The 244696-nt window shown below is 46.2% G+C and overlaps 95 protein-coding genes across 95 annotated transcripts; 45 read left to right on the top strand and 50 right to left on the bottom strand.

The window, feature by feature from the left end:
• Positions 1–14213: 14213 nt before the first annotated feature.
• Positions 14214–14759, bottom strand: N7495_000306 (uncharacterized protein; the record flags this gene model as incomplete). Its single annotated transcript, XM_057202976.1, has 2 exons — positions 14214–14583; positions 14659–14759. 2 exons carry the CDS (start codon positions 14757–14759, stop codon positions 14214–14216), a joined length of 471 nt encoding a protein of 156 aa, XP_057067049.1.
• A 1161-nt stretch (positions 14760–15920) lies between these two features.
• N7495_000305 (uncharacterized protein) lies at positions 15921–17489 on the top strand (the record flags this gene model as incomplete). Its single annotated transcript, XM_057202975.1, has 1 exon — positions 15921–17489. The coding sequence occupies one exon, from the start codon at positions 15921–15923 to the stop codon at positions 17487–17489; it is 1569 nt and encodes a 522-aa protein (XP_057067048.1).
• A 511-nt stretch (positions 17490–18000) lies between these two features.
• N7495_000304 (uncharacterized protein) lies at positions 18001–19684 on the top strand (the record flags this gene model as incomplete). The annotated part of the gene is made up of 3 exons (XM_057202974.1): positions 18001–18660; positions 18715–19275; positions 19325–19684. The coding sequence occupies 3 exons, from the start codon at positions 18001–18003 to the stop codon at positions 19682–19684; spliced, it is 1581 nt and encodes a 526-aa protein (XP_057067047.1).
• Positions 19685–20581: 897 nt separating this feature from the next.
• N7495_000303 (FAD-binding type 2) lies at positions 20582–22536 on the top strand (the record flags this gene model as incomplete). The annotated part of the gene is made up of 4 exons (XM_057202973.1): positions 20582–20644; positions 20706–21094; positions 21154–21358; positions 21418–22536. 4 exons carry the CDS (start codon positions 20582–20584, stop codon positions 22534–22536), a joined length of 1776 nt encoding a protein of 591 aa, XP_057067046.1.
• A 3799-nt stretch (positions 22537–26335) lies between these two features.
• On the bottom strand, positions 26336–28652 carry N7495_000302 (putative chromatin remodeling complex subunit (Arp8); the record flags this gene model as incomplete). Its single annotated transcript, XM_057202972.1, has 4 exons — positions 26336–27934; positions 27995–28412; positions 28474–28552; positions 28613–28652. 4 exons carry the CDS (start codon positions 28650–28652, stop codon positions 26336–26338), a joined length of 2136 nt encoding a protein of 711 aa, XP_057067045.1.
• Positions 28653–29185: 533 nt separating this feature from the next.
• On the top strand, positions 29186–30010 carry N7495_000301 (ADP-ribosylation factor family protein; the record flags this gene model as incomplete). Its single annotated transcript, XM_057202971.1, has 5 exons — positions 29186–29260; positions 29344–29382; positions 29463–29546; positions 29604–29927; positions 29984–30010. The coding sequence occupies 5 exons, from the start codon at positions 29186–29188 to the stop codon at positions 30008–30010; spliced, it is 549 nt and encodes a 182-aa protein (XP_057067044.1).
• A 677-nt stretch (positions 30011–30687) lies between these two features.
• N7495_000300 (alcohol dehydrogenase) lies at positions 30688–32067 on the top strand (the record flags this gene model as incomplete). The annotated part of the gene is made up of 9 exons (XM_057202970.1): positions 30688–30736; positions 30787–30838; positions 30892–30973; positions 31046–31067; positions 31124–31204; positions 31267–31360; positions 31427–31477; positions 31700–31818; positions 31883–32067. The coding sequence occupies 9 exons, from the start codon at positions 30688–30690 to the stop codon at positions 32065–32067; spliced, it is 735 nt and encodes a 244-aa protein (XP_057067043.1).
• Positions 32068–33030: 963 nt separating this feature from the next.
• On the bottom strand, positions 33031–33958 carry N7495_000299 (uncharacterized protein; the record flags this gene model as incomplete). The annotated part of the gene is made up of 2 exons (XM_057202969.1): positions 33031–33463; positions 33531–33958. 2 exons carry the CDS (start codon positions 33956–33958, stop codon positions 33031–33033), a joined length of 861 nt encoding a protein of 286 aa, XP_057067042.1.
• A 659-nt stretch (positions 33959–34617) lies between these two features.
• N7495_000298 (tetratricopeptide repeat protein) lies at positions 34618–37805 on the top strand (the record flags this gene model as incomplete). Its single annotated transcript, XM_057202968.1, has 2 exons — positions 34618–34736; positions 34868–37805. 2 exons carry the CDS (start codon positions 34618–34620, stop codon positions 37803–37805), a joined length of 3057 nt encoding a protein of 1018 aa, XP_057067041.1.
• Positions 37806–38782: 977 nt separating this feature from the next.
• N7495_000297 (dihydroorotate dehydrogenase 2) lies at positions 38783–40361 on the top strand (the record flags this gene model as incomplete). The annotated part of the gene is made up of 2 exons (XM_057202967.1): positions 38783–39226; positions 39285–40361. The coding sequence occupies 2 exons, from the start codon at positions 38783–38785 to the stop codon at positions 40359–40361; spliced, it is 1521 nt and encodes a 506-aa protein (XP_057067040.1).
• A 427-nt stretch (positions 40362–40788) lies between these two features.
• Positions 40789–41604, bottom strand: N7495_000296 (triose-phosphate isomerase; the record flags this gene model as incomplete). Its single annotated transcript, XM_057202966.1, has 1 exon — positions 40789–41604. The coding sequence occupies one exon, from the start codon at positions 41602–41604 to the stop codon at positions 40789–40791; it is 816 nt and encodes a 271-aa protein (XP_057067039.1).
• Positions 41605–42780: 1176 nt separating this feature from the next.
• Positions 42781–43269, top strand: N7495_000295 (RpiB/LacA/LacB family sugar-phosphate isomerase; the record flags this gene model as incomplete). The annotated part of the gene is made up of 1 exon (XM_057202965.1): positions 42781–43269. One exon carries the CDS (start codon positions 42781–42783, stop codon positions 43267–43269), a length of 489 nt encoding a protein of 162 aa, XP_057067038.1.
• A 762-nt stretch (positions 43270–44031) lies between these two features.
• N7495_000294 (putative U-box domain protein) lies at positions 44032–45049 on the top strand (the record flags this gene model as incomplete). The annotated part of the gene is made up of 3 exons (XM_057202964.1): positions 44032–44114; positions 44222–44759; positions 44816–45049. 3 exons carry the CDS (start codon positions 44032–44034, stop codon positions 45047–45049), a joined length of 855 nt encoding a protein of 284 aa, XP_057067037.1.
• Positions 45050–45210: 161 nt separating this feature from the next.
• N7495_000293 (tyrosyl-DNA phosphodiesterase 1) lies at positions 45211–47121 on the bottom strand (the record flags this gene model as incomplete). Its single annotated transcript, XM_057202963.1, has 4 exons — positions 45211–45948; positions 46002–46401; positions 46451–46563; positions 46666–47121. The coding sequence occupies 4 exons, from the start codon at positions 47119–47121 to the stop codon at positions 45211–45213; spliced, it is 1707 nt and encodes a 568-aa protein (XP_057067036.1).
• A 347-nt stretch (positions 47122–47468) lies between these two features.
• On the bottom strand, positions 47469–49366 carry alg10 (dolichyl-P-Glc:Glc(2)Man(9)GlcNAc(2)-PP-dolichol alpha-1,2- glucosyltransferase; the record flags this gene model as incomplete). Its single annotated transcript, XM_057202962.1, has 2 exons — positions 47469–48415; positions 48475–49366. The coding sequence occupies 2 exons, from the start codon at positions 49364–49366 to the stop codon at positions 47469–47471; spliced, it is 1839 nt and encodes a 612-aa protein (XP_057067035.1).
• Positions 49367–49616: 250 nt separating this feature from the next.
• Positions 49617–50542, top strand: psf2 (DNA replication protein PSF2; the record flags this gene model as incomplete). Its single annotated transcript, XM_057202961.1, has 3 exons — positions 49617–49730; positions 49785–50371; positions 50431–50542. The coding sequence occupies 3 exons, from the start codon at positions 49617–49619 to the stop codon at positions 50540–50542; spliced, it is 813 nt and encodes a 270-aa protein (XP_057067034.1).
• Positions 50543–50892: 350 nt separating this feature from the next.
• N7495_000290 (CUE domain-containing protein) lies at positions 50893–51508 on the bottom strand (the record flags this gene model as incomplete). Its single annotated transcript, XM_057202960.1, has 2 exons — positions 50893–51174; positions 51236–51508. 2 exons carry the CDS (start codon positions 51506–51508, stop codon positions 50893–50895), a joined length of 555 nt encoding a protein of 184 aa, XP_057067033.1.
• Positions 51509–52242: 734 nt separating this feature from the next.
• Positions 52243–56085, bottom strand: N7495_000289 (condensin subunit SMC2; the record flags this gene model as incomplete). The annotated part of the gene is made up of 6 exons (XM_057202959.1): positions 52243–52507; positions 52567–53240; positions 53294–53668; positions 53720–55877; positions 55925–55959; positions 56017–56085. 6 exons carry the CDS (start codon positions 56083–56085, stop codon positions 52243–52245), a joined length of 3576 nt encoding a protein of 1191 aa, XP_057067032.1.
• Positions 56086–56774: 689 nt separating this feature from the next.
• gtmA (gliotoxin thiomethyltransferase) lies at positions 56775–57875 on the top strand (the record flags this gene model as incomplete). The annotated part of the gene is made up of 4 exons (XM_057202958.1): positions 56775–57165; positions 57230–57268; positions 57340–57396; positions 57478–57875. 4 exons carry the CDS (start codon positions 56775–56777, stop codon positions 57873–57875), a joined length of 885 nt encoding a protein of 294 aa, XP_057067031.1.
• An 825-nt stretch (positions 57876–58700) lies between these two features.
• On the top strand, positions 58701–60539 carry N7495_000287 (putative MFS alpha-glucoside transporter; the record flags this gene model as incomplete). The annotated part of the gene is made up of 2 exons (XM_057202957.1): positions 58701–59093; positions 59148–60539. The coding sequence occupies 2 exons, from the start codon at positions 58701–58703 to the stop codon at positions 60537–60539; spliced, it is 1785 nt and encodes a 594-aa protein (XP_057067030.1).
• Positions 60540–60991: 452 nt separating this feature from the next.
• N7495_000286 (PAS domain-containing protein) lies at positions 60992–62560 on the top strand (the record flags this gene model as incomplete). Its single annotated transcript, XM_057202956.1, has 3 exons — positions 60992–61037; positions 61146–61442; positions 61503–62560. 3 exons carry the CDS (start codon positions 60992–60994, stop codon positions 62558–62560), a joined length of 1401 nt encoding a protein of 466 aa, XP_057067029.1.
• Positions 62561–62716: 156 nt separating this feature from the next.
• On the bottom strand, positions 62717–63776 carry echA (enoyl-CoA hydratase echA; the record flags this gene model as incomplete). Its single annotated transcript, XM_057202955.1, has 4 exons — positions 62717–62766; positions 62834–63379; positions 63439–63576; positions 63632–63776. 4 exons carry the CDS (start codon positions 63774–63776, stop codon positions 62717–62719), a joined length of 879 nt encoding a protein of 292 aa, XP_057067028.1.
• Positions 63777–64225: 449 nt separating this feature from the next.
• N7495_000284 (HNH endonuclease signature motif containing protein) lies at positions 64226–65187 on the bottom strand (the record flags this gene model as incomplete). Its single annotated transcript, XM_057202954.1, has 3 exons — positions 64226–64607; positions 64710–64963; positions 65035–65187. 3 exons carry the CDS (start codon positions 65185–65187, stop codon positions 64226–64228), a joined length of 789 nt encoding a protein of 262 aa, XP_057067027.1.
• Positions 65188–65593: 406 nt separating this feature from the next.
• Positions 65594–66481, top strand: N7495_000283 (Rer1 family protein; the record flags this gene model as incomplete). The annotated part of the gene is made up of 4 exons (XM_057202953.1): positions 65594–65662; positions 65761–65878; positions 66022–66321; positions 66402–66481. 4 exons carry the CDS (start codon positions 65594–65596, stop codon positions 66479–66481), a joined length of 567 nt encoding a protein of 188 aa, XP_057067026.1.
• An 890-nt stretch (positions 66482–67371) lies between these two features.
• N7495_000282 (uncharacterized protein) lies at positions 67372–67575 on the bottom strand (the record flags this gene model as incomplete). Its single annotated transcript, XM_057202952.1, has 1 exon — positions 67372–67575. The coding sequence occupies one exon, from the start codon at positions 67573–67575 to the stop codon at positions 67372–67374; it is 204 nt and encodes a 67-aa protein (XP_057067025.1).
• A 543-nt stretch (positions 67576–68118) lies between these two features.
• On the bottom strand, positions 68119–71062 carry N7495_000281 (class I SAM-dependent methyltransferase; the record flags this gene model as incomplete). Its single annotated transcript, XM_057202951.1, has 9 exons — positions 68119–68266; positions 68320–68522; positions 68586–68724; positions 68786–70067; positions 70121–70195; positions 70252–70514; positions 70573–70589; positions 70661–70792; positions 70850–71062. 9 exons carry the CDS (start codon positions 71060–71062, stop codon positions 68119–68121), a joined length of 2472 nt encoding a protein of 823 aa, XP_057067024.1.
• Positions 71063–72253: 1191 nt separating this feature from the next.
• Positions 72254–73903, bottom strand: N7495_000280 (transferase family protein; the record flags this gene model as incomplete). Its single annotated transcript, XM_057202950.1, has 1 exon — positions 72254–73903. The coding sequence occupies one exon, from the start codon at positions 73901–73903 to the stop codon at positions 72254–72256; it is 1650 nt and encodes a 549-aa protein (XP_057067023.1).
• Positions 73904–75010: 1107 nt separating this feature from the next.
• Positions 75011–76874, bottom strand: atg15 (triglyceride lipase ATG15; the record flags this gene model as incomplete). Its single annotated transcript, XM_057202949.1, has 2 exons — positions 75011–76621; positions 76677–76874. The coding sequence occupies 2 exons, from the start codon at positions 76872–76874 to the stop codon at positions 75011–75013; spliced, it is 1809 nt and encodes a 602-aa protein (XP_057067022.1).
• A 404-nt stretch (positions 76875–77278) lies between these two features.
• Positions 77279–79491, top strand: N7495_000278 (VPS9 domain-containing protein; the record flags this gene model as incomplete). The annotated part of the gene is made up of 2 exons (XM_057202948.1): positions 77279–77589; positions 77646–79491. The coding sequence occupies 2 exons, from the start codon at positions 77279–77281 to the stop codon at positions 79489–79491; spliced, it is 2157 nt and encodes a 718-aa protein (XP_057067021.1).
• Positions 79492–79956: 465 nt separating this feature from the next.
• On the bottom strand, positions 79957–81534 carry N7495_000277 (uncharacterized protein; the record flags this gene model as incomplete). The annotated part of the gene is made up of 1 exon (XM_057202947.1): positions 79957–81534. The coding sequence occupies one exon, from the start codon at positions 81532–81534 to the stop codon at positions 79957–79959; it is 1578 nt and encodes a 525-aa protein (XP_057067020.1).
• A 372-nt stretch (positions 81535–81906) lies between these two features.
• Positions 81907–83202, bottom strand: N7495_000276 (uncharacterized protein; the record flags this gene model as incomplete). Its single annotated transcript, XM_057202946.1, has 1 exon — positions 81907–83202. One exon carries the CDS (start codon positions 83200–83202, stop codon positions 81907–81909), a length of 1296 nt encoding a protein of 431 aa, XP_057067019.1.
• Positions 83203–83975: 773 nt separating this feature from the next.
• Positions 83976–86549, top strand: N7495_000275 (RING-H2 finger protein; the record flags this gene model as incomplete). Its single annotated transcript, XM_057202945.1, has 4 exons — positions 83976–84851; positions 84878–86038; positions 86094–86369; positions 86430–86549. The coding sequence occupies 4 exons, from the start codon at positions 83976–83978 to the stop codon at positions 86547–86549; spliced, it is 2433 nt and encodes an 810-aa protein (XP_057067018.1).
• A 1726-nt stretch (positions 86550–88275) lies between these two features.
• On the top strand, positions 88276–89019 carry N7495_000274 (phosphoribosylglycinamide formyltransferase; the record flags this gene model as incomplete). Its single annotated transcript, XM_057202944.1, has 2 exons — positions 88276–88686; positions 88762–89019. The coding sequence occupies 2 exons, from the start codon at positions 88276–88278 to the stop codon at positions 89017–89019; spliced, it is 669 nt and encodes a 222-aa protein (XP_057067017.1).
• A 2786-nt stretch (positions 89020–91805) lies between these two features.
• N7495_000273 (Zn(II)2Cys6 transcription factor) lies at positions 91806–94059 on the top strand (the record flags this gene model as incomplete). Its single annotated transcript, XM_057202943.1, has 3 exons — positions 91806–92846; positions 92920–93716; positions 93795–94059. 3 exons carry the CDS (start codon positions 91806–91808, stop codon positions 94057–94059), a joined length of 2103 nt encoding a protein of 700 aa, XP_057067016.1.
• Positions 94060–94442: 383 nt separating this feature from the next.
• Positions 94443–97979, bottom strand: N7495_000272 (ATP-dependent 3'-5' DNA helicase; the record flags this gene model as incomplete). The annotated part of the gene is made up of 1 exon (XM_057202942.1): positions 94443–97979. The coding sequence occupies one exon, from the start codon at positions 97977–97979 to the stop codon at positions 94443–94445; it is 3537 nt and encodes a 1178-aa protein (XP_057067015.1).
• Positions 97980–98597: 618 nt separating this feature from the next.
• On the top strand, positions 98598–99395 carry N7495_000271 (S-adenosyl-L-methionine-dependent methyltransferase; the record flags this gene model as incomplete). The annotated part of the gene is made up of 1 exon (XM_057202941.1): positions 98598–99395. The coding sequence occupies one exon, from the start codon at positions 98598–98600 to the stop codon at positions 99393–99395; it is 798 nt and encodes a 265-aa protein (XP_057067014.1).
• Positions 99396–99803: 408 nt separating this feature from the next.
• On the bottom strand, positions 99804–102381 carry N7495_000270 (DEAD-box ATP-dependent RNA helicase DBP2; the record flags this gene model as incomplete). Its single annotated transcript, XM_057202940.1, has 6 exons — positions 99804–100061; positions 100120–100217; positions 100743–100850; positions 100905–101115; positions 101158–102109; positions 102335–102381. 6 exons carry the CDS (start codon positions 102379–102381, stop codon positions 99804–99806), a joined length of 1674 nt encoding a protein of 557 aa, XP_057067013.1.
• A 312-nt stretch (positions 102382–102693) lies between these two features.
• N7495_000269 (uncharacterized protein) lies at positions 102694–104764 on the bottom strand (the record flags this gene model as incomplete). The annotated part of the gene is made up of 9 exons (XM_057202939.1): positions 102694–102818; positions 102886–103101; positions 103167–103275; positions 103327–103392; positions 103448–103598; positions 103668–104218; positions 104267–104349; positions 104396–104577; positions 104712–104764. The coding sequence occupies 9 exons, from the start codon at positions 104762–104764 to the stop codon at positions 102694–102696; spliced, it is 1536 nt and encodes a 511-aa protein (XP_057067012.1).
• A 234-nt stretch (positions 104765–104998) lies between these two features.
• Positions 104999–107292, bottom strand: N7495_000268 (DNA polymerase alpha catalytic subunit; the record flags this gene model as incomplete). Its single annotated transcript, XM_057202938.1, has 2 exons — positions 104999–105979; positions 106033–107292. The coding sequence occupies 2 exons, from the start codon at positions 107290–107292 to the stop codon at positions 104999–105001; spliced, it is 2241 nt and encodes a 746-aa protein (XP_057067011.1).
• Positions 107293–107364: 72 nt separating this feature from the next.
• Positions 107365–109550, bottom strand: N7495_000267 (uncharacterized protein; the record flags this gene model as incomplete). The annotated part of the gene is made up of 2 exons (XM_057202937.1): positions 107365–109110; positions 109164–109550. 2 exons carry the CDS (start codon positions 109548–109550, stop codon positions 107365–107367), a joined length of 2133 nt encoding a protein of 710 aa, XP_057067010.1.
• A 2153-nt stretch (positions 109551–111703) lies between these two features.
• On the bottom strand, positions 111704–112806 carry N7495_000266 (SGNH/GDSL hydrolase family protein; the record flags this gene model as incomplete). The annotated part of the gene is made up of 3 exons (XM_057202936.1): positions 111704–112337; positions 112395–112534; positions 112594–112806. The coding sequence occupies 3 exons, from the start codon at positions 112804–112806 to the stop codon at positions 111704–111706; spliced, it is 987 nt and encodes a 328-aa protein (XP_057067009.1).
• A 4762-nt stretch (positions 112807–117568) lies between these two features.
• N7495_000265 (putative C2H2 transcription factor (Con7)) lies at positions 117569–119045 on the top strand (the record flags this gene model as incomplete). The annotated part of the gene is made up of 3 exons (XM_057202935.1): positions 117569–118114; positions 118307–118487; positions 118720–119045. 3 exons carry the CDS (start codon positions 117569–117571, stop codon positions 119043–119045), a joined length of 1053 nt encoding a protein of 350 aa, XP_057067008.1.
• Positions 119046–122036: 2991 nt separating this feature from the next.
• On the top strand, positions 122037–123082 carry N7495_000264 (bZIP transcription factor; the record flags this gene model as incomplete). Its single annotated transcript, XM_057202934.1, has 2 exons — positions 122037–122521; positions 122590–123082. The coding sequence occupies 2 exons, from the start codon at positions 122037–122039 to the stop codon at positions 123080–123082; spliced, it is 978 nt and encodes a 325-aa protein (XP_057067007.1).
• A 348-nt stretch (positions 123083–123430) lies between these two features.
• On the bottom strand, positions 123431–124958 carry N7495_000263 (uncharacterized protein; the record flags this gene model as incomplete). Its single annotated transcript, XM_057202933.1, has 3 exons — positions 123431–123854; positions 123989–124509; positions 124602–124958. The coding sequence occupies 3 exons, from the start codon at positions 124956–124958 to the stop codon at positions 123431–123433; spliced, it is 1302 nt and encodes a 433-aa protein (XP_057067006.1).
• Positions 124959–125762: 804 nt separating this feature from the next.
• N7495_000262 (pentatricopeptide repeat-containing protein) lies at positions 125763–127895 on the top strand (the record flags this gene model as incomplete). Its single annotated transcript, XM_057202932.1, has 2 exons — positions 125763–126101; positions 126168–127895. 2 exons carry the CDS (start codon positions 125763–125765, stop codon positions 127893–127895), a joined length of 2067 nt encoding a protein of 688 aa, XP_057067005.1.
• Positions 127896–128588: 693 nt separating this feature from the next.
• N7495_000261 (uncharacterized protein) lies at positions 128589–128834 on the bottom strand (the record flags this gene model as incomplete). The annotated part of the gene is made up of 1 exon (XM_057202931.1): positions 128589–128834. The coding sequence occupies one exon, from the start codon at positions 128832–128834 to the stop codon at positions 128589–128591; it is 246 nt and encodes an 81-aa protein (XP_057067004.1).
• A 942-nt stretch (positions 128835–129776) lies between these two features.
• On the top strand, positions 129777–130484 carry N7495_000260 (uncharacterized protein; the record flags this gene model as incomplete). The annotated part of the gene is made up of 1 exon (XM_057202930.1): positions 129777–130484. The coding sequence occupies one exon, from the start codon at positions 129777–129779 to the stop codon at positions 130482–130484; it is 708 nt and encodes a 235-aa protein (XP_057067003.1).
• A 133-nt stretch (positions 130485–130617) lies between these two features.
• On the top strand, positions 130618–130851 carry N7495_000259 (uncharacterized protein; the record flags this gene model as incomplete). Its single annotated transcript, XM_057202929.1, has 1 exon — positions 130618–130851. One exon carries the CDS (start codon positions 130618–130620, stop codon positions 130849–130851), a length of 234 nt encoding a protein of 77 aa, XP_057067002.1.
• Positions 130852–132086: 1235 nt separating this feature from the next.
• N7495_000258 (HNH endonuclease signature motif containing protein) lies at positions 132087–133173 on the bottom strand (the record flags this gene model as incomplete). The annotated part of the gene is made up of 3 exons (XM_057202928.1): positions 132087–132420; positions 132488–132894; positions 132949–133173. The coding sequence occupies 3 exons, from the start codon at positions 133171–133173 to the stop codon at positions 132087–132089; spliced, it is 966 nt and encodes a 321-aa protein (XP_057067001.1).
• A 1221-nt stretch (positions 133174–134394) lies between these two features.
• Positions 134395–135138, top strand: N7495_000257 (uncharacterized protein; the record flags this gene model as incomplete). The annotated part of the gene is given in 4 exon segments (XM_057202927.1): positions 134395–134508; positions 134519–134711; positions 134759–135009; positions 135118–135138. The coding sequence occupies 4 exon segments, from the start codon at positions 134395–134397 to the stop codon at positions 135136–135138; spliced, it is 579 nt and encodes a 192-aa protein (XP_057067000.1).
• An 81-nt stretch (positions 135139–135219) lies between these two features.
• On the top strand, positions 135220–136071 carry N7495_000256 (putative MFS transporter Seo1; the record flags this gene model as incomplete). The annotated part of the gene is made up of 1 exon (XM_057202926.1): positions 135220–136071. One exon carries the CDS (start codon positions 135220–135222, stop codon positions 136069–136071), a length of 852 nt encoding a protein of 283 aa, XP_057066999.1.
• Positions 136072–136896: 825 nt separating this feature from the next.
• N7495_000255 (xenobiotic compound monooxygenase, DszA family) lies at positions 136897–138533 on the top strand (the record flags this gene model as incomplete). Its single annotated transcript, XM_057202925.1, has 4 exons — positions 136897–137004; positions 137052–137240; positions 137290–137537; positions 137600–138533. 4 exons carry the CDS (start codon positions 136897–136899, stop codon positions 138531–138533), a joined length of 1479 nt encoding a protein of 492 aa, XP_057066998.1.
• Positions 138534–138891: 358 nt separating this feature from the next.
• On the top strand, positions 138892–140001 carry N7495_000254 (Yip1 domain protein; the record flags this gene model as incomplete). The annotated part of the gene is made up of 4 exons (XM_057202924.1): positions 138892–138979; positions 139059–139473; positions 139537–139686; positions 139752–140001. The coding sequence occupies 4 exons, from the start codon at positions 138892–138894 to the stop codon at positions 139999–140001; spliced, it is 903 nt and encodes a 300-aa protein (XP_057066997.1).
• Positions 140002–140576: 575 nt separating this feature from the next.
• Positions 140577–142357, top strand: N7495_000253 (Ran-binding domain-containing protein; the record flags this gene model as incomplete). Its single annotated transcript, XM_057202923.1, has 3 exons — positions 140577–140616; positions 140698–142244; positions 142301–142357. 3 exons carry the CDS (start codon positions 140577–140579, stop codon positions 142355–142357), a joined length of 1644 nt encoding a protein of 547 aa, XP_057066996.1.
• Positions 142358–145342: 2985 nt separating this feature from the next.
• Positions 145343–146469, bottom strand: N7495_000252 (uncharacterized protein; the record flags this gene model as incomplete). The annotated part of the gene is made up of 2 exons (XM_057202922.1): positions 145343–145688; positions 146222–146469. 2 exons carry the CDS (start codon positions 146467–146469, stop codon positions 145343–145345), a joined length of 594 nt encoding a protein of 197 aa, XP_057066995.1.
• A 1813-nt stretch (positions 146470–148282) lies between these two features.
• Positions 148283–149138, bottom strand: N7495_000251 (40S ribosomal protein uS9; the record flags this gene model as incomplete). The annotated part of the gene is made up of 4 exons (XM_057202921.1): positions 148283–148573; positions 148702–148773; positions 149001–149023; positions 149093–149138. The coding sequence occupies 4 exons, from the start codon at positions 149136–149138 to the stop codon at positions 148283–148285; spliced, it is 432 nt and encodes a 143-aa protein (XP_057066994.1).
• A 315-nt stretch (positions 149139–149453) lies between these two features.
• Positions 149454–150105, top strand: N7495_000250 (mitochondrial 54S ribosomal protein uL13m; the record flags this gene model as incomplete). Its single annotated transcript, XM_057202920.1, has 3 exons — positions 149454–149474; positions 149534–149915; positions 149981–150105. The coding sequence occupies 3 exons, from the start codon at positions 149454–149456 to the stop codon at positions 150103–150105; spliced, it is 528 nt and encodes a 175-aa protein (XP_057066993.1).
• A 369-nt stretch (positions 150106–150474) lies between these two features.
• N7495_000249 (urate oxidase) lies at positions 150475–151448 on the bottom strand (the record flags this gene model as incomplete). The annotated part of the gene is made up of 2 exons (XM_057202919.1): positions 150475–151246; positions 151312–151448. 2 exons carry the CDS (start codon positions 151446–151448, stop codon positions 150475–150477), a joined length of 909 nt encoding a protein of 302 aa, XP_057066992.1.
• A 2700-nt stretch (positions 151449–154148) lies between these two features.
• On the top strand, positions 154149–154387 carry N7495_000248 (uncharacterized protein; the record flags this gene model as incomplete). The annotated part of the gene is made up of 2 exons (XM_057202918.1): positions 154149–154251; positions 154284–154387. 2 exons carry the CDS (start codon positions 154149–154151, stop codon positions 154385–154387), a joined length of 207 nt encoding a protein of 68 aa, XP_057066991.1.
• Positions 154388–155709: 1322 nt separating this feature from the next.
• Positions 155710–157375, top strand: N7495_000247 (MFS transporter; the record flags this gene model as incomplete). Its single annotated transcript, XM_057202917.1, has 6 exons — positions 155710–155820; positions 155872–155892; positions 155946–155975; positions 156023–156715; positions 156763–156865; positions 156918–157375. 6 exons carry the CDS (start codon positions 155710–155712, stop codon positions 157373–157375), a joined length of 1416 nt encoding a protein of 471 aa, XP_057066990.1.
• Positions 157376–157808: 433 nt separating this feature from the next.
• On the top strand, positions 157809–158966 carry N7495_000246 (agmatine deiminase family protein; the record flags this gene model as incomplete). The annotated part of the gene is made up of 1 exon (XM_057202916.1): positions 157809–158966. The coding sequence occupies one exon, from the start codon at positions 157809–157811 to the stop codon at positions 158964–158966; it is 1158 nt and encodes a 385-aa protein (XP_057066989.1).
• Positions 158967–159715: 749 nt separating this feature from the next.
• Positions 159716–160249, bottom strand: N7495_000245 (uncharacterized protein; the record flags this gene model as incomplete). The annotated part of the gene is made up of 1 exon (XM_057202915.1): positions 159716–160249. One exon carries the CDS (start codon positions 160247–160249, stop codon positions 159716–159718), a length of 534 nt encoding a protein of 177 aa, XP_057066988.1.
• A 1177-nt stretch (positions 160250–161426) lies between these two features.
• N7495_000244 (C2H2-type zinc finger protein) lies at positions 161427–163105 on the bottom strand (the record flags this gene model as incomplete). The annotated part of the gene is made up of 3 exons (XM_057202914.1): positions 161427–161452; positions 161507–162250; positions 162349–163105. The coding sequence occupies 3 exons, from the start codon at positions 163103–163105 to the stop codon at positions 161427–161429; spliced, it is 1527 nt and encodes a 508-aa protein (XP_057066987.1).
• Positions 163106–168699: 5594 nt separating this feature from the next.
• Positions 168700–169002, bottom strand: N7495_000243 (uncharacterized protein; the record flags this gene model as incomplete). Its single annotated transcript, XM_057202913.1, has 1 exon — positions 168700–169002. The coding sequence occupies one exon, from the start codon at positions 169000–169002 to the stop codon at positions 168700–168702; it is 303 nt and encodes a 100-aa protein (XP_057066986.1).
• A 449-nt stretch (positions 169003–169451) lies between these two features.
• N7495_000242 (amino acid permease) lies at positions 169452–171087 on the bottom strand (the record flags this gene model as incomplete). The annotated part of the gene is made up of 2 exons (XM_057202912.1): positions 169452–170893; positions 170949–171087. The coding sequence occupies 2 exons, from the start codon at positions 171085–171087 to the stop codon at positions 169452–169454; spliced, it is 1581 nt and encodes a 526-aa protein (XP_057066985.1).
• Positions 171088–174433: 3346 nt separating this feature from the next.
• On the bottom strand, positions 174434–175765 carry N7495_000241 (uncharacterized protein; the record flags this gene model as incomplete). Its single annotated transcript, XM_057202911.1, has 4 exons — positions 174434–174735; positions 174793–175222; positions 175293–175585; positions 175657–175765. 4 exons carry the CDS (start codon positions 175763–175765, stop codon positions 174434–174436), a joined length of 1134 nt encoding a protein of 377 aa, XP_057066984.1.
• A 742-nt stretch (positions 175766–176507) lies between these two features.
• On the top strand, positions 176508–178916 carry N7495_000240 (uncharacterized protein; the record flags this gene model as incomplete). Its single annotated transcript, XM_057202910.1, has 14 exons — positions 176508–176690; positions 176754–176801; positions 176865–176957; positions 177020–177073; positions 177141–177235; positions 177302–177327; positions 177408–177558; positions 177622–177805; positions 177866–178031; positions 178090–178205; positions 178267–178353; positions 178421–178537; positions 178599–178683; positions 178747–178916. The coding sequence occupies 14 exons, from the start codon at positions 176508–176510 to the stop codon at positions 178914–178916; spliced, it is 1575 nt and encodes a 524-aa protein (XP_057066983.1).
• Positions 178917–180507: 1591 nt separating this feature from the next.
• Positions 180508–181501, bottom strand: N7495_000239 (uncharacterized protein; the record flags this gene model as incomplete). Its single annotated transcript, XM_057202909.1, has 4 exons — positions 180508–180616; positions 180687–181075; positions 181132–181198; positions 181299–181501. The coding sequence occupies 4 exons, from the start codon at positions 181499–181501 to the stop codon at positions 180508–180510; spliced, it is 768 nt and encodes a 255-aa protein (XP_057066982.1).
• A 3300-nt stretch (positions 181502–184801) lies between these two features.
• Positions 184802–187016, bottom strand: N7495_000238 (putative MFS phosphate transporter; the record flags this gene model as incomplete). Its single annotated transcript, XM_057202908.1, has 2 exons — positions 184802–186464; positions 186532–187016. 2 exons carry the CDS (start codon positions 187014–187016, stop codon positions 184802–184804), a joined length of 2148 nt encoding a protein of 715 aa, XP_057066981.1.
• A 3239-nt stretch (positions 187017–190255) lies between these two features.
• On the top strand, positions 190256–191122 carry N7495_000237 (uncharacterized protein; the record flags this gene model as incomplete). The annotated part of the gene is made up of 3 exons (XM_057202907.1): positions 190256–190375; positions 190436–190819; positions 190880–191122. 3 exons carry the CDS (start codon positions 190256–190258, stop codon positions 191120–191122), a joined length of 747 nt encoding a protein of 248 aa, XP_057066980.1.
• Positions 191123–192716: 1594 nt separating this feature from the next.
• N7495_000236 (mannitol-1-phosphate 5-dehydrogenase) lies at positions 192717–193974 on the top strand (the record flags this gene model as incomplete). Its single annotated transcript, XM_057202906.1, has 2 exons — positions 192717–193879; positions 193947–193974. The coding sequence occupies 2 exons, from the start codon at positions 192717–192719 to the stop codon at positions 193972–193974; spliced, it is 1191 nt and encodes a 396-aa protein (XP_057066979.1).
• Positions 193975–194204: 230 nt separating this feature from the next.
• Positions 194205–195134, bottom strand: N7495_000235 (enoyl-CoA hydratase/isomerase family protein; the record flags this gene model as incomplete). The annotated part of the gene is made up of 1 exon (XM_057202905.1): positions 194205–195134. One exon carries the CDS (start codon positions 195132–195134, stop codon positions 194205–194207), a length of 930 nt encoding a protein of 309 aa, XP_057066978.1.
• A 341-nt stretch (positions 195135–195475) lies between these two features.
• adaB (chromatin-binding transcription regulator ADA2) lies at positions 195476–197072 on the bottom strand (the record flags this gene model as incomplete). The annotated part of the gene is made up of 2 exons (XM_057202904.1): positions 195476–196918; positions 196980–197072. 2 exons carry the CDS (start codon positions 197070–197072, stop codon positions 195476–195478), a joined length of 1536 nt encoding a protein of 511 aa, XP_057066977.1.
• An 803-nt stretch (positions 197073–197875) lies between these two features.
• Positions 197876–198784, top strand: N7495_000233 (uncharacterized protein; the record flags this gene model as incomplete). Its single annotated transcript, XM_057202903.1, has 4 exons — positions 197876–197897; positions 198043–198198; positions 198262–198738; positions 198768–198784. The coding sequence occupies 4 exons, from the start codon at positions 197876–197878 to the stop codon at positions 198782–198784; spliced, it is 672 nt and encodes a 223-aa protein (XP_057066976.1).
• Positions 198785–200934: 2150 nt separating this feature from the next.
• On the bottom strand, positions 200935–201126 carry N7495_000232 (uncharacterized protein; the record flags this gene model as incomplete). The annotated part of the gene is made up of 1 exon (XM_057202902.1): positions 200935–201126. One exon carries the CDS (start codon positions 201124–201126, stop codon positions 200935–200937), a length of 192 nt encoding a protein of 63 aa, XP_057066975.1.
• A 217-nt stretch (positions 201127–201343) lies between these two features.
• Positions 201344–201667, bottom strand: N7495_000231 (uncharacterized protein; the record flags this gene model as incomplete). Its single annotated transcript, XM_057202901.1, has 1 exon — positions 201344–201667. The coding sequence occupies one exon, from the start codon at positions 201665–201667 to the stop codon at positions 201344–201346; it is 324 nt and encodes a 107-aa protein (XP_057066974.1).
• Positions 201668–203288: 1621 nt separating this feature from the next.
• Positions 203289–204347, top strand: N7495_000230 (uncharacterized protein; the record flags this gene model as incomplete). The annotated part of the gene is made up of 3 exons (XM_057202900.1): positions 203289–203361; positions 203444–204079; positions 204127–204347. 3 exons carry the CDS (start codon positions 203289–203291, stop codon positions 204345–204347), a joined length of 930 nt encoding a protein of 309 aa, XP_057066973.1.
• Positions 204348–205100: 753 nt separating this feature from the next.
• Positions 205101–206933, top strand: N7495_000229 (amidase signature enzyme; the record flags this gene model as incomplete). The annotated part of the gene is made up of 7 exons (XM_057202899.1): positions 205101–205493; positions 205548–205664; positions 205717–206088; positions 206139–206253; positions 206304–206426; positions 206490–206678; positions 206719–206933. The coding sequence occupies 7 exons, from the start codon at positions 205101–205103 to the stop codon at positions 206931–206933; spliced, it is 1524 nt and encodes a 507-aa protein (XP_057066972.1).
• Positions 206934–207109: 176 nt separating this feature from the next.
• Positions 207110–207614, bottom strand: N7495_000228 (uncharacterized protein; the record flags this gene model as incomplete). The annotated part of the gene is made up of 2 exons (XM_057202898.1): positions 207110–207474; positions 207524–207614. 2 exons carry the CDS (start codon positions 207612–207614, stop codon positions 207110–207112), a joined length of 456 nt encoding a protein of 151 aa, XP_057066971.1.
• A 673-nt stretch (positions 207615–208287) lies between these two features.
• Positions 208288–211266, bottom strand: N7495_000227 (coatomer subunit beta'; the record flags this gene model as incomplete). Its single annotated transcript, XM_057202897.1, has 6 exons — positions 208288–209517; positions 209574–210842; positions 210903–210934; positions 210996–211017; positions 211073–211135; positions 211249–211266. 6 exons carry the CDS (start codon positions 211264–211266, stop codon positions 208288–208290), a joined length of 2634 nt encoding a protein of 877 aa, XP_057066970.1.
• A 563-nt stretch (positions 211267–211829) lies between these two features.
• On the bottom strand, positions 211830–212663 carry N7495_000226 (complex I NDUFA5 subunit family protein; the record flags this gene model as incomplete). Its single annotated transcript, XM_057202896.1, has 3 exons — positions 211830–211893; positions 211958–212062; positions 212116–212663. 3 exons carry the CDS (start codon positions 212661–212663, stop codon positions 211830–211832), a joined length of 717 nt encoding a protein of 238 aa, XP_057066969.1.
• Positions 212664–212678: 15 nt separating this feature from the next.
• Positions 212679–213023, top strand: N7495_000225 (uncharacterized protein; the record flags this gene model as incomplete). Its single annotated transcript, XM_057202895.1, has 1 exon — positions 212679–213023. One exon carries the CDS (start codon positions 212679–212681, stop codon positions 213021–213023), a length of 345 nt encoding a protein of 114 aa, XP_057066968.1.
• Positions 213024–213079: 56 nt separating this feature from the next.
• Positions 213080–215447, top strand: N7495_000224 (putative disulfide isomerase; the record flags this gene model as incomplete). Its single annotated transcript, XM_057202894.1, has 4 exons — positions 213080–213276; positions 213325–213406; positions 213463–215019; positions 215076–215447. The coding sequence occupies 4 exons, from the start codon at positions 213080–213082 to the stop codon at positions 215445–215447; spliced, it is 2208 nt and encodes a 735-aa protein (XP_057066967.1).
• A 464-nt stretch (positions 215448–215911) lies between these two features.
• Positions 215912–216184, bottom strand: N7495_000223 (uncharacterized protein; the record flags this gene model as incomplete). The annotated part of the gene is made up of 2 exons (XM_057202893.1): positions 215912–216038; positions 216078–216184. 2 exons carry the CDS (start codon positions 216182–216184, stop codon positions 215912–215914), a joined length of 234 nt encoding a protein of 77 aa, XP_057066966.1.
• A 36-nt stretch (positions 216185–216220) lies between these two features.
• Positions 216221–216752, top strand: N7495_000222 (cytochrome b-c1 complex subunit 10; the record flags this gene model as incomplete). Its single annotated transcript, XM_057202892.1, has 5 exons — positions 216221–216333; positions 216381–216434; positions 216490–216553; positions 216604–216687; positions 216744–216752. 5 exons carry the CDS (start codon positions 216221–216223, stop codon positions 216750–216752), a joined length of 324 nt encoding a protein of 107 aa, XP_057066965.1.
• A 2347-nt stretch (positions 216753–219099) lies between these two features.
• Positions 219100–219522, bottom strand: N7495_000221 (uncharacterized protein; the record flags this gene model as incomplete). The annotated part of the gene is made up of 1 exon (XM_057202891.1): positions 219100–219522. One exon carries the CDS (start codon positions 219520–219522, stop codon positions 219100–219102), a length of 423 nt encoding a protein of 140 aa, XP_057066964.1.
• Positions 219523–219966: 444 nt separating this feature from the next.
• On the top strand, positions 219967–221178 carry N7495_000220 (RCC1 domain-containing protein; the record flags this gene model as incomplete). The annotated part of the gene is made up of 1 exon (XM_057202890.1): positions 219967–221178. One exon carries the CDS (start codon positions 219967–219969, stop codon positions 221176–221178), a length of 1212 nt encoding a protein of 403 aa, XP_057066963.1.
• A 41-nt stretch (positions 221179–221219) lies between these two features.
• N7495_000219 (uncharacterized protein) lies at positions 221220–222849 on the bottom strand (the record flags this gene model as incomplete). Its single annotated transcript, XM_057202889.1, has 6 exons — positions 221220–221246; positions 221304–221998; positions 222052–222267; positions 222323–222455; positions 222519–222677; positions 222736–222849. 6 exons carry the CDS (start codon positions 222847–222849, stop codon positions 221220–221222), a joined length of 1344 nt encoding a protein of 447 aa, XP_057066962.1.
• Positions 222850–223635: 786 nt separating this feature from the next.
• Positions 223636–225285, bottom strand: N7495_000218 (uncharacterized protein; the record flags this gene model as incomplete). Its single annotated transcript, XM_057202888.1, has 1 exon — positions 223636–225285. The coding sequence occupies one exon, from the start codon at positions 225283–225285 to the stop codon at positions 223636–223638; it is 1650 nt and encodes a 549-aa protein (XP_057066961.1).
• Positions 225286–226333: 1048 nt separating this feature from the next.
• N7495_000217 (putative cytosolic regulator Pianissimo) lies at positions 226334–230426 on the bottom strand (the record flags this gene model as incomplete). Its single annotated transcript, XM_057202887.1, has 4 exons — positions 226334–226526; positions 226586–226746; positions 226797–228635; positions 228687–230426. The coding sequence occupies 4 exons, from the start codon at positions 230424–230426 to the stop codon at positions 226334–226336; spliced, it is 3933 nt and encodes a 1310-aa protein (XP_057066960.1).
• Positions 230427–231258: 832 nt separating this feature from the next.
• On the bottom strand, positions 231259–233258 carry N7495_000216 (prephenate dehydrogenase (NADP(+)); the record flags this gene model as incomplete). Its single annotated transcript, XM_057202886.1, has 7 exons — positions 231259–231414; positions 231488–231619; positions 231671–232270; positions 232337–232485; positions 232546–232657; positions 232705–232765; positions 233164–233258. The coding sequence occupies 7 exons, from the start codon at positions 233256–233258 to the stop codon at positions 231259–231261; spliced, it is 1305 nt and encodes a 434-aa protein (XP_057066959.1).
• A 401-nt stretch (positions 233259–233659) lies between these two features.
• On the top strand, positions 233660–234324 carry N7495_000215 (40S ribosomal protein uS11; the record flags this gene model as incomplete). The annotated part of the gene is made up of 4 exons (XM_057202885.1): positions 233660–233729; positions 233780–233852; positions 233911–234208; positions 234310–234324. The coding sequence occupies 4 exons, from the start codon at positions 233660–233662 to the stop codon at positions 234322–234324; spliced, it is 456 nt and encodes a 151-aa protein (XP_057066958.1).
• Positions 234325–234824: 500 nt separating this feature from the next.
• N7495_000214 (branched-chain amino acid aminotransferase, cytosolic) lies at positions 234825–236124 on the bottom strand (the record flags this gene model as incomplete). Its single annotated transcript, XM_057202884.1, has 3 exons — positions 234825–234995; positions 235055–235659; positions 235710–236124. The coding sequence occupies 3 exons, from the start codon at positions 236122–236124 to the stop codon at positions 234825–234827; spliced, it is 1191 nt and encodes a 396-aa protein (XP_057066957.1).
• Positions 236125–238001: 1877 nt separating this feature from the next.
• N7495_000213 (uncharacterized protein) lies at positions 238002–238284 on the bottom strand (the record flags this gene model as incomplete). Its single annotated transcript, XM_057202883.1, has 2 exons — positions 238002–238189; positions 238248–238284. 2 exons carry the CDS (start codon positions 238282–238284, stop codon positions 238002–238004), a joined length of 225 nt encoding a protein of 74 aa, XP_057066956.1.
• Positions 238285–238642: 358 nt separating this feature from the next.
• On the top strand, positions 238643–239152 carry N7495_000212 (uncharacterized protein; the record flags this gene model as incomplete). Its single annotated transcript, XM_057202882.1, has 1 exon — positions 238643–239152. The coding sequence occupies one exon, from the start codon at positions 238643–238645 to the stop codon at positions 239150–239152; it is 510 nt and encodes a 169-aa protein (XP_057066955.1).
• Positions 239153–244696: the final 5544 nt, after the last annotated feature.

Genomic DNA, 244696 nt, shown 5'->3' with positions numbered 1-244696 from the left:
TCCAAATCGTGTTTCGTCCGCAAATGGTGCAATTCCTTAAGAATCTCCGTACATCGTTCGTCATTCCTGGCCAAAAGAATCTACGGGCCAGTATCGTATAGGTTGCGTCCCGTCCTGGATGTCCAGTCGTGTAGGAATCATGGACCTTCTGGATCAAGGTTGTGCGTAGTGGTTCGTTGTCTGGAATCCATGTCCTTTTCCTAAAGCGTAGAAGATTTCGTTCATCTAAGTCACACTCGGATAGGCTTATTTTCAGGTTCGATTCGGCAGGGATTCGTCGGTCTCCCTTTTCAAGTGCGAGTGCGAACTGCTGGTATATTTGATCTTCCTTCCGCGCGTTATTCCATGCTTCCTGCGTTTCTGCTTCTTCAAACATCGCCACTGGTATATCAAAGTCTAAAGGTGGACTTGGTTCAGTGCTATTGTTACGGATTGTTACTGATTCGAAGAGTTTCCGGAAACGATTCGTGAGCCTCTCATCAGAGATTCCTTTAGGTTCGTCTTGTCCTCGCCGGGATAGAGCATCTGGTTGGATCGCCTGTTTCCCGGGTCGATATCGTAGCTCAAAGTCGAATTCGGCCAGGATGTCTGCCCATCTCATTTGTCGTTCGCTTAGATCCTGCGCCTTATGAAAGTATCGTAGATTTTTGTGGTCCGTTAAGACCACGAATCGCGGGACCATCTTCAGCTCTGGCTTCCATTCCCGTAGCGCATGGATGATAGCGAGTAATTCCTTATCGTGTATCATATAATTGGTCTCTGCAGGTGAGAACTTACGCGAGAGATAGGCGCATGGTCTTAGTGTCCCATCTTCTTGTCTTTGTGATAAGACTGCTCCTGTCGCCCATCCAGATGCGTCTGTTTCCACTATTGTTTCGGTGTCTTCTCGGAAATGAGCCAATATTGGTGCAGAGATAAAGAGGTCCTTTAGGGTCTCGAATGATTCTTGTTTCTCCTTGTCCCATTTAAATATCGTATCTTTCTTTGTCAACTGCACCAATGGTGCAGAGACATCTGCGAATCGTGGTATAAACGTCCGGTAGAAGTTAGCGAATCCAACAAAACCACGTACTTCTCGGATATTAGTAGGTGCTTCCCATAGCTTAATGGCTTCAACTTTCTTCGGGTCTACACATAGACCTTCTCCAGCTCGTATGATGAACCCTAGGTATTTCACAGAGCTCTGTTCAAATTCAGATTTCTCGATATCGCATTGAAGTCCAGCATCTCTTAGCTTCTGGAGCACCTCGCGTACTTTTCGTCTATGATCCGTGATCGATCCGTCGGAGTAAATAATGATATCGTCCACATATGCTGACACAAACTCGTCGAGAAATTCGCGTAGAACTTCATTGATATACCGTTGGAAGGTTGCGGGAGCGCCAGTCAGGCCAAAAGGTGTAACTAGCCACTCATAGAGCCCGTATCGTGTTCGAAACGCTGTCTTCCATTCTTCGCCTTCCTGCATTCTGATCTTATGGAAAGCCGCTATGATATCGAGTTTGGTAAACCAGCGAGCCTTCGACATGTTTCGTAGTGTTTCTTGAATCAGAGGTAGGGGGTAACGGTCCTTGATGGTTATGGAGTTTAACCCTCTATAATCGACACAGAATCGGATGCCTCCACCAGGTTTTCGTACTAATAACACCGGTGAAGCTGCTGGCGATTTGCTGACTCGTATGAATCCTTTTCCCAGTAGATCGGTAAGAGTTTTTCGTAGAACTAATAGCTCTTCTCTATTCATTCCATATAATGGCCCATGAGGTGGTGTCGATTCGTTACCATTTCCATCGCGTGTCAAGGGTATCTTATGATCGATCCCTGGGCGATGGCTCGGAAGCTTGTCTGCTTTCTCCTGGCTAAAAACATCTAACCAAGGGAGATATTGTGGGGGAAGTTTAGCTCTCGGATCGGTGAATTTCTTAGGTTGCAGCGCCTTGTCGATATCGTCCATAGTCACTTTGGCTATTCGGAGGTGGTCCGGCGACGAAACGCTATCGAATAGTTCTTTGATTTCTCCCGCAGATGATTGCTGTACTTTCAATCTCTTTACTTTTATTGGACCGATTGACGGGTCGATACGGTTCCAACAACGAATGCGCTCTCCATTTCTCGAATGGATATCTAAATACCCTCGTTTCGCAGCGTAAACTCCGTCGACATCTTTTAACCAAGGCGTCCCAAGTATCATTTCGTCTGACTGTCTTGGAATGATGTAGGCAAAGACTTTCTGCTGTTGTAGTCCATTAACATCAAGATCGAAGTATGTGGCCTGAGTGATCCGTCCTTGATTCTTGATGACTCCGTTCAGGATTCGCGGTGGAATCGGGATACGCGGAAGGTTAAGAGATTGCGCTAGGTGTCCGCTGATAGATGCATAGCTATCGCTTCCGTTGTCTACTAAAGTCTTCGCGAATTGAATTCCATTAACTCTAGCATCGACATAGAATGACGCCTCTTTCTTTAGCAGCTTCTCAACCCCCTTCTGCTCCTGCTCGCGGTTTAGTGCAGGAGCTAATCTTTTCCCGAATCATTCTCCGCTTCATCTTCTTCGATCGCTGGCGAATACTCCCTTCTTCGGGGGTGGCTCGATCTTGGTTCTTCGACTACTGCATTCCGTACCACTACTTGGTTCGGATTCCGTGCGGGCAGTAAAGGGCATATACTTTGCCAACAGTTATCTCGACCACATCGTAGACATCTCTTTTCTGTACGGCGACGTTGGAGTTCTTCTTTCTCGACCCATTTTGCACGTTTTCCCACGAGATGTTGATCCTCTTTACGAACCTGTCCCTTTTCGTTCACGAATCGGGACGAATTCGTCTGTGTGGTGTTCGTGTTTACTGTTGGAGTCCAGTCCATCCTATCCTCTGTGGCTATGGTTGATTGATCTCTTTGGATTCGCTGGCGAGTGGATAACTGGCGTCTGCCTAATGCGATATTCAGTGTCTCGCTATCAGTGTCGATTTCGTGGAGCCGTGTGATAAGACCTATAAAATCATAGGGAACACCACGATTCATAAGCGAATTCGTCATATCTTCGTTAAGAGCGTTTAGTAAGAGTTGTCGTTTTGCTTCGTCGTGCCATTCGGTTGCACCAGCATCTGCGAGCTCTCTTTCTAACTGGGGAAGGAATCGTGAAAAAGGCTGGTCGGGCTTCTGTTTAAGCTGATGTAGACGCCGAGCTGCTCGTGATCGAGCGTTAGGGTCTCCATACATCCTCTCAAGATATTCCAGAAGCATATACGGGTTGCCTTCGCTTCGTTGTGTCTTCACAAACGTTCCGGTGTTCTTGGCGGCCATTTTCTCTAGGCGGGAAAATGTATAGAGGAATTGCTCTTGTGGGGTACCGATGGCAGCTCCGTCTACTAGCAATTTGTTCTCTATCGAGATTCTCCAGGTTGGCCAATCAGAGATGTTTCCTGCATACATCGCGGGGTCGGGGAGACGAGGGCGAGGTCGTCGACTCTGGTTATTATCGCTGGTTGATTCGATTGGTATCCCTTGTGGTTCCGTGGGTGGTTCGGGAGCGGCCCGCTCCTGGGACCGAACCACTAATTCTTCGAGTCTTCTAATTCTCTCATCGGTACTAATACTTGTCTGACTGATGTGCTGCATCAACGTCCTGGCCCACTCGGGTGGGCTCGACGGTTCGCTTGCAGCCATGATGATGAAGATATTCGTTTTCTTCTCGTGTTTGAATCGGATGCTTTCCGTCTTCAATTCGTTTGTAGGATGCTCAACTAGATACTTTCTAAGAGCTTTTCGTATTCGTTGGTATGCTCGATCGGATTCTTTCCGAGAGCGATTCGTTCGTCTGTCGTATGTGGCTCGATCAGATACTTTCTGAGAGCGCTTTTCTTATCGTCGGTCGTGGGTTTTACTCTCGTTAGAGGAAGGATTTTGTATGTGAAGGGCTAAAGCTAATCTTAAATTCAGAACTAGCTAGGCACATGCTGTTTACAAAATCCTTGAAGAACGTGAACAATTCGGGGTGGAATCGTGAGGTATGCGGTTGGTGGGTCACGTGGTACAACCACGTGATAGTTCACCAGGATTCAACCTGTTACAATGGGGACCCTAACGCTCGATCACGAGCAGCTCGGCGTCTACATCAGCTTAAACAGAAGCCCGACCAGCCTTTTTCACGATTCCTTCCCTAGTTAGAAAGAGAGCTCGCAGATGCTGGTGCAACCGAATGGCACGACGAAGCAAAACGACAACTCTTACTAAATGCTCTTAACGAAGATATGACGAATTCGCTTATGAATCGTGGTGTTCCCTATGATTTTATAGGTCTTATCACACGGCTCCACGAAATCGATACTGATAGCGAGATACTGAATATCGCATTAGGCAGACGCCAGTTATCCACTCGCCAGCGAATCCAAAGAGATCAATCAACCATAGCCATAGAGGATAGGATGGACTGGACTCCAACAATAAACACGAACACCATATAGACGAATTCGTCCCGATTCGTGAACGAAAAGGGACAGGTTCGTAAAGAGGATCAACATCTTGTGGGAAAACATGTAAAATGGGTCGAGAAAGAAGAACTCTAACGTCGCCGTATAGAAAAGAGATGTCTACGATGTGGTCGAGATAACTATTAGCAAAGTATATGCCCTTTACTGCCCGCACGGAATCCGAACCAAGTAGTGGTACGGAATATAGTAGTCGAAGAACCAAGATCGAGCCACCCCCGAAGAAGGGAGTATTCGCCAGCGATCGAAGAAGATGAAGCGGAGAATGATTCGGGAAAAGATTAGCTCCTGCACTAAACCGCGAGTAGGAGCAGAAGGGGGTTAAGAAGCTGCTAAAGAAAGAGGTGTTATTCTATATCGATGCTAGAGTTAATGGAATTCAATTCGCGAAGACTTTAGTAGATAACGGAAGCGATAGCTATGTATCTATCAGCGGACACCTAGCGTAATCTCTTAACCTTCTGTGTATCCCGATTCCACCACGAATCCTGAACAGAGTCATCAAGAATCAAGGACGGATCACTTAGGCCATATACTTCGATCTTGATGTTAATGGACTATAACAGCAGAAAGTCTTTGCCTATATCATTCCAAGATAGTTAGACGAAATGATACTTAGGACGCCTTGGTTAAAAGATGTCGACGGAGTTTACGCTGCGAAACGAGGGTATTTAGATATCCATTCGAGAAATAGAGAGCGTATTCGTTGTTGGAACCGTATCGACCCATCAATCGGTCTAATAAAAGTAAAGAGATTGAAAGTATAGTAATCATCTGCGGGAGAAATCAAAGAACTATTCGATAGCGTTTCGTCGCCGGACCACCTCCGAATAGCCAAAGTGACTATGGACGATATTGATAAGGCGCTATAACCTAAGAAATTCACCGATCCGAGAGCTAAACTTCCCTTATAATATCTCCCTTGGTTAGATGTTTTTAGCCAGGAGAAAGCAGACAAGCTTCCGAGCCATCGCCTAGGGATCGATCATAAGATACCTGTAACAGGTTGAATCCTGGTGAACTATCACGTGGTTGTACCACGTGACCCACCAACCGCATACCTCACGATTCCACCCCGAATTGTTCACGTTCTTCAAGGATTTTGTAAACAGCATGTGCCTAGCTAGTTCTGAATTTAAGATTAGCTTTAGCCCTTCACATACAAAATCCTTCCTCTAACGAGAGTAAAACCCACGACCGACGATAAGAAAAGCGCTCTCAGAAAGTATCTGATCGAGCCACATACGACAGACGAACGAATCGCTCTCGGAAAGAATCCGATCGAGCATACCAACGAATACGAAAAGCTCTTAGAAAGTATCTAGTTGAGCATCCTACAAACGAATTGAAGACGGAAAGCATCCGATTCAAACACGAGAAGAAAACGAATATCTTCATCATCATGGCTGCAAGCGAACCGTCGAGCCCACCCGAGTGGGCCAGGACGTTGATGCAGCACATCAGTCAGACAAGTATTAGTACCGATGAGAGAATTAGAAGACTCGAAGAATTAGTGGTTCGGTCCCAGGAGCGGGCCGCTCCCGAACCACCCACGGAACCACAAGGGATACCAATCGAATCAACCAGCGATAATAACCAGAGTCGACGACCTCGCCCTCGTCTCCCCGACCCCGCGATGTATGCAGGAAACATCTCTGATTGGCCAACCTGGAGAATCTCGATAGAGAACAAATTGCTAGTAGACGGAGCTGCCATCGGTACCCCACAAGAGCAATTCCTCTATACATTTTCCCGCCTAGAGAAAATGGCCGCCAAGAACACCGGAACGTTTGTGAAGACACAACGAAGCGAAGGCAACCCGTATATGCTTCTGGAATATCTTGAGAGGATGTATGGAGACCCTAACGCTCGATCACGAGCAGCTCGGCGTCTACATCAGCTTAAACAGAAGCCCGACCAGCCTTTTTCACGATTCCTTCCCCAGTTAGAAAGAGAGCTCGCAGATGCTGGTGCAACCGAATGGCACGACGAAGCAAAACGACAACTCTTACTAAACGCTCTTAACGAAGATATGACGAATTCGCTTATGAATCGTGGTGTTCCCTATGATTTTATAGGTCTTATCACACGGCTCCACGAAATCGACACTGATAGCGAGACACTGAATATCGCATTAGGCAGACGCCAGTTATCCACTCGCCAGCGAATCCAAAGAGATCAATCAACCATAGCCACAGAGGATAGGATGGACTGGACTCCAACAGTAAACACGAACACCACACAGACGAATTCGTCCCGATTCGTGAACGAAAAGGGACAGGTTCGTAAAGAGGATCAACATCTCGTGGGAAAACGTGCAAAATGGGTCGAGAAAGAAGAACTCCAACGTCGCCGTACAGAAAAGAGATGTCTACGATGTGGTCGAGATAACTGTTGGCAAAGTATATGCCCTTTACTGCCCGCACGGAATCCGAACCAAGTAGTGGTACGGAATGCAGTAGTCGAAGAACCAAGATCGAGCCACCCCCGAAGAAGGGAGTATTCGCCAGCGATCGAAGAAGATGAAGCGGAGAATGATTCGGGAAAAGATTAGCTCCTGCACTAAACCGCGAGCAGGAGCAGAAGGGGGTTTGAGAAGCTGCTAAAGAAAGAGGCGTCATTCTATGTCGATGCTAGAGTTAATGGAATTCAATTCGCGAAGACTTTAGTAGACAACGGAAGCGATAGCTATGCATCTATCAGCGGACACCTAGCGCAATCTCTTAACCTTCCGCGTATCCCGATTCCACCGCGAATCCTGAACGGAGTCATCAAGAATCAAGGACGGATCACTCAGGCCACATACTTCGATCTTGATGTTAATGGACTACAACAGCAGAAAGTCTTTGCCTACATCATTCCAAGACAGTCAGACGAAATGATACTTGGGACGCCTTGGTTAAAAGATGTCGACGGAGTTTACGCTGCGAAACGAGGGTATTTAGATATCCATTCGAGAAATGGAGAGCGCATTCGTTGTTGGAACCGTATCGACCCGTCAATCGGTCCAATAAAAGTAAAGAGATTGAAAGTACAGCAATCATCTGCGGGAGAAATCAAAGAACTATTCGATAGCGTTTCGTCGCCGGACCACCTCCGAATAGCCAAAGTGACTATGGACGATATCGACAAGGCGCTGCAACCTAAGAAATTCACCGATCCGAGAGCTAAACTTCCCCCACAATATCTCCCTTGGTTAGATGTTTTTAGCCAGGAGAAAGCAGACAAGCTTCCGAGCCATCGCCCAGGGATCGATCATAAGATACCCTTGACACGCGATGGAAATGGTAACGAATCGACACCACCTCATGGGCCATTATATGGAATGAATAGAGAAGAGCTATTAGTTCTACGAAAAACTCTTACCGATCTACTGGGAAAAGGATTCATACGAGTCAGCAAATCGCCAGCAGCTTCACCGGTGTTATTAGTACGAAAACCTGGTGGAGGCATCCGATTCTGTGTCGATTATAGAGGGTTAAACTCCATAACCATCAAGGACCGTTACCCCCTACCTCTGATTCAAGAAACACTACGAAACATGTCGAAGGCTCGCTGGTTTACCAAACTCGATATCATAGCGGCTTTCCATAAGATCAGAATGCAGGAAGGCGAAGAATGGAAGACAGCGTTTCGAACACGATACGGGCTCTATGAGTGGCTAGTTACACCTTTTGGCCTGACTGGCGCTCCCGCAACCTTCCAACGGTATATCAATGAAGTTCTACGCGAATTTCTCGACGAGTTTGTGTCAGCATATGTGGACGATATCATTATTTACTCCGACGGATCGATCACGGATCATAGACGAAAAGTACGCGAGGTGCTCCAGAAGCTAAGAGATGCTGGACTTCAATGCGATATCGAGAAATCTGAATTTGAACAGAGCTCTGTGAAATACCTAGGGTTCATCATACGAGCTGGAGAAGGTCTATGTGTAGACCCGAAGAAAGTTGAAGCCATTAAGCTATGGGAAGCACCTACTAATATCCGAGAAGTACGTGGTTTTGTTGGATTCGCTAACTTCTACCGGACGTTTATACCACGATTCGCAGATGTCTCTGCACCATTGGTGCAGTTGACAAAGAAAGATACGATATTTAAATGGGACAAGGAGAAACAAGAATCATTCGAGACCCTAAAGGACCTCTTTATCTCTGCACCAATATTGGCTCATTTCCGAGAAGACACCGAAACAATAGTGGAAACAGACGCATCTGGATGGGCGACAGGAGCAGTCTTATCACAAAGACAAGAAGATGGGACACTAAGACCATGCGCCTATCTCTCGCGTAAGTTCTCACCTGCAGAGACCAATTATATGATACACGATAAGGAATTACTCGCTATCATCCATGCGCTACGGGAATGGAAGCCAGAGCTGAAGATGGTCCCGCGATTCGTGGTCTTAACGGACCACAAAAATCTACGATACTTTCATAAGGCGCAGGATCTAAGCGAACGACAAATGAGATGGGCAGACATCCTGGCCGAATTCGACTTTGAGCTACGATATCGACCCGGGAAACAGGCGATCCAACCAGATGCTCTATCCCGGCGAGGACAAGACGAACCTAAAGGAATCTCTGATGAGAGGCTCACGAATCGTTTCCGGAAACTCTTCGAATCAGTAACAATCCGTAACAATAGCACTGAACCAAGTCCACCTTTAGACTTTGATATACCAGTGGCGATGTTTGAAGAAGCAGAAACGCAGGAAGCATGGAATAACGCGCGGAAGGAAGATCAAATATACCAGCAGTTCGCACTCGCACTTGAAAAGGGAGACCGACGAATCCCTGCCGAATCGAACCTGAAAATAAGCCTATCCGAGTGTGACTTAGATGAACGAAATCTTCTACGCTTTAGGAAAAGGACATGGATTCCAGACAACGAACCACTACGCACAACCTTGATCCAGAAGGTCCATGATTCCTACACGACTGGACATCCAGGACGGGACGCAACCTATACGATACTGGCCCGTAGATTCTTTTGGCCAGGAATGACGAACGATGTACGGAGATTCTTAAGGAATTGCACCATTTGCGGACGAAACACGATTTGGAGAGATTCGAAGCAAGGCCTACTTAAACCGTTACCGATTCCACAACGAATCTGGGCCGAACTATCCATGGATTTCATCACAGAACTTCCACCCACTGGGAAAGAAAGAGCGACGAATTGTCTAGTAATTACTGATCGGCTATCTAAAGGAGTGATCCTAATAGATATGCATAGTATTACTGCGGAAAGCGTCGCAGATGTCTTTATGAAGCATATTTATATGCATCATGGTTTACCGATAGCGATCACTAGTGACCGCGGCCCACAGTTCGTAGGGGGGTTCTGGCGAATCGTGTGCGAAAAGCTAAAGATTCGACGCCGATTATCTACCGCATTCCACCCCCAAACTGATGGAGCTACGGAACGCGCAAATCAAGAAGTCGAACGAATTCTACGCGCCTTTACTACGTACGCACAGGACGACTGGGCAAGTTTACTACCTATCGTAGCCATGGCGATCAATAACCGAGACGCAACCTCTACTGGACTATCTCCATTCTTCTTCACACACGGATACCATGTCGATCCAGTCGAAGTGATAGAAGTCCAAGCAGAGAAAGGACCAGAGATCGCAGCGGAAACGTTCACGAACCGGCTACAAGACGCCACCGATTGGGCAAATGCAGCGATGGCTATCGCCCAAGAACGCCAACAGGAACAAGCGAATCGTTCAAGACGAGCCGCTCCAGTCTATAATATCAACGATAAAGTATGGCTAAACCTACGGAATGTACGCACGATACGGCCTTCAAAGAAACTAGACTGGCTTCACGCCAAATACACAGTTCTAGAAGTGCCATCCTCTCATACAGTGAAGCTGGATGTGCCAAGCGGCATACATCCTGTCTTCCATGTTGAGTTAATAAGACCCGCGGCAACGGACCCGTTACCGTCACAAATCGTGGACGATTCGCAACCGCCTCCGCTGTTAGTCGAAGGAGATCTGGAATACGAAATTGAAGAGATCCTACAAGCAAGGACGCGAAAAATTGGACGTGGATCGCGGAGGGAAGCATTAGTGAAATGGCGAGGATACGCAGAACTGACATGGGAACCTATCGACGCAATGGAAAACTGCACAGCTCTCGACACCTTTGAACTACGATACGGACCAATTACGACTTCGAATGGACCCCGGAAAACAGGAGAATAGGAGGGGGGTATTGTAACAGGTTGAATCCTGGTGAACTATCACGTGGTTGTACCACGTGACCCACCAACCGCATACCTCACGATTCCACCCCGAATTGTTCACGTTCTTCAAGGATTTTGTAAACAGCATGTGCCTAGCTAGTTCTGAATTTAAGATTAGCTTTAGCCCTTCACAATACCCTTGATACATAATAGAAATAGTAACGAATTGACACCACCTTATGGGCCATTATATAGAATGAATAGAGAAGAGCTATTAGTTCTACGAAAAACTCTTACCGATCTACTAGGAAAAGGATTTATACAAGTCAGCAAATCGCCAGCAGCTTCACCGGTGTTATTAGTACGAAAACCTGGTGGAGGCATCCGATTCTGTGTCGATTATAGAGGGTTAAACTCTATAACCATTAAGGACCGTTACCCCCTACCTCTGATTCAAGAAACACTACGAAACATGTCGAAGGCTCGCTGGTTTACCAAACTCGATATTATAGCGGCTTTCCATAAGATCAGAATATAGGAAGGCGAAGAATGGAAGATAGTGTTTCGAACACGATACGGGCTCTATAAGTGGCTAGTTACACCTTTTGGCCTGACTAGCGCTCCCGCAACCTTCCAACAGTATATTAATGAAGTTCTACGCGAATTTCTCGACGAGTTTGTGTCAGCATATATAGATGATATCATTATTTACTCCGACGGATCGATCACGGATCATAGACGAAAAGTACGCGAGGTGCTCTAAAAGCTAAGAGATGCTGGACTTTAATGCAATATCGAGAAATCTGAATTTGAACAGAGCTCTATGAAATACCTAGGGTTCATCATACGAGCTAGAGAAGGTCTATGTATAGACCCAAAGAAAGTTGAAGCTATTAAGCTATGGGAAGCACCTACTAATGTCCGAGAAGTATATGGTTTTGTTGGATTCGCTAACTTCTACCGGACGTTTATACCACGATTCGCAGACGTCTCTACACCATTGGTGCAGTTGATAAAGAAAGATACGATATTCAAATAGGACAAGGAGAAACAAGAATCATTCGAGACCCTAAAGGACCTCTTTATCTCTGCACCAATATTGGCTCATTTCCGAGAAGACACCAAAACAATAATGGAAACAGACGCATCTGGATGGGCGACAGGAGCAGTCTTATCCTAAAGATAAGAAGATAGGACGCTAAGACCATGCGCCTATCTCTCGCGTAAGTTCTCACCTATAGAGACCAATTATATGATACACGATAAGGAATTACTTGCTATCATCTATGCGCTATAGGAATGGAAGCTAGAGCTGAAGATGGTCCCGCGATTTGTGGTCTTAACGGACCACAAAAATCTACGATATTTTCATAAGGCGCAGGATCTAAGCGAACGACAAATGAGATAGGTAGACATCCTGGCCGAATTCGACTTTGAGCTACGATATCGACCCGGGAAATAGGCGATCCAACCAGATGCTCTATCCCGGCGAGGATAAAACGAACCTAAAGGAATCTCTGATAAGAGGCTCACGAATCGTTTCCGGAAACTCTTCGAATCAGTAACGATCCGTAACAATAGCACTAAACCAAGTCCACCTTTAGACTTTGATATACTAGTGGCGATGTTTAAAGAAGCAGAAACGTAGGAAGCATGGAATAACGCGCGGAAGGAAGATCAAATATACCAGCAGTTCGCACTCGCACTTGAAAAGGGAGACCGACGAATCCCTACCGAATCGAACCTGAAAATAAGCCTATCCGAGTGTGACTTAGATAAACGAAATCTTCTACGCTTTAGGAAAAGGACATGGATTCTAGACAACGAACTACTACGCACAACCTTGATCCAGAAGGTCCACAATTCCTATACAACTGGACATCTAGGACGGGACGCAACCTATACGATACTAGCCTGTAGATTCTTTTGGCCAGGAATGACGAATGATGTACGGAGATTCTTAAGGAATTGCACTATTTACGGACGAAACACGATTTAGAGAGATTCGAAGCAAGGCCTACTTAAACCGTTACCGATTCCATAACGAATCTGGGCCGAACTATCCATGGATTTCATCACAGAACTTCCACCTACTAGGAAAGAAAGAGCGACGAATTGTCTAGTAATTACTGATCGGCTATCTAAAGGAGTGATCCTAATAGATATGCATAGTATTACTGCGGAAAGCGTCGCAGATGTCTTTATGAAGCATATTTATATATATCATGGTTTACCGATAGCGATCACTAGTGACCGCGGCCCATAGTTCGTAGGGGGGTTCTAGCGAATTGTGTGCGAAAAGCTAAAGATTCGACGCCGATTATCTACCGCATTCCACCCCCAAACTGATGGAGCTACGGAACACGCAAATCAAGAAGTCGAACGAATTCTACGCGCCTTTACTACGTATATACAGGACGACTGGGCAAGTTTACTACCTATCGTAGCCATGGCGATCAATAACCGAGACGCAACCTCTACTAGACTATCTCCATTCTTCTTCACACACGGATACCATGTCGATCCAGTCGAAGTGATAGAAGTCCAAGCAGAGAGAGGACCAGAGATCGCAGCGGAAACGTTCACGAACCGGCTACGAGACGCCACCGATTAGGCAAATGCAGCGATGGCTATCGCCCAAGAACGCCAACAGGAACAAGCGAATCGTTCAAGACGAGCCGCTCCAGTCTATAATATCAACGATAAAGTATGGCTAAACCTACGGAATGTACGCACGATACGGCCTTCAAAGAAACTAGACTGGCTCCACGCCAAATACACAGTTCTAGAAGTGCCATCCTCTCATACAGTGAAGCTGGATGTGCCAAGCGGCATACATCCTGTCTTCCATGTTGAGTTAATAAGACCCGCGGCAACGGACCCGTTACCGTCACAAATCGTGGACGATTCGCAACCGCCTCCGCTGTTAGTCGAAGGAGATCTGGAATACGAAATTGAAGAGATCCTACAAGCAAGGACACGAAAAATTGGACGTGGATCGCGGAGGGAAGCATTAGTGAAATGGCGAGGATACGCAGAACTGACATGGGAACCTATCGACGCAATGGAAAACTGCACAGCTCTCGACACCTTTGAACTACGATACGGACCAATTACGACTTCGAATGGACCCCGGAAAACAGGAGAATAGGAGGGGGGTATTGTAACAGGTTGAATCCTGGTGAACTATCACGTGGTTGTACCACGTGACCCACCAACCGCATACCTCACGATTCCACCCCGAATTGTTCACGTTCTTCAAGGATTTTGTAAATAGCATGTGCCTAGCTAGTTCTGAATTTAAGATTAGCTTTAGCCCTTCACAAAGTCCACGACGGGCGAGCCTGCGGTGGACTCTACCAGCGGCAAGCCTACCACCCAAGCCAAATCCTCCGCCAAAACCATCGTAATAAGTGGGCGTCTGAGCTGGGACAACTACAACAGTTTGGGAGGGTTGCTGTGGCTGGGTATAGTGTTGTTTGCTGGAAAAAATCAGCCTTCACCTCGGGTTAACGAATTAAGGGATCAGGAGGTCTCTACATACAGCTTGTTGCTTACCATATTCATACCGACAGCTCCCAGGAGCGCACCTCCAGCAGTAGCCAACTTTCCACCGCCCATCTGATGAGCTGTATAACCTCCAGCAGCGCCGCCGGAAATTGTAGAGCCGAGACCCCTATCGCCCACTGTCTGCTCAGGAATCTGGCTCGCTTCTTCATCGCCAGCTGGAATGTTATGCTGGTAATAAGAGGCATTCTCGCCATACTGCTGCTGCTGCTGCTGCTGCAACTGGTATGGCGGAGGTGAAGGATCTGGAGTAAAAGATGATGTTTGTACATCTTTTGACCCATAGTGACACGAGCATGTCTCCCCGTTAGCAGAGAAAATTTCATGACTACATATTGGTTCAGTAGCATGATTGTGCTGCTATACAGTTTCGTGGTTAGAATTTCCCTCTTTTGAAGCAGACTAGGATGCCATTGGCAGAAAAAGACTAACCTGGAGATGATAGGAGGCCTGTGGCTGGCCTTGGGTGCCCTGCTGGTTATATTGACTGGTACTCCACGACATATTGATAAAAGAGTTCAATGTTTTAATTTTAAAGGCAGACAAAGGATATAATGATATAGACGAGATAGTGGAGAATTTTGAGATCTTTATATCGAGAACTTCGATGAAACCAAATCGTGTATTTCAAGAAGCCAGAAGGGGGGGGGGGGGGGGGGTAAACATCTTAAATATTGTGCAGAGAAACGCTGTGGCGAAAATTCTCATTGAATCAGAGGACCAGAAACGGTGTTGTATTTTGTGCTACGTACAATAGAGCGCAAATTTTCGTGTTGTCAGCGCGCAAATTCTTGAGTTGGCGCTATCGGAATGGAACTAGGTATGTGCGGGGTGGCGAGAACAAAAATAGTATAGCGCGTAGACGCGGGTCTGAACCAAGCTGTGATAATCACGCGGAGTACCCCAATAAACCGCAAATTGCTCTTTAGTCCATGTCTAGTTCTCAGCTACATCCCTTGTGCTCTTATTTGCCACTGTGAATATACGAGTATGCAAGAATCAAAGACTGAACGAGGCCCGAGGGGAAAATATGCTCGCACTATATGCCGCGGGTGTAGATCAAGGAAGATTAAATGCGTTATGCAGAGCCCTGGTGACCTGAGTCCTCTGGGTATCCCCCGGCCAAAAGAAATGTCTTGTGCCCGATGCCTTCATCTAGGCCTGGAATGTATAGTTGAGCGTACCTGTTTGGGACGTCCCGCATCTAAACGTCTTCATCGCCCGAATGTTCAAGAAAGTGGCTCCGTGCGCTCGGTAGAGTCGAAAGGTCGCAATGAAACTAGTACTTCTACTCTCTCGGAACTTTATATCAAGCCTCATCTCTTTTCTGATTTATCAGACCAAGAGACGCCGGTGTTTCAGAAACCAACTACAGAACAGCTTTTTCAATGTATGATAGAACCCCACTATTTTCTTTCGTCGATTTTGGCGAAAGATCAAGCATTTGGGGCAGACATGGCTCCAATACCATCACATTGGACTTTATCTCTGCCAAATCTTATTGACAGTGATTTGGCTCATGTTCTTGACAAAAAGTGAGCTCCATCGATCTAATATTTCATATCCTGTCTAACATAGTCCAAAAGCTTGACTTGGCACCGCTTTTTCCTAGTACCCTTGTCCTCACTGACTGACCTAAGAAACCGTTTAATATCAAATAAATTCATGTCAGCCAACTCCGCTACCAGCTTGCTCTTTGCGCTGCTCTGTTTGATCGCTTTGGAAATCGATGAGGGCCTTAATAAGAAAAATCCCGATTTGAAGGCCACTTTACGGCTTGCTGTCACCTTCCTCGGTCAAGATTTTATATTTTCTCCACCTATAAATCATGATTCGATCACAGTTTGCCTTGTATTAGCCGACTACAAACCAACAGCCCTGGCTACGACTCGAGCAGCCCTGCATCGAGCAATAAAATCCGAACTTTTTGTCAATTTAGCATACAGAATGGCTGAAAAATTGGGTGAAGTGTCTGGAAAGTACGCAGCACTTGCCAAAGAGTTAGATATTGCAGACAACGTTCAATTTGACGACCGTTTGTGCCAAACGATACGGTATCTACAGATTGTGTATTATGATATCTTTCTGGATGGTTACTTTGCAAAATCACACCAGGCTCTACGACAAGTTCTTGCAAAAACAAATCCAATTGTTGAAGCGTACCAGAGTATCTCAAATCGTCGTCGGTGTTCCCCAAGAACTATTTTTCATATATTTTGGGCCACATCGACCTGTATCCTACTAAAAGCTTTAGCAGATATCAAAGAATACTGGGTCAACCCCGGCAGTCTGTTTGCATTCATTGAGGAGACCGAGAAGAAATGTCTTGATGAAATCAAAACTAGCAAGACTTTGTTAAAGGCAGCATCAGGCCTTTTTGAAGCGGAAGAGGTAGTAGGTGTTCAATGCCTGCTAGAGCTAAGATTCAATTCTATCATAGTTAGAGTATGGGGACTTGGCCTGTTACATGCTGCGGTGCTAAGAGCAAGGTCGCAAGAAGGCATAATATCACGGGAACGCGATATAGGGAGTCATGAAGCCATTCACATCAGTGCACAGGTCACACACAGCAAAGAAAATGTATTAGCAGATGCAGCTGAACCCTTTGCGATGGTTCTACGCTGGCTAGGAGCAAAGTATCCTGAAAAGTTAGGAAGTCTTCTGAATCTTTTCATTGAGTGCACAAACTTGAAAATGGGTGGCATCTCTTTCCGCCCGCCGTTTCAACATCTTGCTTTCGAGGTTCTCATACATTGCAAAAATCTTCTTGAAAACAATATTGTTCAATGGAGGTGTTTTGGACGGTTGAACGTGGAGTTTGAGAAGCAGCTTGAGCTCTTTACCATTTGTGCACAGCGATTTGACTCGATGGTTTCTGGAGCTTGGACTTCCACAGATACTGCCTTTTCTCACGGCTGTATATTTGCTGCAAATAGCAAATTGATCACCGGGTTTTGTGTATTGATGAGAGAACTCAAAGAAAAAAGTCTCGAGAAAAAAGGAGAGGAAAGCGAAGGTACGCGTGAAGGACCAGTGGAATCAGAAGTATTCAATACATTTACGAATCTGAGTGACCCATATATTGGTGGATCCAATACATCCACCGGGGCATCAAACTTGTGGCCTTATATTGGAGAATTTGACCCTCTTGCCAACCCGCAGGAGCTCTTTGGCTGGATCGAAACTATGAACACTAGTACTGAGCTTGGCACAGAATGGTGTTTCCCAGATTAGAAAGGCATAATTTCTTACTGCTTAATTGAATTTTACAATTAGACAGAACCGTTTTATTACTCACGGCGACGTGTTCTAATTAACGAACTTGGTCATCTTGAAATCCAAGTGAAACAGGGTTTTATAGTTAAGATATACATCAATAGCACGGATCGCCGCTCAGCCGAAAAATCAAGGCGCAACGAGTGCGCAACGAGTGCGCAATTTTTAAATATCTCTTTGCGTGTGGAGATTAGTAATGAAGACCAATTAACTCACATTACTATCTCTCTGGGCCCACCTGCAAGCCAGCGATCCCCCTTTGGCGTTCACAGTCGAATTGAAAGTACATTATATCTGACCCAGTAAAATTACACGGTAAGACGATTTGATTTGAAATCCTCTCGAGGAATTAGTTAACTAAATCAAACTGCGGAAAAAGGAATTTTTCCATTTAGAATAAATAAAAGTCCCAGTGCTGTAATGATTCAGGCCTGTTTTATTCAACTGATCTCAAAACAATATTCTTAAGATGGTTTTTATCGTCAAAATCCTTAGGACAGGCCTAGGACTGGCATCAGAAGCAATACATGCCATCCGAGATCCACCTTCGTCAAATGACTACTCTTGTGCCAGCTTTCCTGATCACTCTTCCTCAGAGGACTCATCAAAGAACTCCGAGTGCGTTGAGCTCACTGAGACAGCTGCTGTAGATATTATTGACCGGCGTCATCTGTCTGAATACATCAATGATGAGAATTCTGAGCAGAATAAGACGAGAGCCCTTTTCGTCGAATCAGATGCCTCGTCAGAAAATTTGGCGACTACTGATCAGGACGAGGTGGCGTGGCAGCTTGATGATTTGGCCGAACTGCTGAGACGTTCAAGCTGCGATAATCAATCACAACCACGTCTCTGTGAATATGATTTAATCAACTCAGGCGAAAATGCGGAGGAAGATGCCCAAGAAAAAGTTAAACAGAGGGAAAGGTTGGTTCGGGAGCTCGTTGCTATGGCAGGACACCGTCCCGAAGATCTACAGCGACTTTCGTGTCCCGTCATAATTCCTCAACGCCGGCCTAGAAATAAAGACCGCGGATTTGTTCGTGCATACGCACCTATTCTCGAAGGTTGTGGGATCAGTGATGAGGTCTTCTTAAAATTCTTGGAATATCTGGATATAAGCAACCATGTTCGTGAAAATACCCTGTGTCTTGAATTCGATATATACTAACCTTTGACGAAGGCTTCAGCCTGGATTGAAGTAATCTTCATCGCTGCTCAAATAACTTCATCTATCCCATTTACAACAGCCATGATAGTTGGTATGGTTGTCTCGATTGTTGCTGGCACAGCTCGAGAGTTACAGAAGCGTACTCGTGCAAATACTTTTCTTGAGATGGTTAATCGCGATTTGTTTATGCCGCGCGGATTGTTTGCTATGGTGATTGCATTCAGACCAGACGATAGCGCACATCAAGGACCGCTAGACAAGATAAACAACTCAATGGAAACTCCACTTTTCAAAAAGGAGAAGGTCGATATAGCCCAGGCAGCTAAAACGTGGAGCAATCTTGATCCAGAGAGATCTAAATTCCGAAAAAAAGTTGAAAAAATCCGGGTGAAGAGTGGGGAGACAAATTCCGTGCTAGAATTGCCCGAAGTTGCACCTCTAGTTTATCCTGATTTGGATCGGATCGCACTAGATGGCTGTAAGTCTGAAAAAACACAAAAAATTGTGGAAAAATTCAAAGGCGCCGGAAAATGGGTCAGCGACTACATGGATAGAAGAGCCATGGTCTTCTTTGTGAGCTCTACTCTTATGCCTCTTTCTTACCTCGCTAATGATGAAACAGGAAGCAAAACATCCAGAAACCCCACTAGTTGTTCCTACTCACCAGCGAAAACCCATGAAATCCAGGTTCAACGATCCAGATCACCCTGCGAACAGTGGTTCGATTATTTCCCTAGTTACCGGTGGCTTAGTCCCGGTACCCGGACCTGGTAAAATACTTGCTCAGAGAAATGAATTACTAGGGATAAATCGACTTCTTGGTCAGCATTCTAACCCAGACGATGGTCGACTGATTCCCAGCACTGGAAAACATTATGTCAAGAAGATCTTCCAAAAGGATGTGCTATATCTTACAATAGTAAATTTACCCACCGACGAACAAATGGAGGGGACAAACATTCCACTTGAAAACGCGACTTAGGAAAGAAGCATTGTTCTTTTTATCACAAAGCCACCAATTACGCTTAAATTATCATTCTTTTTTTGGTTTCGGATTTGAGACTCATAGATATCTTCAGAAGTTTTGATTATAAATTTCAGAGTCAAATTTCCAATATATTTATGAATAGTATGGCCCTAAAATAAGGCACCAATGTAGCTCCTTCTTCCCTTAACTAAAACGATTGATAAATGGAACCTCACCGAGCTGTTGAAATAAGAAAAAGTGATTTGACAATGCCTAAGCCTTTCGTTGTGGATGACAACGAATTCGCCTCACAAAGGAGTCATGTAGTATCTGTAGTGATATGATTGTAAGTTTTGACGAAAGTCTGTATCTGCACTATTTCTGCCACGGGAAATGGAAATTCATTACTACATATTCCAATGTTATCAATGGAAGCGAACGATGATCCACTTGTAATTTTTCCCTCTGCCGCCTGGAAAATACTCATAAGAGTAAAGATAGAAGAAAATCCGTGCTGTTTGAATGGATACAAATCAACTTTGAAATTTTCTGTACACATCCAAAAATTATGACGTGCCTTCTTCATTGCGCGTTCGTTGCGCGCACGTTGCGCATTCCCATCGCCCTAGCTTTGATCTATTCTGACTTCATACACCCAGCAATTAGAAAAGAAAAACCTAAAAAACTTTAGAAACCAATGAGATTCTGTCATCTCATGTAGTTTTGTCGATCTGCTTGGTTCAGCTAAATCCTTTACGCACCACAATGATAAGCGGGAAAATGAATTATGCTGTGCATTCAGGCAGCATCCAAGCAGTTGAAATGCCAAATGGGACGGTGAATATTAGGTACAAGCAAAAATACTATTTAAGTCATTTGATTCCAAGTAGTCGTAAATTAAACGCTGTCAAAATGATTTTTCTTGCAAGTCTCTTCTTTGCTGCGACACAGTCCGCTTTTCACCAATGTAAATGTGTATGTATAATCGAATGTTGACTCATAACACCCTCGAGACTAACTGATATAATTTCAATAGACCCCAGCTGACCTTTGCTGGCCTTCTATTCCCACATGGAGTGCCCTCAATGCGTCTGTTGATGGGCAACTCATCGCTAATCAACCCATTGCCCAGCCATGTTACCCCGGTCCTGGTCAGGACGTTCAGCTATGTCAGGAAATAAGTCAACAGTGGACTAATTCCTCATTCCAAGAGACTTCGCCAATAGGATATACCTATCCAGTGACTGAGGAATGTCCCCCAATCAATGGCTCTGTAGCCGCCTACCCCCTGTGCCAGCTGGGTGCTGCTCCAGTGTACACTATCAATGCAACAAAGGCAGAACACGTTGCAGCAGGAGTGATATTTTCCAAAATGAATAACGTGCGACTCGTGGTCAAAAATACAGGCCATGATATTGTACAAAGGTATCAAATCTTTTTCCCGAGAACTTGTAAGGTCTTATTTGCTGACATTAAAGCCATAGATCCCAAGGATACGGCAGCCTCTCGATATGGGTCAAATATGTTCAGGATGGGCTTCAGTATTATGAGAATTATTCATCACCTAACAACTCTTGTCCAAGCAATTGGACAGGAGGAGCAATTACGGTTGGTGGTGGATATATTTGGAAGGACGTATATGCCTTTGCAAGCGAACATAACTCTATTGTTGTTGGTGGCGATGATCGTGTAAGACTCATATCCCTGAGAACAATTTAACTGATAGCAAGAAACTAATATGACTCTAGACCGTTGGAGCTATCGGAGGCTTCCTCCAGGGTGGTGGTCACGGCCCCGTGAGCCACGAATTCGGATTGGCAGCCGATCAAGTCCTCGAGTACAAAGTTGTTTTAGCGTCAGGGCAGCTTGTCAAGGCAAACGCATGTCAATATACAGACCTTTTTATTGCCCTACGTGGAGGCGGTGGTGGTACCTTTGGTGTTGTCGTATCGGCCACAATTAAAGCACACCCAACCCGTCCGACCCTCGCGCATACCTTAGCCATGACTCCATTATATGGCAACATAACTGATTTGCTCAATGCCACCGGAGATCTATTATCGAAGTATCCTATTATCTCTGACCGTGGATTCGGAGGCAATGGAGAGTTACTTCATATGGATGGAGAGACCCTATACACCCATACTTTTATAATGTTGCTTGAAAACAGCTCTTCTATTTCCATTGAGAGTGCAAAGCAGTTCATGAATACGCAAATTCTAAAAAGCCTCCTTCCACTTAATGGAAGCAAGCTTTCTATCACCTCGTCCTTCAACTATTATTCGACTTTTCAAGAATACATGCTCACGGGGAAACATCAAGCTGAGGCTGAAGACAGTCTCCTGATGGTATCACGCCTGTTCAACAAGGACTCCCTTAATATGAAGGAGGAAAACCTTATCAAAATGCTTGAGGTCCTATTTATCGAGACAGGCCAGGGTGCTCGGCCAGCCGGATCTGGGCTTTCCCTGTGTCTCGTCGGGGGTGGAAAGGTCCTACAGCCAGATCCATATACTTCCGTCAACCCTGCATGGCGGAAGGCTTATACTCTCCTAGCTCATGTTGATCTGTATCCTTTGAATGCAGGATTAGAAGGAGTTCAGCAAGTGAGGGACAAGGCTACCTCCAAGAAGCTGAAAGTAATGGAGGAATTGACGCCTGGCATGGGAACATATTTGAACGAGGCCGATGGATTTGATCCACAGTGGAAGGAAAGCTGGTTTGGACACAAGTACGATTGGCTCAAAACAGTGAAACAGCGATATGACCCAGAAGGTGTGTTTTGGTGTTGGAGATGCGTCGGAAACGAAGATTGGGAAGAGGTGAAAGGCGGCGCAACCTACGGACCACTATGTACTATTAAATAAAATTTCTGGAGTAGCCAATGTTGATAGTCAAGTTTGGTTGCACAAGCCACAAAGTCATATCGTGTCTATCGGGCTTTCTAGAAACTATTGTAGGCCTTGTATATGTTGATGTCATACTTCCTCAGACTTTCTCACATAAAATCTTCTTTGTTCCGCCTGTAGTCCTATTTCAGAAACTGTAATGTTATTGAAGTATTCTTTAAAAGTGGAATACGAAAAGACTCCAAATAATTTCATAATTTGGCATCTTGATTAATCATACAGCCCCATCTTTCATATTGGTAGAGCGTTAAATAAATTTGAAAAATGAAGTATACGATGGTCTCTTAAAACAGCTTAGACAAGGTCATAGAAACCAGAACAAAATGTCCTACCAAGAATACATTGAGTTACAGCATGAACAAACTAAATAAGGCAATAGTTCAGGTGACTCGCCAAATAAATTGAAGCCATGAAACCTTGGAATAAGAGCAGATAGTTTCAAAATCATTTCTTGTTCAATAATTAATAGGCAAGAAGCAGGAATGAAAATTTATATACTCGAAACTATGTCAAAAAGATTAGGAAGAAATAATGAATTTTAAAGCACTTGGGCAACATACTTCCATAGATGGGACTTGAGCGAAATCCCACGCGGCCAACATACATATGTACTCCTGATTCCTTTCAAGGGCCAATGAATAGAATGGAAATTTCTACCATTCCCAGTTTAATGTCCAGAAGTTGAATTTTGATATGTCGGCAAAGCATTTTGATGACTTTGAGGGGTCATCGCTGGATGTGGGCGTACTGCAGGTCCCGCAGGAGGTTTTGAGCTCGTGTTCTTATCCTTGAAGAGGAATCCGAGGGCAAGACACATGGCTAGATCTTTTTTAAGAAGAATGATCTGGTGAAGACAGATCTATTCCAAATCATCTTGTTTAACCTGGCATGCTCCTGTGGAAGATTGATCAATGAACTCACATAGGAAGTTGGTGCTTATATTATTATGTCTGTCTTGAGCTGTAGGAAATATCTCAGAGCCACTATTTTCAAATGTAGTTCAGGAGCAAATATTATGTATCATGTGTCTTGTCGGCGCTGATATGAAGATATAGGAATTTGAATGTATGGGAATTATGCACCCAGAAGCAAACACTTGTACCTTTATATATCAATTCTCAAGATAAATCCACATACAACCATTTTTACTGCTTCATGGCTAACCCCGATCAGCCCTGAGTCAGGCCAACACGGTACTTACCTCAATTCCCCACATCCTGTAGATCATGAGGTTTAATTTGAGCGCGCAATTAATTGCGCACTTTCCGCGTAGTCCGAGTGTACTCAGGGGCTCAATGCGGCTCTTCGCCTGATGATTGGCCCGTCGTGCAGTAAGATCACGTGACTCGAAGGTCCTTCATCCTCGACTCCATCGACCTTCTTACAACCCTTAAGGATTTTGTACACAGTTTGTGACCTAGCTAGTTCTGAATCTAAGTTTAGCTTTAGCCCTTCACAATTTAAGCACCTTCGAAATCAGGGTATTGGTGCAGTTGGGACAACACGACCTTATACACCAAGAGGGTGTTTCCCGAAAGCGCTACAGAAAATCAAGGACGGCAGTAATAAGGTTACAAAACTAAAGTGGAATGACCTTTATGCTGCGCCAGTTGATAAGGTCCTATGCTTTATGTGGCAAGATAATAATATTGTTACTGGTTTAACGACCGTACATACTATTAATAAAGCTTCAGACTGGATCACACACCTTCGAAAGCACCCTGGAAAGACCTCTACTAGTGCCAAAATCGCTAGGACAGCCTTTAATGGTGAACCTATAGCAGAGTTTGATATCCCTGTTATTATTATTGATGATCATAATCATAAGACGGGGGGTGTCGATATCGTGAATCAACTCCGTGTGAGCTATGAGACAGCAGAGGTGCCTTCGCTCATGGTGGCCACTGTTTTTCTGGCTTCGTGATGCGTCTATTGTTAACTCTTATGAGCTGATGAAGACTGAGCAATTGAAGATAGGTATACCAGCTAAGAAGCTGATTACCCAGAAGGAGTTTCGCAAGCAGCTCTATTTACAGCTTTTTAAACTTGGTGCAGAAGAGCTGAACCCACCACAACCTACACCCAATGCAGTACATAAGGTAGTGAGACTTCCAGGGATGAAATACTGTATCGTCTGTTCAGAAGAAAAGAGATCACTCAAAAAGCTAGGAGGTCCAGGAGGGAAGCGAAAACCAGCTCAGACTCAATGGGCGTGTCAGCTATGTGAGGAGCCCTTATGTAGAGATGACCATAAAACGCGTAAATGTTGGAAAAGCTTTCATGGGTTTTAATTGGCTAGCATAGGTATTAATCTATTCCTTTTTCGGGTGTAATTATGGAGACTGTATTGGCAGAAAAAAGGCGCTAAAACACTTCCCTCCGACAGGACATAGTACAAGATAATTACCTAGGTACAGCCCATGCACTTTTCATTGAAATAGCAGTGCCATAATTATTGAATACATTTCTTGAAAAGAAGTAACACGGGGAGAATACCCAGGTAATAATGACCGAAGACAGAACTCGTTGATTTATTGATAGTTACATAGGTAGCTTTACTTACCGTTTTTTCTATGACGGGGCTTTCATACTTCATGCGACCACTCCACTCAGCACTCAGTGATTGGGATTGGCTGTTCACTGATCGCTCACTTGTCCAAGGCCCTGATTGTAACTATTTCAAAGCATCAGCCGGTACCCCCAAACAGACAGCTATTTTCTTATGTCTACTGACATTGAAGATGACTGAAACACTCTAGAGGCTAGTGCTGAAGCAAGGGTGGCAGCTTACGAGCCAACAGGCCGAGCCTCTGATAGTCGATTGCAATCCGGCTTAAATGCCTTGATCAAATGGCTGCCCCAAGGCGGCAGAGATTCTCCGGCCCGCGATATTCTTGACGCGGAGACGGATGAGGAGCTACACGCTGTATTTTTCAATATACTCACTGGACTCGTAGCACCGAGTAAATCCTGGATATCACATAGAGTAAACTATATACCGCTAATCATTATCTGGGAATAGTGAAAGCCAGAACTTGGGCCCCTTCTGTTGCGGCATCACCGACGATAGATGGAAGTCTCGTGAAGCAATTCCAGATTGAAGCATTCCGAGAGGCTTGCTTCTGCCGTGACGGGTATCGCTGTGTTTCATCTGGGTACATGGAAACCGATCACTGGAATGCTATCAAGGAGGACCCAGAGGCGGACCCAGATACTGAGGATGCGCGGTGCGTAGGCGCTCATATCATCCCATATTCATATGCATCATGGAAGACTACCCCCTGGATAGGAGTGAGGCTCCCAGGATGAACGGCCATTCTAGTGAAATCCGACATTCATTGATAAGATAATGTAAACAACCTACATAGGAAGGGACGGGACTAGTGTGTTGCATTTTATTAAGTACTTAGTGAGCAAAAGCGGCGAGGGGATACGGAAGGGAAACGCCAAGAACTGGCATTAAAAATCCAGTACATAGGGATCCTAGTACCTAGGTAGTCCAAAACTCCCATCAGCTTAAAGTTTTAAACATAAAATAACAATACACTAGCCTAGGTTTTGGAATAATAGTGCAAGAATTGAGCGGGCTGCCTCTATGCCTTCAGTCAGTTCATTGATACAGACTTGAAACGAGTTAAATGAGACTTAATTGCTAGAACAACCAAGTCAGTAAAGGTGATCAGGGAAACAGCCATTCAAGACCAGATGGACCCATACCGAGGATAGTCCGCTATCTAACCAGCAATTTGTACACTGGCTAGTAGGCCCACATGCATTTGTAGGCCATCAACCTATGACCCAGCCGATCATACTCTAGTTTTCCAATCCAGCTGTCATTAGTCCCGCTAAGTTTGCCAAAAATGCTAGCACCCTTCCATACAACAACTTGGGGATCCAAGTCTCGTGGTGGCACTCCAATCATGATATCTTTCGCAAAACCAGGACGGAGTGCTTGGAGTCTCTCCTCCAAGAACAGGTGGAATCCACTAGTCAGGGTGCCGCCACCAACAACCATGATACCACCAATAAAATCACGCATCTTCTTCTCATCTGAGCGGGCAGCATGGGCAATTGAGGTCAGAATTGCGCTGTCGAGGGAGAACACGGGCAAGATATCATCCCGATAATCCACAGAAGGAGGAGGTTGACTTGTCGGTGCGGAGACAGCAGCTGTAGCTCCGCCAGCCTGAGCACCTGGAACCTCTGGTACCGGAGACCCGGCAACGGACGATTGTGGTGTACCTTCTTGTTCCTGTACCCGTCCTAGAGCATTGGGTGGCTGAGGGCGACTAGATGCATCCACGGATTGTTGGGCGTCTAAGTTGACCTTGGGAAGTGGGGGAGCAAGGGCAGTGAGAATTTCAGACTGAGCGGCGGAGATGGGGTCATTCGGCTGACCATCGTAAATGTCAATAGACTTTTTGATAAGCTTCCGTCGTCCATCAAGCTTATGAGTGTTATCAAAAATAGTTGTCTCGAAGAAACCCATTGGGGCCAGGTGAACTTCATCGAAGGCTTTGAAGGTGTACTTCTGGGTGTCTTGGCCCGCCACTCGAAGATGAAAGTCAAACACCTGCGGCGAAACGCTAGCTTCGTTCATAGTGCAGATACTTCTCTTAAGTTCTTCGGCCAACAAGAAATCGTACCTGCGGAACAGGTTGATGTCTGCGTATGGAAAATGGTCATACAACATCATTTGGATAAAGGCCTCAGTCACATCCCGGCCACCCATTTTCAGATTCACCCGCGAGTTTTCCACGCACATGCCTTCTTCAACGCAGCAGATTGATGTTTTCTGTGCTCCAATATCGACCACACAAGCGGAAGTCAATCCTGCGCCAAAGGTTGCCGCCAGACTCTCTTGTATGAAACATACACGAGCGAATGAGAACTCCCGCATCAAAATCTCCAGGACCTGTGTGACATAGGACTTATCATAGAGATCTGGAATGACGAACACGCAAGAGTACTGGGTCCAGTTTTTCTTGCTAGTCAGACCCAATTGATTTTTGATCGCTTCTTCCAGGATTAGTGCAATATCCAAGAATATCATCTGTTTGCTCTGATAGTCATTTTCATTACACCATCCATTTTTGATTGGCCAATATAACTTGTAACGCGGGGTTGAGGCGTCCGGTACTCTTAAAGCATCATGACCAACGATATACTCCGGCGAGGGATTTGAAAGCTCGGTCCATTCCATACGCATGGGGTCATTGTGTTCTGAAATGGGGTCTGGCACCACTTTCCGGTTGTAATTGACGACCATTTCCTTTGAGTTAGGCAGCATTCTTCGCTTGTTGAGGCGCATCCGGACCTTGAGTTCTGCCGACATCTTGTTGAACTGAGACGACCACTATTCTCCATGATTAGCAAGCTCTCAGACTTCCTTCGCATAATGCTGGATTCATTGTACCTCTTCTCCAAACATCTTTTCCGGCTCATCCTCGGTGGTACCATCGTCTCGCTTCACACGCTTGGGCTTTGGTTCCTCTTGGTCTTCGCTCTCACTCGTAGTCGACTTTCTGGCAATTACCATCGGTACTGTCTTTGGCAAGGCATCGCTAGCTAGCCCAATCCGTAGGTTTTGGCTGCCAACATGAACAACAATGACCTTTGATCCAGCGGTCTCCGCAGGGGTCTCTTCTTCTGCATCATCCATGTTGACATCTTCATCTTCTCCCTCAACCTCAGCCTCTCCTTCGGCTGCTTCATTACTGTTGGCCATCGCGAGGGCGCGGTCCTTGTCCTTGGCCTTCTTTGTCATTTTCGTCCTTGCCTCTTCGTTTTGCAGTCTGAAGGCTAGACTCTGATCGTCTCTCTTCAGATAGTCACTAGAATAGACGAATTGAAATCAGCGTTGAAATTCGTCGAGGGAAATTGGGTATGACAAACGTGTAGTAGTTCTTCTGATTAATTGCCGCTACTTGCGGCCAGCTCGAGAGGTCCATATTATTGTCCGTCCGCTCCAAGCCTAACAGTTCATTATATCGTCAGGCAATTATCTGCAGGTGGATGTATATGAGAAATTTACCTTCATCCCGAAGGGCTTTGCCCGACTTCTTACCAACCATGATGAATATTTCTGTGCGACAGCTCTTTGTTTCGTTCGATTGGAGTTAAGTGGGATTATGCACAGCTCAAACTAGGGCGCAAACAGATGGGATTAGTTGTTCCCTGGTCGCGTACTCGATAACGGTAAAGCGTTCGTGAAAAATATTGTAGACAGGTAAAGTACAAGAAGGAGGGGGAAGAAAAAAGGCTGAAGCATGAACGTAAGGGACTTTGAACGGGAAAGCTCGCCCCGTCTAGAAGAACGAGACCATCAACCAATTCCCCGATTGACCGCCCACACGCACAGGCCGAGTGCCAATCCATCGAATGTGATTGCCACCAAAGAACATCTCCTTTCACTATTCATTGACTTCCAACTTCCTCTATTTGTTTGCACCATACCCTATATTCTTACTTACCGCCAATTCTGTCCTCCCACAAACGCGCTATCACATCGTTCTCCCAAGTTGTCCATACTCCGTACTCCCGCTCAATACCCATCCTTACGAGACCAAGAACTACGACCACCTTAGCCACAGTATCATACGCAATCATGGGAGGGTCATTATCACGCCTTTGGTCCCTGGTTTGGAGCAAGAAGGAAATTCGCATTCTCATCCTCGGACTTGTATGTGACACTCTCCCAAAGCGCGGGGGAATTATCGCACCCCGAAGCCATAGCTTGAGCTATACTAAATGGTTCCATGATAGGATAACGCCGGAAAGACCACTCTTCTCTACAGACTTAAGGTAGGATTATCAATTGCTATCAACAAACCCGGGGGTCGGGCGCACTTGTTTATGTGGATACTAACACTTCGTGTCTTCAGATCGGTGAAGTGGTCACTACAATCCCTACCATCGGATTCAACGTCGAGTCGGTGACATATAAGAATCTAAATCTCAATGTCTGGGTATGTAGCTCAAAGCTCCATCTCCGCTCAATTCCCCGCTGATCGCAATCACTCTAGGATCTCGGTGGCCAAACATCTATCCGTCCGTACTGGCGGTGTTACTACGCTAACACTGCAGCCGTCATCTTCGTCATTGACTCTACAGATATTGAGCGACTGGGTACTGCCGCAGATGAACTAGCAGCCATGTTGAACGAAGATGAGCTCCGCGATTCTGCTCTCCTAGTGTTTGCCAACAAGCAGGATCAGCCTGGAGCCAAGGGAGCAGGCGAGATTTCCGAGGCATTGAAACTGGGCGAGCTTCGTGACCGAAACTGGAGTATTGTTGCTTGTTCTGCCATCGACGGCAAGGGTATTGATGAAGGAATGGACTGGTTGGTGGTTCGTCTCTCTATTCATTGTTGCGTCCACATTATACTAATCATTCACATCTATAGCAAACCATCCAGACTGAAACCGCATGATAAACCAATTTAGTGGCTGGGCGATAGACCTGGATCTTTGATATACCTTGCGCCTCGAGTATCCCACACGACTCGGGGGCTTTCTGCTGCATTCGGCGGTGTTGTTCATTCTCTTCTGTTCACTCTCTTCGGCTCAGTTCAGAGCCGGCGGAGTCCTTGTCTTATATTGCTACATGTTTGATGTATGCGCCTTGCGGCTGTTAGAGATAATAGTTTAATGCAGCCGTTCCGGCTTGAATACTTAGGGTATTCCCTCGAAGGGATTCAAGTGAAAGGTGAATCCAATGCTTATCAATATATGGAAGTAGATATTGAACGTTAAAATGGTAAAACACGGATCCATATGATTAATTACCCTGCGACTATCTATTGACATTCGAGATAAGGTGCATTAACCCCCGCTTTCCAAATCCACCCTAATCTATTTAAGTATCTAGCCTGTGCCCCCTCCTGAATCTTACAACGCTCGATTAAAGAACCCTTGAAAGGCTTGCAGTATGGCGATTCCATCCACGCAAGTCGCAGCTGTTGTTCCCTCTGGGGCACAAGACGTTTCGGATGTACAAATCGTCAAGACTTACCCTGTACCGGTCCCAGGTGATGGCGATATCTTGATAAAGCTGGAATTCTCTGGAGTTTGTCATTCAGACGTTCATAGCATCCGAGGAGATACACCGATGCTGACAGATGTTGCGGGCCATGAAGGTGTGGGAAAGGTGATCGGAGGTAGGAGATATCACCAAGTATAAAGCTTTGATAAGTATTGACCCTGTTAGTTGGTCCGAATGTGGACGAACAACAGTGGATAGGCCAGAGAGTAGGTGTCAGGTGAGTATTCCCGCCTACTATTAGAGCTGATTCTGGATTTTAACACTTTTTAGATGGCTTTATAGCTCTTGCTTGGAATGCGAAATCTGTGCAGTCAACCATACTGCTTGCCCTAAGCAGAAGAACGCAGGTGCGGTATGTTGCCATACATTTTCATGACGCCATATTAGACCTGGATCTTATAATGTTTCTTTCGATGATTTTTAGAACGTCCCAGGTACTTTTCAGCGTGAGTATACATATCCCATGCCGACTTGTGCTTGTGCGATGGCTTAGTCGATATAGAATACATTGTCAGTCCGGCGATTCATGCCACAATGATTCCACAGGGGCTATCTCCAGATGTAGCTGCTCCTTTGTTATGTGGTATGCTATACCAAGGCTGCAGTTCTCTCAGATGTCTTCAGCTTATCACTGATTCTCTATAGCTGGTATTGCAATGTACTCGTCAATCCAGAAAACGAAGACGCGTCCAGGTGATTGGATTGCCATCCTTGGCGCAGGCGGAGGTCTAGGACATATGTATATATACAACCTTGCAATCACCCTCATTAATATCTGATCTTGAGTTCTAATCTAACTATACAGGGGCATACAGATCGCAGCCAAAAAAGGGATACGGGTCCTCGCAATTGACAAGTGAGTGAAACTCCAGAGCTCCCACCTGCAGGTGCTCAAGAAGTTCTCCCTTCAAAATTTCCATTTAAATGCTTACTTTCTACAGGGGCAACAAAAAGGAGAACTCTGCCTTTCCCTTGGTGCCACAGAATATCTAGACTTTGGAAAGGTAAATATCGTCGAAGCCGTTAAGACCATCACCTCTGGGCTCGGTGCACACGCTGTGATCTGTACTGCCAATAGCGAGAGATCGTATGAGCAGAGTATGCAGATGCTTCGTCCTCTTGGAACATTGGTCTGTGTCGGTATACCAAATACGCCATTCAAACTACCGGCTTCACCATTCGATATGATTGTGAAAGGTAAACAAATATATAATTCACTCGTACAATCTTGGAAGGCTGAGTGTGCTGATAATTTTTGTAGGCCATACCATCGTGGGAAACTCAGCGGGTACTGCAAAAGAAATGGAAGAGCTGATAGAGATGGCAGTGGCTGGTGATGTTGAGGCTCATGTCCAGGTTTTCGAGTTTGATGAAATTGCCCAGGTCCTTCGACGACTCGAACAAGCCAGTATTGAGGGGAGGGCAGTCCTGCGTATTCCTGAATAAGGTATCTATTAGATTACGAAATTTCAGGTTTATTCAGATGCTTTTAGTTTTGTCCTGAATTGAAGATTTACAATTTGGAAAAAAGTAAATAAGAAGTAATAAAGAGGACGTGAATATAGTCAGAAAAAATATCGATTCTGATAAAATAAGAAAAAAGCAAAAAAGTTATTAGGAATGGTCCCAGAGGGGGTCGAACCCTCGACTTTGGCGTTATTAGCACCACACTCTAACCAACTGAGTTATGGAACCGTAATTGATGAAGAGGATTCGGCATTATGGATTCATAATGGAAAGGAAGAAAATTCAGTGGCCCACATTGGCTTACCTAAGTGACAATGACAGGAATCTACCCAGGTATGCTCTATGTAGCAGATTTCCTTCCTCTAGCGGGGCTTTCCAAAATAAGTAAGTCAAAGTAACCGCCGCTTTAATGAGGGCGCTCATTGTCAGGCTTAGTGAGTAAATTTCAGTCCGAGTTATGTGTTCGATTCATCTAGCTACTCGAGTTTAATATAGTCATTCCCGTGACTCGGGGGTCTGTTTGTTCCGTTCCGGGTTGTGGTATTGTAGGATTGCAATATCCATGTTCCGACAATTGTAAATTACACCATCGAAATAACATCTGTATCAAACTTGTATGGTTTTAAATTTGAACTTTGATCCTGCAAACTAGGCAAAAAGAAGGGGACATGTTGTCAAAGGACTGATTCCTAATTTAGTTTAGTGCATTATTAATCGTCTGTCGTAACTAGAAGTACTCCTATTTTATTACTTAGTGAATTACATACACAACATTCTTGAATAGTTACTCTGTTTCTATTTGTCCGTTCAAATCTACCTTATTAAGCAAAGTTGATACATTCTGGCGCTAAAACCCGGGGTCCTCACTTCTGCATGTATATAGTAATGCTACCATTTTTTGTAATTTCCTAGTTGATAGTAAGTCAGGCCTTTATGCTGTGATTAGCTGTTGAAAAATGCATTAACATCGAGGCCTTTGATGGCTCCCACAACACCCTTGCCATTGTTTGTGGCCTTGACATCGTGAACATCCAGGTGAATATCTCCATGTGCCTGATCGTAGTTGATGAGACCGACAAGCAGTTTTCCGCCATCACTCATATCGATCTTAGAGATCGTTAGTCCTGTGTGTACTTCGTGAGTCTTCGAAAGCAGTTCTTCCAAGAGCCTTCGAGAATCATCCAGTTCAGCAAGTTGATCTTCGAGTTGCTCAATCGCCTGGGTACGGTTTTGATGGCTATCTTCTCTCAGTTCGAGCTCCGTGAACTTCTGGAGGGCCTTTTGTGTGAACGCCTTCTGGTTATCAACCTCGATGATATCCTTGGCGATATTTATCTCTTTAGTGCGAAGCTCACTCTGCGTTGCTGTCGAAATCCTGGAATTTGGTTAGCCCACTTCCTTTACTTAGACAACAATATAATTAGTCTAAAAGATAAACCCACAAAACTGCTGTGCCAACTGCTGCAATGATGCTGGACTTGTTGCGCCCGAGTTGCTTATTCAAAGACTCGACCGTCGCCTCAGCGAATAAACCAACGCGAACTCGATCCCACCATTGCATTTTTTCGTCTGAGTGCTTGGTCCACTGCGTCAACTTCACGCCAAATTTGTCGCACGCTTTTTGACAATTCTTAATAGCTAGCTGTAATGCCATATTTGCCTGTGGCGAGAGATTTTTAAGCTCATTTTTCATTTCTGAACTTTCCAAACTCTTCATGATAGCGTCCATAGCCAAAAGATCATTTTTTAGATCAGCGATAACCTCTGGTGCGTCTTTAACTGCATTGATATCGTGAATAAGCGTATTGATGCTGTGTACCGCTGTCCCAGCAATACCTATAGTACCAGCAATGATGCTGAGTGGATCCATTACCGTGAAGATCAGAATTGTAAGTCTTATGAAAAGGATGAGGGGTGGACTATATAGAGTTGAGAAGTTAAATTTTAGCGCCTTATCTTGCCTAATTCCCACGTCATGGCCTATCAGGAGTATCAAACCATCCCCGATATGTAGTTTTAGCTTAATATGGTAAATTACAATGGGCGAAATCAGCGAATAACCCGTGTCCGATAGGAGCTACCAGCGCGATGTAAGCAGCCACATATAATTGCGGACCATGACAAGGCGAACTATGACAAGGCAGTATGTCTTGGCAAACAGCATAGTGTCATCTGTCACATTCCCTTAAGATTCTTTATCATTAGGCAGGCCCGAAGAAATCCTTTGACTTCATACTCTCAAATTCGCGACTATGTCGACTTTACCGACTAGTTCGTCTTCGATGGCTATGCTAGGACAAGAAGCTACAAGAAATCCTATCAAGCAAATTCACATTCAGATATCCAACATCAGTGCTGAGTCCCATGGAAGAGCGTCAGCAGTGTATGCAGACAACAGTACCAGTCATAACTTTTATGGGGGCACTCATAATCATCAACACCTAGGTAAGTGTCATTAGAGGTCGTGAAAATTAGTTTAACGAATATGCTTTAATAGAGCGACCGGAAACTCCACCTAGCCCATTATCAATGGTCCCATTCCCGCGCGATCCAGATTTTGTTAGACGCAATGCTCTCCTTGATCAGATCCGAGAGAAAAACCTAGTTCCGGGGTCGAGAATAGCACTAATTGGTCTGGGTGGTACTGGGTAAGTGTAAATCGGCTCTTGTGCGATCTATTACTTATAAATTATAAAAGAAAATCGCAACTTGTAATCGAATACTCCTACCAAGTCCGATCTGAGTCGCCGGCAACATGGGTCTTCTGGGTGCATGCGAGTAACGAAGCCCGGTTCGAGCAAAGTTTCCGGGATATTGCGGACCAGGTCAAAATCCCGGGTCGCCAGGATCCTAAAAACAACATCTTCAAACTAGTCGAAAACTGGCTCCGAGATGAGAAGATAGGGAGATGGGTTTGCATCCTTGATAATGTCGACGATGATAAGTTCCTTTGCTCGATTCCAGTGGTAGATAAGAGAGATCAGACGGAAGGCCTAGCAAGGTACTCGACAAAACCACTGTTAGAACACATTCCAAGAAGTCGAAATGGGTCTATTATTATCACAAGCCGAGCGAGAGAAATAGCGTTAAAAATGGTCGAGCATAAAGACCTGATTCAGGTTCAACCCATGGAAAGTTCTGAAGCACTAGATCTTCTCCAAAGAAAGCTTAATAACCTGGAAGAAAACCAAGACATTCAAAGCCAAGAGAATCGACAGTTAGTGGACGCACTCGAGTATATGCCTCTAGCAATCGTACAAGCAGCCAGCTTTATTCGGAATCGGGCGCCTCGCTATTCAGTATCACAATACCTCAGAGATTTCCAAGAGAGTGACCGCGAAGCAATCAAGCTTCTAAAGAAAGAGGCTGGTTACCTCCACCGGGACTGGGAAGCAAAGAATTCGATTCTGGTGACCTGGCAAATATCCTTCGACTTTATACGAAAAAAAACCCCATCTGCAGCAGATCTACTTTCCTTTATGAGTTTTTTCGATCGGCAAGAGATACCAGAAGAACTTATCCGGCATCAATCTCGGGCTGAATACACATCAAGCTTAGAGCTTTCCAACAACTTAAGTGATGGAGAGACGTCTGATTCCGATACGGGAGCTGATTTTGAGGATGATATCACAACACTAAGAGATTATTCATTTATATCTTCTAGTACGAACAATACTTTCTTTACGATGCATCGGCTAGTGCAGCTAACAACACACGCGTGGTTAAAATCTCATGGCAAAAGAGACCAGTGGAGAGATAGATTTATTAACACCCTTTATAAGGAGTTTCTAACTGGTGAGCACCAAACCTGGGAGAGATGCAAGGCACTCTTCCCTCATGTGAAATCCGCAATATCGCAACGGCCATCATCAACTATGTATCAGCAAAAATGGGCTACATTACTTTATAGGGGGGCATGGTATGCGTCAGAAATGGGTAATATCACAGATACAAGAGAAATGGCATTAAAATCGAGAGATCAAAGAGTGAGATTATTTCATAATGAGAATGAAGATGTCCTTGCTAGTTCAAGTATGCTAGCAGCAGCATTTAGGCTTGAGGGCCGGTGGGGGGAGGCCGAGCAGCTCGAGGTGCAGGTCCTAGAGACTCGCAAGACGAAGCTCGGTGCGGATCATCCCGACACGTTGACGAGCATGGCCAATCTGGCGTTGACATACTGGAACCAGGGCCGATGGGAAGAGGCCGAACAGCTTAACGTGCAGGTGTTAGAGACTCGCAAGACAAATCTTAGCGCGGATCATCCCGACACACTTACGAGCATGGCCAATCTAGCGAGGACATACGCAGACCAGGGCCGATTGGAGGAGGCCGAGCAGCTCGAGGTGCAGGTGTTGGAGATAAGCAAGATGAGGCTTGGCGCGGATCATCCCTCCACACTGACGAGCGCAGCCAATCTAGCGAGAACATACGCGAACCAGGGCCGATTAGAGGAAGCCGAGCAACTCGAGGTGCAGGTATTAGAGACTCGTAAGATGAAGCTCGGCGCGGATCATCCCGACACACTGACGAGCACGGCCAATCTGGCGTCAACATACGCGGATCAGGGCCGATGGGAGGAGGCCGAGCAGCTCGAGGTGCAGGTGTTAGAGACAAGTAAGACGAAGCTCGGCGCAGATCATCCCTCCACACTGACGAGCATGGCCAATCTGGCGAGGACGTATGCGAACCAGGGCCGGTGGGAGGAGGCCGAGCAGCTCAACGTGCAGGTCCTAGAGACTCGCAAGACGAAGCTCGGCGCGGATCATCCCTCCACACTGACGAGCATGGACAATCTGGCGTCGACATACGCGGATCAGGGCCGATTGGAGGAGGCTGAGCAGCTCGGAATGCAGGTGTTAGAGATAAGCAGTACGAAGCTCGGTGCGGATCATCCCGACACACTGACCAGCATGGCTAATCTGGCGTCGACATACTGGAACCAGGGCCGATGGGAAGAGGCCGAGCAGCTCTTTGTGCAGGTGTTAGAGACAAGTAAGACGAAGCTCGGCGCAGATCATCCCTCCACACTGACGAGCATGGCCAATCTGGCATCGACGTATCAAATTCAGGGCCGATGGGAGGAGGCCGAGCAGCTCGAGGTGCAGGTGTTAGAGACTCGCAAGACGAAGCTCGGTGCGGATCATCCCTCCACACTGACGAGCATGGACAATCTGGCGTCGACATACGCGGATCAGGGCCGATTGGAGGAGGCTGAGCAGCTCGGGATGCAGGTGTTAGAGATAAGCAATACGAAGCTCGGTGCGGATCATCCCTCCACACTGACCAGCATGGCTAATCTGGCGTCGACATACTGGAACCAGGGCCGATGGGAAGAGGCCGAACAGCTTAACGTGCAGGTTTTAGAGACTCGCAAGACAAATCTTGGCGCGGATCATCCCTCCACACTGACGAGCATGGCTAATCTAGCGAGGACATACGCGGACCAGGGCCGATGGGAGGAGACCGAGCAACTCGAGGTGCAGGTGTTAGAGACTCGCAAGACGAAGCTCGGCGCGGATCATCCCGACACACTGATGAGCATGGCCAATCTCGCTTTCACCTGGAAAACTTCAGGTCACATTGCCAAAGCCATCATTTTGCTAAGAAACTGCGCAGCTAAGCAGAAACAAGTACTCGGTCCGAACCATCCACAGACTTTATCTAGTTCTGAGACACTGCTTGAATGGGAAATTGAGACCTCAAATTTGAATACTTAAACAAGCTGAATAATTGAATATCATACGTTGATTATTTTCAGCTTTAAATGGTTACATCTTGAAACACATTGAAATCATGCTTTGATATAGTATCGTGCAAACGTTATCAACCTTACAAATCAAGTGAAATTCTTGCCAAAAGATAGATAGAGCACGCATAAGGCAAGGCAAGTCATCAAACGAGCAAGATGTGAGTTTGGCTTTCGGTTTTTTTTTGGTAAAAATAGGGGATCGCTTACTTCTCCCGTGGATTTATTTTTGTAGTGGCGGGCTGTTTAAATGAAGCAGGAAACGAACTAGGAGTATCGATGACATCCATGGGCGTGGACCCCGGGAGAAGCTTCCAAGGCTGCCCAGGTATGAAGGTATTTGAAGTTGAAAAGGATTCACTCAGAGTGATTTCTTGAAAGAGAATTAATGAGAGACTTTCAATGTTCTTTATTTTCGTTTTCTTTGCTTGACTAGAGCTAGCTGCTAGTACTTCAAGGTGTCTATAGGGATTTAGTGGTCCACCTTCCCTCGTTTTATCCTTCTCTGCTCTTCTATACTCGAGTTTCGACGATTTCTGACTCGACTGAGTGCATACGACTACATACCCACTCATCTCTAAATTTAATCTCAATCAAAAACTTCATTTATCTGGGTCAGGTGAGATATCATGGCCTGATCTACTAAGTACTTAGGGCTAAATCCATCACCGGCGACCGCCTTCGTCCTTCACCGCCCTGGCAAAGAGCCTCGATTTCGCCGAGTATCTTAGATCTGCAAGGGCGCGAACCTTGGATCAATCAATTGAAGTAAGTTTTCCCCGACTGTCAGGACTTAGACTGATGAGTTTAGACTAAAGTCATTCCCTACCCAAACTCATTATCAAAGAATACAAAACTCATCAATTGTGTTTAGATCCAACTTATCCCGGCTCTCGCCGAGCTCCCTCCAAGGCCAATTTCAAGTGCAAATTCCATCACTTCGCTCAGATGACGTCCGCTTCTGCCTCAATGGCTTGGAGGGCAGGTCTCCGCGCTCGCTCACTCCCTACATCTCGCTGGTCGCAGCGACCAGCTACTTTACTGAAGCGCGAGGGCGTAATTGGCGCGCGATATGCCTCGGATTCGGCCCCCGCTGCCGCCGAGGCCGTGAAGGAGGCCTCGAAGGAAGTCCCGAAGCGGGCTGCTCGTGGTTCCCGGAAGACCCTTTACGGTACCTCGCTGGCTGTGGTGCTGTTGGTTGGATATATCTACGGAACTGATACCAGGGCTAGTTTCCACCGGTACGGCGTTGTGCCTATTGTTCGGAATATCTATCCAGATGCCGAGGATGCACACCACGAGGGTGTGTATTGGTTGAAGTTGCTTCATCAATTTGGATTGCATCCCAGGGAGAGAGGCGATCCTGATCGGGATGGAGCTCTAGCTACCGAGGTAACCAGCCGTTTTACATCAATTGAATATTAACGCTAATGGTTTTATTTTCTTTCAGGTCTTTGGCCACACCATTTCGAACCCAATTGCTATTTCTGCCGGTCTGGACAAACATGCCGATATTCCTGACGTTCTATTCGACATTGGATCCGGCATTGTCGAGGTCGGTGGCACAACGCCTCTGCCACAAGAAGGAAACCCGAAGCCACGGGTGTTTCGTATCGTCTCGCAACGTGCTATGATCAACCGGTACGGCCTCAATTCCAAGGGCGCTGATCACATGGCCGATGTGCTGCAGCAGCGCGTTCGTGACTTTGCATACGCCGCCGGCTTCGGCGACCATGAGGATGCTGAGCAACTTGTTCTGGATGGTGCCGCCAACGTGCCTCCGGGAAGTCTGGTCCCTGGGAAGCTACTTGCCGTGCAGGTGGCCAAGAACAAGTTGACCCCAGATGGTGATATCGATGCGATCAAGCAGGACTACGTGTACTGCGTCGACCGGGTAGCCCGCTACGCAGATATTCTGGTTGTGAACGTGTCCAGCCCTAACACACCAGGTCTGCGCGACCTGCAAGCCGCCGCACCTCTGACAGCCATCTTGACAGCGGTTGTGGGGGCAGCGAAGAACGTCGATCGCAAGACAAAGCCCTATGTCATGGTGAAAGTGAGTCCCGACGAGGACTCCGACGAACAGATCTCAGGCATTGCAGAGGCCGTTTGGAACTCCGGCGTTGACGGCGTTATCGTCGGCAACACCACCAACTGCCGACCCGATGCCCTTCCTAGGGGCTTCGAGCTCCCTGAAAAGGAGCAGAAGGTTCTCAAGGAGACTGGCGGCTACTCTGGCCCGCAGCTCTTTGACAACTGTGTTTCTCTGGTCGCTCGCTACCGTGCCCTGCTTGACAAGGGTCCCCCATCCCAGACCGCAGTTGAAGGCGAAGAAGCCTCTGTCCCCTCTGAGCAGCCACGCAAGGTCATCTTTGCATCGGGTGGTATCACGACTGGGGAGCAGGCGCGCAAGGTGCTAGATGCTGGAGCCTCGGTTGCCATGATGTACACTGGTGTGGTATTTGGTGGTATTGGAACCGTGACACGAGTCAAGCAGGAGCTGCGCGAGGAACTACAGAAGAAATGAAGCAGCGTTCAGATTCAATAATAAAAGGTGATAAATCGATTTCAAAACAATTTGTACATATCATAAGATAGGACTTTTTAGCATCCCTGAATTTCATTTGTCTTTTTTACCTCGAAAGGTATCCCGTTCAATCGCATCGCAGGAAGCTCAATTACAAGGTCCTCGGATTACTTGATTTGGTCACGTATCCACAAAAGCCACCTTTATAGCAGTGGAGCATCAAGAAAACCACACCTACTTAGGTAGGCGTAGAGGAACTCCATGAAAATTAGACAAAATCTCTGATGAGCCTCGTGATGAAATAAGAATAGTGGAGCTTCAACCCCGGATTTCCTAGATAGGCGTCCCGGCCCAGATCCACTTTATGGATCCAACCTAGAATCTGGTTCGTACGGTATTGCCCATACAGCATGCGTTTTTTATACAGTCAGATACCCAGACTCTCTTCCACTTCACGGACGACCTTGTGCACACCGTCAATCTCATGCGCAAATCGACCTAGAAACATGCCATCAACAGCTTTGCCGAGTCCACCAGCTCCCCAAAGACCAGGCCCCGCACTGCCTCCATATAGCACCCGCGTAGCACCAGGTCTTGAACCGATCATGCGACGAAGTCCTTCTACAACTGCAGCGACGTGGTCCACTCCCGCAGGCTTGGGCTTCCCAATTGCCCACACAGGCTCGTAGGCAAAAATTATAGGTGCATCGGTAGGTATAGCAGCCAGCACAGCTCGTATCAGAACAGAGCACTCAGTCACAGCCTGACCAACAGCCTGGGAAGCAATGGGCCCAGGGGCAGTGATCTCGCCTATACAGACAAGAGGCACCATTCCCTGTGCACAGGTCGCAGCTGCCTTGCGCGCGGTCTGGTCATCCGTCTCGCCGAATAAGGCACGGCGCTCAGCGTGGCCTAGTTCGACAATCGAACATCCTAGCGACCGGATAGACGCTGGTGACACTTCGCCTGTGTAAGCGCCGCTATCCTCCCACATGCAGTCTTGGGCACCAAGGAAGAAAGCGTTTGATCCAAGCTTGCTTTTGTGTTCTTGGATGATTTCGGCACATGGCCAGATTGTTAGGAAGTCTGGAATTAACGCTAAGGCTAGCTTTTCGCTATTCTCTGGCTTGACGAGGTCTAGTAGACTGCGCAGGTAGTTGAGTGTACGATCTGGGGCGAAGTACATCTTCAATGAGATGAGAAGAAGTTTCTCGGGGAGAACGGGGTATACTGGAGTGGCCATAGGGGGCAAATGATTGTAACGATTGCGCAATTGAATGAAGATGCTCCGATTATTTGTTGGATGATGCTCGAGCTTAGGAGTAGTAGAATCACCCGGGCCAGGAATGATGTCAGAAGTACTATGACAGAGTAGACAAGCTAGAGAATTGACACAAGGAAATCTGATAGGTAGAAGCAGGATATCAGGTACCAGAGATTAGCGATTTGATGAGAGGTTAGAACGGAGCAAAAAAAGAAAGAAAAAAAAAACAGGTTGCTGATATTCCCGATCTTATTGTTTGCATACTCTTGAGAGCATTGGCCCCTTCTCTTTCTACCTCGGTTTTACAAGTTATCCTTGCCAGTACAGTTGTAATTTTCTGTCTTTGATACAGTCACATGCATTCAAAATAACAGATATGTAGCTCTAGTTCGCGTATGTAAAGTGGAGTTTGGCGGGGAAAAATACAAAACTGGAGAAGGGGGAAAGATCGTCCAGACTGCCGAGCCCCATTTTGATGTATTTTTATATTGATTATTGGCTAGTGTTTCTGCCTGAATCCATACATTGGGACATCCTACTATTAGAAATCAAATCTTGAATTGAACAGATCATGTTGAAATGGTGCTAGTGGAACCGGAATAATCCCATTGGCGCATATATGGCACTTTGATTGATACAATGCCCTCATTTGCGTTAAGGTGACATAGATGGCTTTAAGGTGAGCATTCCAGGGTTTTTTATTTTGAAACATGAGGGCTGGATATGTTCCCTGACCTACTTGCTACCTGGATGGTACTTGATCTATACTTGTATTGCCTCTCAAGTAAGAGAACTACCTAGGTATATAGGAAATCAATGCCAGGTATTACCGTATACCAATACGGACTTGTCAGTCTGGCTCCCGCCTATCACAACCCACTTCACCAATAGCATGACGCTATGGCCCAAAGACCGGCATCCCCAGTCCCAATTGATACTATTTCCCTTGGGACGAGTGGAGCCTGATGTATTTCAGATTGGTTCTAGTCCGTGCTCTGGGGATATGGAATGTGATGAGGACAAAGGTATAAAGGGAGAAGCCCCCATTATATCCAGGAACTACCAATAGTCACCATTCCTCAATCCTCAATCCTTAATAAAGCACCATATTCCTCTCACAAAGCACTTATCTGGACACCAAGGTTCCCTGCGGTCATGTCTACCGACCTGAAACCCCTGCGCATCGTCATGGCCTGCGACGAGGCCGGTGTACCTTACAAAGATGCTATCAAGGCTATTCTGGAGAAAAACCCTCTGGTCGAGTCCATAGTCGATGTCGGTGTTAACTCTGTTTCTGACAAGACTGCCTATCCTCATCCAGCAGTTGAAGGGGCAAGGCTGATCAAGGAAGGCAAAGCAGAACGTGGTCTTTTCATCTGTGGCACCGGTCTTGGTGTTGCCATTGCCGCCAATAAAGTCCCTGGTATTCGAGCTGTCACTGCTCACGATCCATTCTCCGTCGAGCGCTCCATCCTGAGTAATGATGCTCAAGTCCTCTGCATGGGACAACGAGTTATCGGTGTTGAGTTGGCGAAGAAGCTCGCTACTGACTGGCTCAACTACCGCTTTGACCCTAAGAGCGCCTCTGCTGCTAAGGTGCAGGCTATCTGTGACTATGAGACTCAGTTCTCTGTGGTCGCTTAATTGGTGCTACGACTTATCAATGGCTGATTCGGAGATTATCTGGCTTTCTTTCCTCTACTTTCACAAATCATCATGGCTTACCGCATACTCCGCACTCTTGCTTCCCTGGGGATTCCTATACTACTCGTTGTTATACCAAGCGCATTATGATACCACGAATACTTCTATCACCTCCATGGATCCATAACTATGTAGCTCAAAAATAATCAGATGGAGATTTTAATGTACTACCTACCACCATATCCACCCGCCTGTGATCAAGCAAGCCTTTATATTGACTTACTATTCACACAAGATGATACTTCAGTTGGTAAGTAACTAATAGCTACATAGTTAGGCAGTTCAACAAGGGAGAATTACCCCCCAAAACTATAAAGAATCAATGATTGAAAGCCCTTTTTGACCTGAAGAATATGGATCATGTTGCTGAGTCAGCTATCATTCTATGAGCTTCTATAGTTCTAAAGGCATTCAACCCATCTTCATTGCCATGAGAAGACTAATGACCTTTCATTTATTTAAGAGAGTGTAGTGAACATAGAGTTCAGAATAATATCCAGCACTTCTCTGAGTTTCCCTAACATTTTCATGCTTCCTTGCAAGGTTGCTACTTCTATATACCGTGTACAGACCTCCCTGATCGCCACTGCATAGTGCCCCACCTGTACTTCTCGATCTGCTCAAGGCACTGTTCTTTTTACAACCGCACATCTCCGACTCCATTTCACACCCTCCTATTCCTGGGGTAGTGTGACGGGCAAAATGGACCAAGAGCTTAAAGCAAAAGGCAACGAGCTCTTCAAAGCTGGTGACTACACCGGTGCCGAGGAATTCTTCTCCCAAGCGTAAGAATGCCGGTTCTCTTCTCCCCGCACGCGCATATCCCACCATAAACAATAGAAAAACAACCGATTGAATTGGTCAGGAAAGATCTGATCTTGGATTGATTTAGCATTCTCAAAAACCCCACCGACCCGACCTTTTTCACCAACCGCGCTATCACGCGCATCAAACTCGAGAAATGGGCCGAGGTCGAACATGATGCACGCGCTGCAATTGATATCTACGGCTTGAAAAGTCCAGCAGCTCTCAAGAGCTCTTTCTATCTTGCACAGGCTCTGCTGGGTCTGAAGCGCCCTCAGGAAGCTTATGATGTCGCCTCCGACGCCTATCAGTTGAGTCTGGCTGCTAAGAATGTGCAGACGGAGAACCTGTCGCGTACGCTGTTGCGCGCGAAACAACAGCTCTGGGATGCAAGAGAGACTGCAAGATTGCGCGAGATGAACGAGACTTTGAAGGGTGTCGAGTTGCTTATTGAGGCAGATCTGGCGCGTAGCGTTGCTGAGCTGCAGGCGCAATTGGAGCGTGGGGAGATTGGAGAGATTGGATTTGGACAAGATGAACGGGCATTGCGCGAGGATGCGCAGAAGAAGGTGACGGATGTGCGGGAGGCCTTTCGTATTTCTTCCAAGGGGGAGATTCAGGAGCGAGTGAGTTTTATTATTGGGACTTGGAATGATTTCTGTGCTAATTTCTAATCTAATAGATTGTGCCTGACTACCTCATTGATGGTATCACTTTTGAGATCATGCATGATCCTGTTATGACCCCCTCTGGTAGTAGCTTTGATCGTCTTAGTCTGTCGAAATATGTGGAGAAAGCCGGTGTTGATCCTATCACTCGTGCTCCTCTGACTGTCAACGACCTACGACCCAACTACGCCCTCAAGGCTGCTTGTGAGGAATTCCTCACTAAAAATGGATGGGCTGTTGACTGGTGAGGTTCTTCAAAAGGCTTGTATTATTCTTTTCTTATTTATACATCTTGGCGAGCGACATGTGTGATCTGCATGGGTTGGCGTTAGAATTGATTATGGTTCCTTTCGTCATAGACCAGATACTTTGATATTGAAACTCCATTGAATTCTTGATTGTCTCATAATCATATAACCCAGCTCCGCCCTTGCCAGTCTGGCAATTCATGCGGGGCCGAGGCGCACCATGGCTCATCGGTGTCGCCGTAGGGGGTGAGTGGCAGGTCATACGGCATTCGCAAACCGACCACTGTAGTAACTGGTGTTGTGTCACTGTCGTTCAAGGAGCGAATAGGGGTATCCCGTTTGAAGCATGGGACCATCAGTATGGAAGGGGGATCAATCGCATTTCCTTTGGTATTCTCTGTAAACAAGTCCGGCCAAACGACAACGCCAACCTCAAAACTTGAGATTCGGACTTCACCAGCTGTATTTGCTCCCGCGCCCCAGGCTTGGGTTGACAAGTTTGCAGAAGTCACAATTGCCCAATCAATTGTATCCATCTTCGGGTCCGAAAACCGGATATATGTCTTGATATGGGGGGCCGCGCGGCTGCGACCTGCTTCTCGCGTTGTGCTCTTCTCAGACAAGTCGATGGATTTGGACTGGGAAGACCCTTGCTGGCTATCCCAATGGCATAGATGAGAACGCATGTAGTTCAATTGCCTCTTCTGACGATCACTCTGAATCTTCATGTGGATCGATCCGCCGGATCCATACCCGTCGAGAGAGTGGCGGATTTCCTCCGGTGTGGGGAATATTATTGAATAGTTGGGCTCAAGATTGATGGATCCTGGTGAAAGTGCTTTGAAAAAAACGTCCTTGAGCCACTTATCTGTCACTCCAAGGGAAGCTACGGAGGAAACCTAGGAATTGTCAGAGAAGAAATGTCATGAAGGGAGGGAGAGTTTAAGCATACCTGTATCACAATTTGTGCCTTGTTCGAGTGGTTCATTGGCTGGCGAAGTGGGAGATTTCCCATAATATCGTTTAACGCTGGCCATCCCCATAGAGTTGTAGTGTTTGAGTCTAAGCCGTTGAGTTGTTGCTTCGAAGGAATGCTTGCAAGAAAGGCCGCACGCACTACACTGAAATCGTATTCACTCAACTGCTTGACCAGGGTCCCAGTCTTCTTAGATCCATATGCTTTCAGATAGCTCATGATATCTCTCTTGAACCTTCTGCCAGTGCCAAAAGCTGGTTGTCCTGCAGAAGTGGATGTGTTGGGTTTTTCCAGAGGAAGGAGAGGAGACTTCCATACTGCTTGGGTCATATTCTGCCAGTCTCCCTGTATCATATTGGCAGTATGAATGATAACCCTAATAAAACTTTTTAATAATCGATCATGATAGGGCTAAGGGAACTTACTGAGCTAAATCATCATGACGAAAAAGGATCATCATTTTTGTATGATGAGTGCCAAAGGGTTCGGGCATATAAGCGATAATGGGCTCAACATTCGACCACCGAGAGCATGCTTCCTAGTCCTTGGTCAATATATTTCTAAGGACACCTCGTTTCCCCAGACATCTCAAGACATGCTTCAAGGGGATGATGGTGAATTTATCAAGAAGAGTACTCACCTCGACAATAATTCTATTCTGAGATTCCCTCTGCCAAGACCCATGAACAACTTTCACTTTCACGAGGTGCTGCACATCACTGTCGAACTGTGACATGAGAAAGTCTACATCGAAGAGGAAGTTGAATTGCCAGCATTCACTGATCATAGGATCTCCGAGGATGTCGCGCAGCTGCACTGTGTCGACATTGAAGCCCTGCCGATCTGACAAATCCTTGATGTGGGTGAGCTGGATTGGAGAAGGAATTAGATGAGATGATGATGCACAGGGTCTTGTGACCGGTTCATTCTTTTCACCCCTAGTGTTGACTGGATGAGATGGTCGTGACAAGCGCGATCTCTTTGAGCACCCGGAAGTCGGGGGTGAGATAGATCTATGAAGAGAGATCAATGACTTTATATGATCATCCCCCTTGCTGGAGCCTGATGAGACTCGTGCCCGTTTTGAGGGTTCCATTCAGCGACTCCGAGATTGGAGGTGAAGCAAAGGAAGTGCACGTGTTTTATGAATTGTCGACAACACAAAGGTGAACTGTACTCTAGAGAAAACAAGAATTTGGGATGTCTATCTATTCATTCGCAGCTGTGGCGGTGATGATGGTGTAGGGTAAAATGATAACAAGAGTGGAAACTGCAATTCGCACTCATATTTCTACCGCCCGCATCAGTGTTCAGCTCTATCTACGTCTTATAATATTAAACACCGCAACAATGTTGAAAATGATTGATAATCTACAATTAATACATCTAATTACGATAATATACAAGAAAATCACATCCTTCATGAGGGACGGTCCAAATTGATCACCACATGAACCGCTGAATCTTGCCCGGCTCCTGGGGCCATTCAAAGCCCTTGTACAAGAATACATAGCCTGTCACGACATTAATGAGTAAGAACCACGCAGTCTCTAAGAACTTGGGGGCATTAGTTGCCATATCAGCCGATTCTCGCTCTCTCTCGCCATCAGGGCGCCGTTTCCGGAACACAGCCAAGGATGGAGATGGAGGCAGATGTAGACGCCACATTACCCAAGGAATAATGAAGTAGCGTGGTTCTACAAGAGGTGCTGTCACGAGAGATAAAGCGGTCGCAGCAAGCCAAACAAGAACAAAGCTAGCCCGAGTTCCTTCGGGTTGCTGATTTTGACGCTGGATGAGAGCCTGCTGAATCCTGGCAAATGCTTCAGCTGTCACTGGTGGGGGTTGCGTCGGTTGCACTGGCTGAGTTTTCTTGGATGTGGTCTTGCGAGTGGGCTTTCTGGTCTCTTTGGGCTGCTCTTTGACAGCAGGTTTGGATGCAGGAGATGCAGGCTTTGGGGCAACTGGCATCTGGAAGACGCGAGGGGCCTTCCGAAGAACAGAAAATCCAAAGGCAGAAATCACAGCCCATCCGCAAAGGAAGTAAACTAGCACCGCAGCATACTTGACAGCGGGGTGATAACCTAGCAAGATGCGGAACACGTAGAAGACATAGTGTCGGTTGTCAGCCAGGGTGAAGGGATGCACAATTGTGTTGAAATGAACAATAGCAGCCATAACTGGCATGATAACCAAAGCCGCAATGATACTAGGCAGTTTCTTTTGTTTTTCCGGGAAGCCGTAGTTGAGATACTTTGGTAAAAACTTCGTTGGCAGAATAACATTGATCACAGGAACAACGAGCAACGGCCAAGAGAAGAATACGAAATAGGGCCAAATATAAAGCATCTGCGCTAGATGCACTCCAGCAGTGTGGAATTCTTTATGACCTAGTTTTAGAGAGATGTTAGTATGCCATTTTGTTGCGAAACAATATCACAGAACCCACCGAGGACAACACCACCATTCCATAGGATGAATGCACCGAATGCCCCAAGGATAATGAGATGAGGGAAGACCGAGGCAAGGAAAGAAAAAGGGCTGGCAAGACCGGCAGTTGCAAATGAGATGGCAGTCTTGACATAGTCCGCCAAAGAGGCCTCGGAGACAAGAGGGTCGTAGACCTCATTGTTCAAACCAGCCTTAACAATTTCAGATACATCAGATGATTTGCACGACTTGGAAGATTTGCGGATTTCCTTAACGGCCTGTAGTCCGCCTAGAAACACAGAGACCCAAAAGATGTTCGTTTGACGACAAGCTAGCGCAGCCAATCCAAACACCAAGAATCCAAGAGTGGACAGGAGAGATGAGCCAGTTCCCGATATACGCTTAAGATCCCAGTTGTATGCCTCGATGACCACAAGCAAAGCCAGGATGTCGGTGTAGTATAGACCGGAGAAGAAGAACAGCGGTGGGAACAGGCAAATGTTCAAGATAGAGTGACTGAGTCGCGCATTCAGAGGCCGGGTGTTCCGAACTTTGTGCACAATATCAGAGACCGTCTGGAGTCTCCATGGAAGAAACAACCCAGCTGTAGCAGCATTGGTCATGCGCAGAACTTCGGTGGTGAGCTGTGTCGGAGAGCCGCGGAGAGTATACAGAGCTGCACAGAGGATATACGACCAAAGGTACAGGCCAGGTGGAGTGGTTATTTTCGGATCCCAGGATGTCCACTTGTGCGCCCAATACTCCTGCGCCTGTGGAACGTGAAATACCTCATCTAGATATGGCTCGGGGACTTCGGTGGTGACCTTGGCTCTCCAGATCCCAATTGCGGTCAGAGCAAAGGGGACGGCGTAGCGTGCCGCTCGACTAAGATCAGACTCTGTGGCACTCATTGTGATCCAAGTCCAAGAAACGAAATAAACTTGGAGAAGGTCGAGAGTTGAGCTTGAGCTTTGAGAAAGGGACAAGGTGGGATCTACTAAATAGTGGTGCAAACACGACAAACACAAGTATTTGGCGTTCAGTTTGCGATTTGATCACTACCACAAATTAAACATGGTGTATTGACGAAGAAACCACATCATTGACGTCTGAATTATCGTACTAATATTTTATTCCATTTTATTGTTCACTTGAAGTTCAATGGCATTCCCTCTGCCGCGGGGCATTACGCCCTCGGAGATCGCCTTCTTGGCCGAGATGGAATTGGTGTCCGTCGTGCCTCGTCAACGCTTAGAAGGCCTAGAACTGCTCGGGGTAAAAATCCATCGCATTCAATACGCTTATATTAAAATTAATTGACATCCACAGGGTCCTATTGAACCTCTCGTACCTCCTCGACGCGCCTCACTCCCCCTATGGCTTGCTCTACTTTTAAAACGCCAACGGCGCGCCAATATCATGCCGCCGCCATGGTTGCACCCTGAGCCGCTCAAGCTCATCCTCGAGGTCGAATCCCATCACGAAGATTACAAAAATGCTTTCTCTCCTCCACCCCCTCTACCAGGTCAGCCTAGTGTGCGTGACCATGGCCTCGAATCTAAAGCTCGGCCACAGTACACTCGCGACGGCGAGAGGTACCTTGCTGCACCGCCATTCTTACCACAGAATGTTGCACAAACGAATATATCCTCTAGGGATATACCTTCATTGCCGTTTCATTGGATCGAGGTCGCGAATATGCTGTTGGATGCTGCTAGTGATGATCTAGTTGACCCGGACCAAATCCGACGGCTCTTGAAAGACCTGCGCGAAGTGCGCATGGCTAAGATACGGTCTGGAGTTGATGCGCTGGACGCTGCTGCCAGTGGTGGTGGAGGAGTCGCACTAACGGGTGTTGGTGCCATGGAGATGGGTGAAGAGCGTGGTTTCTTGGCTGGCGTGGTGGATAACCTTCGGTATGCGACGATTTGTATTGTCAGCAGCGAAATTATGTGTTGCTAACTCTAATTGTCAGGAAAATCGGTGCCTCCAAAGAACAAGCACGACGAGAACAGCTGGCAGAGCAACGGGCTAATGGGGGTTATGATGAAGCTCAAGATGACGAGGACGATGACATGGAGTTTTAGATTGCATTTGGCGATAATTATTATTATTTCGATTTTATTGGCGTACAAGGTGCGTATGCGACGGAACACCTCCTGTCGAACGATATTTATGTATAGAGACTTTATATACCCGAGATTTCAAACTGGTAACAACCAAGGCTTTTCCAATTTACCTGACACGATGTGTTATGCGGATGCTTGAATAGAAAAAGAAAGTATGGAAAGTATTCCTTCAGATCAGAATGAGTAATGGATAATGCTGAGGAATGACTGATGACTCCAAAGGATCGTCATGATGCATCGCGCGAACACGGACCACAGCATAGAAACCTCAAATAGATCGCAATTATTAAATGGGGAATCGTTTTAACTCATTGCTTGTTCTTCTGCGCCATCTTCCTCCGCGCTTCCAAAATCATTTCGTCTCGTCGTTTCTGCAGTAGTCGTTGTCGTTCTTCTTTGTTCTGGGCCCATGCGCTTGAAGAGAGTGCTGCCTGAGCAGATTCTGAGCTATCACTTGTAATCTTTTCGCTCAGATTATATCTAGAAATCAGGTCTTGCCCGTCCCGCTTTGTCGCAGCTGAGGATGTAGCTGGAACAACCGGACGATTCGTGGAGGCAGTTGGGAGGGGAGGTTGGAATGATGGAGGAGGCTAAAAGTAAATGAATTTGAGTCAATGTTTGTTAAGAGGTTATGTAAACTGGGAGACCTACCGTGTCCAAGCCCCGCCCACTTAAGATGCGCTCTGTTGTCGCCCCGACGCTACCACCGTTGCGCTGGAGATCCCACATGATGGTGCGACTACTCAACTGAGGGAACATCTGGGAGATCTGCTCCACTTGAGCAGGGTCGACGGCATTCCCACGTCGGGGCCGGTTGGCGCTGGAGCTATCGTCACGGTTAAAGAACCATCGCAGAACAAAAAACGATACAACGGCTAACGTAAGAAGGGAAGGAATGTTAAGTGTGGGCTCTTCGTCGGTCATTGTGATGGAAGTGCGATCGTGCGCGATATGGGAGTTGCTGAGTCAATTCCGTTAGATGTGGAATGACAGTGTCGAGGCGGAACAGTTCCGGCTTGGGTAGGAGGTCGTGTGAGATGACAGGAGTTGTCACAACCACGAGGCGACCAATATAAAGCTAGAAAGAAGTTGGAGAAGTGTTTGCGCGTCGTGAGAATCAAAGCAGTGCACAAGTGGAGGATTGAAAGGAGATTCGGGATTTGGGTGTCCTGGCACGTGCAACTTAACCCGACCGTTGAGCCACAAACAGAATATAAAGTAGTTAGACTGAGATAATATGGAATATTACCGATAAATGAGTAATAATCACGTTCTAGACAGATCACTTATTACCCAAAAATACCTTAATTATAAGACGGCATTTGTAGACTCCGTATAGTGGCGTGTCCGGCCCCATAAACTAGCTATCTTTTATGATATCAGATTGCTACACATACACACCACGGTAGAGATTAAAAAATAATTCTCACTATCTGGATTCTACTATACAGAGAACAGCTGGAATCTTTCGCAGAATCGAAAAATCATCATCATGCATAGATCATGAGCCAAAATCCGTTCCCATCCAGCAAATGTATACAGTACCACAAACACCGACTACCGACCAACTGCTCCACTAATTCAAAAATCAAAGGACATCAAAAATCAAAGGACATGAGGGCCGTCAAAAACATTAAACTGAAAGCTCAGTTGCAGGCTTATCTCATGTCAGCCGGGGTTAGCGCCTGGACAATACTAGTACCCTCGCTGAACCGCGTACGGAAGATGCGGTTGGCGTTCTGGAACATGCCGTCCTTGAGTGAGACCACGATGAACTGAGATCCCTTGAAGCGGGTCTTGATCAATCGTCCAATGTTTTGGGTGTGTGAAAGATCCAGCGCGGCGTCAACCTCATCGAGAATGTACATGGGCGCGGGCTTGAATTGCAAGAGTGCCATGATCAAAGAGAGTGCAATAAGAGATCTATAGATGGGGGATTTAGTCATGTTGACTCAAGAGACAAAAATCAGGTAGGAACATACCTTTGTCCACCACTCAGTTCTGTCAGGCTCTGCTTCCAAACCTTGCCCAGAGACACCTTGACCTCGAGACCGTCTGTGATCTCCTTGCCCTCCGGCGGATCAAGCTTCGCAAAGCTGCCTGGCAGGAGCTCAGCAAAGATATTACCAAAATCAGTATTGACCTTAGTCCAAGTCTTGTGCAGCGCCTCCTTCTTGTACTCGTTGAGGTTGAGAATGGTCTCCTCGATCTTGCTTTTATCACGGATGACAGTTCGCATCATGTTCTTGAGCGCAGACTCCTTCTTTTCCACGCTATCAATCATGTTCATGACCTTCGGGTTGATCTTTTTCTTCATCCCTTGCGACCGTTCCGTCAAGTTGCGTAGTGTTGATTTGCATTCGGCAATATTCTGACCCTGGAAGTAGTATGGGGTATTCGGACGACCAAACTGTTCTTTCTCATCCGCGATCCACTCATGCTCTTTCTCCATATGAGAGAAAGAGTGTTGGGCAGTTTCTTGGTCCTTCTGTAACTTCTCAAGTTGATGGCCCAGTTTTTGCATCTCAAGACTTTCTTCAGTGATTTGTGAAGATTTGGATTTTATAGCTCGCTCTAGTTCGCGCGTTTCTTCGTCGAAGCCGGTCAGCTTGGCCCTCTCATCATCAAGCTGGGCCTGCGCAATATCGTGTGCATCCTTTAAGTCGTTAGCGCTGGGTTTGTATAGTAAACTGTTGGCGTTTTAGTTACCTTGACTCGTGCCTGCTCCCGCTTCATAGACTCAATCTCCTTCACCTGTGCCTTCAGCGTACTACCCGACTCGGTAAGCTGCTCTTCAGCTGCTGAAAGGTCACTTCCGACTTGCTCAGAATCAAGACGGGACGACTGCAGCTCCTTCTGAAGCTCCTTGACTGAAGCAGAGTTTTTTGTAAGGGTCTTCTTCAAGCTGTTGAGTGAAGTTTGTAGCTCTTCCAGCTTGCTATCTTTATTATTGCTGAATTCACTCATATCTTTCTCGATGCGCTTGATATCCTTGGATGCTTCTGCGTGGCGACTTTTGGCGTCGACAATATCTTTCTTCAATTGCTCGATGTTGACTTTCATCTCTTCGACGGCAGCAATGATCTAATGTTATGTTAGAAGCAGGTTCAGTCTCGGCTAAAACTAAATACATACTGATGAAGAGGAGTTGTTGTTGATTTGCTCCTCAGTAAGTTTGATTTCATGGGTTTTGAGGTCAAGATCTTGTTTAATCGACCGGACCGCATCGAGCTTCTTCTTCTCTTTCTTCATATTGTCCTCCAAAGTGGCAAGTTGTCGCTCCTTGGTTTTCAGTTCCTTGGTAATATCGTGGAGCTTCTGTAGGGTTACAAGTACACCACTGGAGTTAGGGGAGCTACCACCAGATAGTGTTCCGGAGGGATCGTAGACATCGCCTTCATAGGTCACGCTCTTCATCCGAACTGAAGGGTCAAATGTGACATTCTTAGCCGTGGCAGCATCCTTGCAAATAAGTGTGTTACCAAACACGTAGTTCATCGCCGCAAGCACCTCATCTTCGTGTCCGATCAAACTCAAAGCCAGATCCACCTTTCCAGGAGCAAGGTTTTGGGCGGCTCCAATCTTTTCAGCTGAGGCCCTGAAGTTCGAGATCTTGTTAAGAGGAATGATAGTCACACGCTTTCGCAGCTTGCCACCCTGTAGCAGCTGCTTTCCTGTTTCCGATGAATCGACCACTACATTGTAAAGTCGGCCGCCTGCACAGATTTCCAAAGCAGTTGCAGCTTCGACCTGATCTCTATTCAAAGTGAAGAGCTGGGCAACCAAGCCTTTAACCTTCGACCGGTCGAAGTTAGGTTGTGGATCAGCGTAGGTGAAGTCGATATTGGACGCCTGCCTGCGGAGACCATCGGCTCTTTGACGAAGTTCCCGGATATCTCTCTCGAGCCCGGTTTTCTCTTGATAAATCTGCTCCTCTTTGCCAGGCTCAAAGCCAAGCCGAGTGAGTTCCGACTCCAGCTTCTTCGCCTGGGATTTTAGGCCTTCCAAGTCCCGCAGCAGGCCCAAGTTCTGTTCCTTAGCCTTCTTTGCCCGCGGCTCCTCTTCCTTGATCCTCTTCTCTGAATGGGCAATCTTGAGTTTCGCTTGTTCTTGCTCTGTGGTGGCGGTGCTGGCTCGGTTTCGTGCGTCCTGCAGCTGTCCTTGGTAGCCACTCTCCTGTCCTTCCTTCGATGCGACACCTGTTTGCAAAGTCTGGAGCAACTCTTCCTTTTGCTCCACTTCGACGTTCTGCGCATCAAGCTCTGATTTGGCGGCGTCATACTGCGCCTGAAGCCTTTCATAGACCGCTCGCTTCTCCTTCAGCATCTTTTCAAGGTCACTCACTGCGTTCTGCATTGTCTTCCGTTTCTCCTTCTCTTCATCCAAGCTGGAGTTTTTGAGGTCAAATACGGTGGTCAACCGAACTAACTCGTGAGAGTGATTCTTGACTTCATCTTCCAGAGCCTGGAACTTGCCGCCCTTTCGCAATTCCTTGTCACGAGCTGCTTTGACACGCTTGACATCCTCCTCCAAGTACGCAATCTCGCTCTTCAGCCTGGTTGCATTGGCCTCCAGATTCTGAACCTTGTCCTTTTTCTTGTCACACTCCTCGGCTGCAACTCGCAAGCGCTCTCCACCACGAACATAGTCGTGGGCAATGACAAGCCGTGTCAAACGCTCCAAGTCGTTTTGTGTCTGTTGGAAGTCGAGGAAAGCACGTTTTTCGGACCGAAGCTTCTCAAGTTTAGGCTCAATTTCCTCCTTCAAGAGACCTTCAATTTCCCTCAGCTTCAATTCCTTCTTTCCCATTGTCTTATTAGCTTTTTCACGTCTATCCTCAAACATGCGGGTACCCGCCGCCTCCTCGATCATCGACAAAATTTCGACGGCCTTCATGTTCAAGACCTTGGTGATGCGACCCTGCATGATGAGGAAATTGGGGTTGTTAATATTGAGCTGAACGCTCTGGAACAGGTTCTGGACGGTTTGCTGCTGCGCGCGGTGGCCGTTGATCAAGTATTTGCTAGTACCGCCCAGCACAATTTGTCGGGTAACGGAGATATTAGCGTATTCCTCAAAGCCGATCGGGGATTTTGCGGTGTCGCGATTATCAAAGACGATTGTGACGCTGGCCTTGGTCACACCTGCTTGACCGCGCTTATAGATCAGGTCTTGGAGATTTTGCGCTCGGACAGTCGACATGTTGGTGATACCGAGAACGAAGCAGATGGCATCGAGGATGTTGGATTTGCCACTACCGTTAAGACCGGTAATGGAGTTGAACGCTTCATCCCTACATGACAAGCGATCAGTAATTTTTCACTGTGAGGGGCTCTTCACTTCAAGTTGGTGTAAGGGAAGGGAAAGCGCACGCACTAAAATTCATAAATTCATCAGTTTGGATCTCATCAGAGACACTAGGGAGAACATACCCATCCACTGATCACAGTTCGAACTGCGTATGATTTGAAGCCGTCTATCACAATTTCTGTAATCCTCATGGTTGCGGTTGCGATTGCGAGTCAGCTCGCGGGGCGGAGTACATCTGAAGATGGAGAGGGGCGCGAGCGGTTGTTTTGCTGTTGATAGTTTGCCCGTTTTGCACTAGCGCCACAGGTGATGTAATCAGCCACGTGATATAAATCCATCTATTCTGTAACTAATCTTTCTGTTCATGGAAGATGCCAACAAGGCACTGAATCCATCAAGCTGACTACAGTATGATAATTTCCCCAGGAAATAGAACATGGAAAATCATGTAAAAAATGACATGATATCCGATCCTACCAGTCAGAATCTTCAAATCTTCCAAGGTCCCCAATACTCAGGGCCACTGAATGCTAGCGTGAAAAGTCAGTCAAATTCAACCAATAGTTAATTCTAGTCTATTGCTGGATTGGTCATGACTCAGTGACCCAAACGAGAAATATGACAGCCTTTTTCCCGGAAGAGATGCCGTTTCTCAAGTTCTGGATTCGCGGAGACATTGTCGGAAACTTTTCGCTGCTTTAGGTTCAATAGTTACAGAATGCCCAGATGTCCAATGGCAGGAAGACCACAGGTACTATCTAGGCCTGCTATGTATAAAAAGACCAATTCCCACGTCAAATTGCGTTTCTCGGACTTCCATCTATCATTTAATATCCAATATTTCAAGACAATACATCGCATCACCAAGGGACTTTGCACCATGACGGGCCAAAATTGGGACACTCTATTCAAGAGCGACTCCTTCGTGAACCAATACAAAACGGGCGGCAAGATAACTGGGCAGTATGCACTTTCACTGATAGAGCAGAGCAATATCATTGCCAATTCTAAGTTGAATCCGAACCAGCCTCTGGTGGTGCTTGATAACGCTTGTGGTACCGGAGTTGTTTCCAGTATCCTCCATCATGAGCTGGGTGACAAGGTCAAAAAAAACTGGAAACTGACCTGTGGAGATATTTCCCCAGGCATGATAGAGTCCACTCGGCGTAGAGCGGAGGAGGAGCAGTGGTCCAATGCAACCACCCAAGTGCTGGACGCACAGAAAATGAGTTTGCCCACTGCTCATTTCACTCATGCCTTCACTGCATTTGGTATATAAATTCCATAAATTCCCACCATTTTAGAAGCCTTTGACTAACCTGACTTCTTTGAAAGCCTTCATGGCTATGCCACAGCCCCTGGAGGCACTTGATGGTAAGTTCGATCAGTTTGGCTTGATCGATGCCATGCTTCAAGGCCATTTATAACCTCTAATTCGTCGATAGAAGCCTGTCGAGTTCTGCAACCAGGAGGCACGATTGCGTTCTCCACATGGATTCAGCGTAAGTCTCTGCGATTTAACCCATTGCCCTTTGGAGTTTCCAATGATCGAATGGTGAAATAAGACGCTGATAAATGAACAGCTGGCTGGATCTCTATCGTTGGAAATGCAGTCAAAATGATGCCCAATGAGCTTCCTTGGCCGACACCCCAGGAGTTTTTGCACGTCACCCAGAAGGGAGAATGGGATTCGATGGCCTGGATCGAGTCGCAGCTTCATCAGCGCAAATTTCAAAATATCGACGTCAGGGCTGTTAGCAAGAGCATATCGTTGAAGGTTCCCGAGCTATCTGCAATGACTATGGTCATGATTCCTTTGGTGTTTCAACACTTTTGGTCAGAGAAGCAGCTAGAGGAGACCAGAGAGGATTTCTCCGGAGCATTGGAAAAGTATTTGACCGACACGTATGGGAAGGAAGGCGAAGTGGCCATGGAATGGGTGGCTATTCTATCTACCGCATGCAAGCCAAGCACTAGCTAGACCTACACTATGGCGTTAGTCTTCATAGCCCATAGAGCTTCCACGTCAATGAGCTAAAATGACAATATACATAATTCTGGAATCTACTTAGAATGCGTCGCAGATAATACATTAATTTAGGGCAAAATAATGGAAAGAACAAAACTTCAAATGTTCGAGATAAAAGCGGTGCAGTTGAGCCGCCAAGAATCAGAGTGTGCCTGGAGGGTTAGAGGCTTTAGATTCCGCATGAGCCCGCATTCCCCCCGCAACTTTCTTTATCGTGAAAGAATCAAAATTTGATAATCTGATTGTTGATTTCAACCCCTGAGTGGATATCGAACACTCCATCCCTCTCCGCCTTGATTTCCAAGTATCTCTCGGCCGCAGACCGCTTCTTCTATCTCTCATTCCTCCATATCCTTCTTCCCACCAATTCCAATTCCATCTCTCTTTCCCCTTCCATTGCCACTATATCTTACCTCACTTCCTCGTGAAATCCCTCATTTTATTTGACCCGATACATCGATTCTGTCTGTCAGTTCGATCGCATCTCTCCAGAGACGTGATCACTTACAACCGCCACCATTTTCGGCACGCAGCTTAACTCGTGAGATCCCCCCCCCCCCCCCCCCCCTATTCTGTACTCTGGCAATGGTCATTAACATTCACCCACTCAGGCGCCACCACCCGTTCAACGGTCGACGCTCATCCAGCCGTGGAGGGGCGCCTGAGAACGCGCTTTGGGTTCTCTAAATCAATCGCAAGATCCGAACGCGTTTATCTACCTTACCTACTTAACCTACAACTACCCCTCCAATTTTTTGATTTCTTTGCTGCTTGAGCATGGCCGATCCTAGAGTGGGAGATGCGGTCGTGCCGGTGGGAGGGCCATTGGCTTCTCACTCCAGTGACGGTGAAAAGATCGGGACTCATGCAATTGAGCCCGTGAATGGGACTCTCCACCACTATTCCTCCGCCGATCAGTCGCAATCGGACTCGTCTATGACCAACGTCATTCGAAATGCGAAGGCGGCTACAGATAAAGAGCAGAAGATGGGTCTGTTGCAGGGTATCCGTCTGTACCCTAAGGCGGTCTTTTGGAGTATTCTCATCTCCACGTGCATTGCGATGGAGGGATATGATATCTCCCTGGTCAACAATTTTTACGCTTTCCCGCAATTCAACCGCAAATACGGAACGCTGTCGACTGACGGTACCTATCAAGTATCGGCAGCGGTATGTTTACCTGACATCCGCTATTGAGAAACTAAAACTAATTCAAAATTATAGTGGCAAGCTGGTTTGAGTAATGGTGCATATGTCGGCGAGATTATCGGATTACTTATCAACGGTTGGGCTTCCGAGCGCTTTGGATATCGATACACCATCATGGCTTGCCTAGTCCTTGTCAGTGCATGGACGGCAATTTTCTTCACTGCTCAGAGTGTGCATGCTCTGCTGGCCGCAGAGATATTGTGTGGTCTTCCTTGGGGTGTTTTCCAGACCCTGACCATCACCTATGCATCCGAGGTGTGCCCGGTGGCCCTGCGTGGTTACCTGACAACCTATGTCAATTTCTGCTGGGGTCTGGGTCAGCTCATCGGAGTCGGTGTCATCAAGGCAATGTTGAAACGTGCTGATGAGTGGGCGTACCGAATCCCCTACGGCCTGCAGTGGATGTGGCCGTTGCCTCTCTTTGTTGGAATCATGCTTGCCCCCGAGTCTCCCTGGTGGTTGGTCCGAAAGGGCCGAACCCAGGACGCAAAGCATTCACTGGAGCGGTTGACTAACAAGAAAGCTGACTCCGATTTCGATGCAGATGAAACCATCGCCATGATGGTTCACACGACTGCACTGGAGGCCAAGATCACGGCAGGTGCCAGTTACTTGGACTGCTTCAAGGGTACCGACCTCCGCCGGACCGAGATTGTCTGCGTAACCTGGGCAATCCAGAATCTTAGCGGTAATTCGTTCTCCAACTACTCAACCTACTTTTTGGAGCAGGCCGGCCTGTCATCGTCCAACTCCTACAACTTTGCCATGGGTCAGTACGGCATTAACATGGTTGGCGTTTTCGGAGCATGGTTCCTCATGAGTATCGGCATAGGCCGTCGAACACTCTGTCTGTACGGCTTGTGCGGTCTCTTCCTCATGCTTTTGATCATGGGATTCCTCGGGCTTGTCCCGGAGTCGCATATCGAACAGGCTTCGATGGCTACCGGGTCCCTCATGCTGGCCTGGGCCCTTTTCTACCAGCTTACCGTCGGCACGGTCTGCTACTCGCTCGTCGCTGAGATCTCTACCCGTCGTCTTCAAATCAAGACTGTCGTCCTCGGTCGCTGCCTGTTCAACGTGGTCGGCATCGTCTGTGGCGTCCTCACCCCATACATGCTGAACCCCACTGCATGGAACTGGGGCAACTACACCGGCTTCTTCTGGAGTGGTATCTGCTTCATGTGCATTGTTTACGCTTACTTCCGCATCCCTGAGCCTCGCGGTCGTTCGTTTGCAGAACTTGATCTGCTGTTCGAGCGCAAAGTCAGTGCTCGTAAATTTGCGACCACGCGTGTTGATGTATTCGATGAGACCATCGAAACCAATGTCATCGACTGCTATCGCCATGAGAAGCATAGCTCAGTGGCTGAACCGAGTCAAGTCGAGAAGGCTGATCTCTCGTCTTGATCTAGCTTGATGGTCATCATTCTCAACCAAGACCATGCAAGGCAAAACCTATCTTCAGGGAGGTATAGTGGGTCGTTAACCGACCTACGTGACTATTCCGATCGATCAAAAAGTCGAACGCTGGTAGATTTGGCTACTTGAGTTTTGGCTCTTTGATCTTTCTGATTTTCCGATTTTCAATTCTTGATATTTCCTACATGTACCTAATAACCTGCTGCGTTTAACCCTAAATTGAAGTATTTTGTTTTTCATCTGAATCATAAATTCCGATCTCATCAATAATTGGATCCATCGTAGCGAGATCGGAGATCAGAGATCGGCAGCCGTGGTTCTAAGGTTGACAGCTGTTAAAGCATACGTCAGAAACCTTTTCTTTTACTCCTCTTGAGGTCCGATATCTTTTTTACTTCTTCCTTTGCTTTTCTGTCCACTACTGCGCTTGCAGGGGACGCATGCAGTTGTACAATAATTCTCCGAGTCCTACATTCATCTTGCGGGGTACTCCGTAGGTTCCACTTTTCTTCAGCATGGATACAACATTTATCACGATACATGGCAGGTCCATTGACTCTTCCTGATCTAATTGCCAGCTCTAACACCATCTAGATCTCTCATATGACGCCTCGATTCTCTATGCCTCTGACAGTATCCGGGTGGTGCTGGGCTATGAGCCAAACGAGGTATTAGAACGCTCGTGCTGGGAATATTTCCATCCTGAGGAACTAGCCTTTGCGCGGAGCGTGCATGGCCGAGGCGTATATCTCGATAAGGCTGCCGTTCTTAATTATTGCTCTATCCTTCACAAGAATGGGTATTGGGTTGGTTGCGAATGTGTTTTCACAGTCGTGTACGATGTGTTGATCGCAAGCACCACCGTCTATGGACGCGGAAATAGTAGTCAAAGTAAGATCACCTCATGGCAGTTTGAGTCCGGATGTTTTGCTGATATTTTTTATTTCATAGAACGTGCTGTGGACGCTCCGATTGTTCGGAGGCTCTTTGACTCGTCTCCAAATGACCCGCGCTACCATATGCTCACATTCATATCAAATAAGTTTTCGCGCCGTCTAACAGAACCGCTTCACGAGACGCGCGCTGCGTTGTTCGTCAATCGCTTCACTCGTACAGCGACTATCATGTACGCAACTAGCGGCGTGGCAGAGATTCTAGGACTAAGCCCAGCCCAGTTGACATCGAAAAGTTTTTTCTACTGTATCCAAGAGTCATGCCTGCGCGACGCGGTGCGTTGTATTGAAAGCGCAAAGAGTAATGACTCCATTGCGTATCTGCGCTTCTGGTCCCGGGATCCTCGAGAGGACGAAAATACTGGCGCGCCTGGACATGGCAGCGGCCTACCAGCAGAGTTGATACACCCCGTTGAACTAGAAGCTGTTGTTTCCTGTACGTCTGACGGGCTGGTTGTTATTCTTCGTCGTGCCCGTTCTCCAATCCCAATCAGTGGGTCCCTTCCGCCACAGCCTGTTCCCGTCTATTCAAACGGTCTCTTTGCAGCTCCTTGGGCGGTTGAACCGATCTTCTCATATGGCACTGCGCCTTATCCACATGCGCACAATGGATCAACTCCTCGCGCAGATTACCCAGAAGAGCGGGGCACACTTTGTAGAGAGACATCCTTTTCTACGGGTCTGCCAACGCCGAGTTCAAGCGCAAGTGCCAGTGCAAGCACAAGTAAGAGTGCAAGTGTTGGGGCAAGTACGAAAACAAATTCAAGTACTTACATGTCTGAAATGCCTCCATTACAGGCAGATGCAAAGACAAGCGGGACTAGTGGCCCTGAGGCATATAGACTCATGGACACGATCCGCGAGGTGGCCGTCTTTGCATGGGGTATTGTCGGTATCAACCGATCACTTGAACAGTACAAATGCGGAACACCGTCGGGTGAAGCACAGCCTGAGGCTGAAGTTAAGCAAGAAGCTGAAGTTAAGCAAGAGGCCGGAGTTAAGCAAGAGGCTGAGGTTAAGCAGGAGGTTGAAATTAAGCAAGAGGCGTGGGATTAAAGCTCCGGCTGGCCGTAGCTAAGAGGACATGATTGAGACTATAGTGAGACAGATTGCTAGCCTTGGATTTGTTACAATTTCATTCGATGATAGACTCAGTATCTGTGTTGCACTTAATTAAGTTGTGCACATGAAATTTCACTTCTGTGGGTGCCTCTACTTGTGCGACCACTCGGCTTTCTTCTTCTCTGCAAAAGCAGTCATGCCTATGAAGGAGCATCAGTAATTCAAACCTCATAGATCAGTATCGTAATCGACTTAGAGAATACTCACCAATTTTCTGATCTGCACTGCCAAAAAGCCCATGGAACAATCGCCGCTCATACTCAACACCCTCGCGCAGAGACAATTCCTGACTCTTATTCACAACCTCCTTTGCTGCAACAGTCACCACACGACTATACCCAGCAATAGTCTCAGCTGTCTTGAACGCAACCTCCAGCAACTCGTCCTTGCCGCCATCAACCACCTGCGCGGCAACTCCCCACTCTCCCGCCTCCTTGCCACTAAAGATTTTTCCTGTAAGAATAAGTTCCATAGCTTTGCTCTTACCAACGGCACGAGTGAGACGCTGGGACCCGCCAGCACCAGGGATCACACCTAGCTTGATCTCAGGCTGGCCAAAATTCGCACTGGCTGTGCAGTACAAGATGTCGCACATTAGCGCCAGTTCGCATCCGCCACCAAGAGCATATCCAGACACTGCAGCTATAACAGGCTTGCGGATTGTATTGGCCAGGTGGGACCAGGGCTCAATGAAGTTGTTACCGTAGGCAGCGGAGAATGTAAGAGGTGCCATTTCCTTGATATCGGCCCCGGCTTGAGAAATGTTAGTTCTGTATGTGTATATTCGATAAGATATTAATGCGATAGCATACCAGCAAATGCCTTCTCGCTACCAGTGATGACAATGGCACCGATGTCTTTATCATTTTCGTACTTGCTCAAGGCATCGTTCAGCTCAACAAAAAGCGCGCTGTTGAGGGCATTCAAAGCCTTGGGCCGGTTAAGGGTGACTAGACTCATATGTCAATCTCATCTTTCGCTGGGCCTACAGTGTGGACTACTTACTCAGACCTACGCCGGGCTTTGGCGTCGAAGCGAGTATGTTCTCATACATTGCAGCGGACGAATACGGTCGCAGGCGGGCTATGTAGGAGGCCAAAGGGACTGATGTCCGGGATGAAACTAGGCGAGAGCAGCGACGAGCGAACATTTTGAATTTTGCTTGAATTGAAGCATCAACTTTGAAGCATTTAGTTTGAGGAGAAGGAAGCCCTCGGTTATGATATAGCCATAGTTTATCCCCGCAATTTAACTCCGAAAAAGGGCCGAACTAACCCAAGGAGGCAATGACTAAGCTTACAAACATACAGCCATATATCACGTGATGTGATAGTAGTTAGGAAATGTAGTTTCATTCACTTGTGGCATTTGAGTGATTGTCAGGTTGAATTTCCAAGTTGACAAGAATAGCGATTAGGGGTATTTAAAAACATGGCAGGCGGAAGCGGTTAAAAGAATGAAAAAAGGAAAACTGAATGCCATTAACTGCACCGTTCAGACGGCAGTAGCACTTTCGCAAAAGAAAAGAAAAGTAAAGAATAGAAGACAAACAGCAAAAAAAAAAAAAAAAAGGAGCAAGAAGGAACTAATCTCAGCACTTCAAAACATGTAGCCCCATCTCTCGACAGCGTCTACGGCTGTTGAGTCTGGTCCCAGGACCCAACCCTGGTATTCCTGGCTGCAGCTCAGAACAAGATTTTCCGGGTAATTCACATTGCTTAGGCCGTCCTCGTTTCCCTTCTTCATTCTCTTCCTTGATGGAGAATCCTCCTCATGGTTCGCGGGTCGCTTCTTGTCCATACACTCGCTGTTCGAGGGACGCTGGTCGCTACTGTTTCCATCCTTCGGTAGCCGCAGCCTAGCTTCCTGGATGTTGATTTGGTTTAACAAAATGCCGTTGACAGTTCGTTCTTCGAAATAGAGGGTTTGGATTTCAGCCAGCTGATGACTGGTGTCCCGGTCCAAGATAGATACACGCGCGCTACCCAAGGCCATTATGCAACGTCTCAACATCGCCACTGAAGCCCCATGCCATGGTTTTGAATAATTCGCATAATCGTAGTCAAATAATGGGCCAAGTTACTGCTTCAAGAAGACGGGCTTGAACCGCCCGCCCTGGTCATGGTATACGACATTGGTAGGAACTTTGCGGCCTGAGCCAATCTCCGTCGTCGTCCGTCTTTCCTGGTCCTCGAGCTCATGACGAATGAAGAACTCCAGATCTGTCGGCACTATTATGAGGCCTTGATCTCCATCACAGTCAAATTGATTGTGGCACAGGCCGCATAGAGGGATTCCATTGAAGATGGACGTGAGTTCGAAGGTGAGGAGCCCGGTCTGAGATCAGAGGTCAGTCTGTCCAACTAAGTTAGTCTAATTCTATTGAAATCAGCCGCGGAAATACAGACCTGTCGGTCCTTCTTCCCAATCACATGGGCGATCTCAGGGTTCATCGCCCCACAGACCCAGCAATAGGGTCCCGATTTGTGTTTCACCTCATTCTGGACGGTGTTTGAAAAGTCACCTGACTTATTGCTATCGGAGGCGGCGGTGTCAGACATGATAGACTGACGTATAAATTTTTTATTGGGTGTTAAGACTTGGAAGATGTGTAAGATGTGGAAGATGCGAAAAAACACTTACCAGAAAGCGTAGACTGGTCAGTTATCTATGTCAGTGAGCTCCTTCCTACGGATCAGTTACTTGTATGTGAGCTCTTTCCTCCAAAGCAATACTATCTAATGACAGCTTGATTTTTATCGGGCAATTAATAATACCGCCTTCCTAATACAACTCACCGCTTAAAGAAACTAATCTCAAGTAGATTCTGACGTAATCTTATCTCTGATTGGTCCCACTCCAGGGGACACTTTGCTCTTGTTTTCCAGAACAGTCTGCATTCAGCACTGCGAATTGCGATTCCTCCGGTTGTCAACTTGTTTCTCTTTTTTCTGCAAATCTCTCGCCATGGATGTCCCAGAGCCTGATCAGTCGCCTTTCACTGCCGTGTCAGTGCACACCTCGAAACTGACCAGAGTGAGTTTCCGCCAGAGGGGCTGCCAATGTCGCAATGCGATGCCTCCGGACTTGGAGAGCTAGACGCGCCTGTTCGAAGTGTTAACCGTTAGGTGCAGCAATACCAAGCTTATCTCGATGCGTCTACTCCTTACACCACCTACCGTTGGGTTGGATCCGCTGTTCTTCTCGTCCTTCTCTTCCTGCGTATTATTTTGGCGCAAGGATGGTACATCGGTACGTCTTATCCGGTGCTGTCGCAGCAGTCTTCGGCAATTTCAACAGAAAGAACCAAGAACCCAGGACTCCTAAGCATTGAATTGCACAGCAAAACATCGCAGGCATCGTTTATCCAGTTCTAAAAGCTAACTCGCTCGCAGTGGCCTACACTGTCGGCATCTACCTCCTGAACTTGTTCCTAGCCTTCCTCACTCCCAAATTTGACCCATCTATGAGCCAGGACGAAGGTCTAGAAGATGGTGATGCGGATTCCAGCCTCCCCACCAAGCAGGACGACGAGTTTAAACCATTCATCCGCCGTCTGCCCGAGTTCAAGTTCTGGCACTCTGCCACCCGCGCCATCTTCATCGGCTTCGTGTGCTGCTGGCTGCCCTTCTTTGATATTCCCGTATTCTGGCCCGTTCTAGTTGTCTATTGGATCATTTTGTTTGTCTTGACAAGTACGCAATCCCCCAGATCTGAAATTGAGCTCTTATTTTTCCGAGGAGTACCAAACTAACAGATATACTTCTTCCTGCAGTGCGACGACAAATCCAGCATATGATCAAGTACCGCTATGTTCCCTTCTCCTTTGGAAAGACACGTTACGGCCGCTCATGAGCAATAAGCCAAAGTTCCCCTCTCTGCATCTCATGGCTGTACCTTTAAATTTTATTAATTTTTGTGCTGCGATAAGCTCGTATGATTAATGCAGAGCAACGGTGCAATTAATACAATGTGTCTGTGTTGAATCCAGCTCCCGCGGCGCCATGGAAGTTTCCCCGGATATTGCGAGTGATTAGGCCAACGTTCAGGTCAAAAAGAGAAAGAAAGTTGAGGTGTTTTTGTTGCTGGCTTCATGATGTCCCCCATTTCTAACGAAATTCACCCTTGTTGGGTTTGTAATCATGTCTCTTGAGGGCTTTTCTTTACGCCTCTATGATGTCTATTTCCTTTCTGTCTTGGTTAGCTACTGTGAGATATTATTAGACATGGGATTGGTTGATACCTCGGTATACTTATAACGTTTTTCTCTTTCGTGGCGAGTTCCTTTTCATCTGAATATCTAGATTGTAGATTAATACATTTCTTATAGACTTGAAGTCCACAGGTACATCATATCTCTCCAGGGTTTCACTTTGAACTTACTTTCACTATCAATCTCATTCTCACTTTCACTTTCCTGTCTTCCTTGTAGGTAGGGACTGCTATATAAGTAAAATATCTGTTTCTTCCCTCCATATTCTTCCTCCATCTTCATCTTCTTCCCTCCACTCATCTCTTTTACCATCGTCTCTCATTACGCCTCCTGATCAATACAGAAAAGTGGGTTACACTGCTATGAAGACTGAAAGAGAACACTTCAATATTCCAATTCTGATGCTATAATGAGTATCACGATTGGGAAAAAATGGATCAAGGGTATGCGCACAGGTGATAGGTTTCCACCTTTCATAACTTGCCATGTCATACCAGACCATACTACATACTAAACACGATTTGCCCGGTACTCACCTCACAAATGACCAAGTTTCGCCACCAGGCACAGACTGTTGTGGCTGTGTCCATTGACCGTCACCAATTCTTGCCATGCGACGAATAGGTACGACTATAACCACCAAAGATTCTTCTTTGCCTGGATCGCCAACATAATTCCCAAGGCCAAGCAACAAGACGGTAACGAGCTTTATCCCCAAGACCTGTGTGAAAGACATCATGTACCTTGAAGTGCTGCGAATTTCAGCTCAGGACGCTTCTGGTTCTTGGCTGATTTCAAGAAGCTTAGCAGCATCACATTCAATGGTTGCAGCTTTTTCAAGGCCATAACTTTATGGTTTAGAAACTCTTCTGTTCATAGGCACGTAGATGCTGGTCCTAGAAAAACAGGGGTTCAAAAGGCTTCGTTTGATAAGTTTTCCTTCGAAATTTGATCGAAGTGCTCAAATCGTCGTGGGTAATTGGTTTCGTGTCTGGATAGAAAAAGGGGGGAAAAATGATTTTTCTGCTTTTTATTATTCTCAGACTAACTAACTAGCCTGGTCTTTACCTAACTGGGTACATCTAGAGGTTATAGTTGAAAACAAAAAGTAAATATTCACATGTAGGTAGTCCGTCCAGGTAGCAGTAGCTGGACAGGAGTGACATACTGATTTTCCATAAAATCTACCAATAATCATAAATATTCATTGCTCCAGGGTTATCATTAAAATAGAAAAAAAGACGCATGAGAAATGTAAAGGGGAAAAAACACCTCATATTCAAATCTGCAAGTCTTCAAGACTGGCTGATTTTGAGACCGCAACCGCACTGTCAGGGAGAGACAGGAGAGAAATAGTACGGTCTTTCTGAGGACGGACAATATCTTCAGTTTTGGTGCAGATCCAGGTCGAAGCGTACATGTTAACCCTAAATTGTATAAGCATTTGAATTTTCATCGTCTGAGGTTTGTTGTCACTTACCGGTCAATGCAGGTTCCTGGGAACCGGGCGCCAACACGACGTGCTGTGAATCCGTTCTCTTCAAAGTGCTTGATGTACCAAGGCTCAATGCTGGCGGAGCGGAGGAGGACGCGACCATCCTTCTTCAGGGCCTGGTTGAAGCGACGGGCTTGAGCTATTGCCTCCTCGCCACTAGGGTCAAACCAATCCATTGAGTCCATGACCTAGATGTGGTATATGAGTAAATGTAGTCAACCGGAAATATTTTTGAAGCAGGTCCAACTTACCACGGCGATAGTCAGTGTACCAGGGGTAATACGGTTGATCACTTCGTTAATCTCGTCGGTGTGGATACGAAGGCCATCAAAAGCGCCTGGTGTTGAGAGCTTAACGTGTGCCTGAGGTGACAGGTAGGTCGGGTGGCAACTGTGATGCGATGAAAATTAGTGGAATGTCTTCGAATTATATGAGAGTAGTTAGAACAAACCGTCGTGAGAATTGACCGTTGATGCACAGGTAGTAAAAGTAGTTGTCGGTGCCAATAAGTGTATCGTTGATGACAGGATCAAGAGTGTTGACAACATACTCCCAGATCGATTGCCCACTAACATCCTTGGCATTCTTCATTTGAGAGTCCAATCCATTGCGGCGGAAGTAGTCATGGACGATCATATTGCGCTGGTTGCGCGGCACACCGGCAGCCTTCCAAGCGAACCACTCAGTGCTGACAATAGCCCAATTCAAGGGCTTACTCAGAAGCACACTGCGGAGACGAGGCCAGATCTTACGTTGTTCAACCAAAGTCTGCGCATCGCACAGCTTTTGCAGTGCACCATGCAATCCAAAAATATTAGCCAAATACCGTACCATCTTGATAGCATGGCGCGAACCACCGGTCTCATATAAGCCACGACCGGATTTGGCACTGAAAACCTGCGAGTGTTCGAGCCAGTACTGGAAAGCTTGACTGGAGAGGTGCGGGCTCAGCTTGGAGATGAGTAGTTGACGGAATTCCGCGTGCTTGCCCTCGCCAAATATTTTCCACATGTCACGGTGGCCCAGGGCAGAGTAGCTGGCAACCTTGAGCTCGAGGAGATGGTTTTGGTTAGGATTCAAGTCTACTGCGTGCACTCTGCGAGGTTTCTTCTGGAGGTAGTCCAGGATGTTGTCGCCAGCGCTGGTAATGGCCAGAATAACATCATCGGGTCCGATGTTGAGAAGGCGGTGGTCCACGCGGGGATCCTCCCAGGTGAAAGCGTAGATGTATTCGTTCTGGAACTGTGTGTGCTTCTCCAGCATATCATTGTAGTGGATCCGGTAGTGATTGTTCTGGTAAAAGGCGGATGGCAGGGGCAAGTTGGCGCTCAGGTTGACAACAGCTGTCTCATATGCCTTGGAGCGAATCTCGTGGCTGCTCTGCTCCACAGCTTGATTGCGTTCCTGTTTGTAGTTGGCTGGGGCGAGGTAAGGAGACTCAGTGAAGCTGGCATCCAGCTTCTCGATAGTGGATCGGCTTGATGGAGTTGAGGCAATGTCTTTAGTGCAGCCAACGAAAATGTAATAAGGAATACCACCAAGGAAGTAATTGCGCTCACTGGCCGACAGTACGGTGCCGAACTTATACTCCAAATAGTCACGACGAGCGGCCTCTAGGTTGACTCGGTCAAAGTCAAACCACGCACGCCAGAAAAGACGACTGAGCCAGTTGACATGGCGGTTGAAGGCGCCACCAGTGTAATTGCGAGCGGAGACATCGACGATATTTTGAACTATGAAGGTTGTCAGCATTCTGATCTTTTGCTCTACCGAAAAGAATGTATACCATAGAAATCGCAGACACCCAGGAGACCATGTGATTTGAGGCGCGAGGTAAGCGAGTCCACGACGCTGTAATAATCTAAACACTAGGTGAGCAATGGTTTTCGATCGAGAGTTACAGTATTTTCTACTCACCTGGGATCATTGAAAGACTATAGCTCATAGTGATCAGATCGGCTTGACCAGCTGTAGCATTTTGTTTTGACAAAGGATCAATTTGTCTCTCAGGCAGACGGAAGGACCGAGCATCCTGGCACAGAACAGTGACATTTTTCCACCCAAGGCGCTCAAAGCGCTGACGAGCCACTTCGCAAAGAGACGGAGAAAGGTCAACAAGGTACACCTGGTCGAAGAACTTGTCAACGGGGAGGAAAGCTGCCATGGCCTCGATGTTGAAGCTATGAAATCGATCAGTCATGAATTCCTGGAGCAGCTTATTGTAACTTAAGGGCTTACCCAGTGCCACCGCCAACCTAAATAAGTCAGTATCAGTCTCAAAATTGTATGTATGAAGTTGAAATAGTTCCATGCTGCCAGAACTTACATCAACCCAGATGGGCTTTCCAGATTTGATTTCTTTGCTCTCCACCTTGTGCTTCAGCTGCGCGGCAACCAGACCCAACATATCTTCGCGTCCATGAAGAAGGCGACTGCGCGTGGCATCGTAGAAGCTAGCCTAGGTAGTATAAGCACTCAAATACACCTCGTCCACACTATGTCATATTTCACGCACCTGAGTCCTGTAAAAGCTCTCCAACGCATCTTGCTGCCCACCGACCTTCTTGTCGTGAGGTTTTAAGAAGTTGACGTAAATGAATTTGAGGTAAGTAAAGACAGACTTATTGGTGTTCACTTTGACCTTCTGGAATGCAGTGAGAAGTACCAATGCCACGATGGCAATGACCGCAAATGCGGCTCCAGCGATATAAAAATGTACCAAATCCATAATTTGCAGTCGAGGACACCAAAAGAGTGAAATTGGAGAAGTATTAGAAGGCACTAGGGAGAGGTTCATATACAGCACATGTGCATTCAACTCCTACGGGACGGGCTCCATAGATACGAACAGGGAGCATCGTCCACATCCTATCACCGCGACACATGGGTGGGGGAGGCGATAAGCTCAAGGTTTGGAGGTAATGGAGGGGCAGATGAAAACAGATAGGATGTAGAAGGAACATAGCTCCGAGGACAAATTATAGTGGTAGATGAAAGTCAATGCTACATTTAGAAGGAATCGGCCTAGTAGATATCAACCCGATTTCCTCCTAGTGACCCTTAGAAATCGATCACCGGGGCAGAAAGTAATCCGTGCTGTGATACTAGTTATTCAAATATAGTTACTACAGAGTATGAAGTTAACTTTAAAACGGTTTGGCTTATCCACCTGCAGTAGTGTCGATACTGGAGCCAGTTAGAGCCCATGTTGCCCGCATGTGTTTATAGAGGCTCCACTCAACAACCCATAATTTCCCCGTGGAGGCACACTGTCCCTTTATAGGTCGATCTTGGATGTATAAGTACACCAATTAGATCTTTCAATTTGTGCACATTGAAGATTCCCCACGTTTGATGGGAGCGTCGATAAGGCGGCCAAGTACCTATTGGGTTCATAGCTTTGGCCCCCTTAGTCGCCTCCACGGCTATATAGCCCTAAGATGAGCCGCCATTTACTTCGATCAACTGATCATTGTTTTCAATATACATTCCGACTCAAGAGACCTTCCATGATAGAATTCTACCTACATTTAGGTAGTATCTACATTTTTGAGATTTGGAGGCCCGATAGTACCGGATGTCCTCTCTTTGCCGTTTCATACCTAGGCTCCCCTCCAGGGCTTTAGCGCTTACCTCTTGCCGCTTTGTCCCCGGCCATTGCACCATCTTCAAGTACTTCGTAACTTTTTCTACATATAAGCCACTTGTAATTGCCCATAGCCTATACTAGCCCTGTAGTGTAGTAGGTAGCCTTGTGGGGTATGTTTCCAAGTCACTTGGGTACACTAGCCATAGTGTCTCAAGAATGAGGTGACTAACAACTGAGTACCTATGTATTGGAGATTAAACATGAATCAATAGACTGCCATGCACTGAACTCGATGGGGAAAAAAGCTTTAAGTCGCTGATAGAGCACATGCTAGTCACATTTAGGAAGAAGCAGTGGATCCGCTATCATGCGCTCCATATCCTGAGCTCGAGTATGGATTGATACATCTACTCCATTCTCGATCCAAGAATTGATATCAGATGCTGAATCCTTCGCCGGCGGGCCCTCTTTAATAAGAACAAGTCCATCCAAATCTGCAACAACACCTTCTACATAACGAATGCTATTTGGCGGACTCAATCCAAAATCGATATCATAAATACCTGCACGAGCCCAGCTTGTGACCAGAATGTGCCGCTGACCGAGAAATGCCTGCCAGATGCGCTGGGGACTAGTTTCATAGGCGATACTATGTATGTGGGCAGCAACTGATGAGGGCCTATTGATCTGGTTGAGTGTCTTGCGGATGTTTTGCGCGATGGATGAAATTCTCTTGGCCTGTGAAATATCTGAAGAAGCTAACTCGCAGCCAGTCATCTCGATGTTTACCATCATGCTTGGAGAGCCGACAAAGGCCTGCCCTAGGTGAAATGCAGCGCGTGAGCCGTAAGTTAAATCACAATAGAAGGGGCCGGTATCTTCGTGGATATTTCGTGCACGCGCAATGCAGGCCCAGATATGGGCTAAGACAGCATCGTGCCGACTGATTCGGATGACACCCCTCTCATGGGGGCTGTCCTTGACGGCGTCTCTCCAGAGAATCTCCACTTGATCTCGAGTCAAATGGATCACGTAGTGTGAGACGGGGGAGGCAGAATCCCATTCAGCCCAGGGCATCGACTTTCCTGCAGGAGTAATATCCTGAATCTTGTATTCATCGGGTACGACTGCTTCCCAAGGACAACCGACAGTTGAGATCCACCAATCGTAGCGATGCATGGGAAGCCGATCAACTTGTTTCATAACCTTTGGGTCTGGACTTTCTGCATTGATATCTCCTGCAGCCAGATTATCCAGCTTCTCTGGGACAAATATTGGCTCTAGAACAGGTGCAGGATCTTTTGCACCCGAAATAATCCAGCGACTGACGCTTGCCAAGTCTTTGATGAAGTAAGTCAGCGATTGGATATCGGCCAGTGGATGTCCAATTTTAGCCGCCAGTGCGAAGCCGCCACAGGCTAATTGCGTTATTTGGACTGCCACCAAAGGTGGAAGAAGACTGGTTTCATCTGAGCTTGACCGTATGGCATTGGCAATGCGAACAGAGGGAACAAGATTGTTCAAAGGAACCTTTTGACGGTCGTATATAGGTTCTTCCGTCTGCCGGAGGACCGGAGATAAGTCGTCAAGGGTAGCAGTAGTTTTCGCAGTCACAAACTCGACACCGGGATCTTGAGGAGTCCCAAAATGAACATATACCCGACCATAACGTCGCGCATGTGGTGCAAAATGGTGAGTTTCACTTGGGGCTTTTGCAGGATCAAGTGTAGAGATACCTTTCAAAAGACCGCACCATTGTGGATAGGCGTTAAAAGTGATCTTTAAAGACTGGCGAAAATGATCAAAAAGGTTGAATTGGTCGCCTTGGTGCGCAGGTTTTTCACACAGCCATATCGCACAGCTTGTTGAAAAGTCCACTGTTGTCGCATCTATCAACGAAAGTGCGATAGCCTGTTCTTCCAGTTGAGCATTAGGAAAAACTCGCTCGGCTTCAATGTGATCTACTTCGATGGGGCTCATGTTAATACCAATAGTCGTTTGAATTCTTGAGATGAAATTCGGTCAGTTGATGCTCTCGTCCATGGATATAAATACTCAACCCTCGCAGGGAGTGGCGGCAAAGTAACCTCGTGAAATTAGCAGTGAAGTCCCGAGTGCGTATCTAGGGGATACTATCATATTCAAGTGGCAAATCCTAACCTTGTTGAATATAATACCTAGTTTATGTGGTAGTAGTGTTGACAGCTAGTCTTAATGTGGTTAGTGCATCACGACGCGCTTACTCCCCGCAGCGACACTTTACCTTCCAAAGCATCAGCGCTTGGACGATTTGTCTATCACCGGTGACGGTTTTCGTCTCTCGCACCGGCGAAAAGCCGAGTTCATCGATGTGTGGTTGTTCAAGATTTTGGTAAACCGATTTTGGAAGCAAGTAGTCACCAGGCCCTACTGCCGATGGCAAGTCGTATCGACACCGTTCATTGCATGAGAAGGGCATTTTGCACCGTGATATATCCATTCACAATCTTCTCATTCATAGAGAGGTAGGGAATGCAAATGTTTCCAGTACGACCAAAAGAATTGGATGGAAGAAATTAGATTGGCTCTTTCTAAACTAGGCCTTGTTCACGGCGGCGTCTTCTAGAGCATCGCGGGGTGACTTCACTGCTATCTTAAACCAATAATCCCACGCATGGGTTTGCTCCGAAATGCAGTCCCCCCTGCTACACTTACAAAAGGGGCAGGTGAATTTGAAGGGTTGTACCAGAAAAAAATGGGCATCCTAAAAGATACTGAAGAAACTCTTATTGACGTATTATAAATGATCAACGAATAGAGGCTGTTATGCTCTTTCTTCTTACACTGAAACCTTGGAAGCTCAATTCTGGCCTGATGACTCCGTACTCCGCACATAGTAGTGGCTGTAACTGTGACCTTGACCGTGACGGTATGTGATGTATGCCAGCATCCCCACAGGGGAAGGGCCGGTGGCGATGCATGCAGAGTTTGGTCTCGCATGGTGAGTAAGTGCAGATGGCATAGATGATGGAATCGCTATATTCAAAGCGCTGGTGGTCTCATCCCAGAATCCTCAGCCTAATATTAGACTCTGCATATTCATGTGGCTTATTTCGCATTGTGTGTGGCTATGATAGTCGTTGACGGGGGCGGGGTTATTGTAGGTGACGTTATTGTAGGTGATGTTATTATAGGTGGGAGTGTCGTTGTACTTGTCGGGTCATTACAACCGAACCAGCCAGGCGTCGCACATGTTGAAGTTGAGGTTGAAGTTGAGGTTGAAGTTGGAGTTGCAGAAGTAGATGTCGATACTAAAGTTGCTGTCGTGGTAGTAGTTGGATCGTTGCAGCCAAACCAACCAGGTGTTTTACATGTCGTAGTACTGGTTGTAGCTGAAGTTGTCGTGGTGGTGGCAGTAGTGGTCGACGAATCCAGGCATCCCCACCATCCTGGGGTGCTGCAGGTTGCTGTTCTTGTAAAAGTAGGAGATGTAGTGGTTGTCGTCGTCGTCGTAGTGATTTCAGAGCCATTGCTTTTGAAGAATTTCCATAGAATGCAATCATAGCATTCTTCTTCGGCAGAACATTCTGGTACAGTATCGTACTTCTCTATGACGTCGGATATGACACTCTTGATCTTATGAGTGCCGAGACCAACACGCCAGCCTTTATCCGCCACAGTGTCATAGACACACATCTGGCCGGTGTGGCATGCCGACTCCATGGCGTAGCCGCCCCATGTGCATATGGAGTCGATTCCGTTACAAGTTCCCATATAGACCGGATCAGCTGTATGTCCAAAATGGAACGATCCAGTCCATTTCCGCGTCTGTGGAAGTCTTGAATCATGACCAGGCGGACTTGGAAGACCGAGTCGAGCCGCAGGCAGCGCTTCAGGAACTGCCTCAAAAGTCACAGCGGGTATTCCAAAAGTCAACCCAAGCAGACTGCTCATAGCACCACCCAGAGAATGACCTGTCAGCCAGACGTTTGCTCCGGGGTAGATTGCTGTAACATTGGAATACAGATCGATCGCGGCTCTATAGTAGCGATTCTCGTCATAGAGAGACTCTGTAATGCAGGTCAAGTTTGCAGTGTATGCAGTAGTTTGGCAGTCGCAAACTTGTCTCCACAAGTACGATCCTCCCTGACCACAGCAGCAACTAAAGAACAAGTTATCGTTCTCTTTATCCTTGGTGGTTGTCCCTACACCGTCGAAGAGGGCCGGGGATGTTCCTTTTATGGATATAACGATGGTGCTGTTCTTCTTATCGGCATATATATGTCCTCGAAGTCCGTCCTTTTGCCATCCAAAACTTGACGAGTAGTTGAAATCGCCGTTGATTGTTTTCCAGTCTTCTGTATCAGGCAGTTGAATATAGTCATTCGCAGTCATTTTTGCGAACGTCAATACAGTTTCCTTGTCTGTAACATTAGGACCGTCAACCAGGTCCATAACCCAATCTAACGGCGACAATATACTTGGAGCACCTGACAGCTGCGCTGTCGTCAAGTGATCCTCGATCACCGATAGACGTCGGTCTGCAAGCCGCTGTATGGTGATCGGATTTGAAGATGCCACTAAAAATGGGAGAGTTCTCACATCCTCCTCGATTCCGTCGTCTGACAAAGTTCGGAGTTGAGTATCGGGTCTGATATCTAGCCTTGCGTGGAGGCTGGGGTGTTCGTAGGCACCTCGCTGGAATATGTGTCGTAGAGACTATAGATATATTAGTATGACAGGAATGGGAACATATTTGAGATTGATGAATCACAAATTCAAGTGGTTCGGATGATAGCTCTGGTTCATCCATAGGCACCTGTGGCGGTAGTATGGGTATCTGGAGGTTGGGATCATAGTAGGCGGAGACCGCTCCTGGAAGTAGTATAATAGTTGACAAGAAGGCACCAAAAAGCCCTGACCCCTGCCAAATCCTCCCCTGAGACCTCTGGGATCTTTGAAAACGAGACATGATGTGAGTAAGTAAGTAGATGATGAGAGATTGGGAGGGAGGTATGACGACGGGGCGAGAGTTATCAGCTTATCGGGTGGATATTCACGTGATGGGGTCCCGTGGACGCGCGGATAAGGAGATTCAGACATTATTGATTGTGGATTGATATGACTATTTGGGGAATTGCTTCTTATTGGGATCTGGTCTCATCTTTCAGATTTAGCTAATAGCTATTGAAGATCCCTTCAATTTGTCTAGCCCATAATATATCGATATAACTCTGCAGCCTGCAGTTTGCAGGACTCAACACACCAACAGAGAGGGGAGCTTTAACATAGGATCTGCATGAGCCTATCAGCTGAGCCTAGCGGAGTCACTTGCGACTTAGTGTCCCATAAGCAGTTGGGGCTGCTTGACTGAACATGTCTAGCCTCTCCGACGATGGCTCTGGCTCACTCAACCTGCATTCGACTCGTTCATTTACCAGAATGGACACCTTCGACACACAATCTCCAACTTCCAATAAGCAGGCAACAGCCGAGCTGCTAGATCAATCACTGCCAACTGCCGATGATGGTGGACAAGGAAATAGCCCCGATTTATTCGAGAGACGAGGTTCGGCTGATTCTGCTGGCACAGGGGATTTGCAGAGAAATGAAGGATTCGTGCTGTCACAGAGTGTTGATGATCCATCCGAAGAGCTCCCAATCGAGCTCATCAGCTTATCAGATCGGTAGGTTCGCTGATCAACTATGAATCTGAATCTTGTCTAATGGGCTTTATATCCAGATTTGTCAACTCTTTGAGCGCCAAAGTTCACTCCTCTCCCCCCACCATCGAGAAAGTCTCCTCCCTATTCCAGGTTTTCTACAGCCGTGCCGAGTCTCATATCGCGACCCATATTTCCACGCTTGCATCTCGTATTAACCGTGATCCGTCTCCTCAAGCTCCCTCAAAGTCACCAGGAAACCCTTTATCGAAATTGAGCGGCAAGATCTCCCATGATGATGTACGAAGTACATCTGCTCGACAGATGTTAACCGTTGAAGAAGTATCTGAAAAACGGAGAGCGCGCAAGGCTCTAGAATACAAACGAGGTGCATTGGAAGAAGCTGCAGAGCGAAGAATTTGCGAAACAGTCTACGATAAGATCTGGAGGCACAGTAGCACTTTGGATGATGTTCGGGATGAAAAACTACGTTCTAAGACTGCAGCTTTGTTGCTAGTTGGCATTAACCTCAAGGACCTTGGTATCGAGCTTGACATGACGACAATCGACGAAAAGAAGCAGCAAGAGGCGAACGACTGCATTGCCCAAGCACGTGAGCATCTTGAGAAGATGAACGACTACAAATACCCGCTTGGCAAGCTCCAGCAATTAGCAGCTGCCCACAAAGCCATTGTTGATGCTCTTACCAAACTTCTCCCCTCTTCCTCTTCCGCAGACGAGATTCTGCCCACTTTGATCTATTCACTCATTACATGTCCACCAGAAGGCATTCATATAATCAGCAACTTTCTCTTCATCCAACGATTTAGGTCATCCACCAAAATCGACGGCGAGACTGCGTACTGTTTGACCAACCTGGAAGCTGCTATCTGCTTCCTCGAAAATGTAGAACTATCAAGTCTACGTGCAGACGAGCTGCAGGAAGGTCCCCCAAAGACTGCGAGCGCATCAGCAACTCCATCCTCGGAGCGGCCGGATCCTTTCCGACCAGCAAAAGAAACCACAACTTCATCTGTCACAACGGTTTCGGCATCTCCAGAGCTTTTGAAACCAGAGATCAAGCCAACATCTGCAACTTTACCGAGGCCGCAACCCTCACCACAGCAAAGGCGCCTAAGCAATCTCTTCCAACCTCCCACGAAAGTCCTCGAAGCTGCAAACGATGCGGTTCGCAGCACTGCAGATCAGGGACTGAAGAATATTGGCGCATCTCTAGACAACAGCTTCAATTTTCTGTTCGGTCGTCTCAAGGAACTCCAGACCCAAGCTCCCAATTCACAAGGAAACGGTTCAGTGTTGCCAAAGACGCTTGCCGAAGCTCGTCGTCTAGTTGCCATGCCACCAGCCAATCAGCCATCTCTTAGCCCAGAAGACCTAGCCTCAATTAACGCCACTCACTCCGAAGGCGGAACACCAATCCGCAACTCAAGAGCTACGAGTCTCGCCAGTGAAGGCCACACACCCCGTGATCGAAGCATCGATAGTGCGAGACTACGAGCCAAAGCAAGTGTCCATTCGTTACGAGAGGAAGCGGTGTCAACGCCATCTTCAGTCACCACACCCAATCCCATCGAATCTATGCGATATTTTGGTAACACCCTTAACCCTCTTAACCATATTCCAGGGATGATCAAGAACTTTGGACGTCAAGTGCCAGAAACACCAGGCACGAGATCATTGTCCCCAGCGCCCTTAGACCGCCGGAAGACTTCACCTCCTTCAATGGAGGCTCCTACTATCACCCGAAGTCCAGTTCCACCACCACAGATAATTGATCCTCCCATTCAGCGATTCCTTCAGATGAAGGACGCCCGTGATCTCCGCATTGGAGACGTTGCTTCTCTACTTGATGATTATAAGCGTCTAGCTGCCGCTCTTTCTAAAATTGGAGCTGGATCTCGATGAATGTGTCAAATGCAACATAAATTCATCGAGTATCTTTTATCCCATATACTTTTACTTTGTTTACAACCCCATTTTCGGGATAAATTCGCGGATAGAAACCTGTGCATGAGGATTCTCTTAAACTACTCATTACTCATAGCAATCAACAACATTTGAAGATTTTAATATTCTTATAGCTGAATAAAGGCTTGGAGACTAAGCCATTTGAATTTTGGATTATGCATTCTGTAGCCAGTAATATCATTTTCATGAGACCAATTTTCCATCTCAATAAAAAAAGGGCAAAGACACTATCAGCCCAGACGTACAAGATAGGGTATTAAACATGAAGAAAGGAACAATATCTTGACTCGTAATAATGACGTTGAAAGATACTGAACCATGGATATCGAAGATAATATCAGGTGAGCAATGGAAAGTAAGCATGGCGTGATAGAGTTGAAAGCAAAAAGTGACCTTCAAGAGCTAAGTCTTGCGTCCGCGCAAGACTTCTGCACCACCAGTTCGCATCTCATCAAGCTTCTGGGAGAGATCCGAGTTCTGTGCCTCTACTAGTTCATGACGACGTCGGATCTCGGATTCAAATACCGCAGCCGTTTGGCGACGGGCACGGCGCAGCTTCTTCATTTCTGTGAGAAGTTTGCTGAATTGGTCGATGAGTTGATCTCCACAATCTTCCCATTCATCCACCGAAATGCGAGAAAGGTATGCTTGGCGATCCTTCTCGCCGATGCTCATAATATGAGATGCGGCATCGTTGGGAGACAGAGCAGCTATATTTAGGGAGGGCTGGGGCGACAAGGAGGGTGATTTGACAGGAGTGGGAGCCCGTGTGGGGATCTTCTCGAAAGGCTCAGCTTGTAGCTCAGCAAATGATTTTTGGTATAGTTGGTTGGGAGGGTAATCTGCTTCAAAATTTCGTTTCTTTGTATTGATGACTGTGTTGCGACGATAGTGTTTGTTAGAGGTAGAGGTTGAGATAGAGTGAGAAAGAAATGGACCTTGAGTCTCGACCTCGCCGTGATTGTCAGTCACGTTGGTGATATCATAAGTGTTGAATGACTTTCCACTTGCCCGTCGACTGCTGAGACGTATCGTCTCATCATTACCTGTATCATCCTCGTCATCACTGTGATCGTGGAAAGCTGTGATGCTTATAGTTCGGCCGGTTTGAGATGGTGGCGCGGAGCCATATCTAGGAGGAGACAAGTCCAATTGATCAAGAAGAGAAGGTTTGGGAGGACTGAAGCGTGTCCTTGGAGTTGATGTCATGCTAGGGGGAAGTGTGATCTTCCTAGCTGCGGTAGGAGGCAGCATATGGCCTAGTTTCCGCGGCTGGCTCTGCAATTCAGGAACAACAATCTCCACTGGGGATTGAGGCTGTGACATCGTCTGCAGTTGATCTACAGGCTTTGATTGTCTTTTTCGCGCGGACCAAAAATTCTCTAGGCGTTTGCTCAACGGCTCTTCGGCCGAGCGATTCCTATGAGCCATGAACCAGCTGCCCTGTTCGACAGCTTGGTCCTCAATCTTTTCATCATCTGCTGCCCCAACAGACGAGGTAGCCTGGCTGGAAGAATCTTCGAGGTCTGTGTCAAAGCCAGCTTTTTTCATGGCGTTGTCGCTATAACCCTCAAACCAAGTTGATCGGCCACGATTACTAGGTCGAGGTAAGTAAGATGGCGGTGGTACAAAGTCAACATAGTGTTTGATGGCCGATGGCTCCTGGGAACGGCCATCGTCAAATGCGTGAACACTCGTCGCTGCAATAGTTGAATCATCCACCCCTTCAACGTCAGTATCAAACATATCTCGCTGTCCTCCACTTTCGGTAGGGGGGCGAGCTTGCTGATCCGGGATGTTCCTCTGCTCTTGGAAAGCCAGAGAGACAACTCGACCACTCGACTGTAGATCACCCAGGCGAGTAACAGGAACTTCAACTTTGCTTTGAGCAGCCCGTAGTTGGCGTTGTGATGGACCCATATCGGTGTGCGCACGAGGTTGCCCGGCCTCCTTAGAGTGGACATAGTCACCCACTCCCATTGTGAATAGACAGACTCGCTAGCTTCTACCTATCCTAGATCCTCATAAGAGAATAATCTTTGTAGAGCATCAGCTTGTAATTGACTTTTCCACAGAAGGCAATGGAGATACAAGATCCTTTTTTTTTTGGCCAGATCAACGCGAAGGAGGCGCGTGGTCACGTGTACTTTCACATGTACTTTCTACTGGGAATCCGAGATAGACATCTGAAGGACTTGTGCTTGTCACTTTGAATATTTTTTGTATGACTCCAAGGTTGTGTATTGGAACTGAAAACAACATTCGAAACTTTTCATGTTGGCCCACTATCTTACATCCAGGGCTATTAAGGCCACCTTAATTAAATGTAGCATTAAAGATATATCTATGAAGCTAATTAAAAGGCGATGGTGATCCATCGCCAATGTGAAGATGCTTTAAGTTTTCAGCAACACTTTTTCCACGTTGCCTGGCCTTTTCCAAAAATTCCCTTGCTTTTTCCAACTCTGCCTGCCTTCGCTCTATAGCGACCTGTTGTTGACGCCGTGTCTCCATTGAACCTTGATTGCTATCAATTAGCATAGCCTCAGGGTCATACTCTTCCCCATCCTCTGGTGATGTGACCAAGGAACTTATCAGTAAATCTCCAATCCAAAGTGACACCATGCCTTGGAGTTCCAGTAACTCAGAGGAGTCTGAATATGGAGGTGATGCAAGGAGAGAGCCAAGGCGCGCAGCAATTTGCTGTGCCTGCTCCAATTCCTTCGCACGAACAGCAGAAGTCATCGTCTGTCTCTTTTCCGCTTCGCGACGTTCAAAATCGATCGATGAGTTTCCGTCGTCAGAGAAGACATCAGATAAATCATCGGAATTTAGAGCTATTTTCTCCCTTGCTAAATCACTCTCCTCCTGTGAAGTATAGATCCACAGACCAAACATCGCTGGGTAGAAGTGTAGAGCAGATATGGAGTTCGGTGAAGATTTCGCGAAGGGGTGATTTAGAATCAATCTCTCGTAGTACTCTTGCGCATCCGCAAATCCCTTTGAAGTAAATGGAGATTGTGTGTTATCAAACAATGAATGATCCGCCTCTGCTGGCACTTTCTGTTGGCCTTTTCGCAGCAGGATCTCTGCTCCGATGCCCCACCTGCCTTCACTGCGCACATCTAGCGGAATGCCTCTGAATTCTTCTCGTAAAAGGAGACCCCATGCCCTTCCAGCTCGGATGTAGTCTCTTTGGAGGAGACAGCGATGGAGAATGGCAGTCAAAACTGCAAGGTGCTGGAGACGAACATTACCTTGGTGCGCAGCGGCCTGTGGGGGGTAGACAGGCGATGTCAGAGACGCTAGGGCACCGGGAAGATGACCTGGAAGATTCTGCTTGTTTGGTTGTTCTTTCTTGGGAGGCGCATGGGGAAATTGACCGCCTGGTAATTCTTGGTCAAAAGAGAGACCAGCGGTTCTATACTGATGAGCTTCATTGGGTGTCAAAATCAGAGATTGTCTAGCAGGAACCGACTCTGCCACTGAAGCGGCATCTGTCGTATCTGCACCATCCCCATTATCATCCGTATACTCAATACTCTTCTTGCGTTTTTGGCGATCGTATTGGGCGACTCGAGTGCTTGTTGGCTGCAGCCAGGGAGGTAGCGGCAAAGAGAAGGTAGATGCCGACAGAACAGGCGCCATCTACTTAACGTAGCGTGAATTCCATTCAGGGCCGTTCAATTTTAGACTAAACAATTGGGGGCCAAAGGATGGGTGGGAAGATAGTAGAACGGAATCATTAAGAGTTGATAACCTAACTTTCGTCAGTCGTTGACTAAGAAAGTCCGAAACAACCGAGGGGAGCAAAGCAGGCAAACATCACTTATCGCTATCATCTACCACATCATCGTTCTGTCCCCTTTCTTTCTTTATCCCCTCCTCGTCTATTAGACGTCTCCTTTCCCATTTCTGTTGATTATTCGACTCTGCTTCCCGCATCTTTTCCAAGGAATCCCCATCTAGCCGATCTCTCCCACACTCTCAAACATCGGCGGGTATCTCGCCTTGTACCTGGCGCCTGTCAGACTGGTTGAGACTCTACTTACTGTACTCTCGCGTCGGACAACTGGTTTCACCTTACCCCCAAGGTGTTCATTGAATATCGACTACTCTCTTCACTTGTTCTCCATTCCTCTATCACGGTCCCTCTTTATCCCCCCTCTATCTTAAACATCACGTCACCACTCAACTTGGGGCTAGCTCCATCTCATCGGTAGAGTCAGAAAAGGCGTGCATTTCAGATTGAGAGTCATTAGAAATCAATCATTCGGTTAGTTTCTTCGAACTTCCCCCAGATAATCGGGTAGAATCTGGGCACTGACACGGTCGCTTTTAGCTATTTCGGGAATTCCTTATGGCAGTAGGCGGTCTCTAATATTCTTTGTACTAAGATCTCATTGCTGGCACCTGCTACTATGGGACAGTCGTCTTCCACGGCCCGACAATCTCGCATCACGAACTACCCCACAACACCTTCTCTAACGGAGCGCGACTCTAGAACGAGGAATGAAGAGATGAACAACACACAAAGAAGTCTCCAAGATGAAGAGGCAGGTTCATCAGAGGTGAACTCACACTCGCAGAACGGTCATGATACACTATCGAGCCAACCAACTCCGTCGGCCACTCAACAACAGTCAACCACTCGGTTCTCAGGAATGCGTTCTTCGAGACAAATGCAAACTATTGAAGAGGCGATTCGTGAACAAGATCGCGAGGGTGTAAATACCAGGCCAGGATCAGCTAGAATGACCAGAAGGCATTCTACTATGACGCGGCTGGGCTCTCGATTACTCCCTGACTCAGTAATTCGTGGTCTCCTGAATAGCGAAGAGGAAACACCGGCAGAGGGTCACGCACACCGCCATGGACTAGTATCACGAACCACTCCACGATCTGAGGCTATACATAGCAGTCGCTTTAGTCCCTTCAGTGTACTTGGACAACGGGGTATCACACGTCGACGTTCCAATCGAAGCCCATACATTCCGCGTACCGACTCTCCTACGACATCTGATTCAGCAACTTCCCAATCATTCCTTGGTGCGGATACAGAGCAGGTTGCTGACGCAAATCGGTCTTCCTGGCGTCGCAGCGCCCGCTTGCATCGCATGCGACATTCGATCTCAACACCGATTTCTCACATGTTCGGATCGACCTCTTCAGTCCCTCGTGATGACTCTGATTACAGTGTTGACCAAGGGATTGGATCCGCACCCAGACCCTATCTTCCCGTCGACGCCATGGACACTCGATATGACTCTGGGGACCTTTTGCATGAACTCGATTCGGTAGAGTCGAGCGTACAAGCTGGCAGACCGCTTTCTTCTACTCAAGCAAGCCCCCTTTGATGCGCCGCCTTCCAGATCTTCTAAGAGCACGGTCTGCACGACCCCTGCGACGAGAAGAGCAAACACCTCTTTCCCGAGTGCTCCAGCTTGCTGCCACTGCAATAGCTGCCCAGCTTTCCGGGACCACCGGGCCTCCTCTACCGAATATCCAAGCTTTAGGAAATGATGGAATAGAAAATTCCTTGGAGACCTTTATTCAGAGTTTGCAGAATGCCTCAACTACACCGCCCCAGCCAGCAGCAACAGGCGAAGGTCCAAGCAACACTGGAAATGAGGGGCCTTCGACGCCAGTGAATTTCTTACGAGTTTTCCGATTTGTCAATTCTGATACTCCAGGAGGCACCAATCCTTTCACTCCAAACGCGGGCAGCTCTGAGAATGCTGGATCACAGCCTGACACAATGTCAATCGACGAGCCTGCGGAAGCAACTGAGGGACGGACAGTCACACTCGTTGTGGTTGGTGTTCGATCTGTCCCTGCGAGCAATAGTCTACCCAGTGAACAAGGACCGGGGGCTATCACAGGTCCAGGACTGGATGCTCTTCTTGGATTGCCACTCATTCCACACATTGGCAATCCCTCACGGCGGCGCGACGCATCGGGCAACCCCAGAATGGCTTTTACCCGACCATCAGGTAACTCGGAATTGTTGGGTCATCCTGGTATCCAACCATCGCGACAGCCCTCGCGAAGATTATCTGATTCCGGAGTCCGCGCGGCACATACATCTTACCCCCCTTCTGCATTTTCTGATAGTCCCCCTGGACCTCACCCTCCCCCATCAACACCTGCCGAACACGGTTTATCAGCCGTATCCTCCGGTACTTCCACTCCCCGTCGCCGGCCATCCTCAGCCTCGGCTTTATCACCAAGTCTTCTTCCACAGGTACACGAGGAACGAGCTATGCCGCCCCCGCCGTCTGTAGATGAACCGCAGCAGCGAAGACGAAGCGACTCTGAGTATTCACGTAATCGGTCTCTCGGCTCAGGGAATATTCGCCGCAATGGCATGGTTGAGCCTGATCAACCCACACCGAGAGAAGGTCGAAGCTGGTTGATCTACGTTGTTGGAACCAATCTCTCTGAAAATCATCCGGCTCTGACTACCCCGAGTCTTTTTACTGATGTATGGACTGTGACCAACTGCCTTTTCACTTGGAATTCGCTAACCTCCCCTTTAGAACCCTACTTATGAGGATATGATTTTACTCCAATCTCTTTTGGGCCCTGTCAAACCTCCAGTTGCCACCCAGGAAGATATCAATACTGCAGGCGGAGTGTTCCGGCTTATTGAGCGAGGGGGCTCGTTAGTCGCAGAATCTCTTGCTGATGGTAGTATCATAGAAATCCAGAATGGAGAACGCTGTCTGATCTGCCTGTGTGACTATGAGGCGGCCGAGGAAGTTCGGAAACTTTCCAAATGCAAACATGTTTATCACAAAGATTGCATCGACCAGGTAACAAGTGGACCTTATCGTCTCCCTAGCGGATATTTTCTAATTTTTAATGTTTAATAGTGGCTTACTACCGGACGGAACTCCTGCCCTCTCTGCCGAGGACAAGGTGTGGGCGAAACATCTAACAGTGATGGCCCGGCATCTGGCCCATCTCTGGCACCTGAAGCCCCAGTCGTGTAAAATGCAAAGTTGTTTATCAACAAAGATTACATCTACCAGGTAGACAATTCATCCAACCCATCCCCTGACTGATAGTTTCTAATGTTTAATGTTTAATAGTCGAACTCATTCCATGCCAAGACTTGGGCGAAACATCTAACAAGGATGATTTGGCATCTGGTTCATTTTCTCGCAATCCGTTCCTAGATCTGATTTAATAGGGGCCCCCTCCCAATCCCCTTTCCCATTATCACCCCTCTATCGTTGGACCCTCGCGGTCTGCACTTCGCTCATTGAAATTAGCATTCAGCATCGGCTTGAAGCCCTAACGAATATCTTTTATACGAATATCCCCCCAATCCGCTCCATTTGTCGCGCTAGTTTCAGCGCATATCTTTACAGCATATCTCATTCAACTACCTGTCAACATTCATCTACTCTTTACTAGTGTAGGGGCGGCGTCATTCTTTTGTCCTTTTGAACAGTCATACGTTATTGTTTGGCTGCCTTCAAATTTCTCACTGTGTACTATTTTTTGGATACGGTTCATCATCGGTGTGCTTCGGGTCAATTTTATTTTCAAGCGATATCTTTTTCTGTCAAGGCAAGTTCCACTTGTTCGATCCTTTTCTGTCGTTGGATTTTGAAAGCAAAAAATGAAGACGTTTCTACGGAATAAATCAAGTCAATTCCTTCTACAGCTGTAATAGTCATTAACGTGAACCCCGCTATGCTCAGAGATATGGCCAATCTTTTACTTCGGTCGCGTTTTTCAACCACCAATACCCCTTCTATCGGCAAAAACTGGGTAACAGGCTTTGTTAAGCGTCGCAAAAACCAGTTTCACGCCTCTCAAAAACATGGTTATAAGAGAACTGAAGCTTAAGACTCTAGAATCATTGTACCATGGTTTAAACTGGTTCAAAACACTATCCAAGAATATGGTAATATGTTATAGATTGGTACGACATCTTTAACAGTGACCCATTCGCGATTCCCGGGCTATAAAACAGTTCTCTGACCATGATATTTAGAAGATGTAATGACTTTTTGGGTCGTATTCATTCCCATCGCGAAGCCAGATTCGTCAATGTTTAAGTTGTCGTGCGAATCTATTATCTATAACATATTACCATGTTCTTTAATAGTGTTTTGAACCAGTTTAAACCATGGTACAATGATTCTAGAGTTTTGAGCTTCAGCTCTCTTATAACTAATCGTTATCATGTTTCTGAGTCAAACCTCTTGAGTATTAGTCATCATGATTCTGCCGGCCAAAATCTTTCTTGACGAGGGCGGTGTGAGCTTGCTTTCATTTACAGCAGGCGACACCAAAGTCCAGTTGTAAAAAAGGCGAAGTAGGATGGATCTTGAGACAAGCTTATAGGTCAGCAGACTTGCCTCGACTATTGAAGTTTCTTAAATTTCCAGTATAATCAGACTTAACCGTTGTAGTAAAGCGGTACCCCAAGCGGTGTGTTTTCGTCCTGCTTTTTGCCCCACCGGCCCCGCGAATGGGTCACGTGCAAGAAAACTTTCGAGCGGAGCTCAACATCAGTTTGAAGTATTAACACTTTGCTTAAAGGGATTCTTCTGTCTTTGATTGAGAGTAGGTTGAAGATTGAGGTTGGAATTTAACCTTTTTACTAATCTCCACGCAGTCAATTCTCGCCAATTGTAAAAAGAAAGCTCCTCTCAATTCAACTGCCCGAGTTCTCAAAAAGTTTTGTATATCAACTACGACAACATGGCCTCCCCAATTCGCACCACCGTCCTGATTTCAGGAAACGGCTCCAACCTCCAAGCCGTGATCGATCAAATTTCTGCTGGAAAACTGAACGCGACAATCGTGCGCGTGCTTTCCAACCGCAAAGACGCATATGGCCTCGAGCGCGCGAAGAAAGCCAACATCCCCACACAATACCACAATCTAGTCAAGTACAAGAAGCAGCACCCAGCAACTCCTGAAGGTGTTAAGGCTGCACGTGAGGAGTACGACGCTGAGCTGGCACGCCTTATCCTGGCCGACTCTCCTGATCTGGTCGTGTGTCTCGGATTTATGCATATCCTATCACCGCAGTTCTTGGAGCCATTGGAGGCTGCTAAAGTGCGCATAATCAACCTGCACCCGGCTCTGCCTGGTGCGTTCAATGGCGTAGTAAGTTAGCTCATTTTCGTCTATATCTAAGACTTTCCCGCACAGAAGGGTCAGTGACTAATATGTTTCTTATAGAGTGCAATTGAGCGGGCCCATGCTGCTTGGTTGGAGGGAAAGATTGACAAGACTGGCGTCATGATCCACGACGTTATCTCAGAAGTGGATATGGGAAATCCGATTCTGGTGAAAGAGATTCCATTCCGGAAGGGCCAGGATGAGGACTTGCATGCTTTCGAGAAGCGGGTACATGAGACAGAATGGGGCACTGTTATTGAAGGTGTGGATACAGTTTTGAAGGAACTTGCTGCTCAGAAGCAGGCATCGAGTGCATGAACTGAACGCGGTCTGTCCATCCTTTCTCACTCAGTTGACGAATTATGAAATCTTGTCTTATATATCACATTCCATACGTGAAAGACCATCATTTTGCATGTCATTGCATATGCTACTGTTTCTAGAAGCGTCACATCTACATTATAGTGTAGATCAGACAAGCGTGTTGCCGAATATCGCCACAGCAGGCAGATTGGAAGTGAGCGGGGCTCAGAAAAGTCAAATGGTAACTATCGATCAACTGCGATTCAGCAGGACTTGGCCTGCAGCCCGCCTGAACATTTTAGCGGGCCAGAACTGGGTCGATGGAGAGCTGGAAGTAGATACATGCAATCTGTATCATACAGCTGGATAGAAGTATCCACCTTGACGAAACAGGCTAACGTAAGAAGGAAGAGAACCAGATACATGGCTTTGATTGAGGGGTTCGTAGACTTGTGATCTGGGCTGCGTGACATATACGCGTACCTAGGTATGGAGTCGGAAAAGCCGGTGTTCCTCGTTTCTTGGGTTCATGGCTCGTCTCCATTCGATAAGAAAGGCGATGGTCAAGGTATATTTGGCCCCGCTTGACGCGGCTCAGGCAACGCGCAGGAATGTGGGTTTGTAGAATTGGAGATGCAGTACTTTTGCGCACGCCACGAGTTACTTCCTCGGCCAGGCTCGGCAGTCTTTCAAGGTTGGTTACTAACAACCCTAATAGAATAAAGCCCATATTAATTTCAGTCTTATTCTAGGTTAGAATTAAAAAAGTATTTGATAATAAATTGATAATCTAATTTGTAGGGCTGAGCTTCAGAAGGATGTATGTGGAGAGCATACTTTTTTATCTCGCACATAATCTCCGTTGCTCACCCGTTTTTCGGCCGAACTACACTAGATTCCCAAAGCCCTGTTTTTATTATAGGAGTCCATGTTTATTTATGACACTCGATGTACTACAGTGCTCCGTACGAGATTGTACCTCCTGGAATGGGGCCTATTTACCCACTAAACTAGGCATAGTTAGCAGCAGCAGCAGCAACAGAGTGGATCCTCGAATCCCCGAATCCAGGACATTGGGGAACATGGAATGAAGGAGAATGGGGAATCAGATCGGATCGGAGATGATGCCAATTCAGGCCCAGCGTAGACAATGAAAAGGCTAAAGCAGAGACTAAGAGACAAACTAGGAACATGATCGACAGTTTTCAAGGAGATTATTGGAATAAGGAATAAGATGTACTGCCCCACAGTCTGTCCAGGTGTCAAAATGAACCGAGAACTAACTTGGATCCGGGTCACCTTTCATCCATGAGCCATGAGATAGTATTCAGTTAAGCTAGTGTTTTAGTGCTTTGGGACAATTGACATCGCTGTTCCGCCACATGCTGATCTTCCATTGTTATTAGTAACCACTGTCCATAGGTAGCTTAGCTCCAACCAGAAAGCTCTCAGGTCCTTGTTCTTGGGCCCGATTGGGTCGACCCCAATAAAAATCCTGCTCTAGATCTAGGCACTCGGCCCACAGTATTTCGAGCTATGATGCATATGTGGAAAACAAAAATCACATGCAGCTTTTCAAGATTGACAATGATGAATTTAGGAAAAAAAAAGAGTAAATAAGAAAACTAGAAAATCAGAAAAGAAGGATGTGAAGTGTTTAGTATAGTTGGTCGTGAAGCATTAGTCATCCGAGAACATCACCCGAGAACTTCATCCGAGAACTTCACCCGGAGAACCTTGGAACGTTCAACGTCCTAACTTTTTCGGCACTTCAACATTGCACCTCCATATGTTTTAATAGCATTGCCGTTGAGCGGGCCCATCCTGTTCACGATATCTCATACTTCGACTATCTGGTCCAAATAGGATAGTCTGTGCCATGAACTGATCGAAGGTTCGGTTCCATTATGTCATTTTACCAACATTTTCGGACGAGTTCGGCACATGTTCCAATTCCAGTTCCATTTCCTTCTTTTCTTCTTCCCATTAAGCATTTTTTTGGTTGGCAAATCGGCCATTGAGAGAACATCAATTCAGGGGAAGGGGTGGAGCAAGAGTACATACATAGTTCTTGGACGGAGTTAGGGTGCTCCGTGTGGAGCCCTGGAGCTCCGTGCAGTATTGACGTATAACTGATTCAGCGCTATGATCATTACGAGGATCGTCCCCTTTCCCATACACTCACGGAAGGGTGGATATTTAATCTTCTTGGATCACTGGGGTTTGTCTTCCTCGAAATCACTGAGATCCGAAGCAATCCGGAGATCTACCATCTCCGGAAGATATAAAGCGTGGTGGAGTTTCGAAATGGGAAAAGGGGCATCTGTTATTGGACTTCCACCTAGGATGGACCTAGTACGAATTGACCAGATCTAGGAACAGTAGTATCCTCTAGGCCTAGATTAAGGAGTTAGTGTTATTATTGAATACGGCCCAAGAATAAGGATAGTAAAAATGATAGAAGCAGCATAAGCAGAAGCATCAAGTGGGGACGAAATCAAGTTGAAAAGAAAAAAGGGAAAAAGGCAAGAAAAGCAAAAAGACTCTTTTGACACCAAAAAACAGAGTTTCCCTAGCACATTTGTTAATCTCCGCTTTTAACATCCTGGTTCACTTAGTCTGGGTCGAACTCGACTTCAACCCCACCCCTTCTCTTACAGCTTCTATTTACCTTACCGCATCCCCTATTTCTTTTTGTATTTCCTTTCCTTTCCTGTATATTACTATGTCAGCTTCTTAATACTGATTATAATCGCTGGGGGAAACATCTACAAGCTAATATTCTAGCTTGCTTGGCCACTATGGCGTCGTATCAACAATCACAAGCTGCCATGGCAGGATTTTTCGGTTCAATGCAACAAGATACAGACATGTCTGCATACTCGTTCTTCGGCCCAACAGAGTATCCGGAGAGCGTGGCTTTCTGGCATGATCCCTCAGCAGTTCCGTTGCCATCATTCGCTCCTTCATACCCGTCCAAGCAACCCATATCACACCAGCCTGCCTCCGACCACAAGAAACATAAGCGCACCCGTAGTGGATGCTTCACATGTCGTTCTCGCCGGATAAAGTGTGACGAGTCCCGTCCTATCTGTGAGCGTTGTCGAAGAGGAAACCGGGATTGCACATATCCCTTACCCAATAGCACCAAGGCAGCATCCAGGGCTGCGGCAAAGTCGCGCAGTTCTCATGCTTCTGCACTGGCAAGTGACTCACCCAAAAGGCCAGAAATTGACGAGAGTAGCCCCCTTGAGCCCATCATCGACGAAGAAGAACCCGACAATGCCGGGCCAATATCTCGCTCTTCGCCAATGAGTATCGGTGCAGGCCCACCACAGCCGTATCTACACAAGACGCAGAGTTCGCAATCTCTTCATAAGCCGAGCATGAAGCAAGTCTTCGAGTCTGGATCTTTTAAAATGGAGCCGGGCAGCTCACCATCATCTGAATCGTCTCGTTTTGAGTCGGTCAGTGTGCGGTCGGCCAGTGTCAGCCAGACCACGACCGACTTGCTCAACTCGGCTCGATTATCAGAGGATGTGCGATTTTATCTGAACTTCCATGTGGACTTCCTCACCAATGAACATTTTTTCTTGAGGCGAAGAAGTTCTCCGTTCATTCATCTCGGCATAATTGAACTTGCTTTAGGGTATGAGCCTTTGCTTTATGCTCTTGTGGGCTTTTCTGCATATCATCACTCATTGAATGTACCTGGAGGAAAGCTTTACAATTTCCTCAAGTACTATAATAAGGCTTTGGTTCTTTTACGGAAATCACTTGGCTCTGGAGAGGAACATACCGAGGCAACATTGTGCACAGTTCTTGTCTTGACGACTTTTGAGGTATCCATCCTAATCTTGTTTATATTTCATCCATGTACATCTTTTCTGACAGCTTTTTCTTTGTCAAATACAGGAATATATTGGAGATTGGGTGAACTTAGTCGAACACCACCAAGCCGCTCACGCATTAATGCAAGAATTACTGACACCCGAGTCTTCCAATTATGACGAACTTCATACGAACATATTCCTATGGTACGCCCGTTTCGACGTCGTAGTAGGAATCTTGGCTGGTACCGAGGTGATACTTGGTCGGAACTGGTATCTTGCCAAAGAGGAGTACGACGCTGAACAAGCTGCGCTCAATCCAGGCGACCCAAGTAAGCAACTCGCACTGGTTGCATCAATCAACCGGCGTTTCGGTCTGGATATGGCCTCTTTATACGCCAAGCTCTCACGCGGCATGATCCCCTATCAAGATTTCATTGAACAGAATGATCAATTAGGGGAAACCATCGAGCGGGCGAAGGACATCATGAGAAAATTCGACGACTCCGAATACAGCGTCCGGTCTTATCCCAACAAACAACCTGTGACAGAAGATGACATCGTGGATCCTTATTTGCCTGGTCGAATTCATCAGGGTCCCTTGTGGGATGCTAACTATACCTGGATCGACTTATTAGCTACTGAAGCGATGCACAAGTATCAGACCATGCTCGCTGTCAAGAGACCATTGATGCCGGAAATTTCAAAGCTGGCCTTTGAGCAGTGTCAGTTGATTGAGACCATCGACCGCTGGCCAGAGAAGGTCAACGGAGCATTCATCGGTTTCAAAAATAGTATTGGCATGGCTAGCATGTTTCTTCCAAGAGATATGAAGCACGAGATGTGGGCTCGGCGGAAAATGGCTAAGATGGAACAAACTGGGTAGGTGGACAGCGCTTTCAAAATTACTCTTCAGTACTCTTGAGAAGTAAAAACTAATAACTCTACTTTCTTATTCAGATACATTATCGCTCCTCGCTTTAGAGGTGCCCTGGCAGCTATTTGGCAATGTCCAGAATTGCACCACTGGTGGCTTCCAAATGATGAGGGATACACAGATATCGTCCGCGAAATCCGAGCTATGTCCGATGAACGTATGAAACAGCCTCGAGACGATGACTTTCGTGAAAACGTACGGGATATGAAATCTCTTTTCTGGAAGCTGAACGTGAATGATGAGGAAGATGAGCAGAGTCCTTCTAGCAGCCATCATAGCTTGGGTTGAAGGCTTCCATTCATTGATGATACCCCCACCACAAGGGAAAACAAAAAAGCAAGTTGCGACTAAAGCGCGCAAGCTTGGCTATATCCAGGTCTACTATGACCTCCCCAAAAGTTTGATTCCAGTATTATTGTATTCTATACCCCCAACTCGATTCACTCGATGCCAACCTTGATATTACATACCCTCTCTTTTGACTATTCTGTACCTACATATACTTTTATACCCTACTTACAAGATCGTACATCGGAAATCACAATCATGTCTAAGATATGGCATTCACTAGTTATCGAACATTGCAGCTGGGGCATCGATTGCACTAGAAGAATATCTAAAAAACTTCTTAAGCTTACGTTCTATTAATACTTTAGGTAATTTCTATGTCTTCACTGGTCAGCCCAGTTTCTTAGGTTTCGCCAGGATTCATCCCCAGTCTTCCATGGGACAAACCCAATCCGCAACGATTCTTTCAAATAGTTCCACTCGTCGGCTTCTTTTCCTAGGGTTCCCCAGGATTCCTCAGTCTTCCATGGGACACGCTCGGCTGGAACGATTGTCTCCAATCCACCTACCAGTTCACCCCCATTTTCGACGTTGACCTCCTCACCCCACGGCAAGTTATCCACGTCAACATCCCATCCAAGAATGCATCGTAAGATAACGCCCGCGCCAGCTTTGCTCATCACCAAATTCGACTCCTTGCACCGATCATCGCATACACACTCCACACATCCCTGCGGATTAACACATGGACAATCGTCAATGCGCGCTACGGCACGACGAAGAAGTAGTTCTATGAACTCAAATGCCTTTTTTGCGATTCCAGAACCACAGGCTCCGCCCTTTGCATCGTAGAATGTCAGACGAGCTGGGCGTTGGCGGGAGGGTGGCTGGAGTAGTTTTGCCGGATTCGCCCGCTCACTGGCTGAGAGGTTGTTGGCGGCACTGAGTCGGCGCCCGAGTTCTTTCTTGGCTACTTTGCATTCTGTGCAGACGTCGCCGGGCGATGAGATCACGAACGTTGGTAGGAGAGATAGCACTGCGTGTTCGGCTGAGTGAATTGCCGCGGCAATGTTGAGATTGTGAGACTTCAGGATATTCAAGGCGGAGGTTGGGACATCGAGCCACATTCCCTTGGTCAGGCGGGTGATGGGTGGGTTATTGACTTCGACGGCGTCAAGGATAGCGCCGCGCTTGTCGATCTTGAAGAAGCCGTAGACGACAGAGTGAATCTGAATAGATCCCCAAAAGGCTCGAGATTCATCTACACCGACGGCGTGCATGAACTCGAGTTCGATGGGATCGATGTTTGTGAAATCGCGTTGCATCGTGCTCCATTCGACTTGCACGCGCACTACTCGCGCAAAGTAACGTTCTGTGTTCAATTCTTGGACTAGGTAGCTCTGACCTTGGTGAAGGAAGATGCCGCCTTCGTAGATTGTGAAGAATGCGCGTGAGGCTTCTACTTCCTCTAGCACTATGTTTCGATTGTTGGTTGCGTCAATGACGGCGAATTTCTGATCTTCGGAGTCGCGAATTGCGACGCATTTGGACGGACTGGGATGAAATCTATTATGGCAATGGAAGAAACCCAAGTTATCCTCAACCAGGCGGGTTGCAGCGAGCGCAAATAGTTGCTTGCCAAAGTAGATGTAGTCTCTATCTGGTCGAATGGCCATCTCGTTAGCTGCACATTGTACATGCCCTTCCAATATGAGCTCGTTTTCCAGATCAATTTGGAGCTCACAGTTCGGCTTGGTAAAGATCTCGTCTGGGTTCCGCATGTAGTGTTGATCCGTTGGGTATCTATCTCCCACTAGCACAGAAAGGGAATCCTTGTTGCGCCGCCCGGCTCTGCCGCTTTGCTGGCGAAGATTAGAGATTGAATATGGAAAGCCAAGAGTGATGACTGCGTCTAAAGACCCAATATCAACACCCAGCTCCAAAGCATTCGTAGCCACAATTCCCAACAATTGCCCTTCGAACATTTCCTTCTCGATTCGACGTCGGTCTTGAGGACTGTAACCACCTCGGTAGCCCATGATCATATTACCAATTTCAGGGTGATTGAGAGCTTTTAATTCGCTCCGTACAGCCTGCAGAAGAATCTCACATATTTTTCTGATCCGGCAGAAGGCAATTGCACGCACTCCGCGGAGGATAAGTTGGCAGAATAGTCGTGCGGCTTCAGCAATGCTGTCACCACGGCCAGAAGATGGATCGGTGGGGTCTTTGAATGGAGTGTTCCAACATAAGAATTCTTTTCGGCCGGAAGGAGAGCCATCGAAATCAATCAACTTCACATCATCGATGCCAAATATCGACTTCATATGCTCTTCGGGGTTCGCTACAGTAGCAGAGCAGGATATGAACTTGATATGGTGGTTCCCCAAGGCAAAGCAAAGTCTTCGAAGACGTCGCATCACAAAGGCGACGTGGGAACCAAATAGGCCATTGTAGACATGAAGTTCATCGACGACCACAAACTTCAAATTTCTCAGAAAAGTCCGCCAGGAGCTTTCTTGGGGCAAGATGGTAATGTGTAGCATGTCCGGGTTGGTGAAAATGATTCGTGCCTGATCTCGGATGTGGTTTCGACTTTCCATGGGGGTATCACCGTCGAATGTCTCAACCATGCTGTGCTGCAGACCATTCATGTATTGTAGAAGATCCATCATGCTGCGCTTTTGGTCTTGGGCTAAGGCTTTGGTGGGGAAAATGTAGAGACCCCTGCTCTCAGAATCCTGCTCGAGTTCGTGCAGCATCGGGATTTGATAGATGAGCGATTTCCCAGAGCTTGTGGAGGTAGACACAATCACATTGTGGCCTTCGTACAGGTAATTGATCGCTTCCGCTTGATGAGAGTAAAGTTCAGTAATGCCTCTAGAGTTGTATAGGGCATTGACCAGGTCCTGTGATAGCAGAAATGTTAAATCATCATAAACGGGTGTTTTAGCGGGGAGAACTCGATGACCGTCCGGCACAATCTGGGAATGGTACCAATCCATCGCGCGAATTTCCTCAATGATTTCTGCAACGGACTTGCGCTCCCTGGGAATTGTCGGCGGTGCTTTCCCTTTATTGGCAATTGTTTCAGGTTCAGGAATCTTAGGCAGAAAAGCCTCTTTCTCATGCTCCAATTCCATCCACGGGTCGACGCCCTGATCTTTACAGCGAACTAAAAATGCATCAACGGCGTCTGAAAACTTCGCATTGCGCTTGTCGATCAGCTTGGACATCTGTTGTTGACTGTAAACGGGCATTTTCAGGTCCTCATATCTCAACCGACGGTAAGCATTCAATGGCTCTCCAGTCTTTGGATCAACTACTTCTCGCTTGAGATCTCCGCCCACGAATTCGAACAGAAGGACATGTGTCCCACTACCCGAGTCATGATTCCATGCCGCGTTGCCACTTGTCAACTCCTCTGCAGTCCATGCAACTCGTTGTTTGGTTAAACCGTCATCATCAGTCATTACGTCGAGACTTGCTTCGTCCACATATTCGAAGCGTACAGCCCATGGAATCAAAACCTTCATTCGTGCCACATCTTCAACTGTAAATTCTCGATTTGGGCCGAGTTGGGCCTGCACCGATTTCTTGAGGTTGTTAAACGTGGTTGCAAAGTGTTTACGTGCCTGACAAAATGTATACACGATGTTCAGGGCACGGTGAATTTGCACTAAGCGTTTGAAAGTATCAGGCCATGGTGCAGACGGCTTGGTATTCTTAGTGAGACTGTTTTCCTTGTCAGTTTTTTTCTTCTTCGGCGGATTGTTATCGGAGTCTGTTGAATCACTCGAACCAGCATCTAGTGAAGCGTTCAAGCTCGAAGCTGTAGCGACGGCGGAAGCTTGCTCATCATCGCTCTTTTTACGTTTCAGTGAATCAAAATTATCTGTAGTAGATGAGGAGTCCGGCATGTTGATGTGGCATTGTGATTTGCAAAAGATGAAAGTTGTAGGATCTAGATAATACAAATCAAAACACGTCGAAATACGCGAAGTCACGTGCTCTAATATGATCTTAATCCAACTCACATTGCAGTTGCGTCATGGCTCAGCGGACTAACTACTATAGGTTCGATTTCCAGACTTATGTTCAATGAGAACCATTCCGAAGGTGGTTCGATGCTAAGTCTACATCATTCCGATTATCGGCACTTATCCCGAGCTGTATCAAGGGGAGGCGACTTCGCTTTTTAATTTTGATGAAGCCGCTTATCCATTATCGAAGGACTTGCATGAGATTTGAAGATGTTTGGCCGATCTAGGATAAATGAAATCATACGGTGTACTTTAAACGATCTGTAATATGATCATTTAAATGCTCAACTTCCGATATCGCAACGTTTGGTCTTATATCTACCTCTAAACATTCAAAGCTTCCAAAGTTCAAACTCACCACCTTCAGATCTTGAACTTTGAATCTTGGAAGTGTACCCAGGTATTCTTTCCAACGTTCTCTCTTCAATGTTTTGCATCAAATCCACAGCCCAAAGATTGCTTTCGCCAAAAGCTTTCCCCGCATCAATCAGAAACATGTCAACAACAAGAGCCATACCAGCTCACGACTGGAGTGCGGCACAATATCTCAAATTTGAAGATGAGCGCACTCAACCAGCTCGTGATTTACTCGCCCGCGTTCCTCTCCAGTCACCTAAGACAGTGGTCGACCTAGGCTGCGGACCTGGAAATTCTACCACCGTATTGGAGACTCGTTATCCCAATGCGCAAATAATAGGCATGGACTCATCACCGGACATGATACGCAAAGCCAAAGCCACCCACCCACATCTAGAATTCTCAGTTGGAGACTTGAATTCGTATTCGCCGCCAAAATCAGTTGATCTCTTCTTTTCCAATGCCGTCTTCCAGTGGCTTGGTAAAGAGGAGCGGATTAATATCATCAGGCGACTGATGGAAACACAGCAGTCTGGTGGTGTGTTTGCTTTCCAGGTACCAGATAATCTTACTGAACCAGTGCATGCTCTCATGCGGGAAGTCGCTCAGGATGGACCTTGGGCCGCGACTTTGGCCACTGTCGGACGGGATTCTATCCAGACACCACAGGAAATCTATGATCAGCTTAAGCCTATCTCATCAGCGGTTCATCTATTCCATACAAGCTACTATCATTCGCTTGAGAGCCATGAGGCTATTATTGAGTGGGTCAAGGGTACTGCCCTTAGGCCATACGTTAACCCATTGCAACCACTAGAGAAAGAGGAGTATTTGCAGGAGTATTTGGAACGTCTGAGAAAGGCATATCCGAAACTAGTCGACGGTCGAGTCTTGCTTCGCTATCCAAGGTTGTTCATGGTCGCCGTGAAAAAATAATGTATGAGAGATATTGATATTGGGCCTAAGAATTGATGTACAAGAACAAACCTCACGCGGAAAAACCTAGAATATACTACAAGAGTAAAAGTAATTACGATTTGAAATTAAAATTAAGGGCCATTGATGGCAAGATCACTAATATGAAATGATAAGGAACTTTTTGCGAAGAAAATAAACATAAAGTGGCCACTTGAGACCATGCTCTAAAATCGTCGTGAGAGCTGCATGTTGAGCTCATCGATGAAGACATGAAACTAAAAGATCATGCTCCTGGGTAAGACTGTCTATGACACCCAAAAACGCCGTATTACGCACCGGGAGTGAAGAAAGCAAAAAAAAAAAAAAAACCAGGGCAACCATCTACCGTTAAGGTGTTCCCAACATACTAGACACTGGCGAAATGGATCACCAACGGCTGTTGCCAAGTGGAGCGGAGTTACCAGCTGAACCGCCTCCGTAACCGCCACCACCACCACCTCGGCGGCCCCAGCCTCCACGTCCACGGCCACCTCCGCGACCATATCGGCCACCGCCGCCGCCGCCGCCAAAGCGAACCATCTCCGAGAGACGGGGATCAATCTGCTGCTTAGCCTCGGTGAGGATGGTAACCAGGTCACGAGCTTGCTTAGAGTCAGCGGTAGTGAAGAAGGTAATTGCAGTTCCCTATGGTAATAAAAGAGGTTAGTATATATATAAAAAAATAAGCAGACTTGTGACCCACAGTGTTTCCGGCACGACCAGTACGACCAATACGGTGAACGTAATCCTCCGAGTTGTTGGGGTAGTCATAGTTCAGCACGTGAGTAATATCGCGCACATCTTTTTACAGAAATCTTGTTAGCAAATCGAGCATTCCGGGGGGATGAGATTAGTAAAAGAGAGCCCTTTCTCGGCTGTGGACTTGATGCATCACTGCTCTCTGCACCTGGAGTTCATTGAAAAAGAAAAATTCTTCAACAAAATTCGAGTGAGGGAAGCGAGTCCATGGATTGACGGTAAGATCACGGCCCTAGAGAAACCTTGGAAAATGCAGCTTTTCAACAGTTCAAGAACAACTTTTCTGAGACGTCATGATCCAACTCGCTGGAGAGTTGGCAAACAAAAGAGAAATTCCTGTGAGGACTGCTGTCTGTTATGCTGCATCGTGAGTCCAAGGCCTTCCTGGTAAAAGATAACCATTTGAGATGACCTGACGTTCCACATGGACGCGTCGTGTGTAAAGACAACACGCTTCAAGAGAGTTAAGCATCGTGCCGTTGTATCACACAACATTTCAACACGAGTGAGTTTTGTCAAGGGTCCCTTTATGGGGGAAAGGGAGGGGGAGATGGATAGGGTACATACCAATACCACGGGAAGCCACGTCAGTGGCCACCATGATGGGGCTCTTGCCCTGCTTGAATTCATTGAGAACCCAGTCACGCTCCTGCTGCTGCTTGTCTCCGTGGATGGCTAAGAAATAGGATCAGTTATAATGAACATCAAGAGGAAACAGAAGGTACATACAAAGAGCAGGCCAGCCATCCTGGCGGAGGAATCGAGTAATGTCGTCAGCGACGCGCTTGGTACCGGTGAAGATGATAATCTTGTTGGAGCGGTCTTCCATAATCTTTTCCATGTGCTTGATCATGCGATCACGCTTCTCGAAGTCGGAAACAACCTCAACGATTTGGGTGATGCGGTGGTTAGCCGACAATTCAGGCGAACCGACGTTCACCTGGATGAAGTCGTTAAGGAAATCAGAGGCCAGCTGGCGCACATCCTTGGGCCAAGTGGCGGACCACATGCAAGTTTGACGGTCAGGGCGAATCTGACTGATGATCTTGCGAATCTGGGGCTCGAAACCCATGTCGAGCATGCGATCAGCCTCGTCAAGAACGAGATAAGTGACACGGCGCAGATTAGTGCGACCGGCCTCCAGCATGTCGATCAGACGACCAGGAGTAGCGATACAGACCTCAACACCGCGGGTCAAATCACGGATCTGGGGACCCTTGGGCACACCACCGTAAACACAGGTGTTGCGAATGCGGGAAGACTTGCCGAACTTGGTAATCTCGGCCTGAATCTGAACAGCAAGCTCACGAGTGGGAGCAAGAACAAGAACGATAGGACCATCACCCTGAGCCAAGAGTGGCTGGGCGTTAATGTGAACAATGGCGGGAAGACAGTAGGTGAGAGTCTTTCCGGAACCGGTCTCGGCAACACCGACAACGTCACGACCGGAGAGGGCCATGGGCCAACCCTGAGCCTGAATAGCGGTAGGGTTGGGGAAACCCTGGGCCTTGACCTCGGAAAGAACGTACTGGGGGAAGCCAGCCTCATCGAAGTTCTCAACGGGGCGAGGGACGTTCACACCCTGAACAACCATCTGCTTCTCTTTGCGGAAAGCATCAATTTCCTCCTGGGAACGAGCAGTGACATCCGGGTGCTCGCTATAGAAAGACTTTTCGAACTTGGGCATGGTGTCAAGATCTGCAAAGTTATTGTTAGAACCATCGGATTCAAACCCAGGGATGATACTATGTTGAGATTGAAACTTACCCCAGTCTTGCTTCTTCAAGCCGGAGCCCAGGTTTGACATGCGATCACCACCCTGGCCACCCTGGAAGCCTCCTCGGCCACCACCTCCGTAGCCGCCCTGGCCACCACCATGGCCACCACCATAGCCACCGCCGTTGGAGTATCCATTGTTCCCACCATCGCGTGAGCTGGATAGAGAATCCGGTTAGCCAGTGAAATAATTTTGGATTCAAAAATAATAATAAAAATTGTAGGAGACGCGAAGCCCAACCATCAGCCCAATGCCGCCCTAAACGCCATAGAGCAATGACGTATATTGAATGGGCTAAGCCAGAAGAATACACGACTTATAGACATTCGAACGAAGACGTTGTGGAAGATTTTTTTGGATACAACAAAGTGAAGAGACTTACCGGTAGGAATCACCGCCGCGAGAATAACCACCACCACCGTAAGACATGTTGGCAATGGTTTGAAGAAGTTTTGAGTAATGGAAAGGGATTACTCAAGGGATTATGAAGGGGGGAAAGGAAAAGAGAAAAGGAAGGGATGAAGAAAGTGAATTCTAGGATGAAGGAAAGAACAACTTATCAGGGGAGAAAGAGGAGGCAAATTTGGCGGGAAGAAAATTTTTGGTAGTTTCAAGACCCACTTTTATTTACTGCCGGCAAAAACAGCTTTGCCGGGCGGTGTATACGAAGAAAATGAGATTTTTGTTTAGTTGTACATTCCAAGGTTAAATCTGATCAGGTAAATAGTAGTTAATTTCTACTCAAATCTTTTCACTCAATCCCATAGCCCAGAAGCTAATCTCAAGCTCCGTCGCTCGAATAAAGATCTTGATCAATTCCTCCATGCGGCTAGGCGATACCTTGTGCACATGATCCTCCAGTAGAGCTTTTATATAAAAATGAGCGATTAGCTTTGCTTAGAGTAGAATCTTGAGATTGGGGCTTGAGATTACCTGATCCAATCTCGACAGCCTCCACATAGTCATCGGCGACGTAGTTCTCAATCCATTTCCAGTAGTGGTTCCCTTCCCGAAGACTACCTTTATCTTCGTATAGTCGTTTTGCAATTGCGCCGTATCCAATCAAACAGGGAGCGAGAGCCATCTGAAGTGCAAGCCAATCCTCTGATTGACCGATATCGAGAATGTATCGGCTGTATGCAGTACATGCTATTGAAAATTCGGGTTAGAACAGATTCAACGCACATGCACGAATATAGATACAGGCATCATACCGAGGGTTTCTGGATGGGACTCAATTTCCTCTTTGGAAAGGCCGAAAGAGGCGCAATAATCAAGGTGTAAAGACATTTCACGCTGAATATGCAGTATAATGCGAGCAGACTGGATCAAAGTTAGAATTGGAAACCCTGTACACGAAACATTGACACTCACAGCCGCTATTGACTCCATGTTGTGGGACTTATAAGAAGCCAGCGCATTGGAACGAGCAAATTGAACCTGTGTTGACTGATGAGAGGCTACCCTGAGATTCATAGTGAAAAAAAACATTTACCAAGTAGAGATAATCCTGTACAAGGTACTCCTTGAAACGCTCCAAGGGGAGCGTGCCTTTGCCTAGGCCTTTGACAAAGTCATGATGGGTGAACCGCTCCCATAATTTCTGGACATCTGGGCGATCCAGCATATATTCAATGAACCGACCTCTAGAGGAGAGCCAGATTAGTAAATATTGACGTCAGTAAATTCAACTTTGGTTGGAGTTGATCACATACGGCGCAAATGGCATGGTGTAGATCGAGTGAAAATGGTTGATCGGACCACTTCCCTTACCAAGATCGGAACTAGTTCTAATTCCGGCTTCAACAAATCGAACCGCATTACGCACAGCTCGCTTCATATCTTGTCCCAGAGCAAGGTTGGCGGCAATTGCCGAAGCAAGTGAGCAGCCAGTACCGTGCGTGTTCTTCGAAATCAAATAGCCGGTCTCAAAGAATTTCGTGACGTTAGTTTCCCCATCGTAGAGAATGTCAACGACCGCTGTTGCCTCTTCAGGATTCAGGGCCCTTTTGTGCTCTTTGGTCAGTGGGATATGACCTCCCTTGAGAAGCACTGCTCTCGGACCTAAGCAACAGACCTGCTTGGCCAGTTGAACCATGCCAGCCAGATCCTCCGGCTCGGAAGAATCGATACCTGCATCCTGGAGCAAAAGCTGAGCTTCCGGGATATTAGGTGTAAGAACAGTGGCGATAGGGAGCAACTTGGTGCGTAGCACCTTCACAGCTTTCTCCGGTAGCAAGCGAGCTCCGCTGGTCGACACCATTACCTTTCAAGTAGTTAGCAGGGTCCTAGACTAGAGGGTATAGTGTAATACCGGATCCAGCACCAAGTATGGCACTTTGTAGATTGTCAATGCCTCTACAATGGCATCAATTGTCTCAGCAGACGACAGCATTCCTGTTCTTAGTTAGTTTAGAGAATCAGATTATCGAGAATAACTAACCCAATTTCACTACATCGGCACCAACATCTTCAAGGCCAGCAATGATCTGCTTTTTCACAAACTGTGGTGGGACAACAAAGATATCTTGCACACCTAGTGTGTTTTGTGCGGTCAATCCGGTTGTAGCCGTAAGAGCATAGCAACCATGGGCAGCAAGGACCCTTTGATCAGCTTCTAGGCCACTATAAATTGCGACTGATCAGTATCGGCTCAGAACGCAAACGTTCCCAAGGACATATGGAACTTTGCGGGAACACCAAATTACCCACTCCGTGTTCATGCAGCCTTTCCTTTTGGGGTTAGATTTAGTACTCACGCGCCACCAGAGCTATCAGAACCTGCAATTACAAGCACCCGCTTGGTAGACATGCTGGAACCAATTGAATGTTTTGGTAAAATTAAATGGAAAGGAAAGACCGAAAACTTTCCCTGGTCAGAGAAAAGCGGGGAAAACGGCACGAACATACGATAAGACCGAATTTGTTTACCGATGGCAACATCTACGTCAAAATGATATCAATCTAGGTATATAAACGCATTGCTTCATTTGTAAAAACTTCATAAAAATTAACTATTTGCAAATTTGAAGCGCCACCAGGGCAATTATTGCATCATGAAACGGAACAAAGTATCCATCTCAACCCACTGTCGGCCGCACTTCTTTAGGTATCCATCAACCACTGTCTTAATCGTAGCAAACCGATTTCGGTTGAATTCAGCAAGTGCTGCGAGACTATCTTTTTTCTCTCCAGATTCTTTGTTGGCTGCAATCTTGGCCTTTTCCACGTCCCAGAGTCCAGAGAAGTAGAGCAGCTGGTTGTAGATCCGCTTCTCGCTGAACTCGTACGACATTCGACCAGAGCATCCTTCAGCATGTCCACGTGGTCCTAGACAGCGATGGCCAGCGACACTAATTTGGCGAGTCCGGTTACCACAAGCCGAATCATCGCAAACAAGCCAGCCCTCGTAGTATTGAGCTGTTTGTTCGCGAATCTGGTTTTCCAGCTGTGCAATGATTGTAATGACTGCGAATGGTTTCTCGCAGTTTTGGTTGGGGCAAACAATACCATTAGCAGTACACATCTGCGTAGACCCGGCCAGCCCTTCAAACACCGATGATTCCTTGCAGAATCGGCATTTCAGGGTCAGTCGAACGGAGTCCGCGAACCGAACGGAATCTGGAATCTGCGACTCGAGCGGGAATATCTCGGCGTTTTGTGAGTTGGTAGAACTTGACGTGTTGATTTGATATTTGCGAGCGTCAAGCCCCAAGCACTCGGCCAGACGAACGGCATCAGTACCTGGGATTGGAGCACACAGACGTTCGATCGGAGGGAATATTTGCTTGAGAAGATAGAATTCGACATCAGGCTTCAGACCCGAGTCCGGCTTGAGCACATCTTGTGGGGTATACGAGCGCTTTGCTGGGGGTAAGGATGATGTCTCTGAGTCTCCACTAGTGACAATGTAGGAAATAACATCATTGGGCCGAATGTTCTTGCCCCGGGCGATTTCCCGAAGAGCAACCTGTGCAGGGGGCATGGTCTCTTTGTTCGGGTATTCACTTGGTCTTTTCGATAGTTTCTATCAGAATAAGGTTAGCAGATCAACTTCAGTCTGAGGTCTGTCTGACATACCGTGTAAATAACATATTTCTGAACAGGAATTGTAAACTCCTTCATCTTCCCTGCAAGTTCACGCAGGTACTCGTGGACATTGTTGAGAACGACTTCTTGATCCTCCCCAGAAAGAATTTCGTTCAAAAGTTTTGATGAGACTTCTTTCGAAAGAGCACAGTATTCACGTCGCTTCATGTCAAGACCCTTTACTTCAAGCTTCTCTACATACTTGCCATCCACCTCAGTCATGTTCACAGCGGCGTACTTCTTCTTTGCATGCAACAGCAGACGACGGAAAACATTGTCAATGTCGATCTCGAGCAGTCGGTATCGCTCATTGACAGATCTTTTGAACTCTTCACCGACCTTCAGCGCCTCGCTCATGGTGTCCATGTTCGTGTTGATCATTACGGAATCAGTATCACCATAGATGACCCGTAGCTGTTTGCTCTCGGCCAACTCCTTGGTGCTCCTCAAGATCTCACGTCCCTTGAAGGTGGTGAGCATTGCCAGGGGTCGAGCGTAAAATCGACTCTGTGTGTATCCCAGACAACCGTACATGGAGTTGGCAGTCAGCTTAAAGGCAAGCTGCTTCGTGTCCCATAAAGCAAGCTGCTCAGCTGTAGCACGCTTGTCTTTCATAAGCTTCTTCACCTCGCGACGACGACCGACTAGAGTAGCAATGAGCTTGGGTAGAATGCCCTGTTCTTGGTCGGAGGATGGGATCTCCGGAACCTTCTCTTCGTTCTCGTTTTCTGCTGCAGATGTTCGGTCGACGGTGGTAAAACAAATGTTGTACTCCTGAATGATACTTGGATAAAGACTGTTGAAATCCATGACCAGAATAAATCGGTCATACAGGCCTTTCTCAGGCTCGAAAACGAGACCACCCTTATATTTGTCTTTCTTTTTCTTGTCACCGCCCTCATCGTCGTCGCCATCCTGCATCTTTTCTTCGGCCTTTTGTAGACGAGAAGAATACTTGTCAGGGCAGATGTATTTGTTCTTGTGGAACTCGTGAAGCAGAATGTACTCGTTTCGCTCTGCGCGAGTACCACTTAGCGTACGTGCCCAGGAATTACCGGCAATATTTGTCAGGACCTTAGTCAACGGCAGCATCTGCAACTTCAACACAAGAGCAGCGATGAAGTAAGTATCTGTGTCACAGTGATTGACGAAATTCATGAGACCGTCCTTGGTTGAAGCCCATGACTTCAGGGCTGCTTCAACATCCAGATCTTGGCGATTGTTACCCTCTCCAAGGTAAAGTTGGCTCATTTCTGTCAAGCTCCATGCTTGGCACTTCATCATAAGAGACTGTTGTTTTCAGAGTTAGTTAGTTTATCTATATCATTCTTCTTCTTCTGGGGAAAAACTTGCCTTGCCCATATCGTTAGCAACGTCACACATGAGACGACCAGCAATAAGCTGTCTCTCGGCGAAGAAGCCCCCGCCACCTCTGTTGAGATTTTTAGGCCATTCACCACGTCTGAGTCTACCAATACGATGCCATCCGGGAGTTTTATTCTCTCGCAAACGACTGAGAAGAATACCCAGATCTACATCCTGCAATTGGTGACCCATGATCACATCCGGATCCATTTTCTCGAACAAGGCCAGGAATTTGCTGAGAAGGAACTGCTCGCTCTTCTCCAGGATGAAGGTGCCTCGTTGCTTTCGACATTCAGCCTCAAAGTGCATCGGATATGAAGATGCAGATGGACGCATTACAGTGAAGGTTTTGCAGGGAAGTTTCTCTGGGGGGGTGGTATCAGACAGAGAAACATTTTCGTAAACTCTGGCACTAGCCAGGAGAATTTCCTGCTTATTTTCTTTACTGTTGAGCTGGGTTCGGAACGAAAGACTCATGAGCGTCAGAGGTGGCATATCCAAGTTCTCAGAATCTGGAACCGGGGTGATAAGTGCTGGTTTAGAGGCCTGGCACTCAAACTTGCACCAGGAAGCATTGTTGACGGCAGAGAAATCAGCTTCCCCGATCTTCAACCAGCAAGGGCCCATGATGTTCTTCCAAAGAACGAACTGCTCAAAAAGTGCAGTGTTGGTACCGAAAACGTTCGAGAAAGTCTCTCCCTTGACGTCCATTGGAAGTGTGGGTTTGTCATATGGATAAAGAAGCTTGAGATACTCTGTTTCTTTCGGAACACCAGGCATTTCAAATGCATACTTTCGCGTGCAGGGTTTGATTTTGTGCATTCCCACTCGCATTTTCGTCATCATCTCATCCACTTCACCGTAGACATCCTCCATCCCAACTTCCTCATCCATCTCCCTTCCATGCTTTGTCCGGCGCTCGCGGGGAAGGAAGTAGAGCTTGCGTAAGATATTATCAACCTTGACGAAGGCGCTAGTATATGTGCCATTCTGTTTGTTTTTCACCTTTCCAAACAAGCAGAGACTACCATTAACTTCAGTATAGTCCAGCCAGAAGAAATGAAGACTGCCATCTTCTTCAACTACATCCTGAGCACGCAGCTTCCCGAAAGAAGAGCGCATTTCCGGAGCCGGGCTACTTAGAACATTCAGCTTGCTTCTCACATTATTCCACGAAGGTTCGACAACTTCGGGTAATGCTTTCGTTGGAGAGGAGCTTGCTAGTATAGGGAGAGGCTCCTTCTTGAGCTTTGGAGGTGGTCGACTACCAGTCATATTGACGCTCTGCATCTTGACACTGGAAGATCCAGTAGCCTCCGTGACGTCCATCATGTCAATATCCTCATCGTCTGAGATCTCAGACTTGATTTGGACCATGCTCTTGCGTTCTACGGCCTTGGTGACGGGAGATGATGGCATGGGGTCACTCATGTGCACATCATCGTCATCGGCCACAGGAACGATGTCGTCAGAATGGAGTTGTGGTTGATATTTTACCGGGGAGCTTGGCATTTCGTTTTCATCCATTGCTTGGTATTTCTCTGATCGTTTCTTTTCGGATAGAGGTGGGGACAAAACGCGAACTTTTCGACGTGCCTCGGACTTGATAATGTTCTGAGTAGGGGCGCGTTTGGAAACGACGTTCGTATCTACCTCACCCAGTAGATCCGCCATAAAAGCGTCATCCGCTGCAGATGCAACTGGCTATTCAAAGTTTAGCAAGGAGTTTGTAGCAACAAGCAGAACACCGCACACACCTTCGGCTTGGGAGCTGATGCTGCACCATTACCCTTGTTGAAGTACTTGGAGATACCATTGGTAATCTTCTCTTGTCGCTGTTTCTCTTCTTCTTCACGTTTTCTTTTGGAGACTTTACTGCGTGCGGGTAGTTCGTCGTCCTCGTCGCTGTAATCGGCCGTTTGTTCGTTCCATACTTCTCGGCCATCGTCTGCGTAGCCAGCGCCGTTATCATCTACAACAAAGTCGTCTTCATCTAGACGACTGCGAATGACTTTCTTATAGCCCTCATCGTCAACCTCCTCATAGATGTCGCCTTGTTCCTCAATCTCGTAGGTCGCCAAACGCTTCTTTCCGGAGGCACGGAGAGCACGCAGCTCGGCCAATTTTTCACGAGCAGAAGACATGGTGGCTTAATATTTCGAATGTTTATCCATAAGCGTCCTCACAATAATAATGGGGTTGCGGGGGAAAGGGAGGATAACTAAGAAAGATCGGAAGATCGCGACCACATGCAAGGCTCGTGTTTGGACGCGCTCTCAGCACGCGTTTAAGTGGTGGACCTTAAATGGCCTCAGGCATAAAGGCAGCCAATTTCATGTGGGGCTTTTCCTGTTTCAGCTATCATTGTTTTTATAACGTGCGTATTCCCTCATCAACTTCTTGTTATCTCTCCAGCTTTCTTGTTCCCTGTTCCTCGGAGTAATATGATAATACTTGGAGCACCTGCATATGTTTGAGAGAAAGTTTATCGAAAAGAGGTCCAATGCGATGGTAGACGTACCTAGAGAAAGAGTCATGCAGCGAGCGAAAAAAAGCTCCAATTGACGTATATGAATGAATGTACTCAATGTTTGAATACGAGTGAATGGGGTAGCATAACTAGATGCAGAAAAAATTTGAGATGCGATTATTGTGACGCAGAAAGTGAAGAGATTATCGATGACTACATATGGTCGAAGTACCCCCAATGCGAAGCAAAGGGCGACGAAAGCAACAGATCCAGATTGCAATCAAAAAAGTGGTAGAAAATATCGGTAACCCCAGATTCTCTACATACGAGAAACATAAAGCAGAAAGCCCAGGTGCGAAGAGAGCACTAAATGCGCGGTCAATCCTTGGAATGCGTCTCCAATGATATATCTAGGTACATTTGCTCGTACTGAAGGAAAGAATGAGAAATAATGGGCTCACTCAGAGGGACACCTTATCGTGATTTTTTCGAGCCATATGGCTGCATTAGCTATCCATTAAATTTTCATTTTTGATTTCTCCCCTGTAATAGAGAGGCCTATTCTACTTTCGAGGCTTGCTGGGCTGTCTGATACCATGGCTCCATGCCCATTTAAGAATTATCATTGAAATTCTGAATTAATCCACAAAAGTGTAGGTGGCTAGCTTCACTAGGGGTGATATAAGACTGGGAAAACTAGTATTCCAAATAGGGAACCTCTCATAATGAACGTGAACAGAGAACTAAGCCCAAGTAAAGAACCAATCCAGACCAAAAAACTGCGCTGGACAAGAGCAATGGACCAAAGCAGAGAGACGAACGCACCCAATCTCCTTAGTAGCCTTTTGACCACCCACTCGAACCCAGTGAAGGTAGCGGGGTTTTGGGGCTTCCAAGGTGATTCGAAAAAATCACGATTGTTATTCTCCCGTCTCACGGTAAGGGCAGCTGTACGAATATCTAGGTCCATTTGTGTCCTCTTTGCTCGATGTGCTGCAAACCCTGTGCCGTAAATTTCAGTATCTATATTCGCCTTCATGCCTTGGCTCGCCACAAGGTAATGGTTACCCTGCTGAATATCTTCAGGGACTCGAGCAATACCGGTCAGGAGAACAAAGACGAAACTTGACGTGTGTAATGCCTAGCTATATTCTTGACTAGCACTGCGCTTGCTAATTACCTAGGTATGCCAAGACTGTACTAAGTCAAGAGTTCAAACTGAATTGGGTTGGTTGAACAAGGGTAGCCCCCTCCTTCTGGATAAGAGCTACATTTGGTGCTAGCAGCATAGCCTTAGTTTGAGTGCTCTGGGCTTGTCTATGCCGTATGCCCATTACACTCTCTCGAATGCGCCGACAAAATAGTCGCCACGCAACTAATTATTCACTCAAGCACATCTATTAAACGGGAATGATCATTTCCATGGATAGCCATGACAAGTGGAGACCTCGGGTTCGCCTTCTAGGGTTTTGGGATGCCCGCCATCAACGAAGTTTATGACTGATAGTTACACTTGGGTATGGAAACTTCTGGAAAGCAATGTCGTATCAACTCCGGAAGTGTTATAGAGAAAAAGTAATATTAGGGCGAGAACTGCTTAGGTGGAAAGTGAAGTAATTGATGAGTATCAGAGGTTCTGACTATTATGCTAAAACTAAACTAAAGATCACATACCAATGGTGTATGTGAGTAATCCCAAATTACCTGGGGCCAGATTATGTCCATCTCAGGTATGGTATTTTTGGAAATATCTTATTTGTGTCTTTATCAATACTCCCGAGCTCTCAATACATTAATCAGCATCAAATTATCCCGAGGTCGTTTTGCCTAACTCTCCAACCACGCCTGCAGTACAGTAGCCAAGATGCGATGCACATGGCTGGTCATATGTCCCGTATTGAACCAGAAATACTCATCCAAAGGCGTCGGACATCCATACTTCAAATAGTTCACCGCAATATCAGGCTGATCATATCCAGCACAGAATCCAGTTGTATTTACAATCCCAAACTTCCCCGGATCATCCAAAATCCCACTCAATCTCTCATGCGCATCAAAAACCCATATCTCAACATCCCCTTTCCGCGCCTTGAACTGCGCTGCTTGCTCCGAAAGGGCAGAATTATACCAAGCGACCTGAGTTGCGTTAGGGCTTGCCGAGCCCGATTTCACATTCTCGGGCGTACGATCTAGTGGTGGCAGGTTCATGAACAGGTATGATCTGTAGCCGAGAGCGTAGAGCTCGTCCACGGAGGCGAAGAGGGTGGCTGTTAGATTTGAGTAGAAGGCTGGAAAATTGATGTTGTATTTTGCGGAGTCTGATATGTCGTTTATCCCGATCCAGATTGCTGTTAGGGTTTCTTTTGCGCTGATGGTCTTTTGTATGGTCTTTGCGCCATAGTTTCGGAATTGTTTGATTTGGGTGACTATGTCTACGGAGAAGTTGTGGTGGAGGGGTGTACTTAGTCTGTTAGTATTAGACGTTGGACAATAGCCTTGGAGATAAGGAGAAACTTACTATTCTGATGAAATATCAGCACCAGCAAATGCAAAATTCCAAAGTTGTTTCTTGCAATCTAGTGGTGAATGCAGACCAGGCTCCACGGCGCAATCTGTGAGGAATTCCACCCAGTTAGGGCCTCCTTCTGCAGTTGAGGTCTATAAAGATCTAGATGTCAGTTGTAAGTATTTTCTGATAGTGTATAGAACTAACTTACTTGATTTTGGACTATCAGATCAGAAAGAAGAGCTCTTTCGTTATATGCGAGATTGAGATTGTCGCCGATGAAACTGTAATTTTGGTGGCCGTAGATTCCTTGGACATAGGTGTATGAGTCTCCAAATGCGAGTAGTGATTTTTTCGAGGACCAATTGAACTTTTCTTTCGTCAATGCGGTGGTGCAGGTGATCAGAGAGATTAGATTGAACAGACTTTTCATTAAAAGCAATTTGCACATCCCGAGGTGACATTCGAAGTTGATAGTTACAAATTTCTGATTCCGTAGACAATTTGATTGGAGTTTTCTAGTTTTATACTCCATACTACGAGGTCCGAGTCCTAAGTTCAGCCCCGCCATTGGCTCAACATCTGTGGTATTGCAGACGGGATTGATTTTCCCGTCGGCCTTATTTCTCCATACGCTGGGTTTCTAAGGTTCAAACTGGGATATAAGGCTTTGAATTTCCGCCAGTATCTCTGAAATTTGAAGAGACCTCGGGGGGTACAGCGCTCGATGGAATGGGATTGGCGGAAGATTAACAATCCTTTACCCTTTGACCTTTCCAATGATGTCTCTCATTCATGAATTTGTTCAAAAACTTGCGAGGTGAATCAACAGCTTGAAAATTTATCAGTGGCGCCCCTCGCCGAAAAAAGTACTGCTGTGTGATTTTGAGGTTCCTGGTCAAATTACAACGCTTGATTAACTAGGCAATAGTTATGACGCATTCACATTCCTACTTCAGAGCTGACTACGTAGATGGGTTGAGCACGAATGTTTTCAATCTTGGCAATTATGAACAGTCGGTGCCCAAGTAGTTTCATTCGTATATAATCATGGAACATGAATCACGGAAGTAAGTCGTTAATCTAGTTACTAGTTTGAATGCATTACAAAACCCATTGCCCATGTACTTCGGATACATTTTCCCGTTGAAGGTGCTAAATTGTGATAGATCCGATCTCGCGGCAGAACCAAAACCCAACCAGTTAGTTCAAAAAAAAGTGATCCCAAACTAGGGCGAACTTTCGGACTATATATGGCTTAGTGGTTGTAAATGAAGCGTAAAAATCTCCGAGATGCTAGTCCGAGGCCCTAACGGTCAAGATTTATGCTTAAATGGCCCACAATGAGGCTGTGCGGTTGCTAGTGTCGGTGGTTTCACAACATTCAATCCGTAACTCCGTAGAGAAATAAGCATACGCTAAGAAAGTGGTCAGTGGGACATGTTCGTTGGCTAAGGACTTACAGGGTATTTTGAATCGACTCTGAAACATGGACAGAGCTCTGGCATCTGACTCATCTTATTTCTCCCAGTTTGTAAGGGAGTAGTAACATTGTAGCCTTGGAAATTCCTTAGCTCTCGTCTCAAGATGAGTGGACAAGCTTCATGCAAAGGCAAGCTTGAAGACAAGCAATGTGCTACGTGCATCAACCGAGACGCTCTCCTATCCCGCTGCACAAGCGCCATTGACGTACATTTTGTCCAGGATCCAGGGTTGAGATTATACCAATAAAGTGTAGAGAAGCGTAGTAAAAGACTAAAAGGACAGAGGCCCAGATCTCGGGCCGCGGCCAATTGTCTGACCGGGCTTACCAGTTTAGCCGTGATATCCGGGTTTGGCCAACGAAGCCCCGCGACAGGATTTGCGCTAAGAAATTAGCCCCTTGTCATGCAATTGTAGTGCGTATTTCCAGTAGGCGTAGAATATGCATGGAAAATGTAACTCTGGTCGGATGGCATTACAAATTCGGGAACGGCTTTAGATCCCGGCATCGATTTCGATTTGCGCATTTTTTTTATTGGTGTTGAAAGAGTTTTATGAGCTGACCACCGAGTACTGATAAGACCGCGAGTTCAGCTTGTGGAGAGAACTAGGGATGGAGATCCAGATGTAGATTCCAAGGTTTTGATCACCATTTAATCAATCCTCGGCCTATTAACTAGGTGGTTTTTTGGGAAAGGTTAAATTAGACTGCCTTAGTCCATGATTCATGTTGACTAGTAAGGACCTTAGAGTTAAGGGGTTTATACTATGTACAGAGTCAAGATCTACCGAAGGAAGAGCGAGTAAGACTCTACCGTGTTTTTTTTTCTTTTTCTTTTTCTTTTACGAAATTAAAGCACTGGCCATGTCATGGCTGTGGCATTGAGTGGATGAAGTGGGCCAGGGGATAAAGTCAAATAATAATAAAAAAAAAGAAGAAAAAGAGAAAAGACAACATAAACGTGGCAGAAAAGGGTATTTTTGTCTTGTTAAAGCCGAATTAACAATGCCTCGTGACAACAGGTAGGGAATAATCTTGTTTGACGTTTTACTGAAGTACTGAAGTACTTGGTTACGTACTTAGGGCTACGGATGACTGCGCCGGAGTATAACCGAGCCCCTTCGGCTTTACAACACGGGTATAAAGAAAAAAAATGGACAAAAAACTGCGATTTTAAGCTACAGCCGCGGAAAGCGCATAACGGACCGATGAGAGACTTTTATTGAGTTGATTAACTAGCAGTTCTGACATTGTGATAGAATGGTGTTCTATTTAGCTTTTACCGCTATCAAGGATGTAGTTGAGTACTAATGAACGACGGACTTCTAACGGCAACCCAAATTGATCCACTTTTTCTTCGGAGGGATCGTCCGAGGTGACAAAGGTCCTGTAAGATTCACGGTCGGACTGTTGACTACAATCACAACAATGCGGCTCTGGCGTCCACTGCGCGCCAAACTTTGTACTAGTCGTGATCAACGAACGGGTGAAGGATGGAGCTCTTTGAAGAGGTTCCATACCGGAGCCTTGACTCAGTTTGCCGGCCGAAAAACGTTCAGCGATGCTTATCTGACTAGCAAAGGATTATGGAGTCATGTTCCCCTCCCAAATCGTGTCAAATGATAGAATGACTTCAGAATGTGGAGGACCCTCGGCAAGCGCCCGCTTGCCTGGGGAGGAGTCATGTTTGTTCCTTCGTCCGGAAGTGGAATGAACCAACTCCGCGCGGGGATCCCAATAACCAATCCCCTCGAACCAATCCCCTCGAACCAATCACTGAGGACACGGAGAGACAAGAAGAAGCTCATTCCGAGGTGGGAGCCTTGCAGCTGTCCGCAACCCCGTTTTCTCCCTATCTGACCCACTTTAGAGCGGTGGAAGATGTGGAATAATGTGATAGTGAAATAGAATCGGTGGAAGAGAGTTTAACGCAGCTAGGATGTTGGAAGCGCCGTGGATACCATCTCGTATATCTCTATACGGGGTGTCGAGGCGGGTAAGCAAACAGTCAACGATTTCCCAATTTCCAATTTCCAGAGATGATCGTATGATACTAAGATCCATGGATGGAAGATATCAAATCAAGCACTCACAGCTCACAGTGGAGACGTGATTTTGCCGCATCCCCTCCCAGACGCAAGAAAAAGGGGCATTTGTATCAGCGTTCTCCACCCAAGTATTCTGGATATAGTATGATAAAGGAACTGACTGTGTAACGGTGATTACGAGAGGATGATAGATCAAGAAGGGTGAATAATTATAATAGAAGTAATAAGAATAATAAATATCTAAATCCCTCTCCAGGACTGTGTTGAATACTATGGATGTGAAGAGAAGATAGAATGAACCAAAAGTACTAAATAACCGGCTTCAACCGCTACAAACTTAATGAACCGGGAATCCACCGAGTTCCCACTTATCAACTACTAGCCCTGGTCTACCCGAGTCTTGCTTCCCCCGACATGCACTATACCCCTTTCTTCTAGTTCAATTCTATCATACACTAAACCTATCTAGGATTCCATGCCCCGTTCCCACGGATGTTCCTCTCGGGCACGCCATTACCTTTTTCCCCCTCTTTCGTTCCCCTGGTCCATGCCCTTTACTATACAGTACTAGGACTAGTTATGCGATCTTGGTTGGTACCCACGGACTGACGCTAGGTTCACTCACTTTCGGCGGGTAGACTAAGAGAAGCTAAGCTAGTATCAACATTAATATACTACATAGCCAAAGTATCAAAGTAGAATATTCAGTCGTATTATCTAAGTAGTTAAATCGGTCTATGCGAATGTTTAATTATCTACCTATAGGTATGTTAAATAATAATGTTCGCCACTACTTTTTATCAACCCCTGGAGTTATGGATCCCGTAAATAACAATACAGTATCAAAGTAACAATGAAGCTAGGAAAAGAGAGGGGAAAGGGGGGGCATCAACAATTAATGCCGGACTTTAGTCATGGAATAGGGAATGGTCCGATACCTATTCTGGCTCGTTCGCTCTTTCTGTCTTTCCCTCTCTTAATCTTTTTTCCTTACTTCCTCCACTCTGATAGGATAAAATAGATATGATAAAATAAAATAATAAAATAAAATAAAATAAAATAAATAAAATCCATAATTTCACTCAAAAATACCAGATCCACTTTCTTGACTCCACCAACATCATCCACGAGGACTCTTCTTTTAGGGGCCCTTGTTCTCTGTTCTCTATTTTTTGCCTCCCCCATTTTCTCTCTCTCTATCTCTTTCACGGCTCGGACGCTACTAACTATCCTACCGCCTTGAGAACGAACTAAGCCTTTTAAGCATTCGGTGGTATCATCGTCTTTTTCTTAAACGCGCTCGGACAACGCGTCGTGATACTTGTTATTTTTTTTTCCAAACATCTTTTATTTTTAGATTAGGATCTCTTGAAAAAGTAAGTTTTTTTCCCTTGTTCTTGTTCTTGTCCATATACTTCTTCTTGTTCCCATACTTCTCTCGTGGTCGCCCCTACCGGTAGCCTTCTCGGGTCCCTTGCTTGGAACTTTGCCCGACTCGTCAATTTCCCCGATTCTCGCTTCTCTCTCTCTTTCTCATCCTTTTCCCTCTTTCACATCAACTAACTGGGGTCAATTGCGTCAGATTGTGGCAACGCGCTCGCATTTTCTGTTCCATTATTCTACATCGCCGCGACTTTTCCCGCGATCTCCTTTTTATGGACCGGCCCACCTCCGAGTTTGCACAGTCAGGTTCGCACCCACCGTCCATCGCAAACGCAAACGCAGCTTCTGAACCTTCCGCAGACCAGACTTCCACTGCTCCCAGCTCGCACTACACCAATACTCCTCAACCAGATCCTCGGCCAACCCCTCAGTACACTCCGCAACCCGAGGTACGACAGGACTATTTACCGCGTCTTCCTCCATACGCGCCCGCATCTCAACCTGGTGCACCCGCCGGTATGGCCCAAGCGACGAGTGCGAAAACCGAACCCTTTTCACCAATCTCCCTGTATTCTAACCATGTCGTAGATTCCACTCTGCCGGCTACTAGCCCACCTTACCCCCCTCCCTACTCCCCCTATCAACCGCAGGGACACGAAATGGCGTACCAAGGCCACCAACACCCACCGCACCAGATGTACGGCGCTCGTGGAGACTGGCCCCATACATACGCCCCTCACCATCCTTTGCCGAACCCTTACACTCCTGCTGCTACGGTTAGTTCTGCCTCCCCTGTTGCCTTGGCAGGGTTTCGCCCTGTTCAAGCATGTTTTTGACGATTCTTGGATCTTCCATTGTCTTGGATGATCCTCTGATCTCGACTTTTCGCCTTGTGTCACCCAAGTCGCCAGGGATCGTCAAAAACAACGCAATTTTATTATTTCCGGTCACTCGAAAAAAATGTGATCCGTTTTGAGTGTTCTTTTACTGACTGTTTATTCTTAATATAGGTTTACTCGTTTGTTCCAATTCCTGGTGCTCAGCAGAACAAGCGACCCCGACGCCGATACGAGGAAATTGAGCGCATGTACAAGTGTGGCTGGAATGGATGTGAGAAGGCCTACGGTACCCTAAATCACTTGAATGCACACGTGACAATGCAATCACACGGCGCAAAGCGCACTCCTGAAGGTTAGTGCATTGTTTTATTTTTTTTCTCTCTGCGATTCCAACTGTCGCAAGTGGCTGGATTGGGTTAGCGCCGGCTGTAACCTGCGCTAGTGAGTTACACTAGATTTCGCGGGGCCGCAGTAGCGTGGCCGATGGGAGGTTATTCTTCATCCCTTCCCGCTTCTTAACATACCTTTTTGACTTCCTTCCCTTTTTTACATTTGCTTCGGACAAAACTAATTACTGCTCACAGAGTTCAAGGAAATTCGCAAGGAATGGAAGGCCAGGAAGAAGGAAGAAGACACCCAGCGCAAGGCCGCTGAGGAACGTGAGCGTGCTGCCGCTCAAGCTGCACAGGCCAACCAGGTCGATGCTTCCGGTCCTTCCGACTCTCAGCCTGGACAACCCTCGGCTTATGGTGGTGGTGTTCGTCCTCAGCTTCCTCCTCTTGGATACCAAGCTGCAGAATCCCAAGTGCCGAGTCAATACGCCCCTGGTGGTATGGTCTATCAGAACTACCCTCCCAATTACCCTCACTCCCCCTACCAGAGCGGTCCTGTGTACCAGCAACGTGAGTAATCAGCAACTAAAATACGCCTCTTCTGTGGATCGACCCAATCGGGATTCTTCTTTCTTGGCTTCCCAAAAAACGCTTTGGCCTTAGGCTGATGATCTCGCTACGGCAAACCAGAAGCACACACGGCCAACTACTCGCATTAATTTCTTAATCGACTCTTTCAACGCCGTGGAACGGACTTCGCATTTCTTTTATGTCTTTTTTTTGTCTTCTAATCACGATATCCCCATTGCCTGTGACTCACGTTGACTATACGGAGCTGATTCCGATTCTCTTTCGATCCTTCCTTTCGCCTATCCAATTCTTTACCTCCATGATACCAACTTTTATGGCACCTAATCGAATCCAGAGAATTGCTCTGGCTTTCCCCTCGTCCTTGACACTCTTCGACATCAGAAAGAAAGCAAGTACATTCACGAAGATATGATACACACTATTGATCTTTCTTCTGCGAAACATGTGCCGAGGATATGGCGTCAAGTAAAGGATTGGTTGGGTGGATTTTTGATGGCTAAGGCCACAGTTGATAATGATTCTTTACCCCTTATGTGCTCGATTCTCCACCAGGTTATCTCCCAAAATTTGGGGCCTTCTTCATTTATTATGGGCTGATACCGCGGATATTACTTTCCCTTTACCCATTCTCTTTTCCTTTTCCTATTCCCTTTTTGCTCTGTGGTGAACTTGGCCCATCTCGCCGTTCTTCTCTCTTTCGCTACTACCCTTCCCTATCTCTATCACTATCTCATATCCCTACTCCCCCTTCTTTAACGTATCACTTTCTCCCAAGCTTCGACTTGGAATTCTATCTTGTGCATTATCCTTATCCTCCTGTTTTGACTGGTAATATCCTCAAGTCTTTCATGCTCTAATCTACTTTCACTGTACATAATCACTGGCAATAAGAAGGGCAGTAATGGAAGGATTAACAAGTCATCCATCAAATCTAGGGAAGAAATCGCTGTGGAAAAATTACCCAAGTACCTAGGTGATGAGTGGCATAGATTTAACTATTACACGTAGTAGTAAATAGCTAGTAAAGCAGCTAAATAACAAGCCAAGAAACTAGTATCAGGCCTTACCAGTAATTTTCCAGAGACTAAGAATTCTTAGTGTAGGGCCCGAAACCTTGGATAAAAAGCTTAAAAAAGAAAATGCTCAAGCTAAAACGAATCCGTTAGCTTTAGCTTGCTTTTGATCCACTGCCTTAGCTTTAGCACTTGGTCTCGGCAGCTAGTTCCAAAGTTCGTGCCCGTTATTAAACTAAAATGTCACTACATGTGCAGGGGCCAGCAGGGTTCATACCGTGGAGATGGCACTAGCGTGAAGCTTGTCAATGAAAATTTTGTCTAACGGGTCTTATTTGCGAGGTCTTCTCATTTTAATAGGGATTAGTTATAGGGTAGCTTTAGGATAATTTTGTTAGAACTTCTTCAACCAAATCTTTTACAGAAATGTATGAATTACGTAGTTGATTCATACCGAGGTAGAAGGGAATACGGGCAATGCAAGTCAGCAATTCTACATGTGCCAACAGATAATCTTGAAGATAATTTTCAGGAACTTGTACTGACCCTTGCATGAGATGTACAAGTACAAGCCACATCCACGTCACCGAGGGCTGAACTAGGTACAAGCCAAAATTTAAGCGCGTGGCTTGCATCGGATCCATGCATAGGCCTAGAGCACGTAGTAAACAATGGAAGATAGTTAAGATATCAGCTTATAATTTTAAGATTTGGACATCAAATTTGCTCAGAGACTTCTATCCACTGGACATGACATGGCAGCAAATTCAGCTTTAGAAGCGAAGCCTGTATTTACATGTATTCCGTGTGGTCTGTTAGTATCAGGCGAAAACCCTAGCCGGATCATTCCGTCTAGGGCTAAGTTGAAACTTGAGCTGAGGTACGAGGTTCTTCGCTAATAATACCACAGGAATGTGACAGCGGCCACAACGGGAGTCTGACCAGGTTCTCCATCGTCTTTATCTCAGCAGGCTAATTTGGAACCTGACTGTACACAGTACTGTACTAAACAGATAGTGTGAACCTAATCTCGTCATAGATTCCCACCAATTGCATTTAACAAGAAGAATAAGGTTAAAGAGATGCAGATACTGATAAGCTAGTATTTAAAACGGCATTAGGCTTTGTAGGTACTAGGCCGACGCTCCACATAGTGTACTTGAAACTGCTACTCCCGAAAGATGGATCGTACTCGACGTCACATGTTGCAATTTGTTTCAGGAATTCACCCTTTTATCTTTCATCCACTTTTCATTTACGAACCGTCGTATCATTCTTGTAAGCTAAATCTAGCTACTCTCATTTAGTATTCTATAACACTGCTCAAAAGTAAGAGCGGCATAAGAGCAAAGCCACTGGTCACTGAGGACGTTCCATAACTACCTGTAGGATCTATAAGTACCTACTACCTAGGTACTTCATACTTAGACCTCAGATAATTGACAGCTCCAAATCCGGAACCGAACTAACGCATATCTGGAACCGTTCCTGAGAGTACCGAAGTTGAGGCCCCGGGAGCTAGTAGTATGTACGCGCTTGTAAGGGTGTTTGGCGGGCCGCTGTGCTCCATCAACACCAAACTGTTTAGGGTATAGTGTTACGGCTATGCCCGGTCCATATTGACTCTATCTTATCTGGCTTGGCAGTTGGTGATTCCTTGGAAGGTAAATCTTAGTATATTCCATGGCATTTGATCCTGGGAGGTTTACCAGCGGGCTTCACAGATTGATGTGTAATCTACTCTTAATAAATAATTCAAATCTTGTCTGCAGACATCTTTCAGATCACTGAGATCAATGAAGTCAATAAGAACGGTTATGGTACTAGTTAGTTATCTACTATTTACCAGACTACTACACAAGATTTATGCACCGGATAAATAAATAATCCGAGCAATTGTTCGAGACTACCTTTGTGACTAGGTACTTACACCTAAGCCTATAACAGCTGCTAAATTAATTCAAGATGCCAGAGCTATCCTCAACTGAACGGAAAAGGCTCCGAGATCGTCGGGCACAACAGAATCTTCGTGATAAGAAGTTGCGCCACACAACAAAGCTTGAGGAGCAATTAGCCCACTGCGAGCAATATCACAACGATAAAGGGGTACAACAGCTGCTTGATATCATCAAAGGGCTTCGCAAGCAGAATGAAACTCTCCAAGATCGCCAGAAAAGCCTAAAGACCCTAGTCAATTCGTGGGATGGAGCACAAGAAATGATCCCAGATGATTGGAATTGTTCAAGACGGACACATCCAAAATCACATGATGAGTCTCTCAAACCTCCTATATTGAATGACTCGAACCCAAAAAGAGTAGTCAATTTGAATACCCCAACGTCACCGACAAGCACACCTCCACAGCTACATCCAAATACTAATTTATCCTGGAATCAACTCCCACTCTACTCTGATGACTTTTCTAATATTCAAACCACATCCTGTTTCTGGTTTGCCTATCCAGACCATATAATAACATGTCCTGACTCCCCCTCCCCCTCGACATCTTATATGGTAGCAAGACAAACCTACTCGCAAACATGATTCACACAGCCCTCTGCAGGCGGCCAATCCGCGATCCAGAAAAACTAGCCACGGGCTGGCTAGCCTACCATTTTACCAGATGGATATTTGCCCCAAGTCCAAGCACCTACAGCCGACTCCCTGATTTCATGCGACCTGTGCAGGACCAGTTACGGGTAGCTCATCCGCTCATTTTTGACCTTGTCTGCTGGCCCAGGATCAGACTGAATCTGATTAGGAAATGGCAGATCTACGACAAGAATCGTGATGAGCTGTTCGGGCTTTTTGGGTGTTGTGTTAAACTTCGCTGGCCGTGGGGGGAGAAGATTCTTGAGCGAAATGAGGACAATGAGATCACTACCAGGGAGGAGTTTTATAATGTTTTTATGAAGGAGGAAGGGTGGGGTGTCACTCAGGAGTTTATAAATCAATTTCCAGAGCTTATGGATGGGATTGATATTGATTCCCTTGTTGCTACGATGACTTAGTTGGGCTAGGCCGGGCTACTATGTTGATAAATTCAAGCATATGTAATAGAAGATGGAATTTGAGCTTCTCGAAAGGGTGTATGCTATATTCAGAGAAAGTCAATTTTACCGAAGAGAGATATCCAACTTTGCAAACCGTTGAAATTATGTGACATCCATCTAGGCAGTTTCAATTCTTGTCCTCCAAATCTACAGGCCACCTTTCTCGAATCGCCTTCCCATACTTACTGAAGACAATGGGAATTGGAACAAATGCAAGAGCCAAAAACCCAAGCAATGAGTTCCCCCATCCTAGCCCTAATGACCTAAACATAGCCGGACCCGCAAGGGGTAGCAACTAGAAAAGCGTCAGTAAGAAGCCGAGTATAAGAATTGGAAGCAACATACTGCGCCAACAAGTGATCGCGATGCCGTCAAAGCGGCATTCGCCGATGCAGCATATGCAGGGTAGCAATCGATGATATAGGTCTGGATAGGCATGAAAACACCCATCATGCCAACACCGAAGGGGAACATGCCGATAATAGGTACTATCCAGTGGACGTGTTTGTCGGCAGACCAGCCATACCAGAAGAAACTTATGGGCAAGATACAGGCGAAGACAATCATTGTTGGAAGGCGCATTTCTGGCTCAAATTTTCCGTTATTCTGAGTGGTGAGCTTCGATACGATTTGATCATTTGTTAAAGCGACAAGCACTAAGCCGAGTCCGAATCCGAGTCCAATGCCTAGATATGCAAGGCCGGATAAGCCGATTGAAAAGCCGTAAACGCTGGTGAAGACGTCGGAGATTGTTGTGAAGAAGAGGTATAGAAGTCCATAGATAAGAGCCTGTTTTTATCTGTAAGTTTTGTAGATTCTGGAAAATTGAGTCAAATTCTTACCATGTAGACCGAAAGAAGGAACATAATGGGTGATTGTAGGAAGAGCTTTGCTGGTCTCACAAGACTCTGTTTCAGATGATGACAATCCGAAGCTGGCTCACGATTGAGCTCATAGGCACTGTGTAAGTCTGAGCGACCAAGGTCCTTAGCTAGCTTCGCCGTCTTCCATTTGATAAGAATAGGGGCATATGTCTCTTTATTGAGGACCTCAATTCCTATCTGCATGGTAAAACTTGCGATAAGGATGACCCAAAATATCCATCGCCAGCTAACATTTTCTCCCAAGAATCCACCAGCAATTGGACCGACAACTGGGCCCATTAGTGGTCCCATACTCCAGACTGCAGTCGCCCTTGCGCGCATCTCTCTTGGAAACAAGTCTGCGACTACACCAGCTCCGATGGTGAGGCAGGCAGATCCTCCTATACCAGCGAACAGCCGACATACAATAAGAGTTTCTATGTTTTTTGAGAGAGCGCATCCGATTTGCCACATGATAAAAAACCAGTTGGCGGCACTTAGGACTATGCGGCGGCCATATAGCTCGCTCATAGGTGCTAGCACTAGTGGTCCAAGCTAGAAGGGGAGATATCAGATCAGACAAGTCGAGAAAGGTATCGAAGCGCATTACTGACCGTGTATCCAAGTAAGAAAATGCTGACGCTGAAAGCAATAACCGTTTCATTTGTCTCATGAAAATCTTCTGCTACAATCGTAATCGCAGGTGAAAACATGCTTGAGGCGAGAGGGGAAATGAAGGTAAAGGCACTGATCAGACCAAGCAATGCCCATTTCTTGCTTGTAGCAAAGTTTTGGGGATTTTCAGGATCATGTTGACTTTCCCAGCCAACAATCCCAAGACTGATGTCTGTTACTGGATATTTGGGGATGGTAGCGATGGTATCTTCTGTGATTCCTAGGGTAGACTGCTTTTCAAGGTCCGGTTGTTCTAGAAGTTCTCTCTCTGCCTCGGGGATATCTGATGTACTCATGGTAAACCTTGGTGAGAAAATATTGAAATTTTAAAGTGTCTTAATGGAAATGAAAGAATTTAATAATTTTAACAGGTGAAAGCTGGGATCCAACTTTAAATAACCAAAAGCCCTAGAATATTTAAGAGTAAATAGATACATAGTAGATGATTCAGGGCTCCACTTTCAACTAACTATTGGCCAATCAAGCGTAATATCACTGCCCAATTAAGGACCGCTGAATCATTGCTTGTACGCCACTACTACTTTGTAGTGAACTAATACTGTTATTCCTCTTGGTAAATCTTATATTCGGGACTCGGTAACTCCGACCCCTAGCCTTATGCACAATGCACAATCTATAACTGCATTAGCTATCAACCAGTTCGGGTCTCTGACGGTCCGCATTGCTATGACTTGTTGCCTCAGAAATAGGGCTCAAATTATGCCTAACAGATAAGGGTGATAATCTAGCCTGATCAAGACTAGTGCCGCATCTCCGAGAAATTGTTGCGGCTGCGCGATTCTCTGGAAAAGCATCTCTACGGCCAGACATTCTCTGAATCACGCTTGAGTTGCACGGTGACTCAATTTTCAGAAATCATGATGTCGGCCCCATGCTCAGTCTTGGGCAGAACTCAACGCAGTCGAGTCCTGCAACGACTCTCACGTTCAAATATTCAACCACATGGACTGCGCACTTCTCTGCTAAATAACAGACTATACACCAATGCCTCCGGACATAAACAACCCTTCAATTCGAACGACGAAGACTCCTTTACCTCGGACAATTCTTGTCAGATCCCAGTTGGTCGTGGCAATAATATGGGACGGCATAAGCCCTCACGGATTCCGAACTACCGCGACAAAGACCACCAAAAGTTCAATAGGGAAGAAGAAGAAATGCTTATGGCGATCGCTTCAGGTTCAGCGGAATCACCCAGGAAACAGATAATGCGCATGGAGATGGACTGGCTGGTTGACCCTCGTGAACTGGCAAGTCGGGTCTCACAACTGCTAAAAGACCAAGATCTATCCAAGGCAGCAGCGCTTGTTCGAGAGTCTCAGAAACAGGGAGTGAAGTGTGTCGTAGCATGGAATTTCCTGATAAAATACTGCCTGGAAAAAGGGTATTCGAGGGTAGCCTACAAGTTCTTCAATGATGTAAGTTCAATTCATCTTTCAATCGTTATGTTAAAAGAGACATGCTGATTCAGTTTTCTCCATCAGATGAAAAAACGAGGTGGTAAACCAAATCCCCAGACGTTTACCGTCTTACTATCCGGTCTCCGCGATTGCCCGTCACGAGGTGAAAGTCAATATATCATCGAGCTTGCAGAATCGATCTATCGATCGATCTCTGCACCAAACTCTTCAGTCAAACTCGATGTGACACATATCAACGTCATGCTTTCGGTTTGCCAGCGGCATGGCGATATGGATGCAATGTGGCGTATTGCTTCAGATTTACCGGAGTCCGGAGCAGCATCCCCCGACATGACTACTTATACCACTATATTGGGGGCTATCCTGTTTGCTGCCCGCACCGATATAGAGAAAATGAAACCATGGCAGGTTGACGAGATCCTGGCGCGAAAGACCCAAATGGTTAAGGAAGGCAAAAGGATCTGGGCCGATGTTGTCTATATGTGGACAAATGATGGATATGTCCTCGACGAGCAAGTTGTGAATGCAATGGCAATGCTGCTGCTTGACGGTGCCACAGAAGGTGACTTTTACGATGTGTTCTCTCTTTATCACCAGACTATGGGAATTCCTCTCTTTGCTAAGCCCCCAACCGATATTTCCAAGGATACTACCTCTCGGAAATACAAAAAGCCAATAAAATCGAAGTACGTGGACGAAACTGTTCCATTTATGAACGAAGATGGCCAAATGATCAGCCTGCGGCAGCATGAATCAGAGACCTTGAAAGTTGAAGATGAGGAGGAAGAAAACTTTGACTCCCTATTTGAACCTGTCGTTCCCGGAAACGAAAACCTGTCTTACATCAAACCTGGGAGTAAAGAACTTACTCTGATCGAGGATGCTTGTTTCAACATGACTCAAGGATCCGCAGCGGGTGTTGCTTATTGGAACCACCTAACGGTTGAGGAAACTCCATACCGTATTGATCCTGACAATCTCGCTATCAATCAATATTTGCGTCTTCTCCGTGTCATGCGATCGAGCAAAAAGGCTGTCGCTGTCCTACGCGATCAAATGATCCCATCCGGCCAAATTAGCGGCAAGTCTTTCCACATTGCCTTGTCCTGCTGCCGCCGCGACATTCAAAACTTTTCAGTCCTCTTGAATGCGAATGAACTTCTGCATCTTATGGGTGAATCTATGGTTCTTCCCGATCCTCGAGTACTCCAAGGATATCTCCAGTTGGTTGGAGCTCTCGCACAAAAACCCCAAATGCTCATGGGCCTGAAAGGACTTGATGTTAATATGAAACGCGGCGCTTCCCGCTTGGATACTCTGGGTAAGGAGCTGCAAGCGAAGCTTCGTTTGTTCACTCATGCTGCGCTCCGTCCCCACTTCTTAAAGCTTCATGAGGCCTTGGAAGGTGGATCGATACGCCAGGTATCTCATTGGAGCGCTGCTTATGAGGAATCTGGGCTTATCATGGCTCAGTCAGCTATCAAGGCCATGGCGTGGGTGCGATTGATGGTTGATGATGTGCTGGCTGTCGAATATAAGGCGCATATCTCGAAGGAGGCGCGTAAGATCCTCGAGGCTGATTCCAAAATGCTGCGAAAGTATTCAAACCAGGAACTGCTTGAAAGATTTGAGGGGAAGACTCTTCGACCCACTACGGCGCAGTGGAACTCATTCCGTGAAGGAAAAGCTGAGAAGTTTGACGAAGCTTCGAAGGAAGTTCAACTGAAGCAGACGAAAAAAGTCCAACCCGAAGAGCAGACGGAAGAAATCTTGGATGCTTCAAGGCATTAACACCTTAATTAGATAGATTGGGGAAATCTCCCTTACTCTTCCATCCTTCCATGTTACACAATTACCAAGAGAACACTTTTCACTCAGGATTTTCAAATCCCTATTGATATCCATGTACCTGTGTTCATTTAGCACGACGGACACTCTCCACTGACTCCAATCTATCAACACTAAAACACTTACGCTACTGCAAGGCCCTTCTGGTGGCCTTTTGAGGGCATCTGCACAAAAAGCACCCATTCACCTATCTTAACCTACAACATTTATCACTACAGAGCAAAAATAAGATTAAATAAAGTACCTATGTACTTCCAAGGTTCGCCTGCGTATTCAGCACAACTCAAGAAACATGGAAGACACAAGAAATAACCATTAAATCCCCATAATTCCCAATCCTCCAGGTCTGTCGAAACCCCCATTCGAGACAGTCAGAACTTTCTGAAAACCGAAGCAGTTAGCCAAGATGAAGTCTTCTGAAGTACATTGACCTGTGAATTATGAAATCCGGTTAGTTTTACTGTTTTGAGTTTAGCGCCCCAATACAACATTCTGTACGCCCTCTGTTGCTCTGGCATAAAAGCCTCCGTGATCTCTTCTTTCTTTCCTTCCTTCCTCATACCCCTCTCTATCTTGTACCGGAGAATGCCGCTCTATCCAACGCCAAGGTCGTTCTGGTCAATGTTGGCTACCACGTCATGTAGTCGCTCCCGGGAGCAGAAACATCGCGATGATCCAGGCCTCTGCATGGTCTTCTCTATCCGCATGACCTGAATCTACATTGCACAGCCCCTGGAGTCTCAGATCGACCCCGTTATTGTCGTCATCGTCGGCCTCTCCAGCCCCGCCGCATACAATTAGTGACCCTTGAATGCACGCTGCAATGATGCTGGCCCATAGCAAATATACCAAATACTCACCTAGTGTCAGCCCATGCTGCATTGTGAGGCCAAAAACCGCAAGGGTACAGTATAGCTAATAGAGATGTGGTTGTTTATGCGGTGGATCGTTGTTTGCGAGAGAGACCCTTTGGCATGTGAGGCAGAGCTGATGCCGAAGGTGTGTCTCGGGGCAGGATACAGTTTCATCACGCATATTTAAACACCCAAGCAGAATTGCCGGCGTGACTGACGCGACACGCACTCATCCCTCGCCCACTAGTAAAGCTCAGGGAGAAAGAAAAGCCTTCCTAGTCGGAAGTGACCAAGCGGTTTAGTCGAAGGAGTGAAGGCTCCATCCAGGTGTACTGGAGCACGACACTTACTAAATCAGGTTTATCTTTAGTAAAAGACCTGGACCAGTACAGTTGCCTGACCAAAATGCATGCCAGTAATCTTGAAGATAGTTGGGTCTTTGTCACCAACATAATGGCGACAATGATTTCATCCGCGGCATCAGAATATCGATCACCGCTGCGAGGCAGTGTTCTTTCGAGTGGGGGGATCGACGGGAGAAATCGAAAAGCCGTCAAGAGATTCCCCCAAGTTGAACTAAGGTGTGTCTCTTCTGTATAATGACCTCGGTCGTGACCTCGTTCCCTATTGCTACAAGCATCGCTCGGAATACGCTGGGGGACTACTAAATAAACTACATCTTTTCTAAGATGCATATATTTCGGAGTCATTCTGATCTTGTTCTGCTGGGCGGTGTACTTAAGGTCAAAGGGCGCTTGTGATACAGTTAGCGTGCCCAAAGTGTACTATTCCCAGTCTGTCTTTCCTTCTACAATGTAGTTTCCCCATGCTCCAGAATCAAGACTTTCCAGTTTCTCATTCACGTTTCCATTTCAACACTTGGTAAAGACTCCAGTCAAAAAACGGTCAGATCATCCCTGGTATCTCAGTTTTCTTCCCTTTTTCTGTACTCTCGTGTCTGCGTTCCAATATGGCCTACCGGAATACTTCAGTATTCTCGTCGCCTTTTGCACTCTCTTCACCGCCACAGTCGCCCAGAAAGCGACGGCATCTATTGAGAGAGTCCGATGAGACCGACGGAATGATCTCCATTGAGCAGTACCTTTACCGCGGAGACCCTTTTCGCTCAACGGATATGGCAGTGGAACTGCCATACCCATTGATCCTGCAGTCCGCCCCTGCTGAGATCACCACGAAGGTCACGTCGTTGTATGAGCAAATACGCGACATACTCCTTGATCATGGGTTCCCCGACGCTAGCTACTTGCAAGCTGCAGTCAACACTGTGACCAAGTTGGGGTACCATTGGGACCCCCAGACCGTCCTTCGTTTGTCATTCGAATATGTCGGCCTTGAGTTCGTTGAGCCTCCAACGCCCCCTAAACGCCTAGGACCAGCCAGGGATGCCATTGTAGAATTCCTGAAGAAAAATGGAGTTCTGATTCACGTTGAGATCATCTTTCCTGACCATGCCTTCATGCCTTGTTTATTCAACCTCTCACCTACTGATCCGACCTTATCCAAATACCGACCAGTTCAAACTTGGGTGCTGGATTACGCTACCAGAGAATTACCCGAAAGCTGGGTATCTGTTTCTTGCTTTGGCGTTGGAAGAACTAAGGAAAAGTCGACACCATCCATTGTCGTCCTCTTTCAGCCGGCGATTGTCTGCGGCTGAAAGAGGACGACAATGGATGGTGTCGACTTTTCCTTAGTTCTTCCAACGCCAAAGCAAGAAACAGATACACAGCAGCACCGATCTTTTCAGATACCATGGCCTTTTTATGAACTGCATGCCGAATAACGAAGATATGCCGAGAAACCAAGACGGACAAATATATTATCGGCTCAAGGGAGAACAAATGCTGAACTTCGGGTCACTTGTCCCCGACGGCTATTACTTCAAATTTGGGCGGACGACGGGAATCACTGTTGGCAAGTGTTGCAGCTTGCAAGTTTGTGTGAACTGGGCAATGACCTCAAACGTGCGATGGGATGAGGAGAAAAAGGTGGTCGACATGAACACCGTCCAGGTAGAGGGATGAGGCATATTGTCGTCAAGTGGCAGTTCTTGTCAGGCTGGTGACTCGGGCGCATGAATCTATTCGTTTGACGGATCGGTTTGCACACTCCTCTATGCCGTTGCTACTCCCCTGGTTGGCCAGTATGCCAACCAGCAGATCGCACTATGCACGCCGATGGATCAACTTCAGGAATGGGTCTCGGAGAAGACGGGCGGTTGCACCCTGGAAATTCCTTGTTAACTTGGTTCCACGCTTATCATTAAGATGACTTCGATGTGTTGGCGAAAAGCCTCTCAAGACAATGAATTATATTAATTACGGAAGCCTGGCCTTTAGCTTACCACGTCCCTGGTCTTCTCACTTTCTAAAACTCCTCTCCACCCTCTTTTCATCAAGTCTTTCACCCTGTGATTGCGCTAAATAATTCTCTATTTCTAGTGTAGTTTTTAGTGTAAGCCCTAGTTTGTTAGATAAAAATGCAGCATATTAGTGTACATAAGCTTTAAAATGGCTCTATATGAAGGCCCGTTACAGCTACAGCAATTACTGGTCTATAGTTATTTTCCTCCTTTAGAATCAATCGTGAGTAGTATTAACCTTAACGAGTCGGCCTCGGAGCGATCGCGTACACAAGCTGCTATTCCATGCAGACCCTTACTATGTATAACTTACCATTTAGAATAGCCAAGATTAATGACCAGGAGTGGAATCTGGAAATACGAGCCGCAAGGTTCGCGAGGTTGATTAGGGGGTCCGGGGTAGGAGAAGAGAAGAGAACTGGGGAAATGTGAGCACATAGAGAGAGGGGCAATAAAGGAGTAGCTTATAAGCGCCCAACTGCGCAGGACGAAGGGGGGCGCCTGGATGGCACTGCATAGGAGCGCCATTTTTGGCGTCGTTTTGGAATCCAAGTTTAAAATCAAGTCTTCAAAAGAAAGTGTATCCCATATTATTTACTGAAGCCTCTTCTCTTGGGACTATATTGGCGACTTCAGGATAGGCGAATATGCTCTATAAACGCTGACACGCAGCCCATGATGGCCCTAACGAGGAGAAATACTACATGGAGCTGAACTACCCATTGAACCCGGATTCGGTTCAATAATGAAGATACTCCATTTGAGTGACAGGAAATTGAGGCGAAGTCAAAATACAATAGAGTCATAAAGGACAATTGTCATAGGCCATGGCACAGGAAAAAAAGAAAGAAAAAAAGACCGAAAATCGAAAATCGAAACCAGAAAATGATATATTCCTTAATCGTCAACTTCAATCAAAGGAGCCCAGCGGCGGACTATTTCTTCCGTCGTGACGTTTGGTCCCATGTTCCAAGTCTCCTGGACTGCATTGCTGCAGTGGGTTGGCTGGGTGCTTGTAGACCCTCTTCCTCCAGTGGTGGTATTTCTTTTTCTGAGCTTCCTTTGAGACCCTCCTGTGGTAGAATTTCTCTTTCTTGGGGTCTTTAGGGTCTTTGGAGGGCGGCTGTCATTGATGTCCTCGTCCTCAACTCGGTCTCTTTTCGGGATGTTTGTTTTAAATCCTTCAAGGTCATCTAACACCCACTCTGCGTCGGAGTATAAATCTCGCAGCCTGGACAATTGTCGCGGTACCTCTTTTCCTAACCGGTCGATTCGGATGCCTGAGAGGGGCCAAAAACGCCGCTCTGATGGTAGCTATGGGGGCACCATGCCAAATTTTTGGCTGCTGAAAAATTTCCAAGTCTGCTCGATCAGTGGTTGGGAAGTCCTCCCAGAGGAAAATGGCGCGGAACAAGCCGCTGTTTGTACCCTCGGGGATGACCCCCTTCTGGACCTGGTGGTCCCTGTAATCTTCCTTCGTCGGCACCGTCCGGGCAATAAGAGCTCCATATTTCTGGGCTTGGAAGCGGGCCTTCCGATCTTCGACTTCAAAGTCAATAAAGTATTGCAGCTCAGAAAGGATGATTATCACCCCGGGGTCGATTCTCCGATCAAAGGCACGATGGCAATTGCAGCATAGTAAGATGGCATTGTGTAGCGAAGTTAATCCAAAGTTGAACAGGCTTTTTTCGAGCCAAACAGAGACCTGTTGATCTGTTAGCTTTTAGGAGGAACAGGAAGACAGGAAATGATTACATACCTGCTGGTCTTCTTTCGCAATAACATGGGCCACTTGAACGGCCATCTTCACACCGCATATCCAGCAAACGTTGTTGCAGAGTTCTTTTACCTTGAGTCCAATTGTATATGAAAATTTTCCCGAATCCTGACTCGACTGTGACAGTGATTTATTGCTTAAGGCAGAAGCAGTTAAGGCAGGCGGAGGCATGGCGGCTCTATCGCGAATTTCTTTTGGTATAACCATGATCAGTTAACAGTAATGGGGGTGATTCTATGATGCTTAGTACTTACAAGGAACCTATCTCCAGGAACTAGGCTGATTTTTTCGAATAGGGCTGTTATTTCCTACTATGTTCCTTCTAAGTTGAGCGAAGGGAAAGTAACTATATGGGATAGCGATAAAGGTAAAGATAACGTCCAGCGTGGTACCGAGTAAACCTAGTAACTCTTTATGAAGAATTATAGCGAACCTCTTATTACTATGTATGTGTAATTATAATAGTCCTCGGCCTTGAAGAATTTACTAAGCTTCACTTCATATTGATAACAGCCTTTTTTATCGTCTTAAAATCTTCAAATACTCCATTCACTAGATCCATGATGTATAAATGATGGCGGATTTATGAATTATTGCTTGCAGTTAGTTTGACCTTTCTAAGTTTATCTTAAGAAACGTAAGGCCTCGAAGCGAAGTAACTTAGGATAGATCGAGGATACTTAGGTAGGAAATTTGTGGTCTATCCTAGGTGAAATTTGATCGGACGATTTAAATTTTCTCATGATAGCTCGAAGAGAGGAAAACTTATGGTCCATCCCCTAGAATGTAAACATTGGCTTGGTCCATGGGTGTAAGGCCTGAATTATCTACACATAGAACATCCATACATGTAAGGACCTCTGGTCAAAGTGCTGGCTTAAAAAATTAGATTTAAACGATCAATCTCCCACGAAATCTCCGGAATAACGATTTATTGCATGGATGTCTTTGTCTACCATAATATAAATAAAAAATTCCCACCAAAACATTAAAGAAAAGGTAAAAAGAATTCCCAATCACCCAAAGAACTAAAAGAAGAATAGGAAGGTTCCAAAAGCAAGAAAAGGCCAGGAAAAATTAAGGAATAAAAGAAAAGGGGAGAAAGAGAAGAGGTTGAAAATGCCATTGAGGATGAGGGTGAAAACCTCGAAGGGACTGGGCATGTCTAATGAAGGTACGTAAGCCGTCGAGGTCAAGGGGAAAGAGAAAGAGTTTCAGCCTAGGCGGCCAAGCTCCGTTGAAAAAGCTCATCGGCATCTATACAGATCCCGGATTTTATTCGCTATTCAGCCTGATTGGAGCTGGTCCTTTGCTCCACTATATGTAAACTACGCAAATCCGCAGTCAACTCGCAGATCACTGAATACGCGTGCCGGCCTTGAAAGTACTTCGGTATTTCTCCGAACCCCTCTTCATTCCTATCACGCAATGATAAACCGAGTGGCATCTTCAAGCTCCCACTGGGTGGGACCTCGGGACGAGCATCTATTGTTGAGCTTTATATTCGATGAAAGAATCGCTACAATTCACACCATGACCAGCGTTAATTCAGATTGTCTCAAGCTACCTAAAGACATCGACAGAAATGACGCTGCTCCAACAACGGAAAAAATGGTATCTGCCCAATTGGTATTCAGCCGTCGATAGCAAAGAGGAGAGGAAATTGATTCTCAAGTTGGACTTGTTGATTGTTCCCTACGCTTTTCTCGCCTATTGGACAAAATACCTTGATCAAGGGAATCTTAGTAAGTTGATGTTCAGTCTTATCCTCTCAGTGCTAACAAGATACTAGATAATGCATACGTCTCCGGGCTCAAGGAAGACTTGAATCTTCAAGGCAATGATTTAGTTCAACTGCAAACTTTTTACACTGTCGGAGCAGTAGTGGGGCAACTACCTTTTTTGTATTTGTTTACAAAACTCCCGATGCATTGGATTATCCCATTGATGGATATCGCATGGGGCATTTTTACTTTGTTGCAATACCGAGTTACAAGATATGCAGAGCTGGCGGCATATCGCTTTTTAGTTGGATGGTTTGAGGTAAGCGATGAGTCTGATTTGTTCAAGAGAAGAGCTCTAATGGATCGAACTTAGGCCGCTTTCTACCCCGGAATGCATTTTATATTTGGTAGATGTTTTTCTCTATAGTGTCTACAAATTGATCGCTGACGGTTTCCAGGCTCGTGGTATCGCAGTGATGAAATTTCCCGCCGGGGAGGTGGGTTTTATGTTGGTCTCACCCTAGGTACAATGACAGCAAGTCTCATCCAAGCCGGAGCATCCAGTCGCCTAGATGGTGTCAATGGTCTCGTAGGATGGAGATGGATGTTCATCATATGCACGATAATCACCATCCCAATTGCAATTGCAGGATTCTTCCTCCTTCCAGGCACGCCCGAGAAGCCAAACAGACTCATTCTCAAGGAAAAAGATATCCAGCTGGCCAAGTCCCGACTTGAGCGAACTTCACACTCCGTCCAAGAAGAGGTACTCACCTGGCGCACTTTCTTGAAGATAGGTCGCAATTGGAAATTTTGGGCTTTCCTCTGGCTCAATATCTTCTTCTGGAATGGCAGTATTAATAGCAGCAGTGGAGGTTATTTGCTATGGCTGAAGAGTCTGAAGAGGTACTCTACCAGTCGACTGAATGAGCTTTCAGCTATATCGCCTGGCCTGGGCATTTTCTATGTCCTCCTGATATGCTTCGCATCTGACTTGTATCTCGGCCCTGCTTGGGCGATCACCGCGGCACATGTATGGAATTCGATCGGGTGCATCATCTTAATAATCTGGGATGTACCGGAGTCTGCAATTTGGTTTGCTTTCTTGACAACTTATTCCGCAGTTGCCATGTCTAGCGTACTTTACGGCTGGATCAATACCCAGCTACGTGCCTCGTCTGTTGAGAGGGCCGTCACTCTGGTTATTGTCAACATGGTTGCCCAGTCGACTACTGTTTGGACACCGCTGCTAGTCTTCAAAACGGTCGAGGGACCGCGGTTCACAAAGGGATATTCTTTTGTTCTTGCCAATGCCATCTGTCTGATTGCACTGGCACATGTCATTCAGCACTATGTCTCTCGAGAAAAGTATGTGGAATAACCTATCTTGATGTGACATTTTCTAACAATGTTTTAGCAAAAATAAAGCAAGCAATGGAGGGGAGGAGTCGACAAGCGATGGCTCGAGTGATATTGAAGCTGGAGTGGATCAGGTGAATACAACAGTGGGCAAGGGGGTCTAGCCTTACAAAGTCTCAATGTTGTGTCTACAGCGTCATAGATACTAATTTTGCGGTACATGCATATGGCGTTTTACGGAAATAACCTTGAAGGCCTGAAAATTAAATGATTCATATTCATTCATTTTAATCTATCTAGATAGGAATCTAGTATTCATTTCGCTCTTGTGTTGTACTTCTAATGTTGACAAGAGCAGTGTCACGCCATCTCACCCGGGATGGTGAAAGATTGTATACTTCAGCCCCTCAATTCGACATTTAAGCCAATTATTCCGATTAATAGTTCAAGAGCAATGATTTAGATATCCATGTATGGTATCCATGCATTATTCCAAACATAGCAACTTTAAAAGTCGGGGCTGCCCCCGGTTGTAAAGGCAGGTGTTGCGCTTTATGTGGAGACAATTGCGAATGCTTCGGTTGCGATAAGCTAGGAAGCCCTGGTCTAGTCCCTCTTGCAACTCAGAGATTATTCGATTATCTGATTATCTACGTACGATGGCGTGAGATACACGTTCAATGCGCAATATACATGCCATGCATGCGGGGGCTGAGGGGGACTTCTCTCCGAGTCTTTGAACCTATTTAGACGGTGCAGTACCAGGTTGCGCGTTCGATTTAAGTTAAGCTGCGGAATTTTCTCTATTGAATTAATAAAGAAGCATATCAATTCAAGAATCACAGTCATGGGAGATACTAGCATAGCCAATGGCCATGAAAATGGCAAGAAACAAATCTTGATTAATGCATTTGACATGTCAACGGTTGGTCATTTATCTACAGGCCAGTGGAAGGTAAGCCAGCTACTTCTCGCAAGTATGGCTCATGTTGACAATTTCAGAATCCAAAGGATAAATCGGCAACCAAGCGCAAGCTCGATTACTGGATTGACCTGGCAAAACTGCTTGAAAGTGGTGGTATCAATGCTCTGTTCCTTGCAGACACAACTGGAGGTTATGATACATATGAGGGTAAGCTGGACGAGTGTATTCGCCGTGCTGCGCAATGGCCAGTGACAGACCCAACAATTGTAAGTGCCTCAAGGATAATGCAGAGGAGAAGGAGCTGACTGTCTATAGCCCATCTCTGCAATGGCAGCTGTGACCAAAAACCTCGCCTTCGGAATCACGGCCTCAACTTCATTTGAGCAGCCGTTCTTACTCGCGAAGCGCTTTTCCACTTTAGATCATCTCACTAATGGTCGAGTGGGTTGGAACATTGTCACTTCGTACAAGAAATTGGCTTTCAAGGCTATTGGTCTCGATACCCCAATTGAGCATGATGAGCGGTATCTGCAAGCTGATGAGTACCTCCGGGTGCTTTACAAGTATGTCATTACCAAACTAAAACAATCCACTCACGTACTGACCTGGTTTTTTCGTTTTTTAGACTTTGGGAGGGTTCCTGGGCACCCGATGCACTTTCTCCCGACCCAGAAAACGACTCATATGTAAACCCTGATAAGGTCCGCTACATCAATCATCAAGGAAAATATTTTTCTTTGAATACACCGCACATTGTCGATCCATCTCCACAGCGAACACCGTTCCTTTTCCAAGCAGGCACGTCGCCAGCCGGATCGGCCTTTGCATCCACCCATGCCGAAGCCATCTTCGTCTCATCCCATTCACCAGAGGTCCTGCGACCTAAGATCGACAGGATTCGAAAACAAGCTGCAGAGTTAGGTCGTGACCCTCAATCAATCAAGTTCTTCGCCACATTCACACCCATAGTGGGAAGAACGGACGAAGAAGCCCAGGCCAAGTACAAGGAGTTGCAAAAGTACGCCTCGGTGGTCGGTGGACTGGTGCTGTTCAGTGGCTGGACAGGTATTGACATCTCAGGTATCCCCCTAGATCAGGAGATTACTGCGGCAGACTCCCTAGCAGCCGGCAGGATCACCAGCCAACTTGATTCCTTGCTCAAGACTAGCGAGTACATTCCTCGCTGGACACCTAGAGTCATTTCTGAAAAGGCTGCCATTGGTGGTCTTGGCCCTGTAGCCATTGGAAGTCCTACCACTGTTGTGGACGAGATGGAGCGATGGGTTCGTGAGGCAGACCTTGACGGTTTCAATATTGCCCATGCTACCACTCCAGGTACCTTTGAGGATCTGATTGAACTGGTCATTCCGGAGCTGAGAAAACGTGGTCTCTACCCCGAGCTGCCAGCTTCTTCTGACGAGCCACTCACTGCCCGTGAAAAGATTTTTGGGAAGGGACAGAAAGAGCTTCGAGCTGACCACCCAGGCAGCCGGTACAAGTATGATGTGTATCAGGAGGACCCACCATTTGTCAAAGAGACTGAAAAGAAAGCTTTGTGATTTCAGCCGGCCGCTATCATTTTTAATTAATAGCCATGGAATCAATTTGCTCTTAGTGAGTACAAGAAAAGAGTAAACAGTTAAATCAAAGTATGAGCCATACATACTTACCGTAAACATAATACACATGTGACAATTTTAAAGTGACTAATTACTGGTAATATTACAGCCTGGTAACCAGCGGCCCGGGATATGTAATGCCACTCTAGCCTTTCCGGGATAGTTCGACCCCATCAACAACTGAACTTCATACCAGTCCTCGAGTGCATCGTTCTGAACAAAACACGCTGCCAACCAGGGAATGCTTTTGTTTTGAACCTTCTAACCCACGCTCACCTAATCACATACCTACAAATCTATGGCTAGTGTACAGTACGGCCATCCTAATGGCGACCTGCATGACGACGAATCCCTCTTTGATGATGATCTGATAGAGGCCGACGATGGTATGCTCTCTTCCCAGATTCTCTTCAGTCTAACGCCCAAAAACCCCTTATATTGTCAGCTAAGATTGATTTCCTCTAGCGCTCGAAGCCGAGGACCCCCTACACGATACCTCCGATACGGCGCCTCTCCGAGGCAACATTGAATCCGAATCAAGCTCGAGAGGTGGACGTGGAGCTGGCTACAACCAATACCTGACCTCCACTATTCCTGGCGAAGACCGTCGCGCGACACAGAATACGATTGATGAGCCTGTCTGGGCAACACTGTCCCGCGACCTGGTTGCCGTTTGGGAAAAGATGCGCCAGGTGCTGTGGCCCAAGTACCTACTTGGAGGCATGATGCAGCGCGGCGGAGGTGGCATCGGCGGTGCTGCCGAGAGAGGCGAGATTGCTGGATTCGGTCAAAACCTGCGCGGGCTCGTTGGGCGCTGGCCGGATGCCGATGTGGTCCTACAAGGTGGTATGAGTGATGGGTTGCGAGACTGGGATCTTTGGTAAGCTACCTATCCCCATTTTATGTCGAGCTTGGGTTATAAACTGACTGTGTTATTGCTTAGGGGTCCTCTTGTCTTCTGCTTGGTTTTAAGCTTATTCCTATCTCTCGCAAAGGGAGATCAATCATCCTTGGTCTTCTCTGGAGTGTTTTGTATCGTTTGGATCGGAGAAGCTGCTGTTACTCTTCAGATAAAGCTTCTTGGTGGCAAAATGTATGCTTTCCCCCCATCTTTTATTGCCATTGCGCGCCATACTAATAAGACAACTCAATCTCTAGCTCTTTCTTCCAGTCAGTCTGCATAATCGGATATACCCTCTTCCCAATGGTCATTGCCGCCATGCTTAGTGCATTGCGCCTTCCTACAATCGCCAGAATACCGGTCTATCTTGTCCTCATGGCCTGGTCCATGGCAGCGGGAGTCAGCATTTTGGGAGGTTCTGGTGTTTTGCGCAACCGTGTAGGCATTGCGGTTTACCCGCTATTCGTGTTTTATGTCTCGATTGGATGCCTTTGCTTCATTAGTTAAGTGGAAGCTTATTGCCTTCCGCTTTTTCCTGGACGTTTCTTGTCCCGACGCGATTATTTGGACTATCATATGAAATTACAGCGCGCAAGTGTATACTGTTTTGTTCTTTCTTTGGTCTCGTAGCAGCGCTATGCATAGCCGTTTCTGATAGAAATGGACGATTATCATGTCAATTAGTTTACGGGCGCATAAACTTCCAGTTCCCTAGTACTAGGGCTCTCTTGCTTCAGTATCATTCAATGGAATTGATCCTCTTCTACTCAATTCATTTTTCCATTTACTCGGGGATGATAGACGGGCGTTTGTCGCTTTGAGCGCAATCGAGTGCGGGGACGTAAGCGGTGACCACGACAACAACCTCCACTTCAACTTCTTCCACTTCGACTTTCCAGTTCCAATTCGGGCATTTTGATTTCCACCCACTTTTTCGTTTGAATACCGCCTTCTCTTCTTGCCGATTATTTTTGCCAACTACTTGTCAAGTTTAAACACTCAAACAGTTTCCACTTTCGACATCCCAGTGCACCGAAGCTTTCTTCTACTCTCTCCTCGAATACCAGCATCACTCTTGAGAGATGACTGGAATTTCCCCCGATATGCCTGCCAAGGCTACTAGTAAGTATCTCCACTCACTCGCTACTCTGTACTGAGTCAGCTTGTTGCCTCGCTTTTTAAATGCTCACATATCTCAATTAGCCAAGAAGCGATCCCGCGATGAATCCTGTGGAGATGACCCCGAAGATGTGGGAGCTCCACGCAAACGATCTCGCGAAGCTACTCCGGAGCAAGTCGCTCAATCTGAAGCCACCCAAGGACCTCTCAAAGCCGGCAACACCAAGAAGCGATCCCACGAGGACTGCAGCGAAGATGATCTCGAAGACGGCGAAGCCCCACGCAAACCACCCCACGAAACCACTCCTGAACAAGTTAATCAGTCCGTAGCCGATTCTACCAAGCCTGCGACGAGCGAAGATACACGCTCAACTGCTACTTCTGGTTCTACCTCGCATTCCAAAATCGTGAGTATTACTCCTACAAGCCCAATCATCAAGCTGGAGGCACGCGACAGTGATAAGGAAGAGGGAATTGACCCCTGGACCTTGGACAACTACGAGCATGACTCGGACTGGGAGACTATCTCGAATGTCTCGACTATCGCCGACAACGACAAGAATGTCTTACCTCCTCCCGACTTCCAATCGACTAACATCGAACGCCAGGCCTCCGATTCTATCAAGCCCGAGACGAGCGAAGACACAGCCTCTGTTCCTGCTTCTGATTCTACTTCGCATCCTGAAAACGTGAGTACTCCCCCCCACCCTGTTATCAAGGTAGACATTAATGAAGAGGAATCCCAGGCGGCCCCGATACCTACCGAAGCTCCCGACAACGGATTTGCCACAAGTGCATTTGCCAAGGCAACATCCAGCTTTGCATCTGTCCCGAAAACATCTGCATTCGGTACCTTTGGAGGCGGATTCTCCAGTGTGGGCGGCGGTTTTAAATCCGCCCCAGGCCTCAGTGGCGGTGGCCTAACCAGCTTCGCAACCACCGACAAGCCCACATTATCCAGCTTTGCTTCCCCGAAAACATCTGCATTCGGAACCCTTGGAACTGAATCTTCGAGTGTGGGCAGCGGTTTCAAATCCGCCTCAAGCCTCGGCAGTGGTTTGACCAGTTTCGCATCTAACGCTAAACCCACATTATCTAGCTTTGCTTCCCCGAAAACATCTGCATTCGGCGCCCTTGGAACTGAATCTTCGAGTGTGGGAAGCAGTTTCAAATCCGCCCAAAATCTCACTGGCGGTCTGACAAGCTTCGCATCTAACGCCAAGCCGACATCATCGAGCTTTAGTTCCTCAAAAACATCTGCATTCGGAACCCTTGGAACCGAACCTTCGAATGTGGGCTGTAGTGTTTTATCCGCTCCAGGCCCCAGTGGTCCTGAAACTGGTGAAGAAGGCGAAACAACTATCTTCACGTGCAAGGGGAAACTATACCACTTCGTCAACAAAGAATGGAAGGAACGTGGCTTCGGAACTTTCAAGGTGAATTCCCGAGAGGACGATGGAAAGAAGGCCGTTCGCATGATCATGCGGGCAGATGGAGCTGGTCGTGTGATGCTCAACAGTCCTATCTTCAAGGGCATGGGCTTCGGTAATCCTAAGAATGAGGCTCCCGAAGGCCGAAGGGTGTTCTTGACGACAACAGAAGAGGGGAGCCCAGTGACCCTGCTTCTTCGGGTGAGTTCCATCTTCCCATTATCCAACTATATTTCAGTCCTAACTTTTCTTTGCAGACTGGAAGCGAGGCCACGGCCATGGAGCTTTTCGAGGTTCTAGAGGAATTACAGTGATGAAAGCCTGCAAGGGCATGATTATGAAGCAATATTATTACCCCACCAAACAAGGGCATACTTATTAATAATCAAGTATCATTATCCCAACTCAATATTATTATCCGAACGAACAGTGGCAAACATATATCTTCCAAGGTTAATTCGCATAAATTCAGCCGAAATGGCCATATTGAGCTGTTTGCATTGTCTCCATATTGGCAGCATGGGTTTTTTACCCATCTCACCAAATACGACCCTACCATCCCAATTGACTACCACCAACAACGCCATATCGACCCTATCAGCACAAATTCGACCATAACCGACAGAGAATAACTAAGCTCTAGCAGACACTAGACTTCTAAGCACCCGCCCAACCGAAATCCTCCATACCACGAGCCAACTCGACCCAACTCAGACAACATCCATACGGCACATCATACTCCCCCTACAACGTAGATAGAAGCTGCAAACCCCAAGAAGAAGTCAACAAAGACATCTCAAAACTGACAGATTACTCTTTTGTCTGAATCTACGGCACAGACTGCGGCCAAGCAAAAGCCCTAGCAACAGCAGCACGTTTGTACTCCATGCAAAAAGTCTCAAAGCCTTCGACGAAGCAGCCACACTACCAAATGGTAAAAAGGACTGGGCCATCTCCCATACAATAGTCATCGGCAACGAGCTAGTCAATAGCAACCTGCATTCTCCGGTTCGTTATAGTAAAGTCCCACCAAACAGGGCATAAATGTAAGAATTAGAGTCCAAGGGCTACCGTAAAGAAGATAAGAACTAATATGAGAAGGCTACCAGAAGACAGGTGTGTGTGGTATCCCATAGGGCTCAATTCCACTAGGGTAATTGGGAACAAGAACAGTTCTTGGAGTCTTCGAAGAGTCCGAAGACCTCAGGGAATAAGTAGGCATTTCTCAAGGGTACTTAAAAGTCCCGAAGATTCGAGAATAGCACGGTGTTCTGCCATTGTAACTTCGAATATAGCAAATAGAGCCTTCAGCTCAGTTTGGATTTCATTGGATTCTTCCATTGTTATTCTGCGTCCAAATTTCCTAAAATTATTCTACTTTTCACATTTGTGAAAGTTGCCTTATCCAAGTGTGTCCAGCCTTCGAATAAGTTTGGGATGATCCAAATTTCTTCAACCGAGCCACAAAGAGTTTTACTGGCTGCAATATGTTCCAGACGGTCAAGGCCTTCACGTGTGAGAAGAAGCAAGATTCTTTTGAAATATCGTGTTGTAGGCTTCTAACGTGTTGCAGTGTATTTGGCGGCAAGTGATGCTGAGCGCTTCCCAATCCTGAGGCTCTAGATACTCACAGATACGAGTCAAAAGCTCTAAAGGCAAGATTGTGATTGAAATTTTGCGTTTATTTGTATACCGAAAGATGTACGATCGGTAACCTTGAATTCGTATGTGAATATTGCTAAGGTTGTTCAATGAGGGAGGGGAACGGGCCGACACCGGAAATCCCGTAGCGGGTCCTCGGCAAACACGGTAACTTCATGTCACTTTACGTACCGGCTTATGATACGGATAGCACAATCCCAGTTACAGCATGAAAAACCATCGTTTTTAGATCTTCGTACTTATAAAACTGATTAAATTTGATCAGATTTAAGAAAATATCATCTAGGAAAGTGTTAATCTATAACTATTTCTCAGACCTTGAATCTCTTATCTGACTTTCGATTCTCTTAATCTTAATTGGAAGACATGGGGATAGAAGCCTTAACAGGCGTTAGGCAGTAGGACTAGCTAGTCTTTCTATCGTGATAATTGGAAACATCTTCGCGACTCGTGATTGATTGTCCAGCACCACAGCGAGAATGATACATAACATTATACCTTCCAACTATCTGACAGATGATTGAGCCTCCATCTCCTCAATTCCCAAGTAAACATGTACCAGAACCATAATTCAATAGGCCATATCTAGGTGTAAATGTGCCAAGGTTGGAGGAATCCAGCATAAAAGGTGGCCGGTGTTGGCCCAATCCGTTCTGGAATGATAGTACACCAGGCTAACGCAAAAGAGACATAATTTTCAGTATTTTCATAAGGATATTTCATCACAACTGTTCCATCCATGGCAGTAATTGACCAAGGGGTGAGCGTCATGCTAAGACAGTCAAGCATTTGATCTGTGTGAATGGAGAATCAGCGTTTGTTATAGGCCGCACATTAAAAACAAAGTAAATAATCAAAAGACACTCACAGCTATGATCCACGATCTGATTTGATCCGCTTTGGCGCTAGTTCCGTACCCATCCCACCTGTTTACCATATGTAGAATTCCATGAAGCATCACTGCGGATGCAACTAGAAATCCGGGGTAAAAGTGGGGCCATATCGAGGCCAAACTCCACTCTTCTCGCTCTATTTCTCCCAGAGTCCTCATTGCTCGTCGTCCGTGATCATAGTAGGCTTGATCAAGTCTCTCTCGTTCATGCTGGACTTATCGCTCTTAGACAGACTGCCTTCCCAGGACCACGACTCAATATCGACAAACTTCAAATTGAAATGGGCATGCTAGATTGCAGAGGCAGCTAGGACATCATTGTGGTGGCCCTCTTTCCATCCCATGGTAGCCGAATGCTAAAGTTTACTTAATAGTCCTATCTTGATCCGTTACTTAATACTTTTATGGACATCATGTGCACGTAGAAGACAGGTATCTAACATGGAAGTTTTGAGATCCTTCCTCTCCAAATCTTTTCTGAGTTTTCACGAGTTCTAGACATCATGAGTGCACCTGAACGACCAAGTGAGGTTTTTTCCTATAGAGAGGGTACTAAGAATATCAATCATTATTCTTGCATTCTTGATTGTTAGGGAGGTTGGCATGTGGCATTATGGACTACGAAAAGTAAATCCGCAAGCCGTCGTAGTCCATAATCGCCAATTAGCCACAAAACCATCAGATTCACTAATTTACTTTGCGGGGGTTGTGATGAGTGAAACCTACCTCAGCCACTGGAATTGTATCAGAGGGCTTGTCCCCGATCTCCAGCTCTCGGCCTCGGCTGGTAAGTAGCTCTACCCGAGCCACCGTAGACCCATCGCTCCTTGTTTGTTAGCCAGACAAGCAAACGGGTCACTCTTTCCCCCAGGCGAGGCTCAATAGATTGAGTTCCCGCGCTCTTGGACAAGTCTCCATGGATTTCTTCGCTTTTCTTGTTGAAGAACCCTAGCTTGATAGCATTCAGGCTCTTCCCGTTCCGACCAATCTCAATATGGCGGACCAGGCCGTCATCGCCGTATGCGTTGAACGGCTTACCGTCGTTGATGCGTCCAACTGGGTTGCTCCCGGTCAGCGGAAGATCGCTGATACTTTTGCCGCTCTAGATCTTAGCACTTGGATCCGCCCAAAGTCTCTCAGAAAGCGCTGAGGGGGCCATTTCCTTTTTGCTTCGATTCCGGAGAACGAGATCAATGAAGGGTAGAAGTGAGGTTATCAATGATCATTTCTAACTAATAAAGGAGTACTTAATTAACACAAGATATGGCTGGAGAACAAAGGGGTACATCTGTTGACAGACTCAGAATCCTTGGGTGGATCAAGGCTATGCTTATATGTTTTAGTCTCCCATCACTTCTACTTCCAAGGTTTTCTTGCTCTGGGACCTTGACCTTGCATTGAAAAAGGCGGTGGGTGGTCCAGCATGCGCAGATAAAGCCGTGACGTTCGTCATACATCTCTCCGTATGTAGGGTTGCATCATACATGGAATTTTTAAAGCGCATGACCATGGAAATAATCAATGCGAATTCTGGCGGTAGGTGAAGTTCTCCCAGTAGCCAACAGGGTGTCAAAGTAATTGTACCCACAGAGCAATCAACAAAAGTGAGAACCTCAAACATTACAAAAATTCAGTAAAGAGATCTATAGACATGGCGATGTACTCCGTGAGCCAAACCCGGGATGCCGACCGGGTGGTGAGACCAGAAGCCGAAGTGGGGCCGATAGTGGCTTGATGGCTGTCAAAAGGACGACAAAAATTTTGACCCCTGGCGTCACTGTTGATTGGAAATAGGCCTGGTCTCAAACTGTGGAAAAATAAGGGGCAGTTCACGGAGCAGTAGAACAGAAGGGGTGTCGAGGAATTGGTCATTCGTTTTGCATGAAGTATGGATGCTGACAATTGGTGCTGACATTGGTGCTGACATTGGTGCTGACATTGGTGCTGACATTGATGCTGACATTGATTGGATGCTGATATTGGATGCTGATATTGGATGCTGATGCTTATCACCATTTCTCAGCATCTTATCTATCAGGGCCTAGAGCATGGCTCCGAGGTAGAATAGAAGCCAGGGATTCTTCTTTTGGACCGCTTCCAATGTGCCTTCATTTTGAGTTTGCTGAATTGGATGTCCTAGCATCTGTTTTGAATTCGTTCCAATATTTGGGTTGCGAGCTGCATCTGCGCCCTCCTTGGGAATTTGCGATTCGGGCATGATTGTCTTTTTGAAGAATGAATTGACGTATGGATTAAATATTGAGTCGATACTAAGAATCAATTGCTAATGGTTATCCATTGATAGTATTGGAGGTGTTGTAATTGACTAGATTTCAAGGTGATGGATAGAGAAGAAAGTCAGTATATACAGGGACTTCCTGTTATTTATATACTCCATGAAGCGTGGATTTCAATGGACCGACAATCGTAAAATTGCAAATCGCATGATCAAGATTGAATCAGGAGAGATCAGGCGATGAGATATAAAAAGAAATGAAATTCCTAGAAGGATCTATGCATAGCTTCGTTTCTTACGTGAATTGCATCAGGCCATGAAGATATCGACTGATCCGACGGGTCCAAGCACTGGAAACTTACACATCAGTCGAGCTAGGAAAGCTTATATTCCAATCCTGAAGAGCACTTTTGACCAGAAAGATAGAGAAGACAAGTTGAGAGATTAGAAGGATCAACCTCCAGGGCTTGGAATACATCGCATCAGCTGTTTTTCATATCAAAATGGGTTGACATGACATGGGTAGAGCGAACCTCGAACATAACTCTACTGTTAATAGCAGAATTTTGTAGTGGGCCTATCTAGCCAAGTACGGAGTAGGCAAAGCCCACAACCCTTCACACGTAGTGTCAAGCTGAATTAAAATCATCCGATATATAACCGGTGAGGGTTATCAAGTAGTTGAAGAGTATTCAAAGATGCCCTCTACTTTTTATGGTCCCAAAAGTGCTACATGCTAAAAATATTCCCAATAAGCACAGGATCTACTGATAGTTATGTGTACAGTCCTTATATCAGAATGGAGAAATAAGAGGGGAAGGAAGATAGGATAGATTGCCAGGGAGTTATGTGTATTCAACGAATATTTACAGGCAGAATATCATTTCCACCGAACCAGAACTAATAAGCAAACCTAGGTATCACCGTGTATAGCTGCTAAACAACAGTTCTGACGTAGGCGAGGTATAGAGTAGCCCCATTTGAAGCTGCCCTTGTACACGCGAGATAAGTGTAAAGACTATTCTTCCTGTTGCTCTCAAAAACTTGGAAGGTTTAAATAAACCTGGAATGTTCAATCGTAATACACATATTCAATTATCACATCTAACTAAGTACGGTATAATGGGTGTCCCACATCATCAATGGATGTATGCCATCTCGGGAGAACCCGCAGGACATAAATCTAGTACTCAGTGGTTAAAGAGAAATAAATCCCGGTTGATATAAGCACTTCTTCGGCGCGACCGCGGCCATGAAAGGGCCGGATCGCAATTTGACATCCGTGCTATGGAGAGAAAAGAACAGAACAGAAAACTGAATAATAGCAATTAGTCCATAAGAAATGAGAATAGACTACGACATCTTGAAATTCATATCGATATCATTTTTTGTGCTAACTCAATGCAGTATGAGAAAAGCCCAGTAAGACCCAAACCAAAACCAAGCACTTTAACGGTAGGACTTTTGGTAACGGGCGCGGGCACCACGACCTCCGAACTTCTTGGGCTCTGCGCGACGGTTGTCGGCAACAAGCAAGGTGCGGTCGTACTGGACGAAGGCCTGCTTGAGCTGGTTCTTGGAGTGCTCATCGACGTACTTCTGGTAGTATGCGACGATGGACTTGGCAACGGCCTGACGGATAGCGTAGACCTGGGAAGTGTGACCACCACCGGTGACACGGACACGGATGTCGACACCGGCGAACTTGTCAACACCGACGATCAGGAGGGGCTCGTAGACCTATTTGATGAACGTGTCAGAAAGCCAAATTTCGAGATAAAGCCGATGCCTTTGTTTTGGCGTATTCTCTTGCGAGATTGCTTTCATAACTTCCATGCGGTAGTTGGGTTTGGTGAAGAAGATCATACCTTGTAGCGGAGGATCTCGGGCTGGACCAGGGAGATGGGTTGGCCGTTAACCTTGATGAGGCCCTTGCCTTGCTGTAAATCGAAAAGTCTCAGCATGCTGTTATTCCATTCGTTTGTGGGTGTGTGTGATTTTCCCAATGCGCTATCCTTGCAGTCGAACATGCCCCCAGAATCTGATCAAAGGTCCATCCATCAAAATTTTGCCATGACTTCCACACATCCTCTCACAATAATTCCAAGGGGCAGGTTGACTGGCGTAGGGAGCGTATATATCGAAGGGTAGATTTGCGTCTTCATACCTTGCAGTGGGCGACAGCGGTGGCTATTGAAAAGTTGATCAGCAAACATCATCCTTCAATTCTAGGAATTAAATTCCAGAAATGAGACTCACCGGTCTTCTTCTTGCCGAAGCATTGCACACTCGGGACGGAAGCCATGGTGAATAGAATGGCCCTTGTCGGTGTCGATTTGGGAGTGTGTTGTCGCGAGAGATGGAAAAGAGTCGGCCGCGAATTCCCACACTACAGCGATTCGCCTGAATTGCCATTCGGTGCGGGTTTCGCTTATGTTACACTAGTACTAATTAGGTTAGAACGCTAGGGCTTGGTCACATGATTGGTATCACGTGACATGGAAAGCGCGGAGTTTGGAGTTCGAGAACTTCGGGCCCATTGATAGCAGGTTGAGTTGCTTTACATTGGTCCACTTACTCTTCCCCATACTTGCGCTTGTCATTACTCAACTCGGACATCATGTCGCAAACAGTTGGCAAGGTTAGTTCTATTCAATTCCCCAATACCCCAGCTTCCTATGGCGGAGGAACAAATAGTAGCTCAAAGATATGCATCTCCAGACCCGCCTGGCCTACTCCCGCACATGGCACTATGTCGATGCTGGTTCTGACCCCCGTTCCCTTGGTCGTCTGGCCTCGTCGATTGCCCTTGTCCTGATGGGTAAACACAAGCCGATCTACGACCCCTCGACTGACTGCGGCGACTATGTTGTTGTTGCTGGTTGCCATGACCTCCGGACAACGGGAAAGAAGCGATTCCAGAAGATGTACTATTCGCACAACACTCGCCCTGGTAGTCTGCGCAGCATGACAATGGATGAAATGTTTTCCAAGTGGGGTGGTGGTGAGGTCTTGCGTCGCGCAGTGAAGGGCATGTTGCCTAAGAACCGGCTGCAAGATCCTCGGTTGGCTCGTCTGAAGAGTGAGTTTACAGACTACAGACGAAAAGATTTCTGATTGTGGGAGACTAACATATATTATTCACAGCCTTCGAGGGTCTCGCGCATCCTTATAAGCAGAATATCGTCAAGTTCGGCAACAAATCTGTCTTGGGTCAGCTTGAAGTTGAAAATACTTTCAAGACCGCCCAAGAAACCAAGCCCTCGGCTTAAATATCGTTATATCTCCTCTTGTTCGCATATCCTCATCTACAACCACCACCCCCCTTCAAACCCAACTGAGTTTCAAGTGAACTTGACTGTGTAATTTATTTTTGTTTTATGATAAGCGCATGGGTGTGGAGTCCATTTTTTGTCAATTCCTTTCTGATTGACTCTCTTTCGATCTACTCTTTTCTTCCAAATGTCAATGACAGAGAGCTTCAACTACTTGCCATTATCCTGATATGTACTATAGAAAGAACCAATTGAAAAATAAGTATATCTTGAAACATTTAAACTGTCATTGGGCCATGCCCTGCACTGCCGGAGGTATATAGAAAGAGATTTATGTACAAAACGAAGTCATGCCTAAACAAATATTTACAGCTTAGCTTTAGCGCCAGCACGACCAATAGTGCACTTGATAAGACCGTTGGGGTTGGACTGGGGAGCGTAAACCTCAGCATCCTTGCCAGTGTTCTGGAGACCGTTGTGCCAGCTGAGATCAATCTCAAAGTAGTGTTTGTTGGGCAGCTCATAGGTCACAGTTTCAAGCAGAGGCTGCTTGGCAAGAATCGACTCGCCCATGTTGTACATGGTGGCCTGGACACTGGGGCTGTTCTCCTCAGCAAATGTCTTGAGGGTGATGTTGCGGGCAGTCTCCCAGGTAGCATCGAAGGAAGTGCCGACAGCCTTGACCTCAGCCAGGTTGGCGAAGTTGCGCCACTGCCAGTTGGCAGTAACGTCGGTGCTGAGAATACGGTCCCAGGTCTCCTTGAGAGTGGTGAACTCGTCGCGAACAAAGCCCCAGAATTGAGAGGCAGTGCTCTTGAGGACGGTCAGGCCGTTGATAGCCGAGTTGACGGTAATGCCCTTGCCCTCGACAACGTCGACCTGCACATTGCGGGTCTCACCGCCCTCCTTGATGAACGAGTGAGGGTGCGGCTTGCCATCGATTTCCATGCGCACCCAGCGGTGGGTGATGATGTTGACATGCGCAGAGTGGATGTGGCTGTACTTTTCGATGAAGTGGGTGCCCAGGATAGCGCCGAACACCTCTGGGGTGGTAACGGATTCTTGCTTGGCTTTGATGTAGATGGTATTCTTGATCGAGTCGGTAGCAACTATGACGCTGTTATCGGCCTTGGTGTAACTGTGCAGAGTCAATTGTTAGCTTACTGTCCTCACTTTCTCCTGGGTCATTTGATAAGGACTTACGAGGTCTCAATGTCACCCTCAAGGAGCACACAAACGGTCATCTCGACGACGGTCTGTATACCGGTCTTCTGATCGCGATGGACCTTGTACACGCGGACATTGTCCTTTCCGTAGCGGGCAGCAGCAAGAGCACTCATTGTGAAGGTTGGAGATAAGGATGAAGATGGGGCTGAAGGCAAAAAGGTGTAGAAAAGGTGTGAAAAGTTGCACAAACCGCTTGATAGAGTAGGAGAAATTGTGTAGATGATTTCTAGAGCAGCAGCGACCAAACTATTTATTCTGAAGGTAAAAAATGGGCTGATCGAACCGTACAGCGCTCAGTAGCGAAAGGTATCGGGCAGCTCCGATGCCCGTTCCCTTATCCCCACTGTTTCAATCTTATCGGCTGATAAGATGATCTATTCATTATGACCTAGATTGAGGATCACATATCAAATAAGAAGATAGTATCTCTTCGTCTCTTCATCAATTGTTACTATTGTTGATATTAAAATTCAACTTGGTTCAGAGTATAGGCCTTGAGGTTGAATTGTTCTTCTCGACTTCCCCCAGATTTCGGGGATTCTCAAATGCTTAAATTAGGTCATCTATTTTCCGAATGCCGAATACCGAAAGTCCGGCGTCCGAATTCAAATCCCTTTTCTTTGTTAGCTTCGTATCCTGATGATGTTCAAGCCCTAGCCTCCACTTTTCGGCGATCTGCACCTGGGCAGCTAAGTGTGTCATGTAGATGACAATTGATTTAATGATCTTCCATTTATGCACATTTTAGGAGCATATAGTATATATTTGTGTCAATTTATGTTAAGGGTGCCATGAGATAACATTGTATGCTACCTGGGTAGGTAAACTGATACCTACATCCATCATGTACCTCATAATGCGACTTTGAGACTTACCGCCTTATGGTCCTAGCTTATTAAAGTGGGGCTTTGTCAAACTGCTGGTATTTTCATGAGCTTGTTCATCTTACCGCCTACTATATTTGTAATTCCTATACTACAATAATCCCACCTCGAAACTTATCACTATCTTTCTGCTTCTATAGATCTTTCTTCTCCTTCACCTAAAAATTGGCTATTCGTTACTACATGTTACAAGAGAAGAGTCTGAGGAGAGGGTTTGAAGGTGATGAAGATGAGATTGAAGAATTTGAAGATCAGGTGGACGTAGGTTTGTAGTAGATATCAGATCGAGTCAAGAATGGCTTCGGTCTTGAATCCAGACTTATCAAACGAATTTTATCATTGTATTCAATTATCCAAGGATCATTCTTTTCCAGAACCAAGCAATGAATGTCAATGCGCCTAGCTAACGTCCGTATCCAGTCAACAATATGGCCTAAAAAATCATACTCTGTCTGAGATCGGCTAGCGAATTCGCTATACCACTCTTCTCGAGCCCCTTTTTTCCGTCACCTAAAAAGTGACATGAATTGAAATTTTCTAGGCTGATCTAGTGAAGAATCGTTATTAATCCATCCTTGGTTTCCTGGAATTACAGGAGCCCAAGGCGAATTGTGAAACGCCGTGTAGATATGCTTTTAATTTGTGGTTCTTCTTTATTAGCCTTCGAATTGTTGAAGTCCTCAAATATAATAAATTTACTGCCAATATTCTCCAACAGCATGGTCAAATGAGTGTTGGTCGTTTTCCGAGACATCAAAGACTGTGATATCTAATTCTCCATAACAAACATGCGACATTTCTGGACGGTAGCTTGGTCTGATGGGTATATCTTGTATAGTATCTCCACATTCATTGAAGAAGGGTTGAATGGCCTGATGAAATTGTGCTTGAACATCTGCGACCGGCTCTTTTGGGAGTGTCTCCTGTAGAACCTCTTCGAAAACGGTAGCGTGTCAGTAAATCAATATCCTGGCTAAGTACGGAACCTTAGAAGCTAAAAATACCTATAAATAGTGAAATTCTAATACTATCTCCGGTATTCTTCTTATCTTTAGCCCAAAAAAAACATCGAGGCTCTTTTAGCCCCTGCTTTCCTATCTCCCACAACTGCCTTCGAAGAGTACAGAAAGATTGATGCACCAGTAGGCTCCGAACACTGAAAGAAATCCATTCCATATAGGAGTGGAAGCCATAGTATCGCCGAGGTAAATGATACTGAGTAATATTTCTCATCTGGTACCAATAACCATTAGGGCCACAAGAAATCCGCTGAGGAGGGCTCCTTCTTGATAATGCCAATGAGTTTTTGTGGGTATCGTCTATACGATTGATGCTTTCAGATTGACTCACGCTATATTTGGACTTTGTAGGGACTTGAAAAATAGGGTGACGTAGTTGAGGCAGTGTGGAGATTGGAAGATTGTCTGGAAGCTGTAGCCAAGAAGTTTCGGAAGATATTTGATTCAGCTGGACTGTAGGCCCAGCCCAAACATCTTTTTCCTGCCCGATTAACCATCTCTGCTATATGGTTTCAAAGATAATGGAAATCGACTTCAAGATATTGGAGACTAATTACTGCTCTGCTGATCTTGTCTCCAGAAAAGCAAACCAATAAAGAACGAACATTCAGAAGTAAGGTCCGCATTTAACTATTCTCTAGAGCAATATATTAAATTAGACTCGGACTCGGTGGTACCATCAATGCTGTTATAGATGGAAAATAAATTTGCCCACTCGGACTTCAAGCCTGCTGTCCTGTCAATCCCAGTTTGATGTGATAAATCAAACTCAAAGGAGACTATCTCAAGACAACTTTCAAAGTTGCCGAGAATTTAAGGGGAGAGCAAGCTTTATACAGCGGCTGTAAACAGCACTGACATAACCTAGGATCATGCTGAAGCCCATAGAGTATTGGAAAAGTTTCCAACTATGACCATCACTCCATTGGATGAGAACCATGATATCTTGATATGGCAAAATCCGGTGACCGTGGTCTACTCGAGCCCAGTAGAGTCTTTGAAAACCAGGCATAGTAGATATTAATCTCAAGGATTTTTGACATAGGATTGATTCTGGCCGGATGGCTCGCAGATATCAACTCCCGTGTGGCATTTGAATTGGAGAATGCTAAGGACCGGATTCGATGGCAGCTGGTCCACTTCTTTTGACTAGAAAAGTACGTTGCTAAGGCAAGGCGGGATAGTAATAGGTTCAGTATCCATCGATCCGAAGTTGACAAAGAAACGAGTAAACAGTGAGCACTGCAGCAGGGCTGCGAAATTTGAATAAAATTAAAAATTTGCAAGTTCAAAAATGCCAAAAATGTGCCGGGAAAATAACCGTTAACGTTAATACTAACGGGCGTAGCTTAATTATATTATGTCTCAAGTGGGGGGACATAGGTGAACAAAGTACAGTACGTAAAGTATTTAGTTACCTATACTAAATGCCAAAAATTCAAAAATTTATATCGCAAGAGATATTGTCGGTATACAGACTTCTAAGTTTTGCCGACCATCTAACATAACGATACCGGTGGACGCCACCTAGCTGCTGGGCATGGTGTGTCAATGATAAAATGATGACATTGAAGCCGGGTCTACCCATGGACCTAGATGCCATGACTGTCAACCTGTTCAGCACTAGATAGACATGTATTCAGACGAGCTTTTCCTATAATGAAAGGACCAGCTCCGTCATGATTTGACTCTCAGGAAGTTGACACTAGCTGTCAACTTTCAGAGTGTTCTAGTCAATTAGAATATGAACGAATGGTGCATTGATTCCAACTAAATAGCGGTTTTGGAACAATGGATGCTTTTACCTGGGTATGATTTTATCAATCATGAAACTTTGAAATGATCTGGGAATTCACATTGTACGCATACAATATGATCCCCGGGGCCAACCTAGCTACGTATCACAGCCCCAGAATTGTATCATCCAGGCTTGTTAGTAATTCCAAGATTATCCACACTGCCAATGGAACAAAGGTCTTTCAATAATCTGTTGTATTAGTTTCTTTGCATTTATAAGAAATGATCATTTTTATCCTTAGATGGCATACCTGCCACCTGGGAAGCTGGGTATCAATATCACAGATCTCAAAGGCCTGGAATTTTAAGGTTCCAAGACATGTACACCTGGGAAGTATCATGAATCTTCCAATTATACAGGACCCTTTCCAGGTCATTCCCTTCCAAGTCCTGGAGGTTCAGGGACTTCGTACTCCGGCCCCAGCGGCCAAAGCTTAGCCTGATTCATAATTCACGAATAGGATGTAAGACTGTCTCAAGGTTTTTGCTTTAATCCCGATCTGTTGCATTTTCAGGTCCGGGGGTCCTGGATCTTGCATAGAGAGACAAACTTCTTCAGCAGTTCGATGTTTCCCTATATCTACCTTGTCCCCGTGAGATTCCTGTCGTTTGTAATGAACCTTGGAATTTCATTGCGTTGCAGGTAACTGGGTCGGACCTCAGTTCTGTTTATCATGGAAACTACAGCTTTCAAGTTGATACCGCGTAGACGACCTCCATGGCTATTAGGTTTACGATCTTCGACAACATTCATCATTATAACAGTCTGGATGTCTACATTTACAGTATGTATCACCACCGGATCTGTTCCCTAAATGCTAACAGGTGTCTCAAAGGAATTCTTCCTATACGCCATGGTAAGTACTATAAACCCAGATATTCGTATTGGAACCATAAATAACAACCTCAGATCGTACCAGTGATGCCAACGGCACTGTCAGTATTCCTACAATCCTAGTATCTGCCAAAGACTAACGCCCCAAAAAGCATGACACGAGCAAAGGTCAAATACGAAGATCGTTCGTCCAACCCTTTCCAATAAAAAAGCCTACTCACAAAAAAATAGAAGAATACTGGATCAGTATCCTACTCGCAAGCGAAGCCGGAACAGCCCTCCTTTTCTGCCCCATATTCGGCTACTTCGTCGACCGAACCCGCACACGCAAAGCCCCATTCATATGCGCGCTCACCCTACTAGCCGGCTGCATGGTAATACTGCATATATCGCACTCACTGACACTTTTCATGGTAAGTAGAGCGTTAGAAGGCTGCGCGAGTGCATTGGCAGTTGTGTCGTCGTTCGCGTTGCTAAGCGATTCTGTCCTTCAAGAATATCTTGGTCAGACTATTGGGCTTGTGGGGTCTGCTATTGCGTGTGGGTTTTTGTTTGGCCCTTTTCTTGGCGGATTACTTTTTCATAATTGCGGCTATGATGCTGTTTTTTATGCTGCTTATTTGCTTGTTTTAGTTGACTTGGTGTTGAGGACTGGCATGATTGAAAAGAAGGTTGCTTCTTCGTATCTCAGCTCTGAGAATGGGATCGAGTTTGAGTCGGCGGAGCCGGGCCTTGAACAGAGGGATATGGGCTTTGCTTTGTTCAAGATTCTTCGGCAGCGCCGGGTTTTGATTTCTTCTTGGGGGCTTTTAGTGCAGGGTATCCTGCTGTCTGCATTTGATACTGTTTGTGGTTTCTGCGATGGCAAATGTTCAAGACTGACCTCTTACAGACACTTTCTATCTTCGTTGAGACGCGATATGGCTGGTCCACACTTGGCATGGGTTTGATTTTCCTCCCACTGGGTATAACAGCTTTCTTCCAGCCATTGTTTGGTTTGTTCCACCCATTCATTTCAAGACATTGTACTTACCTGTTCTTATACAGGTTCCATCACAGATCGCCACGGTGCTCGCATCATGGCATTCACATGTTTCTTCCTCCTATCGCCAGCCCTCATCTGCCTCGGGTTCGTAGAGAAAAACTCCACAGAATCAATCACACTGTTAATCATCTTACTCACCATCATCGGCATCTTCATCCACGCCTGCACACCGGCAATGTACGTCGAGACGCAACTTACACTAGCCGCTATGGAACTCAAGGATCCAGGTCTATTTGGGCCCAAGAGTGCCGTGGCGCAGGGATTTGGTCTACAAAGCATGTGCCAATTCGCGGGTCTATTCTTCGGACCGCTTTGGGGTGGATTTGTGGAGTATAGGTTTGGGTGGGGCGTTATGACGGGGACTCTCGGTGTCTTGACTTTACTCACTGCTTTGCCGATGCTTTGGCTGAGTGGTACTGAGATCCAGGACGAAGAAAGACAACCTTTGTTAAACTCGTGAACTTAAGATTTATGGACTGAACGGAGTAGTGGAGGAAGAAGCTGTCTGATAGTCAGATCTGGCAAGTAGATAGAGTTATGTCATCGCTTGGCCTTGCCCTTTTCGGGTATCGGCTGTACCTTCAACGTCGGAGGACTTCAGTAGAAAGTACATAGCCCTTATACCTTTGGTATAAGGGCGCCTGATATCCTGTGTATCTTAGATAAATAATCATTCATCAATGTCTTCTCTATTCACTCGCTCTTTGGTACGACAGGCTTTTATGAGAAGCTTTTCTCGTCCAGCCTGCAATGTTAGTAACACAATCCCAAGCATAGCCTTAAGGTCTAACTATCCAAAGACCTCATCTTCAATCGGCTTTCAAAGATCCGATCTCAGTAAAGGCCAATTCCAGTTCCAATCACCCAAAAAGCCAACCACAATCCAAAAAGTCATGGCTCTACATACACAACCTCATCCTAAACAAAAATACAAATACCTACCAGAAACAACCACCCACAAAGCCACAATCCTCGGATTTCCATCCCGCTGCTCAACCTTTCCAGCCCTATATGAAGCAACATGTGCCGAGATCATCGATCTAGCTGGCACAATCGCCTTCTTCGAACCAGTATGGCTACACGTCAGACCAGAAGATGAGCCGCGCGCAAAAGAACTAGTCGCAAAGCGCATGGCTTCAGCATCGGCGACTGAAAAGGCTCGTGTAACTCTCATTCCCCTTCCGATTAATCATTGCTGGGTTCGTGATACGGGGCCAGTTTATGTGCGTGGTGAAGATGGGCGGCGCTTTGCGATTGACTTTCGGTTTTGTGAGTGGGGGAATAAGATTGATCAGCTAATTTATACTTCCTCCGAGTCCGAGTGGCCTGTTATGAACGAAGAGCGACAGAAGGAGAATGCCACCTTCGCTTGCCGGGTGCTAGAGCGCGAGAATTCCGTCCCTGGTTCAAATCCAGTGACGAGAGTCGAATCAGCCGTCCGGCTTGAAGGTGGCGGGATCGAACTAGACGGTCAAGGAACACTCATGGCAACAGAAAGCAGCGTGCTCGTCCCATCGCGAAATGCAGACCTCTCCCGCTCAGCCGTCGAGGCCGAATTACACCGGCTACTAGGTGTAACGAAGTTCATCTGGATCCCAGGTCGTGAAGGGCTCGATATAACAGATTGCCACATCGACGCCGAAGCACGCTTTATCGCACCGTGTGTTGTGGTGCTCTGTAAACCGCATCCAAGCTGTGAGGCTGTATACTGGGACATCTACCGTGAAGCGCGCGCGATACTTGATACAGTCACTGATGCGCACGGCCGTCGATTGCAGATTTATGATATTGAGGAGCCAGATCCAGAGCTTGTCAGGGGCCAGGGTGGAGTTGTTCCCGGTGAGGAGGATATGCCTGCGGCTTCTTACGTTAATTTCTACTTTACCAATGGGGGTTTGGTCGTGCCGGCTTTTGGGGATGCCGAGGCTGATTTGAGGGCTTTTGAGCTTTTGAAGAGCCTTGTCCCTAGGAGGGTGGTTAGACAGGTTTTTGTTAATGCGTTACCTAGGACTGGGGGTGTGTTGCACTGTGCTACGCAGCAGGTGCTTTGATGTTGATATTGGATTGAATTGGATATTTCTTTTTGTCATATGTTTTTCACTCTTACCGAGGCATAGACGCTGATCAGATAGAAAAAGGTAAGGTGTAAGGTGTAAGATCTAGTAAAATTAAATTTGAGAATACTCGAGTCATACAATCGATTGTATTGGATCAAGGAATGTGACTCGAGGTCCTCAGGAAGAAAGCCGAGATAATTCAGTAATTCAAATCTAAGAATCATCTAGCCTATACAGAGTACTTCGCACAGCTGATCAAGAGTGGTTGCGATTAATGATGGATTCTCTCATATAAGTTCCCCAAACCGCCCAGAGGGTATGCCGCAATGTAAGAAACAGGTGTAATGTATATCTTTTTATCTTTTCTTGCACCAAGAAAAGCAAGCACAAACTCAAGTGAGGTAGAAGAAAGAAGAGGCCAGAACTCTAGGCAAAAGAATATGCCAATCAAGGAAAAGAAAAAAAGAACCAAGCGCCAGAAACGAAACACCCCCGGAAATTGAACTTCTGGTTCGAATCAAATAGACATAAATGTAAACGGTCATGATAGCACAGAGAAAGTAATAGTCAATCTCGGGGTATGTTCATTTTCATCTCCATCTTGATCTCCATCTTGATCTCCATCCCCCACACTTTCTTCCCCAGTGAAAAGAAAACGTGCGATAAGACTCCACTTTTGCCAAAGTCTCCCCACTTTTCGTAGCTAAGCAAGACAACATGCCTCTCACACCGACCGATCAATCTCAAAGACTCAACTGATCAATACTCCCAACACGACCTCCCCCACCTAACCGCCCACCCCCATTCGTCACCATACCAAGCCGATAGAAACGTTCCTCGCCAGCCGGAGTCCGGCCGCCAATATACCACTTCTCAGCTCCGAGGGCATCGTAGAACCCGCCCGAACCACTTGACGAGTCACTACCTCTCCGCTGGCGGTCCGGACCAGTTACTGTGCCCGAGCCATGGTTTATCGGAATGGGAGTTGACGTTGAGGATGATGACGCTGGGGGCGGGGCTGTTAGCGGGTCCGTTGTGTGATGGTATTGATGCGGTGTAGCAGCTGGACTTGAGGTGTGGTGGTGATTGTGGTGCGAGTGTGAGTGCGAGTGGGTTGTAGTTGTGGCTTTGGTCGCGATGGCGCGGGCTGATTGTGTGATGGACTGTGCGGATGGGAGGGTGTTAGTTGATTGGGAGGTCACTGTTGCTGCTTTGTAGGTTGACTGGGCGCGGAACGCGGCTAGGAAGTTGGCTAGGAATGGTCTGTTGGTGGACATCTTGAGGATCTTTAATTTTTATCGGAAGAGTAGTCTGTGGGGTGAGGCTTTGATTAAATAGTTGTAGTTGTCAGTAGTGGAGTCTGGATTATAATCGGGTTACTCCGTATTCGCCGCTTTTAATATATCACGTGTTTGATAGAAAAAACCGATATATGGCTCTCTTAGTCTACTTTCCCCCTCTCCCCTAAAAAAAGCAGCAGGACTTTGAGGCATAAACTAGTATTTCACGGATGATATTTTCTAAGAAAGCGGAGTTATGGAGGGGTTGGAATGGCGGGGTTGAATGTATATGGCTAGAGGAAATCCCGAGAGTCGCGATGTTCCAATCAGAGTACGTAGATTATGATCATGACGTTTTGGAAGGGAGTTTTCGGGATGAAGCCTTACCCCTGTTTATAATATTATTAGATGGCATGATCGGAGAAAGGGAACTGGTGGGGAGGTCTACGGAGTAACGGAACAATGGAGTAATTCTAGATGCTTTTCAGTAGAACTAACAATATACCCCCTAACAAAAACAACCTAAATCACACCAACTCACCAAAACCAAGAAACCTGAAGAAGATATGTCCGTGCCGTTGCCGACTCTGCTTACAGGAATGAGGCCATGCCAATGCACCGGAGTAAAATGAAAGGGAAAGTAATGGAAAACAGAAAACAGTAAGAAAACTGAAGATATGACAGGAGCCTTCCCAAGCATAAAGCTTTTTCGCTTCGCTTTTTCTCTCTTTCTGTTGAACATTCGCGATAAAAAGAACATGCCCATGTCTATTGTGGACGCCGAACGAAACCACCCTACCCTCTCATCAGGGCATAAAAAACAACCATCGCAATTCAACCACCCGTGTTGTACTCGCCTAAACAGATAAGAATGCAGGTTCTCAAAGATCTGAGAATGAAGGGAAACAGTTCATAATAAACCGGGAGTGGATGCCAAATAACGCCGTGAGATGGAGTCGAACGAGTCGGACAAGATCAGATAGGCGAAAGAAATACTTAAATAGAGCATGTCTGGAGCTGTCCCAAGAGAGAATAGAGAGTATAACAATATTGAAACAGCAAACGAAGGTCATCGCATCCATCGTAGTTAGACGACGGTCAGAAGCTTTTATTTTTAATTCGTTTTTTTCTTTCTTTGGGGGGTGTTTTCCCCTTTCCCGTTTATGGGAACTGCTTACTGGCGAGCGGGCTGGACGGTACCTATGAAAATCATGTCGTTAGCACAGTCCTATTTAACGAGGTTGGTCTATGTACCATCACCGCTCAACGTAGTCGAAGCCAGGTACAGTCCATTCATACCGCTCTCGGGGCCGCCAGCAGTCGTGGCGGGGTAGAACTTGCGATCGGCGTCGACGGGGGCGTGGATCGACTCTTGGCCGGATGCCATGGAGTGGGGAAAGACAGGGGTCATGTAGCCGTCGTTGGGGCCATGCTGGTGATACATCGTCCAGTCAACATGCTGGTTCGGGTGGGGACCGGGCATGCCGGTCATCTTTGGGTCGGCGACAAGGGGCTTTACCTGTTCAATAGAACGATCAACACTCAGTTGCTGACCATGGACATCGGTACCGGGCTGCATGAGGTATGGATTCTGCTTGGCCATCCATGAGGCTCGCGCGGACGGATCGGCGTACGCGTTGTCACCCGGACCACGGGGCAAACCGTTGGCCGGGGACATATTGAACCCCATGTGCTGTTGATCGTAGGCCTGGCGGCCAGCGTTCATACCATTGCCATCATACTGCCCAACCATAACACCATGAGGAGATGGAACGGGATTACTGACTTCATCCTGAATAGGCTTGGCGGGGTTCGCCGCAGCCGCAGCCGCAGCCGCCTGTTGTGAACGCTTGAGATGGGCTTGAGGGTGCGACAAGTGGGTCGCGCCGGTGGGGTTGCCCCGTCGAATGGAACACTTTTGGAAGTGACGCTTCAAGATATCACTGCGAGAGAAGGTATCCTTGCAGAGAACGCACATGTAGGGGCGATCACCGGTGTCTTTGTTTATAAAACGCGTCGTTAGTCCAAGTCCCACAGAAAAAAAAAACAAAAGCAAAGAGAGGGAAAAAAAAAAAAAGGAAAAATCCAAAACTCACGTCTCAAAAGGTGACGCTTCAAGTGCTTCGCGTGCAGGTAAGTCTTGTTACAATGCGGGCAAGGAAATTTACCATCGGCGTCCTTGGCCGGAATGGTAGTGTTCTTTGCGGAACCATTGACGCCGTTGGTGACCGGAGTTGCGCGGCCCGGAACGCTCGGCAGAATACCACGACGACCCTGAGAACCCACAACCTGTGTCCTGGGGGGTTCCTTCGCTCCATAGGGGGAATTGCCGCCATTTACTTCGGGAGTCATGCCCCATTGCTTGCCATCAGAGTAGCTGAAGGCGCCGGAGGGCATGCCGTTGAAGTCGCGACGGTCACGCGGAGGAGCAGGGGCGATGGGTTGCGGGTAGCTCTGAGCGCTCGAGGTAGGAGGCAGACCATTGGGAGGGGGAGGGTACTGTGAGGGGTGGGCCTGTGTATGATTAGGATGCGACAAGAAGGACGGCGGCTGACCGGCACCATGCGACATGATAGGAGCTGAAGAGCCCCCGTACATGTCGTGTGAGGACGCGGGATACCGAGACAAGTCTGGGCGGTAAGGACCCTGAGCCATGTAGGGGTGGTTTGAGGGCGACTGAGAATGATGAGGCTGAAGAGGAGGCAGCGTGTGAGGCTGTGACACCGAGTATTGCTGCTGCATCGAGTACTGAGGCATACTAGGCATACTCGAGATTGGAGTTCCCGAGAGTGGCGTGGAGCCCTGAGGCAGGGTGGTGGATGGAGGTCGCGAAGGGTGCGATCGGGGATCCATCATGGAGAAGGTTTGGAGTTGGATGGAGGAGTTTAATAGTGATAGGCGGAGTGGTGGAGTGAGAAGGATGGAGATTTGGTGAAGTTGAGGGGTTGTAAAAGAATCACGATGCAAACATCGAACACGTCGCGTTCTTTTTTTGACCCTTTCACTCGAATATCAAGGTAGAGGGATAGAAAAGGGAGACACAATTGATCAGAAGATAAAAATCTGATCCACAAAAAAAAAACAGACCAAAATTCCCCACGGTTAGAGAAAGTTGTGTTTTATCCGCACGTTGTCGTCGATGGGTTCTTCTGTATCCACCGAAGAAGAAGCGGGCGTGTAAGTGGGTCTTTTCTTTTATTTGACAACCTTAGATCTTCAAAAGGACTTGAAAGGGAATTAAAAGACAACTTTTGAAAGATCCTCGAAGAGATGTAGAGAGAGAAAAAGAAGAGTCACTAGAAAAAGCAGTTTTTTTTTTTTCTTCTTGGGAATTGAGGAAGAAGAAGGGAAATGGGGGCGACCAAAGTTCACGATGTTTAAAAAAAAAAAAAAAAAAAAAAGGAAAAATTCAAAATCAAAAAAATGAAAATTCATGACGGAAGACCGGGAGAACAAAACGGATGATCGTTTTGCTAAAAGGTAAGCAAATACCATAAAACGCCCCAAATAATGGACTTTATGTATTTTACGGTATTGGCGTTACAGTACTCCGGGCTTCTTCCGAAGTCGTCCCAAATACTTACGTATGAGATATATCACTATCTTAGAGAAGGCATATAATAGAATATAATAGTATCAATGGAATAGAATAAACGTATGCCTATTACTTTACTACTATACTACTATAATATTAGAATACTATAACAATATTAGTATAACTAGAAATACTACGTAATTATTATCTACTCCTACGTATAGGAACAAATCACTGCTTTCAGCTGTCCGATCACGGAGGTGCATCCGATATTAAGATTCAGCGAGTGATCATAATCAATACCTACTTGGTATTCCCATCTCTGAAACTGTCTCGCTATATTAAGATCTCATTCTTATCTTCTGTCATCCATCAAATGGTTCTGACGGCGACCCTGGGACTCCGCAGTGGCTTGACAAGCCCCGCAGGTAAACAGATCACACATCTCCTGCAGGAAGCCCAATTCTAGATCCGAGTCCGGAGCTACAAAGTAAAGGCCAACCACCGTGACAGAATATCTGAAGAGCGCGGTTGACTTTCCTGGAAGCACGTCATCTTCAAGCTACATAAAGATCTCATCGTGCATGTATCATCCCACGCTTGTGTTCCTCGTTTATGCAGGATCCGAAAGAGAACTCAAAAGAAATAAGAGATCGAGGTCGGGGAAATGAGGGGGGATTGATATACGAGTCCATTCAACCCTGGTCTGGTCTCTCTCGTAACGGCCATGCATTGTTCCCTACATTCGTTCATACTCTAAGCTTTAGAACAACCCTAACAGTACCCCCATACGAAGTATACGAAGTATCCGCTCTCGTACTTTCTCTCAGCAAAAGGGAGAAGAAGGTACTACTTTATTTATGGAGACTGTCCACTGTGGACTGATGGAGTTACGGGGGGAACCTAAAAACCCATGTTTCTACACGACGCAGACCTAAGGTCCACCCCTAAACAAGTACGAAAGTACTACCAAAGCAGGTGACTTGTACTCGTTACATCTTGTTCTGTGATTCGCCCCTGCTTAATACATGTATCGAGTACAAGTGGGTCCAAAGTACTCCGTACTTTACCCAAGAAAGGGACAAAATAACACGTCGCCCGCCTATTCCCTATTCAGGGGCTCTTATTGGATCAACGCTCCGACTTTCGCTCTCGGGAATTTAAGCCGATCAAGTCGGGACTCGGGATTATGAGAAACAGTGCTTGAACCATACATCATAGTAAATACATCATACAGTATTTATTTATGTAGGTAGTACGAGAAGTAAGTGAAAAGAAAAGAGAATATAGGAAGCATCTCAGTGACCTCCGTACTTCTCTGTACAACTACCAAACTATGTCTCTGGCCCCTCCTTGCTCCACCTAGACATTCTATTTGAGCTTCTCCCGCTTCGATTGTGGACCTGCACAAAGAGACTTCGACCAGGGTTCTGAAGAATCAATTGATCGGATCTGACCTCGTAATTTTCGAAACTGTCAGATCCCCAGAACATATATGATGTAGAAACCGGGCACTCGCAAAACCTTCTCGTTTTAACCCGATCATATCGTACATAGGTATACACAAAAGGGTTGGGATACTCCAACTCTTTGTGGCCTTTGTGGCTTGTGTGTGGCTTGATTACTGCACGATCGCGGTGTATTCAATCTGGCAGAAATATCATACACGACGTAAAGTAATTTACTTTTACCTTCTTCGTATGCACTAGTGCAGTCGGAACCTTGGTTCTATATGGGACTCGGCAACACAACCGGGATTTGGAAGAGTTCCACTTCAAAGGAGGTGGGTTTCCCGAGACGGTTCAGGACACGAGGAGAAGTTGGGATCCCGTAGAAGCTAGGAAATTACGGTGAGGCTATTCTGGTTTCTCCAGGGGTTAATTAACTATTAGCCTGTTGTCTATGCAGAAACCATGGGCCCGTCACTACTAGATTGCAATCCACTTGGGGGAGATCTCAGCGGATAAGTGCTTAGTTGGAGTACTCCGTACGGGGGACGTAGTAGTTGCAGGGATTAAAAAGGTCCACCAATTGGATTAGTGGAACTAGATATCAACTACGTAGTTCTTAAGAGATCTTACATACGGGAGTAGTTGGAGAGTATTTTGTTCCTACTTAATGAATACAATCTATTCCTACCTATCTCGGCCGAGGTACCTATAACAGCGGTGAAGAGAATAGGTGGCTAGTTTACTTGAAGTCCTAGGTACCTCTGCCGACGGGTCATCCTGCCCAACTTGTGTCAATATCATTTTAGGCATTTTCGTCCATCTCTCCGGCACAATCCGGAAAGGGCTAGAGCCAAATCCGGACGAGTTTCATATAGAGCCAATCAGATGATTAAGCAGCTTCCACCCAGCCGAGGGAGAAGGTGCGCGCCACCCACCTCATTGAGTTTGTATTATTCCGTGTTTCTCCAAGGTCCTCGAGGTCGTTATAAAAGGAGGTTTATTTAAATACCATATGTAGTTAAGTGATGTGATATGACTGTAGGCTCTGTTCTTCGGGACCTGACAGCTGTCGATTTTGCATCTACTAGTTCCATTTGATCTTCTGTGTTGTTCAACAGCGGGGCATTGACTCAAGAAAGTACTGATCGAGTTACGCGCAAAGTAACTGTTAGCCGCTGTACAGCTAAGCTAAACCATGGACTTGGAAAACAGGCAAAAGGCAAAGTGAGTAATGATTGTACGTACAGAGTACATGTATTTGACTATTACAATTTATTACCCTTTATCATATAACCTACGATATTCCGGCCGCGTCATCTACTCGATAGAGGATAGAAATAGATATAACTGAGAAGAGTTATGACAGTACAAGATAATTCCAAGTTCTTAGTTGTTACCATGTTTTACCCCTCTATAATATCTCGCCTTCACCTCAGTCTGTTTTTGGTCGTTAGCTTCAGATGAGCCGTGGTCGGAAGTTAAGATATTCGCCGTTTGCATCTCTATGCTTTTGTATTGTATGTAATGTAATCTGTAATTTAAATGCTACAAGAATAGCGGGAAAAGGTGGTAAGACCCCAATACGCCAATTAGTTTATAACATTAAACTTAATACTTCACTTATTGAAGTCTGAAGTCTGAGTTGGAGTTGAATCCTTCAGTCAGGTTTACCCCGAACCGATCGGGTAAACCTCGCAATACACCGTATGAATCCTGATGGAGCCCCATTCTAATATACTAGTATAGACTAATTGGGTAGGTGGTATTGGTTTCGGATAATGTTTGTATTTTTCTATTTTTCTATTTTTCTATTTTTTTCTAGTTTTTTTTCTATAATTACTCTATTATTCTTTTTCTCACCGGTTTTCGGTTCACGCGGGACTTGGACTAGATGAGTTATTTTTTTCTGTTTTATCTTTCCGCTGACAAAGGTGGCAATGGCCCAGTGGCTTGTTTATCGTACGATATAATGCAAAAAAAGAGGTGAACGCCTGCGAGATCAGATCTATGTACTTTGTTGATGGGCTTGGGTGGATCCTCGCCCTCCCTGCTCATTGTGGGTTGGCCCATCTGGAGTTAGATTAAGCATATCTGTATGTTCCATCGAACTTATTTTTTTTCTCCGTTGCATCCATGTCCAGTGCCCACCAGTGTGGTGGGGACTGTTTCCGGGGGCCCCGGTGGATCTATTTGCAGGATTCCGAGGATTCAATGTACCTACAGCCTACAGTACCTAGTATGGAGGAGGATAAAACGACTCAACCGGGCGCTGGCCGATTTACTCTCTGTAGACTAGTTTTTCCACGTCGACCTTGTGATTTAGTCCTTTAGTCTGTTTTAGGCTTGGTAAATTTGCTAGTGTACTCGTAGAGTACATGGTACGAGATCGACGGTTTTTTGAAGGGGGTATTAACTGAGGCAAAACAACATATGAGTCGTCACCTGGGTATAATTTCAATCACGCAGTTTTGAACATTTGAAATGTTCCGTGGACCTGCATGATACGGTTAGATCAATTCAATGTTATTTGTCTATAGTGCATGTTGTACCACCTGGGCAATGCCAAGGTTCCTAAATATGTATATTTTGGGTAAGACATCAGTTCATATAATCGAACCAGTTGACTGAAATTTGGAACCTTTTTGCTGCTGGATGTTACCTGAGCAATTGACTTGGCAATTCAAGCAATACTGCCCACCAACTGCCCAGTTGTAACTAGATCCTACCTACTGATATAAGTACCCCAGGACTGTATAGAAATAAGCATCGGGACCAGTGGAGCAGCCCACAACTCCAGTCTCCATCACGGGAACCCCATTGTACCGGGACTTGATGGGGCACTGGGTCTGAATCGGATCCATGTTAAAGTGGTGGAGGTGGATGTCGTGGATCGTGATGGATCCTAGCGAACGTCATATCGCAACCTACGTCTACTAGCTCACTTCCCACATCGAGAACTTTACTTCAGCTCCATATTCTAAAATTATTTACTATACTTTGGGATTAAGAGTAATGATAAGGTTGTTCTTAGATCCACTAATTGAGCTCATATGTACCCGGTACCTACTAAGTACATCCTTATATTGGATACCTAACCACGTTGTAAGCCCCACTAGATGTTACAGTTCCCCATATTCCACGTGATGGTTTAGAAATGGACTCCATGTGTAGTTCCCCGGATTTAAGCTAAGCCTTGGAACACGGATAATAGTTAACTTCCAACCTTCCAAGGTTTCAAGGTAATTAACCATATACTCATAACAACTACTTCTTCAATTTTAAGTCTTCTTCTCAAGATCAGCGATATCATGAAGTATCATGCCCCCCAAAACACCGAGTATGATACCAATTGAAACATATTTTTGTAGGAATGCAGATAAATATCTCACCAATAATAAGACCTATGTCACAGATTTTGCAACTGTCCGATAAACCAACGGGCCCGTCGATTTTAGGGTCATTTACAAAAAGGTTAATGGGTGGACAAGGGCCCGGGCCATGATAACTAGCCGTTCATCATAAAGGTAGATTTGATCAGCCCCTGGACTATCTGCTAGAATTGAAGGCAATGCAATTGGAGGCGTTGTTGGGGTTGTTGCGATTAGTGGGATTGCACAGGTGGGAATACTTAGCAGCTGCTCCTTAATCGTTTCTAGACGTTCGTCTGTGATTTTTTTTGTGCTTGGGTCCATTTCTTGAAGGACTTCGATTAGGTCCTTCAGGTCTTGAAGGAGTTGGTTGACTTGTTGGATTCTTGAATCCATTTTGAAGATCGTTTGGTCAAAAAGGGCTGTTATGTGTTGTTAATCGCTTTGAATTTTTTGTGAGTGATGGGTCGTTCGTTGGATATTGAGGCCTTTTATACTGTTGTAATTGAGAGGGATTGAGGACGTTAGGTTTATAAAGACCTTTCACTTGAATCGTTTTCTTTGTTCTGGTTGTACAATAGCCCTTGTTCGAACTGTTCTAGTTACTTTGGGACTCCTCTACTTATCCAATTACCAAAGTCTTACCTGGGCAACAAAGATGCACTACACTACTATGCTACTTACTGCTCTACCAGTCACCAGTAAAAAACTGCCTTGTGCAAACCTTCCAAAGCTAGAATATACCTGTGCTCATTAAGCACAAACTCATTATACAATAAATTAAGATAAAGTACCCGAGAACCCTTCGAACCTGAAAGTGATCACCAAACGCCTTCTATATCCCTTCATGATGACAGAGTCTTGCCAGAGTCCGTCAACCCCATACTAGGAATAGTCTCCGGCTCAATCCCCTCACTAAGAATAGGCTCTGAATGAATGGAATGCTCAATATTGACCTTAGGCCCAGTAAACCATTTATGAGCATCAACAAACCACCAGATGGTGACGATGAGCATAGGGGCACCATATACAAGACAGGTCCAGTTCATCTCGTCGAGTGTGAGATCAGCACCTGTAACACTGGGGAGACACAAGATAGGAACCATGAGCAGGACAAAGGCAACGCCTAGACCGCCGATAAAGGATCCGAATGGACCGAGATGCCAGGGGCCCTTGCGGAATCGGTGGCCGACGAAGAAGACTCGGATCAGGATTGGGATGGCGAAGGCAACGAACTGTGCGATTGCTCCGATTGAGAAAAGGGCGCCGATAGCGGTGTCGCCGGCCAGAACGAGGAGACACATCAATATTCCGAGGATCGCGTTGATGATTACGGCGTTTACGGGTGTGTCGGTGCGCTTGTCTACCTTCTTCCAGATGTTGGAGTATGGGAAGCAGTCATCGCGTGCATAGGCGTATGTCACTCGTGACGCAGCTACCATGCATCCCTGACCCATAGAGAAACCACAGACAATTGTCAAGCCGAGAATGCCTAGTGCGACTTTTTGGGGCAGGACTTGTAGGAGGTATGATGCCCATGGCTGGCCTAGTTCGGAACCGATGACGGCGTCGATGTCGGTAACTGTATAGGCTACTACTAGTTGTAGAAACCAGCCTAGAAGCCCACCGACAGCAGAAGTTATTACGATGGCGCGGGGTGAGGCGACGTTAGCGTTTGAACACTCCTCGCTCAGGTGGAAAGGCGAATCGTAGCCAGACATAGTCCAGATAACACCAACAAAGGTCATGAGCACAGCCACTCCATCAGGGAAATCAGTCTGATTCTCGATGTGGCTCCACACTTCATGAGAAGATGTGAACCTTGGGTTCTCGTTTGTTGTTGCGGCCGGGATAACGATCAATGTCACGACAAGTGCGGCGAAGTTAAAGGCCGAGCCCCATGAATTGATCTGTGCCACACGCCTTGTGGGCAGGCTGCTGATTCCGGCGTGGATGATCATGATCAGAACTGCGAGCAGATACACCTGCCAGTTTGTCGGAACGTAATCCGGATTACTGATCGATGCAGCGGCCAGGATCATGGCGGCCAATGCATAGTCCACTGATGGCGCTGAGGTGATCTGTCCAATCCAATTCGACCATCCTGTAATCCATGCTGCGAAGGGACCCCATCCTGGAGGAGCGAGGACAGCCGCGGCGTAATATAGTCCGCCACTCGTAGGCATTGCCGAACATAGCTCGGCCATTGACATTGCGACGCATTGAATGAAGATCATAGCAATGATCCAGCCCCAGACCATACCAGCCGTTCCGGCATATCCCATTCCTGCAAACAAGCTTAATTGGTGGCTGATACTATCGGCAAGAATGCGAGGACTTACCATAGGTTAGAGTGCTTGCAAACGAGGGCAGAAGGCCCAGGACTGAGAAACTAACGCAAAATGTTGTCCATAGGGAAAACTCACGCTTGAATTCTTGCTTATAGCCCAGTGCTGCAATTACTGCTTCATCTGCATCCATTGAAGAATCGAAAGGTACGTCACAATCATTGAGTACAGATGTGACTTGAGCATGGTTATCGTATGAAGAGGATAAAACCCTCGAATCGGATGATTTGATATCCATGTTAGTACGTAGGTATGTGAAAAGACTACTATTTCTCAGAATGGGAGAAAGGCCGGTTATGATGTGAAGCAAAGTACTTTGTATAGATTCCCCGGCAAGCAATCTAGTGCCTGGGCTATCTGAGATAGGAGTTTGCAAGGCAATAGGTTACGGCCACCTAGAAACAAAATGAAATCGTAAATGTCCAAGGGTGCTATAAGGACCAGTGGAATTTGGGGGAAAGGGAAAATGAGGGGAACAAAGCACCCTAGATCGGTTGGATCGGTGCATATTATGTCTCCGCTTAGTGAAAGTCTGATAACATTTTATAATAATATATTGGCTTGGAAACATGTCAGGTTAGGATTTGGTCAAATGAGGAAACTTAAGACGTCGGAGCTATTCTTATCTGATAATGAAGTATAGATGTATATGATGGTGTCAGAGATAAGGCTTCCTAATTAGGTAAGGACCTAGCCCTTATCAGTCACTTCTTGGATGTACTTGTACTCCTGGATGGACCTGCCCAGATGGGATATGGATGTTTAATCACCGATCCGATCGATATTACCTACACTACTTCACTGATCCCATCTAGAACTTGAATACAGTCCCTTGTAATATTTTCAACGTCTTGTGAATATTCATGCTGTTGAGTTTTTTGAATTCTTCGGGTTGGGATGGATATGAGTATATAGCTTCTCAAGTTTAAAATTTACTTCATTTCATGACACAAAAATCATTGGTCTAGTGGTAGACTTCGTTGCTGCCATAGACGAGACCCTGCGTTCCATCGCACCACTTAGCGCCTTTTTGTGTTCCCAAAGCCTAGTGCTACCTTAGTGGGATAATTGCCACTGGCTTGTAGACTTGTAGTATTTATTACTCTATACTCTGAATATCTTTTGTTTTCTAATAAAAGAAAGTATTGGGCCTCTCCTAATAGCTTCTTCACTACCCTCTCTCTACTATATGGGGCTTAGAATGGCTCTGATGAAGGTGGGTCTAGAAAGAGCTACTCAGTATTACCTAAGTAGTTGGTCAAGCCGATTTAGTCCTACGACCGCTGCATCTCTGCGTGCCACCGGTTTGAATATATTTCTGTGAATTTTTGACGCTATTTTGAGATCTTGTGATGAGACCAAACTGTTTCCTCGTAATGCATGTTCATATTCCGTATTGATCCAACCATAGTGGGAGTCATGAGTTCCACTGGCATTGTCGATGGAGCTTGGCATTACCAGTTGATGTCGTAGAATGATGTGCAGGTTATAGTTTAAGACGTATAATGATGGACCAATCTAGTCTAGAGCGGTAGTTGATGAAGGAAAGTTGATTATAGGGAGAAGAGGATATTTATGGATATATAGGTGAAGTTTATAAGTTAATATGACATGGAATACTAGTAGAATAAAAATTGAGTTGAAAGCGAAAGAGTAAGACCTCAGGAGTGAAGTGAGAGTCACCTTGAAAAGTGATAGCGAGGTGAAAGTACCTTGCCCCGCCAAAGCCAAGCTAGGCCAGTCCAGAGGATGAGAATGATAAGCAATAAAATTGCTCTTCTTCTTCCTCTTCTTCTGCCTCCTCCTCTTCTCCATCTTGGAATGTGTCGATTGATAGCGGCGGTCGGCGTGCTGTTGTCTACAGGGCAGCCAGCTCAATCAATGCATCATTGGACCCACGGGGTAACGACGATCCCTTCAAATGGGCTTATATTCGTGCCAAAGCTCCTCAACAAGAGCTTTGAGCATGTTGCGCGGCAGATAACGCCCAGTTGTGCCCCAGTACAGCTTCCCGCTCTCAGAACAAAGAAGTTTCGCAACGTGGTCTCTTGCAAATTCGTTGCGTTCGGTCTCATTAGTCATCTGCCATGCTCGTCGGAGTATCTGGACACAATAATGGTTGTAAAGAAAGCGGGCCGGAAGTCTGACTTTAATTGCAGGGCTGCGGATCCTTTAAGTCATATACATCGATCATCTGATTTTGAAAGTTAGATTGATCGAAGGTGTTTCGAGCTCCAGCACCTATGAAATTTATCCCAAGTCTAAGATTACTTGCTGTGAAGAGCTTCATGAAGGACAGGCATAGGGTGTTGCTTCCAATATGAGCAGCTGAGGCGCTCTAGCGGGCCTTGGAGGCCCTAAGATTAAGATTCATTTCATTGGTGGGATCTCCTCGAATAACTTTTTGGCTGCGTTGGTCTTCTCCCAGCCCTTCTAGCTTCCCTCCAACTCTCTCAGCGAAATTACACACTTCATGTCCACTTGATTCTGCATTAGCTCGTCGACGGTGACAGCTTGTGCCCAGAATGCTTTGTCAAATGATGACGGGGCTTCGGACGTTTGCGGGACCGGATGACCTCTAATTTGATATCCCTCTCTTTCTGTTTCAGCTGCTCGTCATTCAGCTCGTGTAAAGTCTCACTCGGCCGTTTGGGTAAATTCATCGTGTCTCGAACTCGTGAAGACTCAGCAAGGACTCAGCGAAGAGATGGATCTCGGAGATACTTCCATTTCATGTGCCCATCGTCTATGTAAAATGATGTCAACAGCAACGTCTATGCCACAGACGGATCAAACGGATCATAATAGGTTCAGTATATAAGCTGTGGTCTTTCCCATGAATTTTCATATAGGGCTTCAGGCGGCCACCACCACGTAAAAGCCCTCAAGGTCACGGAATTCCCACTTGTCCGGGTAAGCATCCTCTGCATCTACCACGCATACTCGATTTCCTTCTACCACCAACATGGCACGAATCAACGATTGAAGCCCGGATCTGTAGAATGCGCTGCAGAACATTATATAGCAAAACACTCACCTTCACATGGTTGCGAAGTACGTTGCCATTTCCGTCATACTTAGTGTGACTCTTGCAACCAGCATCTTCGTGATCTTAAGGCGCCGTCGGTATGTATTCTGTAAATCTTTTTGAATATCCAAGTCTGGGTAGCTGATTCAGGTTCGTGCTGGTGCGTGCGTTAATGCTGATCGTTGCTCTTAACTTTTTTCTCTGCTTAAGAAGTGTTTTGACAAAGCTTTTCACGATTGGAAGCAAGAAGAAAAGGAACCTTGAAATCTTAAGATGATTTCTAGTCATAGAAACACTTAGCGTTGTATATTTTCTTGTCGGCGACTGTCGACTTCTCATTAAAACCTAAACTAATCGTAATAGTCCACCTTCTTCCCCAAGACTTCCTCCAACCTCTTGTCAGCATCGGGTCTTACCCCAGTGGCAGCACCATATTCTACTCGTCAGCTAGTCAGCGACTCATTCTCAACGCAAAGCTAGTGCCACAGTACTCACCTAGTCGTTTTTGAACTCCCTTGATCCTCTCAGCGAGCCACTCGCCCTGGGTTGGAGCTCTCCCGCCAGTCGCAACTCTTTCAGGGAAAGCATGCTTGCCCTCTCGCTGGACCACAGGAGAGCCTTCAATTGGCTTCAACTCAACGTCGTATCTTGCTCTGGCGAAGTTAATTAGAATGTATCGAATCCAGTCGCGCTGGTCCTTTGGAGGGCGGACAACACGGTGACGAGTTGCTTTCAACACGCCGCCAGTGAGAACTGTGAGAAAAGAAAACTTTAGCTAGTTTGGAAACTGGAAAGCAAACATTTACTTACAGTCCAAAGCATCGGCGACATTTACAACAGCGGTACCGGGCACATACTTGACCCACTTCCATTCGCCCTCTGGAGTCTGAACCTGAAGAGCAGAGATAGGTTGATTGAATAGAAGAGAGATGGTGTTGAAGTCAGTATGTCCTTTGACAAATGTATCTTCTTTGGCAAAGGTGTCTTGCTCCTTGATATCTTCAGGGAAGTAGTATGTCATAAACCTTTGGCTTGAAGTGCCGAGTGGCTGGTTTTGATCGTGTAAGTCCCACAAATAGTCATCAGGAAGCTCCAACACGCGCGAGATCAAAATGAGGATCCTCTTAATGATGTAGTTGTATGTGTGAGATCCAAATGCCTCAACCTCATCAATGTATGGTACGATGGTACTGGGGAGGGGATAACCAGGAGAGTAGGATTTGGTCGCCAAGTTGAAGAACTACAAACGTCAACCAAGCCAAACCAATTAGCCTCAGTCATGTTGGCTTGTATCCACAATAACAATTTACCTCTATGTGATCATGAGGACCACCACTACCCTTCAGTTTGTACCCAGTGTAGTCACCACCAGCCATATGGGCAAGGTATTTCTGCTTCTCTTCTAATGGCGTTCCAGTCGTCACTAACTGATTGATAGCTTGCTGCCTTATGATAGTCTCTGGATCCACTCCAAGTCCAGAGACGAGAATAAAGCCATCAACGCCCAAAGCCTTCTTGGTCTTAACGTAGAGTGCTTGTTTCACCTCGAGATCGGATGAGTCGAGTAGACTCAAGTCGATGGTTTCTAAGTTGGCCCAAGCCACTGGAAGGATTAAGTAAGAATTGGTTTCAGGCCTGACGTTGTGGGTATAACCAATAAGAGGCTTTACTTACAGTCTTCTTTCGTAGTAGGAGGCTCAACCCAAGGAGCAAGGGTTGGCTCCGTTGATTTGAAGGAGTGGCTGTCAACCTCAACAGGAGTGCTAGTCGCAATAGGAGCCATATTTTATATTCTGGGAGTGCTCAAATGCGTGTGATTTTCGCAGAAATAGCCGTAAACGAAAATAGCTCGACATATATTACTTATATATTCTCGTCTGTGCTGAGCCGTCGGTCACAAGGAGTGCTAAAAGGACGACATTTTTAACTAAAAGGACGAAAATTACCTATTTAAGTAGTAGTGTGTATTCGTATTACGCCAAGGCCTACAACCTCATCACACTCGGCACAACTTATCACTGCTTCGGACGCAGCAAATCATATTTGCCAGTTGTTTGTTAAGTGAAGAGTCGCGGCATGCTAAGCTATCTGAAGGGCGTCTACGGAGTAAATGGCAACACACAGCATCTAAATTAAGTGGGGTCCCGTAAATATTCTATTAGCATGAATTTGAAGCTTACAGAACAGATCGACTGATACGGTTATCCCAGCCCAGTGGTACATAATGTTCCGAGCGCGCACGACATGCCGGGTTCAAATCACGATCAGCATTAGGAACCAACCCATTAATCTTCTCAACCTTCGATAGCAGAGATTATGCACTTTAGTCAAGATAAAGGAATAAATAGCGTACACGCCATGGTGAGCAACTATCACGATCATCTAGATGGGCAATCAAAATGACAGATTCCGTGATCAGTAGAGAGAAAAAATATTACTTAAGAGTACCAGACAAAAAAATTGGTGTTGACAGGAGAGAAGAACTAAAGAACCAAAGAACCAACTACTGGTGGCCCGTTCAAAGAATGGCTACTGCTTCGGATGTCAATGGAGTCACATCTACTGAGCCAGTCCAACTCGTTGAGCTTAGAACCAGTGGTACCCTCAGGAGTACGTTCTGGGGTTATCTGTGGGATTCGGCAGACTTGCCATCCAAAGAGAGGACTTTGGTTGCTAAAGTCGACGCTTCTATTTTAATCTTTGCTTGCGTGAGTAGTGCTCGAGCGCTCACATCGCAAACGATCGATCTGACCATCCCAATCTTTATGTAGCTTGGATATTTCTGCAAGAACATCGATCAATCTAATGTCAATAATGCGGTGAGTACATAAAAGGCGATCTATAGCCGTCAATATGTGCTGGACTGAGACTTGGAAATGTAGTTCTTGAGTGGCATGAAGGAGGACCTCAACATGTATGGGAATCAGCTTACATACTCTAGCACCTTGTGGACCGTTGGATATATCATTGGGCAGGTGAGTTGAGGCCATCAAATTGCTAAATGAGGGATACTCAGCTAACATCGATGCTTCAACAGATACCTGCCGTCTTGACGTTGTCTAGATTCTCACCTGGAAAGGTTATTTCCATCGTAAGTGACTACAATCAGGGTGCTCCCCATGAGTTCCAGGATCAAATCTAAAGAAATCATACTATAGCTTGAACTCGGCTGGGGAATTTGCACTCTAGCTACGTATTCCGTAAAGAGCTACAAGGCCCTGTACGGTCTCCGTTTTCTTGTCGGACTTTTTGAGTAAGTATACCGATAAACTATGCAACCTCTCTTCTAAATACTGACCACTGACTCCTCTGGTAACAGAGCTGGGTTCTTCCCTGGTATTATGAGTGAGTTTCGCCCCGTACTGCTCTCAATCCCCGTCCACTCAGTGGTGCTAAATGTCCGTGCTAAATATCCATCTTGACAGTGATCTTGGGATCTTGGTATTTACCGAGCGAGCTAGCGAAGCGTGTTGGCATATTCTGGGCATCTGGAATCCTGGGAGGCATGTTTTCGGGTTTCTTGCAAACCGCTGCTTATGAGAATCTAACTGGTAAGGGAGGCCTTGCTGGTTGGAGGTGAGTTGCGCCTTAGGTATGGTACAAATTGAGCGATCGTTGATTCAATTTTCTTTGGCCTAGATGGCTCTTTATCATCGATTCAATTATCACGATTCCAATCGCTATCCTGGCTGCATTCGTTCTCCCTGAGCAACCTTACAACGCCACCCCAACGTTTATCCTAAATCAGGACGATATCGATATTGCAAAAGATCGTTTGCGCCGGGTTAAGCGTAAGGGTGCGGGGAAATGGACCCTGATGAAGGTGAGCTAATATCACAGCGACAGCACGATGAGGCAGAGTGACTTACACCTTCAATCATAGATCAAAGGGCTCGCAACGTCTTGGATCACTTATGTCATGCCTCTCATGTACTGCTTTTTCCTTAATGGTGAAATTGTGCAGCCAATGGGCTACTGGCTAAAATCATTCAACGCGACACCTGCACCCGTCCCCGGTGTCAGCTTCACCGTTCCGCAAATCAATCTTTGTGAGTAGTGATTGTATATAGCATCTTGGGCGAAGCTAATATCGCTTCCATACAATAGTACCCCTTCCTTACACCGCGATGTTTGCTGTTGGGCTTCTGAGTGCCTCGTGGATTTCTGATGGCCCATTGAAGGGGAAAAGGTATCCGGTCATCATCTTTTGCGGACTGTATTCGGTAGGTGTATCACTCCGTTGCGATTTGGAAGAACCTCCGTTTCTTATCACCTTCTACGCAGATGGCATTTGCTATAGCCTTGAGATTCCTTCCCACCTACACCCATCGGACTGCTCATTTCGCCCTGTACTATCTCGTTGGGCTTGGTGTAAGTCATGAAAATCAAGACAAGTTCATATGTTTTTCAATTGACTTATTTATGCTATGCTTTACAGGTTGGCGGAGGACCTTCTATTTTCGCCTGGACGAATGAACTCTGCGGTAATGACTTTGAAAGTCGTTCATTCACCATTGCCCTAACCAACAACTTGTCCTATGTGATGAATGCTATCGTAAGTGAAGTATTGCCTCGTGTACTAGCGATAACTTACTCACATTTCTCATGAATTTTAGGCCCCCAACTTTGTATGGAAGACAACTGCCTTTCCCGCAGCACATAAAGGTCTCTCTTATATGGCAATCATGCAAGGTCTATTAGGTGAGTACAGAAACATCTATTCCTTCACTCTTTTGGTTGCTAAGACTTTGTAATTCATTATAGTCGTAATGGTCTTCATAGCGTTGTTCTTACAAAAGCGTGACGAAAAGCTTGGCTTCGTTCGGAAAGGAGATCTCGAGGGAGTAGACGAGGTAAACTCGTCGATTAAGTCTGCTGATGGATCCGTGACAGAAAAACAAAGCCACATCCTTGAAGAAGAGAAAATGGTTTGAAAAGTCAAGGCCAGACTAGAAAACTCAGGCATTGCATTTAAAAATGAGATAAGCTGGCCGATGCGGCTTGAAATCACTAGTGTGTTAAGCTGCATGAATATTGTTAAAGATGTGTCCTTAGAATACAGAAAATATCCACTGCTGAAATACAGCAAAGCAAAATGGAAGGCAAATCACGCAGAAAAAGCACAACCATTGGTCCAATTTCATTGAGTAAACATCTCTAGGAATTGTAACTCTTCCGCATACTGATATGCTCAGTAATCAGTCTCCGGCGCTCTTGAGAGTGGTTTGTCGTATTATTACCTACTGATTTTTCAAGGCAAAACAAATTTCAGTGATGATCTGGGTATAAGGAAAAGTTTTATACCAGCCAGCTCACCTTAACCAATAGATATCGCTGCTTGTTGCAAAGTACTTCCGAATAATTTTATTTGGGACCACGACGAGAGCGTCAGCAAGAATCGTATTGCCGCTCTAAATTTGTAGTTACACTTGACTCATTGCTCACTATAGCATTAAGTGTGTTGAAAGCGTAAATTGCGTCCTTCACCAGCAGCATGTACCATGATTTTCCCCTTATCATTATTGAGTTCGGCTGGAGCGAGGGACCTTCAAGAAGCGTCGTGGTCAACTTCACCCAATCACTGACTTACTCATTACATCGTCGATCGTGACATATATTTTGAAGTTTTAGCCATCTTTGCATCTCGAACTATCACAAATCTACAGACTCAAGAGAACGAGCGGCACACCTTCAATGTTCCAATAATCAGCAGTGCGTGCGTCAAGTCCTCTTTTAGTGAGCGATGTACTGTCACCTTGCATGCCTAGGTCTTTCATTTCTAGGTACTGGAGCGTGAATCGACAGTCGTGCCACGTCCATCATATGTGGTTTAATATAGTTATTTGTCGAAAAGAAACCATTAGTCTCTCTTATGTAGGAACTCAGTACGACCAAGGGGAAAGGCCATCTTCGAAGATATAAGTGCATGTCTTCACGGATGTTCCGAAAGATTCATTTTTTTGAAGATACCTGTCTACGCTTGAAAAGACCGATGCGTTGGATAAATGCCCAATTTTTCTTCATTTCCTTCTTGACTTCATCATCTAGTAGTCATCAGCCCTCCTATAGATAAAGTGAATTTAGCCACAATTGGCATGGAATCATACAGCATCTTGTAGCCTAGATAGCTCTGATTTCTACTAGAAGTAAATAGATTGCCCATGTTGAAAGATTTGAGGATAATACCCGTGATACGATCTGCCGCTACCTGTTGCTAAACTCGCGAAGTAATTTCCTCTGGGTAGCTTTGGCCTGTCAAATTATTAATCGAACACCATTCAGGCGTGCTATTAAGAATCTAGAAATATTCACTTCTGGACTAAATGTTGTTTGCAGCCGAATGATCGATCAGGTCCGCAAATACAGCAGGCTCTTCCTTGGATGTGGTTTCTACCGGAGTCAATTGGACTCGCAAATCAAGCGCAAAAGAATGGTCTTGGTAGAAACTCCTTACCACTAAATACTAAACTACCTAATAGTGACAAAAATAGCAGACAAATACAAAAAACTTAGAAACAGAGGAAATCAACCTTTCAAGAGATCCACTCCATCATTCGCGAAGTCATCAAACATATGTTTGATATCATCTTCTGACTTCCCGTGCTTAACAGCATCTGATATAGAGTCGATGATACTGTAAGTGCAGGATAAAATTAGTTTCACATGGCCACTTGATTGTGTAAAGTTCAGAGGGAGAAACTTACAGCTTCATCTCCTCCTTAGTCAGCGACTTCAGTCCTTTTTTCCCAAGCTTCCCCGCCATGTCAGCTAGCATTTGATCAACTCCATCCGCCAGTAGCTCGTCAACTATGAGGTCACTGAAAGCTCCAGACATTTCACCAATACCTGCCCCAGCAATGATGAAAAGTTCATTCATCAGAACACGATAGACAGTAATTGCAGTGACCTCATTGCGCATTGCCGGGTCACTGATGGATCGACCTATAGCGGCTTTGACATACATCGCAGCATATCCCGCTACCGCCGATGCGACTGCAGCACCCACAGGCCCCAGGAGAGCGCTTCCCACCAGAGTAGCAGCCAAACAGATTGTGGCATATGTACACTCTGCGCAAGCACGCACAGCCTCATCCTTTGATTGAGTCAGCCCTATCACCATCCTTGCTCTTGAGTTATATGATCACTTACATGATCACCTTCGATCTCGTCGATACCTGCAATAAAGTATCCAACCACTGGGACATCTTCAAAAAGCCTAAAAATGGGTCCACGTAAATCCCACTCTCCAGCGCTGAATGAGTAGAGGGTCAACAAACACCTTCCTTCGTTCTTTGACAGAAAGAAGAGACACTTACGGATCCTCCATGATAAACTCTCCGCTGTCACTTATTGTCACCCATTTGTCGAGTATATCGCAGCACTGAATTAATCTTGGGTACGAATCTTCTGGATACCTGTCGAAAAAGGCGATCATGGCCCAAGTTTCCGGATCAAGACGGATGTGATGAGCCGTTTTCTCAAATTCACCGTTTTTCTTCCTCTCTAGAAATCCCTTCATATTGGCAATATGATCGCCTAAATGCAATTCTGAATACCGAATTTTTCCGTTTATGGTTAAAACGTAGCCGCTCAGTATCCCCCACTGATTAATTTTCAGCCCAGACACTCTTGATCTTACATTTCTTGGCCTGCATTTTGTTTAAAATTCGTGAGTCTGTAAATATTGAGAGAAGGGAAGGAGAACTTACGGAATCCAGTAGATCAATTGACCGTTGTCATTATGGAAACACATGTCCAAACATAGAGAGAGGTCGCAATTCTCAAATCCAAAAGATTTCATTTTGCGCACTGTGCAAAGCAACACTGCACCCCCGGCAGTCAGACTCATATTACCAACAACATGCGATGTAATGTTTTTCTGGTCCATCACAATTTGAGGGTCTGGCAACAAATTGTCTATGCCCAGATGCCAATCAAGGGTGATTTCGCTGTAGTACCAATTTCCATCCTTTCCTTTGCAGTTAGCACAGAGATTGGTAATTTTTTGCACTCCATCTTTCAAGATATATCGTAGCGATATATCTTTGCAAGAAGAGCTGAAACCCATTGCCCTCGACTCTGTTATGCTTTCTTTTCTTGGTTGTGTCTGAACAAAGTTGACGAAAAAAGGGCCTGGAATAAGGCCTGCTTTATATGCCAGAGATTAACTCGATTTTCCCACCTACTGTGTAATTATTCATACATCGTTTTGAGGCTAGCTGAAGAAAATCTAACTAGCCACGTAGCAGACTTTATCCACTCGGAATTAAGCCTGTAACATTCGAGCTTTAATCCCAAAGAGCTATCAAGCCAAGAAACTAGCACACCAGTCTTTTAAGTTGGCTTTTATTGTCATTCAATTGGCTCGCTACCCTATTTCGATTACACCGGGGGCCTGGATACGCTACTTATAATCGCTCATTATCTATTTCCGGGATGCATGTCTAAAAACACTACTTAGTATGGAAGAGGAACTTTTGTCTGAAGAAAGAAGCCGTATCATCTTCCTACGGATGATATAGTCCTTACTCGTTTTAAGTAGATTAAGCGTTTCTTTCATTTTGTGGCCATCATCAAAACTCTACTCAGCGGACCGCACATATAGTATTCGGAATATTGAAATAAGGAAAGAGAGAAAGAAAAAGAGCTAAAATCCCGAGACCCCGGTTCTTTCATCCATCCAATCATAAGAACTGTCACCGAGAACATGGGCCCAAAACCAGGCTTATATCAGCCGCCTACCCCATCAAAAAAATAATAGCCCTTGAAGTAAATCCCATACGAACGGATCACACGGATCACCCCAGAACATCATAGTAAACTCGAATAGCATATTTCAACAACCACAAGTTGAAATCATTTTGAATCTTGAATTTGGATTACTTCTAATTAAGGAAATATGTATGTGGAAAGAAAGATTAGGAAATCATTAAGTGACGTGTAGTTAAAGCTAAAATAGATAAATTACACCATAACTTATGGTACTGCTATAATTTATCCATCTAATTTACTTAGAATGAATTGATTCTTTATGAAGAATCGTTATAAATCACCGGATATTTGAATCTTATCGGAGTCACGGTTTTTGGGATTTGATATTCAATTTTTTCGAGTTTACAATGATGTTCTGGGGTGATCCGCGTGATCCGTTCGTATGGGATTTACTTCAAGGGCTATTATTTTTTTGATGGGGTAGGCGGCTGATATAAGCCTGGTTTTGGAGCCACATGAGCATTGAAGATCGAGAATCTACCGGATGAGTATTTCACGTATTTATCATAGCTTGCTTGTATCATTCTCATAGGAGAACACAATTCTGAGTCACAGAATCTATTGCATGGAGAAAAATGGAAGATGGTGAACCTGACTGAAGAAGGGAAAAAAGACGAATTCAAATGAACTGCTAAGTAAAGAATGAGAACTCGCAGTGGAGCATCTGATTAATGTCACGTTAACTACATCAGTCACAGCTCCGCTAGTTTTCGGTGAATTAATTTATTACTGTTTATATTCTCAGCTGCAATAGGTGTTGGAATATCAGTCAAACGACATCCCGGTTTAGACTACACCACGAATTCCTGTTCAGAGTGCATTGCAAACGACAACCTTGAGCAGTATGCATTTATAACAGTGATTTCCCGTCTCTGCCGACTCTTCTGTCTTAGACAGAAGAGCAACTTGTACGATAAATAGCTAGTCCTCACCAAGAATGAAAAGGCAGGCTTTACAACCACTTCAGAGACACAAGATATTATAGGGGCGTAAAGCGTTACCTGTAATAGGTGTCAGAAGTGGACGTTAGCCTCTTGTCTACCTTATCGAATTCACCTCTGTTGTTAAATAGCTATTCCACGCTCAGTACAGATGTACCGAAAATAAGAAATGGTGCAGATACAGGTTGAAAATTATATCCTCTAATGCTGCTGCACACCGCCTACCATTATTACTGAACCTGGGAGGGAATAATCAATGCTCAGGGACTGTTACACTGGTTTATGATAGGACTTACTTCAATCGCGAAAATCATGATACGAGCTGAATACTATATAGCTAGAGAGTAAACATATAGTATAGAAACCGCGACTTAGTAACATATACTGAGTGTATATGGCTTAATTTGGCCTTCTCTCCTTTCCTGATCTTTAAAGGCAAGATTCATATAGAGCTGGTTCTCAAAGGATTTGAGGACCATCTCAATTACACTTACCATAGTGGCGGTGATTGAACGTCTGGTAAGTCACCAATCCGTCTAACTTCAACCCTGACTTATAAGCCTGGATGTACCTCGACATTAGAAACTGCTCAGTGGGACCATCCTTCTGTAAGTGGGCCTTCATGATTTCGACGATTTTGAGCCGATCGATATTAGGCTTCTCGAGCTGTGAATCCTTATATGGGGCATACGCGTTCCTTTCAGATATTGCATTACAGAACGGGGGCTAAGAATTTCAGATATTGCGTTTACTAATCTTAAAATTAACGTCGATGCTCGCCTCGTATTTGCATCGTACTCAAGCTCAAGCTTAATTCTGTAGATGAGTTCCAAGGTAGCAATGGGTTCCCGAGCTTTTGGTTGAATCAACACCATTAAATCATCCCGAGATCGTTCCGACGTTGGCTGGAGCCTTGATCGATGAATAAATGCTGTGCTCAAATGGATATGTATATTGAATAATTCCGAAAGCGATGATCATTCCAATCAATATAAGCTATGTACTCCGTACTATCTATTACAAACAGGCAAATGCCCGCATGAGCCATCATATGCAATGTTCAAAATCAGCCAGCCCAAAATGTAACAGGCTGATGGGGGGAATATTTATAAACCGGCTTCCCAGAAGCGACCCAAAAAAAGCAAACAAACTGAACCCCGATAAAATGCTATATTTGTGTATCGATCATGATAGGTTCTTTTCCGAGGAGATTGTATCTTGCTTCGCACTTGAGATAGTAGTGGCAGAATTGTCGTGACGTTCATTTTTATGTTCATCCTCCTCATCTGTCTCAGCAGCTGGGGGAGACGGAAGGTATCTTTTTGTTTCGAGGAAGGCCTCTCCTCCATGCCCTTGAACATGGGGCTGGTGCGGTGGAAGTAGCTGTGCACGTGGCCTTCGAGAAGATCCTCGTCGGTGTCGGGAGAATCCTCTGTGTTTGAATCCTTCTCGGAGATACGCTGGGCCATGGCTGCCTCCCATTCACTACGGTACTCCTCAACCTTCTGTTGGTAGTCGAGCTCGGCGTCGTAGAAGCGACCCTTGCGCAGGATATAGCGCTCATACCATGACAGATGCTTGGGGTGAACGGCAGCTCCGTGGTAATCATCCTCTCGGCCTTCTCGCAGGCACTGCCAGCGGCGTTCTTGCTCCTTCAGATCTAGGCCAGTGGTGTCGGGCAGGAAAGCCAGAGTCAGGACGACGCCGCCCAGGCCGAACCAGGGGACCACGTAGAACTTAGTCTGTGTGTCGATGTAATTGTATAGGACAGATGCTAGGAGTGCACCAAGTTTGCCAGCTGCTGCCGACAGACCGTGGGCAGTAGCACGGATGGGGGTTGGGTACACCTCTGCAGCAACCAGGAAGGACACGCAGTTGGGGCCAAACTGGTTGAAAAACGAACTGAGGAAGTACATGGCCTGGAAGGCGTGGATGTGGCTTGCTTCGGTATAGTATTTGAAGTGGAAGGCAGGGACCACAAACAGAATGAAATCCATCAAGAAACCAATAGTCTGCATCCACTTACGGCCATATAGCTTGTTGTCGATGAAGAAGGAAGCCATATAGTAGCCGCATAGTGAGACACCGACATTGACCAAGCCCCACAGCCAGCCAGGCATCACAGAGGTAGATGCAGGGCTAATGACCTTGATAAATTCACTCTGGAATAGTTTGTTTCCGTAGAAGAAGACATCGTTGCAGAACCAGCCTCCAGCAGTGGCAATCAAACGGGGGCCAAAATACTTGAAGGTCAAGCGCAGAGAGTCTACATCGTAACCAGTAACAGATGCCTTCTTCTTGGCAGCAGCCAGCTGCTTACTAGCGGCCTTCATGTGATAGGCACGGTAGTAAACTAGCCACAGGGTGCCGACAGCAGGGATAGCAAAGGAGATACGGTAGGTCCACTGGACAGCCACCTTAGAGTAAGGGTAGCTACCGCTGCCGTGGTGGAAAATCAACAGCAGGATGATCAGGATCACCTGGTTGAAGAACTGGCCCCAACCCTGCATCAAGAAGGCACTGGTTACCTTACGGCCGCGGTGGAGACGATCCTCCTTTGTCGAGAGCTTCCCAGAGCCCACAGCATTCTCCATACCACTGGTAGCGGTCATCGGGTACTCGCCACCAACACCAACACTGTAGAAAAATAGTGACCACGCATAGCAGATGACCCAGCCATTCAGAGTGAGACCCCAAGCGGCAGTCAACATGATCAGACCGATAAACATGATAGTGGCGTCCTGAATCAAACCCCAGCGGCGACCGAGCCTATACAGAAGCACCCGTTAGAAGCTGTTCAAATTTTTGCGGAGAAAGAAGAGAGTGAAGAGCATACCAATCACCAATAACACCAACCAAAATCTGACCGAAGATAATACCAATGATTTCCAAATAATCCACAGCGTTCAACCATTGTTTATCACAGACTTCATGTGAGTCCCAGCAGGTCGGGAAAGTCGATTGGAAAAGTGGTTTGATGTTTCCGATAGAGAAAAGCACGTAGCCTTCGAGACCGAGACCGGCACCGGGGAGGACCATATTGCGGAAGTAGTATGAGACGGGAGAGAGAGGATCTTCCTTGATCATGGACCATATGGAGCTGAGCTCTCTCTTGGCTTCTGCTGTGTCGTATGAGCTGACGAATTTGATCTTCTTCCCAAGTGGAAGATCAGCCCAGTAAATGCCTTCTTCTGTGTAGCTGTCATCGGGACGAATAAGCCGGTCGAAGGCACCCTTCTCATGAAGATCCATATCCTCAAGAGGGCTATGAGTACCCGTCATGTCAGGCCCATGAGGGGCACGTAGTCCAAAGTCAGCCATTGCGGGTAAGAATTGCCTATAAGCTTGAGACCAAGCAGGAATTGGCAAGAATGGTGACTCTGGGTAGAGATGGAAGAAAAGCGAAAAAAGCCTGGGACAAAGGAATTGATTTAAATTAATATGGGGGACGGAGTAACGGAGTACTCCGTCCGTTTAGTGGACTCGACTACGCCCGCTTGATAATTTTTTTTTATTTTTCCTTCACGGAAGCTACTTAGATCCATCGATCTGACCGAAAGCGGCGAGTGGAGTTTAGTAGAGGTAAGCAAGTGGGATGGATAATGACCAATCATATACTGTAATTCAGGCACGTTGTAGGCAGAAATCACATTTCAGCTCACCGCCTGCGTTTAAGGCCAAAAAGATCTTCAAATGTTTCTCAAGTGGAGTTAAATACTACCTGACTAGCCTCTCTCGCTAGTTCAAACAAGAAACATGTCGCGTGCCTCGTCACTCTCAAGGTATTCAGTGAAGTGACTAATTATACAGTCATTTACTTGGAGAAATCATAAATCAGAAATCATGAGAAATAGACGAATCTATTCCTTCAGCTTAGAAGATGAATCCGTGGTTACGGATCAGCGCTTGAGGGCGGTTTAGAGACTCATATGAGCACACGTGTGATATTTCTGAGCAGGGATCACTTTGGTACTTACTTAGGTGGGATCTGCTTACTAGGGCGTTAGATAGTACAACGTACAATTATAGGTGGAGTTAAAGCTTTACGCTAAATCGACTACTCCGCGATTATTATATCTGAATTAGCAAATCATATCCTTTGTTGAGTGCACATGGCCTCAAGTGGGGTCTTTCTACAGCTTTATGCTTCCTTTTTACATGACTAAGATGATATGCACATTACGCCCCATACTTCAGCCTATGCCGAGTATCCTGACACCGAGACACCTGCTCGATTCCTTTGGTCATGTTCTTACACGTTCCAGCCCTAGAAACATTACCCCAGCTCACTGTTCATCTGGTTTGTTGGATCACATCCTCTATGACAAGATTGGTTCATGGCTCTTAAAAATATCGGCCCCACCGTGCTTGTCAAGTTGGTTGTGCATTGAGCTTCTCATAACGTGGCAGGACTGGCTAATTTGATTGGATCCTCTTCTACAAAGTACTAAGTATATCCTTCGGCGTGGATATTTGATCGCTCCCGGATTAGGGCCGCTCCCGCACGCCGATCTCCATCTCACACTTAAGTAACACAGATTTCTCTGATTGTCTCTAAGACTATTGGGTCTAGCTGTGAGGACCCGCTTGCAATGGCGACATGTTGATTCTAGAAAATTGCCTCCTTGGGTAGATATAGGTTCCCACGCCTTGCGCCCTGATAGAGATCGCCATGATCCTAGCCGTTTCAACTCAAGTGATTAACAGAACTCCATTCTAGAACAGGGAAGAGGTTAATCACAATTAGCACGCGGGCTTCCTTTTACGTCAAATCCGTTAATCTAATATTCTCAAAATCACCGTTGCTGGTGCCAAGTCTTACTGGATTTTCTCAGAAAATCGGGTAGATTCCACTATCTTGAGAAGAATTTCTGTTTATGTAGGTGGTGATAATTCCTGGAGGTATCATGCGGCAATAAACAGATAGCCTGTGAGCTAGTCCGGGGGTTAATAGATGTCGATGTTCGTTACAAAAACTCCAACTTCTTTTCCAGTTCCAACCTGAAGACCCATTTCTTTCATTAAGACCTTAGAAATGAGTTCGATTTAATTCGTTCATCACTATATATCCCGTCGAATGTAACAGAAGAGGAAGGAGGGCTACTTCTATGGAGATAATACTGTCGCTCGCTTAGCGAGCGTAGCTAGCTAGTCGCTCGTTACTGAGAACAGTGAGCTCCAACAAACCGCTACTCAACACCGTAGACAATCCACCGATCTGGTAGTGGATTCCTACTAATTGAATATTGCAGTTGTTGTGAAGTCTGCTTTTTCATTGATGAAAGAACTAGCTACTTATAGTATATGGGTGCCCCTCTGCCCTGGACGAATGTCAACATTCGTCCGAGACAGAAGAGACGGTGAAGACGGGACATTACTGTCGCGAATGCACATCGCTCAAGGGTGTCGTTTGCGATGAATGCATATCGTTCAAGGATGCCGTGATATACTAATCTAGTTCCAGAGTCACTGTCTTGGCAGAAGCTTTTTCGGCCGAAATACTTTCCGTCTGTTGATGGCCTTGTTTCTCGGCTGTCGCAACAAATACAATACCTCTGGAAATTATGGAGTATACTAAATAGTAGTTCACTATTTAGTGTTAGCCAAGTAGAGAAGCATCATATACCTCAGGCATCAGTATGTTGTGGCCTCAGGCCCGACAATGCCAGCTTCAATGACAGCTTTCACTAAATACGGAGTAAATACTACCCGTGGACTAAATGATTGTTCAACCGTAATGATATCCAACATTACATTCAAGGGCGATGAGATCCAGGAGCAGAGGATATTGGATCTCGAGGCTGACGCCGATATACCAGAAAATTCCTTCGCCATTGCACGATCATTTATGATACGATTTAAACATGATTTTAGTATGATGTAATTGGTTATTCAACTTCCAAGGTTATTGGTGCGGTCTTAGCTCAAAGCCGATCGGCATGCCGAAGCTAGGAGATACCGAAAGCATCCCGAAAATATCCCGAAACCTCAATATGTACTAGACAATCTCCTTTCAAAAATCAAAGGACCTTAGAGAATCAGAAGGCGCCCTCAACAGATATCCAAGAGACCTTAAATACACACCATGCTACCACAAGCGTACCTTCACTCGCGACGCAGTGAGTTACAAAATCCCCAGTGGCTGGCAACATTCCAACCACAGGCCGGGGAAGCTCAAAGCCGTGCAACCCCTTCCCCCAATTTTCAGTCCAAATTCTAGCCAATAGATCGTATTCAAAGCTGCGCGTGAGTAGAGAGTTTCTACGATCGAAGCATTCCTAGGAAAATTGATCCTAGCCCGGTCGACATGTGTGTTTCCGGCCTCTCTTTCGGCTGCTTGTAAGCCCATGAAGGGAATGATGGCTTGAATTTTTGAGGCGTCATTATAGATTCGTCATGTTGAATGTGGTATATAAGAGGATTGGAGAATCCAAAATGAGGAACACCCAGTCAGGTGTTGATTCTATCTCCAACGACATCTAGAGCCTTTGGTAAGTTGAAGTTCCACCTTCTCAAGTATTATTACTAACAGAAACCTTGGAACAGTCTATTAGTTGAAAATGATTGATCTTAAGAGCCTCTTTCCCTCCGTAACGGCATTCATTGCCTTCATCCTCATACTCTGCTGCATATTTGCCGGCACTCAAAAAAACCTTCTAAATAATGCCGATCTCTTCACGGTAAGTTGAAACGTTTGATTTATCTCAGTACGGAAGATCATGTTTTGATATTGAAAATAGCTCTACACACCCCAAGCAGGCTACGAATCAGCAGCTTGTGACTTTTATTCCATTCATGTCATGTCATATTGCCAGGGCATCGTTGGTGTTGTCGAGCCGGGGGCATCAGCTATTACGCGTAACGTGACCGGTTGTTCCAACCGCAATATCCTCTTCTCCTTCGATCCAACACAAGCTTGGCCTGATCAGGTCTCCCATGGCCCGACACTATCATGGCCGCGCGTCCTAAGTGATGATTTCACGGCTTTCAGGATAACTACCCAGTCTATGGGAGTATTTTATTGTCTGGGTGTGAGTGCAGTAGGCGTTGCTCTTGTAGTGCGGGCAGCATCCTTTTTCACGCCTAGCCCACAACATGGTCTATTTGAATCAGGTTTCCTTATGGTAAGTACATCCATCCAATCATATGATAAGGAAAAGTAACTAATGGACTCTCTCTATTAGCTCGGATGGTTTAGCATCACCATTTCATCTATAATCGCATCAATAATAGCTTTTGAATTCGTGGGCTTGATCAACGCCCATGGCGATGGCTCCAACGTATCGGCTAAGTACGGAGAGCGATTTCTAGGTATGACTTGGGCATCAGCGGCACTACTCCTCCTCGGTAGTATCGTGAGCTTCGTCAACCTTTCCCGAGGTACAGAGAGTGCGGCCCCCCTTCACAAAGACGAGGAGGAGGGTTAGGCGCAGAAGCGGGGAAACTCAGGGGAAAGATTTAAGAAATTAAGGAATATGGAAACCGTGGTCGAGCACAGACAGCAGATACGGACACATGTCGGGGAAAATCGTACAGTGCCCCCAATCTTCTAGCGGTTGTGTATATTGAGACAGAATGGAAACTTTGTAAACTTGTTCTACCCAATGACGTTAATTTGGACGTTGATGTAAAACGTGGGTTATTGCTTACTGCGATGCAAGATTGCGAATTCGGTAGCCTTTACTTCATCTGGTAACATGATTCTACTATCAGGACCAATAGACTATAAGATAGCGGGAACTAGCCAAGGAGTTGAAGGGTGGGCACTTTAGAAAGGAGTGGAATGGAAGAGAATAGTATTCAATGGATGTGATTTCATCCTATCATTTTATTCTACTCCATTCTAATTAGAGAATACGTCCAATGTTCCAAGGTTGCTAACCAACAACTACCTAGGTCCCCAGGGGGTTGTCATTTACAGAACAGACTGATAGTAAACCGCAAATAGTACTACACGTTTGAAAGAGAACAAAACGGAACTACGGAGTAGTCAAGGTGGATATCGTGCCTCGGCATGAAACCAAAGTGCACAAGTTGGTGCCTAGTTGGGCCGTTCGACGTCATCGAGAGTTAAACCCCATACCAATCTAGGTTCATCAGCTATACGAAGCGATGTCGCGTATCAGAATCGTCAGACAGTGGGCAGTGCTGGCAATATCTCATGAAAATTCAGGACGACAGTACTCCGAAAGGTGGCTTATTATTTTCCGGGTGATGAGAAGGTGTGAATAGGAAGTTAATAGGGTGTGAATGGGTGCCGGGTTTAACCTACCAATGAGGTTTATGGCATAGTTGGCGCTTGAGGCTTTTTCCTTGGGAATGCGGAGAGACTCTAGACACGGGATTTATCGGGATGCAAGTAGAAACAGTCAAGCCCGGTCCCGGTGAAAAGGTGGAAAGTAGCGAATAGGTTCACTAGGAATCTTCGGGGGGAAGTTTAAGGGGGGTAAGAGAGAAAGAGTGATGGAGGGGGTCGAGCCATGTCCAAAAGTAGTTTAGTGTGAATAGTGGAGTTCCTACTATGATGTATGATGCTGTTATACTGACTATAGTTACTTGTGTACTATACAACATCCATAACCATGAGGTTGCACGGTAAAAGCGGGGGTTACACTGCCAGTATCAAAATAATAAAGACATTGTACTAATTATATCGGAATGTTTTGATGATATTGACAATATTGAAATATAATGTTGAAAACAAGGCGGAGAGCAGTCCCAGTAGTTCCAGATCTATGAAGTCATGGATGATATGATGAGATAACGGAAGCCACGATGTGTAATAATTGAGCAAAGTTGGAAACAACCCAGGAATGATACGCTTCTTGCCTTTCTTGTCGAACAGGGCTCCCCTCACTTTACTTCATTTCCCATTTTCACACTTTCCCTTTTCCCCGTTCTTCAACTCCATAAATACCCTCCACCTTTTCCCTCTTCTACCCCAACTTCCATTCTGCTTCCAGCCACACGCTTCTTAGCATCTCGTTTCTTTCCTCTTTCCTCATTTCTCATCTACTTATCATGGCAAAGACTGCTGTTCACTTCGGTGGTGGAAATATCGGCCGTGGCTTCGTTGCCGAGTTTCTTCACACTGCCGGTTATGAAGTCGTCTTCGTTGACGTGATGGATAGCATCATCACCTCCCTTCAAAACACAAAGTCTTACCAAGTCACTGAGGTCAGTGAAGGAGGCGAGGTCACCAAGACCATTACCAACTACCGTGCTATCAACTCCAAGACCCATGAGAAGGATGTCATCCAGGAAATCGCCAACGCTGAGATCGTGACCTGTGCTGTGGGCCCCAACATCCTCAAGTTCATCGCACCCGTCATTAGCAAGGGTATTGATGCTCGCACTGTCACCAAGCCTCTGGCTGTCATTGCCTGCGAGAACATGATCGGTGCCACCGACTCTCTGCACGGCTTCATCAAGGATAACACCGACTCGACACGTCTCGAGACCATGGAAGAGCGGGCTCGGTTTGCCAACTCTGCTATTGACCGCATCGTCCCTGCTCAGGCCCCAAACAGTGGACTCAATGTGCGCATCGAGAAGTTCTATGAGTGGGTCGTCGAACAGACTCCCTTCGGCGAGTTTGGACACCCTGATATCACAGCCATACATTGGGTCGACAACCTCGAACCCTACATTGAACGCAAACTGTTCACCGTGAACACTAGCCATGCTACTGCAGCCTACTATGGCCGCTACGCTGGTAAGACTACTATCGCTGAGGCGATGAAGGAGCCCTTCATCCGCAACACCGTTCGTGAGGTGCTCCAGGAAACCTCTAGCCTCATCGTCGCCAAACACGGTATCAGCGCTAAAGAACAATCTGACTATGTCGAGACTATCATCGGTCGTATTTCCAACCCTTATTTGGAGGACACCGTGGAGCGTGTGGGTCGTGCCCCAGTGCGCAAGCTTTCTCGAAAGGAGCGATTCATCGGACCGGCTTCCCAGCTGGCTGAGCGTGGCATATGCCCTGATGCTCTGATGGGATCGGTGGAGATGTGTCTTCGTTTCCAGAATGTCGAAGGTGACGACGAGAGCTTCGACCTCGCTACCATTCTCAAGGAGAACTCGCCCGCAGACGCCACTGTCCAACTCACTGGCCTTGAGCGAAATCACCCTCTTTTCCCGACTGTGTCCAATGTGATCTTCAAGGTCCAATCTGAGGCTAAGTACGATATCTCTCTTTCGCCGTATTTTTCTCGGTCCAACACGTTGCTAACTTTTGTTCACTTATAGGGAGACCGCAGGCCAGCCTCGTATGTAGGCTATGCGCTTACAAGATACCATATTTTTTATTCTCGCATCGGTTGGCGAATACACGGACGGTGTGAATTGGGGATTCGGCGTTTTTTTTTCCTTTTAACTTGACATGACTTAAAGATTATGTCCAGTATGACTAGCATAGCAGAAGGAAAGACTATGAAATGATTCAAATGAGTCAATGAATAAATGTATTACATAAATTATCAATTCAGAAACTCCTTCGTCGAGATTTCATAATTTACTATCCCTCCAAACTGGCTTCCTCTTCTCCACAAATGCTTTCAATCCCTCCTTCATATTCTCACCTCTATTCAACCTGCTCAACCAGACATCATTCAACATGACACCCGCCTCATCAGCCCCAATCCCTTCCCATCCCAACTTGATTCCCTCACGACTAACAATAACCGCATCAGGACTATTACCAGTAATAACACCAGCAACCTCCAACGCCCGCGCAACAACAGCCTTACAAACATCCTCCTCAGAAACCCCATCCCCAACAACAACAACATCGTTAACAAGCCCCCACCCCCTCGCCTCTTCAGCCCCTAAAGTCCTCCCAGTCAAAGCCATCTCCAAAGCCCGCTGCTTCCCAACCGTCCTTACAAGTCGCGGCAACGCACCAGCCAACGCGACAACCCCACGCTTCACCTCCGGCAACCCAAACGTCGCGCGCGAAGATGCAAGAACTAGATCACTATTCACTATCATCTCCGTACCACCGCCTAAGCAGATCCCATTCACAGCGCAAATAACCGGTTTGAGACCTTTGCGGCGAGCAAGACCGCCGAATCCGGCATTCGGCATTGCCACGTGGGTATTTGTAGACGAGACTTTATTCCATTCTAGATATAGTGAGCGTATATCCTTACTCCATATCCATTTAATATGAGGTTTAGGTTTAGGGTGAGAGGAAATTCGTTCACCTTTCAGATCTGCGCCGGCGCAAAAGGCACGGCCTGTTCCTGTTATTATGCCTACACGCAGACTGGGCTCGGCGTCCATCCATTCCCACGCTGCGTTTAGATCCACATGGCCTTGTGCATTTATGCAGTTGAGATCGCGCGGTCGATTGAGTGTCACTAGGAGGACGTGTGGTGCTGGGAAGGATAGGAGCGCTTGTTGTAGTTGTGGGGGTGTAGTGACGAAATTGGACATTGTGGTAGAGTAGATAATTATTGCCTATTGTGATCAATGTCACAATTGATTATATGTTATAGAATGGGAATTTTACATGAATTGATTGATTTAGGTGAGGTTGATTATTGATTATTAACTACAAGGAAATGCGGAGAACTTTAGTGGAGCCGAGGTCCGAATTCTATCCACTGGCATCTGAAGCTATAGATTGGAAAGTACTACACAGTTATCGACTAAAAAGATATTTCATAATTTCTAGTTAATAAACTAGAGTTCATCATAAACGCCGGACATAATATCGCTTAAGGCATATCAGAATAAAGATGTAGAATAGTGGGATATCAAAAATCGTAAACTGATCAAGCCTTCGTGATCCATCCACTGTGCACCATGAAGTCGAAAATTCGACCAGTTTTGGTGCCCTCGAACTTGCAGATTGCTCGTGCGTCTTTCTTCTTCAAGTTGCCGCCTTGCTTCATTGACTCCTTAAGGAGTGTCTCCTTAACAACAAGATATGGCTTTGGCATTAGGTGTAGTACGTTGCAAACCTCTATCTCCTCGCGCGTCAGCAGGTGGAGATCGGCTGCTCCGTCGTTTTCCAGTTTCCACGGCAGCATTCCGCTCGGTGGATGCAACACGAATTTGGTTTTTCCTGACGGCGGGGGGATGGGATCTCCCACGGCGAATGCAAGATCGAAATCGTTCATGGGCATGCTGTCTGATTCGGGCTGTTTGTGGGGGTTGGCTGCTTGTTGAAGACGGAGAGGGAGATCGGGTGTTGTCAGCTGGGCGGCGGCTGTGGGTGTCTCAGTTGCTTGAGTTTGTCTGGGGCGTGGACTGGAGAAGCGGTCGAACGAGCCCTGTGGCAGTAGCCGTTGGCCACGATTTTGCTTTTCCACTTCGTATCTTTCGCCCGCTTTCAAATCACCGATGCCCATCTGGCGCCACTCCTGTAGCTGTGCGATGGCCAGGCGAAGATTATGCTCATACTCCAAGCCTTGGTTAAAATCGTCAAAGTCCTTATTGTTCATCATCCGCGCAAAAGGTTTGGCCTTGTGGAGCAGATCTCGCTCCTCTTTCATTCGCTTCTTCTCGATTGCAGTGTTCTTTCGGTATTCCAGCAGATGATGCTCAAATAGGACTTTCTTGCGTTCCGTGCGGGCAGTGAGCCGAGAGTTGTAAATATCCACCACAGTCATCTTCAATTCCATTTCCGCGTCTAATTCGCCTTGACCCGCGCCTGGCTCAAACGCCATGTGTTGTACGGCCTCCTCGGCATCGTTGAGGAACTCCGTCTCAAACTCCAACCGTCCCGGCATGTAACCTTGCACCTCATGACACGCTGGTGTACTGGCCACTGGCTTCTGCTTGGGGGTGGTAGGCGGTGCTGCCTTGGCAGCCTCCTTGCGCTCCTCGATGCGTTGCTTCTTGCGCGACTGGAACTCTTCCTTTGAAATTGAGTCTTGCAAACTCCGATCTTGCGGATCGGCCAATTCGGGGAGGGGGAAGTTGGAGCTATTCACGTAGGTTTCGATATAATGGTCGCGAACTTCATCTTTAGTACGGTAGCCACCGATGTGGTCCGCGATGTCGGCCCACGAGCCAAGTCCGTAGATGTCGGCTCCCTCCAACAGCAATAACTCCTCATCTGCACCCCAGTCTGCTTGGAAAATAGGAACCGCATTCTGCTCAATTACCTGGTAAGGGTGGGTGACCGGGTCGTGATTCTTGGAGCTCTCGCCGGCGGCGAAGCAGGGGACGCACAGGTCATATTCAGGACAAGAGGCGCAAGAGATGCGAACCTGTAAGATTTCAGATCAGTAAATTTCTGGGGATCTACACGGGGTATAATGTCAGACGTACTGTAGATGTGACATCGACCAAGCACACGTCACAGTGGAATTTGGTTCCAGCCTCATTGCCACGCGCAGCGGTCTTCTTTCGAATTACACCCATCGATGGGCGACCCTTTGCATTCTAAAATGGATCAGATTTTGTTCAAAATTCACCGAATTGCTGTCCGGGTCGCTGAGAAGGCGGGGTGGCTGGCAGGTGTTTGGAAGTGAAGGGAACAACCCACCCTGGATTCTTTCTGGGGAACTGCGCTATTGCGGAGATCCGGGTGGAGCGATAATCCGCTCCGAGGATAATGATGAAACACGTAATCATTAATGTCGAGCCCGAGATAGCAAGGCCAAAGGTCTCAAATCATATGTCTATCATACTTGTTCTAGCTTCAATTCTAGGCTCTAACAATTTAACAAATTCGTCAATATGCGTATCAGCGTATCTCCAATGGATGACCCTATGTGTGGCGCTATTTTTGCACTGCCTCGGTGTGGCTGGAATCTGCAATATTACGAGCATTTATCCGTACAATACCTTACACCCCGGCCAATACTAAAGTCCCTGCGTCTTGTCAACTTCTCCATTGACTCCTGTAATTCTACGTCGTAAAATAACACAACCCCTCTTCCCATCTGAATACTACAATCTCCTTCTTGACAATCTCCATCGACTTTCTTTCTTTCTTTCCCCCCGATTGTACTTCACTTCTATTTCCTTGAAAAAAAGAAGGTAGGATCCCTTTTTTCCAAGGGTCTGATCAGGGCTGCGCGAGCGCTGACTGGTTACGGCACTATATTTTGGGAACTTCGATGTTGACTTGTTTGGCGGTTCCAGTATTGCACAACAATATCGCGGTCCGGCATCTTGGATTTCGTTTTTCTCCTTGATACCCTGGCCTTGAGACCGCCATCATGTCCTGGAAGCTCACCAAAAGTATGTTGAGTTTGTCTCCCTATCTCCTCCTTTTACCCCCCCCCCCCCCCCCCCCCTCTCCAAGAAATGAGGGTCTCACCCCTCCATAGTTCAAATGGACCATTTCACATTTCAGGGGCAATGAGCTAATTCGATTGTCATTTAGAGTTGAAGGAGACGCACCTGGCACCCTTAACTCAGGGGTTTGGTCGGTCATCGTCCACCTCGACCATCAAGGGCGATACACATGGCGATGAAGCACTGACGCCAGTGGCCACACAGGCCCCAAGCCTCTCTTCGAACCCCTCTTCGGACGGTATCGGTACGTAACATCATCACCATTATCAATTAAGCATGTTGTTTCTCACCCTTCGTTCAATCACAGCCGCCTCGGAGGCCCTCGTGTCTCCCCCTGTGACCTCGGTGAATCCAGGTATCCTGATCGTCACTCTCCATGAAGGCCGAGGGTTTGCCTTGTCTCCTCAATTTCAGCAGATCTTCAATTCCCATTTCCAAAACAGCTCTTACAACGCATCTTCTCTGCGCCCCAGCACCTCCTCCTCCTCACATTCCAACCATGGCCAAGCGGGCTCATTTGTTTCGTCCAACCGACCGCAGTCCACTAGTGGGGGCATCAATGCTGCTCCCACCATTCACGGCCGCTACTCCACTAAATATCTACCATACGCTCTTCTTGATTTCGAAAAGAACCAGGTTTTCGTGGATGCCGTTTCAGGTACTCCTGAAAACCCCCTCTGGGCTGGTGACAATACCGCCTTTAAATTTGACGTGTCTCGGAAGACCGAACTGAGTGTCCAGTTGTACCTGCGCAATCCAGCCGCCCGTGCAGGTGCCGGTCGGAGTGAGGATATCTTCTTAGGCGCGGTTAAGGTCAACCCTCGCTTTGAGGAGACCCACTCTACTTTCGTAGAAGACCCCAAATTGAGCAAGAAGGAAAACCAAAAGGCCGCAGCAGCTCATACTGAGCAGGATCGACGCCTCGGCCAGTTGGGCGCTGAATGGTTAGACCTCCAGTTTGGAGGCGGCTCAATTAAGCTTGGCGTTTCTTTCGTAGAGAATCGGCAACGAAGTTTGAAGATGGAGGACTTTGAGTTGTTGAAGGTCGTTGGTAAGGGAAGTTTCGGCAAAGTCATGCAGATCATGTAAGAAATTTCCCCCTTTGCTCTCTTGAATGCGTTTGCTAATTGCGATTTCTGCTCTACAGGAAGAAGGATACTGGCCGAATTTATGCCCTCAAGACCATCCGCAAAGCTCACATCATCTCCCGGTCTGAGGTGACACATACTCTCGCGGAACGATCAGTGCTTGCTCAAATCAACAATCCGTTTATTGTTCCCTTGAAATTCTCGTTCCAATCACCTGAAAAGTTGTATTTTGTGCTGGCATTTGTCAACGGCGGAGAGTTGTTCCACCACTTGCAGAAAGAACAGCGTTTCGATATTAACCGCGCTCGCTTCTACACCGCGGAGCTACTGTGTGCGCTGGAATGTCTTCACGGTTTCAAGGTTATCTATCGTGACCTCAAACCCGAAAATATTCTTCTTGATTACACTGGTCATATCGCTCTTTGCGATTTCGGTCTTTGCAAGCTTGACATGAAGGATGAAGATCGAACAAATAGTGAGATCCCTCCCTCTTCTTTTCGTTTCAGGAAATATCTGACCTCGTTTCTTAGCATTCTGTGGAACTCCTGAATATCTCGCTCCTGAATTGCTACTTGGCAATGGATATACCAAAACTGTGGATTGGTGGACGCTTGGCGTCCTTCTCTATGAGATGCTGACGGGCTTGCCACCGTTCTACGACGAGAATACCAATGAGATGTATCGCAAGATCTTGCAAGAGCCTCTGACCTTCCCCAGCAGTGATATTGTCCCACCCGCTGCTCGAGATCTTCTCACCCGGTTGCTGGACCGCGATCCCCAGCGTCGTCTGGGTGCCAATGGTGCCGCAGAGATTAAGTCTCATCACTTCTTCGCCAACATCGACTGGCGTAAGCTTCTGCAGCGGAAGTATGAGCCCAGCTTCCGTCCCAATGTGGTATGTACTTTTGTTCTTTATGTAATGTCACCTTCGTAAACTAATTATGGCCTGCAGATTGATGCACGTGATACTCATAACTTTGATACGGAATTCACAGGGGAGACACCCCAAGACTCATTTGTCGATGAACCTGCCCTGTCACAGACTTTGCAAGAACAGTTCAATGGATGGTCCTACAATCGTCCTGTGGCTGGTCTTGGAGATGCAGGTGGTAGTGTTAAGGATCCATCGTTCGAGAGTATCCCCGAGTAAGAAAGTGTCAATATTTGCATCGGGCTTCTTACCCCGTCGATCCTGGATCGAGAAATGACCTATGTGTGATAAAGGGACTCATAGACACGATATTTTTTTGTACTGTGTTTTTTTATGATTGATCGACATACCAACAATTTTGATCATTCTATTTCGTGTCTTTGTTTTTGATACTTCCATTCCAAGGAGTCTGTGGCATCTTGGTCTTATTGTTTCTTCCAATATTCGAGGCCGAGAGTTTGTTCTTTTCTTTGTCTTTTCCCCCCTTCGCGCCTTCACTCTTCAACTTCCCCCACTGAGCGCTTTTCATTCTATCCTCGGCATCCCCTCTCGAGGCAGGTTCCTCTCCTAACCCTTGTTTGACTCCCATGTTCTACAGCGGTCATCACCTGTCGAGTCTGGTCTGTCTATTGTATCTGCCCGTTTCATTTCGGGTGTGAGATTTTTCATTCTCTGTATTCATGATAAAGTCTCAATGGACAATGCTAAACACATCTTCCTCATCAGTTTTTTTTTTTTTTTTTTTTTTTTTTCGTAAATTGCAAGTACCTCTATCGAGGGATTACGATTTGACCGTCAATATAGTAGTGCCAGCAAAGAAAAAATATTTCACAAAATTTATATCCAGGTAGCTGCCATTGTTTTAGAATCAAACCCAAAATAATCCAGCTCTTCTCAAAGTCTATTGCTATATGCTGAAGATCCGCCTTACTCTCTCATGTAGCCTGTGTGTTGTGATATACTATACGTCGTAGTGGTTATGGATATCTCCCCACCAGAACACAAAAAACATCCTCCATGTTTGGTGAGCCCAGTCTGCCAGCTGAGAGCTAAAGCTGGAAAGAGGAGCCACTAGATCTTCGTCGATGACAGGAACCCCATCCGAGCTCTCGGCCTGCGAGCTCTTAAATGCCCCTAACTGAAGACTGAACATTGTAATGAAGGTGAAAAAAAGGTGGGCCAAAAACATCGAATAGGGCGGCGCAGAAAGCTCGAGACCACCGCGGCCATACCCTTAGAAAACCCTATAGGATGCTCCCACGATTTATTTAGGGGCTTGTAATACAGGACAAAGCCAGAATACTGTAGAAGACTGATACTGCCCATGTCCCTGTGAAAGGTAACCGTATATAGGAAGTTGGCTGATCCAATTACTTAACATAAGAATCCTCAGGTCGCGCACATGAACTTGCGAATGCTTCTTGGGATAGTCCATAACCGTAGAAAGCGATAGCCTGGTAGGTGTAGAGGATGTGGTAGCTCATGACAGCAAGAGCGGCATATCCTCTCAGACCGTCAAGTGAAGGAGTGAAAGAACGACTTTCATGGGTCTTAGAGCCATGTATAAAACTTGGTAGCAGGAATGAGACGAAAAGTCTTGCCCATCTCAATGTTTTTGTGCTTATAGCCGACTGGTGGATTTGCAAAGCTTTGATGAGACGGTCCTTCAGGCTGTGGTTGACGTTCTCATGCATATATTGCTCTTCGTCGATGCCCAATTCATGGTTATAATCTTCATCTTGGGAAGCACTAGATGATAATTGAAAAAAAGAAATATCCATAGCGAGTGACATTGGTCGATGGACAAACCAGACCTAAGTGATGATCAAAGCTCATTTCAGATTTCACTCAGACCAACTCATCGCCAGGGTACACTGATATGGTACACATATCACTACTCTGAAAATGACATCCAAATATAGATGATAGAAGGGTGCTAATGGATTGGAGCGTAATCAATAAAGGATATATGACTAGTCAGAGCCACAACATCAAGATAGTTGAAATCTAGGTACGAGTGTCTTAGTCTACGATAGGTCCAGCGTTGGAAGCTGTCGAGATTACGTGGGTAACATTAAATGATACATTTCAGCCTGATGAGTATAGCGGGTACCCCTCCGCTACTTTAGAGAAAGTATGGGGAGCGTTATTGGACGGTGAGTTCAAAGCTCTTGACATATCCACGTGGTATATGAGACATCGTAACTTATTCGAAAAGTCGGCGCCTTCGCTGTGCTTCTAGATTCTCTTGTGGGATTGAACAAATCTTCAACAATTGGTGATTTCAGGTTGGTCAGCTCAGGACTATCTGCTCATGTTTTGATGGGTCAAAATACCGAGGATCATGCGTAAATATTAGTCAGCTTATTTCATCTCAGCTGCGGCTGTAACTACGGCTGCAACTTCCATATATCTCAATTGCAGAGCGTGTGCTCGGAAACCCGGGAGCGGCCGTTCAGTCCCCGTGACGTGGCGCTGGTGGGTCTAAAGCCGCACCTGCAGCCGCACCCGCACTTTGGTCCCCTGAGCTAGAACCTTCAATCCGATCAGGACCCCGAAAGTTTACTCTAGATACGGATCTAAAGACTCACTAGTCGCAGGACAATTCTATCGATCAATTCTTAGGAGCTAACGGGTCCACCCATCAGTGGATGTCCAATAGTATACAGAGTAGATCAAAGACCCGATTTTTAGATCCAGGGATCACTCCCACTAGTAATAGATCTATCAATACCTCGTCAGTCGCATATGATTGGTTTTTAATTGTGGCAACTATTTACCAGCTTCTTGGATAATTCAGCCTTTTACGGACGAACCTACATTACAAACCACAGTGAACTCCTTCCTAATCAATTCTACGTCGGGCCCCCGAGAGGAAGAACTCGCAAAAAGTTGCACCAACTGAGATAATATGACAATCTGGGGCTCAGTCACGAACACTATTATTGGATGGCGGACTCAAAGATTTCGTTTAGCCAACGCTATTTTGAACACCCATTACTTCCGAAGACCGAAGACCATACCTTAACTCGGTCGATGTACATATTGACCTTTAGTCAGAAGGACTAGAACTCCACCCAAGCTACATTCACTTTTCATATCTGCTAAGCCATCAGAATATTTATAATCACAAGCTCCGCCAAGCTTGGTCATAGTATCATGATATGCTGCTTAAGACCGCACTTAATGCTATGTCCGTAGTATCACTATATTTCCTATAAGCTTGAGCGCCCCCCTTATATGTTTTCTTTCTCCTATACATTTCCTAGCGGTTTCTTTCAGTCGATTTCTTCTTTAGATTTTCAATATCTGATAATGACGTCTTTCGTTCGAAACACCCTTTTTGATTGCAGCGGCTTGGTTGCTGTTATCACAGGCGGTGGGACAGGTATGCTCCCTATCCTATTCATCCATCATCAGGGCGTCGCTAGAAGATCACTTTGATTACTGACGGCTTAATTTTTGTGAAGGTATTGGTCTCGTAATGGCGCGCGCCCTTGAAGCCAACGGGGCCAAGGTCTATATTCTTGGCCGACGTAAAGGCAAGCTTGACGAGGCTGCGGCTACAGCTCTACATGGAAACATCACCGCCCTTCAGTGCGATGTGACATCAAAGGCGAAATTACAAGACGTGGCTAGTCATATCGAAGCGGAAACAGGATATGTGAATCTCGTGATTGCCAACTCCGGGGTATTGGGGCCGAACTACAATGAATTGCTTCTTAATGAAGATGGCAAGATGCCCGAAATAGAGGAGGTACAGAAAGTCCTTTGGGGTCCCTCGATGGAGCAGTTGGGAGAGGTATACAAAGTCAACGTGATTGGTGTTTATTACACGGCGGTTGCCTTCCTGGGCCTCCTTGACAAAGGCAACCAGAAGGGAAACGTTCAACAGACAAGTCAGGTATTGGTGACGAGTTCGATCGGTGCCTTTTATCGGGCGTGGCCGCAAGCGGGAATAGCCTATACAACGAGTAAGACGGCAGTGACTCACTTGAGCAAAAGTTTGGCGAGCTATCTGATCCAATATCGGATCAGAGTAAATGCGATTACTCCAGGAAGTACGATTCCAGCACTTGCCCCCGCCACTAGTTCATTCCTTTCACGTATACCTTGCAAAGCGTCAAAGTTAACTGATGACTGTATCAACTAGCCTTTCGGTCGGAAATGATGGTCGCTACACTCGGCGATCGGGATTTCACAGTCGAGGGATCAATGCCGGCGACGATGCAACCACTGAAACGGGTAGGCAGAGACGAGGAGATTGCGGGAACCGTCCTTTATTTTGCATCAGAGGCAGGCGCATACTGTTCAGGCTCAGTCCATGTAGTTGATGGTGGCAGACTGGGTATTCAGCCTGGAGCAACGTACTAAAATTGGACTGGTATGGAGTGGAGCGTATATAAATGGTAAAATTGCAATGCAGTACTTATTGAAGTCAATGAAGCTGTAATACAATACTTCCTTCGGACTAAAGTATGGATGGATGGATGTTGGGGTCGGTGGTCTTTTAGAAGGGGCTCATCAGATCCATTGCTTGGTAAGTCGCGGCGAGGTCGATGTTGAGACCGCCTAACTGATAGAGACTCCTACAGAATATTGTGGGGCAGTTCATTTATCGAGATCATTGGGACTATAGCAAACTGCCCTCTTTCAGCGGTGGAGAGAAGACCCGCAGACTATTGAGACGCTGAGAATGGTCTTTGCATGTCAGAGTGACGTGACTCCATACTATTTAGTAACAAGTCAAGGTGGGAAGGTGGAAAGCAGAGGACGCCCGCATAAGTGTCGAAATTATCCGAAGCTTGTAGACTGGGTGAATTTGCATGCTGTATTCGATACTGAGGAAAAGTAGTTTCAGTTAGTATGTGGGCTGGGAGCTCAACTAGAATTCAATACCACGTATAATAGCGAATGACCGTCCAATCCGGAAGTAGTCATAAGTCATATGTCATATATTACTGATTACCTAGATGAAAATAGATACTTAGAAACTAGCTAGGCACTAAAATAAAAGATTTAAAAAAGTACGTGCTCGCACTTGGCTAAAATAAAATTCACTAATAAAGGCACTCGCTTCAAATTCCCTCACAGCCCCTTACCCTAAGTCCCAAGCTTCAGGCAGAAATGGTCTTCAACGTCCTCACAACTAACGCTGTCGACCTACAGCAGCTACTTGATGAAAACAAGATCACGAGCGCGCAAATTGTCGAGCAATACTTAATACAAATCGATCGCTATGAGCCTGCGCTTAATGCGCTGATCTCGCCTGTCCCGCGGGACAAGGTCCTCAAGATCGCCAAAGTTCGGGATGAGGAGCGCCAGAAAATGCAAATCCGGGGACCCTTTCACGGAATTCCCATAATTTTGAAAGACAGTTTTGTCACTGCCTCGGAATTAGGCATGAGCACCACGGCTGGATCATATGCGTTCGTCGGAGCCAAGGCGTCAAGGAATGGGGCTATCACTCAGCGGCTGATTGATGCTGGCTTGATCATATTGGGAAAAGCGAACATGACTGTCAGTAGACATGTGGTTTCCTTGAGAACTTGATTATATTAATTGCTGTTCTAGGAATTCGCCGGTATGAAAATGACCATGATGATGCCCGGTTGGTCTGCTCATGGTGGTCAGACTCTGTCACCATATGTAGGGAAAATAGAGGATAATGAGAAGATCCTCGGACACTCAGTGAGAGGATGAAATATGCAGAGTTTTATTCATTTATACTGATACTAAGCAGGCGCCTGGGGGCTCATCCACTGGCTCTGCGGTCGCTGTAGCTGCTGGGTTTAGCCCTCTTGCCATGGCCACTGAGACCATAGGCTCCATTGTAACTCCGTCAACACGCGCTGGTCTGTATGCACTCAAACCTAGTATTGGAGCTCAGGACACTACTGGACTATACACCATGACAGAGTTCTTCGACAGTCCAGGCCCTATGGCAAAATCAACAGCTGACGTTCGTGTTCTTTCTGAGATTCTGCTCAGTCGCCCGTTTAACTCCCCTAAATTTGGTTCCTGGGAAGGTCTCTCAGTGGGCTTCCTGGACCCAAAAGTTTGGAGCATGTCACCAGACTTTTGTACACAATTTGAGGGCACAATAGAGCAAATGGTTCGTCTCAATTTGATCAAAAAGTATAGAGTTCTAACACTTGATTATAGGTAGATGAATACGAAGAGACAGTTTCCACTCTACGAAGCGATGGCTGCTCTGTTAAGTACTCAATTCATTGCAAGGACCCCTCAGTCTTACCGAATACCATATTGCCAATCGCATGTAGGTGTGGGGAAGTACCAGATAAATTTAAGGTCGCTAACCATTTCTAGATTGGGACTTCAAGAATATCTGTATCCCAAAATTTATTCAATCGTTTGACGAGTGCTCTATAACAAGCGTTGCAGATATCGTCAAGTTCAACAAAGAGAACAGCGAAAAAGCCCTTCCAGCTCGTAGGTTGACAGATATGATACGATCCTATGACCTTATAGTGAATAATTACTAACATAACACAGCATTCACCGAGCAGAATGATCTAGAAGTGGCAATGGACAGCACTGAGAGAAAAGAAGAGATAGAGAAACTGGCACGGGACCTTCGCAGGGCCGCTAGAGATATTCTGGATGACCTATTTGATATGGAGAAAATCAATATTCTGGCAGCTCCTGGAGACTCTTCATTGTGTGTTCATGCTGCTGCTGCAGGTAAGAACTCATCAAGTGTGTGCTTTACTCTTGCTAATAGGATCAGGGTATCCTGTCGCCACAGTCCCGATAGGACAACTTCGCTACAATGACCGGCCGTTCGGTATATGTCTAGTGGCCAAGAGGGACGAGGAAGAGACTCTATTGCGGTTCATGGAAGTTTACGAAAAGGTTGCCAAGCCTCGTCCGGTTCCAAAATTCCAAGAAGGAAGATATGGCAGTGGCCAAAACACCACAATAACTCCTGTAGGATGATTTTGGTCCGTAACGTTGATTTCTTGGGCCACGGTAATTCGGTGGCCTGAATAGAGCCAAGATATTAACACCTAGTAGACTTCTTCTCTCCTTAGTACTCAGTACTGTGATATCGCTATTTAAGGCGATATCAACTATAGTTGATCTTAGGAAAATCAGAGACCTAGGAAACCAGTCTACAGCTTCTGATACAAGATAATCTTATCCTCAGATGCACCCTCTTCAATCCAAGAATTCAACAAATTTGACGCAACGGCTGCAACTATCTGCGGGTAGTTCGGAGGAGGCTGCGCACCAGGCGGCAGCTTGCGATTACGGTCACCGGCAATCCAGATAACAGGCTCGAGGGCAATGCCAGCGACTTTTTGCCGGAGCTCTTCGATGTCCTTCAGGTCGAACCCGCGGCCGAAAATGATAGATCGTACTGGGCGATAGTTGTGAGAGCCAACGTTGTTGGCATGTGGGGAGTTGGGATCGTTGCCGGCGAGAAGATGGGGAATCTCTTGTTGAGCTGCCTCTAGACTCTGAATGAAATGGATTACTGATTTAAATCAACATTGGTATTCTGCAAAGTTGGATGCGGAACGGACCTTCGATATTAGGGAGCAGTAGCTCTGACACGGGCCTGCCGATCTGATCATCTAGGGCACAGACTACGATTGGGAGAGGGATCAATGACATGATGAGGGTTAAGATAGTCAATTTCAAGATTGATTACTGTGGAAGAGGAAAGGAAGAGAGCGTTTCCTGGGTGGAAAGCCACTAGTTAAATACATCTTCTTTATCTGAGGGGCTACCTAGATGCAATTCAGACAGAGTAGTAAGGTAGAGAATCCCATAACTGGGGGGAGGGGGCAACCTAAGATCTTTGAGCCTGCTGCCTAGTGATAGGCAAGAGGTGCCTATGAGTGGGTCTTGAATTCGAGACATAATTCGGCCATTTTCGCCCCCTCTTATATTACGGTGTTATGGGGATCGTGAACTGGAATTAAACAGAAGCCTTGGAAGTACAAATAATATCTTCAATTCCCAATATACAGGCGCGAGGACCTCGATGAATTATGAGAAAAGGCTTGGCATAAAATTGAAATAGGAGAATACTAATACCTTGTATCTATCCTTTCACTTTCGAACATCCCGTCGAAATCGAGACTTGTAGCAGCAGAAATTACAGCAGTAGAAGAACATAGAAAGAATAAAGGGGGGAAAAGGGACAAGAAGAATAGGGAATTTGGACACACGTTAAGACGCCGCTCACAACTCAGAATCCACTTCCTTCATGACGTCGAGAAGAATAAATGCTCTCTATCAAACGCATTACCTGAGCATGTCCTGACTACAGGCGTTGATATTTTTACTCCTCAGTCTCGGCTTCAGCCTCGGCCAACTCTTCCTCTGCTGCTTCCACTTCAGTCTCAACTTCGGCCTCGACCTCAGGGCCGCCATTTGTTGCGGTCGCGGGCTCCGTTTCATCATCGGCGTGGATGTCAATCAAAGACTCCGATGAAGGAGGCTCAGGAACAACACCTTCCTTCTCGATGCGGATGTACTCATCCCACTCGGGGAAAAGATCATCATCAGTTGTAATAGTGTCCGGGGCACCGGGTGGAACACCGATCAGACGGGCAACCTTGCTCTTTCCTGATGTCTCAAGAGAGCTCTTCCATTGAACTACAAGCTCGGGTGCACGAGAGGGCTTATAGGTCTGAGCAAAAAGAACGGCCTCGGCAGCGCGGTTAGTCTGGACGAGAAGGTCAATGCAGCCATCGACGTCACCGAGAGACCATAGAGTCGAGAAGGCAACATTGTGAAGACCTGCCTCAGAGGCTTGCGTAGCCAAAGTACGGAGTCCCTCGCGGTTGTTACTGGCTGTATGCACCAACAAGAGAGAACCGAAATCCTTGGCGTTGGAAAAGCACTCCTGGGCCAGTGAGAGGTTCCAAGAAGCTAGAGCAGCATCGCCAACAGTCTTCCACTTGTGCGGGGAGTCCACACTGGTCTCACGAACAATCACAAGGGCAGTCTGGAGGTCATTGAGTGAGAGAGCCAGGTCAAATCGATGCTCTGGGTCGGTTGCAACCTCGAGAGCCAGCTCCTTGTACCCTTGACCCTCGAGGAAACGGGCAATCTTGTTCATTTGATCTTGAGGCACATCCTGGAGCAGCTCTGCTGCTGTATCTAGATCACCACGTAGCACTACTGTCTGGTACTCTACCACACTGAGGGACAAGGCAAATGACACGACGCTGACATCCTTGTCAGACAGGTAGATTCGGCCATCCCGAGGAAGGTAGCCGAGAATGTACATGGGCTGGTCGAAGTGGGAGATAGTGTAGGTCTGGTCACCCACAAGGTAGTTAAGGCGGTTGGTGGAGCTGGTGTAGATGAAGCAGTCGCCAACCCACTCACCAGTGCGGACAGACTCATTAATAGTAGCGACATGCTCAATAGCTGCCTCGACTCCGTCTTCATCGGCTTCGCCATTGTTCATGCCATTAATATAGTTCTCTCGAGAGTAGCGAAGGACGTAAAAGTCGTCTTCACAAGCAAGTGTGACTAGCTCTCCAGATTCAGACCAGTAGACCTTTAAAAAACTTTGGTTAGTCGATAAGAAGATTGATCTCTTGATCTAAAACTCACATTCTTTGGGTCAACTTCGATCCTTCGGACCAAATTACCACTCTCCCAGTCGAACAGACCAATACCACCTTGGCCCTTTACACCAAGCAGAACACCGTCACTGAGACCTTCAGCTTGGAATCCAACATCAAGACCACCGCTTTGCTCCTTAAAGTTCTTAAAAATCTTGACACTGGTCGCGGACTCGCGGATAGCGTAGTCGTTGCTGTTGTCCTTTGCACCCCAGGCAAAATCTAGGGCTTGGCCGAAAGCCTTGTTTCTCCACGCCAGAGCAGTGTAGATAATATACTCGCCATCTCCACAAACGGAAACAAATCGTCCATTAGGGGAGTGAGACAAAGTTTGCGGGTACACTTCACATGTGCCCAGATCCTTTGTCGGCAATGAGAGAGGCTCGCCATCCTTCAAGCTAGCATCGCCACCCTTAATGACAGTCGATACCACCTCGCTGTGCTTGGCCCAGATGAGCTTTCCGGAACCGTCCATTGAGACGGCAGGCTCTTCTCGACCCATCTTGACAACCACTGCACCATCATCGAATCCCATTGCGACCCCTTGTCGGCCTGGTTGGTGAGCAATACACCATGCACGCTCCAAACCATAGCTTAGTGACTGCTCCAGGCGATAGGTGTTGGCGTGCCAGATCTTAATTGTTCCATCTTCAGAACCCGAGATGATGACGGGCAATTCAGGGTGGTAGCAAGCGAAGGAAACGTTGCTAGTGTGGCCCTCGAGGGTTGCGATGAGCGCCTTAGTGGTGTAGTCCCAGACCTTAACGGTCTTGTCATCCGAGGTGGTGAGAAGATACGGCTTATCAGCTGCAGGATAATAATCGACATGGTTGACACCCTTAGTCTCGTGAGCCTCGAGGGTGAAATTGGCGTGAGGAGAGCCCAGGTTCCAGATCTTCACAGTTCGATCTAAACAGGCTGACGCAAAGGTGTTGGTATCTTTAGGATTGATCGCCATGCCCATCACATAGTGACCATGGCCCTCGAAGACCTGGACACACTTCCACCCCTTCTCCCAATCCCAGAGCTTAATTGTCATATCATCGGAGGCGGTAAGAACAAAGGGCTGAGTTGGGTGGACGCAAATTGAACGAATGTAGTCAGGATGTGCCTCAAAGGAGGTGATCTTCTCGGAAGTGTTGTAGTTGTAAACACGAAGCTGGAAGTCATCTGAACCGCAAACGATCCAGTTCTTTCGCGCAATGAATCGACCGGCACGAACGGGGACATCTGTGAGCTCGAAGGTTTTGATGATTGACTAGGAGTAAATAATGTCAGCCGCATTTGTTTCGCGCCTGATATTAATTTCAAGACGAACCTGTGACTCGTATGACCAAATGTATACGTGACCTGTTGCCCACGAGTGTTAGTACATGGAGACCTCGTGGAGGCTTCTTCTGCTCAGACATACCACTGTACAGTGTTGTAAGAATCTATTGATATGTTAGTACAGTCTATCCCAAGCAGTAGAAAATCATATAAGCTTACCCATGGCTCTGTTGGGTGGAAATCGATGCCCTTTACCCGCTCCGAGCGGGCAAACAGCTGCCTCTATATGTAACGATACCAGTCAGCAATTATGCCAATTCCTCGAAATTTGATCATGCAACTATGGCCCCATCTGTCGGAAGAAGTCACCACAGCATTGATCGGTGTCTGCGTACCTTAATATCGAGCCGCATGTTGTGTGGGGGGTTGAGTTGATGTTTGTGTGATGCGGCGTTGAGCCTGCGAGAGCAAGGGAGAAATCCGCGGGACGCTCAGACAGACCAGTAAATCAGGACTGAGCGGTCAGGTTCAACGGAAAATATTAGGAAAAACAAACAGCTTTTCTGGCTGGAAGTGAGCTGGAGATCATTCAGGGACAATCTATGTGTCCACAAGGGATTCCCGCTTTGGCTCTCACCGCCTTCCTTTTTGCCAAGAGGCATCCAATTTCATGACGGAATATAGGTAAATTATATTGAAAAATTCAATACTTCTAAATGGAGTATGTTAGAGTCTGTTATCTAGAGCTTTGGTCTCAGATTGAGATAGTTATGAGGATTTCAGCCCTGTGAATTTAGCTGTAATCTGCAGGGTGGCAGTAGGTATGGTCCTACATATCACAGCATCTATACTTCGAGAACTCAATAGGTTCAATCTTGGAACCTTGAAAGTGTTAAAATAAATAAAAGGTGTATTCAAACATTCCAATTTCTAAAGATACAGCAACTAGGTTCTCAGACCATTTTCCAGAAAAGCTCTAATTACCGCGCTCGAAGTATTCCCACTGGCCTGGTTGTGGCTTCACCTCAAGTTCCTCCCACCTATGATGTATGTTAGCAGCTTGAACCAGATCCAGGATCTAGAATATCTTAGAAGTGTACTAACACTTTGGACTTGTGGAGCTCATCAACAAGATTGAACTCAGCCTCTGCAACCTGAATGACCTCCTCGATGAGACCGGCACCAATCTCACGCTCAATCTGAGAAATTCTGTGAAATTGATTAGTACTGAATATATATACTTCATAGTATCAACCACTTACTGTTCGGCATCCAGAGGGGGCTCGTTCTCCCACTTCATGTGGACCTCGTGGAAGTCTGATTCGTTCTTCGCAGTCTCGCTGCCCTCTTCAATGATCTTGATCCACTCGGCCTCTTCCTCCGCGGTGCGGGTCGGGCCCTCGGTGGTAGCAGCAAAGCCTTCGCCATCCCATTCTTCACCACGAGAGATGTCGCTTCCATCTCTTTGTTGTGAAGCGGCGTAGGCAAATGAACCGTCAGAGCGCTGGAGCTGGGCAAACCGTTCGGGCTCGGCACCGACGGTCTTCTTCACGCGCTCCAACCACGCATCAAAGCCCTGGGGTTTCTTGGACTCGACGATCTGCAGGCGGTGACGGCTCAATGCCTCGACAGATTTACGGTAGGCGGAGTTCTCGGGGAAAGACTGAAGCTTCTGCAAGGTGGAGGTATATAAATAGATCAAAGTCGGGCGGGGACTCGGGTGAGTGACCAGGCCAGTCAATCCAGTCGGGGCAAAAGGCTCCAAGTACCGGGGCTTGACATTGGCCAACAGTCGAAGTGTAGACCGCATTGTTGTGGTGGTGATATGAATAATGAATTGGAGCGGGCGCAATTGGTCAGGGTGATGGAGCGGGAAGTTCGAAGTCGGACCGGCGCGGATAAACGTGTTGCCATTATGAAGTACTCTGGCAGGGGGAAATTGCCCTCCTTCCCGCGGTCCCTTTTCATACGCGCACGCGACTGTCTGGACTATTGCGGAGGTTGTGAGGTCTCATCTTATGCTCTACAACTCAGGGCTTGGTCTTTCTCTCATATTTTCTCCCTTCGCCCCTCGGAGCTAGTTTTCGCCCCCGTGTGCAATGTACCACCTGTGACGGTACTACGACCAGCGTCCCTCGTTTTACATCATTCACAACATCCTACGGCATAACATAAACTTCACACTGTACCTCCTTCTTTTGAGACATACAATTGTTTCCCCACAAAATGAAGACATCTTGGTTGGGATGGTCCCTTCTGTCAGTGTTGGCCGTTCCAACATTGGCCGCCGCATCTGCGAAGCTTGAAAAGAGAGGTCGTGGCGTCGATCCAGAGATCCCTTCAGTTTTTAATGGTTTAGACGTCCCTCCACTGCTCCAGCTAACGTCTGACAATTTTGACGAGCTCACTAAAGAGGGAACATGGTAGGTCAAAATAAACACAGGGGATTTCCATATTTCTAATGAGTTTAGGATGGTGAAACACTATTCGCCTACCTGCGGTCACTGTAGAAAGGCCGCACCTATCTATCAGACCTTGTACGAATACTACTATGTAAGCGACTGTTTTGATTTCTAGTATTTGCATACCATTCTAACCATAGTTATCAGACTTCCAACCCCGAGTCTCCAGCCTCCGGAAAGCCCATCGACCCCAAATCCTCAAACTCCTTCACCGGTTACTATAATTTCCATTTCGCATCGATTAATTGTCTCGCCCAAGGTGACCTTTGTCAAAGACTGAAAATCGACGCCTACCCAAAGTTCGGCTTCTACGAAAATGGCCAACAGAAGGAACTTACTACCGGTGTGAGATCGCTGGAGGAGCTGAGCAAACTTGTCGAGGAGAAACTCGAGGCGAAGAAGCCTGGATCTCGCCCCACACAGGGTGTCAAATTGCCCGAAGTTGGCGCCAACAAGGTTGATTCAACCGCGGAGCCTGACAATCCCGTTGCAAAGGACAAGGACCCCGCTGCCGGTATCCAGGCTGGCGAGAAGCACAACGAGCTAACCACCAACAGAAAACCCTCGGATGGCTCTGCAGACTCTAAATCGGGTGATCTCACTCAAACAAAGGATAAGGCTGAAGCTAAGGATAAGCCTGAGCCGGCTCCTGCTAACCCTCAGGGTCTCTCGGTTCCTCTCACTGCCGAAAGTTTCCAGAAACTGGTGACCACTACTCAAGACTCATGGTTCATCAAGTTTTACGCTCCCTGGTGCCATCACTGCCAAGCATTGGCACCTAACTGGCTCGAGATGGCCAAGGAGATGAAAGATACTCTCAACATCGGTGAAGTCAATTGCGAAATCGAAACCAGACTCTGCGAAGATGCGCGTGTCAATGCTTATCCGACCATTTACTTCTTCCGTGGTGGCCAGAGAGTCGAATACAGTGGCCTGCGTGGTCTGGGTGATCTTCTCTCATTCGCCAAGAAGGCAGTTGGACCCGGCTCCACTATTGAAGATGTGGATGCCGCTACTTTCAAAGAGCTTGAGGAAACCGAGGAAGTCCTATTCTTGTATTTCTACGACGACGCGACCACATCTGAGGACTACAAGGCCATGGACCATCTGACCTTAAGCCTTGTGGGCCATGCTCGGATTGTCAAAACTAGCAGCGCTGCTCTTGCCGATCGCTTCAAGATCTCCACTTGGCCCCGCCTTCTAGTAGTCCGTGAAGGACGACCCACTTATTACAATGCCCTCGCTCCTAAGGATATGAGAGATTTTCGGCAAGTCCTGAACTGGATGCAAAGCGTGTGGCTTCCTATACTTCCCGAGCTCACTGCTTCCAATGCTCGTGAGATTATGGATGGAAAATACGTTGTACTCGGCCTTCTTAGCCGCCGTCGTTCCGACGATTTCAAGCAATCCAAGCGAGAATTGAAAGAGGCTGCCTTCGAATGGATGGACAAGCAGATCCAGCTCTTCCGCCTTGAACGATCAGAACTCCGCGATGCCAAGCAACTACGCATTGAGGAAGCCGATGACCGCAATGACCAGCGTGCTCTGCGAGCCGCTAAGAACATGCGTATTACCATCCGCGAGGATGATAAGAAGCCCGTAGCATTTGCTTGGGTAGACGGTGATTTCTGGGAGCGCTGGCTTCGCACAACCTACGGCATTGATGTGGAGAATGGAGATCGTGTGATCATCAATGATCAAGATGTAAGCTTATAAATTTCCGTCGTTACATTTTTTGTTGATGCTAACCTTCATACTAGAACCGCCGTTACTGGGAGACTGCCTCCAGCGGAGCTCCAATCATGGCCTCACGTACTTCGATTCTCGAAACCATTCCTCTTGTCATTGCTTCCCCACCGAAGCTGTCTCCAAAGTCCACCATTGGCACCTTTGAATCTTTCTTCTTCTTTACCCGGTCCTTCATCGGCAATCACCCTATTCTTTTCTTCATCTTGCTGGGCATTACTGTGGCCTTGGCCACATTCTTTGGACGTGGCCGCATTTTGCGTCGTACCGGTCTTGCCCGCGGTGGTATCCTGGGCAATACTAATGCTGGTACTAGTAGCGGCTTTTTCCAACTGGATGGCAAGGAGGGATTCCTGAACGGAGGTTCGACAGGAAAAGTCGATTGATGAGACCGATGTACAGTTCCGGTGTTTGGCAGTGTCATTCTTATTAATTTTTTTCTTTCTAAAATGTATTTGATTGTATCCAGGCTGTCTTTCACTCTGCGGTCTCCATTTCGAATCTTCTGCATTTCTGGACCTGGAGTGTGAAGCGCATATTTCCTTTATTCTAACTGATTCATTTGTTCAAATCAACAAAAATTTGGCAATTATTTATATTTATGGTGATAGCATGAAGATGGTGGTCAATCGTTAAAGAGCAATTGCAGCAATTTCTGTGCTTCGTCATTTGGACTAATTGTAGCCCGCTTATTGGTCAATCCATCAAATGACACGTGATCGTCTCGGGGGCTTCCGCTTTTCCTGAACGTCGAATGCCGACTTTCTCCATTGAATATCATAATCTCTCCTCTCCGTTCAGAATGGTACGTTCTACTTCCTGGATAACCCTCAATATTTCACATCTCCAGCTATAACCGTCCCGATCCCTTGTAAACAGATGCCGGTGGTCGCCGCAATGGGGCCATCGCGTCACCAGATGCAAGCTGAACGGTACAGGCGCGGAACATGCAACCATACTTCTGGGACAATTTATTACTGTGCATCTTGACTTACTATTGAAAAGTTCACTCCTACCCTCCGCCGTGCCGCCGCCCAGGTCGCTTTCGGACCCAAGTAAGACTCCCCTCAGACCCAGATCTTCGATTCCCCAGAACGTTGCAAGTAGATACAACATTCAGCATCTTCAAGAATGAACTCTATGCTGTTGCACTGGATCAATGCGCACACTCAGCATTAAGGCTCTGAGCCTGTTGATCACATCTGATCATAGCTTCGCATTTGTACACTTGGAACCAGTGCACACCTTCCGATCTCAACGATGGCTCTACCAGTACGAAACACATATTGGAACTGCAAAGCTAATAAATCACGCTGTAGGATTGCTATCAAGCCATCTTTTGCCGGCTACACTATCTCCGACCTCACCCGGGTGTAAGTCACCTCCCACTGGCATGTCCAGACGTATATGTGCTAATTTACATATTAGTGGTACCCTTGCTGGCTCCTTCGGTGTCTCAGCTGGTGTCTTCGCCGTGTTCTTCTTCGGAGATGTTGGTAGCCCTTCTTCAACCCCATCTAGAATGATGTTAATTAGAAACAGATTCCCCGTCTCAACCGCGATGTCCTCCAGAAGATTCCCGGACTCGACAAATACTACAACAACCCTATTGCCCCTGAGGACAACGTAAGTGATTTTGCTTTCGTCTGCTTTGCTTGTCGAAATGCTGACTGTTATATTAGCCCTTCTAAATTATCTCAACGGGTGTATAACATCTGCTGTTTGTAGAATAGCGATATCAGTCTTTCATGTTTTGAATAGCACATAGAGACAGTTGTTACCGAACAATATACGTTATCTTGAAGTGTAAATATGATGATTATCCCAGGGCATACAGAATTCCGCTGAAGCAGTAAGACCTCAAAATTGTCTGAGCATCATAAGATCAGCGCGAAGAGGATGTGAATGCATCTGCATCTCGCTTTTCTAGGTAGACTTGTCGTAATTCATGTGTGCGAGATCGATATGAAATGTCAAGAAGCAGTGGAAAATCGATGTTGCTATCGTATCACCGGGGTCCCCTTAGTATTTACTATCCCCCATATATCGCCCGTCATTCCTCAGTGATTGTGCTGATTTTCTTCATCTGATGGACGGTTCGACCAAATCGTTTCCATCAGGTGCAAAGGGCTAGGGCATCGGGCTCGGCGACCAGTGGTATCAGATAACTTGCTCTTGGCGTAATACCAACATGCGCATCATTCACCATAATTGTTGACGGTATTATGGGTTAACTTCAGGAGTACTGAATCGCTCGAAGATGTCTTTTATTATCTGATGGTCTTGTTTGTATGGTACCCAGATACTGAACTCATCTACCCATGGAAGAATGCTTAGGCATACCATTTGGTTAACTGACCAGAGGGAAATGGAGCACTACCAGTTGCATTCAAATACTAATCAAATTTTTGACTTTGGCGACATTGAATTCGAAAGGATAAGCATTATATGTGGCTTCGATAGGCGAATCTCCAAAGCATAACCAATTCCTCGAGCAAAGGTCACCAGAGGGTCTCCAAAAATACCTAGGTAGTGAAGAAATATCCATACTATAGTTTTGAATCGGGAAAATAATCTGATCCTGGCTAGTATGCTTGAATGCGAATGATGTCCTTGGCTTTTGAGATTCGAGGTTGATGAAGACTCCACCATGATAGCAGTCGATGCCGATAATCATATTAGATAGCTTCCAGCTGATTGCACTATTGTATACCTAGATAACTTGGAGGAACAGTCTTCTCTAACATGGTATTGAAAGGATTAGGGACAAAGACATGAGTTTCAGCGGTGTCTACAGATCGTAGACGGAAGAACCCATAGGACACCCACGATATTTCTCTTTACTTGCCGGATGATTAATCAACGACGGGGATGAAGTTATTATAGACAGTGAGGAAATGCCTTAACGACAGTCACTCTGATGTGCTAAGGAGAACGCTGGACTCTTATCAATCAGACCAAAACTTTCGTGCTTGAGGTAGCCATTCTCTCTCCAGAAGCTCATGCTTGGATAACTGTATAGCACCACTTTTAGAACTAGAGTCAATCAAAATCATGGCTTTAGTGCACCAATATGATATCCCTCTAGGTCTAGGTCATGGTTGACGAAATTGAACTCTCTAGGAGCTAACTTTGAGAGCGAAAGAAGTGCACCTCCCGTGTCCAATCCTTAAAATCCGATTAAATATTCACTTAAGTGACTCTCTTTGGATAGAGTGCTTAATCGCATTTACTTGAATCATTGTAATGTTCTTGGGTGTCGGAAAATTCCGCTCAGTTTCTTACTTGCTGCGACAAGAATTCCTTCCAGGAACATATGAAATGACGAGTATGTGCTAGCATAAAACGTTCACTTCCACCCATCAGCAGCTTCTCTAAGATACTTGATTTGAGACATATTACTATGGGATGCTAGCACTACGGTGAGGGTTAAGGAATTGCAAGAGGGCTAATCAGGGAAAACTCTAGAATGCGATAGATGAATATGAAAGCGGTTTGAGAAGTTTGGGAAAGTAGTGAAGGGACATTTGCTGGAGAAGGAGAGAAAAGTAGGAAAGTTGGGGGGTCTAATTCCAAAAGTTTTCAGAGAATCGACCCTTTGCTTCATCACTTCCCTCCACCTACTTCAACCACCTACTATAATTCACTTCTACTTCTTCTTCTACTTTAAATGCTTTATAGTCAGTTTCGCTAATATATTATAGATAGGATCATCAGCGGAAATTATCCACAGTAAAGTAAAATAAAAACAAAATAAAAAGTAAGATAGCGAGAGATAAATATTATTCCATTCGATGCCGATAAGGGTAGACGGGCCGTCATCCCCTTGGCATTTTAAACCAGTCTTGTGCAAGCACTTAAAACGCATCCCAGGATCATATCTCAATAGCTTATGCAGAAGATCTTCCATCAACTGTCATTCCTCCTGGGATGTGGTCAAGAAGATGTGTGGATCATCTGACGAAGTGAAATATGCTCCTAATAAATCCCATCCTACTGCCTCCTCGAGTGGGGACTCGAGGGGTCTTTAATGCATTTCTATTCATCGGTAAAGAAGTTTTTGCGTGTTTTCCAATTATTCCACCAACGTGGTTTGCCAAGAAGACGCACCATATCGGCCAGAAGAGGTTCTTGATCATCAAGTAGTTTATTCTGTTTCCGGATCTCGAAAAGTGTACACCCGAGCGCCCATAAGTCACAGGCCGAGCTGATGGGGTATTTGTGGGAGCATTGATAATTTTCGTCGGAGCTGATGTCACTTTCTATACCATTTTCCATTTCTAGCAATACCTCAGGCGGAAGGTAGCATTCAGGGGTGCCTGAGTCCGGCGGAGGTGACGAGATTAAGAAACATTCGTCGAAGTCGATAAGGCAGAATTGGTCAGTGAAATAGTCTGCTATCTTGTGTAGGCTGGCAAGACGCGTGAGTACTGTGGCGAAGATAGTGGAAGGACACCACATAACTTGGTAGATGTATAAATCTTCACTGGCTGGCCTATAAAGGAAAGCAATCCGTTCTTGGATAAATGGTTGACGCCATTTTCTGTTAGTTTAACAAGAATGTTGAGATTTTGAAAACGGGCATTGGAATGGTACACCGGTGGCTGTAGGACCGTTAAAAACCTAGTCCAATGTTGAACCAGAAATCACATAATCCCACAGCTCTGATTCAGCCTATGACTCCAGTCTCTGTTACCGATAATAGAGAATATTATATGTTTTTATGTTTTTATAGTTTGTTTTTGGTTGTGTGGAGTGAAGATGCAGATCTTACGGGCGCTAATCCAAATACGGTTAGCGTTACAAGCAGGTATATCATGTGACCAAAAGCGGGAGAATAGGCGATGCTATTTTAGCGTACTTATCAGCCACTTGAATCTTGCTCTATATCAACATAAAGCAACAATGAAACTATTTGCCTTTGGGTCCAATGGATCTGGCCAACTGGGCATTGGTAGCACAGAAGACGTCTCAATTCCAACAGAGTGTCTTTTCGATACGCCACCAGATTCAGCCGACAACGATGAAATAGTCCACATATCCGCTGGAGGAAACCACACTTTACTCCTCACGAAACGGGGGTATGTATATGCAGCAGGTTGTAATTATGATGGGCGATGTGGCACACTTGAATCAGAATCAAAAACACCAGAAGAAAACATTCTCCGCTTTCGACGCGTCGTTTTATATGACTCTACCACTGCTTCTCAAGTCTATTCCTTTAAATTCGTCTCTGCGACATGGGAGGGCTCTATTCTTGTTGCATCTGTGCGGTATATTTCCATAGATTCTGCTGCTGAAGTCATTGGGGATAGAGTCTATGTGTTGGGGTCGACACCAAAGGGTGAACTCGGTCTTGGAGAAAAAGTTCATACTGCAGTGCCCGGAACATTTATTCCAAATTTTCCACCCACTGGCTCAAAGATTACTGCACTGGCTAGTGGGATGTGGCACGCTGTTGCTGTCCTTTCGACTGAAAATGTTTGTGGCTGGGGCGCATCACGCAAGGGTCAACTAGGCGAGAGTCTTAAAGCACAGAAAATAGCTTGGAAGCCGTCACCTGTTGAGGGCGTGCCTTTCCGTACAACCGGAGCCTTGTGCGGTCGTGAATTTACAGTCTTCCTAGGGCGTCGAGACAGAGGCGAGCTCAAGGTTTTTGGAGATAGTAATAATCGATGGGGTGTACTGGATGTTCCAAGTTCTTTACGTCTCAATGACTCTTCTGCAGTTTCGCATATTGATGTTGGAGCTAGTTGGAGTGGTGTCTATGTATGTGTTGCTCCAGTGGAGACTTCGAATAGCTCCTCTGCTGTTCCACCCGCGGGAACCCTGGTAGCCTGGGGCCGCAATGATCGCGGCCAACTTCCGCCATCAGATCTTCCTCCTCTGACTCACTTGGCTGTCGGTAGTGAGCACGTTGTTGCGTTATTACAGGATGGTTCAGTGGCGGTGTTTGGGTGGGGCGAGCATGGGAATTGTGGGTTGGACACAGACCCGCACGGGAATGTGGCAGGCTCATATAACTTGATTCCATTGTCAGGTGATATTATCGCTGCTGGTGAAAAGGTCGTTAGAGTTGGAGCTGGGTGTGCAACAAGTTGGTTGATTATGAGCTGATGTTATTGCTTGAGCCATCCAACAAGCCATGGACCATCCTCTTAGTCGAAGAGACCAAGATCACGAACCTGAGCAGTGTTAGTGGAATTGCCTGAAACATCGATAATTGTCCTAGGGATGCTTACCTGCGACATGTTTTGTGTCGGTGGAATACCCATCTCATCTTGAGCTGTTGTACTGGGCTTCGGGTAACTGAGCTCTTCATCTCGGACCGATTCTGTGAACATGTCCTGGGTGCCTGATGCGTCCCATCCAAGGATATCCTGCGGCTCTTCCTCGTTCATTTCGTCCCATTGATGATCACCGTCCGCAGGAACAAAGAGACTATCAAATTCCACTGACGCTGGCGCCGGGGGTTTATCCATCGCTGGCCTTTGAGAAAGATTTTCTTGTGTTGAAGTACCAGTAAGCGGACGGATAGATCGATTTCGTGATGGCGGAGGGAGCATCTGAGTATTTTGTGTTGCTGTGCGCTCCGCCCTACTTCTACCCACCGGTATTGAGATAGGGGCAGGGGTCTGTCGAGAGAGTTGGGCAATGGGTTTTCGTGACGAAGATGGCGTGCCCTCGCCATCAATCTCACCGCTTGTCATCATTGTGAACTCGGCATGCACACCCTCAGTTTCATAGGCCAGTTGGAGCGGTTTGCAAGGTCGGGTATACCTTGCTGTGACGGAGGCATTTGCCGTTTCGGCATGCGCTACCACTGCTTTGAAATCTTTAAGGTTGATGGCAATATGCATGTTATCCTCGACTACATAGTCTTCAAAGTCTCTCTTGTCGGCTGACACTGAAGTATGCACTGGATGTTTGAGGATTTCTGTTTTACATAAATAGGTCAGTAAAGATATGAGAATTCTTTAGATAATTTACCTTTCCCTTCCATGATCTTCGTTGTAAAGCTTGTAAAAACGGCTTTTTCACCATTGCAAAACATATCAAGCTGCTCGGCCGATAAACTGAAATGCTCGATAATCTGTCTGAGAAACCGCGGATCCGCAATCCACTGGCTGGTAGCTTTGCTCCTATCAAACACGGCATGCTGAATCGATGCCGGCTCGTAAGTAAGCTTATACAGTTTGATAACGCCTATTCGAGTCAGACGTGATAAAAAGCAATATTTAGACAAGAAACGAAAACAAACCTAGTCCGCAGAACATCTTAACAGTCAAACGACACTCCGCTTGCTGGGAGTCTTCATTTATCTCCATATCACAGCGCTCCACGGCTGTATCCTTATTTCGATCGACTCTTCCACGGAAGATCGAAAGAAGGGCCTTGATGCCAAGATTTCTTAGCCGATGATCTTACGAGATCACAATGAGCTTCACTTGACTTACCTTGAGTAAAACTTGGCAATGGAACCGATCTGGATAATTCCGATACTGGGATTGACCATCCCTTTGCACGCTGAACGAGTACGCCTCGAAGAACGACTCCCGTGCACATACAAAGGAGGCGAATGCTGTCTTAGTGGAATTTAGGGCGCTCAGTCGGAGCTGTTTTTATCAGTATATATTTTCACATATCATTGACTTTTAGGAATTGAAATCTCACTAGGTCCTGCTCAGCTTCAAAGGCGACAGTGTCGCTAAACTTGGAGAGGCATATCAGAATGTCGTGAAGGCGGACTAGGGCTGGCGGTGCCAGGGATAGAGAAAGTGTTGTCATTTCCAGGCATTCAGTATTCTGTAATCCAGTTTCACGACTTGGAATAGGGAATTTAGTGATGGTTGCATATATTTAACCTCGAGTGCGCGTCGAGATCGATAAACGCGTATTACATAAGCATATCGATCTATTCCAAGGTTGATAATGAAACTGTACTAGGTTGATTTGGAAGATTGAATGATTTACTACTAAATCCGTGCTTACTTCCGAGGCTGGATGCAGATAAATACCTAATGTAGCCTAAAGGGACTACATATGGAAGCCGTCTCATTGGATCAAAGTCGTACGTTGGCAGTTCTTGTTTTGAAGTAACGGGCTTGCATATTTACATTGAGATAATCCACAAATGCGACTGAAATTGTCAGTAGTATTGCATTAGCCATCAAATTCGTTACTATTGGGGTATCGGCGGCACTAAACGAATGGCCTGTCTCCTAGATCGCGGTCTGGCACGCATAAATTCCAAAACGTGCACGAAATTCATGCCGATATGGACAACAAAGAGAGCGAGAAAGGCACCAGCAACAAGCGTTGTTGATATGTGCGCTTCCAGAGGCTTATCGGAATCGGAACTTGTTAGCTCTGATTGACCGAGCAGCCGCATGCGATTTTCTGGGACAGTTCCAATTGAGATCGAAGCAGAGAAAGAGAAAGAGGTTGGAATGTATGAAAAGATCCGGAAGGCAAATGTTGAAAGTGGGGTGAGCGATAGCACGAAGCAGCATATTAGGAGAGGGATGACCATGTTGAGAATGTATTTGAGAGATTTGCGAGGCCTGGCAGACGTTAGATTTGGTAGATTGGGTTTTCTTCGGCGGGGTGGTCGAACTGGTAGGCATCCATTGCTCTAGTCCACTGTGCTACCATCTGGGAACGTTCTCTGACACTCCTCAATGGGAGAATCTGATATCTGACAATCTCGGAGAGAGGCAAGACAGTCGCAATCCACCATAAAAGTTTGACTGGATCATCAGGAACGTCCCCAAATGGGCCCAATACTTGTGGATTAAGCCACTGGGCATTTTCCCGGCGTGATCGAATGACAAAGTCTCGACATAAGTCAATCAGATCTTGCGTCGACTTCGCGTTATCTTTATACGGGTCAGTGGTTGGGTCGGTATCTGTAGTGGTGTTGAGTGTTTGAAATGCCTCCTGCCTCTCTTGTTCCAAGATTGAGAAATCTTCCACTTTGACCGTGTTTGCGATGATGAAATCAAGAGTATTGTCAGAGCTCAGAATTGCGAATCGTGACACGCCCGTCGCCACAACAAGGCTACGCCCATCTGGGAGCATATCACAGCGATCAATCTTCACCAAAGTTCCATATTTCATGAATTGAACGCTGTTTCCAAGTTCCGACGGATGGTTCTGGGCGTGCATGACAACCCCGAACTCTCCATCCCGAGCCACGACGTGTTCTATCATTTGCCGATAACGGGGTTCAAATATGTGAAAGTATGATGGCATAAATGGGAACGCAACTGTGCAAACAAATATTGGCAGCTGCTTTTGTTCAGTGAATAACTCTGCTTCTTCGGAGGCTCCGCGTCGAGTCATTACTTCGTCAAAGAATAGATGGTCGATAAGTCGTGAAAGGGTAATATTCACACGACCAAACTTGGGCATCATCGCCATACTGCGGCGACATATTGGACATAAAGCCGAGTGCTCCATAATTTGTCTCACGCAGTGAGAACAGAAGGTATGTCCACAGGGTAATGTCCGAGGGTGTAGCAATATTGAATAGCAGATGTGACAATTTAACTCACCCCGAACTCTCTCTTTAAGATTATTGAATCGAATGGAGTCCTCTTCCACGGCACCACCTTCATACTTAACCTCGACCGCAGTATAAGGAAGCTGGCCAATTGCAGCTGCTTGGTATAGACCACGTAGCCATCCCTGCGAGCCAACTTCAGCGCTTCCGGCCGTGAGTCCTGTATCAGGAGAGTTAGATCTCCATCGCACTATCAAACCCTTATCATTTTTCATATCCTGGCTGTTTTCGTTTGGCGTCTGCCACATGAATTCCTCCTGGAACACCTCAGCCACCGAAGAGAGCACGATATCAGGTCCACAGTCTGCAATACAGTGTTCGCGTTCGATAGGATTATGACTATAATTCTTTTCGCTCCAATAGCATATGAACCCCTCTTCTCTACCCTCTACTGCGGGGTAAGTGATGCCAATTCGAGACCGGATTGGAGGAAGACAGCTCTGGCAAAGGGTTCTTCCACATGGTAATCGGCGAGGATTGGTGTAAGGACGAGAGCAAAAGCGGCACTGGATCAAATGCACCAAGGCCTGTGGATCTTCAACTTTGAAATCTTCTTCTTCTAGACTGCCAAAATTCCATGAACTATTGGGGCTCCAGGGGGCATCATCAAGCTCGGTTGATTGCACAGGTTGAAACGAGGGTTCCGTAGTATCCTCCATGGCTTTGTGCCGATGGAATGGTAAATGACATGAGAGAAAAAACGGGTTTTTGGTGTGACCGCATTTGGAATGGGGGAGTATGGATATCGGTAATGAGATCAATATTGTCACGTCACCATGGCAGGAACAGAGGCAGAAAAGAGGCGGTGAGAGAGTACAGGCAGGAGCTATTTCATATACCCACTTTGCTAAGCCCCAGAATGTGAAACAGGGAACATTAAGAAGGAAAGTGAAACCCTGCGCAAGGGAAAAAGAAGGTAAAATGAAAAGATCCGTAGCTATAACGTGCGAATATGATGTCTAAGTGACCGTTTGATAGCCAAAGATATCTGATATTTCCAAGGTTAAATAAGTCAAATATCACTCCATTGAAAAGTTTAGGTTTACTTACAAAATACTTCCGATCAAGCTACATTTAGATAGCTAGATATCTGGGTCAATAGTGTAACAGACATGTGAATGGGAAATACAACCGAGTGGGTAATTTGACACACTTATGATATTTGAACATTCTATTGTATAACAAAGCTCTATTTAAATTTGATGCAGCCAATGCAAAAAACTGAAATCTGTCTGTTTGGGCATACTTGTCTCCTATAACATGTCTGTCCGCAGATACCACATCTGTATGGGCGTTGGCGATGTCGGAAACAAAATTGACTCTGGTGGCCAGAATTGGTATATTACACGGGATTACCACTCGGTTGCATGTCTTTTACTCCGTACTTTAAATACTCACGGGATCCACTTACTCCACGTGTAACCGTGGACCCTGGTTAACTATGTATAACCATAGTTTAACATCACTTCGTATACTAGAGAAGAATAATAGCGGCCACGTTTGCAAAGAATGTAAGTGATATCATTCGTGTCTCGTTTAAAGATCGGTTAACCGCCATATTAGATCCAGATGCTCAAGCTAAAACTGAATATGAGAGAGAACCATAGCAAACCAATGTCTGATGAGGATCAGATAGTCGTGCAAATGTGGATGGCGGGGGACAAAATATAGTCACAAATCAATGAAGAGTGGAAGGTCTGTCCTGCTCTATGTAGACGAATCTGACTCTGAATCAGATTCTGAATCATCATCAAAAACTATACGTCGCATCACGCTCTTGTCAAATAGATCAAGAGCAAAACGTCGTGCAGGTAAACGGAAGTGGTGGCTTTCAAGGATGCAAAGAGTTTTGCGGAAGATGTGGACTTGGTGGAATCGTTCGGGCTGCTTTAATTTAAGACTGAAGGCGGTAATTATTAGCAGGTGAAAGATTCAAAAGTGGATAATGGAAATATTTACGTGTGCAGGTCTGATGCAGATCGCTTGGACAGCACAGTATTTCCAAGGTCAACCATAAGCTTCAAAATCTTTTGATTCTCGGCATCAGAGTCTGTGGTGGCCGCCTTGAGAATGTCCTGGGGTGTACGTTTGGATTCCAAATTGAAACCGGGGAAGGAAATCTAGACTCGTCAGTATTGTCACACTGGTAGGAAGGAAACTGAATACTTACCCTGAATAACTTGCGGAAGTCAGTCGGAAGACAGAGACCCAGAGAGTCGCCTTCCGGATCAATGGCTGAATCCCATCCCAAGCCTCGCAGCACCTTCAACCCATGACGACTACGAGAAATCAATCCCAGGACAAAGAAAGCAGTACCTCGCATAGTCAAAACCCCAGCACTCTCGGCAATTGCAACAATTCGGTGAACTATTTCCCTTTCTAGGAACTGTGCACCGAGCTCCATTGACCCAACATTACCCACAGCCCAGAGACATCCCTTAACCTTGAGAAGAGCCTCGTGATCTTCCTCGTCGAGGCGGAAATCCCGGATTGTCCAGGTGAATTCGTTGAAATGCCCCGACTGTTCCAGCAGTTTGCATCCCTCTGCAGTACGAGCAAGTTCTCTGTAGAAATGGGGAGGCACAACTCCGATGTCCTGTACGTCGACCAAATCTTCTGGCGCAAAGCTGTTGCGCCTTGGTTGATCAACATAGGCTCGAGAGAGAGCTGCTTCCACGAGACCCACATATGAGTCGTTCCGACCGAGGAACCAATCATCCATTTCTTGTGTGATGTAGTCCAGACCATCCAAGTAATGATACCCAACTGAGGTTGACAAAAATCGCAGCAAAAGAGGAGCGCCAATCTCACCGAGGTGATCAAGGGATGGGCGGCACTTGACCACAAACTCTAGATAATCACGCTGGTTGCACGCCTCCTCAAGAATCTTGACAGCCATTTGGCAGACAGTGACATCTGGGTCATACAATTGGGTAACAAGCAGTTTGACAACCCATTCAGCATTGCCAAGTGCCACATTTGGTGAAATAGCGAGATCGCCCACGGCGTACTTTCGAAGAACTTTCGTTGCAAAGAGACGAATCTCCTTTGAGCCAATGGTGAGCGCTTTTGAAAGGATGACTCGGAGGTGGCTTTCTTGACTGTAATCCATGTTTCCAAGAAGAGTCTGTATCAGGTCATTTCGATCCAGCAGTTCAATAATGTGATAGAACATGTTGGGCATGTGCCACCTTTCCATCATGAGCAGTCCATTCTGATCAGCACTCAATACCCCTAACATGGCAAAGTAGCCTCCGCTCAGCGTATTGGCCATCTGCTCTCGCGAGAAAAGTGGGGAAGCAGAAGTCAAGCCACTCATGCGATCCAACTGCGCCAGGCATTCGGCAACCTGGCGTAAGAACTTATTCTCGGCCAAGTACTTGGTGCCTTCCGGAGTTTGGACCAGAGTACGCATGAGCGCGCAGCCAGTGCGAACGTAGCGTTGATTCGGTTTTGTGTTTGAAACAATGGAAAACCGATACTTAAATGGTCGGTAGAACCCAATAAGGCGCTTCATGAACTTAGAGCCTTTAATCGCTTCGTCCATTCGCTTGGAATTTGTCAAAGGGCCCTCGACTAGTCGATGGATTAGATCCCATTTCCACTTGGTATAGTTGACGGTATTCAAGACATGCGTTTCCAAAATGGCATTGCGGAATGTTTGCTCGTCCATCGCGGGGCTTAGCTTGTCTTTGCCCTGGTCAGCGGGCATTAACGAAGCCGATAGTTCTGTCTCCATATTATAACGGCTCACGCCATTGGAGGCCGCTCCAGAGCGTGCCAATGTTCGGTTGATACTTTCGATCTGAAAAATGGTAGATGTTGATACATCATGATTCTCAGTGTCAAATCGGACTGCGGCAGGGAGCAGATGAGGGAGAACCTGCAATTTGGCACTTATATCTGACGGCAGTGAATGATGAGCCAATTTCAGTACTTCGGTTAGAAGGAGAGTGGCTTTGCGCCTCAGGGCAGGATCAGTTTCATCTTCGATAAGAAGCGAGAGTGCCTTTACTTAATCAGTACGTTACATTGTATGGGATCGAAATGGAAATCATACCTTGGGTAACCCTGCTGCAACTAAAGCTGCCAATATAAGGGTCGAAAAATGTGCAGTGAGGTCGAATCTAGTTGAATCATGATCAGAAAAAACGCGTTGGTGTTTCAATTCGGTATCAGAGCGTAGATTTGAGACTCGACCATAGGTCGTGAGCCGTCTCCCTGCAAGGAAGGAAGATGACCATGACGGTGGCTTTATTCGCAATGCATCAAACAACAATTCCATAATAAGATCCCGGGCTTGTGGATCAGGATATTGAAGCGATTCAAGGAGGGAACGTAAAGGTTGGGCATCGTGTCTGGATAGAATAACAAGGCCAGGCCAGGTTTTCAGCATCGCAGCGATTGCACGGGCAGCGGATTTTAGCCGTCCATGGCGTAGGGAATCAGCCAATGAGTCGGTGAACGGAGTCAAAACGGCTTCCAATTCAATCCCCTGTAGGTACTTGCGACTGCGCGGGGTATCTAGTACGTGCAAAAAGCTTGAGATCAAACTCTCCGAAGCACCAAATGTGCCTTCCGCTAAAGAATCGTGTAGAGCAGCAAACCCACCCGCAGAGGCCACGAGCTTGGGATCCTTAACTAAAATTTCCGCCAACGTCATGATTGAGATGTTCCGGAGTCGATCTTCATGATGCTCAGCTATGGAGACGATTGTGCGAACGATAGCTCGGGATATCTCTTTAACACCGTCTTTGACGTCTAGAAACGCTCTTACAAACTTCAATGCTTGCTCTCTTTCGATGCTGGCTTTACTCTCCTTGACAAGTGACAAAATCACAAGTTCTTCAGTGTGCAGTGATCGAATTGTTTGCAGTGACTTTCGATCTGCGATGGCGTATCGAGTCAAACGATAGCCAGCGGCCACCACTTCTTTGCTATCGCTGAGAAGCATGACTTGCACACGCAGACCAAAAACAGACCATGCAAGATCGTACTTCAAGGTTGGGTATCGTTTGAAGAGCTCTACCAAGCTATTCGCACGCTCAACATAAAAATCAGGTGACATATTTTCAATCTCCAACGATTGAAGTGTTTCCGTCAGAACGTAGGTCGGTGACTCCATGTCTCCATCCTCCTCTTCCTCCTGCGTCTCATCCAAGGGTCCGACAAGGTTGTTGTTTCGTGATGGGGACCGCATAGGGCTACCCCGGAAAAGGTTCGAAAGGCGGCTGCGCGGGGGAGTTGAGGACGGCGCCTGCGCACGTAATATCTCCTCATCCAGCTCATGTTGTAATTCAGCTAGTTTGCGATTTGATGAGCTCAGCTCCGACTCCACCCTCAAACGCTGCTCCTTTGTTTGTTTTGGGGGCTTTGCTAATAACGCCTCCAGCATATTTTCTGTTCCAGTCTTGATCTTAATCTCCCTCGCGATTCTGTCTCGAATATAGGCCTGGCGTTCCTCTGTCGTGGGTAGTAGATCATCTTCACCAATTGATCTACTGGCTTTTCGTGTATATGTGCCATCGGGGCGGGGGGTGGTGCTCCTGGACGCCATGCTCTTGAGCTCAGAGCTGAAGCTCCCTGGTCCACCGAATGAAGGCGCCATCGATCCTACACGGCCACCCGTAGTATTGCTTCCTCCGGAACCTGACCGTCCGTTTCTAACAGATCTGGGTCTTCCATCGGGACAGCTCCCGCCCACCATAGATGTGCCATCCTGACTGAATGATGAGCGCCCCTCGCCCGAAACACGGTACTGGGTGGACGCGGAGAAGGTTGAGTTATGTCCGGAAGCCATAAAGCTCCATCTAGCCGTAGAGGCTGTCTATGACCTGTCGTAGGGGTCTCTCGTTTCGAAGGGCTGCATTGGAGTTGTAGAAAGGTTGAGTTCGTAGAGCAAGGGCTCGAGAGTCTGGGGGAGGCGGAAGTGAGGGGTCTCTGGAGTGACGGTTGCAAGTCTGGTTAGCAAAAGGCAACAGTATTTGCCATAACAGCTGGGAAGAAATTCAAAGCGAATGAAGATGCTGGCCCGGACAATTAGCTCAAGCTGTGGATAATCCCACTTGGGTAGTTGGTTCGGTTCGGCTTGCGTGAACCACGAGGATGACTAAGGCGGCTATCAAGAGTTGACCAACTAGTCAAACAACACAACAAGTTACATTCAGGACTGGGTTGAATTGGCCAGGGTTTAAAATGTTTTAGAAATTACTAAGTTGTAACAGTTACTTTTACAGTTATCCGGATTCCGAAGTACATTCCCCATCAACTGCTAATTGCTAATTTGTTGATACCGGGATGTCGATTCTTAACTATCGGTTCAATTGTCGTATCCTCCTCACCTGGGCATGTTCATTTGTACCCTCGACTTTAGTGATACTGAAGCCCTTGGTAGGTACCTGAGAACCAGTAACAATCTTGGAACAAGTTTGCTCTCTGAAGTTCATGGCTAGATGCTACAGGGCAATCCCTGAAATCTTCATACGTAGAGCATACGATCGTATAACTTAAGTGGTAGTAGTTAAAGTACCTGAATTCAATCACGTACATAAGTATTGGTAAGAAGTACACTTATGATAATCACACCTGGGCATCCTACACATGGGCATAATCCGTACACGTGATAAAACAGATCAATCGGAGTTGGTGGTCTTCTCAAGGATCGTCTTCATCATCTCATTTCCAAGAGTGGCAGCCTCAGAGAAACGAGGTTCGAAGAACTTCGCAGTGCGCTCGAAGCGATCACGGTACGACTCAAAGTCGCCGAAGGAGACACAGTCAGACCAGGCCTATGAAGATATCATCAATTAGCAAATGCATTCGAATCAAGGGAAGTGTGGATCAAGCCAGGGAAAATATTACTCGGGCAGCAAATGTAAACTCAAGATCATCTGGGCGAAAGGTATTGTCATCAATCGCAGTGTCCAGCGCTTCTTCCAGAAGTTCAGGATTGCGGAAGAGGTATTCTGTTACGCCAAGCCACAGACGGAAAAGCTAGAATGCGTTAGAAAGGTGATTTCCAATTATAATTTGTCTGCCACATACAGGTGTTGAGCAAATCATATGATCATAAGGGACAATGCCAAGTTTAGACCAACAGTCGACAATGGCAAGTAGACTCAGATGGCTGTTTGGAGGGGACGGATCGCGGGATTTATTGGAAAGAGAGAATCGATCCAGAACTTCATCCTTCAACAAGAGATCTTGTGCTTCAGTGCCCTCTTTGAAGACCGAGGCACCGGCAGCTTTGACTCGGCGCTTCAGCTCATCCCGATGTCCTCCAATCATCAACTTGTACAACTCTGTAACTGATTCGGCATACTGGCGAATCTGTTGCTTGGCAGCCGGGTTGAGAATAGCGAGCCCAGCATACACGTGCCATTTGTTTGAGTAAATGCGCAATGTGATGTTTATCTTCACGTTTTCAATGCCACCCACCCAGCGCGAGATTTCCCAGGGAAACTGTTCTTCGGCCTGCCATGCAGTACCCATACTGAGAAAGGCGGCATGGGTAACAGCCTGGGTATCGGCAGTGATACGATCATGCATCTCACCAGTGAGATAGACATGCTTGGAACCGAAAGAGGATAATATTCCTTCAACAAATTGAAGGCTCTCATCAGAGGCTCGATGTTTGATCAAGACCTAGATCGGCAATTCGTTAATAGACCAGTCTTCATTTAAATATGGCGTAAGGTAAGGGCCTCCTACCAATGGCTGTCCATTAGGGTTGACTTGGGGGCCGTGCAGCGAATGGCATGATACGATCTCTACATCGGGAGGTAGGTGCTTCTCGAATGCTGCGAGTTCTGGGGCCTTGCAGGACGTCTGGCCACCCACGATTGCGCCGACCTTGGTTGCTTTTTTTCAAGGCCAGTTAGAAAATATGGTACTTGTGCTGCCTTGGATTTGACACATACAGGGCCCGTATTGTGCCACAACTCGGTCAATAACGCCGGCTTCTACACTGTAAAGAATGAAATCGCTAAGTCTCGAAACGAGATGTCCATTCGGGAATATGGTGACCCCTTTCTATATACAATAAGCGTCTGTGCGGGCCAACCCGGCGGGCGACGTACTTGAGAGGCGAATTCTTGTTGCAAAGATTCATAGTTCTCTTCTCTATCACAGGCGTTTATCCTGGCAGATGTAAAAATACCGTATTAGTAAAGCATGATCATATTGATCCACAAGGGTCCAGAATTAGAAAATCAGATGATATTTTGGAGAAAATCTATGGGTTCACTCGTTAGCAATTGTTGCAAGAAAGACATCAAGATATTGAAAGCGACATGAGACCCAGTTCGATAGAACTGATCAGACAAAGTTTAAGTAAGGTAGCGAGGGTTTTACATCATCGACGGCCAGCAGCCGACTACCGACCAGAATGGCGATGGTAGAAGACCGCCGACCATACTCGAGCCAAATGCACTCTTGTCATCACGTTGAGGGGGAGGGAAAAGAAACAGAAGAAGCTTACCATAACAAAGTATTTTCTTCGCATCTTGCACGGATATAGAATAAGGTAGAAAATTTACCTCCAACCTGCGTCACTCAGACGCTGGGCATACATCTTGCCCATATCGCCCATACCAATAATGCCGATCGAGGCATCTTCCTTTGTGTGTCCCATGATTGCAGTCTAGATATCTCCGGCCCAGCGAGGAAACAAATGCAGCTCGAGAAAGTTAGTAAAACAATTAGTTATGTGCTTCAAAGCGATCGATCTCAGGTTTCCAATCGTAATTTGAAGTCTGAATTATCATCTGCAACACTGAGGATTGAAGAACTGAAGGCGAAGGAAAAAATTTAAATACCCGAATGGATCAATGACTCACCGCTTTCCGGGCCGACTGAAAAGCCGGTAGTACCTTTGTCAGCACTTCGCTTGGGCGCATGGAAATCTGAACCAATCACAGTACTAAAAAGTCCTAGGGCACACACTCCACTTTTTTTCCATCAAATCTGTCGTCGAGAATCCCTCTTCACTTTTCTCTATATTCCATCCACGACAATTCCATCCACACAGTCGCAATGGCCCCTACCAAGAAGGCTCCCGCTGCCGCCAAGGAGAACGTCTCCCTCGGCCCCCTCGCCGGTGATGGTATGTGAAAAAAGGAATTGCGATCTGTGACGGGTCTAACGATTTTGCAGGCAAGCTCGTTTTCGGCGTTGCTCGCATCTTCGCCTCCTTCAACGACACCTTCGTCCACGTCACTGATCTGAGGTTTGTTCGCCTGTAGTTCTAAGAAGGTCGGGATAATGTTTGCTAACTCGTCGTACAGTGGTCGCGAAACCATCACCCGTGTCACCGGTGGTATGAAGGTCAAGGCTGACCGTGACGAGTCCTCCCCCTACGCCGCCATGTTGGCTGCTCAGGACGTCGCTGTCCGCTGCAAGGAGCTCGGCATCAACGCCCTCCACATCAAGATCCGTGCCACTGGTGGTAACGGCACCAAGACCCCTGGCCCCGGTGCCCAGTCCGCTCTCCGTGCCCTCGCTCGTTCTGGCATGCGCATTGGACGTATTGAAGATGTCACTCCTACTCCCTCCGACTCTACTCGTCGCAAGGGTGGTCGTCGTGTAAGTGAACATTTTATCCAAAATTTGACGATGTTCCAATTAGGAGCTTTTGGTTGATATACATGAAAATCAATTACTAATTACTTCTTTTTTCTAAACAGGGTCGTCGTCTGTGAGCACTCTCAGAGTACTCGCGCTGGAACCTGGAGGATATCCGGGCGTTTGTGGGCTTGTCCTTATACCATATTACGGCTATTTTACGTGACTGGCTTGGAGGCTACCTACGGGCGTTTCCTGCACCTGTGGATGGAATACACGCGAAGAACGGCCCTTATTGCCTGGTCTTCCTTTTTCATACCCTGAAAAGTTTCACATAGATTTAAATGTAGGGTTTAGTAATCTTATTGATGACTGAATTGATACATTACATCTGACTTGTCCTAACCTGTAAATCTCATGTACCGGTAGAACTGGCGCAAAGTGTTAGAACTTACCCAAACTTTCACTATGTCAGACGGAAGCTCTTGCTAGATATAAAGACAATTTGGCAGAGTAGAAAAGTCACAGTCTATGATCTAAAGAAGCCGAAGAAGCCAATGCTTTAAGTACATAACAACACATCCAAATTTATCACAAACTAAAACAGTCCATTCAGTTCAAATAATGCGTTTTTCATTTACTCGTTCTCTTCAACAACGTAAGCCCAGTCATGAGCTTCTTTACCAAACATGATAGCCTCTAACCAAGATTTAATCTGAGCGGCGTAGCCTGCAGGTTCTCCGGAAGCGCTCAATGTGCTGATCTTGGTGTCGTTGCTCTTAATCAAGGCAACGGGGGTGATGAAGTACTAGAAAATCCACCATTAGCGCCTGTAATTATGTGAAAGGCCCAAAATTCAAAACTTACTGCAGTGCCCGAGACAAAAGCCTCAACAATGCGACCCTCCTTGGAGGCATTTTCAATATCATCAATAGTGAAGTTGCGCTCAACAACCTCCAGAGGTTCCAAGGTACCAACAACCTTGGAAAATCTCTCACGCGCAAGCTCCAACACGCTTCTCCGGGTAACACCAGGCAGAATGAGCTGACTTTCCAGCGGAGGGGTGACAAGCTCCAATTTTCCAGTATCGGCGTTTTTCCAGATGATAAAGAAGTTGCTAGCACCAGCCTCAGTGACCTGGCGGTTTTCGCCGAATAGCCATAGAATCTGGTCGTAGCCCTGAGCCTGAGCCTTGCCGTGAGACTGGAGAGATGGACCGTAGTTGGCGCCAAGCTTAGCATAGCCGAAACCACCAGGCCAGGCACGGATTGAATCGGGGGAAGATGCAAAAAGCTTCAAGCCCTTGGGAGCCTCATCCCCATCCTGCTTAATCTTGGTGAAGTCGGGCCAGGGAACGGTAATAATGAAAAGCAAAGCCTCCTTAGGGACGGAGACACCAAGGTGAGGGCCATTGCCGATGACAGTGGGACGAATATAGAGGAAGGAGCCGGGACGATTCTTGGGGAGCCAACCTATATGTTTGTTAGTATGTGAAGATCAAGGAAGTGGGTATTCGACTTACGAGGGCCGTCAATCTCCATCAGCTTCGCAACCAGCTTCTTCAGCTCGTCATATTTGAATCCTGGGAGTGAACAACGCTGGGCACTGGTATTCAAACGCTCGCCGTTACAGTCGGGGCGGAATAGACGCAGCTTGCCATCGTAGCCACGGTACACTTTCATACCCTCGAAGCACTCGGTGGCGTAGTGAAGCACTGAAGCTGTAGGTGGTATGCTGAGATTTCCAAAAGGCTTGACTTCGGGAGTTTCCCAGCCATTATCAACAGTCCACCTCACAGTGACCATGTGGTCAGTGCAATAGGAGTGGCTCTGCTCCTCGGGTGAGCCAGGCAGGGGCACATCGCGCAAGTTGGTGGAGCGAGTGATCTTGAAGTGGGAGCCGTCAAGCTCGGCCACATGAGGTGAAATAGAGCCCATGCTGGATTTATGGAGAGAGATGCAACTGTTGGAGCGTGGGAGAAGGCAATTGAGGCCCAGAGAAAGAATATGGGACGATATTAGGAGGTTTTGTATGAGTCACGGTGGGTCAATGGGATGCTGCACAAGAGACTAAATGAATTGAAATTAAATAATCCAGATGAGAGGGGATCTAAGGCATATTATACCCATGGATGTCCCCCGGTTTGCCTCGGACCTACACTTACCCCGTAATCCACCTGGTATCCGAATGAAAAGTCTTTTTTTTTTTTTGCTCTATCTGGAGTTCTTGTGGTCACGATCGAACCAATTGCGCTCGTTTGAAAGCATATGCCAATATCTTCCAATAACTGCTTCTTAATTGTCATTTAATAGGTTTTGGGCCTATTTTGTACATGTGCGACTTCATATTCAATTGTAGACTGTGGAGGGCTGGAGGGGCACTGATAGTCTTATCGATCTATGAGGTTCCACTCTCTGCCGACGATAACCAGCAAGGAACATCAACGCCCTGTGAATGACTTCGCGCGGATTTAATAAATACCATAAATAACCATGATCAAAAAATAAGTGTCAATGTCGTTAGGTACATGGATCTTCTGTGCTATGGAATTCATAGATAGATAGACCCAAATTATCTACACAAAAAATCATTACAATAAACACACATCCATGGATTTGTACTTCAATTTGGTCTTATTGGGTTCATTGCAGGTTGATATAAATACCTAGGTAGCAGATCTGGGTTAGTGCAGATCAACAGCCTGAATGCATGAGGCTTAAAGCAGAACAGCACAGAACACAAGGATAAAATCTAGATAAGTATGTATCTATATTGTTCGATTGTATAGTTCTTTGACTGAATTTTGGAATTTTTTTGAGTAGAATGCATAGTATCACTATCTACCTCCAACCTTGGAAGGTTACACTATCGAATCTTCCCTATGTACCCTGAACGTGCTTATGAAAATCTTAGAATCGTGATTGACTGAGTGGTGCGACAATGCTCTCAATAAGGAGGTACTAACTAGGATACCTTAGGACCTCGGGATCTGACTGATTCCATTATTAGCGAAACAAGCGATTCGCTAATCGGAAAGAAAGAGGCAATAAAGCACATCTAGAGTGATCTCGGGAGTCGATAACAATGAATCTACTCAGGAACAGGTATAATAATGATCCAAACCAAGCTATATTTGCACGGAGTTAATTTTCAATTTTTTGTTCTCTCGTCAATGAATCAAATAAGTTATCTAGATCATCTACTTGTATGGAATGCATCACTGTATTATACTTATTTCAGTTGAAGATGTATAAAATGATTGATGCCGAGTTTAAACACATAATACACATCCCTCAGTGGCCAGTTGCCGATGCTACGGTAGGCTTACCTTCAATTCAATAGTCCGGCACTTGGCCATGATTTCAGTGCCGCAGTATTCACTTTCATGGTTGGAAAGGTACCTATGTAGGAAGGTATACCAAGGCTCCAGGGTTATCATAATTCCAACCTTGTATCCTGGCTACATTAATTTTAACTATTTACCAGTTGGCCTGGATATACTAAAACTTTCAATCATTGGAGATTGTGTCCCGATACGAATATCTCTCCTAAATTTTCTACTTCTTAGGTAGAAATTTTGCCTAGGTTGATATTTCAGCCCGAAGCTTTCAATTTTGAATTGAATTTAATGGAGACTCTTTTGGACTTCTGCCAATATGATAAATCCTTGGGAGCACTCTTGTAAGGTAACTACTGAGATTCTAATTAATCTACCTAGATTCTTAGAAATAACTGGCTCTCAAGCTACCCGATGGTGTCGTCAAATGACACCGATGATATTCAGTTTGATATATTTCCTAGACGAGAATTAGAGCTACCCATGATCGGCAATACAGCTCATATGATCCTGCAATGTGCTGTGCCAGGAGTCTGTTGTCTTCCAGAGAGCCAGGGTCAACTTCAGCATGCCGTATGATTGTCGACCACATGTAATTATTGACTTGAGGATCTTCAAAAGTTGTACCTGCCGGAATTTTGTAGATGTCTCATTCCCTGGCCTGGCTAACAAAATGATTCCACGTAGATGTATGTGAGTTGTCGGGCTATGCGTCTTACTTACAGTAGTTCATGGTCCAGATGCCAATACAATCAGCCATGAGGCCTGAAGAAACCCTAATCTATGAACTATGGCTCATCCTCGCAGATGAACAACCATCATAACACAACATTTGATGCCTTATTTTCGGAGCAGCGGGGATAACGAACACCAATGAAGTCAATTGGGTTGAGGCCTGACGGACCAATATTATTTTTGCTTTTTCGAGCCTAATATCTAAAGGAAGTATAAGTTGAAAACTTCATTCAAGAAATTGGATAAATACAAAGCAATTTAAGCAATCTCTGATCTATCAAGGCATATAAGACAGCTCAGAACTTACGAGTTCAATTCAAGCCATTCAGTAAGCTACGAGCATCACACTACGGACACGGTGCTAATATAAGAACTATACAGAGATGAATCAAACATGGGATTCGACAAACCTCCAATCGGCGAGCCTCCACAGACGTGTCACTCAAATCCATCTATGCTGCTTGCGAGATGGAACGAATCCCGCTAATCACTGGGTGATTCATCTGGAGCTGGCAGGCGGCTCTACCTCCGTCAAACTTGATATGACTGCCCGATATCCTCCAGACCTCCAGATTGGAAGAGTCGAACTTGCAACCAGGAATTTCCCCGTAACTACGAATGCAATTCAGACTTGGGAGTTCCCAGTTCTTACCAACGTCACCGTGCAGGGCATCATCGATATGCTCAGATCACATGGATTCGAGAAGTACAAATTCACCCCTGAAATTGAGGGATGCAGATGGTGGATGTATACTCTTATGTCTGCCTTGGAATCCAAGGGTCATCTCCGGACTGGGACCAAGGGGGAGGTATGGACCTATATTTCCCGGGTTTGGCATGATGCTCAAAGCTACGAGCCTCGCAGAGTTCAGCAGGGGGTTTTCTATCAGTAACTTGTGTCAATAAAGCAAAATTTTGCTACCAGCACAACGATAAGCGCTTGAACAACCAATTGTTGGGATTTGATTGTGGGAAACCTGTGAGAGCAGTGGCTGGCTACGTTGTTTATGGACAGGAGAAATAGATAGGATAATTCATGATCTGGAAGAGAAGAGAGGAATATAGGTGAGATGAAGTATTCAGATGTTCTTAAATGTGAGAAAGTCAAGCATACCTGATATTGTAAGGGTTTTGAGGTGGAGTCGTAGACCCTAAATAGCATGTAGTTCATGAAGGACGGCAGTGAGTAATAATAAGCCAATAGTCATGTAACTTGGCCCTGAAACCTAGCGCTTGTTTGGTAATAGTAAATTAAATATTATTATTGGCTCAAATGAAGGTACAGTGCAGTAGAGTGAGTTACTTACGTGACGCCTCATATTGTTTAAGCCTACCTAGGTAGAAAGCGGGGCCTGAAGATGTCATGCTACCTTAGTACATAGGCAGATGGGCGCCAACAAGTTCGTCTGACTCTATTGCGCATCTTTTGTCTACATTCTTAAAAGTTAAGAGCTTCAATAATCACAGTCACATAGCTCATTAACCTCAATTAAATTACTCGTGGGCCGAATCTTCAAAGTCAAATCATAGTAGCCATTCTTCATGCAGATACCCCAGCGTTCTTTTTAAATCACTCCCTATTTTGACTAAATTATTCTTAGGCATAACTTAGTCAGTTATGTGCCCAGCGCCACTATCACTATCACTGGATCCTAAACCTGCAATTTGGCTTTATATCCAATCACTATTCACGCAGTTCTTGTCAATACAACATCAGTCTATGTGAAGAAGTTGATCTGACTCGGAGAGTTCTTCAATTTTAAAGCTTTAGGCCTCAGTCAGGTCATTTTAAACTTGAAATATTCCAAAATTCAATAGTTGCAATCTCTTCCAGGGGGTTTCCTGATGATATATCAGTGCAAAGGTACCGGTGGACTCAGTACCTATCTAGGTAGATAGATTGGACGATTACTAAGATTAATGGGGGCACTTATGGGCATACTGATACCTATTTCTGATAGCCACAAAGCACTATGATAAGGATTCCAAGGCTGTAAGTTTCTATGCCCTCCGTGGTTTAGAGCATTGGAAGGCTGAAACCCTAGAGTGAAGCCTGCTGAGCCTTTTTAATTTACATAGGCTATGGAATGATCCTAAGGTTTAATTTCCGAGCCCTAAAAGTACCCCGGAAGTGAATGAGGTGTTAGCACGACTACTGTGTTATCTCCCGATGTTGCCGATGTTGCCGAAAATCACGACGTCTTCCTGGACATATTATTTGGAGGTCATACGGGCAGGCTGAATCTTAGCTCAGACGTCCAGGTCTGTGAGCTGATATATACTCGGTGCCTACAAAAGCCTGAATCCGTTTGACCTGAGCAGAGGCAGCTAGGATTGAGTCTTCTAAGGTTGAAAGACCTGCCAGGTCCAAGCTTGCACATCTAAATTGCTCTCGTAGTTTTATTGCTTTAGGTGCTCATCCAGGCGGCTGTTAATAGCTTGGGAGGATCAGTCAAAATCCATAGACATAGAGTGCAAGTGGCGAGTCAACCATGAGGATGGATGTACATATGCTGCTCAAGGCTGCATATCCATGGATATACCCTGATATTTAGATAACTCTGGAGGTAAATCTACAGGTTGATATCTAAGTATCTAGGTATTTACCTAGTTCCTTTATTACTTTATGGATATACTTGCGGATAGGTTCACTCCCCAAATTAGGCAGATATTCGTACGTCCAGGGCTAGATATCCACTACTATTTTCTGTATACTTGCTGGAGATATTCTGGCGTATGTATCGACAGTAGGTATAATTCATTTAAATGGACTTTCCCACTGATATGAGAAAATGATCAAAGTCTGACACCCGCCTCAGCTTTGGTGGAAGTTTACCCCATGACTTCCTGAGGTCGGTACCTAGGTACAATCGAGCCTCTGATAACTCTGGAGTACATAAGTTAAAATATAACAAACTACTTGAAGTCCTAGGATACATGAAGCCTAACTTTACCAAGCCCTAAAGAAACATTGAGAGCATATTTGGAGTATACACCACTATATACTGCATCATTTAGTAAACTTTGGAAGGTATGGGTAGAGGAGGATATTCAATTAACTTACATTACATAAGGACCATCGTCCTAGATATTACACGTTGGTTAGTAGGTAGGTATTGTGTTCCCAAATGTCCCTTCCAAGGTTTACCTACTGAGGCTCATCGTCACTTACTTCTTGCCCACCTCCCCCCCCCCCCCCCCCCCTTCATCCCAGTCATCACTCAGAATTGTATACTTAGTTATATTTCTTTAGTCATCCTGGAACTATTCTCTTCAATTACACCAATCCACGTTCTAGGTCTCAAGATTCCAACAGTCAGTGCTTTCCTCTCAAAGTCATCTTTCTCTAATTAAAGGCCATACTTACAATCTATCCACCTCCCATATGGATTTTGAATTACCAGGAAGCTGAGCCAGTATAAATTATGTCTCTCGACTAGCCTATAGTATAGATACTGTTGGAACCAATGGAATCTGGTTTGCTGAAGTGAATGAACTCAGGAAGTGAATGAAACTAGTGGAATCGGGGCATACCCGATTCCATCGCGGGAACTTAGAATGAACACACATCTTACCGCATAACTTATTACACGTACAACGTAGTAGTAATAGTGCATTGAGATCCCTGTGAACCGACAGATACCATAGATCTAGGATGTTATTTTCTCCTTAATACGGCTAGTTTCATAGCGGGCGGCATCCTGGCGCTTATTAGGTTGGTTGTTGGGTTTCTAAGGTTAATATGAAAGCAAGGTTTGTCAAATTGTCAAAACTTTTACCCTACTATATTGATTGGGGATGGCTGGCACCTTGTCAACTCCGAGGTCTTTACATCGTCATGTTACGGGATTTTTGCTGTATCCTAAACCCCCACACATCCCCTACCAAGGTACCCAGGTGCCGAGACAGGTGTGATGAGGTCTAAGAGTAAATTGATTACAACTAAGTAGCTATTTAGATAATGCAGCCTGTGCTCACCACCTGGGCAATTACTCTCGTGGGGTGTTGATTCCTCGGGCCTAATATCTAGGTAGTTTAGACCCATGTATACCCTTACTAAGGCCGGTGATTACCGCCATAAGTATTTAGGAAGATTATCTCTGTCATCCAGAACATTATTGACACAGGGTGGGCCACTACTCCACAATATGCTGTTTATGTCAAAAGCTGAAGATTCCAGGGTTATTGAATTACTGCTTATATAGATGTATACAACCACGGGGGCAGCCCTGTCAGTTGGTAAAATAGATAGGCGAATACCTCGCGGAAAACTCCCTGTAGCCTTGAAAGTATAGCTTGCCTATTATCCGACGGTGGTCTCTTTTGGGCATTTATGGGCCTTGGAATGGGTGTGGATGTGTTATTTCCAAGGTTAGTGTTGGGATATCAGACAAACGACACATCACGAATTCCTGTTCAGAGTACATCGCAAACGACAACCTTGAACAGTATGCATATAACTGTGATGTCCCGTCTTTACCAACTATTCTGTCTTAGACGATGGAACACATTCATCTCAGACAGAAGAGCAACTTGTAGGATAAATAGCTAGTCCTCACCATGAATGAAAAACCAGACTTTACAACCACTTCAAGAGAACACAAATATATTATAGGGACATAAAGCGTTACCTGTGATAGGTGTCAGAAGTGGGCGTTAGCCTCTTGTCTACCATTTCGAATAGCTATTCAACACTTGGTACTGGTGTACCGACAGTTAGTTAGGAGTGCACAGAATGTATCTGTTGCGACAGCCGAGAAACAAGGCTGCCAACATACGGAAAGTATTTCGGCCGAAAAGCTTCTGCCAAGGCAGTGACTCTCGGTTCGGAATAACCACTCGGAGGAACTAGGTTAGTATATCATGGCATCCTTGAACGATATGCATTCATCGCAAACGACACCCTTGAGCGATGTGCATTCGCGACAGTAATGTCCCATCTTCACCGTCTCTTCTGTCTCGGACGAATGTTTACATTCTTCCAGGACAGAGGAGCACCCATATACTATAAGTAGCTAGTTCTCTCATCAATGAAAAATCAGACTTCACAATAACCACGATATTCAGTACTGTAGAGAGCACTACACTTGGTGGTTTGTCTACGGTGTTGAGTAGTGGTTAGTTGAAACTCATCAACTCTTTGATTCTACTGCAGTAAACTCCACGACAGTTTTACTGCGGTAAAACCTCGTTCTCAGTTATCGGCGACTAGCTAGCTACGCCCGCTAAAGCGAGCGACAGTATCTACATAGCATACCAGCATAATATTTACAACATTGAAATCCTGGAATGGATTAATAAGATGATTGTTCCAAGAATTTAACATTCATTCATTCATCCGTTAACATACCCAGGTGATAAATCCTATGGAAAACTGCATTTATGTACATAGCATGATGTCGAGACTTAGGAGTGCCTGTTCCAGGTGGACTGACTCGGTTTCAAATCCTCCAAATTTGGAATCTCGATACCTGATCTTATCTATTTTGGGAATGGGTAGCTTTGCATTATCTCCCAGGTAACAGAAATTGGAGTGTCTACGGAGTAGTTCGGATGGGAACTCAAAAAAGCCAAGAAAATATGCCTCTAATCTCCCAGAAGGGCTAGAACTCCAGCAACCGTGGGAATTCCTAGCCAATTGATCCCTAGTTCCTTGTCGAGTGATGTCTCATCTGGTAGCCGATGCATCTCGCCGCGCCGGATTCTAGATTCAGCATGCCGCGTTTAGAGTAAAAAGTACCGAGAGTAAGTAGCACATAGAACAAGGGTTGGAAAGCGCGGCTATGCTAAATGTACCAAGCCGTAATATTTTAATTGTACAGCTTCAAGACCTACTACTCAGGATCTGAGTGGTTTGGCTATGGATGCTTTGATGTGATCGATTGAAAAAATTACTGTATTGTCGACCTGGTCGTTAAGATAAAGTTTTCCCCAGCTAGGCTCACTTGTATTCCAAATTTTGACTGCATTCATGAACCGAGTGGAAAGCTTATTAGTGATTCTGCCCGTTCAATGAAGGAGAAATGTTGAGGGCCTTGAGAGGTGCGAAGCATTTTACTGTATAAATTGACAAAAGTACTGTATCCTCAGGGCCCGTTCCAATTTATTTCGTACTCCTTATTCAGGTATACCGGACCGAAAGGGAAAGTCGATCGATCTTCCGGCCCGTGCAGCGGGTAGGAGAACCATGATTTCCAACCAATGAACATACCGTACCCCGGAAGCGCCTATTGTTTCCGAGCCACTCAGTAGACTGAATAGTCCGCCAAGGCTGAGTAAACCTTCGATAGTATGGAATACAACAAGTACCATTGGAATTATGGCGCATGCTTCTTTGTTAGATGTGATCATGACTCGTATGCAAGTTGAAAGATACGGGGAAGACCCTTGTAAAGTAATCAAGAAGTGGCATACTCTGCCTACCTTGGTATGCAAAA

Source organism: Penicillium taxi, assembly GCF_028828555.1.
Source record: "Penicillium taxi strain IBT 34144 chromosome Unknown utg000001l_segment0_segment0, whole genome shotgun sequence".
Taxonomy (NCBI): Eukaryota; Fungi; Ascomycota; class Eurotiomycetes; order Eurotiales; family Aspergillaceae; genus Penicillium; species Penicillium taxi.
The sequence above is the reverse complement of the archived record's forward strand: the minus strand, read 5'-3'. Positions and strand labels throughout refer to the sequence as shown.